This window comes from Pleurodeles waltl, chromosome 4_2, assembly GCF_031143425.1.
Source record: "Pleurodeles waltl isolate 20211129_DDA chromosome 4_2, aPleWal1.hap1.20221129, whole genome shotgun sequence".
Lineage (NCBI taxonomy): Eukaryota > Metazoa > Chordata > Amphibia > Caudata > Salamandridae > Pleurodeles > Pleurodeles waltl.
This window is the reverse complement of record NC_090443.1, coordinates 427666446-427954803: the sequence shown is the minus strand read 5'-3', so window position 1 is coordinate 427954803 and position 288358 is coordinate 427666446. Positions and strand designations below refer to the sequence as shown.

The 288358-nt window shown below is 46.1% G+C and overlaps 2 protein-coding genes across 7 annotated transcripts in view; both read right to left on the bottom strand.

Annotated features, from left to right (window-relative positions):
• Positions 1 to 65690: 65690 nt before the first annotated feature.
• On the bottom strand, positions 65691 to 188190 carry LOC138292856 (epoxide hydrolase 3-like). Of its 2 annotated transcripts, XM_069231694.1 has the most exons (9): positions 188062 to 188190; positions 184774 to 185049; positions 134871 to 134956; positions 134033 to 134190; positions 114934 to 115062; positions 111451 to 111554; positions 70125 to 70273; positions 68489 to 68747; positions 68200 to 68329 (listed from the first exon to the last, which is right to left on the bottom strand). In XM_069231694.1, exons 2-8 carry the CDS (start codon positions 185044 to 185046, stop codon positions 68531 to 68533), a joined length of 1116 nt encoding a protein of 371 aa, XP_069087795.1. In that variant the 5' UTR covers positions 185047 to 185049; positions 188062 to 188190; the 3' UTR covers positions 68200 to 68329; positions 68489 to 68530. The 2 variants fall into 2 exon arrangements, with proteins under 2 accessions (XP_069087794.1, XP_069087795.1); XM_069231693.1 differs by having other exon boundaries at positions 65691 to 68747.
• Positions 188191 to 281940: 93750 nt separating this feature from the next.
• The window catches only part of BRD4 (bromodomain containing 4), a 1024368-nt gene continuing 1017950 nt past the window's right edge, over positions 281941 to 288358 (bottom strand). For all 5 annotated transcript variants that reach the window (XM_069231688.1, XM_069231690.1, XM_069231691.1 and 2 more), the window contains one exon: positions 281941 to 288358. This exon is cut by the window's right edge and continues 4947 nt beyond it. The gene's annotated coding sequence lies outside the window, so the exon portion shown is untranslated.

Sequence of the window (288358 nt, the reverse complement as noted above, 5' to 3'; positions counted from 1 at the left end):
TCTTTGACCTCTCTTGGTGACAGTCAGCCAGGACCAAATGGCGCACTCTGCATTTACATAAGTGAGCATGTGGGCTGCCTGGCCATTCAATGTGCATGCACAAGACCTTTGCGATGCCCCCGCAGGTGCTTCAGTGAACTCTGCTGCTCTGAATCTGACGCCTGCAGCGGAGGGAATCAAACAAAGCTAACAGCAAACTCACAGTGCTGTAAAAGATCCTGTGGCCCTAGTAGGCACTCGTACTGCAACAATTTTCAGACCGGGGCTGCTGTCATCAATGTAACATCACTGAACGCATAGGGATTCTGAAAAATCCAAGCATCACACAAAGAAAAAGTGTTGCACATGAGCCACACTCATTCAGCAGGAGAGTGGTATGGGCATAGGCTCATATTTAAGGGCTTTGTGGCTCCGGGCAGCGCAGAAAGTCACCTTGCATCAAAGGGAAAGGACAGGAATGTGCCGTATTTATACAATATGGCGCATTTCTGACCTTTCCCCCTGCACTGTTGCCCCTTTTGTAGCCTAGCGCCGAAGCAGGCGTCCTTGCACCATTGTGCAACGGTGACTTCATTGTATGCAGGATTGGTTTTGTGCAGGAAGGGACACCTTTCTGCACAAAAACAATCCTGAGAGGCTTTTTCCTCTTTCATTATGTGCTGCAGAATGCAGCACAAATAGAAAGAGGAAAAAACGAGGAGAAATAAACCTATTTACCCTCGTCACATCTCTCCTGGGGAGGCATAACATTTTGGTGCTTCCCAGGTTTACAAGTTCTTGTAAATATGAGAATGTATCGAAATCCATGGATGTTGCGTGAGAACACCCGTACAAAACGCATGGAAATGCCTCTCTTGCACAAAGTAATGTAACACAGTGATTTGCGCTCCATTACATTACTCAAGATTTATGAAGCTACGCAAGGAGGCCTTGCGGGCTTCATAAATTTCACTTAAGGTTTGCATCACTCTTGCACCATGTTGTTTTGTGCAAGAGTGATGCAAACTAAGCCATATAAATGGGCCAAAGCATGTAGCTGGTGTTGTATTTAGGAGTACAATGTCACAAATATATTACTAAAGCATGGTGTGTGCACACACTAACACCACCACAAAACAAAATGATGGATGGAGTGTTGAAACCTTTCAAACACTCACCACCAGTCACAGACCTGGGTTTAATCCATTGTTATTTTGCTCGCCACGTCTCCCCAGTTTGGACCCAGCCATATGCAAATCAGACTCGACCCTGCTCACCATTGGAGCAGTCCAGCCTGAACTGCAAGCCAGGTCCTCCCTAGACTGGAAACAGGGTATCACCTCTCATCAGCCAGACTAGCTTGAATCCAGTGGTCCAGCAAGCAAGGAACCTACGTCTGAGCATGCCCTAGCCACTTAGGGCAAACATGGCACCACCACAAAATAAAATTATGGACAGAGAGTTGAAACTTTCAAAACACTCACCCCCATTCACAGATCTTGGTTTAAAAGAAGGATGGATTTAACACAGATCTGTCACTGGAGGTGAGTGTTTGAAAGGTTTCAGCACTCCGTCCATCATTTCTTTGTGTGTTGCTGCATGCACACACTGCCATTTACAGATAACAGATTTTCCATTGAAATAACCATTAAATTTCCAGTCATACAGTTTCACTGATAAAACTATATAGCACACAAATGATAATGTGTGAAATTTGGTTTCAGTGAATATTTGTCATTTGCGCATCACCAATTATCTTTGTTTTATTCTTATTAAAATCTTTTGATCTATCACACTTTAGAATTAGAAAAAAGCTTCAGTTGTGTTTTCCTAAATGTTTATTTATTTTGAAATATAATAAACTTCATTAATATGTATTTAAATGTTGTTGTGTTGTTAGAAAAAAACAACATCCTAAGCTTTTCCTTTCACACCAGCAAGATTGTCCCATAGTTCGCTTTACAAAATCCTCACACTTGTAGTAAGATGAAGAAAAGTAAACAACAGTCTCCGTGTTAAAAAAAATAAGCAGCAATTTGTCAGAAGGGTATATTGACAGTTGACCTTGGTCCTTGAAGACAAAGCAAAAGTCACAAAATAAAAGCAAAATTGAAAGTAATCTTTAATGCTCATTTACCTTTTGAACTCCAGTATGGTTATTTTGCTGGTATTGAAGCTCTACCGACACGCATACTATCAGCTCCTCTGCTTGTAAGTGTTCTCCCAGGGCCTATGGGGGTATTGTTGTTGGGCCCCCTCACACCTCTGGGTCCCGGCGCATCGCACCGGCTGCACCACTGGTAGCTACACCCCTGCCTGTAGTGGATTTAGGACTACGTAGCCTTGGACCTCGGCACGCAAACATTCAGTTGCACCAGCAGCGGGCTTCTGAGCAGAACCCTGGGCACTGGCTTTCTGTTTCTTCACAAGTGAAGCACTGGCCACAGGAGTCTGGGGATAAACTCAGTGGGTTTGCAGAAAGAAAGTTGGTGAATTTGGCAGGTTGTTGAATGATAGAGGAGTGTGCACATGTAAGGACAATGATAAGACCAACAAAGGACGAGGAGGAGGACTTTACAAGGGAAGTGAAGCCGGAGGTAGAGACATTGACAGGTTTAGCCTTGTGTAGGGAGTAGAGAGCGCCCAGTTGATGATGGTGAGGCAATTTCTGATAAAGGTTGAGAAAAGTAATTATGCAGGGAAGGAAGATGATATAGCACTCTACAGTGCAATGTTGTGAATGTTTGGGGCACCTGCCTGCTATTGTCAGGGTATCCAGATATTGCGAGAGTGTGGCAAGTAGGGGCGCACTAGTGTTGGGGACAGGGTCAATGGGAGGTGGCGTGGATGAAGGCTTAGAGAGGGTCAAATTCGACAAGAAGAATGTTATGAAAACAGTCATAGGAGGCAGACAAGAAAAGAGGGGCCAGGGTATGACGTATTTGGGTCAGTTAGACAGGAATTGGGTCAGATGACTCTTCATTTGATATAATAGTGTTAGTCACGCTGGTACCACCAAAAACACCAGCACCACAATACGACCACCAAAACTGATACAACCTTGAAACTGGTACCACCACATTACAACCACCACTAGCCCACGTTGGATGATGCTGGTACTATAATACATATTGACTATATATATGCTAACCAGCCAAAACAGTGACGCCCCAAATCACCACTGATGATACCACTAGCACCAGTGAAACTGGTATTACCATTTGTACCATCACTACCAATCTTATTGTTTCATTAATACCACCACCATCAATGTCATGACTACCTCCAAGTATCATAACCACTGGTACCACTACTTACATTATCAATATCACCACCACTGTGTTACCTCCATCAATACCATCTCCAGCTCCATCAATATTGATACAAGCCTCAAAACCAGCGCTAATACCACCAATGATACAATTAACATGAGTATCCTGAAAATGTTAAAAAAAATACCATAAAGAGGGTTGGGTAGGGGTACATGACCCTTGGCTTTTCTAGGGCCCAATATTAAAAAAAATGTTTTTGGGGGGTCCCGCAATCCCTAGGACTCCAGGGGGACCGGGAAAAACAATTAGAAAAAAAGTGTGAGGGGTGTCTGTGGTGGGTTGGGCACAGGGCTTGGTGGCAGGTCAGGCCCTGCACCCAACCCCACACAGCATACAGTGGGTTACTTGCTGCCCATAGGATGTGTGTGCTGGGCCATAGACCAAATACAGAAGGTGGTTGGTCGCTTGTGGTGGTGGGCACCAGCAGGGGTGGGTGCAGGCCCTGCACCTAACTCTATGCCATACACCGCAGATGGCCATGTGCGGCCGGAATTGGCCGCCCCTGGGGGTTAGTGTATGGCAATAAGATCTTCATTTACATTATGAAAACTCTTAAAATGAACTGGAAAAATCAGGTTTGAAGTGACGTTATAATTAGATCGGCGAATAATATATTATTTTACATGTAAAAAAACTCAGAAATTCACTGAAAAAAATCAAATGTTTAGGTAATGTTAGAGTTGGGTGAAAATGTCAGTTACATCAAACACTATTAAATGAAACAAAACACTGGAATTCACTAGTTATAGTTTACTGAACTAACTAGAACTTGTGCATCCACCATTTTTTGGGGGGAAGCTCTTTAAATTCATATATATGATCTTTTTTTAGTTTATATTGTCTATATTATCTTGTATTATATAATTTTGTTTATTTTTAGGCAGGTATCGCCCAAATTTCCAAATTCCTCTTGCTGTATGTTTTATATGTGAATCTCTCTTATCTCATGCTCCCCATAAGTACACTTATTCCTAATGGTATGTTTCCTTACACATTTTATTTTATCTCTTTATCATTAAATGATAATTTACCATTCCAAAATGTTCATAATATGGTTTAAATTAGTTACAAAATGTTCTTCAGCGAAAGTTAATAAATTGTACTTCTTGATACCATGTTGCCAATTTACAGCTGTATATTTTTAATCTATATTTCGATTTTTGTGCCATAATGCAATGATTAATTTGGCCTAAGATGTAATGAGAAAACAATGATGTTGTAAAACATGTTTTTGAAAAGCAATTTTTGTAAAACATATTTTTGAAAAATATATTCTCACTTGCTAACCTTCGTGAAAACTGGGGAAAACAAGCCAATGTTCAAAATAGTCTGTGGGATGTTCTTTAATGTAACCTCTTGCTGAGCTGAATTTATCTCTGTGTCGCCGGAAATTACTTCCCCTCTTTAAGTCGTGGAAGAGCTAAGACATTTAAACTGGCCGTCATCACAACTCTGAGATTTAACTGAAGATAAATTCTGTTCTTTCATCAAGATTCTAGAGATGCGGGAAGCCTTTGAGACGAGGTTTATGGGCATAGTTATACTCTGTTTGCGCCGGAATAGCGTCGTTTTTTTTTACGCAATTCCGACGCAAAACTAACTCCATATTTATACTTTGGCGTTAGACGCGTCTAGCGCCAAAGTCCATGGAGTTTGCGTCATTTTTTAGCGTGGACACCTACTTTGCGTTAATGATATGCAAGGTAGGCGTTCCCGTCTAAAAAATTGACTCTGAGGCATGTGCGCCGTATTTACACTCCCGGGCAAAATTCACGCCCGGGAGTGGACGGGTCAAAAAAAATGATGTCCGGCTGCTTTTGCGCTGTTTTTTAGCGCCTGGTCAGGGCAGGCGTTAAGGGACCTGTGGGCTCGGAAGGAGCCCAGAGGTGCCCTCCCAAGCCCCCAGGGACACCCCCTGCCACCCTTGCCCACCCCAGGAGGACACCCAAGGCTGGAGGGACCCATCCCAGGGACATTAAGGTAAGTTCAGGTAAGTTTTTATTTTTTATTTTTTTGTGGCATAGGGGGGCCTGATTTGTGCCCCCCTACATGCCACTATGCCCAATGGCCATGCCCAGGGGACATAAGTCCCCTGGGCATGGCCATTGGGCAAGGGGGCATGACTCCTGTCTTTGCTAAGACAGAAGTCATTTCAATGGGGGTTGGGAGTCGAAAAAAATGGCGCAAATCGGGTTGAGGCGAAAAATTTGCCTCAGCCTGACTTGCCCCATTTTTTGGCGCCCAAGCTCCATATCCCCCTACGCCGGCGCTGCCTGGTGTACGTCGTTTTTTTTCACGCACACCAGGCAGCGCCGGCGGCTAACGCCGGCTAACGTCATTGAATAAATACGGCGCCCGCATGGCGCTTCAGAATGGCGTTAGCCGGCGCTAATTTTTTTGACGCAAAACTGCATTAGCGCAGTTTTGCGTCAAAAAGTATAAATATGGCCCTTAGTGTTTTATGCTTCCTGTAGGAAACTAAATAATCCCATAAAATGCCACTCTGCAACCCGAATAAGGTCAAAAGAGTGATCTTTTTCTGGTTGACTTTAGGAGTCTAATAACAGCATTACCAGCAATATCTCCTCCACGGATTCCAAAACTGATACATCTAATACCACCACTAACACCAACAATATCACTAGTTCTACTACTACACCAATATCATCACCACCATCAACAGATAGCCTTAAAGAAGCCCCCGCCAATAACACCACTACAAGAAATACCACCACTACCTGCACCACCAAGACTACAGCACCACAGTCACTGCCACAGCCATTTGCACTATCCATTCCATTAAAAGAAGGTCTACCCACCCTCTTTGACTTGAAGATAGTTATTAATGAAGCCCTAGCTAACCCCTCATGGGGTTCACATTTTAAATAATTATGAACAATTAAGGAGTACTCTCAAATGCCCTAGGTGGGGGAGACGGCCTTGCTATGGATAATACCCAATTAATTCACCAAGCGGATTTTCAGAATTACTAGATTAAAGAAGGATTCGAAAATCTAAATAACACACAGAGTCATACAATCACAGTTGTTTTGCACAGGAAATTCCAATTCAATTGAATATAGAACTCCATTTTTTATCTTATAGGCACATCATCTACTTCTAAGTACATTTAATATCATAAATCTTAACTATATATTTTTTAAATGTAGTTTATACAAATAGTATAGGCCACATATGCAAATCATATCAAACAATTTGCAACTCAACAATTTTATCACAATTATTAGACATTAGTACTAAAACAATTACAGACTTGGCAAGTTTCTCAATATCATCATATCACAAACATTGTGAAAGCAATAATCTTCCCATCATCACATAAAAAGGAATCGGGGATCAAAGGAGCTGGTGCTGTGTGGAACAGTGTTTTCTGGCACAAAGTTGATTTTAAGGGTAGAGCCGAATTGCATTCAAAACATGGTAAATTGTAATTGTGTATTGTGGCCCTTACCATGCCCACTTACAGAGAACCCCCCTTCAGTGATACTGGGATCATGTCAGAAGGATGGTCATTCAATCCTGGTAATTGAAAAATAATTGACGGTCCACCGCAGGTTGGCCATATCAAGTGTGTAGGGCACCAGACTTGGTCTAGCTGTTCCTTCCTCTCTTGTCACATGATCGAGTACTCATCTAAGGAAACAATGATGAACAAATCATTGCTTTCCAATAATTTAGAGTACAGTGAAGTCATACCTTTGCTGGAACATGAACGTCTCAATAAACATCATCGAGATACTTCCGTCGATTAAGTCATTTCTTCCACAAAGGGACAATGGAGGCCTGCCATGTCCTATTTTAAATACCATTATCTTTACTTACTTTTTGCCAAAACACGGCTTTGGAGAATAGCCAATTATGGGATAAAATATATCACTGGTTACATGTTTTCTATGACCATAGGAGCGGAAAGGGAATTCCTTAAGCCCGGTAAGATTTAGAATTGTTACATGAAAAATGTACTCCTTCGGTGTAGTAACAAAATTGAATACCCTAATCTGTACATTCCTGCAGTGCTTGATCTGCGCTCTAATAGATATTAGAACATTGGAATGCTGGAGGCTCCATTGAAAACAATGGAGTGCTGCGGGCTTTTACTGGCCGGTAAAAGCCTGCAGCGCCAACATTCCAATGTTCGCTTTGTTCACAGCAACAGCTGTGAACAAAGCCTCACGGAGCCCGAGGGGATTTAAATCCCCTCGGGCTCCGTGAACATAATTTTTTTTTTTAATAGAACATTCTGCCCTGTGTGGCAGAATGTTCTAATAGCCTTAGAACCCGCCGTAGCGGGCTCTACCGGCTATTAAAGTCCCTCTCCCTTGTTAAATGCCCTCGCCTTCGGCTCGGGCATTTAACGCGGGGAGCGGGCCTTTAATAGCCGGTAGAGCCCGCTACAGCGGGTTCTAAGGCTATACTATGACTGCAAATATGGTGTAATAAAACATGTAGTTTATAGCAAAAGCAGCAATGCATGCAGAATCAGACATTTATTACAGCAAAGTATACCTCAAACCCCATATATTTGTCACAAGAAAACAGTATCTCTTGGGCCATCTGGGCCTCAATCAAACCCTAGATCAGGAATACTCAAAGTACAGCCTGGGGGATGCTTGCTGTTTACTTGACTGAGCACTAACATTCAGAAAGCTCTTGAATGGGCAAGCGATTATTTTCATGTTAACTAACGTAAGGTTCTGCACCATTTATCTTCAGGAACACCCTAAAATATGATACACCTTTAGGAATTCATAAGAGAGTTTATTTCATTAACATGCAGATGTGTTTTACTGTTGGCACATCAGATTACATCACTGTATCAAGAGGCATTTATTGGAAGTGATAGTTTTCAGACTTGAACTTAGAAACCTTCATACCACTCCTCACAACAATGCCATTAGTGAACCAAAAGATAAGTAATTTTGTATGTGTGCCATCTGGATGGCCTAGGTTGTTGTTATAGTTGGAACAACATTATAGTTTATTAGAACATTGGAATGTTGGGATCTCCATTGCAGACATTGGACTACTCCGGTCTTTTACTGGTTGGTAAAAGACCGGAGCGTCAACATTCCAATGTTCTCTTTGTTCACAGCAACAGCTGTGAACAAATGCCTCACAGAGCCCAAGGGGATTTTAATCCCCATGGGCTCCATGAGGACTTTGTTTTATTTATTAGAATATTCTGCCCTCTAGTGGCAGAATGTTCTAATAGCTTTAGAGTCCACTGTAGCAGGCTCTAACGGCCATTAAAGGCCCGGTCCCTTGTTAAAGGCCCGAGCCGAACACTCGATCGGGCCTTTAATGGCTGGTGGGCTCTAAGGCTATATTAGAACATTGGAACGTTGGCAGCTCCATTGAAAACAATGGAGTGCTGCGGGCTTTTACTGGCCGGTAAAAGCCCGCAGCGCCAACATTCCAATGTTCGCTTTGTTCACAGCAACAGCTGTGAACAAAGCCTCACGGAGCCCGAGGGGATTTTAATCCCCTCGGGCTCCGTAAACATTTTTTTTTTTTAATAGAACATTCTGCCCTGAGTGGCAGAATGTTCTAATAGCCTTAGAACCCGCCGTAGCGGGCTCTACCGGCTATTAAAGTCCCTCTCCCTTGTTAAATGCCCTAGCCTTCTGCTCGGGCATTTAACGCGGGGAGCGTGCCTTTATTAGCCGGTAGAGCCCGCTACGGCGGATTCTAAGGCTATATTAGAACATTGGAATGTTGGGAGCTCCATTGGAGACCATGGAGTGCTCTGGGCTTTTACTGGATTGTAAAAGCCCGGAGCGTCAGCATTCCAATGTTCTTTGTTCACAGCAACAGCTGTGAACAAAAGCCTCACTGAACCTGAGGGGATTTTAATCCCCTCTGCCTCCATGAGGACTTTGTTTTATTTATTAGGACATTCTGTGCTCTAGTGGCAGAATGTTCTAATATCCTTTTAGTCCTTTTTATCTTGGCTATATCTGCAAATAAAGTTCTGCTCCCTTGTTCAAGGCCCTTGCCTTCGGCTCGGGCCTTCAATGGCCGGTATCGCCCACTACAGCGGGCTCTAAGGCTATATTAAATCAAACACAGGAGAATATCCTGAACTCATGTATTTCAAGGTGCTCAGATATGTGATAATGAAGCAAAAGAATGCAATGTGAAATGAGAGAAAATGTGCCTAGGATCACACAATTTGGGCAAGAAGGGAAGCAGGGTTTGATCCCAGGTTTTGTGGTTTCACATTGTACAGTTCAGCCACTAAATTGGCATCTCTTTGGCTCCCAGGTTTTACATTACAAGTAATTGCCTCTTTTTTTAATTCTTGGCATATGAAGTTAGAGCGTGGGTTGTAGATAGAAACCACATGAAAGCTTGGTTTATTTAGGCTCAAGTATCCAAGGAAACCTCGAGCTGAGCGAGAGCCAGGCATTTGTCAAAAGTTTTGCTCGAGCCTTGTATGGGTCGCCCACCTTTATAATTTAATGGCAATTAAGTAGGCAAAGGCATGAAAAGGACGAGATTTGACCATCAAAATAACTCTACAATAAACCATACATTTTTAAGTACATGTGTTATAACTAATGCACATAAAGGAAGAGCCTGGCACAAACCGTACATACCTAAATACTTGTGGCAAATGGTATAATCCATACATGCGCAAATATATGTGAATATAACTAATGCACATAAGAGAAGAGCATGGCATAAACCATACATGTGAGTATAACTAATGCACATAAAAGAAGTGCATGACATAGACCACACATACTTAAATACCTGGGATTATAACCAATGCAAAGAAAAGAAGAGCCTGGCACAAACCATTCATATTTAAATAGATGTGAATATAACTCATCCACATAAAAGAAGAGTCTGGCTTTCTCCTTACATGCCTAAAAACGTGTGATTATAAATAATGCAAATAAGAGGAGAGCATGGCATATGCCATATATGTGATTATAACTAATGCACATGAAAGAAGTGCATGACATAAACCATACATACTTACATACCTGGGATTGTAACTAATGCACATAGAAGAAGAGCATGGCACAAACCATGCATACCTTAATGCCTGTGATTATAAATATCGCACAAAAAAGAAGAGCCTTGCATAGTCCATACATGCTTTAATACATGTGATAATAACCAATGCACATGAGAGAAGAGCATGGTATATACCAAACATACATACATAGGTGGGATTGTAACTAATGCACATAGAAGAAGAGCATGCCACGGATAATGCATACCTAAATACCTGTGATTATAACTAATGCACGTGAGAGAAGAGCATGGCAAAAACCATACATACTTATATAACTGGGATTATAAATAATGCACGTAGAAGAAGAGCCTGGCATACTCCATACATGTGATTATAACTAATGCACATGAGAGAAGAGCCTGGCATAATCCATACATACAGCCGCACAGAGAGTAATAAGATGTGAGTCTAACACATGGGCCCAAATTTAAGAAGGGCCTAGTGCCAACTATTGCCACATTAGCGTCTTTTTTTTTGCGCTAATGTGGCGATAGTGCGGCAAAAACGCTACACCATATTTACAAAGCGGAGTAATGTACGCATTGCGCCACTTTGTAAACCCTTGTGCAACATTATGCCTGCGCCGGACTTAATGTATGAAAGGGAGCGTTGCCCCATTAGGGGGCCCGTAAAAATGGCACCGTGGAATCTATGAGATTCCACTGCACCATTTTAGTGGCATTTTTAACATCTGCACAGAGCACGCATTTCAAGTATCCAGACCATTATTTATAATGGGCCTCTAAGTGCTTTGCAGGATTAGCGCCAAATTATTTGGCGCTAATCCTGCAAAGTACGACAATAGTATCAAAAATGATGACGCCATTGTCCCTAACCTGCGCCATGGTGCGCCGTATGTTAAATACCCGCACACATTGTGTGCATTGTGTGCATTGTGTGCATTGAGTTAGGAGGGTGCAATGGGACGAAAGAAAAGTGGCGCTTCATGAGATGAAGCGCCACTTTTCTTAAATCTGGCCCTTGGTAGTTTGTTTTCGGGTGGTGTATTTAGAGTTCCAGAGAAACATCCAGCCAAGAACAACGTAGCACAAACGTCGGTGAGTGACCATGGGTAGGATCTGTCTTCTTCTAGCGAAGTTATAACAGCCAACTATTGTGCTGACCAGGTATCGGTGCGGCTGCCCCTTTGCTGCCACTGACTGGTCGGTGATCCTCTTCGTCCTTACCCCTTTTCACAGGAGTGCGTCCGTTTCAGCCTCAGTTTCTCTCTCTCCTGTGTGGAGCTCCGGTACCTCGTTATTACTGTGTATTAAGACACGCACAGAATTCATTCAAACACCTAAGACAGTGGTTCCCACCCTGTGGTCCAGGGACCCCTGGGGGTCCCGAAGCCTCATCAGGGGGGTCTGTGACTGCTTAGAAAATTAAACAACATTATCAGATTAGGTCCTCAGCTTTCATTAATGACTGAGTGGGGGGGGGCTCTCCGGATTCCAATAATGATTCAGTGGGGGTCCCAGGATTCCAGCATTGATAAAGTGGGGGTCCACAGAAGTCAAAAGGTAGGGAACCACTGACCTATGACATGTAGCAATATTGACTCACCTATTCAAAAATATACATTAAATACTCAAACACCCACCCATCTTCACCTTAGAGGCACACCCAATCGTACAATCTATCCTTCAATCTTTGTTTTCTCACTCAAAGAATTCCCACAACTACCCCCGTAGAATTCGAGTAAACTAGAAAACCAGTCAACAATTTTCCAGAAAAAACGTGAACGTCTACAGTTTCAGCAGAAGAGATAGCTCAATAAGGCTTCTTCAGGCGTGAATCTGTTTTACAGCCTCGAGTTGTGCCAGGGAAAGAAAACAGAAGCAAAACATTTTCGAATTCTTTCTTAAAGGTGCAGACGTTGAGCGCATCACAGACTAGAGTTATCTGGGCCTCACGATAGGCGCGGCTGGGAGCTAGAAACTGGCAATAAACCATGTAAAAACAAACACTGCCTGTGCATACACCATCAAAAAATGACTAACATTCTTCAATACACCATTCACAACACTAAATGCATTGCACCATCAACTTCCCACCTTTACTTTTCGGACACGTGTGAACCAAAAAAAAAAGTAAAAAATGTGTATGGAAAATGGGGCAAATCTCCCACCATAATCACCATACCCTGCAAATCCCTCCCTCCTGCCATGAGAATTGGCAGACTCCTCCCCAGCCCCACCCGTTTGTTAGGGGGTCAGCCTTCCATCACTCTACGCTCACTGTCCAGAGGGCCAGTTTTGTCCTGTCTGAAGCTGGCACAGCGCTGGTTTCCAAATATGGACGGAATTCCACTGAAAATCGCACAAGTCCTTGTGTGTGTTGGCCTCGGCCTCGGCTCTCTGACCGGAAGGGAGTAGAAGCCATGGGAAGAGCTCCCAGATACTTTGGGATGGCCGCCTGCCAAAGTGATGTCAGAGAGGGGTTGAGAATGTATCCAAAGTCCAAATTTAGGAGATAAATTACCACTTTGGGAACCAGGCAGGAGACGTTCTCACTCATAGTGGGTCCCCGAGATGCAGTTCTCTACCAGCTTCTCTCTCTTCCCAGAAACATTTGGAGTAAACTTGATCTGCGCTGCCCTGGCAGGGTTAGTGCCTGCTCAAGATCACAGTAAGTGGTAGGCGCTGAGCCGAGTCCTCTCCCTGTTTTGTTTTTTATTAAAGACAGGTGCCAGGGAAGCCAGAGAATAGGGGACGGTAGAGGACGGTCGGGCTTCTAAGAGCTGTGCCGCGCACGGTGTGGCGCAGTTAACTGTGGACTGTATCTTTAGGGGTGCTTTTCACAAGTGAGACGCGTTAGCGACTCTGTGGCGTGAAACTTTGAAAGTTCTGCTTTAATTGTCGATTTTCACGTTGAATTTCAGGCAAGAAGCTTCTGTGACCCTTCATTCTAATCTTGGATCTTGCTGATCGTGACACAGGTCCGGAAGATGACTGCGTCAACAGTTCCAATTAATGTGCTAATTTACCTGAGGCGCAAAATAAACTGTCTGTTGGCGCCGTTAGCTAGGAATAAATACTGTACAATCAGTACAATTAAAATGTGCCACACCATACTGAGCGTTAGAGATATCGGAGTCATGAAACCAAATCGTAGTAAAGGAAAGTTTGGAGTTTTTTCCTGAAGCTAAGGAGTGTGGAGGTCTGGCACGTGGGGGTAGGAGGCTCTACAGCTGGTGACCTACGACTGCAAACCACACCTTCCACCCCAGGCCTCCTCACTGGACAACCAGCAGGGCCTGCAATCAGAACATAGGGACGCACCTGTCAAAATATTCCACAAAGATAACAAAACACTTGCATTCCTAAAGCACCTCCCTGTTCACACCTTGGCGCTGAATCACTGATATTTGGGTCACCAACGGTACTCATTTTAGTGACCTCTGAGGGATGAAAAGCTGAGTTGATCCTCTGGGATTTAAGCCCCCTGTGATCAAGAGGTCAACACAGATCCCTTGGTCCTCTGAGCCACTAGCCTCGGTAGATAACCCGAGGCAGATCCAGGCACATACATGTGCACAATGAACCGTATTATAAAGACATTTACTTTACGAACCGGCAGCCGATTCAGTGATTCCAAGCTGGCCGAGGCAATGACATCAACGCTTAAAGACCACGTTGCACTCACTTCAGCCGTTCAATCTGAAATCTGAGAGCCCCACCCCCTCAACTCATTCACGTAATCCAATCTAGCATTAGTCAGTGCTCCAATAGTTCCCCTGTTGAGGGAACGCCGCGAGGCTGAAGGTGGACAATTAGCACTGAAATGGACACTGGTACGGATCATTTCCTTCTCTACATTTGGTTCCTGGTTTATCGCTCAAATCCCGCACCTGAAGGTAAACTCCCACCCTCCCATCTCCACCCCACTCTCTCAGAACAGGGGAGCCTCTAGAGGGGCAGTGGGAGCCTCAGGTTCAGCACAGAAGATGGCATGCATGGTTTTGAGTGGGGTACTTTTTTGCAACCCTTTGTGCCCTTGATGGCACTGCTCTATAGGGACAATGAAGCAGGGACAGAAAATAAACAGAGCTCTAAGAGGCATTTGACCTTTTCTAGCTTTTGCTCCATGTCCTTCTCTCCTCCATCGAGGGGTCAGACCTGTGACTTGGTCAGGGTCAGACTTCAGACACCCCAGCACCTTTGTGAATCGACATCCATGGCTGCTGGTGCAAGCTGCCCTTGGATACACCTTAAATACACCAAGAACAGCAGCAACGGCTTCACTGACACACTACAGACGTGCAGCACGGGCAGCATGACAAGTTTCTCTGACACACTGAACAAGCATTAGCAATGCCAACAGGTCTGGCTTATGAATGAAAGTGCCTTTTATGTCATCGATGGGTTTAGGCGCTCTGAAGTCATCATACATGCACTCAGTCACTCATCTTTGCACCCATACATCCATTGATTCACCCACTCACTCATTCTAGCGTTCACCCTCTGACAAAACTGCAATAAACCAAACACATACCCAACAACATATGCAAGATACATTAGAAGAATAGAAGTAGAAAAAAGAAACATGCTGCTGTATAAACATGGCAGGCACATGCTTGAAATAACAAAACAAAACATGATAGCGAGTGTCCGTCTTATAGAGGCATTTTAAATAGTTAGTTGTTGTTTTAAAGTTCCAACATGGCCACCTTGGAATGGTAAAACAATGATACGCTGTGGACAACAGCATTCCATAATGGTCTCCTGGTTTAGAAGAAATAACCAAAGGTGATGCAGCACACTGCAGATGAAATCAGTGGCAAAGAAAGTGACCCATTAGCATTATTTGGAGAGCTGTAGTATCTTCTTAAGAGATATTACAATAAAAAGAAGATAAGCAAAGAAATGAAAGGGTACTATAAAAGCAGAAATTCAAAAACATATGGACTGGCCAGTCATCCCTGTCACTGCACAACACTGATTTTCAGGTGAATATGCAGGTGATCATAACATGCTATCATTCACAGGGCAAGAAAGCCAATGACTGATGTGGACTGAGGCATTACCCTATGCAATATGCTGTGCTCGTTGGAAGAGGAGTGTACATGACACTCAGACAAACCAACTGCAGAACAGAGCTGACCCAAAGGCCTTCTAAGTAACCTTCTACATGTATATATAGTTATGTATATGGATGTATGCATTATATAATTTGTTTGTTACAAGATACTGACAGACAGCCAATAAGAGATTCTAGCAAGAATCTCCCCCTAGAGTTTGTGAAAAGCAATAACCAGCACCATACTTCGTCCCACCAAGGGTAATCTGTGACATATTAGGTAACAAAATATTTAATGGTAGGATTTAAACAGAGAAATTACAATCCACTCTTACATGCCTAGTGACTTTAACATATACTTTGCATAATCAATATGTCAGGTTTCAGATTCGACCCATGGCATTGGAAATATTGTTTTCCTGGTGAACCAATCAGGCCTGTAGCTGTTATCATTGGCTTTTCACCACAATCAAATGAGGCCTCCTGTACTAAGCTTACGCTTTCCCACAAAGCAACCATACGTCACAAAATTACATAATATAGAAAATTACACCAGGCAAAGGAAAATATTATGTCTCCTTAGAGGGATAACAAAGATTCTGACCCTGCAACTCTTCTATGCCCATGGTCTGACAGAGGGGGTAACCAGCACAAAAACCCTTGCCTACTGTAGTAGTTTATGAGATTTAGTGTAACAAAATACCTACAACATATAATATACAGAGTAAAAGCAATCTACCCTCAAATGCCTATTGACTTTAACATGTGTTTTTCACAATCACTATGCCTACTATCTTTATCATAACTTTCAGGCTTATAACCTTTATCATTGGCTTGTCACCATACCCAACTCAGACCTTCTGTGTTGGTCAGAAGCAACCCACAAGGTAACCGCAGGTATACTCTGATACCATTACGAATATATACAAAACACAGTTATCCAAACAATATAAAAGCCCTACTCATAATGATTACTATACAGTAAATCATCTATCCACATGCTTTGTTCAGGTGGGTCACCAACACCAAAACAATTGCCGGTTGCGGTAATCTGTAACGTTCTTTGCAACAAAATACCTGCCTGCAGACTTTACCACAGTATAATAAGAATCCAAGCTTAAAAGCCTATTGTCTTTAATGTATTTGTTTCACAATAAGTAAGGAATACTTGCTTTGTCATAACTTTTCATTAGAAGCACATCACACTTGAGGAATCTAACTGTTCCCAGTGAACCCATCAGGCTCTCACGCCTTTACTAACAGAGACATGCTGAAATGCGCATAAACTGACAACGATCGAGCATACATTTATAAAATTACTAATATGTACAACATTTCAGCTGTCAAAACAACATACAATCCCTCTTAAATGTGTCTATCAAGAACCATCACAGTGAAATTCTACTTCCAGGTTTCGTCTGTGCGTGAACAACACCAAAACCTGTCCTAGTATAGTTATCGGGGAGATTACATGTAACTAAATCCCTTACTACGGCCTCTGACAGTATGTGATAACAATCCACTGCTAGAGGCCTATCAGGTTTACCATATGCCTTTCATGGCAAATAAGCCAAGCCTACTGCCTTTGTAATAACTATTCATAATAAGCAAATGTGTACCAAATTACAGTTGGCAAAGCAGAATACTATCTTTCCTAACAAGGCTAAATAAGGATTCTCGCAGTGCAAGTCTTATATATCCATGGTTTGTCAGAGGGGATAACCAGCAGCAAAACCCTTATCTACCAAAGCAATCTGTGAGATTCCATGTAGCTAAGACCTATCTGTAGGCTTTAATTCAGAGTAATAACAATCCACGATTAAATGCTTATTGGATCTCACATATACTTTTCATAATCAATATGCCAGGACTACTGCCTTTGCCATAACTTTTCATAAAAAACAGTAAGGTCTGCAACCTTTATCTTTGTCTTATTACTGTAACCAACTCAAACCCACTGTACTGAGCATACGCTTTCCACAGGGCAATGATCCAGCATGCAGTCATAAAAGTATAAATGCACACAAAATTACTGTTTGGAAAGCAAAATACTATTGTTTACTAGGACAGCCTAACAAGGCTTATTGTACTGCATATATTCTATCATCATGGTTTGTTCAGGTGGAGCACAAGCACCAAAACCTTTAGCACCCATACAACTGCAGTAATGTATGATATTCCATTCACCAAAATATCTGTCTACAGAGTTTATCACAATGTAACCCCATTTTGTCCTTAATCGCCTATTGTCTTTGACAGATCCTTTTCACAATAAGTAGATCAGGCCTATTGGCTTTGTAATAACCTCATACAATAAACAGATCAAATCTATGAAATCTGGCATAATTTTTCCCAATTAAGTATTTACCATTGGCTTTACACCTTACCCAACACCGGCCTGTGAAAGTGCATATAAACTGGTTAAGTTATAAAATTACAAATATGTAGAAAAATACAGCTTTTTAAATAAAATACCAGGGCCATACCAGGCCCAACAGGAACCATCACAGTGAATACCCCCAGGGATTGTCAGACTGGGTGGCCAATGCCAAAACCCTTGCCTGCTGTAGTGATCTGTAAGATTACAAGTAACAAAATACCTGTCTATAGATTGTACCACAATGTGATAAGAACCACCTATTAAACTCATACTGTTTTTAACAAAAGATTTTCACAATGAATATGATAGATCAACTGCCTTTAACAAAATGTTTCATTACAAGCAGACCAGATCTATGGCATTGGTCATAACGTTCCCCAGTGCATCAATCAGATATACAGCTTGTCACCATAGCCAACTCAGGCCTACAGTTTTGAGTGTAACCTTTTCCACAATGGAACAATCAGGTACACAGTCATAAAATTAGAGAGGTTTACAACATTTCAGTTGGTTAAGTAAATACTATCGCTCCTAAGAGGGCCTAGCGAGGATCTCAAAGAGCAAACCCTCATAGACACAGTTTGTCACTTGGGGTAACCAACACCAAAACCATTGCCTAATATAGTAATCTGTGAGATTCCATGTAACAAAATAACTATCTGTAGGCTCTTATATAAAGTAATAACAATCCGCACAGAAATGTCTATTACCTTCAACAAATGCGTGTCATAATAAATACCTCAGGCCTAGAGCCTTTTTCATAGCACTTCATAATAAACAGATCAGGCATAAAGCTATGATCATTGGCTTGCGATCATACCCATCTCAGTCCTTGCCACAAGCCAAAAAGTACAACACAAGCAGTATTTGTTTGTGAAAGCACACCAATTCGGACAATCAAATCCAGGGCCATATTTATACTTTTTGACGCAAAACTGCGCTAACGCAGTTTTGCGCCCAAAAAATTTGCGCCGGCTAACGCCATTCTGAAGCACCATGCGGGCGCCGTATTTATTCAATGACGTTAGCCGGCGTTAGCCGCCGGCGCTGTCTGGTGTGCGTTAAAAAAAACGACGTACACCAGGCAGCGCCGGCGTAGGGGGAAAATGGAGTATGGGCGTCCACAAATGGTGCAAGTCAGGCTGAGGCAAAAAAATCGCCTCAACCCGATTTGCGCCATTTTTTTACGACGCCCAACCCCCATTGAAATGACTCCTGTCTTAGCAAAGACAGGAGTCATGCCCCCTTGCCCAATGGCCATGCCCAGGGGACTTCTGTCCCCTGGGCATGGTCATTGGGCATAGTGGCATGTAGGGGGGCACAAATCAGGCCCCCCTATGCCACAAAAAAAAAATTAAAAAAATACTCACCTGAACTTACCTTAATGTCCCTGGGGTGGGTCCCTCCATCCTTGGATGTCCTCCTGGGGTGGGCAAGGGTGGCAGGGGGTGTCCCTGGGGGCAGGGGAGGGCACCTCTGGGCTCATTCTGAGCCCACAGGTCCCTTAACGCCTGCCCTGACCCAGGCGCTAAAATCCGGCGCTAATGCGGGTTTTTTAGATCCGCCCACTCCCTGGCGTCATTTTTGCCCGGGAGTATAAATACGACGCATATGCATCGGAGTCATTTTTTAAGACGGGAACGCCTACCTTGCATATCATTAACGCAAAGAAGGTGTTCACGCAAAAAAATGACCCTAACTCCATGAACTTTGGCGCTAGACGCGTCTAACGCCAAAGTATAAATATGGAGTTAGTTTTGCGTCGAATTTGCGTCGAAAAAAACGACGCAAATTCGGCGCAAACGGAGTATAAATATGCCCCCCAGTACTTTGGGGAACCAATATTTTGGTGGAACCTAAGCAACTCTCGCACTAGTACTCTAAAAGCCCTTTTTTGTTGCTCGCATTTGGGCAAGCAACAGTTTCTCTGTCAAGCCAGACTAAAAGGTCCACCTAGATTGGTGTAGCTCTGAGCATCCAATTTTGCTCTCAAACACTAAACTGCACTCTGAAAACTGAAGTTAATACTGGAAGTAAGGGTGTTGGGTCTGCCACACATTCCTCGTGAGTCTTTCTACCATCTGTGCAGCTGCAAGGGAAAAATGAAGACTATAAATTATCAGTTATTTAAGACACTTTTACCGCATAACCATATCATGTGCGACCTTGAAAGTCACTGCTCAGACAACCATACACTGCTGTCTCAAGCAACCTGATAAATACGATAATCACAGCTGTGTGGACGGGAAGCACTCTTTTTCTGTGGAAGCACACATCAGGTCCGCTTATGGGCCATGCCCTCCCTCCCAACCACCTCCCCCCACCTTTTGCCCCTTCAAAAGAGTGTCTCTCAGGCTCTGCAAAGGTCAGCTTGACAGACACTCTTGATTTTCAGGTTAGACATCCAGGCGCTAGACATGCACTATTTGTGCAGACTGCCAGATCTGAACTTTGCTGGGCTGAAGAAGTCACTGCCCTGTCTGTAGGCGTCTCCGCTTCAGCCTAGCAAAGGTGCCTTGAGGCCCTCACCCTCATGACGAGGGGGGACGTCACCAATTGCTCCGAACCTGGGCGCTTCAGTTTTAAGCCCTGAAACGCCCAGGGCTGACTGTCAATCAGTGACACCTTGTCACAGACTGGGGAGGGGTCAGCAGTCTCACTGACCCCATCGCACTCTGTGGCGAGTTGGGACTGCTGCCTTCCCTCATTGGCTTTCCTTAGGGCCAGTGAGGGAAGGCAGCACTCCCAACCCCCCGGGACCTCTGAGGCAGAGCTGAAGGTGAGAGAGAGATAGAGAGAGAGTTTTTTTTTGTAAATAAATGTTTGGTGCGTGCGTGTATGTTTGAATTCTTGATCATGAGTGTTGTGATAGGATGTGTGTGCGCGTGTGAATGACTGAGTGTAAGTGTGCACGTGCGTCCCACCTCTCTCCTACACTTACACTGAAAAACGTACTCCTGGGTTTCAACACGTGCACGGGAACAATGCCCTTCTACTCCTGAAAGCTCTGTGTTTTTTAAGATGATCACATCAGTTAAAGTTTCAAAGCGCCGTCCAGCCGGTCCTAAAAAGGACAGCACAAGACACTCTGCCACCAATACTGACTGCAGACAGCGTGGTCTCCTCTCCTCCGCTATAAATGTATTTAACTTTGGTACATCAGCACCCCCTGGTGGAACTTTACGAACACGGCACTATAACAGATTAATTTCAGCGAAATTCCATTGAGCCAGTGTCACCCTAAGATGTCAACGACGAGTGACTTGCTGACTTTAGTTACACATAGAGCATGGTGGCACCAGGGTATGTAGGAAGGGCTTTGGGTCCTGGCACATGCGCCGGGGTCCGTGCACTTGGAGCGCAATTGCCCGCAGCACAGCGTTCGTATGCGGCCCGCCGAGGAGCATCGACTGCAACTATTTTGTGGAAAGGTGTGATTTATCGCGGTTGTAAACGGTGCCAATGCCTTCGGCAACTGGCAGCGCCAGAAGTATAGTCGGTCAGGCCAAGACGGTTGTAGCTTGGCCACTAGTGTAAGATATGCAGTTTATACGTCTTTGGCACGTTAGGTACAGCTTTGGTTTGATGAACAACTTGAGCGCGGTTGTAGGTTGGCCTGCCCAGAGGGATTTATTTACGCTTATTCAAGGTTTACAAAAATACACACACAATACATAGGGCAGAACAATATGAATAACTATAAAAATGTGCGCAATTAAACAGAAAGTATACAATTGTACCTCAATATAAGCACCTCTTATTAAAAGTCTAGGAGGAATGCTTAGAAAAGTGCCTGGTGCTTCGCAGTAATCGAAAAGTGCCCAGTACAGGATCTTGCAGCTCCCTCATTAAAGTGTATGCAGTAATGCTTCTCTCGGAAGTGGGGTTACATCACATTTTTTAGGTTGAGCACTGTAAGGAACTACCTTCCTTGATATGGTTACCCCCTGACTTTTTACCTTTTGTTGATGCCAGTTATGATTGAAAGTGTGCTGGGACCTGCTAACAAGGCCCCTGCACCAGTGTTCTTTTCCTAAGCTGTACCTTTGTTCCCACAATTGGCACAGCCCTGGCACTCAGATAAGTCCCTTGTAAATGGGACCCCTGGTACCAAGGGCCCTGATGCCAGGGAAGGTCTCTAAGGGCTGCAGCATGTCTTATGCCACTCTGGGGACCCCTCACTCAGCACATGCACGCTGCCTCACAGCTTGTGTGTGCTAGTGGGGAGAAAAGGACTACGTCAACATAGCACTCCCCTCAGAGTGCCATGCCCACCTCACACTGCCTGTGGCATAGGTAAGTCAACCCTCTAGCAGGCCTTACAGTCCTAAGGCAGGGTGCACTATACCACAGGTGAGGGCATATGTGCTTGAGCACTATGGGGGTCATTCTTACTTTGGCGGGCGGCAGAGGCCGCCCGCCAAAGTAACCCAGTCAGAACACCGCACCGCGGTCGAAAGACCACTGCAGTGATTCTGAGATTTGCCCTGGGCTGGCGGGCGGCCGCCAAAAGGCCGCCCGCCAGCCCAGGGCAAATCAACCTTCCCACGAGGACGCCGGCTCAGAATTGAGCCGGCGTAGTGGGAAGGTGCGACAGGTGCAGTGGCACCCGTCGCGTATTTCAGTGTCTGCATAGCAGACACTGAAATACTTTGCGGGGCCCTCTTACGGGGGCCCCTGCAGTGCCCATGCCATTGGCATGGGCACTGCAGGGGCCCCCAGGGGCCCCGCGGCACCCCCTACCGCCATCCTGTTCATGGCGGGTTTCCCGCCATGAACAGGATGGCGGTAGGGGGTGTCTGAATCCCCATGGCGGCGGAGCGCGCTCCGCCGCCATGGAGGATTCAGAAGGGCAGCGGTAAACCGGCGGGTGACCGCCGGTTTACCCTTTCTGACCGCGGCTGAACCGCCGCGGTCAGAATGCCCTTCGGAGCACCGCCGGTCTGTCGGCGGTGCTCCCGTGGCCGGTGACCCTGGCGGTCACCGGCCGCCAGGGTCAGAATTAGGCCCTATGTCCCTACAGCGTGTAAGCAAAACCATAGACATTGTAAGTGCAGGGTAGCCATAAAGAGTATGGTCTGGGAGTTTGTCAAACACCAACTCCAAAGTTCCATAATGGCTACACTGAAATCTGGGAAGTTTGATATCAAACTTCTCAGCACAATAAATACACACTGATGCTAGTGTGGAATTTATTGTAAAATGCACCCAGAGGGCATCTTAGAGATGCCCCCTGAATACCAGTCCGACTCCTAGGCTGAAAGGAGGATGATTTCCCCCTCCTGTCCTAACCAGGGAGAACAGGGTTCCTCAAACCCTGACTCCCCAAATCATAGTCAGAGAGACCGGTTCTTCCACAGGGGAGACCAGTAACTCTGGAAGCATTGAAGGCAGCCTCAATGAAGATGACCTCCTCTTAGCCAGGATGGCCAAAAGATTGGCTTTGAAGAGACAGCTCCTAGCCATAGAAATGGAAACACCTGAGATGGGTTTAGCTCCCATCAATGGTGGCAGCAACATAAATAGGGTCAGAAAGAATACTGACATCCAAAAAATCCCCAAAGGGATTGTAACAAAATATGAAGATGGTGATGATATCACCAAATGGTTCACAGCTTTTGAGAGGGCTTGTGCCACCAGAAAAGTAAAAAGATCTCACTGGGGTGCTCTCCTCTAGGAAATGTTCACTGAAAGTGTATGGATAGACTCCTCACACTCTCTGGTAAAGATGCAGAATCCTATGACCTCATGAAGGCTACCCCGATTGATGGCTTTGGATTCTCAACTGAGGAGTACAGGATTATGTTCAGGGGGGCTCAAAAATCCTCAAGCCAGACCTGGGTTGATTTTGTTGACTTCTCAGTCAAAACACTAGATGGTTGGATAACTGGCAGGGGTGTAAATGATTATGATGGGCTGTATAACTTGTTTATGAAAGAACATCTGTTAAGTAATCGTTTCAATGACAAACTACATCAACATCTGGTAGACCTAGGTCCAATTTCTCCCCAAGAATTGGGAAAGAAGGCAGACTAGGGTGACCAAGACTTCCACAGGGGGTGACCAAAAGAAAGGGGTCACAAAGCCTCCCCATGGGAAGAGTGTTGAGACATCCAAAGGAAAAAGTGAAGAGTCTTCTACAGGGCCCCAAACACCTGCTCAGGAAGGTGGGCCCCAAGGCTCTTCACAGTCCTCAAATGAGTATAAGGGTAAAAACGTTGATCCCACGAAGGCCTGGTGTCGAATCTGTACTCAGCATGGACACTAAACTAGAGACAAGGCCTGTCCCACTAAAAGACCCACAACAAGTACTACTCCAGTTAGCACCGGAATAGCCAGTCTCCAGGTGGGATCAACAATGTGCCCAGAGGAAATCAGGGTTCACACTAAAGCTACATTAGTCTCCGAGGGTGGGGTGGATTTAGCCACACTTGCTGCCTGACCGCCTAACATGCAAAAATACAGGCAGCAGCTCTTAATCAATGGGACTAGAGTAGAAGCCCTGAGGGATACAGGTGCCAGTGTCACAGTGGTGACAGACAAACTGGTTTCTCCAGGACAGTACCTGGCTGGACAGACACATCCAGTCACTGATGCTGACAATCAAACTAAAGTCCATCCCATGGCAATGGTAACTTTAGAATGGGGAGGGGTTACTGGCATGAAACAGGTGGTAGTCTCCTCTGCAATTCCAGTAGAATGTCTGCTAGGGAATGGTCTGGAGTCCCCAAAATGGGCTGAGGTAGAGCTCAAGACCCATCCAGCCATGCTGGGTATCCCTGAACTGGTGTGTGTCAAGACAAGGGCACAGAGAAGGGCTCAGGGTGAAAAAGAAGTGTTGGAGTCTGGAATAATGGGCCAACTTTCCAAGAGAAAAGGAAAGAAGACTGGGGAACCAGCCTCAACACAGCAAAAGAAACAGAACCTCTCTTCCCAGGAAGATGTTATATCCCCTAAGGGAACTGAGTCCATGGAGATGGAGTCTTACCGGGTTGAGCTCTTGGGCCCAGGGGGACCCTCAAGGGAACAGCTGTGTAAGGGGCAAGAAACCTGTCCCTCTCTTGAAGGCCTAAGACAGCAAGCAGATGAGCAAGAAAAAGGAACCGTCAGTGAAACCCACAGGGTCTATTGGGAAGATGGACTCCTTTACACTGAGGCAAGAGATCCCAAACCTGGTGCCACTAGGAGAGCGGTAGTGCCTCAGGAGTTTAGGGAGTTCATTCTGACCTTAGCCCATGATATTCCCCTTGCTGGGCATTTGGGACAAACCAATACATGGGAGAGATTAGTCAACCATTTCTATTGGCCCAATATGTCCCAGAAGGTAAAGGGGTTTTGCACCTCCTGTGTCACCTGCCAAGGTGGTGGTAATACAGGTGGCCATCCAAAGGCCCCCTCATTCCACTTCCAGTGGTGGGGGTCCACTTTGAAAGAGTGGGAGTGGACATAGTGGGTCCACTGGAACCTCCCACAGCATCAGGGAACCAATATATCATAGTAGTAGTGGATCATGCTACTAGATACCCTGAGACAATTCCCCTTAAGTCCACTACTGCCCCTGCAGTAGCCAAAACACTCATTGGTATTTTTACCAGAGTGGGATTTCCTAAGGATGTGGTTTCTGACAGAGGTACCAACTTCATGTCAGCTTACCTAAAACACATGTGGAATGAGTGTGGGGTGACATATTAATTCACCACACCATACCATCCACAAACCAATGGTCTTGTGGAGAGATTTAACAAGACATTGAAGGGCATAATCATGGGGCTCCCTGAAACACCCAAAAGGAGATGAGATGTCCTCTTGCCATGTCTGCTTTTCGCCTACAGAGAGGTGCCACAGAAGGGAGGAGGGTTTGCCCCCTTGAGCTTCTGTTTGGCCATCCTGGTAGGGGCCACTGGCACTTGCAAAAGAAAGCTGGGAGAGACCTCTCCATGAGCCTAAACAAGATGTGGTGGACTATGTACTAGGCCTACGTTCAAGGATGGCAGAGTACATGGAAAAGGCAAGCAAAAACCTTGAGGCCAGCCAACAACTCCAGAAGTTGTGGTATGACCAAAAGGCTGCTATGGTTGGGTTTCAGCCAGGGCAGAAAGCCTGGGTTCTGGAGCCTGTGGCTCTCAGGGCACTTCAGGACACATGGAGTGGCCCTTACCCAGTTCTTGAGAAAAAGAGTCAGGGCACCTACCTGGTGGACCTAGGCACTAGCAGGACCCCAAGAGGGTGATCCATGTGAACCGCCTCAAACTCTTTCATGACAGGGCAGATGTAAACATGTTAATGGTTTCAGATGAGGACCAGGAAGCTGAGAGGTAACCTCTCCCTGATCTCCTCTCCACTGACCCTAAAGATGGCTCAGTAGTTGGAGTGATCTATTCAGACACCCTCTCTGGCCAACAGCAGGCTGACTGCAGGCAAGTCTTCCAGCAGTTTGCTGAGATCTTTTTTTACCCCTGGTCAGACACACCTGTCTACCCATGATGTGGACACAGGAGACAGTATGCCTGTCAAGAATTAAATATTCAGACAGTCTGATCAAGTCAAGGAAAGCATCAAAGCAGAAGTCCACAAGATGCTGGAGTTGGGAGTGATTGAGCACTCTGACAGTCCCTGGGCTAGCCCAGTGGTCTTGGTCCCCAAACCTCACACAAAGGATGGCAAGAGAGAGATGAGGTTTTGTGTGGACCACAGAGGGCTCAACTCTGTTGCCAAGACAAATGCTCACCCCATCCGAAAGGCAGATGAGCTAATAGACAAATTAGGTGCAGTCAAATACTTAAGTACCTTTGACTTGACAGCAGGGTACTGGCAAACAAAAATGGCACCTGGAGCAAAAGAGAAAACAGCATTCTCTACACCTGATGGGCAGTACCAGTTTACTGTGATGGCCTTTGGCTTAAAGAATGCCCCTGCCACCTTCCAAAGGTTGGTGAATCAAGTCCTTGCTGGCTTGGAGTCCTTTAGTGCAGCTTATCTTGATGATATTGCTGTCTTTAGCCCAAAACTGGCAGGATCACCTGGTCCACCTGAAGAAGGTTTTGCAGGCCCTGCAAGCAGAAGGTCTCTCTATCAAGGCATCTAAATGTCAGATAGGGCAGGGTACTGTGGTTTACCTGGGACACCTTGTAGGTGGAGGCCAAGTCCAGCCACTCAAACCCAAGATCCAGACTATTTTAGACTGGGTAGCTCTAAAAACCTAGCCTCAAGTCAGGGCATTCCTTGACTTGACTGGGTACTATAGGAGGTTTGTGAAGGGATATGGACCAATAGTGACACCGCGCACAGAACTGACCTCCAAGAAAATGCCCAAGAAAGTGAACTGGACCCTGGACTGTCAAAAGGCCTTTGACATCCTGAAGCAAGCTATGTGTACAGCACCAGTTTTGAAAGCTCCAGATTATTCTAATCAGTCCATTGTGCAGACAGATGTGTCTGAGCATGGGATAGGATCAGTCCTGTCCCAAACACATGATGATGGCCTTGACCAGCCTGTTGCTTTTATTAGCAGGAGGTTACTCCCCCGGGAGCAGCGTTGGAGTGCCATTGAAAGGGAGGCCTTTGCTGTGGTTTGGTCCCTGAAGAAGTTGAGACAATACCTTTTTGGTACTCACTTCACAGTTCAAACTGACCACATACCTTTCAGATGGCTGGTGCAAATGAAAGGAGAAAACCCTAAACTGTTGAGGTGGTCCATATCCCTACAGGGAATGGACATTGTAGTGGAGCACAGACCTGGGACTGCCCATGCCAATGCTGATGGCCTTTCCAGGTTCTTCCACTTAGAAAATGAAGACTCTCTTGGGAAAGGTTAGTCCCATACTCTTTCGTTTGGGGGGGCGGGTTCTGTAAGGAAATGCCTTCCTTGGCATAGTTACCCCCTGACTTTTTGCCTTGTGTTGATGCCAGTTATGATTGAAAGTGTGCTGGGACCTGCTAACCAGGCCCTAGCACCAGTGTTCTTCCCCTAAACTGTACCTTTGTTCCCACTATTGGAACAGCCTTGGCACACAGATAAGTCCCTTGTAAATGGTACCCCTGGTACCAAGGGCCCTGATGCCAGGGAAGGTCTCTAAGGGCTGCAGCATGTCTTATGCCACTCTAGGGACCCCTCACTCAGCACATGCACACTGCCTCACAGCTTGTGTGTGCTAGTGAGGAGAAAAGGACTAAGTCGACGTGGCACTCCTCTCAGAGTGCCATGCCCACCTCACACTGCCTGTGGCATAGGTAAGTCACCCCTCTAGCAGACCTTACAGCCCTAAGGCAGGGTGCACTATACCACAGGTGAGGACATATGTGCATGACCACTATGCCCCTACAGTGTCTAAGCAAAACCTTAGACATTGTAAGTGCAGGGTAGCCATAAAGAGTTTATGGTCTGGGAGTTTGTCAAACACAAACTCCACAGTTCCATAATGGCTACACTGAAATCTGGGAAGTTTGATATCAAACTTCTCAGCACAATAAATGCCAGTGTGGGATTTATTGTAAAATGCACCCAGAGGGCATCTTAGAGATGCCCCCTGAATACCAGTCCTACTCCTAGTGCTAGGCTGACCAGTTTCTGCCAGCCTGCCACAACCAGACGAATTTCTGGCCACATGGGGAGAGTGACTTTGTCACTCTGTGGCCAGGAACAAAGCCTGTACTGGGTGGAGGTGCTTCTCAGCTCCCTCTGCAGGAACTGTAACACCTGGCGGTGAGCCTCAAAGGCTCATGCCTTTTCTTACAGCGCCCCAGGGCATCCCAGCTAGTGGAGATGCCCGCCCCTCTGACCACTGACCCCACTTTTGGCGGCAAGGCAGGAGAGGATAATGGGAAAAACAAGGAGGAGTCACCCACCAGTCAGGACAGCCCCTAAGGTGTCCTGAGCTGAGGTGACCCCTGCATTTAGAAATCCACCGTCTTAAGATTGGAGGATTCCACCAATAGGATTAGGGATGTTTCCCCCTCCCCCCAGGGAGGAGGCACAAAGAGGGTGTAGCCACCCTCCAGGACAGTAGCCATTGGCTACTGCCCTCCTGACCTAAACACCCCCTAAATTTAGTATTTAGGGGCGACCCAGAACCCAGGAAATCAGATTCCTGCAACCTACAGAAAGAAGAAGGACTGCTGACCTGAAATCCCTGCAGAGACGACGGAGACGACAACTGACTTGGCCCCAGCCCTACCAGCCTGTCTCCAGACTCAAAGAACCTACACAGCGACACACCCAACAGGGACCAGCGACCTCTGAGGACTCAGAGGACTGCCCTGAACCCGAAGGACCAAGAAACTCCAGAGAACAGCGGCACTGTTCAACAACAGCAACATCTTTGCATCAAAGAAGTAATTTTTAAAGCACTCACTCTTCCTGCCGGAAGCGTGAGACTTCACACTCTGCACCCGACGCCCCTGGCTCGAGCTCCAGAGAACCAACAATGCAGAGAGGACTCCCAGACGACTGCGACTACGTGAGTAACCTGAGATGACCCCGCTGCACTTCCACAGCGACACCTGCAGAGAATATCCAGAGGCTCCCCCTGACCGCGACTGCCTAGTAACAAGGAACCCGACGCCTGGACCAGGCACTGCACCCACAGCCCCCAGGACCGAGAGGAACCAACCTCCATTGCAGGAGTGACCAGCAGGCGTCCCTCTCCCTAGCCCAGTCTGTGGCTGGCCGGAGAAGCCCCCTGTGCCCTGCCTGCATCGCCTAAGTGACCCCGGAGTCCCTCTTTTGCTTTCTATAACGAACCCAATGCCAACTTTGCACACTGCATCCAGCCGCCGCTGTGCCGCTGAGGGTGTGTTTTGTGTGCCTGTTAGTGTCCCCCCAGTGCTCTACAAAACACCCTTGATCTGCTCCTCGACGATGCAGGTACTTATCTGCCAGCAGACCGGAACCAGAGCACCCCTGTTCTCCATCGGCACCTGTGTGTTTTGGGCCCTCCTTTGACCTCTGCACCTGACCGGACCTGTGTTGCTGGTGCAGTGACTTTGGGGTTGCCTTGAACTCCCAACGGTGGGCTGCCCATGCCCAGGAGACTAAACTTATAAGTGCTATACTTACCTCAGAAACTTAACCATACTTAGCCCCCCCCCCCCCCCCCAGGAACTGTTGATTTTTGCAGTGTCCACTTTTAAAATAGCGTATTGCCACTTTAACCTATATTGTGTGTAGTACTGCCCTAATTCAAAATTCCTTACTTACTTATGTGGAGTACCTTGCATTTTATGTATTTACTTCAAACCTTGAATCTTGTGGTTCTAAAATAAATTAAGAAAATATATTTTTCTATATAAAACTATTGGCCTGGAATGAAGTCTTTGAGTGTGTTCCTCATTAATTGCCTGTGTGTGTATAACAAATGCTTAACACTACCCTCTCATAAGCCTACTGCTCGACAACACTACCACAAAATAGAGCATTAGAATTATCCAATTTTGCCAGTATCAACCTCTAAGTGGAACTCTTTGACTCTGTGCACACTATCTCTCACTTTGAGATAGTATATACAGAGCCAACTGCCTACAATCACATTACATGCAGAGTCCAGATCTTCTATGGCACGGATGAGCGAATGAGTTCAGAGGCTTCTGGAATATTCTTGAGGAAACCATATTAAGTTGGATGTTGAGTCTTCAAAGAAAGTTCCAGCAGTGCTCAGGGACGGTGGCTGTTAGCAGGAAGAGAGGTGAGGAGGGATTCGGGCATTACATGCGCGTGCGTAGTGTGTATGGATTGCTCTTCTCTTTGCATGTCCTGCTGTCGACGCCCACGAGCAGCCGAGGCCACTCCTGCAAACTCCCCATGACTTGCATACATGAGCGAGGTGAAATGAACACTGTGAGATACACCTAGCACAAGCTTTTCAGGAAAAAATAATTTCTTTTGTAAGGCAGGCTAGCAGGACCCACTCTGGATGACTTACAAAATATGTTCAGTGAAGTGTCTGCATGTCAAAGACTATCTAGTAACAAGCATTCGCAAAGCAAATAGGTTTCGCCTTTGTTGTTTTCTTTGTACCTAACTGGATTCTAATCTATCAGAAACAGGTTATAATAATATTTGTTTTTACATTTGATCACAGTAATAGTTGTTTATGTTGTGACATATGTCGATTTAATAAACAACAACATAAACAACTATTAACGGTTCATAAACTTTAAAACAAACATTATTATAACATTTTTGTAATTTTTGTAATCCAGTTGGAAAGAAGAAGCAAAAGCAAAACCTATTGGCATGGCGGCATGCAGCGAAGAAGAAAGAAGACGGCAGTGAAGACGAAAGACAGAAGTCATGCAGTAAAGAAGAAAGAAGACAGCATGCGGTGAAGAAGAAAGAAGACATTACTGCTGCTGTTACACTTAACACCCACTATTTCTTTTTATGATTACTATTATTATTTTGTTTATTATTACTTCTATTAATGGTGTCACGCGCTGCAGATGCCAGCACGCTCATTGTTGCAGTTCAGCACTCTGAGATATCGTGTTAGGCTTTCATCTATACTCTTTCATCCGTGACGGTCTCCATCCGCTAAACGTCTCCCTCGACTGCAGTCTGTCAATAGACAAACTTTGCTTGTAGGAAGCACACGTTGTCTACATTGCCATAAACCTGCTAAGCGCTATATAACACGAGTTACGCAATATTTACTGACAAAAAACCCAAGCAGTCACGTCACAGTGTTATTAGCAAAGTGCGAGAGGAATCAAGGAGTTATTTGAAGGGGGTAGGGTGGCGAATTTACCTTTGCACCTCACTTCTAGGCCTACTGTTCCCTACTACGGATTTCGTATCCTGAAGGTGGACCGACCCCTTCGAGCACAAATTAAACAATGAAGTGCTAAAAGAGATTATTTCTGAACCTGTTTCACTGGTATTGTGTAATGTGTAACTCAAGACACACAGCAGAGTAGAATTATGACACCTGGTTCACACAGCAAGGGCATGCAGGGTGTTTTAAAAAAACACATAACCTCCACACATACAAAAACAATCACAAATTATCATTGTTGCCACGTGATGTTTACAGAGCCGTGTTTAGGTTTCAGAGGAATGCGCAGGCACACACACACACACACTTTCTCTCTCCCCACCCCTCTTCCAGGTTTCTAGCTCAGTGGGTGGAGCGTCCTATGCAAACATGGACGTGCCACAGGTTCTATATGTGCAAGCAGTGATGATGCAGCATTTAATTGTTCCTAGGGTGATTCAAAATGAGTAACGTTTCCAGTAGGCTGTCCAGTTAGTGATATGTCCATTATTTATAGTTACTGTCACTTATTGCCAGGGCCACTGGAATTTTGTGTCAAGAAAAGCCACATTTTGAAGCATAATGCAGCACATGTTGTTATTGTACAACTTAATTGTTTCAGTACTTTTAAGGTTGGTAACACTGTATGGACATTGGTTGCACCCCATTAGTACCAGTTTAACATCCCAATAAGCCAACAGAAAGATGACCAGTCCAGCTTTGCAAAGGATTTGCCACTGTGGGTCAACACGTGTTGCTGCATATTTAATCACTTTTGTACCGTTTGAGCTAGAATTTTTTTTCTTAAAATTGACAGATTATGTAGCAGATGATGGATTATGAGGCAAATTCAGTAAATCTATAACTATGCGAAAACCACTGCAGCCGCACAATCACTTAATCCTAGCGGCCCTGGTTATCGCCAAGAGTAGCGTGTGGCCATTTGTTACACAAAGATATCTACACTCCATGTAGATTTTGCAGATCATCCGTAGATTCTGTAGTTGCAGGAAACTGCCGCCAGATGTTCTGTTTTGGCCTCAGTGCCCAGCCATCCTGCGGGAAGGAAGAATGACTGGGCCACGGAGGCGTGACCTGCAGCTCTCCATGTGTGCTCTGGTGCCGCTGGGACTGACCAAGGTGAAGAACGCAGCTGGACTCGCCTCGTTGTCCCAACACAGCCGCCCAGCCTGCATTATTCAGTCACCACACTGGACACTCATTCCTAGCTCGCCACTAGCCCCAAGAGGTCCTCATGCAAGGGCATGCCGTCCTCGAGGCAGGAGAACAGAAGGAGCTTGGCTTTGTAAGCCTGCTGCCGTTACTGCCTTGTAAGAAGCTGGCCTGGTGTGTGGTGGGTACCTAAGGTACACCTTATACCAGGTCCAAGTATCCCCTATTAGTGTAGTTTAGGCCAGACTCTCTAGAGGTAGCTGTGGATGAGCCGGCAAGGCTTATCTAGGGGACATGCAAAGCTCATGCAATACCACTTTAGTCGTACAGCACTTACACACATGAAAGAAAACACTCAGTGTTACAAAAATAAAGGTACTTTATTTCAGTGACACAATACCAAAAAGTACTAGATAGGCAACCTTCCAATAGGAGGTAAGTAACACACTAAATATATACACTGGTTATCAGCAATAGACATAGAAAGTGGATAGAAAATAGTGCAAATGCAGTTAGACAATAGTGACCCTAGGGGGAGCCCAAACCATATACTGAAAAAATAGAATGCGAACACAGGACCCCCACACAGGTAAGTGGAATGTGTAGAGGGGAGCTGGGGGTACTAGGAAACCCAAAGGTAAGCACCACAGTGCCCTCTAGCGGCCAGGAGAAAAGGAGTAAATTACTAGATTTTCCCCAAATCACCCAAAAGGAAGGAAAAGAAGAAAATGCAACACCCAGACAAGACTGCAAGAATCCAGCAGTGGATTCCTGAAGAGGAAGACCTGTGGAAGAAGAAGACCAAGTCTAGAAGTCACAGAAGAGTCCAGGAAGAGTAGGAGCTACTACCCAACCAGCTGTGGATGCAGGAGTTGGTCAACGGTATGACAAAGATGGTCAGGAATGCAGCCCTGGAGCAGGTGAAGAGTTCCTGGGGGATGCAGTTGATGTCCCACGCCGGATGAAAGATTGCAGTCTGTCAGTGTGTGGAAAGGCCACCAAAAAGCCTTGGCAAAGGCAGAAGTCGTGGTGAAGCAAAAGTGGAGCTGCCTGGGACCAGCAAGGTCCAGGAGGACTCCAACCCATGGGGGGAGACCAAGGGGGACGCTCAGCAAGGCAGAGTCCACGGAAGAAGAGGCAGCCCCCACAGGGGACCCACTTGATGAGGAACCAGGGGTCACAGAGGAGCCCATGCAGCACAACTGAAGAAGGGTCCCACGCCGCAGGAGAAGCATGCAGAGGGCTGTGTGTCACAGGAAGGAGTGCTTGGGGCTGGGACTACACGAAGCCAGAAGATCCCCTGGAGGAGATGCAAACAAGCCTTGGCAGCTGCAAGAGATGTGGTGCACGGGGTACTGTCCTGCGTGCGAAGGCAAGGATTTACCTCCACCAAAGTTGGACAGCTGGCAGAGAGAACCAAGAGGAGTACTCTGGACCACCACCAGTGATGCAGGATCCAAGCAGCTCAGGATGAGAAGAGATCAACGCAGCCGGTCGTCATTGCAGTTTGGTGCCTGCGGATGCAGGGGAGTGACTCCTTCACTCCAAGGGAGATTCCATCTTCCTTCTCGTGCAGACTGAAGACTTGCTGCCCTCAGAGGAAATGTTGCAGAAGCTGGAAGGAGTCATGGAAACCCTGTTGCAAGCAGAACCTTTGTCGTAGAATCAGATTGTCGGTTCCTGGAGGGTCCAGTCGCAGTTCCAGTGGCTAGAAGTCGAAGTAAGGTTACAGAGGAGTCCTGCTGGAATCATGCAAGCCAAATCTGAGGACCCACCCAAGAGAGAGACCCTAAATAGCCTTGAAAGGGGGATTGCTCACCTAGCCAGGTGACCACCTATCAGGAGGGGGCTCTGACACCACCTGCCTGGCCTAACCACTCAGATGCTCTCAGATGTCCCTGCCAACCTTGGATTCAAGGTGGCAAAACTCAGGGACCCTCTGGAGGAGATTTGGGCACCACCCCTGGGATGGTGATGGACAGGGGAGTGGTTAATCCCCTTTCTGTTGTCCAGTTTCACGCCAGAGCAGGGACTCTAGGTCCCCTAGCTGGTGTAGACTAGTTTATGCATGGAAGGTACCAAATGTGCCCTTCAAAGCATACCAGTGGCTTGGGGAGGCTACCCCTCCCAAGCCATGTAACACCTATTCCCAAAGGGAGAGGGTATTACCCCTGTCCCAAAGGAAATCCTTTGTTCTGCCTTCCTAGGCTTGAGCTGTTCAAAAAGCATGAGGGTAGAAACCTGTCTGAGGGGCAGCAGCAGCTTTGGCTGCCTCAAACACCCTCAAAGGCTGGCAGGAGCAATGCTGGGGGTCCTCTAAGGAGCCCCAGAGTGCTTGGAATCATACTTCCAATACTTGCAACAATATTGGGGTATGACTGACATTTTTGATACCAAACATGCCTGGGTTTGTAGTTACCATTATGTAGCTGGACATAGGTAGTGACCTATGTCCAGTACACTCATAAAATGGCATCCCCGCACTCTCGAAGTCCATGAAAATGGCACTGGAGTTTGTTGGGGCAACTCTGCTAGTGCAGGGGTGCCCTCACACACAGGTACTTGCACCCTGCCCTGTGGGCTAAGAGGGCCTGCCATAGGGGTGACTTATAGTGACTTGGTGCAGTGACCTATGGTGAAAAAGAGTGCATGCACCCTTTCACGTAGGCTGCAATGGCAGGCCTGCAGAACACTTTTCATGGGCTCCCCATGGGTGGCATAATACATGCTGAAGCCCATGGGGATCCCCTGGTATCCCAGTGCCCAGAGTACCTGTTTACCATATACTAGGGACTTACATGGGGGCACCAGTATGCCAAATGTGGGGTGAAAATGGTACAAACTGCCAAGTTAGAAGGGAGAGAGCATAATCAATGTGGTCCTGGTTAGCAGGATCCCAGTGAACACAGTCAAACGCACGGACAACAGGCAGAAAATGGGGGTAACCATGCCAAGAAAGAGGGTACTTTCCTACATGTTGTAACGATTGCGGCCTAACTCTGCCCTGTGCTGCTTATTTCATGGACCTCCCACAGACATCCTGGGTATAACGGAGCTCTTTGCAGTAGGATCACAACTCACTGTGCTATCTTTAGCAGCATGGCCTATAGCGCCCTGTCCGTCTCACAAAGGGCACTGGAGGAGGTTCCCAGACTTGAAGGTTCACCACCACAGCGCCTCGTGAATAAGGCACCCCCTTCTCAGTTTGGCAGAGTTGCGTAGACCGTTCCCAGGGAATCTGCAATTTTGCACTGGCAGCTAAAGGGTTTTGCCCAAGATCACACAATTGGCGTCAAGTAGAGAAATCAGGATTTTAATGTATTGTGATTTGTGACTTGAGCTGGATATGTAAACATCAGAGAACATCTCAGCTCAAGCTCCAGATTTCAGTGATTGTAAGACGCTTGGGGAAAGAAGACAGAAGACAGCATGCGGTAAAGAAGAAAGAAGACAGCATGCAGCAGCAAAGAAAGAAGACAGCAGTGAAGAAAAAAGACAGAGAAGGCGTCAGCAAAGAAAGAAGACGTCATGAAGAAAGAAGATGGCATGCAGAAAGAAAAAAGAAGTACCTTCAGTGTTGTAGCCAAGGGAAGAACACTGGCCAGTGTCAAATGGGAAGTGAGTGGAAGGAGTACTTGGTCCAGAGGCAAGCCGATGGCATGGAAGACGAAGAAGACAACAGGAAGTGAAGCAGGACGACGTTCTGGTCAAGCAGAAGCAGGTAAATCAGAGCGACGCAGGACTAAGCCAATGGTAAGTCCAGGTAGGTAAGGATCTGGTTCTAAGCGCCCTTTAAGTTTTTTTTGTTAACAATAGATTTCGCAAGCAGCGTGCAAGCACACGTGCAGGTGAAACCTAAAAAATAACAAGAAACAAAATATAATTGAGGAAAAAATATGGTACTAACAATTCTTTCACGTCTGCGCACTACAACTGTAGAACATATTTAGACCGGCAGTACTCCTCTGATCTATGTGTATCAATTGTCATCATTAACTATTTTAATTCTACCTCAAAAGAGTATTCAAACTTTTGATGGCGGTCGCAGGCCACTCTCAGAAAAGGAGAAATCTAATGGCTTTTCTAAGAGAGAGCAGCTACTCACTGGGTTGTACATGTTCCTGTAATGGGCTACACGGGGGCAGTCCCCTGCTCCAACCATCTTTAGCAAGAGATGGGGCAGAAGATTCTTACAGCTAGACCTTCGGATTCCTCAGGATGACAGAACCGCAGTGTTTCTTAAACATTTGACTTCTGTGGATCTCTGCTGAATTACTACTGGAAACTGGGGAGGTCCCAGCTTAAGCACATTTTAGTATTTGCACCTCAAAACAATACACAAAAATGCATAAAAATGTATACATCAAACAAATGCACATATTATGAAATATTTTTTTTTTAAATCACATAGGAAAAAATGAAAAAATCGAAATTTGAATGGAAAGTTTGGAGCGTTTGAATATTTAGTGTTACTTCTGAAAGACAAAGATGTTCTAACATACCAGCTTTTCTTTTTGGCTCCCAATTCATGCTTTCTTTTTGTCAGCGGATTGCTTCAGTGGAAGCAATCAATTGTCCAAACTATATGCTGTCTATGCTTATATAGGTCCCATGAACCAAGCTAAGGACACCAACTCATTTTTTAGCCTCAAATTTTAAATTCCTTCACATTTACAGAACATTTTACATTCTTCATTTTGATTTTAGGTTTTGAACTTCACATTTTAAGCCTGGCTTGAACCGGAACGCAATGTATTCTTTTTAGAGTCGGTACAGTGAGTGGTCTGTTTGGAAAGTGAACAAATGCTCTGACTGCAGAATGCGGAAGTACGCAATGCTCGTGAAGATTCTATTCCCACTGTAAAGTCAGGTGTGACAGGAATTATTTTTTTAAATCTATAATGGTTCACTTCACGCCCTTTCCTCTTTTATAAAAGGGCGGGCTCTGACCAATAGTTTTAGGGCGCAATCACGTTCACCTGACTAGACACATAGCCATCAAAATTTGCTTCAAAAGTCTCTACCTTTGGGTGTGATTTCTGACTAATCTATTGTAAGTTCGAGGTTTAAGGAACACTTCTGTTCCTGCCAGTAGGAACTCTGTTTTGCCTTCATTCAAGCTAAGTCACAGGAATACCCTAAATGTCTCCTCCACTCGGTTGAAATCTTTGAGTCTTTTGAATTTTCAAAGTAGTCCTCAATCTGTTTTTCAAGTTTTACATTAAAGAAAGAGAGAAAGCGTCACACCTGCAGATGGAATGTGCGGTCAGGAAATGGCGGGACAGCAGAGGAGAGTACACAAAGGTCGGGCAGAACAGGGACTGAAACATAAGAGGATGGGCGCAGATAGAATGATTTACAGAAGTCAGATTGAAAAAAAACACACCAGGCACATAAGAGACACGGCAACAATATAGTGTCATGGTAAGCATCACAAAAACCCTCACATTAGAAATGTACACATAACAAGGAGTGAATATTATCGGATGTTCTCATATAAGGAGCCAAAAATGGAAAGGGGACCAAATTGAAAAAAACTACAACACGGAAAAACAAAAACAAAAATGTTAGTTTAGCTGACATTAATCACACAATATAATTTTAAGCAAAGAATAAAGGTGCAAACTTTTCAACACGCTTGGTGAGTGCAACATAAACACACAATATGAAGCCTTCCATCCTCGACAGCGCTGGGATTGCCGTGCAAACCTAGCAGATACCACTATGATTCTTAGAGGCTGGGTGTAGGGTAAGGGGGCCTGGAGGAAGTCATGCACAGGACAAGATACAGCTGTGCACAGCAGCGTCTCAACTGGGAAACGGCATGATGCATCTGCTAAGGCAATGTGGGCCTGCTAAAGGAGCACTCCACCCCTTAGTGAATTGCCTGCCACCCCATCTCATATTCTGAAGTCATGACCATCCTCAACCCTCTCAAGGCCACCATCTAAAAAGACTTCATTCTACCATTGTCCATAGTGAAATCAGTCTACGGATTATGCCCTAACACCACTATTCCATCTGTCAAGGACCCTTACCAGATACTCTGAAAATAGGAAAAATATTTGTATGCTGTAAAAGCCTGCCATGTACCCAGATGATCGAGTCAACTAGTATTTCACATTCACTGGTATAGTGTCACATCCCATTCAGAGGAGGCAGAGGGTAGACAGGGTCTACTGGGCCTTAACAATGCTACTGAAGTCCCAGGGCCTGTCCTACTATGGCTCAGCAAACTGGGTCAAGTGTAATGCCTTCCACACTTGACTCTCATGAGCGCAAGGGTGAGCAGTCACAGGCTTCTCAGGCCAGTAGTGTGGGAGTGCTCAAGCTCAGCATGCAACCATCATACATAGGCAGACATAACTCCGATGTCCAACCCAGTGCATGCCCTTTAAGAAAAGGAAGTACTTTTAATCATAGATGTGTACTAAATATTACACACTCCAATGTGCTATAGTTAGTGTCCTTAGGTGAGACTCTTCTTCGAGTTGCTACACCCTCCCTAATCCCTTCTTAATCCATTTTGGGTGCCCCCCTCTTCTTCCCAGAAATCAGGTTATTGCGTGAATCAAGGAGAGGTGCAGCCTTTTCTCTCTCATAGTTAATTGTGCACTCAAATGCAAGTCTTGCCCATTCGTTGTACTGGGACATCATGACGGAGTACTTGTTTGCTTCTTCATGGCTTGAGTGCCTCTCCCAAGCTTCTCCTAGCATGCGTTGCGCAGCAAGTGTGCTACGCTGAGTGGGAAGCTAGGTGCAGGCTCTGTCCATCGTGCACCTGCCTATCCTTTGTCTCTTGAGTCTGAAGTGTCGGTAGAGGTGCAGACATGGCAGTTGTCTCAGAAGGTTGGGGATAGTTGCAGGCCGAGCTATACCAACAATAGTCATGGCAATTGTGATAAGAACCAGACCAAAGGTAGGTGTAGACCAGACCAGGGCCCATGACAATCAAGGAGTTGCAGCTCCAGACTAGGCCTACGTTGATCCTGAGAGCTGCAGCCCCCTTCTAGGTCTACAATTATCATGGTAGTTGCAGCCCCTTTCCTGACCTATGATGTTAATGGCAGTTGTAGTTCCTGCCAGGAGCTTGGGTGTAAGACTGGAGGAGCCCTGAACACACAAGCCGATCCTAGCTCACTCTCAGGTAATCAGCTCTCGCAGGATGTCCCTCAGACAACAGCAACATGCTGGGCCTCTCTCCTCTGACATAGCCAGGTGCTGTCCTCCCCTCTTCTGACAGGTAGGTTTTTAGCTGCTTCTGGCTCTTCCAGCAGTAACTGCACATTTAAGGCAAAGTCCTATCACCTCCGGGAGACTGGCTATTGGGTGGACACCATCCCTGGTTACACAGCAGTCCGTCATGTACTCTGCGGAGCACTCCCTGGTCATAAAGGACTCAGAACTAGAACTCAGTGGGGTAGATTAAGTCTCACATTTATTCACAACTTCTGAACAGGATGTGTATCCACTGTGTCAAACAGCAGAACTCGTTTGGGGTTCAAGTGTCTTTAGGGTGCACTCCAGACCAAGCCTTTGTGAAGTGTTATCTTCTCAGAGCAGGTAGTATTGGGGCTATCTCTAATCTGGAACACCCACAACAAAGGCACAAAGAGGTGTGAGGTTTCCTCAGCTGGCAGTCTTCAGCTAAACTGAATTAGCAACCAGGGACTTACTCTTACTCAAAAACGATATAATCTCATACAAGAAAGATCATGAATCCCACCCCTCACTGCTACTGTGCACCAAATTGCAGGCCCCAAGACGATCATTCAGCAGTTACATACTAATAACTGGGCTAATGAAATTACTAAAGGTGGCTCCGTCTCTATCCTTGTCACCTCAGTACCTTGTCTTCCTCCCTCTAGCGACATGCAGGTAGGATATACACTTCCACTGTCTGGGAGAACAGTCCTCACGCTACATCTTAAGCTATGCCAAATCAAGGGCATCCAAAATGGATACCATGGACCTCCATTACTCAGGCTCACTCACACACAGCTTATCAACACAGGTGGCTACATGCACTACACATGGATACAAACTACACATATACATGGGGTGCCAGCGTAATTGTCTGGGCATACACTTAATTGTGGAACTTTACTTGACTTGGCCTCACTCCCTGTTGCATGGGTGACAAGGTCTAGTCACACTTTTGATCTACTCTGTAAACACAGTCTTTTGCTGCCACTGCTTTAGGCTGTATACCCAGGACAGTAATCCAGTGCCTCTAATAAGGACACACTTTGTACACCCCTTTGAGTCACAGGACAGGTCCTTTAACTCACCTGGTAAGGGACAGACCTCAGCCTCTGTTCACTCACATATCAGTGTGACACCAGGGACAAAATAAAAGTCAGGATACCAGATATATAAGCAGTTATGCCCTCTTGGAAAGGGAGCACACACATATATCATGTATCACATTAGCTACCAAGGATGAAGTCTCTGTTTGCATTGACAGATAATCACCTCCAGAACTCTAAATCTGGCTTTCAGCCCTCACAGCAGCACAGAGGCTGTCACCCTTCAGATAGGTTACAATGCCTTACTGGCTGCCAACAAGAAATGCCCCAGTCTCTAGATCTTACTTGACCTCTATACAGCTTCAGATATAGTCAACCTCCAGCACTAAGTTACAGTCTACAAACATACATGTGCATCTCTGACATTATATTAAAATTGTTCATGTCCTTCCTCACCAACTGCCACAAATTCATCTAAATGAGAACTTGAAGATCTCAATAACCGTTAGTCTTCTTCGGAGTATTCCCTGCGTACCAACAGCAGCATGAAGATTCAACAGTACTCTGATGACACACAACTCAAAACCTGCTTCTCTATCTTTCAAAACTGGTGGTCCAGCACCGACCTAAAACTCAGCACAACGAAGACAGATTTCCTCCTGTTTGCCAATAATAAATCATAGATTCACACTGACTCTCGAAAATTAACATGGATATGTGTATCCTTCAGTTGACATGGTGCGAAAAATTACTTGATTTTACTCTTCACAATGAGGGCGCTTGCCTTTCCTTTAAATAACATATTACCAGTAAAACAACAGCAGCATGCCAACAACATGCCCTTCTACAGAAACGGAAAGTCTACCACTAGGAAACCAAATTTTGAACAAGAGTCCAAGGCTTAATCCTCTTGCAACTAGATGTGCTGACATCTTTCTGACACCACACCGACTCCCCTGAAAAACATGCAGCAGCCGATCATATTAAAGGCCTAAAGAAAGTTGACTGAACCACTTCAATTGAGATGAAAATGGTAAGGAAATGCCTCTTTTTGCGTAATCACCCCAAAGTGTTGGACAAATGCTGCTGGTTTTGGACTCAGAGTGCAGTGTGCCCTGCCAAACAGGCCACAATGCCAGGGCTCTGACTCTTTAAAAGTGCGTGTAAGTTTAGCTTACCCCCAATTGACATTAGTTAACTAACTTATAAGTACCTAGTATACAGTACCTCGGGTGCCCAGGGCATGTAAGTTAAGGTGTACCTCATGGACTGCAGCACTCATTGTGCCACCATGAGGCTAACCAAGCAGAGCAAGACAAGCTAGCAGAGCAGTTTTCAAACTGCTAACTCGACTTTGCCATTTAAACTAATGACAAAGTCCAGACCTTCCTTTTTTTAATAAATAAAAGGCATCCCTATGGCAGACCTATCGAGCCCTAATGCAAAGGGCTGTATATTAAAAAGTAGGGCATATGTTTTTACATGTCCTGACAGTAAAAAACAAAATTGTCTTTTTTGCTGTAGAAAAGCTAGTAGCCCCATTCGCAAGTACAGGGGTACATGCTGACAACTCAGTGGTGTTAACTTCTGAATGGGACTATTTAAATTGGTACTTCAAGGTATCAAAATAATCATTACATTAAACGTGACTTGATGCCCAGGTCGAGTTTAATGTAACTTATTAATAAATGGCAACTTTAAAAAGTTGCCACTCTGTTGCCCAAGTTTTCCAGTGACTGTTTATGACTGCAGGCCACAAGATAGCCTTCTACCATCCTGGAGGAAGGTGTGAAGGACTCTCAGGAAGGAACTCAAAGGGCCTGCAGTTGGAAGAGGAACTGGTCACCACACCCACCCACTCAGCAGGACACACGCTCGACACAATTTTCACCTCAAGCCAACACATAGCCTACACCACTGAACTCCTCTGGACTGACCACCACTGCGTCCACTTCTCCTTCGCCAAACCCCCCACACACCACTATCAACACACCACACCCTACCGCATGTGGGACAAGATCCCCACAGAACGCCTGAACTCCCAACTGGCTCACACCCCCCCTCCACACCAACGACCCCAACACAGGAGCCCACAACCTCTCAAAATGGATCACCACCTGCGCAGACACACTAGCCCCCCTCAGAAAACACATTGCCACCTGCAACATCAAGAACGCCCCATGGTTCACCCCCGAAGTCCAAGACTCCAAGTGCAAATGCCGCCAAGCGGAGAAAATATGGCGACAAGAACCCTCTACAACCAACTTCTCCACCCTCAAAGCCACCATTTGCACCCATCACCAACTCATACGCACCGCCAAAAGAGACCACTACAAGACACGCCTTGACAACAACTCTCAAACAGCAAAGAACTCTTCACCATCATAAATGAACTAGCCAAACCCAAAGCCAGCAACATAGACCCTTCACACATACAGCCCCTATGCGACGCCCTCTCCAACCACTTCCACCACTAAATCTTGGACATCCACAACAGCTTCATACCACACACACCCACCACACACACCCCTCACTCACCCAACTCAACCCCCACTCATGATCCCCCCACCACACTCACCACCTGGGCCCCCACCACACATGAAGAAACCGAAAAAAACATGAACTCCATCCGCTCCGGATCCCCCTCTCACCCCTGCCCACATCGCATCTACAACAAAGCCAGCCCAACCATCGCCCCCATACTCCGTGACATAATCAACTCCTCCTTCGACTCCGACACCTACCCAGACCCCTGGAAGCACACGGAAATCACCGCTCTCCTAAAAAAACAAAGCCGACCCAGAGATCCTCTCCAACTATCGCCCCATCTCCCTCCTCCCCTTCCACGCCAAGGTCACCGAGAAACTAGTCAACACCCGCCTATTCCACTACCTCGAAGAAAACAACACTTGACCCCTCACAATCTGGGTTCCGCAAGAACCACAGCATGGAAACCGCCCTCATCGCATGCACTGACGACATTAGGACCAAAGTTGACAAAGGCGAGACCATCGCACTCATCCTCCTAGACCTCTCCGCAGCCTTTGACACTGTCTGCCACCACACACTTCGCACACGCCTCCACAACATAGGAATTTGCCACAAAGCCTTAGACTGGCTCACCTCCTTCCTCACTGACCGGACCCAGAGGGTCTGCCTCCCACCTTTCCACTCCACCACCACCAAGATCATCTGCGGAGTCCCCCAAGGGTCCTCTCTCAGCCCCACACTCTTCAACATTTACAAGATCCCCCTAGCCAACATCCTCCGATCACACAGAATCACTATCCTCTCCTACGCAGATGACACCCAACTCATCCTCTCCCTCACCCGCAACCCCACCACCGCCAAAACCAACCTACACTCAGCTCTCCTCGACACCGCCAACTGGATGACAACTAACCACCTCAAGCTTAACTCCAACAAAACTGAGATCATCATCTTCGGCCCCAACAAAACCATATGGGACGACTCCTGGTGGCCCACAACCCTAGGACCCGCACCCACCCCTGCAAACCACGCACGCAACCTCAGCATCATCCTGGACCCCTTCCTCTCCATGACACAGCAAATCAATGCTCTTACCTCCTCCTGCTTCCTCACACTCCGCACTCTAAAAAATCCTTCAAATGGATTCCCCCAGAGACCAGGAAGACAGTCACCCATGCACTCATCAGCAGCAGACTAGACTACGGTAACACCCTCTACGCCGGCACCGCACTCAAACTCACACGCAAACTCCAGAGAATCCAGAACACAGCTGCGCGCCTCGTCCTTGGCCTCCCCCGCCACGAACGAATCCCACCACACCTCAAAACCCTTTACTGGCTCCCCATAAACAAGAGAATCACATTCAAAATCCTCATCCACGCACACAACTCCCTCCACAACACCAGCCCGACATACCTCAACGAAAGAGTGAACTTTCACATTCCCACCCGCAACCTCCGATCAGCAAACCTCGCCCTAGCCACAGTGCCCCGCATCCAACGCACTACCACAGGAGGCAGGTCCTTCTCCTACCTCGCCCCAAAACCTGGAACTCCCTCCCCACCAACCTCCGCAAAACCAAAGACCCCCTGCTCTTCAGAAAGAACCTCAAAACATGGTTGTTCGAACAGTGACCCTCCTGCCCCCCCCACCCCAAGCACCTTGAGACCCTCACGGGTGAGTAGCGCGCTTTATACATTTTTTTGATTGATTGATTGATTGAAGAGGTGTCATTTATTTCTGGTAAAAAGGCCAAACATGTTGTGAGCTCAAAAGGCGAGCTTCAAAGGGGAAGCCGCCTTCCAAGGGCAAATAGTGGACATACTCAAGAGGGGATGCTTTTTGTTCTGGTAGATAGGTTGGTGTTGGGAACAGAGAGAGTGAAACAGTTGCTAAACCAGTTTTCCCGCGGGTGTGCAGCTCTTAGGTAGCCACACTTCTAGAGTGAGCTACTGAGCTCAATACACTGAGAAAGGGGTCGTGCCATCTTCAGAGTGGGTAGAATATTGCATTCTGGGACAGCTAGATGCCACACTTGATAGGAAGTAGTCGTTAGGTGGGAAGGAGCCTGGTAGCCCATTGGCTAGTAGCCACCAAATCTCTGATGGTGAGTTCTGGGCATAAAATTGCACCCTTGGCACACAGACCACATCTCAACTGGAGAGAGGACCAGAGAAGGACTGCCGTGCTGTCCCATGGACATGGCAAAGAGAGACTGCACATGCACCTTACTTGGGCTAGTATAGAGAAGTCTGTGCCTGTGGTTCCCTGGTTGAAGAAAAGTTGTCCCTGAGCCCAAGACAGAAGTGACCCTAAAAGTCAGTGGATTGACTTCCTGTTATAGCTACAGGGCTGAAGAAGCCTGCTTTGCTGACTTTAGCCAAGATTGCCTGACCGCCACTGACCTCCAAAGTGCAGCCTGGAAGACAGAGTCTCAGTGCTCAAAAATTGCACCCAAGTCTGCTGCACCAGGAGAGTTGTTAGAGTCAACTTTAGTCACCCAAGTTGTACACTACCCTCAGTTGAAGAGAACCACTGGTTTAGCTGTAACCGGAGACCAGTAGACAGCTGGACTGCGAGGGACATTGACTTCTGTGGCCAAAGTCGCCCCACCATGTTCTTGCACTAAGGGGCCGCCCCAGGAAGTACCCCGTCAAAGGATCAGCATCCTTTAGCATCCTCCACATCCTTCACCATCCAATATCCCTTGCATCAGAACCACTCTATTGATGTCTATTGCGGTTCGTCCAAGGTGTCTGGAACTGGACTGGAGATTGTTTTGACTGCAAGGTAACTATCCTGCTAAGCCTCAGTGTCCCCTGTGACTCACTCCGTGGTAGAGTTAATTGCCCAAAGCGGGCAGGAGTAGTTGCTTACAACTTTACAAACGTTTTCAAAAGTTTTCTAAGAAACCGCTAACCATGGTATTTGCCAATGCTTGTTTCCGATTTGAAGGAAAAGTAGTGATTTACTATTTGCTTAATTATTCATATGTCCAGAATACTCTGTTGATTTTGTTCATTTGACGTCTAAAAATTAACAAATTGGTGTCGGATTTATTTGATGGTGTTTTGATTTCTTGTTCAACTGTTGTGGAAGTTCTAAATATTTTGCACTTGTTCCTTTGACAAAGCCTGACTGATTAGAGCCACAGCTACCCAGGTTAAACTAAGAGTTTGCAAATGAGCCTGACTGGGCCCAAGATGGATTTGTGAGTTTATTACATGGTGCGGTCGCACAACTGCACTATATAATACATTGCTTTCCTTACAAAAATACAGTGGCTTCCACTCGGAGTACACATCATCTACAAATGCATTGTGTAAAAGGCCACCAGAAACAGCACCTCACCATGACTGACAGACACCAACTACCTCAGGTAGACAGCACCACACCAGAAGCCAGAAAATCATCGGACTTCAAACAAATAAAGAAACTGTAAACATTTAAGACTCTGGGTGGCAGCATCAACACCCCTCCACAAAAAACTTCAGGAATCCTCCAGTCCCCCATGAAATAGTTCCGGTTGATCTGCTAATGACTCTGAGGGATGAAAGACAAGAGGGAAAGTTGACAAACAAGTGGGAGATACATCTAGATAGAGAGATAATATACAACAAAACACAACGCCTAATCCTGCACAATTTCGGAGCAAATCACAAAGGATTTGTATTGGGAATGAGACAAACACCACTGAGATTTACATAAAGCAGTGCATACTTTTAAATAGCCAAAAAATAGAAATGGGACTTGGCTAGAAACATCAGAGCAAAAACACAGCAATGCCCAGCTTCTGATGGCCATCTGGGAGACAGACAAATTGGATATTCCAGATATGAGATAAAACATTTTACTGGTAAACAGGATTACCCATCTTCCAGGTAATAGTCTCTGAATTAAGAACTAACATGAGGATCTTAGTTCTTAATTCTGAGGTGATAATGTTGACGTTGCAAATTTGGACAGGTTGATCCTATTGCTTCAATTTATATTACTCCCATGAACAATTCTTTCCACTCTACCCTTAATTGCAAACACATACAAGTCTGCTCTTAAAGATCTACATTTGAGTCTTTAGTGCCTGTACTATTGACATCCGCCCAAGTGTCTATTATACCTTCCAAGACCCCTACGGCTTTCCAGCCATGTGTTATGGGAGAAATATGTAATCAGCAATACTGTATGTCTTGTGCCATCAGTGGTTTGTCTGATTTCTTATTAAAAGTCACTAAAACCTTCCTACGTTCCCATTTTGCTGTCTATTGCATTCTGTATTGCAGCTCGCTATGTCCAGAATTTATGTTCAAAATACTGTGTTCCAAACAAATGTGATAAAGTGGTGGATAATTAAGTAGGAAGATGAGCCTTTAAGGTTCCTGATGACATGCCAGAATATTAGACAAACAAGTTACTTACCTTTGGTAGTGCTCTTTCTGGTGGATACTCTAACCACACACCCCTCACCTTGTGAACTCCACCACATGCCAGACTCGATCTGGAGATGTTTTCCCAGTAATTCCCTGACGTCCTATAAAATAGTGTCAGGTTGCTTGGTGTCAGGTGCATCCCACCCTGGAAGTGGTGTTGGTGCCACAATAACTGCCACCTCTGGCATTGAAATCAGTTTATTTCTTAGTGATCAGATTGTACCAATGTACAGATCTCCAATTAGAATCTGACAAGACCATGACCACTCACCTGAAGTCCAGGTGTCTGGAGGAGTGAAGAGTGCTACCCACACCCCTCTGGACTAGCTAGTCCTCCACACCTGAGGTACACAGGATGTGAGCAGTTAGCCGTGGGGGGAGGCTGGGTGGGTGGAATCGGGAGTGGGAGAGGGTGTGAGAAGACAAACACTAGTGGCCGGTGAATTGGATCTGCAACAGTTGGTCCAGAGCCCTGTGGTGAAGAGCTAGTGGTTATCGTACCTTTAAGCCAAATGTCCCAAGAGGTAACCATACACAATTACCCTTTTATAGTGAGGAATTACCATCACTCACCACACAATATCAACAGAGATGTTTGTTCAACGGTTTGTCAAAGTACAATATCAGGATTTATATCATTATACAACTTGACCTTTCTTTTGCACCAGTTCTAACAGTCTACGCTTTTAGTGTACACCTTTTTAATCCGTAATAGCACAAATAACATTTTCAAATACAAAGAACTAAGGGGGTCATTACGACCCCGGCAGTCGGTGTAATAGTGGCGGTAGTACCACCAACAGGCTGGCGGTACATAACGCCACTATTATGACATTGGCGGTTGCCGACTGCCATGGCGCTAACGACCGCTGGGCTGGAGACTACAGTCTCAAGCCCTGCGGCCGTCACTTGGCCGCCCATGGAATTTTGACCCTGCCCACTGCCATGGTTTCCGTGGATTCTGTAACGCCACGAGAACCATGGTGGTAGGCACTATCAGTTGCAGGAAATTCCTTCCCTGGCACTGATAGGGGTCTCCACTGCCCCCTCCCCCTCCTGACCCACCCACATATACACACATACGCGCACATACATACACACACATACACACATTCGCCCATGCATGCATACATTCATACACACTCACAGCAACACTCACAAACATACATCCAGGCACACACACAATCACACGACACAACATGCATGTACACACACACCCATTCATGCACACATGCATTACACACGCATGCACGCATTCAAACACAGTCACACAGACCCCCACACACAACACCCCCGCCCCGCTCTCCTGTCGGAGAACCCGACTTACCTGCTTGCAGGGGATCCTCCAGCAGGAGACGGGATGCGGCGCTGCTGCCAGCAGTAGCATCCACCAGCAAAACATTGCCAGGCCGTATCATGAGACATGATACGGTCGGTGCCGGCTGGCGTGGCACTGCTGTTGGCAGCAGCGCCACCTTACCGCCGTCCCCCACCATGCCCATAGCCAGAATTCCGCCAGCCTTCTGGCGGAATTCCGGCTACGGTCATAATTTGGTGGATGGTCAGTAGCCACGGCAACGGTATGTTGGCGGCCGTCGCCGTGGCGGTAGGCGGCATTTGCTACCAATCTTGTAATGAGGGCCTCAGTGTCTTTCTGCACGCCATTGATCTATAGGCTAATGATCCCTGACAGTTTTCTCAACCAATTAAAAAGAATAGGCAGTCATCACAACACCTTCACCTAGGCCTAGAAACACCATAAAGAAGTGGTTCACATGAGTCTCACGTTGGTGTCGTATATTATAATAAAGTTCCTTGTGCAGTGACCTTGTGCAGTTTAAATAGCCAAACTTGCACGTTGCTTCACATGAGAAGGGGTGGGACTGCTGTAACGTCTATCAGTACCTAAAGTCTGCACGCTCCCAGTAATGTGTAGATGGCACAAGTGTACCAGAGCGCTTTGACAATGTCAGTAATTATCCTGAGGGGAAGGTCTGTTTTACACCAAATGAGGAAAAGGTGACAAGCCATGTCACCCATAAACATACTAATGCGCTCCATAACATAAATACAATTTCCATAAGGGAGAGAGGGAGGCCTAGAGAGTCAACTTTATGTAATAACACTGCACCAGCGTAGTAGGGTGTAAGTGTGTACAGACAGTGCACGAAGCGTGCGTTGTGACAGAATCATTTTAATATGCATTAAAGGAGATCATTCCACAGAATGGGGAGGAGAGTGAATCTGTGAGGAATCTGAGTTTAGATAGGGGAGTAACTTGTTTTTCTGATAGATACTTCTAACCATTTATTCTTCACCTTCTGAATAGATACCAAAGCAGAACCTCCCCAAGCGGTGGATCTGTGAAATAGCTTAGACCAGAAAATACTGCAGGACTGAATGGGGAAAGCGCCCTTCCCACCAGACCTGACTATCCAGGCAGTAGTGCTTCATGAACATGTGAACCAACACTCGCATTGTGGAGTGGCTGATATCCAAAATGGGCACTCTGTCTTCCACCACAGAGGTAGCAGCTTTGGCTCTGGTGGCATGAACCCACAGGCCTTCCAAAGGATGTTTCTTGGCCAAGCCATGGCAGATCTTTATCCAAAGAACAATTCATCTGGAGATGGTCCATTTCTGTTCTGTTCTTCCCTTCTCCACCCCAGAAAAAATGAGAAAGAGTTGAACGTCCACTTTGTGATCCTTGGTGAGATCTCTGTAGAAACTCAGAGCTCCTTTGAGTCTAAGTGAGGGAGTGTCTCTTCCTCCTTTGATGAATGAGAAGGAATACAAAACACCAGCAGGATTGTAGACTGCCCATTGGGGAAAGCTGTTACAACTTTTGGGAGGAATGCTGCCTTGGAGCTTTGCAATAACTTGTCCAGCAAAAAAAGGAGGTGTATGGTTGCTCAACAGAAAGTGTTTGCAGCTCACTGGCGTGACAAGCACAAGTGATTGCAATGAGGAATACGGTTTTTAACATAAGCAACCTTAGGGGACAACTGTGCACTGGCTCAAATGGTGTGCACATCAAGAATGTGAGAACCAAATTAAGGTCCCACTGGGGCATCACAAAAGGTTTTGGCAGCAGCCTGTGGGTCAGCCCTCACATGAAAACTTCACAACAGGAGATTTAAACAGAGATGGCTGATCAGGCAATCATAGAAATGCTGGTAAGGCTGACAAATAACCTTCAACTTTTGCCCCAGCAAGGCCTTCCTTGAGTAGAGGCATGGATAAGAGAACATCCGACAATTGGGCCTATAAGGGTTGGAGTTTGCTGGGAACAACATCAAGTGATAAACTTCTCCCAGTGTTCGGCACAGATGGTCTTAGTAGAGAGACACTGAGATTTCGGCATGTTGATGGCAAAATCCAGGGATGTAAAGAGGTCAGCCGTTCTCTGGAAGTTTTTGACTACTGTTTGAAACATGTATGTCTTTAGCAACCAGTCATCAAAGTATGGGAAGACAGATATTCCCAACCTCCGAAGTTGTGCAGCGGCCTCCACAACCATCACTTTGTGCACTAGAAAGGCACTGGTAAGGCCAAAGGGGAGCATGGGAAACTGAAATTGCTTTGGCCTACTTGGAACCGCAGGTAGCGTCTGTGAGACTGCAAGATGGGAATGTGGAAAAAGGCGTCCTGCCGGTCCAACACCACCATCCAGTCTCTAGGCAGGTGAACTTGGGACAGAGTGAGCATCTTGAACTTGTCCTTCTTCAGAAAGAACTTAAGGGCAGAGAGTTAAAATAGGATGATGTCCTCCATCTTTCTTGGGCAAAAGAAAGTAACAGGAGTAGGAACCAGTCCCACATTCTAAAGCCCACATACACTCTACAACTCCCATCTCCAAGAGAGCTTGAACTTTTTGCCAGAAAATTGACATCTGGTCCTCCAGACGTAGTTGTGGTGTATGCGTCATGTTTGTAGTGGTGGAAAGAAAAGTAGCCATGCTGGATAATTTGAGGAACACATCTATCCAATATGATAACCTTGCCACCTGTGGAGGTAACAACTTATCCGGCCTCTAACTGGGTAACAGTGCACAGCCGAGGACAAATAAAAGGGTTCAGTATCAGTATCAATTTATTGTTGAGTTAATTAAAACCGTTACAAAAAAGCACAGTGGACAACATTTGCATTAAAATTTAGTAACATTTAAAAAGAAAGGAAGGAAGAAATGGGAGAGGAAAACCAAAATCTTGTTAAGAAGGAGTTAGTGTTCGTCTCTGTTTTCAGCAAGAGGCGTTTAGTTTTCCTTTGGCTCCACATGCACCGTTCTGTCCACCCCCACTGACTGAGCTAGCTGCTGCCTGAGAATTGTCACGTATTTTGCACATCTAGCCAAGGCCCAAGCAGCCGAATGTGAAAAACATAGATTGGATGCCTCCATGCAAGTCCGTGCCCCCCAGAGCCAAAGCTACTGGAATTATTAGCTGTCTCCTATTGGCTGCTAATATGGGACAGCAGCACAGAGGTGTAGCCAACTTTCATGATGGTAGGAACAGAGCATACAGGCTCTTTTGTACCTATGTGCAGCCCTTGATTGGCAGGACTAATGTTCGCATACACAAAATTCTGTGCCGAGTTCCTGCGTTTATTGCTTCTAAGAGGGAATAGTTGAGGGGCCCGATCAAATAAGAATCATTTACTGCTGGCACTGTTGATGGTGATTTGGCTGACAGTAGATCGTGATCCCTTGAGAGTTACTTTGCTCTTCTGTTGATTGATCTTTTCCAAGCACTGAAACTAAAGGGTTTTCCAAGGGCAGTGGAGGTGATTGAGTAGTATGTTGCCTCGATGGGCTTGGACTTTGTTAACGGGGACCCCAAACGCTGCCACGGAGGTCTGTTGTTGCAGAGGTAAGATTTGATGTGGCCTATGCTATACGTTCTTTCCGAAGCCTTGGAAGGGGCATGGAGGCCTATTCACTGTCAGCTGGATACCCAACCTGTGCCTTGAAAGGCTGGTGATGCCTATTGCTGAGGCAAAGTCTGGCATGGCCACTGCTCTAAGTCCTTTCAGAAGCCTTGAAAGTGGGAAACTGCTGTTCAGATGGATCAAGGCCGAGGTAGTGAGCTGCTACTTTGCGTTCTTTAAAGCACTTCAAAACAATGTCCGCCTTGTCTCTGAAAAGACGGGTGCTGTCAAAGAGCATGTCCATGAGTATTTGTTGAATGTCACTCGAAAATTCTGAGATGCTCATCCAGGCATTCTGCTGAAGCACCACCCTGGTAGCAAATGCCCTACCCAGTCAGTCTGTACTCTCCAAGCCCAAACTGATTAGGTATTTCACTGCGTTAAGGCCATCCTTAATGATCTGTTGAAGGTTGTCCCGAAGGTCATCCAGGATCGCTGGCAAGATGTCAGCAACCATGTCCCACAACACATGCCAATAACACTCCAAGAGGCAACTTGAGTTTACAGATCAAGCAGATAAAATGTGTTTCAACTCCCCATCTGGCGGGGTGGTCAGAAACACATTGGGATTCAGCCAACTAGTGGAGGCCAGACCTACCAGGCTTTCAGGCATTGGGTGCTGTAGGAATAAAGATGGGTAACCCTGAAGGCAATTTACAGTTGAAGGTAGGGTAAGGTCCCGAGTTCGACCAGCAGGGCTGGACAGGCCTTTTTTCCATCAGGCATTTCCCTTAGTGGGCTGGATCCACTGGAGGACAGTCTTGAAAGCCCAGCACTGCTCCATGTGCCTCTGTCACTTTTCTCCACTCCCAGAGGTTAACTGCAGCAGGTATGGGGAGGCTTCAAGAGAGAGATAAAGGGAGTGAGGAAGGGTAGGAGGCAGAAAGAAAGATTCAGAGAGGGAGAAGACAGGAGAGTAGGAGAGAGAACATAGATGGATGGAGAGAGAGAGGTCACGCAAGGAGATGAAGGGAGCAGAGCTGGATCGAGCATTTTGCCAGGGCTGGTTTTGCTTCCCAACTTCTGGCCCTGTTGCTCAGGTGCCCAAAAGCGTGTTGGTCAGTGCCTCATGGAACAGCAGAAAGTGTTCTAGAGAGGTCTGCCCTGGTTGCAGTACCTCTCTGAGCAGATTTCTCTTTACTTCCAGTGAGATAAGTTGGAGGTCAAGTGCTTCAACTGCTCGCTTGATAACCACAGCAAATGAAGCAGACTCTTCTGTGTAGGGGGACAGATGTAGAGTTAAGGGCAGTGTCTGGCAATGTATCAAGGCCGCTGGTCTCTTGCTGGTCAAGAAATAGGTTTCCGTAGTCATTTAATGGTAAGGTGTCATCACCGTCAACATCTTGTGACTCCAGGTCTGGGTCAAATAATCTATTATTCAGGGGAAGCATGTCTGAATTATACAGAGGTTGTTGGAGAGATTGAGGTTGGATCATATTCACTTCCAAGTCCGAAAGGACTATGGGCACTTTCTCTAGTACAGCTACTCCTGGTGTCTATGCCACAGGCCCCCGTGCAGGTCTTGGAGCACTAGTAGAGGTTAGTTCAGGCGTCAGTCCCAGAGTCAGGGTGAGCGCTGAAACATGGTCAAGAAGCACAGTTAGCATCAGGGACAGATCCACCAACAGTAAGAAGACTGGAGGCCTCCTTGGATCCATGGTGCCCAAAAGTACTCCAGAGGGACCTGGTGGGATACCAAAGATTTCCAGCATGGCCTCCTTGAAGGCTTGGATCTGCTGAGGCATCATTGATGGACCTGGGAATATGGGCTGGAGAGGGACTAGGGCTGAGATCGATTCTGAGGTAATAGACCGTGTCTTTGAAGCACCCTGCCGCCTGCGTGACTTCCCCTGGATTGGCGAGAGTGTCTGGAAGAAGGGGAGCCATATTGGGACTTTTTATGTTTCTTTTTGTATGACTTACCTAAGAACTTGGAGTGTGATGATAACCTCTGTCAGAAACAGCCACGAGAAAGCATCTGCATTCTTGACTTTGACCAGAACCGGGCCTTCCAACCCTTACCACTGTGCTCGGCAAAGTAGAAATTGGTCTCGCAGCCCTAAAGGGCCTTCAGATTCATCGGAGTGCAGTTGCCACACTATTTCGAGTTGTAGGGAGCCCAGACACATAGACAGACCTCACAAGGGTCTGTCTCTTACACCTGTTTGTGGCAATCCTGCAAGGTTAAAAACCTATTGTTTTAGGGGGAGATATGCTTCTTGCACACCAGAAAAGATTTGTAAAAGTTATAAAAATGAATCTATCAGGTGACAGAGATCCTCATCAGAAGGTAAGGAAACAAAGGAACTGGCCTGCGCCAACCATGTTCCTTCTCCAATTCAAATCTGAAGGCGGCTTGAACTTCTGACTCACGATGACTTGCCTCTAAAGTGGCCAAACACCCTCCAGAGAGTCTACTCGGCCACCTTTTTCTCTGAAAGTACGCAGTCCTGCCGTCTTTTGAATTCATTACGCTTTCGGCCTCTTTGCATCTTGAGTCCCGAGGACGATCCCACATTGCAACAGGATTTAAATGTTATCAACCTTCTCTTTTATTGTGTAGGGTCGTACTCCTAGAAATTCCATGTGCCACACTTATATGCGGCATATTAAAATGTGTACATCACATTTTTTAGCACCAAGCTTATTTTACTCACCGGCACGTTATAAAATATTTCTTCAAGCCAATTTTTAGTTTAGGTATAGGTTACTTATATTAATTATGGTATTAAAACGTTATTATCCTACCATTTATTTTTATAATTTCTAATAGGGAACCTTGTTCCTTGAATTATATCAGTCTTCAGCAGTGACCGAGCATAGGCCGCACAGTATTTCTGTAACAAGCACATTTTCTGCAAAAAAACAGCACATTTTGAGATTTAGGGCTGCAAAATTTGCTTTTTTGGGTGCACAGTTCCATAAAATCCTTTGGGGGTGGGGGTGGGGGCTGATTTATTAGCTCAGTTCTATCGGTTTCAGAAAGCAAAAGAGAAGGGCAGTGTGACAGAAGCTTGCAGTAACCGAGCATCTCACATTATTTACTTCACATGATCCCAAGGGGAAAATATTCATTCAGCGGACCTTTGCCATTTGTCTGAAGAAAAGAACAGTAAAGTGTTTTAAATGCACACCTATAGTCTTATAGCTGCTATAATCAAATCTTAAGGAGATGAACATATATTCCATCTATGCACTTCCCTGTCATGAGGCGGGATTGGACTGCTGAGAAGAGAGATTTGAGTAGTGGGAAATGAGACAGGTAAGGGGGTGGGAGAAATAATGAACAGTTACTTAAAAGAGCAAACTCATGTAAAAGGTTTATGGAGTATAGTCATGTGCAGGAAAGATGGCCGGAATAACTGACAAAAGGAAGGAACAAGGGAAGACCGGAAATAAAAGCAAGTTTCTTTACAAGGAAAAGAAAAACAGTATCTGTAATTTGTAAGAACAAAAAAAAAATTAAACGATGATAACTACTGATTTTCACAGTTTGTGAAAACATTGGAAAACACTGAAAAAAAAATCCTACCGAGATGACCTAAAAATAGAAACTGAGAACAGAAACCCCTAATCATGTTCTTGGTTTGCCCTTCAACAACTCCATTGGCAGTGTGATGGTTCGGCGTACACCTCAGAAGTCATACTCTTCTGGAAGAGAAGACTGCAGGTGGAAAGACCAAAATCGTTAGTTCCATTGTCTCCTCTGCTGATTTCCACTCCTCCTATTTGCCATCAGCATATTCCCAGATCTGCTTGCCATAGGTGTATTGAGGATTCAATTCACCATCTGCCTCAGACTCAAGACTGGGCACCAAACCAATGAGGAACTCTGGTTCAACAAGAGTGGGGATGGCTCAATCTTGGATGGTGGTACTTACAAATGGTTTTCTCACTGGCGGTCCTATTGGTCACAGTTTGATGACAGTGCAGGTATTGGCCTTGGGGTAACTCAGTATTTGCCATATCTGGTATACATTTGGCCACTCACCAACATCCACTGTAGACACCAAGCCTTCAGATCGTGTTCTATGGATTTTATCAGATGCTTGCAAAAACATTGCTTAAGTTGCTCAATAATTTAAAGTTGTGAAGTTTTCTTTGAGGCACATTCCAGAGCCCACTCTGCAGCCACCAATTAAAGTTGTGCACGCCTCAAGTGACAAAGCCCAACCATGTGGCAATATAATGTTTTTTTTCAAACATATTGTATTGACTTTTGTCAACATACATACCACACTTGCAGATCCATGTTCTCCCTCCCTCCTCCAAGTTGTCGTGGACTGGATTGCCTCTTTCTCACATTACACAGATGTGGCTATATATTGTGTCGACACAGTCGACATCAGGACCTATTGTTCTGTAAAGAACAATGGGGGTCATTCCGACCCTGGCGGTCAAAGACCGCCAGGGCCGCGAATGACGGAAGCACCGCCAACAGGCTGGCGGTGCTTCCATGCCCATTCTGACCGTGGCGGTAAAGCTGCGGTCAGAAAACCGGGGCCGGCGGTTTCCCGCCGGTTTAACCCCGGCTGGGCGAATCCGCCAGGGCAGCGCTGCAAGCAGCACTGCCTTGGGGATTCTGACCCCCTTCCCGCCAGCCTGTTTCTGGCGGTTTTCACCGCCAGGAAGAGGCTGGCGGGAACGGGTGTCCTGGGGCCCCTGGGGGCCCCTGCACTGTCCATGCCACTGGCATGGGCAGTGCAGGGGCCCCCTAACAGGGCCCCAGCCTGCTTTTCACTGTCTGCCTAGCAGACAGTGAAAAGCGCGACGGGTGCAACTGCACCCGTCGCACACCTGCAACACCACCGGCTCCATTCGGAGCCGGCTTCAGTGTTGCAGGCCCCCTTCCCGCTGGGCCGGTGGGCGCTAACATGGTTAGCGCCCGCTGGCCCAGCGGGAAGGTCGGAATGCAGCCAGCGGTCTTTTTACCGCATGGCGGCTGATTGGCGGTTCCCGCCTGGCGGGCGGCGACCGCCGCCCGCCAGAGTTGGAATCAGGGCCAATATGTCTTACTGAGTGTATTGCTGTTCTGTAAATACAAATGCACAAACCTGCCTTGTGTAGATTAGGGTATCCACTCCCATGCACCTACTAAGTGGCAGGCAGAACAAGCGTCTAAAAGAAGACCAAACTTCCACTGAACGTATACATATGTCTGTTCCTTTCAAGAGACAATGTAACAAAATGTTTGTTATATTCTCTTCATATTTAAAAATACCAAATCAACAAAAAATTTACATTACAGATCGAAAACCGTAAAAAATGGATACATTGGGTAATGCATGCCAATCATGTGGCACAGTAAGTGAGCACTGGAACATAAACTTAGAAAGTTGAATAAAATACACATTTTACAGAGATGGCTCTCAAATGATAAATACTTGCACAAGGGGGAGGCCTTAGCTGTGAGGGACCTTATTTTGCTGATGTGGACGTCAACAGACAGGATACTACAAGAACTTAGCAGGCTGCTCTCCGTAGAAAGAATGATGCAACATAAAACGTATACACTGCATATATTAACGTACGTGGAGCGTTGGGAAAACATAGGATTAAAAACAAGGCTAAAAGACTACTTATTTTGCCTCCCTCCATCTACCATAACATTCTCCACGTCTTTTATATTCTGTTTTCGGTTGTATCTGATAATTGTCAGTTCGAAATGGTAAAGATAATACATAGCAACTGGAGGACATTTTACTGACTAGATGATTTCTAAGTTGATGGGCACAAAAATATAGTTAAGAGCCTCCTGTTTGTATTGCTGTACGACTAGGAGCCTCCACTTTGCATTGCTGTATAACTATGTCCCACCCACCGCCTGTGGGAACAGAGGTGTGCATATGCACTATGTAACTAATCCCTCCCTTTCTTAATGCAGTACTTGACATCAATTGCTGCAGAATCAGGCTCAACTTACCCCTTCAAGCATCCCATATTATGCATGAAATGCCCCTCTGCTGCTGCTCCTGGGGCAGTCTCCTTTATGATAGATATAAAGGAGGGACCGCCATCTAGGAGAAAGGAGGGGAAGTATACTTTACCCATTCCTAGTTAGTCTTTTTGTGCTCCTTTTTTAGGTCATGCCTAAGACAGCACTTCGGGCTGTCGCTTGTGACAGATATTGTTAACTGCAAGGGCTTTGCAGACTGCCCATTGCTTACCACTGCCATTCATTGTCACTCTATTTTGCTGCCTCATAATTAGCCAGCAATTCAGTCCACCTCCTCTTCTTTCATGTGGAGCATGGACCAATTACTGATTGATTCATTTTGATTAGTGTCCTTCTGCTGCTCGCACTGTGATTCATGTACTATTTTTCTTTCTTCTTCAATGTTGTTTGTGCTGCTTCTTCCCTGTTGCTTCTTTCTTCCAAACCGTTGTTATCCGTGTTGCGTGCTCACTCTAACCCTCCCTTTTCCATGTTACTATCTCACTCCCATCTTCCCTTGTCTATGTTGCTTCTTCCATCCTACCCCTCGCATCTGTGCTGCTTCTTTTCTCCCACCCTCCTGTTTGTGTGGCTCCTTCCATCCCACTCTCCTGTTGTCTATGTTGCTTCTTCCTTCCCACCCTTCTATTGTCTTTGTTGCCTCCCCTAACCATAATAGGAAAAAAAGAAGTGATATGACGCATCCAGCGCTGTTACTCATGTCTGTATTAGTTGTTCCTCCCTCCTGTTGTCCAATTCCTACACCCAATTTTCCCGTTGTCCATGTTGCCCACCCCCACTCATCATAAGAAAAAAGCGCTATGACATCATAGTGGTTTTTTTTCCTAACTGCTAGCCATCCAGCAGCCACACTGCTCTACAACACGGCTAAAAGACATTAGCAAATCCAAAGCTCTTGCATGGGTGAGGCGTATTGGCTTTGCCAACGCTTGTTTAACTAATTTCCTCAAACTTATAGTACATGAGATTTCTGACTGAACAGTTGAACTTTTTTTTTTAACTGTTTTTATTGAGCTTGAAAATTATAATCAACAATAAACATATAATGCAGCGCAGGTTATTACAAGACATGACAGTATCATTTTATCACAGTACCAAAGGGTATTATTCACTGAAGTCCAAGCCAAGAGACAATTGCAACCACTGAAAGAGAATTGCCCTCCAACCTGGCCATCCCAGCCAAGATCTACATGAGACCAGACATTATATAGCTTGTGGAAAACCGAAACATGTTGAAACCATGGTTGGCTGTCACCTGCTCAGTAGGTTCAATATGCATCCTCACCCCCCTCATCCTCCGTACTACCTGCAGAGCTTAAGTCCTCCACACCAGTGAACCGTTCCAGTAAGGTTCCCCAAGCTGCCACATCAGTGAGTACCCTCTCATCCCTACGTGTCAGGTGCATATGTTGTTCCTCGGCTGCACCCCATTCCATTAAGTCCCATATCCAACCGGAAATCGACAGATTCCGGGTGCTCATCCAACCAATAGCTACCCTGCGCCTAGCCAATACCAGCGCTAGCTGTGCTAGCTTACATGGAATACTCAGGCCCCGTGGTCTCTGCACCACTCCCAAAAGACATGTCAATGGCGTTGCCTCCAAACCCAATTCCGTAACCTCCTCAACTCTTGCTGCCACTTCCTGCCAGAAGTTTTATACCGTCCTGCAGGTCCAAGCCAGATGCAGGAAGGAAGCACAAGTGCACCACACCGAGGACACCCCGCTCTTCGTCTCAGGTCAATCTTGTTTAGTCGACTGGTTGTGAGATACGTTCTGTGTACAAAGTTAAAATGTAATAACTTAGAAACCGTACACACCAGAGACAAAGCCAATTCCCCATCAGCATCTGCTATGGGTTCCCCTAGGTCATACTCCCACGCCCTGCGCCCCACACTTATCACATCTGGTTGATCCTCCGAAACGGCTTTCTAAAACCAGGTAATCAAGTGCGTTCCCTCACCCCAGTTAATCAATACATTCAGCACCACAGAGGCCTTTGGGGCTACCGGAAAACCACTCCAAATCTCACGGGCCACGCTTTCCATTTTTGCATATTGCAAGAATTGACCAGAGCCCAGACCAAACGAATCCTTAGCTTTAGTAAAATAAATTAACTCTCCATTGGGGTAGAAATCCCCAGCCACCTCGCATCCTCCCAATCTCCAAGCCTCCACGGACATCAACTTTTCCATATCCTGAAAGGGTGCTAAATCCCATATTCTCAGCTCTCTGTCGAAAGGGGCTCGTCGGAGCACATGTTTAACTGCCTGCTCCCAGATCCCAGCAGTGGTGCTGACCAAGTAGGGAGCGGCGATATCAGATTGACACCCTGACAACAATAGATGCACCAATGTCCGCCCATCCAACATTCCTGCAAACAATCTTTTCTCCCAATTATTGGCATCCGTCATCCACTTGGCAGCATATTGCAGGTGTGCTGCATAATAATATTGTCTAATATTGGGAATCGCCAGCCCTCCCCCTCAAGATCTCTCTGCAACACCGGCAGAGCCACCCTGCTACGGCCCACACCAATGAGATCAGCAGACTATCCAGACGACGGAAAAGCCTAGTGGACAACGGATATAGAGAGTTCTGGACCAGGTATAGACACCGCGGCTAGAACACTATCTTTGCCACAGCGGCCCTGCCCATTACAGAAAGAGGTAATCTGTTCCAGAACGAGACTGAACGCTCCAGGCCGGCAACTACTCGCTCAACATTATGCTTGTCGTGCACAGCCATAGTATGAGTAAGCCATATACCCAGATACCGGAAACTCTCAACTTCCCACCTGGGTCCTGCCCTGGGTAAATCAGCCTGGGGAACACCGCATAGGGACCCCAAGTGGAACAGGAGCGATTTTTTCGTATTTACCTTGAGACCAGAAACTACCACAAAAACATCCAACCTCTGTAGCATCATCGGCACCGAGGCACGGGGTTCCCGAAGATTAACCAATGCATCATCTGCATACAGGGAAACCACATGTATGGTCTGCCCCACCCAGATACCCCACGGTCCCAGCTCCTCTCGAAGCTAGATCACTAGTGGCTCCACCGCCAGAGCAAAGAGGAGAGGCAAAAGCAGGCATCCCTGTCTCGTAGCCCTGCCAATCTCCCAGGAGTCAGAGAGCTCTCCCCCCACCTGAACTTGTGCAGTGAGAGCAGTATACAGTAACCGCACCCAAGCGCAGAAACCGGGGCCAAACCCCATGCCCTGCAAAACCTCTAAAAGATAGTCCCACTCAACTGTGTCCAAGGCCTTCTCCAGATCCAAGGACACTAGCGCTAATTCAGTTTCCTCGCCCTCAGTCTCATGCAGAACATGTGCCAAACAATGCAAATTGTAGGACGTGCTGCGACCAGGGATAAACCTACATTGATCCTCGTGCACCAAACATCGAATCACCCCGTGGAGTTGAGTGGCCAAACTCTTACAAAGTATCTTGACATCGCTATTTAACATGGTAAGCGGGCGATATGAGGAAGGGTCACCAGGATCCCCTCCAAGCTTGAGCATCAAGCACACAATGCCCTGACGCATAGTTTCTGGCACCATGCCACGCAAGCGGGCTTCCTCGAACACCTCCAGGAGCCTCTCCTCAGAGGCAGGGAGAGCATCTGATACAACTCAACAGGAAAACCATCACCACCTGGGGACCTAGATTTGGTCATTGCAGCAACTGCCTCACTTACCTCCTTCTCAGTAATCGCAATCTCCAAAGCATGCCTACTCTCTAAGTCCAATCACGGAAGCCGGATCTGCGTCAGTAACCTCCCCACGCCATCCTCTGGGGGTGCAGCACCAGCCCTCGATACCCTCTGCAGATGCTCTGCCAAAACCCACAGAATATCCGTGCACTTCGAGAGCATTTCACCGCTAGTATTCCTAATATGCACAATGGGAGGAGCCTCCACCTCCAGTTTCAGAATCCACGACAAAAGTTTGCCAGATTTATCCCCCTCCCGATGCAGTCGCTGCCTGTATGCTCTGAGTGTGACCCGACTCAGGGTATCCCAACAACTGTTAACCTCCTTGTATAACCTGAGTTCCTCCCTTTCAGCCATTCTTGTGTCTGGTGTAAGGAAATGCCTCCTTGGCATGGTTACCCCCTGACTTTTTGCCTTTGCTGATGCCAAGTTATGATTTGAAAGTGTGCTGAGGCCTACTAACCAGGCCCCAGCACCAGTGTTCTTTCCCTAAACCTGTACCTTTGTTTCCACAATTGGCACACACTGGCATCCAGGTAAGTCCCTTGTAACTGGTACCCCTGGTACCAAGGGCCCTGATGCCAGGGAAGGTCTCTAAGGGCTGCAGCATGTCTTATGCCACCCTGGGGACCCCTCATTCAGCACAGACACACTGCTTGCCAGCTTGTGTGTGCTGGTGGGGAGAAAATGACTAAGTCGACATGGCACTCCCCTCAGGGTGCCATGCCAACCTCACCCTGCCTATGGCATAGATAAGTCACCCCTCTAGCAGGCCTTACAGCCCTAAGGCAGGGTGCACTATACCATAGGTGAGGGCCTAGGTGCATGAGCACTATGCCCCTACAGTGTCTAAGCAAAACCTTAGACATTGTAAGTGCAGGGTAGCTATAAGAGTATATGGTCTGGGAGTCTGTCATACATGAACTCCACAGCACCATAATGGCTACACTGAAAACTGGGAAGTTTGGTATCAAACTTCTCAGCACAATAAATGCACACTGATGCCAGTGTGGGCTAACTAGTTTTGCCAGCCTGCCACACACCAGACATGTTGCTGGCCACATGGGGAGAGTGCCTTTGTCACTCTGTGGCTAGTAACAAAGCCTGTACTGGGTGGGGGTGCTTCTCACCTCCTCCTGCAGGAGCTGTAACACCTGGCGGTGAGCCTCAAAGACTCACCCCTTTTGTTACAGTGCCACAGGGCATTCCAGCTAGTGGAGATGCCCGCCCCCTCCGGCCACGGCCCTGCTTTTGGCGGCAAGGCCGGAGGAGATAATGAGAAAAACAAGGAGGAGTCACTGGCCAGTCAGGACAACCCCTAAGGTGTCCTGAGCTGAGGTGACTCAGACTTTTAGAAATCCTCCATCTTGCAGATGGAGGATTCCCCCAATAGGATTAGGGATGTGCCCCCCCCCCCTCAAGCAGGAGACACAAAGAGGGTGTAGCCACCCTCAGGGCTAGTAGCCATTGGCTACTAACCCCCCCAGACCTAAACACACCCCTAAATTTAGTATTTAGGGGCCCCCAGAACCAAGCAAGATAGATTCTTGCAACCTGAAGACGAAGAAGGACTGCTGACCTGAAAGCCCTACAGAGAAGACGGAGACACCAACTGCTTTGGCCCCAGCCCTACCGGCCTGTCTCCCCACTTCAAGAAAAACTGCAACAGCGACGCGTTCCCCAGGGTCCAGCGACCTCTGAAGCCTCAGAGTACTACCCTGCATCTAAAAGGACCAAGAACTCCAGAGGACAGCGGCCCTGTTCCACAAAGACTGCAACTTTGCAACAAAGAAGCAACTTTTAAAGACCACACGTTTCCCGCTGGAAGCGTGAGACTTTCCACTCTGCACCCGACGTCCCCGGCTCGACCTGAAGAGAACCAACACTACAGGGAGGACTCCCCGGCGACTGCAACCCTGTGAGTAGCCAGAGTTGACCCCCCTGAGCCCCCCCAGCGACACCTGCAGAGGAAATCCAGAAGCTCCCCCTGACCGCGACTGCCTGTTTCTAAGAACCCGACGCCTGGTAAAGACACTGTACCCGCAGCCCCCAGGACCTGAAGGATCCGACCTCCAGTGCAGAAGAGACCCCCAGGTGGCCTTCTCCCTTGCCCAGGTGGTGGCTACCCCGAGGAGCCCCCCCTCCTTGCCTGCCTGCTTCGCTGAAGAGACCCCTGGGTCTCCCATTGAACTCCATTGCAAACCCGACACCTGTTTGCACTCTGCACCCGGCCGCTCCCGTGCCGCTGAGGGTGTACTTTTTGTGCTGACTTGTGTCCCCCCCAGTGCCCTACAAAACCCCCCTGGCCTGCCCTCCAAAGTCGCGGGTACTTACCTGCTGGCAGACTGGAACCGGGGCACCCCCTTCTCCATTGAAGCCTATGCGTTTTGGGCACCACTTTGACCTCTGCACCTGACAGGCCCTGAGCTGCTGGTGTGGTAACTTTGGGGCTGCCCTGAACCCCCAATGGTGGGCTACCTTGGACCCAACTTTGAACCCTGTAGGTGGTTTACTTACCTGCAAAACTAACAAACACTTACCTCCCCCAGGAACTGTTGAAATTTGCAGTGTCTAGTTTTAAAATAGCTTATTGCCATTTTGTGCCAAAACTGTACCAGCTATTTTGCTGATTCAACGTTCCTATGATACCTAAGTGAAGTACCTTTCATTTGAAGTATTGATTGTAAATCTTGAACCTGTGGTTCTTAAAATAAACTAAGAAAATATATTTTTCTATACAAAAACCTATTGGCCTGGAATTGTCTTTGAGTGTGTGTTCCTCATTTATTGCCTGTGTGTGTACAACAAATGCTTAACACTATCCTCTGATAAGCATACTGCTCGACCACACTACCACAAAATAGAGCATTAGAATGATCTCTTTTTGCCACTATCTTACCTCTAAGGGGAACCCTTGGACTCTGTGCATGCTATTTCTTACTTTGAAATAGTACATAAAGAGTCAACCTCCTACAACTGGTAACTGCTGCTGCAAATACCCTAACTTCTCCTCCACATCTGTAAGTTCCTGCTCCATTTGCCTGCGTACCCCGCATGCCGTACCTATGCAAACCCCCCCGCACAACGGCCTTCATAGCCTCCCACTCCAGACCCCTAGACGTTGTTGTGGTTCAATTCAAATCCTTGTACAGTTTAACTTTTTAGTCTGTTAATATTGTTTTACAATAAATTACCAGTATGGCAAGTCAGTTCTTACATGAGATAATGACAAAGATGTACATATAATTGCTCAAATGAATGCCTTTATTACGTACATGATGCAGCTGAACTGAAGAAAGTGTTTGGTATGTAAAATTCTCAATTTGTTTTCGCACAAATAATAGAAACATTTGTGGCAAAGGTTAGCATGGTTTTCAAAGAGATTTGTTTTATGACACTATATACTAGAATACCAAAAACATCCCAAAAGCATGTCAATGTACACAATTTCTGTGTCAATAAACAAAATCTGCAAAACACACACACATTTATGATCAATAAATCTTTATATCACGTTTAGTTGTGATTACAAGATTTTTGTTCATAGTTCAAAAAATATAAAATGTACTGGATTATAAATTTGAAAGGAAAGAATAGGCAGCCAAAATAGCGAGGTTACAGGTCTAGCTCAGGAACACATTCTTAAAAGCTTTGCACTGACCAGCTTCACATGTGTGGCACAGAACACGCAATGATTGTCAAAAATAATTAAACATGCTACGATATCCACATTAGAGGATAAGCTTTTTAAAGTCAATAAAAACAGATGATATACGTTCCTTAAAAAAATCAATTAGCCTTTGAAGGTGCATAAAACAGAATACTCCAGTCTGTGGGAGTGGTAAACTGAATTTGCAGGATTTCAGAATCAACTATGGCCTGCAAGTCTGACCAGGCACATTTGAAAAACTAGACAACACCTTCAAGTGACTGGATGTGCTAGCTTGATTTTTAAGCAGATGACTTTTGGATTTTATTTGGTCAGGGCTTCCAGAATGCTGCTCACTATAGCTTGTTCAAAAGAGACCCTTTAAGATGGTGCGCGTAGAGAGAAAATAACGTTCCTATAAGAATTATTTTGTTAAGCTTCCACTGGCCATATTTATGATTGAATATGTATGATATACCTCAGGTTCTCTGCCAACTAAGTAGGAGAAGGGTTTGTTTTATTTCCAGCATCTTTTTTCTTAACCCCTTGGAATTAAAAAATATATATTACATTTCTTCTTTACTCTTCAATACTTTTAAATGAAGGTTTGGTCCGTGTTAAATCAATGAGGTATAAATGGGATAATAACTCATGGTAACAAAAGCAGTAGGCCTCATTTCATCAGCTAAACAATGAGAGGCCAGGTGGGCGTCACTGAGCGTTGAAATCGCCTCTTTAACGGAACACACTTATCTGGTATGTGGTTGCCTAAACTCACTCAGGCACATTAAGAGTCCTCTTTCATGGTGTGGTGGTCAGAGCCCTCAATCATCTTGTGACATCACTGTCACGTGGGGTCATGTCACTTAGGGATCCCGCTGAATGGGCGTGAAGAGAAAGCACTGAAAGGCTTAAAAAGAAAACAGAGTGCGTGTTTTCTGTTAAATGCCACCAATATAAGAACGCGGAAAATGCTATAAACGACACCTAACCAGTCTGCCTACAACAGTGAGAAAAAAGCTAGAATTTACAGTACATACGCTGACAGAAGCGTGGCTAGAAGGTGCAACAAGGAATGCACCCTGCAGCACTTTAGACAAGATTTCTGCATAGTTGCAGGTCACCAGGAGCCTGTTTCGGGCACCGGCAGTGTTCGGCAGGATAACTGGGTTCCAAGATCCCGCCAGAGGATGGATGGACTGTGGTGGCTAGTACAACTGATCAAGGCAGCACAAACGCCTGTCTACTGCCCCAGAGAATGCCCTCCCCAACGAGGCCACCCGTTCACTCGGAGGTTTTGTGGGCAAACATGAAAGGAGAGGAATCCCCCATCTCCTGAAGCTTCTACAATGTTGCCTCAGAACACCTACTGCTAGAAGCCTGCACTTAAGCTCTGAGGACAACGAAAGGGGGGAGCGAGGTGGAACAGTGCTGATTAAGCAATCGTTTTAAGAACCAACAGACATGAAGGTTTAGTCAATATATTCTAACACCTTACAAGGCACCAGAATCAGCAAGCATCGATAGGTGGCAGCAGGGCAGATAGCACAGAGACGGTCAGAGGGCTCCTAACTAAGTTGCAGTTCCCTTTTGTTGGGATTTCTCGCTTCTCGTAAAGTGGGAGGATGAAGCCCCTAATGCTGCATAACTACAAAAGGAAGAACATACATTTAAAAAAACGGTTTAGCTTGTAGCGTATACAAGACCAAATCATTGACAAGCGTTTCTACTTCGAACACTTTTTTAGGTGGGGGGATGACTATTGCATATTCACAAATTTTCTCCTGTCTTTGGACAGTTGTTTCCAGCATGTACATACTATAACAAGAAAAAAACAACGAATAAACATACTAATATGCAGTACACAAAAACATGCCTCCTGCTTTTGTACTAGGGTGTACAAAATTAGCGTAATTTGTTTCCACGTAATTATGCGAAATTACACGTAATTGTGAAAAATGCAAATTCATCATTCAGCAGTGTAGTTTAGCATGAAATTTGTCTTAAGTGCATTCCGCGGGAAAAAAAAGTGTGAAAAAAATCACGAGGCACGAGACACAGCTGCTCACATTATAACTGTTCTAGGTGCATGTGGTAAAGTTTACCACAACTGGCATGTAATTATACAACGTGGTGTGACTGTCTAATTTCAGGCATTTTGTATAACAAGCATAACGTGAATTTCCTGAAATTATGCAAATCAAGCTCAAAGTTATCATCTAGTGGAAAAAACTGGCACAGCACCAAACATCCTGTAAAGTATCAAATTCTGAAGGACCAACATCATTTTATTATAATACTAGTGTAATTCCAACTTCTTGAGCCTGATATAACGCTGAGATCTACGTCTGGCTTAGAAAAGGCGCCGGCTGTCTTGCCTAGGCACAGGGGCAGGCATACTGCAAACAAAGGAAACACCTGCACCACAAGGCAGCTTCACTTCTCAGCCACAAAAGAGGCCACCAGACGGTTGACAGCTTCAGGCTGGTCCTGCTGAACCCAGTGGCTGGCGTCTGCAATCACCTCCACCCTGAAACGTTGCTGTACGTAATGCCTCATGCAATGGATCATGCCTGCCTCCAGGAACTGGTCTCGCTCGCCCCAAATCACCATTGTGGGCACCAGCACATCTTGGAACTTCACTGGGAAGGAGCTGCAAAGTAAACAATCAGCGATCAGACTCCCAACGGGCAGAGGAAGCAACATTCTCATGCTATTTCACACTGCTCACACAAAGCATCAGACACGGTGCGTGGGATATGGGGTGAATAACTCCTGAACAAAATCTTGTGCCCTATCTTTTCAGTCTGGAAAAGTTCCTGTGTCCTAACATCTCAACACTAGACAGGTTCAGGTGTCCTAGCATGTCGGGTGTGGATAAACTACTCCATACTAGCATAAGATGTCAGGAGAAGTATCGGCTTCCTAGCATCTCAGGTCTGGATAGGTTTCTGGACTGACCTCCTAGGCTTGGACAGGTTCCAGTGTTACAGCTTCCAAAGCCTGAACTAGTTTCTGTGCCTGAAACTTGACAGAGTTTCTTTACTGTTGTATGTAAAGCCTGGACAGATTCTTGTGTCATATCCTCCTCAGCCTGGTAAACTGTTTCATAGCCTCTCAAACTCACAACTGTTCAGATCTCTGTGTGCCTACTTCACGCCCTACCTAGAGAGACGGGAAGGAGAGGGACAGAGAGAGGGGGTGGAGAGAGGTGGGTGAGGGATGGAGGGTGAGGGGGGTTAGGGAAGGAGAGAGGGGGAGGGAGTCAGAGAGACAGAGGGAGGAAGGAAGGAAGGAAGAGAAACAGAGAGCGCGAGAGAGAAAGGGGGAGGGAGAGGGAAGAAGGAAACGAGAGGGGGTGTGGGAGAGGGAAGAAGGAAAAGAGAGGGGGAGGGGGAGATGGTGGAAGGAAGAGAGAGAAAAAGAGAGTGTTTGTTTATATAAATTTCTCATACCCGAACATGTATCAAACGCAGACACATGTATCAAACGCAGAACATGCTATGTGCCTTAGCCCTTCAGAAATCTACACACCAGTGCTTTATTTTGTGTTCATCCTCTGTATGAACTCTTACAGCCGGACTTTAAATGGACAGAACTGAGGCAAGAACAACATCTGCCAAAGTCTGTAGCTCGGGGTGAGAAAGCAAGACATTTACTTTGGCTAACTTTCACGACAAACACTGGTCTGTTTTTTAATGCTGGGCACGTGTTCGCGCATTTCCGACCGCTCCGCGTTCTTTTTAAGGCCAAGACGAATAAGCAACACCGAGCAGCATTAATGTTTCTGAACGCTACAGAGGCAAAAGTGACTAAGTGGACCCTCTGAAGATGTGGGCCTGTGACCACAACGTCAAACACAGATCCAGGGGTGGATGCATTAGCTCAATAACCATGGCAGCAACGCATTTTCCTGGACGTCATTATTGGGCGCTAGTGCAAATATGGCACTTGTTGAAATGATGCCATTCACAGACATTCTCATACATGACGAGGCTAAACTGTGAGTGATGCTCTAAGCTACTGATACCTCATCAGGTTCCGATAGTAATTCAAGGGTCCAGTGAGCCCCCCTGGCTGGGATATACTGTACAGAAAGGCCTCCATCTCCTCTTCAGTCAGACGTCGCTGGGGGTTCTGGATTCCAGCCTCCGCACCCGTCAACGCCCTCTTCAACATCTACTGGACAAAATACAGGACATCAGAAGAGGAGTAGAGGTACATGGGACAAGGGATACGTTGGGTACCCCCATAAAAGGCTAGATGGTGGAGAATCAGAAGGAAAGGATTGAAGTAGATATCAGAAAGGAAAAGCCTAGAGGCAGCAGGAGAGAAGGGTGGCTGTAGATTAGATATTCAAAAGAGATAAGAGAATCAGAAGAGATGAGTGGAAGAGTATATCAGTGGAGGGAGGGCAGAGTGGTCGTTAGCGGAAGAGGGTAAGGGATATATTAAACATAGGAGAAAGTATCAGCAACATATCAGTAGAGACTGGGGAAAAAACACAGCCCACCAATAAACAGTACATTTACATTTATTAACTTTTTGGCTGGCTAGGGGGTGGGCAACAGAGGAGAGAAATGGATTTTGGCAGAGAGGGACTGCAGAGGTGCATACATACAAACCAAAAGAAGGATGCCGGTTGATGCAAAAAGCAACATCAACAGCCAAAAAGACCATTAGAGTCTTGTAAGAAGCTGGCTCTGTATATACTATATCAAAAGGAGATAGTGTGTGCACAGAGTCCAGGGGTTACCCAAGAGGCTTGACAGAGGCAATAATAGATAATACTAATGCTCTATTTGTGGAGTGTGGTCGAGCAGTTACACTTACCAGAAGGTAGTGTTAAGCATTTGTTGTACACACACAAGCAATAAGTGAAAACACACACTCAATGACTTAACTCCAGGCCAATATGTTTTCATATAGAAAAATATTATTTTGTTAATTTATTTTTTAGAACCACAAGATTCATTTAGCAGGTAAGTAAATTAAATGAAAGGTACTTTGCATAGCAATAGTTAGGACTTTGAATAAAATCAATATTGTACACAGTTTTCATTAAAATGGCAAAAAGCTTTTTGGAAAGTGGACACACTGCAATTTCCTGGGGGAGGTATTAACAGGAAGTTTCAGAGGTAAGTACCACACTTACGGGTTCAGTCTCCGGGGCATAGGTAGCCCACCATTGGGGGTTCAAGGAAACCCCAAACACCCAGCACCAGCAACACAGGGCCGGTCATGTGCAGAGGTCAAACAGGAGCCAAAATAACGTGGGCGCCTATGGAGAAGGGGTACTCCGGTTCCAGTCTGCTTGCAGGTATGTAGCTGCGTTGTTGGAGGGCAGACCAGGGGGGTTTGGAGGAGTACTGGAGGGGACCCAAGTGGCACAAAAACCACACCCTCAGTGGTACGGAGGCGGCCAGGTGCAGTGTGCAAACAGGGCGTCGGGTTCTCAATAGAACTCTATGGAGGGACCCGGGGGTCACTTAGGCGCTGCAGGCAGGGCACAGGGGGGCCTCTCGGGCAAGCCACTGACTGGGCAAGGGTTAGGGCCGCCTGCTGGTCATTGCTGCACTGGTGGTCGGTTTCTCACGGGCCTGGGGGCTGCGGGTGCTGTGCTTCTCCAGGCATCGGATGTCTTTGTCTTGGGCAGTCGCGGTCGGGTGTCGTCGTGGGGATGCAGAGAGGTCAACCCAGGGTGGACACGTCGTCGGAGTTGCCTGGGGGTCCTCTCTGGATTGTTGGTTCTTCTGGACACAGGCCGTGGGCGTCGGGGGCTGAGTCGTGGGGACTCACGCTTCCGGAGTGGGGTGGGAGTCCCTTTCAGGATAGATGTCTTTTCTTCTGGTTGGGCAGAGCCGCTGCCCACAGGAGTTATTGGTCCTCTGTATTGCAGGCAGTCCCCTGGTGGCTTTTCAGGGGTTGCTGGTCCTGTAGAACGCATCTGTTTCTGGTTGCAGGGTCTTTGAAGCAGGAGACAGGCCGGTAGGGCTGGGGCCCAGTCATTTGTTGTCTCCTTCTCTTCTCTGCTGGGTTTTCAGCTCAGCAGTCCCTCTTCTTCTTGTGAGCTCGTCAGGAATCAGAAGAGCTGGGTCGCCCCTAAATACTAAATTTAGGGGCGTGTTAGGGTCAGAGGGCAGTAGCCCTCGGCTACTGTCCCTGAGGGTGGCTACACCCTTCTTGTGCCCACTCCCTCTGGGGGAGGGAAGCACATCGCTATCCCTATTGGTCCCAATCCTCTAAAGCAGGATGGAGGATTTCTCAAGGAGGGGGTCATTTCAACTCTTCTCACCTTTGGGGTGGACCTGGCGGGGTGATTCCTCCTTGCTTTTCTCATTATCCCTCTGGACTTGCTGCCAAAAGTGGGGGCTCGTCCGGGGGGCAGGCATCTCCACTAGCTGGAGTGCCCTGGGGCATTGTAACACCAGGCTTGAGCCTTTGAGGCTCACCGCCAGGTGTTACAGTTCCTGCACGGGGAGGTGTGAAGCACCTCCACCGAGGACAGGCTTTGTTTCTGAACTAAGAGTGCACAAAGGCACTCACCTAGTGTGGTCAGAAACTCGTCTGAAAGAGTCAGGCTGGCACAGACCAGTCAGCCTTGCACTAGCAGTTGGGCTAACATACAGGGGGCATCTCACTGGCATCAGTGTGGGTTTATTGTGCTGAGAAGTTTGATACCAAACTTCCCAGTATTTAGTGTAGCCATTATGGTGCTGTGGAGTTCATAATGACAAACTCCCAGACCATATACTCAGTATGGCTACCCTGCACTCACAATGCCTAAGAATTGACTTAGACACTGTAGGGGCATAGTGCTCATGCAGATATGCCCTCACCTGTGGTATAGTGCACCCTGCCTTAGGGCTGTAAGGCCTGCTAGAGGGCTGACTTACCTATGTCACAGGCAGTGGTTTGTGAGCATGGCACTCTGGGGGGGGGGGGTGCCATATTGACTTTGTCTTTTCTCCCCACCAGCACACACAAGCTGCAAGGCAGTGTGCATGCACTGAGTGAGGGGTCCCTGAGGGTGGCATAATACATGCTGCAGCCCTTAGGGACCTTCCCTGGCCACAGGGCCCTTGGTACCATGAGTACCTTTTACCAGTAACTTAACTGTGTGCCAGGGCTGTGCCAATTGTGGAAACAAAGGTACAGTTTTAGGGAAAGAACACTGGTGCTGGGGCCTGGTTAGCAGGTTCCCAGCACACTTCCAATCAAAGCTGGCATCAACACTAGGTAAAAAGTTAGGGGTGACCATGCCAACAGTGACATTTTCCTACAAGTCTGTTGTTACAACAATGGCGTACAAAGGAACAACGGAAACGGATAGCAATGGTTTTGGAGTGCTGATTTTAGCTGGATATATCTGCAGCTTTTAACAGCATTGCATAACGATTCCATGATATGGGGATCTAGCGTACTGCCTTGCCCTGAATAGTGTTTTCTGCATGACTGCATATAGATTGTACCTTTTTCGGGTTTGTGGTTCTACAGGACTCTACCTTGTCGCATCCATTTGTCTTCAGTACGGAGTTCCTTCCACTCGTCAAACTGATTCGCTTGCTCGCCATTCAATCTTATAATTATATGGATGATACTAAAATCATGATGAATCTTTAGAAATTATTCATGCCAAAAAGTAACAACCTTACGGAATGTCTTTTGGCTACCGACAAATGTTGGAGTTGCAAGCACGTTCAGGATGAAAGCTACTAAGATGATCATTATAGTGGATGCTGCTCTGCCTTATGGTCGTCAGTCATTTAGGCTTTTCCAAAAGTGAAGAACCACTTAGCATTCCTTACAGAGAGCATAGCGTCCAGGCAATGACAGCAGTTGCAGTGTTCAAACTGGACTATGCAAATTGTTTAGATTTCAGTGTAAGTTCACCTCTGCTACGTGGTCTCCGGTGTTCAGAAAACTGCAGCATTGACTTTACACCATTGGTTGCCTTGGTATCCTGTCCCCCTAGTTATTAATTTGCTGCACAGGGTGATTGTGGGGAAAAGAGATTCACTTAAAGAGTTGTGCTGTGTGCATCATACACTAAATTATGTAGAGAACTAAAACCTTGAAGACCAAAAGGATGACTTTGCTCAGCCATGTTATGGCTTGGACCTGAAATTCAGAGAGGCCCACTGCAGAGCACTTGTCTCCTCTGTGCAGGCCATACAGATATGGAACCTTCTTCCCCTTCAGTTAAAAATTATTGTTGCGTACTGGACCTACTGACATGCCTTAAAACCTTGTCATTTTCGGAGTCGAAGAGTCAAATGTACGGAAGGTTATTGGATTAGGCTATTTCTGTAGCACAAAGAGCACAATATTGGCAATAATTCGAGTTCTGCAAAATACTACCATTGCAATGCTGGCAATTGAAACAAGCATTCCTAGCCAAGAAACTGAGCGGTGCTGGATGACGAAATAGGCAATGCTGGCCGACGTAACAGGGTATTCGGAAAAACACAAAAAGTGGTGCTTGTTTTCGTTAAAAGTGATGTCCGCCAACTCAAAAAAGCAGCTTGCCAACTCAAAAAGTGTTGCTGGCTTTCGCAAAAAAAGATCCTGGATGCCACATGAAGGTGTGCTGGTTGACACAAAAAACTTAGCTGAAATAGTCAAAGAATAATGCTGACACACACACACCCACCAATCCCTCCCACACACACTGATGCCAGGAGATACAAAAAGAGTTGACTTCACCGGTAGATGCAAACAAATGCTCGCAGGATCAATAAGTGATGCTAGCACATGAGTAGAGACATTACAGCACAGGCAAAGATCAACGCTAGCACACCCAAAAAGTGATGCTGGCAGACACATACAGCAATGCAGAAGACACAAAAGGAATGCAGTTTAAGCCCAAGACCAATGCCAGCAAATAGGAAGCAAAATGCTAGCAGATGCTGATGGTCGAAGACTGCAGTTAGATAGTAATGTCAACGGACAGGTACAATGCATGGAGCAGACTGACAATGGGAGTGATGTCAGCAGACAGAAAGAGCAGTGTCCATTGAAGGGAAACACAAGAATGGCAGCCAGTGAAAGCAATGTAAACTGCCAAAGAGCAATGGCAGCGTCACAGACATTGATGCCTGATGATGCAAAGACTGATGTCAGTAGAATCCTTGTTTAGAAGGACGAGAACAGATTATGATCCATGGCACTGATGCCCATCCTATCCTCAAAGACGGTTAGAAGGGAGTAGTGGTTTACTGTCTGAAGGCTGCATACAAAATCAGGAGGACTGGACAGCAGAATCATAATTCATCTAGGATGTGGAGAATGTCACTAATGATCTTCGCAGTGGCTGTTTCTGTTCTGCATCTAGGATTGAACCTTCACTGAAGTTTCTCAAGGAGTTCAGTGTCCATTAAGAAGTGGTGATTCCATACATGATTCTAGAACTTTCACTAAGAAGGGTAGGTTTGCTGCAAGATGGAAGTTGTCCAAGTCCTTAAAGCAGAGAAACATAACAAACTTTAAGATTTTCCACGAAGATCCATTAGTTTATGAAGAAGTTGATGAACGTCAGATTGGCTCCATCAAATACTTTATACATTTCAGGACAGAACAGGGAAAGAGATCCCAAGGTTCGGACGATGGTTTTGTTTTTCAGATGCTTTTAAGACTTCTGATGTAAATTCCTTGGAAGGCGGACCATTCCTTTTCATATTTTTGTTTGCGTAGAGTGGGTAGTATGCTATTAGATCAGGGAGTGTTCTATCTTTTTGAATTTGTCTTGGGAGACTTCTGAGACTTGTTCAATCTTTGGAGGCATCAGTAATTTTCAGATTAGGAGGGATTGTGGCGTTCTTTACTATTCCAAAGAACTTTCTGTGTCAGTTCCTTGTACAGTCAAGCTCCCTTTTGATGAACTTAGATTTAGCTTTAAGTATGTGGAGTTTGTAAGTTCTCCTTTCTGATCTTAGGTTAGCAAGGTTAAAAAATTATACATTTTGTCACTGTCTTACTTCTGTGAGACAGAGTGATCTTATTTCTTTATTTAGTCCTTTAGAGAACCATTATGTTAATTTTGGATTTTTTGTCTTCTCGTGATTTCTGGAGGTAACAAACCTATGATCGCTGTCATAGACTCCTTGTATCAATTGTGTCTGGAGGCCAAGAGACATGTTGGAATTCCTGCTCCACCACTGAGGCTAGTAGGTCCTCGTCTAAGTTCCTAAGGTATCTAGATCACATTTTAGGTCTCGTTGTTTGGCCACTGAGAATGGGAAAGCCTGGGTTGATTGAGAAAAAATGAGAGAGTACTCACACAAGTCAAACAGTAAGGTGGAGTTTAATTTTCCTTTGTCTTTAACTGCTGTAATCAAGTTGAGGATATCTTCCTCATTATAGGCCGGAGATGTGCAGTTTTGACAGTGATTTCTGGTTTGATGAAGCCTGGATAATCAAGTCTGCAGATTCAGATTTGTCATTCAAGTGAGAGTTGAAGTGTCTTGAGAAAGATGTTGTTTGAGTTGCTCTAGTTCATGGTAATCAATTCTATAATCTAAACTACGGAAAGCACATTTGTAGGAAAATGCCACAGTTGGCATGGTTATCCCCTAACCTTTTGCCTTTTGTTGATGCCAGCTTTGATTGAAGGTGTGCTGGGACCCTGCTAACCAGGCCCCAGAACCAGTGTTCTTTCCCTAAAACTGTACCTTTGTCTCCACAATTGGCACAGCCCTGGCACACAGATAAGTCCCTTGTAAATGGTACTACTGGTACCAAGGGCCTTGTGGCCAGGGAAGGTCTCTAAGGGCTGCAGCAGGTATTATGCCACCCTAGGGACCCCTCACTCAGCACATGCATACTGACTCACAGCTTGTGTGTGCTGGTGGAGGGAAAAAGACTAAAAAGACTAAGGGCCAGATGTAGGTAGGTTTCCCTTTGCGAGGTGCAAATTGCGAGTCCCAGCGACTCGCAATTTGCAACTCGCAAAAGGAAATGCAGAAAGGTGTCTCAGACACCTTTTGCGACTCGCTATGGGGTCGCAAAGACCCACCTCATGAATATTTATGAGGTGGGTCGCAGTTTGCGACCCCATAGCGAGTCTAGGCACTCACGGGGTTGGTGGCCTGCTGGAGACAGCAGACCACCATGTCCGTGACTGCTTTTAAATAAAGCAGTTTTTTTTTTTTTCTCTTTGCAGCCCGTTTTCCTTAAAGGAAAACGAGCTGCAAATAGAAAAAATACCGAAACCTTTTTGTTTCGTTTTTTTTTTTCAGATTAGGCAGTGGTCCGTAGGACCACTGCCTGCTCTGAAAAAATATTTTTTTTTGCATTCACAAAGGGGAAGGGGTCCCATGGGGACCCCTTCCCTTTTGCGAATGAGTTACCATCCACTTCAAGTGGATGGTAACTGGGAGTTGATTTGCGACCGCTTTCGCGGTCACAAATCAACTCTACATCGCAATGCGGTCGCAAATAGGAAGGGCACACCCCTTCCTATTTGCGAGTCGGAAACACATTTTGCGAGTCGGTTCCGACTCGCAAAATGTGTTTCTGCATCGCGTGAGGCCTTTTGCGCCTCGCAAACAGCGTTTTTCGCCGTTTGCGAGGCGCAAAAGGCTACCTACATCTGGCCCTAAGTCGACATGGCACTCCCCTCAGAGTTCCATGCCCACAACCCACTGCCTGTGGCATAGGTAAGTCACCCCTCTAGCAGGCCTTACAGCCCTAAGGCAGGGTGCACTATCCCACAAGTGAGGGCATAGCTGCATGAGCACTATGCCCCTACAGTGTCTAAGCCAATTCTTAGACATTGTAAATGCAGGATAATTCCACAGTTCCATAATGGGTACACTGAATACTGGGAAGTTTGGTATCAAACTTCTCAGTACAATAAATCCACACTGATGCCACTGTGAGATTTATTGAGAAATGCACACAGAGGGCATCTTAGCGATGCCCCCTGCATCCAGGCCCAACTGCTAGTGCTAGGCTGACCGGTCTGTGCCAGCCTGTCACTTCAAGACTAGTTTCTGGCCACATGGGGTGAGTGCCTTTGGGCACTCTGTGACCAGGAACAAAGCCTGTCCTGGGTGGTGGTGCTTCACACCTCCCCCTGGAGGAACTGTAACACCAGGCAGTGAGCCTCAAAGGCTCAAGCCTGGTGTTCCAACGCCCCAGGGCACTCTAACTAGTGGAGATGCCTGCCCCCCCCCGGGCACAGCCCCCACTTTTGGCGGGAAGTCCGGAGGAGTTAATGAGAAAAACAAGGAGGAGTCACCCTCCAGCCAGGACAGCCCCTAAGGTGTCCAGAGCTGAGGTGACCCCTTCCTTAAAAAATCCTCCATCTTGGCAGGGAGGATTTAGCTCAATAGGATAAGGGATGTGCCCCCCTTCCCAAAGGGAGGAGACACAAGGAGGGTGTAGCCACCCTCAGGGACAGTAGCCATTGGCTACTGTCCTCTGGCCCTAAACACACCCCTAAATTTAGTATTTAGGGGTGACCCTGAACCCAGGAAATCAGATTCCTGACAATCTAACAAGAAGAAGGACTGCTGACTGAAAACCCCACAGAGAGGAGACGACAACTGCTCTGGCCACAGCCCTACCGGCCTGTCTTCAGATTCAAAGAACCTGCAAAAGTGATGCATCCTGCGGACCCAGCGACCTCTGCCGACTCAGAGGACTGCCCTGCAATTCCAAAGGACCAAGAAACTCCTGTGAACAGCGGCTCTGCCCAAAGCAACAAAGAAGAAACCATCTTTAAAGGGACTCCCATCTCACTCCTGAAGCCTGAGTCCCCAAAACTCTGCACCCGACGCCCCCGGCCCGTGTCCAGAGAAACCAACACAGCAGAGAGGACCCCCAGGTGACTCCAACTACGTGTCCACCCAGAGATGACCTCCCTGCACCCCCACGACGACGCCTGCAGAGAGAATCCAGAGGACCCCCCTGACCGCGACTGCCCGGTAACAAAAAACCCGGCGCCTGGAAGAAGCACTGCACAAGCAGCCCCCAGGCCTGAGAGAACCCAATTACTGGTGCAGGAGTGACCAACAGCTGGCCCTCATCTTTGCCCAGTCAGTGGCTGGCCTGAGAAGCCCCCTTGTGCCCTGCCTGCATCGTCAGAGTGACCCCCGGGTCCCTCCATTGAATCCGATACAAAACCTGACGCCTTGTTAGCACACTGCACCCGGCCGCCTCTGTGATGCTGAAGGTGTACTTTGTGTGCCTGTCTGGGACCCCCCCCATTGCTCTACAATAACCCGCTGGTCTGCTTCCCGAGGACGCAGGTACTTACCTGCTAACAGACTGGAACCGAAGCACCACTAGTCTCCATAGGCGCCTATGCTATTTTGGCCCACTTTGACCTCTGCACTTGACCGGCCCTGTATTGCTGGTGCTGGGTGTTTGGGGTTGACTTGAATCCCCAACTGTGGGCTGCCTATGCCATGGAGACTGAACTTGTAAGTGGTTTACTTACCTGACAAACTAACCTTTACTTACCTCCCCCAGGAACTGTTGAATTTTGCAGTGTCCACTTTTAAAATAGCTTATTGCCATTTTATGCCAAACTGTGTACATTACTGTTTTCATTCAAAGTTCTATATTTACCTATGCCAGGTACCTTACAATTTATGTACTTACTTGGAATCTGAATCTTGTGGTTCTAAAATAAATTAAGAAAATAATATTTTTCTATATAAAAACCTATTGGCTTGGAGTTATGTCTTTGTGTGTGTGTTCTCATTTATTGCCTGTGTGTGTACAACAAATGTTTAACACTACTCTCTGATAAGCCTAACTGCTCGACCATACTACCACAAATAGAGAATTAGTATTATCTTTTATTACCACTATCAACCTCTAAGGGGAACCCCTGGACTCTGTGCACACTATCTCCCACTTTGAGATAGTATATACAGAGCCAGCTTCCTACAATGTTGTTTCCTGGGGAGTGTTAGATCCGGCGCACGCTGGTGCCAAGAAAGGGTGTTCAAGTCTATGTTTGTGGTATTGAGGGATTTTCTCATGTCTTTATTTTGGTGTATTATGTTTTTTTTTAACTGAGTCATAGTCAATTAGGAGTTCATCAATTTCCATACTGGAGAGGGAGGGAAGTGGTTCGCCCCTGTCTGTGGTTCACGTCTGGTGCAAGGTCTGATTCTCATGCCAAGTTTAGAAAGGTCAGTGGAGACCACTGGACAGATATTCAGTAGGTGTAGTGAGGTTAGCCAAATAGAATTTAACACCATAAAGCAGACCTGCCAACTTGAGAACAAAATGGGCCGCGTCAGGACGGGGCGTGGTCCTGGAGGGAGCGGGGCTTTATGCCAAGAAAGTTCCAAGAAGGCCTTCTGCCTTCGTCCCCTGCCCTCATCGACCTCCTCCTTGTGCCAAAAAAACCCAAAAGGTTATTGAGGCTGCTGGTGATGTCCTGTGGTGGTTTCATACCCCCTAATGAACCTCGCCTGATTGCAGCCTCAAAAGACAAGCCTGAAATGCACTCGTTGCTTTGGTTTCCAGCTCGGCTTGCCTGCACTGTGTGGTTTCGGCTCCTCACTGGCTGACAGTGTGAAGGGAGCTGAAATATTATGACACACAGTGCACTGTGTGAGTTGGCAGGTCTGCTAAAGGACGTAGGAGAATAAAGCTGGGTCAACAATAGGAAGGGCTGAATGTGAGGAGGAAGAGGGTGTAACAGGGGGTGTTATTGTGAGGAGTGTAGAAGGGCTTAGTAACTGGAGTATAGTGTAGAGCAGGCTTCTCCAACAGGTATCTATTGAGCTACTGGTAGCTCTCCAGCTACTAATAAAAACATCTCCTGTTTTCACTCCGGCCTACTAAATTATAATATTTTGCTCGGTTAAATTATGGTAAGTATACCAACATGTATTCAAGACAAAAATGTGTGTATTTTCAGGGCTCTTTACCTAATGGTTGAAGAAAAAAGGCTGAATTTCTAAAATATATTCAACAATGATATTTGAGTGATGAACAAGTTACTTACCTTCGGTAATGCCTTATCTGGTAGAGGCTCTATATAGCTGCAGACTCCTTACCTTAGAATTATCCCCAGGTGTCAGACAGGTTATGGAAACTTTACGCGGGCAGTACCCCTGCATGCTGCTTTGTTGGTGCCATCTGTGCCAGAAGTGATGTGCGCAGTGCATATATAGGCACCACCCCAGCGCACTGATATGAGTTTCTTTTTGGGACTTTCCACACCAGGAGCACAGAGCCACAAAGAACACTAACCACCGGTGTGGAAAACTAGGGTCCTGAAAGGAGAACAGCCCTAACCCTAGAAATCCGTACGCAGAGTGGGGATGGTGGGTGGGTCGATGAGGAACCTGCAGCTAGATCAAGTCTTTACCAGATAAGGCATTACCCAAGGTAAGTAACTTGTTCATCTGATAGAGACTTATAGCTGCAGATTCCTTACCTTCGAATAGGTAACCAAGCAATACCTCCCCAGAGGTGGGTCTGCAAAACTATTTCATACTAGAAAGTCCTGCAAGTAAAGCAAAGTATACATCCTGACACATCCGACTGTTCAGGCAGTAGTGTTTTGTAAAGGTGTGCAGCAAGGCCCATGTTTTTGCCTGGCAGATGTCCAGGACTGGAAATCTGTGTGCTAACGCAGTGGTCACAGCCTTAGCTTTGATGGAATGAGGATGCAACCCCTCAAAGGGTTGCTTCTGGGCCAATGTGTAGTAAATTGTAATGCATGGTACGATGCATCAGGAGACGGTCTGTTTCTGCATGGCCTTTCTCTTCCTCGCTCCAACATATCCCACAAAGAGTTGGTTGTCCACCTGGAACTCTCTCATGTGATCAAGGTAGAACAAAAATGTTCTTTTTGTGTCCAGACAGTGAAGTTGCTCCTCTTCCTTGGAGTAATGGATTGGCCTACATGAAAGGAAGGGAAGAATTTCAGCAGAAAGGAATCTCACTTCCCTAGAACCAGCTTGTATGGGTAAATGTTCAGGACTGGAGGCTTGAATGGTATAGCCCGAAGCTCACTAACCCTCTGGGCAGATGTTATTGCCACCAGGAAGGCCGCCTTGATGGTAAGGAGCTTGAAGTGACAATTATGCAATGGCTAAAAGAGAGCGCACATTTGTAAAGTTAGGACAAGATTAATGCCCCACTGAGGCATGATGAAGGGCGAATGGGGAAAAGTGTTGCAACCCTTTTAAGAACATATTTACAACAGGGGATTTGAAGAAGGATGGCTGGTAGAAGATAGCCCTTTGGGGTGCTCAGAGTAGAGCTCTGCTGGGCGAAAGAAACAATAAAAAGAATGACCTGAGAGACGGGAGCAGAGAGAGGATAAACCTGCTTCTCTGCACACCATGACACATACCTGCCCCAATGACAGGCTTATAAATCTTGGCAGAGAGACGGCTGTCTATCAAGATAACATTGCAGACTTCGGGCAGAAAGTCGAAAGATGTTAACTGTTGCCGTTCAATCTCCACGCATGATGGCAGAGCGTTGACAGGTTCGGGTGAAGAACCTTCCCCTGCTGCTGCGACAGAGGATCCTCCCAAAGGGGCAGCCTCATTGGAGGACCAATGCTCAAAAGCTCGGGATACAGCACTCTTCTGAGCCCAGTCAGGCCACAAGGATGACTTGGGCCTGGTAGTTCCTAATCTTCTTGAGAACTCTGGGCAAGAGTGATATGGGCGGAAAGGCGTACAGGAGGCCTGAGCTCTACTGAAAAAGTGTCGCCGAGCGAGAGCTGCCTTGGAAACTCCAGTGCACAAAACCACTGACATTGTGCGTTCTCGGAGGTGGCCAACAGATCTAACCAAGGCTCTCCCCACTGCTGAAAGAGACCTTGCACCACCTCTGGATGGACACACCACTCGTGATCTGCTGGGCATCTTTGGCTGAGTTTTCCTGCCTTGGTGGTCAGAGAGCCTGCCAGGTGTTGAACCACCAGGGAAGTGTCCTGACATTCCAGCCATGTCCAGAGATGCAGAGCCTCTTGACAAAGGGTACATGACCGAACCCCGCCCTGTTTGTTGCAATACTACATTGCAGTGGTGTTGTCCATGAACACCTGCACTAGCCTTCCCTTGATGAAGGGTATTGTTGTATTGTATTGTAATCGTATTTATATAGCGCTTACTACCCCTGACGAGGCGTCGAAGCACTTTTCGATGAGTAGCACGCTACTCCGGAACCCAACAAGAATTAGTGATGGATTAGTATCGTTAAATAATGAGTACCGTTTTAGTATTATTAGGAGTTAATTTGAGCCACGGATAGGAGAGTTTGTTAGACTGGAGTAATGGAGGAGGAAATAAATCCAGAAGAGTTAATTGGGAGTATATCCTTCATTTACTCAGCCCAAAGGCTTGGGATGAGTAAAGGGGGGTGGTGGGGGAAGAGTATGTGGAAGGGTTAGGGAGAGCATAGTAGCAGGGTGAGATGAATGCAGGAGAATTTGGTAGGGTTGTGTGGGAGGTCACAGAGGTAGAGTGAGGTTTGGTGAGTTAGATGTGGAGGAAGAGCTTAGGCAGAGATATTTAGGAGATGAAAGTGGTAGAAGGGATTTGGGATGAGTCAGAGTGAGAATGGAGGATAGTTTGATAGAGACATGACATAAGAGTGATGAGTAGATAAGTGTGATAAGATGAGAGCAGGAATTCATAGATATCTAGTATAACAACCCAAAAACCAGGAGCCATGCAATGATCCACAAACATGCCAAGCACAGAAACAACATATACATATATACATACACACACACACACATGCAATACATAATTAGAATCATGGGTAAAAAATACTTATTCAGACAGGTTTAAAGAGTGTGTGTGTATTTTATTGTTATGACATAGTAGCAATACATATTTTCCAAAGAAACTATAAATAAATAGAAATATACATATAATCTGAAAAAAATATTTATCCACATAGGCATATACAGTTTATAGTTGTTTGAAAAAGGTGGCTATGAAGGAAAGAGCCAACTCTTGAGTAGTTTTCTGAAGACAAGAAAGTTATCTGTGTTGCATTATTTGCTTTTAATTACACGACAGGAGGCAAACCCGAACTCTCCTAACTCCTTGGCCAGCATGCCCACACCATTTGATCCTACAATTCCAAGTGTTAGGACACTCCTTTCCACTCAAATTTCCCGATACTAGAGGGCTTCCCATTAAGAGATGCCAATGCCATTCCTTAGTTATCAACTGATGTTCTATTGGTATTATTCTATCCACATTAATAAGGCTTTTACCACCGACTATCAGTTCTCGAAATTCTAAAATGCTGGAACAATTTAAGATATTGATACAAACACACCAAGTTGAAGTGCTAAAACTCCTGAATGGTGCCCACTCTCTGCAGCTGACGGTAGTCTTTCCTTTTCACGTAGGCAGCCATATAGCCTGCAGTTGCAAGCCCCAGCTGTAACCCACACGTTTAGACTCGTTAGACTGTATATGTAAGTAAAAGGACCCACAGACTCAATAACGTTCTTTGAATAATTAACACGGAAACTCATTTAGGCTACAATTGTCCACTCATAAAGCAAGATATATACAAAAGCAACAGAATATGGGGTATGACAAGGTGGCATACAAGCTTAAAGTGTACACAGAAACGCCACACCTACCTAGAACATCTAATATGAACACAGTCAAGCATGTGGCTACAGTTAAAATGTTTGTGCACACAATTGAACTTATGCATAGATCACGTGAACATCTTCCTGTTTAAATATTGCTCCTTATTTATATCTTATGACCGAAAACAACTGATTCAGGATAGTTTACTTCAACCATAATCACAGATGGCTGCAATACATTTCTTCTTCAATTTAGTACACAATTATAAACATACACTGAATCTTAAAAACAGTCTACCGATGTTCACAAATCCTAAATATCACGAGAGAGCTTCCGAATCACTGAAATTTCAATTTTATCTCATACATTATGTATTCACTCAGTCTGCAAAGTTCTCTTATGAGCCCTCATAGAACACTCTGGGACGTATTACAGAGCCAGGGGGCGCATGGTCTGCGTGTATCCGCTTTCTGCACGCCCAGTGCGCTTTGTTATTCGAGAAGGGGCCGCAGACATGAGTTCAGCCACGTCTATAATACTGAGCTCAATGGTGAACATGCATCACATCATTAGAGGGCGTTCCCTCGTGTGCATGCAGCTCCATGCAAATTAGGGAATCACCTTGTGTGCAAGCATGGCCCTAAAAAAGAGCCCTGAAGTTTCTAGAGGTGGCTGATAGGAACCTATGAATGCCCCCCAGCTTCCCCCCACCCTGGATATCCCCGCAGGCTGATAGTTACCTGCAGACGGGAGCATTGAGTAACTAACTCCTCTTTAAAAGGAAGGCGGGTTGCTTACTGGCATATAGAAACATTGAGCAGCTTTGACGCTGTCACACTGACTACACTGCCCTCCACTGCAATAGATCGCCGCAGTTTGCGCCTGGTGCGCCTCCTTTAAGGTGCACCGTACCACAAACTAGGACAGTGCATCTTATATGTAATACGGGCTATGAGGTACATCCAATATCACCTATCAAGGATACCGTGCTATTCCTAATAAAGTATGAACACAAACTTTGATCAATTTCCGTTTGGATCTCAAAGTTCCATGAGAAAACAAGTCGAGGTTCATACCGCCAGCTGGCAGCTACATATGGTTTCTTCAGCTCTGTGACAAGCATGATGTGAGACAGCTGAGTTTTGAAAACTTAAAATATTTAATGGTCCACCCAAGTAATGCCTTGATATGAAAATGTCACTTACCCATTGTACATCTGTTCGTGGCATCAGTCGCAGTAGATTCGCATGTTCTGCAATAGCTCGCCATCTGGTGTTGGGCCGGAGTGTTACAAGTTGTTTTTCTTCGAAGAAGTCTTTCGAGTCACGGGACCGAGTGACTCCTCCTTTTGTCTCCATTGCGCATGGGCGTCGACTCCATCTTCGATTGTTTTTCCCCGCAGAGGGTGAGGTAGGAGTTGAATTGTAGTAATAGTGCCCATGCAATGGAGTGACTAAGTATGCACCTATTTAAGGTTGAGATTATACATATATAAATAATTGAAGGTAACTTTCAAACTGCTACAGGCTCCCGGGGAGGCGGGTGGGCACATGCGAATCTACTGCGACTGATGCCACGAACAGATGTACACTGGGTAAGTGACATTTTCAGTTCGATGGCATCTGTCGCTGTAGATACGCATGTTCTGCATAGACTAGTAAGCAGTTATTTCCCCAAAAGCGGTGGATCAGCCTGTAGGAGTGGAAGTAGTCTGAAATAATGTCCTTAATACGGCTTGACCTACTGTGGCTTGTTGTGCGGATAACACGTCTACACAGTAGTGCTTGGTGAATGTGTGAGGCGTAGACCATGTGGCTGCCTTACATATTTCTTGCATTGGGATGTTTCCTAGAAAGGCCATGGTAGCACCTTTCTTTCTGGTTGAGTGTGCCCTTGGTGTAATGGGCAGCTGTCGTTTAGCTTTAAGGTAGCAGATTTGGATGCATTTAACTATCCATCTGGCTATACCTTGTTTTGAAATTGGGTTTCCTGCGTGAGGTTTTTGAAAGGCAATAAAGAGTTGTTTAGTCTTTCTGATGTTTTTTGTTCTGTCAATGTAATACATCAATGCTCTTTTGACATCTAATGTATGTAGTGCCCTTTCAGCTACGGTATCTGGCTGTGGAAAGAACACTGGAAGTTCCACTGTTTGATTTAGATGGAACGGTGAAATAACCTTTGGCAAAAATTTAGGATTGGTCCTTAGGACGACTTTATTTTTGTGTAGTTGTATAAAAGGTTCCTGTATTGTAAACGCCTGAATCTCGCTTACTCTTCTTAGGGAAGTAATGGCGATGAGAAATGCCACCTTCCAGGTTAGGAACTGTATTTCGCAGGAGTGCATGGGTTCAAAAGGTGGACCCATAAGTCTAGTTAGGACAACATTTAGGTTCCATGAAGGAACAGGTAGTGTTCTTGGTGGTATAATTCTCCTAAGGCCCTCCATGAATGCTTTAATGACTGGTATCTTATATAGGGAAGTTGAATAGGTAGTCTGCAGGTATGCAGATATTGCTGCAAGGTGAATCTTAATGGAAGAGAAAGCTAGGTTAGATTTTTGTAAGTGAAGCAAGTAACCCACTACATGTTCTGGAGTTGTGTGTAATGGTTGTATTTGATTAATATGGCAGTAGCAAACAAACCTCTTCCATTTACTTGCATAGCAGTGCCTGGTGGATGGCCTTCTGGCTTGTTTTATGACTTCCATACATTCTTGGGTAAGTTGTAAGTGCCCGAATTCTAGGATTTCAGGAGCCAGATTGCTAGATTCAGCGATGCTGGATCTGGGTGTCTGATCTTTTGGTTGTGCTGTGTCAACAGATCTGGCCTGTTGGGCAATTAGATGCAGGGTACCACTGATAGGTCTAGCAGCGTTGTGTACCAGGGTTGCCTTGCCCAAGTTGGTGCTATCAATATGAGTTTGAGTTTGCTTTGACTGAGTTTGTTTACCAGGTAAGGAAGGAGAGGGAGAGGAGGAAAAGCGTAAGCAAATATCCCTGACCAGTTCATCCATAGGGCATTGCCTTGGGATTGTTTGTGTGGGTATCTGGATGCGAAGTTTTGGCATTTTGCGTTCTCCCTTGTCGCAAACAAGTCTATCTGAGGTGTTCCCCAGAGTTTGAAATAAGTGTTCAGAATTTGGGGGTGAATTTCCCATTCGTGGACCTGTTGGTGATCTCGAGAGAGATTGTCTGCGAGTTGATTTTGGATCCCTGGTATAAACTGTGCAATTAGGCGAATTTGGTTGTGAATTGCCCAATGCCAAATTTTCTGTGCTAGCAGGCTTAACTGCGTGGAGTGCGTCCCTCCCTGCTTGTTTAGATAATACATTGTTGTCATGTTGTCTGTTTTGACGAGAATGTATTTGTGAACTATTATTGGTTGGAAAGCTTTTAGTGCTTGAAAAACTGCTAGAAGTTCTAGGTGATTGATATGCAGTTTTGTTTGATGTACGTTCCATTGTCCTTGTATGCTGTGTTGATCGAGGTGTGCTCCCCACCCTGTCATGGAAGCATCTGTTGTTATTACGTATTGTGGCACTGGGTCTTGGAAAGGCCGCCCCTTGTTTAAATTTATGTTGTTCCACCACAGAAGCGAGAGGTAAGTTTGGCGGTCTATTAACACCAGATCTAGAAGGTGACCCTGTGCTTGAGACCACTGTGATGCTAGGCATTGTTGTAAGGGCCTCATGTGCAGTCTTGCGTTTGGGACAATGGCTATGCATGATGACATCATGCCTAGGAGTTGTAATACCATCTTTGCCTGTATCTTTTGTGTTGGATACATGCGTTGTATGATGGTGTTGAAATTTAGAATTCTTTGTGGACTTGGAGTGGCTACTCCCTTTGATGTGTCTATTATGGCTCCTAGGTATTGTTGTACCTTGCGCGGCAGAATGTTGGATTTTGTAAAGTTGACGGTGAACCCGAGTTTGAAGAGGGTTTGTATGATCTGATTTGTGTGATTTGAGCACTGTATGAACGAATGGGCCTTGATTAGCCAGTCGTCCAAATATGGGAACACATGTATTTGCTGCCTTCTTATGTGTGCAGCGACTACCGCTAGACATTTGGTAAAGACTCTTGGTGCGGTTGTTAATCCGAAAGGCAGTACCTTGAATTGGTAATGTATTCCTTTGAATACAAACCTTAGGTATTTCCTGTGCGATGGGTGTATTGGTATATGGAAATAAGCATCCTTGAGGTCTAAAGTTGCCATGTAGTCGTGTAGTTTTAGCAATGGCAATACTTCTTGTAGTGTGACCATGTGGAAGTGGTCTGATTTGATGAAAGTGTTCACTACTCTGAGGTCTAGGATTGGTCTCAGCGTTTTGTCCTTCTTTGGTATCAGAAAGTACAGTGAGTAAACTCCTGTGTTTATTTGTGTGTTTGGCACTAATTCGATTGCATTCTTTTGCAATAGTGCCTGCACTTCTATCTCCAGGAGATTGGAATGGTGTGTTGTTAAATTTTGTGCTTTTGGTGGTATGTTTGGAGGGAATTGTAGAAATTCTATGCAATAACCATGTTGGATAATTGCTAGAACCCAAGTGTCTGTAGTGATTTCCTCCCATGCTTTGTAATAATGACCTATTCTTCCCCCCACTGGTGTTGTGTGGAGGGGGTGAGTGACATGTGAGTCATTGTTTAGTAGTAGGGGTTTTGGGGCTTTGAAATCTCCCTCTATTTCTAGGGAATTGCCCTCCTCTATATTGTCCCCGAAAACCTCCTCTATACTGTCCCTGGTAAGTGGACGGTGTTGCTTGTGAGGTGCTGGCTTGTGTGCTTTGACCCCGAAACCCCCCTCGAAAGGGCGTTTTACGGAATGTGCTGTAATTCCCTCTGCTCTGCGGGGAGTAGAGTGCGCCCATGGCTTTGGCAGTGTCCGTATCTTTTTTGAGTTTCTCAATCGCTGTGTCCACTTCTGGACCGAACAGTTCTTTTTCATTAAAAGGCATATTGAGAACTGCTTGTTGAATCTCTGGTTTAAATCCAGACGTTCTGAGCCATGCATGCCTTCTGATAGTTACAGATGTATTAATTGTCCGTGCAGCTGTATCTGCAGCGTCCATGGAGGAACGTATCTGGTTGTTGGAGATGGTCTGTCCCTCCTCAACCACTTGTTTTGCCCTATTTTGGAAGTCCTTGGGCAGATGTTCAATGAGATGTTGCATCTCGTCCCAGTGGGCTCTGTTATAGCGCGCAAGTAGTGCCTGGGAGTTCGCGATGCGCCACTGGTTTGCAGCTTGTGCTGCGACTCTTTTACCAGCTGCATCGAACTTGCGGCTTTCTTTATCTGGGGGTGGTGCATCTCCAGATGTGTGAGAGTTGGCCCTTTTCCTAGCTGCTCCTACAACGACAGAGTCTGGTGGCAGCTGTGTAGTGATGAAAACCGGGTCCGTAGGAGGCGGCTTATACTTTTTTTCCACCCTTGGTGTGATTGCCCTACTTTTGACCGGCTCCTTAAATATGTCTTTTGCGTGCCGGAGCATACCAGGGAGCATAGGCAGGCTTTGGTATGAGCTGTGGGTGGAGGAGAGTGTGTTGAACAAGAAATCATCCTCGACCTGTTCTGAGTGGAGGCTTACGTTGTGAAATTGTGCTGCTCTAGCCACCACCTGAGAGTACGTGGTGCTGTCTTCTGGTGGAGATGGCTTTGTAGGGTATGCCTCCGGGCTGTTATCTGACACTGGGGCGTCGTATAGGTCCCATGCGTCCTGATCTTGGTCACCCTGGCTCATGGTGGTGTGAGCTGGGGAGTGTGATGGAGTTTGTGCTGGTGAAACGTTAATCACGGGCGGAGGAGAGGGTGGTGGTGTAACTCTTTTCACCACTTTTGGTTGTGGTGCTTGTTCCGTCTGGAACTCCAACCTTCTCTTTCTCCTAATGGGGGGAAGGGTGCTTATTTTTCCTGTCCCCTGCTGAATGAAGATACGCTTTTGCGTATGGTCCACATCAGTTGCTTGTAGCTCTTCCTCAAACCTATGCTTTTGCATTTGGGAGGTTAGCGAGTGCTCTTCTGTATAAGAGCCTGAAGCTGGGTTGCTTGCAGTTTGTTTCGGCATCGAAACTTTGTCTGCGTGTTTTTTCGGCTCCGAGGTGACTTTTTTCCTTTTCGGGGCCGAAACCTCTCGGCGTCGATCTGTTTCGGTGCCGCTGTCTCGGCGTCGAGCCGTGTCCACACCGGCATCTCGGTGTCGAGGCTTGTCTCCAGCACTTTCTCGGTCCCGAGAAGGCTGCGTGCCGGTGTCTCGACCGGAGTCGGACGATCTCGCCACTGTTTGGGCCTTTTTCGGTGCCGACGGTCGGTCACCGAATTTATGGGTCGAGCCATGGCCTGGTGGCAGTGGCGTCCCCTGGGCCTTGTAAATGTTTCTTTGTGTGGTTTTCGACGTCTTACTCACGGTTTGTGTGTCGTCGAATCCTTCGGAGTCTGAGTCTTGGATCGAGAAGGTACCTTCTTCTTCCTGTTCCTCGAACTCCCGTTGGGCTGTCGGTGCGGACGCCATTTGAAGTCTTCTGGCTCGACGGTCTCGGAGTGTTTTTCGGGACCGGAACGCACGACAGGCCTCGCAGGTGTCTTCGCTGTGCTCAGGTGACAGGCACAGGTTGCAGACCAAGTGTTGGTCTGTGTAGGGGTATTTATTGTGGCATTTGGGGCAGAAACGGAACGGGGTCCGTTCCATCGGCGTTCTTCAGCACGCGGTCGGGCCGACCAGGCCCCGACGGAGGATCGAAAAACTATCCCGAAGGGCACCGGAGCTCTTCGATCTTCGATGCGGTGTGGAATCTAAGTACGCCGATCCCGAACGCAACAATACCGACGAAAATCTTCCGAAATTAGCTAATTTTCCGTTCCGAAACTCGGAGCGACAGGAACACGTCCGAACCCGATGGCGGAAAAAAAACAATCGAAGATGGAGTCGACGCCCATGCGCAATGGAGACAAAAGGAGGAGTCACTCGGTCCCGTGACTCGAAAGACTTCTTCGAAGAAAAACAACTTGTAACACTCCGGCCCAACACCAGATGGCGAGCTATTGCAGAACATGCGTATCTACAGCGACAGATGCCATCGAACTTATAGTATCGACCAGGTACTTTGCAATGACATCCCTAGCGTGCATATCTGTTGTTTGGGTAACACCAGAACATATAATGTGTCCCAAGTACTGGAGGCTACAGGGATCCATGCTTTGCCTGTATTCCAGCAGGTGGAGAGAGAGGAAGTGAGTAAGAGGGATACCTTCTGAAATGCCTTGAGGTTGTTAGAAAGTAACTGCTCAGTCTTCGGACCACTGGCATTTGGTGATGGGTGGGTTTGCAGGCTGTTTAGAGAGAGATGAGGCCGTTTCAAGGGATGCAGGCCCTTGTACCTGCCCATGATTACTCCTTGAGTTGGGCAGCCAGACAAATGCAGAAACCTCAAAAAACTTTGTTCCTCTGTTGTGGGTGCTATATACTGCAGACAGCATTACTTGCTATGAGAAGCATCACTCCTCACAATAGTTGTATATAGACAACAGCTTGGGAACACTAGAAAGATCCACCTGGCCCAGTTTCACAGCCTGACAGTGGATCCACAGCTAAAAATTGTGCTTAACACGGACTCAAACCATCCTACTTTGTTCTAGTTCAAAATCCTTTACAAACAGGGAAGGGAGTGCTACACGGGCTACTAGGGGTTTGATGTGTAAAGGAGGGATGGTGTCTGCCTAGCTGCCAGTCTCGCAAGAGTGAGAGGATGGGACATGAAGCACAAACGTATGGCTTGAGTAGCGGTTGGATAACCCATGACATCTGGAAATCTGCCTGCCAAGAGAGGGACACATCTTACCATATCTACATACATGCCTGGCCAAAATTTAAAGTTATGCTGGCATAATTGTCAGGGATTGCGAGTAATGTTTGTTACACGAAATTTAAAAATAGATGACCGAGTAGAGCAAAAAGCCCAAGTTAGGGCAGAGTGATTATTGAAACATTTACTAAGCAGACCACCCAACGAAACTTAAGTCAATATGACTACAAATGCTCCGAAAGAGGGGAAAGGGCGTGTATAAACTATATAAGCATGAAAATATAAAATACTCAACAGGCTCCCTGTGGATATAGGAATACATTTATTACACACAAGGCCTGAGACAGAGTATGACTACCTGAAGACGGTATGCCCAGTGACCACAGTCCTGACCATCCAACAGCTTTCTAAAGAAGGGCACGCTACGGGCCCCACGCTGTCCAAAGACTATAAGACCACAACTATACTTGTTTTACCGAAAGAGCCTCAAAACTGAAATAGTCTTATTTACCTATACAAGTAAGAAATACTTCGACTGAAAGTTTGTTTAAATGAGGGGCATGCAGGTTGAACAAATGTTATTGGAATGGGACCCTTCATGACTGGGCTTTATGCCACCTAACGTTCACTAGCAACTAAAGTGAGTGAAAGTAAAGTACTGTGTGTGTATATATCAAAGTGTACACTTATGCTTATCGTAATACCCGCAAGGGTAAATTGAAAGTTTTGCTAAAGCATTATATGAAATACATTTTAACTTTAGAGGCAAACATTACATTGAGGAAACATACACAGGAACAAAACGTAAAACTGCACTAAAATAGTATTTAAATTAAAACTACAACAGGTCTGCCACATGTTTTTGGGCGAGAGCACACAACCCGACGCACAGATGTGCACGCAGACAGGCGGGTGTTACCGACGACTATTCCAATACATGAAACCACTGTAATACACATAATAGAATGCAACTGTGATGCGCTCTGAAGGCCTGTGCAGTGGGCCATGCGTGCCTAATAAGCATGCGCCAAAACGATCCTTCTCACAGAAGGAATCCCACATCACGATGCATGAGGCCTGGCCCAAACAATAGGGACACTGCGCAATTATTACACCCCTACAATAATAAAAGTAATCTAATCCCCCCGAATCCCGTGGGCCAAACATCAAGAGAGGTAGTTCTAACAGGTTCACTTTCAACCCCCACCCCCATCTCGCAGCTGTATGCTTCCCATTAAATGTATCTGGGTACACGGTACCGTTTATTCAATACTGAAAAGCCTGGGGGCGTTATCTGCCTTGGAGTAGTAGTCAGTTAAGTATAAAGAGTTCAAATACAGGCCTGCTGGTACACTTCTTGTACCCACGTGTTTAATGAAAGTATAAGGCGAAACTAACCAAAAGGAAGCGGAAGTCTGTTGATGGTCAAAGGCAGACTTAACATGGGCGACCAAACGGAGAGGAAGAAAAATTGTGGGCAGTTAATGCCATTGGCGCTCCACAGCGTCAGTAGGCAATGGGTGGCTTCATCTACCAAAGAACTATCTACTTAGACTTCATGTCATTACTACCCCCAAAGGACTATACCACAAAAATCCTGTAACCCCCACGAGCAGATGCCCCACACTCTGCAAAAGCAGGTCTCGTTCAGGCCGCTGCGCAATGACCATGTATTATAAATAAGACTGCACGGAAGCCAGGCCCACTTCAAAATAAGCAGGCCTGCTGCTATACGTCACGGTCCCAGCCCGCCTTTCTTCCAATCTAGGTACAAAAACGCAGCTCAGCTGAGAGGCTTACCGATTACGGGGCAAAGTAGTTCTCTAGCTAAAGGCAGCGATCTGACGCTGTTCCAACGACGACCTCTAACTCCCCCTCTCTCACTGCCGGCGTCCTATCGTTTTCTGCGAATGGCGGGCAATGGTAGAAAGGCTAACAATGTCAGCCGGATCGCCCGGAGCTCCAGTAAATTGATGTGCAGTCCAGAATTTGCTGGAGACCAGAGGCCTCTGATCTCCATCTCCCCCAGATGGCTGCCCCATTCCAGGAGTGACCCATCTTTCACCACTGTCAGATCTGGTTGGGGATGGGAGATGGGTCTACCACTGACCCAATTGTGGTTCGTTATCTGTAGTAAGCTGGCTTTGTATACATAATACCAAAGTAACGTATAGTGTGCGCAGAGTCCAGTGGATCCCCCACAGGCTTAACAGAGGCTATAATAGACAATATTCATGCTTTCTTTTGTGGTAATGTGGTTGAGTAGTTAGGCGTAGCAGAGGGTAGTGCTAAGCGTTTGTTGTACACACACAATCAAGAAATGAGGCACACACTCAATGACTAACTCCAGGTCAATTGTTTTAAGTATCAAAAATATAGTTACTTTATTTCTAGAATCAAAAGTATCTGTTGCATGTAAGTACAGTTTCAAGAATGTATCATTTTCAAGTATCAAATGCACTTTGTTTAGAATTCACATATAAAACAATTCACAGGTAAGTACCTTTCAGTTTCAAAAGTGGACACAGGGAAATTTCTCTTAGAAAGCAATGAAGTTCTGGGGGGAAAGTAACAACATAATTCACAGCTAAGAACTTGACTTACGATCCCAAGGTGTCCACAGAGGAAAATTAGGTGGACGTTGTTGGACTGTTGGTTGAGTTCCACAAGGCCAGGGGGCTGAGGGTGCAGGGGTACCTTTAGGCATTGGGAAATCTTCCCGTGGCAGCTCGCAGTAAGGGGTTCCTCTGGATTTAGACTGAAGACGTTGTTGTGTTGGTCAGGAGGGGTCAACCCAGGGTGTACTCAAGATTGAAATCGCCTGGGGACCTTCTTTGGACCGGTGAGCCACCTGGACACAGGCCGTGGGCGTTGGGTGAAGATCCTTTTTGGAGGTTTCTTTGTGGTCCGGGCCGATGTCCTCTGGAGATCTTGGTCTTTGGGAAGGCAGGCAGTACTCTGGGAGTTTGTAGAGGTCGCTGGTCCTGCAGGACGAGTCCTCTTCTTGTACCAGGATTCGTGAAATTGCAGACAGGTCGGTAGGGCTGGGGCCAAGTCAGTTGTCGTATGGAGTCTTCTCTGCTGGTGTGGCTTTTTAGTCCTTCTTCTTCTTTTTGGGTCGCCAGGAATCTGAAGGGCAAGGTACAGGGGTGTCCCTAAATTTTAGATTTAGGGGCATTACAGGGGTCAGAGGGCAATAGCCAAAGGCTACTGTTCCTGAGGGTTCCTTTGGGGATCAGGGCACATTCCTAGCCCTATTGGCTAGCACCCTCCAAAGCAAGATAGAGGATTCTGCCAGGAGGAGCTCACCTCAGCTCTGGGCACTTTAGGGGTGGTCCAAGCTGGGGTGGACACTCCTCCTGGTGACTACTAATTTTCCCACTGGACCTGCCGCCACAAGTGGAGCCTGGTCCAGGAGGCAGGCATCTCAACTAGCTGGAGTGCCCTGGGGCAGTGTAACAGGAGGAGTTGATGCTCACCACAAAGTGTTGCAGTTTCTGCGGGGAGGGGTTGTGAAACACCTCCACCCAGAACAGGCTTTGTTTCTGACCCCGGAGAGCACAAAGGCTCAAGGGGTCAGAAACATGTCTGTTAGTGGCAGGCTGACACAGACAGGTCAGCCTTACAGTAAAGGGTTGGGTAAAATACAGGGGGCATCCCTCAGATGCCCTCTGAGTGCATTTTCCAATAAATCCAACACTGGCATCAGTGTGGGTTTATTGAGCTGAGAAGTTTGATACCAAACTTCCCAGTCTTCAGTGAAGCCACCACGGAGCTGTGGAGTTCGTAACGACAAACTCCCAACCCATGTACTCAATATGACCACCCAGGACTTAGACACCGTAGGGGCATATTGCTCATGCAGCCTTGCCCTCACCAGTAGTACAGTGCACCCTGCCTTAGGGCTATAAGGTCTGCTAGAGGGGTGAGTTACCTATGCCACAGGCAGTGGTTTATGGGCATGGCACCAAGAGGGGGGGTGCCATGTCAGCTTTATCTCTTTTTTCTCCTCACCAACACACACAGACTGCAATGGCAGTGTGCTTGTGTTTAGTGACGGGTCCCTTAGGGCGGCACAATACGTGCTGCAGCCCTTAAAGACCCTCCCTGGCCACAGGGCCCTTGGTTCCACTGGTACCTTTTACAAGGGTCTTATCTGTGTGCCAGGGGTGTGCCAATTATGGAAACAATAGTACAGTTTAGGGAAAGAACACTTTCCCACTCAGTCAAGTTAGCATCAGATATATGAGAGGTGTGTGTGTGGTTGGGATTGGTAACCATGCCAAAAGGGGCACTTTCATACATTAGCCACCACTGCAGATCTTTTGTAGTTCCTTTCGAGATCTGGATCATATCCGAGAGATTACCCTGATGCTGCACCCACTGGAACTTCAGGTCCCACTGCAGAGCCCGCATATGCAAGCAGGATGCAGGAGGCCATGAGGCCCAGAAGCCTAAGAGTTGGTCTCACCGAAATTCAGGATAGAGGCCGAAACATCGGTATCATAGCCTGAGTATCCTGGACTCGTCACTCTTGAGAATAGGTCCGACACTGCACCGTGACCAGAAAAGCTCAGATGAAAGGGAGCATCTGAGAGGGAGTCCAGTATGACTTGGCACATTGATAGTGAACCCCAGCATGTGCAGGAGGTCCGCTGTGGTCTAGAGGTGGGAGACGACAGCCTGTGGCAAGCCTGCTTTCAACAGCCAGTTGTCAAGACTGGGGAAGACTGGTACCCCTGATCTCCGCAGATGAGCTGGAACTATCGCCAACAACTTGGTGCTCACACAAAGGGCGCTGTTAAGGCCAGAAGGGCTCGTGGCTTACCATGGCCTGAAGGTAATGCCTGTGGGCAGGCAGGACGGGAATGTGAAAGTATGGATTCTGCAAGTCCTACCCTACCATCCAGTGTCCCGGGTCCAGGGCAGACAGGACATGAGCAGCCTAAACTTTCTTGGACACCGGAAAGTAGCGGGAATAGCGACCATGACCTAATTCTGCAGTCAGCACCCTGTCTATGACTCACTTGACCAAGAGAGCCATGACTTGCTGGTGGAGCGAAGTGCGATGGTCCTCTGTCAGCCTGTTGCAAGTGGGTGGCTGTGGTGGAGGGGTGGACACAAAGGGGATGGAGTAGCCCCTTCGGACAATCAGAAGAACCTATCAGTCAGATGTTATAGATCTCCAGTGGAACAGGTGAGGGTGTCTCCTGCCTCCCACTGGGTGCCCATCATGGCAAGAAGGGAAACTAAAGGGGTTAGAAGGCTACGGCTGCTGAGGGGGGAGGGGTGCAAACGCCCGACCTCTGTAAACTGTAAACTTTGCACTTGTATAGCGCACTACTCACCCGTTAGGGTCTCAAGGCGCTGTACTCATACCGCTATGGAACCCCTTCTGGCTTTTTTCCCTGTGAGGTGCCCACTCCTGGGCAACCCCAGGGTGAAGCCAGGCATCCAAGCGCTGTTGGGGCCGTTGTGGAGATTAAGCAAGCTATTGCCCAGAGTTGCAGAGTGGGACCCATTACTTAGATTAGGCACTGAGGCAAGAATTATCTGGTCCAAGGTAATTGAGCCCAAGACCTGCCGAAGCAGGACTAGAACACTGGTCTTGAGCCAGATCTCTGCTTCAGGGTCTGCCGCTCTAACCATTGTGCCACACTTCTCCACTAGAGGGTGGACCACCTCTGGCTGGGTCGACCACCTCTGGCTGGTCGACCCACAGGGAGTATGGATACTGCATCCTCGGCTACGCAGAGGCTGGGAAGCCTGTGCGCCGTGGCGGCTGGACGAGTAATGACGCAGCTGGATCTCCCTTTTGTGGCCACAAAAGGAGCAAAAGGCAGACTTGGGTTGGCGAGGGGCCATGGAAAGGCCCAAGTACCTGTCAGTAGCTCTGCGATCCTTGAAGCGCTTCAGCGCTGAGCCCGTTGTCTCCAAAGAGACGGGAGCCATCAAACAGCAGGCCCATAAGTGATGCTTGGAAATCCCTGGAAAAGACAGTTGTTCTCAGTCAGGCGTGGTGGCGAAAGGCCACCGACGATGAAACCGCTCTGCCTAGCAAGTTGGTGGTATCGAGTCCACATCTGGTCATGAACTTAGCTGCATCTCTCCAGTCAGCAACAGATTGAGAAGTATGGCCCGGCATCCTCTGGAACCATGGGCAGCACCTGCACAATTGAATCCTATAGAGCATCTCAGTAACGGCCGAAATGGCAGTGTTCACGGGCGGCATTGCCAGGCTGATGGAAGAAAACATTTTCTTGCCTAAGGTGTCCAACTTCTTGTATTCCCTATTAGGTGGGGCAGTAGGGAATGCACCAGGATCTACACTGGAAGTGGAAGCTTGGACGACCAAACTCTTGGAGTAGCGTGTTGCGTGAGAAACTGGGGGTTCCCCTGGAGTGGGAGGTGGTGGCAGGCAATTGTCCTGTTCATAGGAGCACCTGTGCTGGGCTTGGACCAAGTCCCAAGCAGGACGTCTGTAAGGGCTTCACTAAAAGGGAGAAGCGGCTCGGAGGGGGGCGCTCCTGGCTGAAGCACCTCTGTCAAAACATTGGTCTTGGCTGTCACCAAGGTCAACTAAAGGTACAGAACTTCAGTCACACTTCTCACCACCACAGCAAATGACACTCCCTCCTCTGTAGCCACGGTAGAGGGAGAAAGCATGCGAGTATTTGGGGAGGTGTCCAGTCTACTAGAATCCACCAAGTCCTCATACCAGTCCACACTTGGATCTAGTGGCTGGTATTCTTCAGGGTCCAGCGACCCCTCCCAATCTTTCCCAAGTCCTACCCCACAGGAATATGGCTCTGGCTTGGAGAGCATGGCTCCAGACAGAGTGCTGGAGTCAGTGTTAGGCAACGCACCTCTGACTTTGTGTCGAAGTTGCTGATGAGAATGGCGATGGCGCCGCGAGCGTCAACATCAGGACCTCCCCCGGGGAAGGTTGAGGTGGTATGACCAGATCCATCTGTGGATCCAAGGGGGCCGAATGGCACCCAGGGCAGAGCCACAGGCAGGGAACCAGTAGGGGCCCTTCCCGAACCTGTAGGGCCTGAAGGCACGCCAGCAAGGACAGCCGGACAGTGGGTGCTCTGGCTCCTGGAAACTCAGGGAGGCACGGGGCTGACCCAGGCACAGGCTCAACAGTGGATCTAGGCCTTAAACAACTATGCTCCCTTCTCTTGTCTGAAGACTGCGACGGATAGGGGGAAATTAAAGACCTCTTCGACTTCTTGTTCTTTTTCTTGTGGGACTTACTCTAATGCCTGGACGAATTTGAGTGCGCCGAAGTTTTTGGGCTCCGCATCTGATCCTGGGACTTTCCTCTCAACCACGATTGAGACCGTGATTTTCTTTGATTCTGTCATTATTGTAGCACAAATAATATTAGTAGATCGAAAAGATTTTCACTGAAGATAAGTAGCTCTGATCAGAGAAAAGGTTGGAGACTCCTGGTGTAGAGAATGCTTGCATTTTTGTGAGTTTGAGCAGATGAAGATGGGCACGTAGTGCTGCTTGGCAGTGGGCGATATGGAAAATGTCACTTACCCAGTGTACATCTGTTCGTGGCATGATACGCTGCAGATTCACATGCTGCGCACTGTTCCTGCCATCTAGTGTTGGGCTCGGAGTGTTACAAGTTGTTTTTCTTCGAAGAAGTCTTTTCGAGTCAGGGGACTGAGTGACTCCTCCCTTTCGGCTCCATTGCGCATGGGCGTCGACTCCATCTTAGATTGTTTTCCCCGCAAAGGGTGTAGTTGGTAAAGTAAGGATACTAGAGGTGCCCATGCAATGGAGTAGAAATGTATGTACATAGTGTGTAGTTAAAGAATATTTATTTACATATTTACAAGTTACATGCAACTAAAACGGCTACAGGCTCCCAGGGAGGTGGGAGGGCGCATGTGAATCTGCAGCGTATCATGCCACAAACAGATGTACACTGGGTAAGTGACATTTTCCGTTCAATGGCATGTGTAGCTGCAGATACACATGCTGTGCATAGACTACAAAGCAGTAATCTCCCTGTAAGGAAATGCCTCCTTGGCATGGTTGCCCCCTGACTTTTTGCCTTTGCTGATGCTATGTTTACAATTGAAAGTGTGCTGAGGCCTGCTAACCAGGCCCCAGCACCAGTGTTCTTTCCCTAACCTGTACTTTTGTATCCACAATTGGCAGACCCTGGCATACAGATAAGTCCCTTGTAACTGGTACTTCTAGTACCAAGGGCCCTGATGCCAAGGAAGGTCTCTAAGGGCTGCAGCATGTCTTATGCCACCCTGGAGACCTCTCACTCAGCACAGACACACTGCTTGCCAGCTTGTGTGTGCTAGTGAGAACAAAACGAGTAAGTCGACATGGCACTCCCCTCAGGGTGCCATGCCAGCCTCTCACTGCCTATGCAAGTATAGGTCAGTCACCCCTCTAGCAGGCCTTACAGCCCTAAGGCAGGGTGCACTATACCATAGGTGAGGGTACCCGTGCATGAGCATGGTACCCCTACAGTGTCTAAACAAAACCTTAGACATTGTAAGTGCAGGGTAGCCATAAGAGTATATGGTCTGGGAGTTTGTCAAACACGAACTCCACAGCACCATAATGGCTACACTGAAAACTGGGAAGTTTGGTATCAAACTTCTCAGCACAATAAATGCACACTGATGCCAGTGTACATTTTATTGCAAAATACACCCCAGAGGGCACCTTAGAGGTGCCCCCTGAAACTTAACCGACTGTCTGTGTAGGCTGACTAGTTCCAGCAGCCTGCCACACCAGAGACATGTTGCTGGCCCCATGGGGAGAGTGCCTTTGTCACTCTGAGGCCAGTAACAAAGCCTGCACTGGGTGGAGATGCTAACACCTCCCCCAGGCAGGAGCTGTGACACCTGGCGGTGAGCCTCAAAGGCTCACCCCTTTGTCACAGCCCAGCAGGGCACTCCAGCTTAGTGGAGTTGCCCGCCCCCTCCGGCCACGGCCCCCACTTTTGGCGGCAAGGCTGGAGGGAACAAAGAAAGCAACAAGGAGGAGTCACTGGCCAGTCAGGACAGCCCCTAAGGTGTCCTGAGCTGAGGTGCCTCTAACTTTTAGAAATCCTCCATCTTGCAGATGGAGGATTCCCCCAATAGGGTTAGGATTGTGACCCTCTCCCCTTGGGAGGAGGCACAAAGAGGGTGTACCCACCCTCAGGGCTAGTAGCCATTGGCTACTAACCCCCCAGACCTAAACACGCCCTTAAATTTAGTATTTAAGGGCTACCCTGAACCCTAGAAAATTAGATTCCTGCAACAACAAGAAGAAGGACTGCCTAGCTGAAAACCCCTGCAGAGGAAGACCAGAAGACAACAACTGCCTTGGCTCCAGAAACTCACCGGCCTGTCTCCTGCCTTCCAAAGAACTCTGCTCCAGCGACGCCTTCCAAAGGGACCAGCGACCTCTGAATCCTCTGAGGACTGCCCTGCTTCGACGACGACAAGAAACTCCCGAGGACAGCGGACCTGCTCCAAAAAGACTGCAACTTTATCCAAAGGAGCAGCTTTAAAGAACCCTGCAATCTCCCCGCAAGAAGCGTGAGACTTGCAACACTGCACCCGGCGACCCCGACTCGGCTGGTGGAGAACCAACACCTCAGGGAGGACCCCCGGACTACTCTACGACTGTGAGTACCAAAACCTGTCCCCCCTGAGCCCCCACAGCGCCGCCTGCAGAGGGAATCCCGAGGCTTCCCCTGACCGCGACTCTCTGAAACCTAAGTCCCGACGCCTGGAAAAGACCCTGCACCCGCAGCCCCCAGGACCTGAAGGACCGGACTTTCACTGGAGAAGTGACCCCCAGGAGTCCCTCTCCCTTGCCCAAGTGGAGGTTTCCCCGAGGAAGCCCCCCCCTTGCCTGCCTGCAGCGCTGAAGAGATCCGTTGATCTCTCATAGACTAACATTGCAAACCCGACGCTTGTTTCTACACTGCACCCGGCCGCCCCCGCGCTGCTGAGGGTGAAATTTCTGTGTGGGCTTGTGTCCCCCCCGGTGCTCTACAAAACCCCCCTGGTCTGCCCTCCGAAGACGCGGGTACTTACCTGCAAGCAGACCGGAACCGGGGCACCCCCTTCTCTCCATTCTAGCCTATGCGTTTTGGGCACCACTTTGAACTCTGCACCTGACCGGCCCTGAGCTGCTGGTGTGGTGACTTTGGGGTTGCTCTGAACCCCCAACGGTGGGCTACCTTGGACCAAGAACTGAACCCTGTAAGTGTCTTACTTACCTGGTAAAACTAACAAAAACTTACCTCCCCCAGGAACTGTGAAAATTGCACTAAGTGTCCACTTTTGAAATAGCTATTTGTGAATAACTTGAAAAGTATACATGCAATTGAAATGATTCAAAGTTCCTAATGTACTTACCTGCAATACCTTTCAAACAAGATATTACATGTTACATTTGAACCTGTGGTTCTTAAAATAAACTAAGAAAAGATATTTTTCTATAACAAAACCTATTGGCTGGATTTGTCTCTGAGTGTGTGTACCTCATTTATTGTCTATGTGTATGTACAACAAATGCTTAACACTACTCCTTGGATAAGCCTACTGCTCGACCACACTACCACAAAATAGAGCATTAGTATTATCTATTTTTACCACTATTTTACCTCTAAGGGGAACCCTTGGACTCTGTGCATGCTATTCCTTACTTTGAAATAGCACATACAGAGCCAACTTCCTACACTCCCCAAAAGCGGTGGTCAGCCTGTAGGAGTTGTAGTCGTCGGAAATAATGTTCTTAATACAGCCTGTCCTACTGTGGCTTGTTGTGTTGCTAACACATCTACACAGTAATGCTTAGTGAATGTATGGGATGTAGAGCAGGTGGCTGCATTACAAATTTCTATTATTGGTATATTACCAAGAAAAGCCATTGTGGCGCCTTTGTTTCTAGTGGAGTGTGCCCTTGGTGTAATGGGTAATTCTCTTTTAGCTTTAAGGTAACAGGTTTGAATGCATATAACTATCCATCTGGCAATGCCCTGTTTGGATATAGGGTTACCTGCATGAGGTTTTTGGAAAGCTACGAACAATTGTTTAGTTTTACTAAATTGTTTTGTTCTGTCAATGTAATACATTAGCGCTCTTTTAATGTCTAATGTATGCAATGCCCTTTCAGCTACTGAGTCTGGTTGTGGAAAGAAGACTGGGAGTTCCACAGTTTGGTTTAGATGGAATGGTGATATGACTTTTGGTAAAGATTTTGGATTTGTACGGAGAACCATTTTATGTTTATGTATTTGTATAAAGGGTTCTTGAATAGTAAACGCCTGTATCTCACTAATTCTTCGAAGTGATGTGATGGCTATTAGAAAGGCTACTTTCCAAGTTAGAAATTGGATTTGACAAGAATGCATGGGTTCAAATGGTGGGCCCATGAGTCATGTCAATATAATATTAAGATTCCACGAAGGTACTGGTGGTGTCCTTGGGGGTATGATTCTTTTTAGTACTTCCATAAAGGCTTTAATAACTGGGATTCTAAAAAGCGATTTTGTATGTTTAATCTGTAGATAAGCAGATATTGCAGTGAGATGGATTTTAGTGGAAGAGAAAGCTAGATTTGACTTCTGTAAGTGTAGTAAATAACTTACAATGTTTTGTGTGGAGGCTTCTAGTGGCATAATTTGATTAGCCTGGCAGTAGCAAACAAATCTTTTCCATTTGTTCAGGTAACAATGTCTTGTTGTGGGTTTTCTTGCTTGTTTAATGACCTCCATACACTCTTTTGAAAGGTTTAAATATCCAAATTCTAACACTTCAGGAGCCAGATTGCTAGGTTGAGCGATGCTGGATTCGGGTGTCTGATCTGTTGTTTGTGTTGTGTCAACAGATCTGGTCTGTTTGGTAGTTTGATGTGGGGTACGACTGATAAGTCCAACAGTGTGGTGTACCACGGTTGGCGAGCCCACGTTGGTGCTATAAGTATTAGTTTGAGTTTGTTTTGACTCAGTTTGTTGACCAGATAAGGAATGAGCGGGAGAGGGGGAAAAGCGTAAGCAAATATCCCTGACCAGCTGATCCATAGAGCATTGCCCTTGGACTGAGGGTGTGGGTACCTGGACGCGAAGTTTTGGCATTTTGCTTTTTCTTTTGTTGCAAATAGATCTATGTTTGGTGTCCCCCAGCAGTAGAAGTGATCCTGTAGAATCTGGGGATGTATTTCCCATTCGTGAGTTTGCTGTTGATGTCGACTGAGATTGTCGGCTAACTGATTTTGAATGCCTGGTATGTATTGTGCTATCAGGCGAATGTTGTTGTGAATTGCCCAATGCCACATTTTTTGTGCTAAGAGACACAGCTGTGACAAGTGTGTCCCCCCCCTGTTTGTTTAGATAATGCATTGTTGTCATATTGTCTGTCTTGACAAGAGTGTGTTTGTGGGCTGGCAGTGGTTGAAACGCTTTTAATGCTAGAAATACCACTAGCAGTTCCAAGTGATTTATGTGAAGTCGTTTTTGTTGATTGTCCCATTGACCTTGTATGCTGTGATTGTTGAGGTGTGCTCCCCACCCAACCATGGAAGCGTCTGTCGTGATAATGGCGTGAGGCACTGGGTCTTGAAAAGGCCGCCCTTTGATTAAATTTACAGGGTTCCACCATTGAAGCGAAGAGTGTGTTTGGCGGTCTATCAACACTAGATCTTGTAGTTGACCCTGTGCTTGCGTCCATTGTTTTGCTAGGCACTGTTGTAAGGGCTGCATGTGTAGTCTTGCGTTTGGGACAATAGCTATGCATGAGGACATCATGCCTAGTAGTTTCATTACAAACCTTACCGTGTAGTATTGGTTTGGTTGAATGCTTGATATTACGTTTTGGAATGATTGAACTCTTTGTGGACTTGGAGTGGCAATTGCTCTTTGTGTGTTGAGTGTTGCTCCCAAGTATTGTTGTAGTTGGGATGGTTGCAGATGTGATTTTTGGTAATTTATAGAAAACCCTAGTTTGTGTAGAGTTTCTATGACGTATTGCGTGTGAAATTGACATTGTTGTTGAGTGTTGGCTTTTATTAGCCAGTCGTCCAAATATGGGAATACGTGCATGTGCTGTCTCCTTATATGAGCTGCTACTACGGCTAGGCATTTTGTAAATACTCTAGGGGCTGTTGGTATTGCGAACGGTAGCACTTTGAATTGATAATGTTTGCCTTGTATTACAAACCTGAGGTATTTCCTGTGAGATGGATGGATGGGTATGTGGAAATACGCATCCCTGAGATCCAGTGTTGTCATGTATTCCCCTTTTTTTAATAAGGGAACTACGTCTTGAAGTGTTACCATATGGAAATGATCTGATTTGATGAAGAGATTCAGTGTTCTGAGATCTAAGATAGGCCTTAATGTTTTGTCCTTTTTTGGAACTAGGAAATACAGGGAGTAAACACCTGTTCCTTTCTGTTGATAGGGTACTAGCTCTATTGCTTGTTTTTGTAGTAGTGCTTGGACCTCTATATGTAATAGCTCTAAGTGTTGTGGAGACAATCTGTGCTGTTTTGGAGGAACATCTGGAGGGAATGTTGTGAATTCTATGCAATAACCATGTTGGATAATTGATAGGACCCACGTGTCTGTGGTAATGTGTGTCCAATTGTGGTAGTATTTGGTTAGCCTACCCCCCACTGGTGACAAGTGTTGGGGTAGTGTGACATTTGATAGGGCTTGGGTTGGCGGGCTGGAATTTCCCTCTTCCTCTTGGGAATTGTCCTCTATAGGAACCACGAAACCACCCCCTTTGTTATTGTGACAGGTAGGTGGGTTTTGTTTGGGAGGTGGATGGTTCAGATGTCTGTTGCCGAAACCCCCCTCTAAATTGTGGTTTCCTAAAAGTGCCTCTGAATTGTGGGGAGTAGAGCGCGCCCATGGCTTTGGCCGTGTCTGTGTCTTTTTTCATCTTCTCGATTGCGGTATCGACTTCCGGCCCAAACAACTGATGTTGGTTAAACTGCATATTTAGTACCGCCTGTTGTATTTCTGGTTTGAATCCAGAACTTCGCAGCCATGCATGCCTTCGAATCGTTACAGCCGAGTTGACAGTCCGTGCTGCTGTATCTACAGAGTCTAATGCAGACCTTATCTGATTGTTTGATATGGTCTGTCCCTCTTCAACTACTTGCTGGGCACGTTTTTGGTGTTCCTTGGGCAAGTGCTGGATGATGTCTTACATCTCGTCCCATTGTGCCCTGTCGTAGCGTGCAAGTAGGGTTTGCGAATTTGTAATTCGCCATTGATTGGCTGCTTGTGATGCCACTCTCTTGCCCGCTGCGTCGAACTTTCAACTTTCTTTGTCAGGTGGTGGGGCATCCCCTGACGATTGTGAGTTCGCCCTTTTTCTTGCAGCCCCTATAACCACTGAGTCCGGGGTGAGCTGTTGCGTTATAATCACTGGGTCTGTCGGGGGTGGTTTATATTTCTTTTCGACCCTAGGCATGATAGCTCTTCCCTTTACAGGCTCTTGGAAGACCTGTTGTGCGTGCTTGAGCATGCCCGGTAGCATTGGCAGGCTTTGATAGGATGCGTGGGTGGATGCCAGAGTGTTGAGAAGGAAGTCATCCTCCACTGGTTCAGAGTGCATTGTTACGTTGTGGAACGTAGCTGCCCTGGCTAGTACTTGTGTATATGCTGTACTGTCCTCTGGTGGTGAAGGCTTGGTTGGATAACACTCTGGGCTGTTGTCCGATATTGGTGGATCGTATAGATCCCATGCATCAGCATCATCTTGGGTCATCCCAGTATGTGTGGGTGACTGCGTTATCAGTGTTCCCACTGGTGACAAGTGTAGTGAGTGCAGTGGGGATGGTTGTGGTGAGACCTGTGGTGGTGGTGACTTGTCTCTGACCACTTTGGCTTTTGGTTGCATTTCTGATTCTTGAAAGGCTAGTTTTCTTTTTGATTTGAGTGGAGGGATGGTCTGAATCTTCCCTGTATCCTTCTGGATTTGTCACCTTTGTTCCGTTTGGTCAGGTTCTTCTATATCCAGATCTTGCTCAAATCTGTGCCTTTCTTTGAGTTGCATCGAAAGCCCTTGCTCCTCAGTGTATGAGGATCGTTTCGGCTCCAAGGCCGTTTTTTTCGGTTCCGAAATTCCTAATGTAATTGTCTTTTTCGGTTCCGAGGAGCTTTTTCGGGGCTTGCTTGATTCGACAAGTCGATGCCGAAATTTTTCGGTGCCAGTATCTCGACCAGAATCGGAAGTCTTCGGCAACTCTTTGGCCTTTTTCGGTGCCAATATAATCTGGTCACCTTCCCTTCTGTGGGTTGAACCATGGCCTGCTGGCGGTGGTGTCCCCGTGGCCTTGAATTTTTTGGTGTGACCCTGGGTTTTGGACGGGGCAGGTTTACTCGTTCACCTTCGGATTCATCCTTGTCCGTTTCTTGGATGGAAATTCTCCCTTACTCCTCGACGTCGAGATCTTGTTTCGGCTTTGACGCCATTTGTAGTCTTCTTGCGCGTCGATCTCTCAAGGTTTTCTTCAATCGAAACGCTCGGCAAGCTTCACAAGTATCCTCTCTGTGTTCGGACGACAAACACAGGTTACAGACTCGGTGCTGGTCTGTATAAGGATCCTTTGCGTGACACTTAGGACAGAAACGGAAGGGGGTCCGGTCCATTAGAGTCGGACGACGGGTGTGGTCGGGCCGACCCGGCCTCGATGAAAAGTGGAAGCCCCGAAGGGCCGCCGAAGCGGTCTTAATGTCGGTGCCGATACCCTAGAACTAAACTGGTACCGAACAAGAACAATACTGACGAATTTTCGATACTTAGCTAACTTTCCCGATTCGAAATACGTAGCGAAGAGGAACACGTCCGAACCCGATGGCAGAAAGAAAACAATCTAAGATGGAGTCAACGCCCATGCGCAATGGAGAAAGGGAGGAGTCACTTGGTCCCGTGACTCGAAAAGACTTCTTCGAAGAAAAACAACTTGTAACACTCCGAGCCCAACACTAGATGGCAGGAACAGTGCACAGCATGTGTATCTGCAGCTACACATGCCATTGAACATATATATATATATATATATATATATATATATATATATATATATATATATTTATAGGGGTTATTTACATAGAAGGTGGGTGGACTGCATTTTAGAGGTAATTTGGTGTGAGGACGAGAGTAGGGATTATTGTGGGAGAGAGAGAAAAGGTGGTGAGGGAGTGACAGTAGGGTTGTGTTAGACCTGGTATACTAGGCGTGGTCTCCCCTGTCTTTTTTGCCTCTGCTTACCATGTTTTGACTGTGTGCTGGACTCTGTTTTGCTGTTTTTGGTACTCTTGGCACTTTACCACTGCTGACCAGTGCTAAAGTGCAAGTGCTCCTGTGTAAAATGTAGGTGTAATTGGCTTCTCCATGATTGGCGTATTTGATTTACTAGTAAGTCCCTAGTAAAGTGCACAAGAGGTGCCCAGGGCCTGTAGATCACGTGCTACTAGTGGGCCTGCAGCACTGACTGTGCCACCCACATTAGTAGTCCTGTAAGCATGGCTTAGACCTGCCACTACAGTGTCTGTGTGTGCAGTCTTGCACTGCCAATTCAACTTGGCAAGTGTACCCACTTGCCAGGCCTAAATATTCCCTTTTTATACATGTAAGGCACCCCTAAGTTAGGCCCTAGGTAGCCCCATGGGCAGGGTGCAGTGTATGTTAAAGTTGGGACATGCACTGATGTGTTTTACATGTCCTAACAGAGAAATACGGCTAAATTTGTTTTTCACTGTTACAAGGCCTGTCTCCCTCATAGGTTAACATGGGGGCTGTCTTTAAATAACTTTTAAAGATGCAGATTCCCTTTGGAAGCAGATTGAAATATGGAGTTTAGTGTCTCAACTCACAATTTAAAATACATCTTTTGGTAAAGTTGGTTTATAGTTTGTCAGTTTGAAAATGCCACTTTTAGAAAGTGAGCATTTTCGTGCATTAACCATTTTGTGACTGCCTTTTTGTGGATTTCCTGTCTGGGTCAGACTGGCACTTGGGCTGTTTGTGAATCTCCTCTAGACACTGACACAAAGGGAGCTGGGGTGTTGCCTGCATATCCTGATGAGCCATCTGAGCTGGAGTGGAGGGAGGAGTGGTCACTTACACCTGAATGGGCTATGCCTGCCCTCACATAATGCAGTCTGCAACCTCCTGGTGTGCGCCTGGGGCCTGGCCTGGGCAAGCCAGGATCTTATGAACAACAGAGACTTTCCTTCCAAGTTTGCCTACTTCCAAAGGCAGAAAGGGGTATAAGTAGTAGACCCCAAACCCCAGACTTTAGATTTCTTCAAGATCACTTTTGGATTCAAGAGGAACCTCTGCCAAGGAGAACAGCTGAAGAGAAGTGCAGCCCCTGCCTCTGACTGTGCTTTGTTGGGCTATCCTGTAGTTGCTGCTTCTGCCTGTGAAAGGGGACAAAGACTGGACTTTGTTGGGCATTCCTGCTTGAGAAGAATCTCCAAGGGCTTAAACTGAGCTTGCCTCCTGTTTTGAAGTCTTAGGGCCATCAAAGACTTCCTCTGCCGGCACCTGGACTCTCTGCTGAGACTCCTGCCCTGTTAAGTGGTGCCCTATCCAGTCCCTGGGCCCTTGAGAGGTGAAGTTGGCAGAACAAGGACTGAAATCCACGCGCAGAACGCTGTGCAGGGATATTTTCAACGCACCACCTGCAACGCGGCTCATAAATGAAGTGCCACCGGCTTCATGGCTAAAATCGACACTGCGACTGCATCACAGCTGGGAGATCCACTCATGGCGGCTGGAGAAACAACATGCAACACCCGCTTGTGGCTGCTGATAACGATGCAACGCGGTGCAGTTTTCTAACATTGTGTGACCAGATTTCTCATGCATCACCCTAGGCGTCAAAATCATCCAGACCCTGAACGGATCAGAGCTTCCCCGTCCGGAAATCGACGCATCGCTCTCTTGCGAAGGATAAAAATGATGCATCGCCAACCTGTCCGGAGAAGAAACAACACAGTGCCTCACTTGCGAGTAAGGAATCGACGCATCGCTGACTTTTCCCACGCACGCTTGTGTGGGTTTATTTTTTACACAAACCAGGTACTTTGTGTAAAATCAACATTTCCATTGTTTCCTATGGAGTGAGACCCTTATTCTTTTGTAAATTTAGATCTTGACTTGTGTATGTTGGATTTTTGTTGTTTTGGTCTTGTTTGATTTAGATAAATATTACCTATTTTCCTAAACTGGTGTGGTGTGCATCTTGTAGTTTTTTTCAGTGTATTACTGTATGTGTTGGTACAAATACTTTACACATTGCTTCTGAGTTAAGCCTGCCTGCTCATGCCAAGCTACCAAGGGGGTGAGTGGGAGTTAACCAGGTGTGTTTCTCCTCCACCCTGACTAGAGTGAGGGTCCTTGCTTGGACAAGGGGTAACCTGACTGCCAACCAAAGACCCCATTTCTAACAGGGATCTGAATATGTACTGTTCTTGTCGTAGAAGTGAGTGACTGTGGGGTGGGGACTATTTGATTGCTTCTTGTTAATATGATGGGATGTAATCAACACACTTCCAGTGCAATAAAGCCCAAACCCTGACATCAGGTGTTACCCCTTGTTAAATTTGATTTTAAAGGTCCATGATAAGAACATTATCTAGTTCTACAGACCACATTGGCTATTTTCAGCTTTAGTTTAACCAAAATGGGATAAGAACACTTATGTAGCACCCAATGTAATCACGATCACCACAACACCTCACACCTATGACTTAAAGAGAGTTGGGTAAAGCAATTCTAGACAGTAAAAGTATGTCATGCATAGTATCCACTTCAGTCAATATTTATTGTTTATGATTTTTACCCCCAAACAAGGCTACATACATCGCATACTTATTCTTTCGCAGAGAGCTGGTCTTGATTATTTCGGAAGTATCAATTTACCAAATGCATTCAACAGAACAAACTGAAAATTAGCACTGTTTTCCTACCTGTACCCATAAACCCAGATGAAGGGCACTCACCTTGAAATCGGCCAGAGAGATGAGGATTTCTGGCAGCTTCGGGAGCTGAAACATAAAGATGTAGCTGGATCGCATGACCTGTGAAAAGTGTCGCAAGGCATAGTCTGAGGAAAGAGGATAAAGCAAATACCATGACGAAAGAGAAGAGCAAGGAGGGACGGAAAGAAAGATATCATGGGTGCCGGGGAAAAGAAATCTGGGAGGTGAGAGAGGAAAGAGGTCAAAGGAACAAGAGATTTTAAAAGAGACAGAGACAAACCTTTAATAGTAGAAGAATGAAACCACCAAAAAGAGAAGGGAAAATAACAGGATGAGAGAGAGAGAGAAAGGATACGACGGGGGTAAAAGCCGAGAAGGTAATAGGCATATGAGGGATATAAAGAGGCAAGGCTAGAAGAACAAGGGAACCAGAGAGGGATTCAGAGATGCAAGACGAACAAGGAATATATAAAGGAATTAAAACCACAGAGGGTCTTGTCAAGATGAATGTGGATAAAGAAAGGAATGAATAATACAGAGTGGCATGTCAAGAGGAAAATGGGATAGACCGAACCATCACAAGAGGAATGATGGCGACAGAGAGGCACGCTAAAGGGTGCGATTAATACAGAGGCATAACAAGAGGAATGAAGAGACAAAGAGGCATGATGATGGGAATGCTGGATACAGAGAGGCAACGCATCAGGAACGGGAGTTACAAGGAAGCATGACGAGACCAGCAAGGCATACAAAGACGCATGAAAAAAACGGGGTTATAGAAGAGTTTGTCAAAATTGTCAGGGGTAGAGACACAACAAGATGAATGAGGGATGCGTAAAGGCACAGCAAAAGGAATGAGGAACACAGTGAGGCATAGCAAGAAATAAGGAACATGGAGAGTGTGGTAAGAAGAATGAGCTACAGAGAGATGTGGCAAGAGTGATGAGCAATATGGATGAGAAGAGAATGAGCATATCAACAATGAGAGAAGGGTATGAATGAATGAATGGGTGAGGGCAACTAGGGAAACATTGGAAAGTGAACAAGGTAGGACAATAGAAATGGTAAGTTATGTGAGAGGAAATAAAGAGTCAGCAGACAACAGAAGTACAGGGCAGGAATAAATGGGAATAAAAGACAAAGGTAAAGGAGCTGAGGAATGAAAAAAGAAAAAGAAGAATCAAGGGCCAAAAGGAATAAAGGAAGGATAATAGAATAAGGAATGAGACTTATAAAGGGAATGGGGAGAGAGAGATGAAAAGCAGAATTAGCAGATGACAGAGAAGGAACATTTATGTGATAATAGAAAGGAATGAGAATGAAGTGATCAGAGTAAAGAAGAAATGAAGACATGTGAGACGAGGAAAGGCAAGTGTAGCTTTTACATTAATAAATAAGCTATGATCCTGAAACCAATAACTTAGCAATATCACAAAGAGCCTCCCCTTACGGAGCAATTATCCCTTTATAATCTAGTGAAGCGCCTTTGGTCCACTTCTCAACTGCTTTTCTCGGTTTTAAACGTTCGGAATAGGTGGTTAAGCATTACACCGACTCAAACCTCTATCCTGAAATAGTCTTCAACCTCATTGCAAGAACATTCAGTCTTATTTAGTCTTTAGAAAAGGCCATAAAAATACACCTGTTCTGATAACTTTATTAATACTGCTAATTCTATCAGCCTTTTAACATTTTACTGTTTGTTGTTCTTAGTGCCAACATTTCTATAAGTGCTAATACATTCTAATAAATCAATGGAGAAAGTGGCATTCGGACGAAGCCTCAGTGACTGGCAGAAATGGGACCTTCCTGCTGTACATTTCACATCCTCAAGTGATGGAACGTACACAAATAAATATTCTCTTACTGCTCCGTCACTTCCATTAGTTCGTGGTTTCTATAATGGTTGTATGTCCCAATATCATAGTCACAAAATATTGTCTGACATAAATATTGAGTACCAAATATAACTTATAACCCTGCTCACCCTCCACTGTGTCCCACCATGCTCGGGTTCCCTCCCTGTATGGCTCCTAAACCTGTAGCACCTCGCAGACCCTCACTGTACGGATGTCCTGGTGACGTAAAAATGGCAAACAACAGGCAGTAACGGAGCAAGATGACCAAATTCTCTGGATGGCGGGATTGGTGTCCACGGGGGACTCAGACGACTCTTATCTTAAGCTAGCGTGGGCCAGTGTTTCCTTGTAACAACTGACCGTGCAGGAGGCTTGCCAGAGCTGGAGAGCATTAACTAAAAACGTTTACGAACATGGAGGCAAGAATGGGAAATTATCTTATTGGCTGGCCTCCAGAGACTTGGCATCCCGGGTTGTCCTAACATTCAGAGACCCACAAGACAGTACAGTTCACACATCGACAGAAACGGCGTGTATATTTGCAACCTATTACTGAGGCCTATATGACCAAAGTTGAGATAAACACCCTGCTGGTGATTGAAATCCCTCTTCCCTCACGATCGGTCTCTAAGTCAGCCCTGAAGACCAACCTTACTATTGAAGAAGTGGAGGAAGCTATGCTGGCACTGAATACCGGAAAGACACAGAGGCCAGACGGGTTTCCCTCTGAATACTATTAACCGTATTAGAACAAGCTAGCCCCACATCTTCTGGCTGTATACCAGGAGACGTGATACTGTCGCCTTTCCCGCGAAGATGGAATCCAGGACATTTGTGGTTATTTTAAAAAACCCTAACCAAATCCCTGATGTGAGGCCTTCCGCACTCTCTCCCTGATAAATACAGAACTCAAAATCTCTGTCAAACTCCTAGCCCTCCGACTCGTCCAAGGTTTTATGCTGGGTCATGGCATCAGACGCTGTATAACTGTTGTTCCCAGCTTGGAGAAAAACTACACTCCAAGGGATGGTCGGGTAGACTGACCGACCAGACTCCTCCGTGGATACAGGCGCCTTCTACACTACAAAACGCAAATGGAAGGGTTCACCAAATAGGACACAATTGGGATTTCCACTCTTGGGGAGGTGTGGCAAGGAGGTGGTCTAAGTTCCTTTCAGAAGTTACAGACCCAGTTTAACCTCTCCAAAACCCAGCTCCATAAATACCTTTAGCTTCGACATATCCTAGCGGAACACAAAACAAATTTGGTGACCTTACCCGACTACAACCCTCTAGAGACCAAGCTCCATATGGGGACTATTGGAAGCGTAGGGGTCTTGCAACAATACTGAACCTTAGTACTTAACACCCCAATACCCTAGGCCCTCTTAAGACGCAAATGGAAGGATCTGGGTGTGACCCATTGAAGACACAGACTGGCCCAAGGCCTGCACTGGTTCCCCACATACAATACTGTTCTATGTACATCATGTCATTTCATGCTCAGGATGCTCCTGGTACAGCTAAAATGTTCTTTGCAGCTACATCTGTACCACATCAAATACCAAAATACTTACTGAAAAATAAAAACCTAGCCAAGGCTTGATTGTTTATAATCAGCTTTCTTGATTGGTTCAAACTGTACCTTGCCATGCTGGCAGATGTGGTGCATTCATCACAATGAGTTTAGACACCATTACAGGGTGGTACACAGCAAACATCGAAGCCAGGATTCCACCCCAGTCATGGCCAACAAGAATACACTGGGTGTAGCCTGTGGACAAGAGAGAGAAGAGAATAGGATTAACAAAAATTGAAGAACTGACCAATATATGGGCAGGAGTACAGATCTACCCTCATGTTGTAGCTACACAACTTATAATTAAATAATGTGCTTAAGGAGACTGAGATTGCATCACAAGACCATGAGGCTGCAGCGTCTTCTGTGATGCACATGTAAGTTCTTGGATTAGTGAAAATACATCACAAAAGGCTTGTAAGTTCATTCACAATTTCCACTTTGAGACAACTGATTATCATACTTCATGGAGGGGAGAGGCCAAATCTGGTAAGATCAAGATGCCGGATCTGTCTAAGAGAGCAGGCTTCTTGTCATAATGCAGTGCTCAAATTCATAAAACCTACCAAACATAAGGAAAGCAGCAGGCTACACAGGCAGATTGTCATAAATAGAAAATTCTGATTTTGGTGACCAGAAAGACCAGTAAATATTGCCGACAGACTATATAAATGCTTAGGAATGCATCAAACACACCATTGGCGGTATCAAGCTATAAATAGTACTTATACTTCTTAGGTTCAATATTGAAAATATTACAGAATACAAGATGGATATGGAGATGGAGGGCAACAAAGAAGACAGTCCTTGCCCTATGCATCGGAACTAGCGCCAACAACACCAAGGAACTTTTCAACATCGTTAAGGAATTCTCCAACCCTGCTGCCAGCAAAAACAACATCATACCCTCACAGGATCTGTGAACGCTCAACATATTTTGCCTTAGCAAATGTACAAATGCATATTTGCTTGTGCTAAAATGTGTTTCACAGATATTTTCTAGGAGTAGATTATTTCCTGACCTACTTCTGTAAATTCTTGTGAATTCATGAAAGCTGTAAATCTGTATTAATGCACAGTCATATATTATGGGTGCACATTTGTGGCTTTATTTAAGAATATGCCCCTAATTAGGTCTTGAGTTAACCAAGGCTTTTTGATTTTATTAAAAGTCTTTCTCTCTTTACCTATAGACCCTCTTCGTGTTGAATGACAGCATTCTGCTCTTCCACAAGGACCATATCCAGACACAAAGTATTTTTGTTCAGTGCCAGAGACTATTGTGGCAATGTGTGCTTTTTGAGACTAGAAAATATTGTTGCTTTTGCCAATGTTTTTTTATAACCGTGAGGTCCTGGTAGCTTTCACAACAATAAAGTTTTACAAAAAAACATGTTAAAACAAGACACAAATTGACAAAACCAAAAGGCTTACCACCAATGTTAGACCTATATTGGCTATGCCAATGATCGTTTATTTTCATGTTTCCAACAATCTTGTTAAAACTGGTTGCACTGATTTTCCATTATGAATATTGTTTTGGAAATACTAGCGTGCATCAACACATCTTAGTAGATGATGCTTCAAAGAAATGGTAGCTAAAAATTCACAGTAGTTTAGCAAAACATTTGTTTCATAGTTGCATTTTTGTGAATATTTAATTTGAAAGTAAAGACTCCTTTAGCTCGCTTTCAAGCTTCTACAATTATTTGCATCTAATCAGAGAGCATTCTTGGAGAATTATACACTGCCTCATATTGTTAAACTTTGCAAACAGTTGTACACATTTTTATACTTGGACTACTGTCACCAGTGCAGTCCGAGCTTTCAACATTTCCTTAGAGCGCTCACCCTAATAATAAAGGCTTCGCATTAATAAACCATAAATACAAGTTCGAAAATCATTACTATATGGACACAAATATTACCTTAACTGCAGATGATGCCCTGGTCCATAATGTGGTACTGTAAACTGGCAGCCAAAGGGTCTGCCCTGCAGGGTTTGGGCCTACTTGTCCCAAGGACAAAATAAACACAAAAACTTGCTGTCCCTGACCCCAAGCAACATGTCCTGCGAGCTAAGTCAGACCACTGCTCAAAAACCCTCCGCTGACCCCAGCGAACCCAAAAACTACCTGTAGGAAGATGGCCTGCTGTGAGGTGGACACCTATGGTGTTGGCATCTTATACCAGTTTCAGACAACCCCTGTTAGTGAATTTAGGCAGTGTCTAGGAAAAAGGGCTCTCTAGAGGTAGCTGTGGGTGAGCAGCCAAGACATATCTAGGAGACATGCAAAGCTTATGCAGAACCACAATAGTCACACAGCAACTTGTCACACATGAAAGAACCACACAGTGTTACAAAACTAAAGGTCCTTTATTATAGTAACACAACACTAGATTACTTATAGGCAGTTCCCTCAACTGGAGGTAAGTACACATTAGTAATATACAGAATATCAATTAGAAATTAGCATAGAAACAACAAGCATTGGCAATACTTAGTGAAAATAGGAAGGGCCCTAGGGGAGGGCCAAACCATACACTAACAAAGTGGAATGCAAGATTTAGTCCCTCACCCAAGGATGTGGAGTTCTTAAAGGGGAGCTGGAAGGACTAGGAACTTCAACAGGTGAGCCCCAAATGACCACCAGCAACCATGAGAGCAGAGGTAAGTACCTGGTTTTCCCAAGGACTAACAGGAGGACTTAGAAAATGGATTATGCAATAACAGGACCAGTCTAGGAGAAACCATCAGTGGATTCTGAAAGAAGAGGACCGGCAAAAGAAGGGTACAGAGTCCAGTCCATGAAGGAGTATCCAGTGGGGGGGCAGGAGCTACTACTCACCCTTCTGTGGATAAAGAACTTGGTCGATGGGGAGAGAGCAAGACCAGCTGTGGAGCCAAGGAGCTGAAGAGGAGTCCTTGGAGAGGTGCCGATGGTGTCCCAATTCAGTTGTCGGGTTGTAGTTGGTAATTGGCAAACCTTGGCAAATGCAAGAGGAACAAAAGAAGAGTTGCAAGGCTGAGGAAGGCCAGCAAGGCCCAGAGGACTCGACCCTTGGAGGGGAGTTAGGGGTGACCCTCAGCAGTCAATAGACCCAACAGAAGCAGCCGCCACAGACAACCCACTGGCAGCAGGCACAGTAAGTCACAGTGAGGCCCAGTAAGCACGCCTCAAGAAGAGTCCAATATTGCTGAAGCAGCAGAGAGGAGACTGTGCTTCGCACAAAGAAGTGCTGGGGGCTGGGGCAACTTGGAACCTGAAGATCCCTTGGATCAGGAGATGACAAGCCTTGGCACCTGCAAGAGTCACGGTGCACAGGGGTACCATTCTGCAACGAGAGGCAAGGGCTCACCTTCTCCCAAATCGGACAGCTGGCAGAGAGGACCAAGAGGACCACTCCAGACCACCACCTGTGATGCAGAGACCACGCAGTTCCAGAGATGAGCAGATCCACGCAACCAGGCGTCGTTGCTGTAGGTGCCTACAGAAACAGGGTAGTGACTCTTTCACTCTAAGTGAGATTCCTTCTTACTTCTTGGTGCAGGCTGAAGTCTCGTCGACCCCAGAGGATGCACAGCTGGAGAAACGTTGCAGTTGCTGGAAGGAGCCGGAGAAACAATGTTGCACAGCAAAGCTGTCGCCGGATTTGCAGCCTTGTCGGTTCCTGAAGAGTCCAGTTGTGTTTCCAGTGGCCAGAAGTAGAAGTAAACGATGCAGAGGAGTCCTGTTGGAGTCTTGCAAGTCGAATCTGAGGACTCCCCTGCAAGAGAGTCCCTAAATAGCACTAAAAGGGGGACTGGTCACCTAGTCCGGTGACCACCGATCAGGAAGGTGCTCTGACGTCACCTGCCTGACCTGGCCACTCTGATGCATCCAGGGGCCTCTGCACATCTTGGTGTCAAGATTACAGAATCATGTGGCCACCTGGAGGAGCTCTGAGCACCACCCCTGGGGCGGTGTTGGACAGGGGAGTGGTCCCTTGACTGGCGCAAACAGGTTAATGCAAGGAAGGCATCAAGTGTGCCCTTCAAAGCAAACCAGTGGCTTGGGGAGGCTACCCCTCCCAAGCCTTGTGACATCTATTTCCAAGGGAGAGGGTGTAACTGTGGTCAGTACACAGGTAAAATGGCTTCCCCCCACTTACAAAGTCCAGTGCAATGGAACTAGAGTACCCACGTGCAACTCTGCTCATGCAGGGGTGCCCTCACACACAGGGACCTGCACCCTGCCTTCTGGGCTAGGAGGGCCTACCATAGGGGAGACGAGCAGTGACCTGTGGAAGGGTGCATGCATTTTTACACGCAGGCTGCAATGGCAGGCCTGCAGACATATTTTGCATGGGCTCCAATGGGTGGCACAATACATGCTGCAGCCCATGGGGGACCTCTGGTGCCCCAATGCACTGGGTACATAAGTACCATATTCTAGATATTTATAATGGGGCACCAGTATGCCAATTGTGAGATGCACAAAATCCTAGCAACCAAATTAAGAGGGAGAGAACACAATTACTGGGGTCTTGGTTAGCAGGAACCCAGTAAAAGCAATCTAAGCATACTGACAGCAGGCAGAAACTGGAGCTACCCATGCCAAAAAGAGGGCACTTTCCTACACTACAGGCCAATTTTCCTGCTCCCATTCTCTGCGAAGTTACTGGAAAGGATCATCAATAAGCAACTCATGACATAGCTGGAGCAGAACCAGATACTTGACGCCTCCTAATCTGGCTTCCGCAACAATCACAGCACGGAAACTGCCCTGATCACAGACACCAACGACATCCTAACACTCCTCGACTGAGGTGAAACAGCATCTTTGATCCTCCTTGACCTCTCCACAACCTTCAACATCGTATACCACCACATGCTGTTCAATAGACTCCACCAGATCAGCATCTAAGGGGATGCGCTCAGATGGATCACCTCCTTCCTCACCGGAAGAATCCAGAGGATCCAGCTCCCACCTTTTACCTCCGAACCCACAGAGATCACCTGCGGTGTCCCCCATGCCTCAGCCCTACGCTCTTCAACACATAAAATGATCCCGCTGGCTAACATCGTCAGATCCCAAGGTCTCAACATAATTTCCTACGCAGATGACACCCAGCTCATCCCCTCATTCACTGACTCCTACACCATGAGAACCAACTTCCACAGATGTATGACAAACGTCCCTGGCTGGGTGAAGAACAACTGCCTGCAGCTTAACACAGACAAGACAGAAGTACTGATCTCTGGCCACAGCTGCAACACATAGAACAACTCCTGGTGGCTATCAGGCCTAGGACCCGCAACACTCCCTCCGACCACGCCGGAAACCTCAGGCAACTTCACTACCCTCCCATACAGAAAAGATCCCAATTCATGCTGCTGACCCATGCACACAACCATCCACATAACCAAGGACCCTTGTACATTAACCACCGCCTCAACTGACATGAACCGTTGAGAAGTCTATGCTCTGCCTCCTTTTCGCTTGCTCATACTCCCCGCATCTACCGAAGCAGAAGTGGAGGACGCTCCTTCTCTCACAACACAGCAAAAACCTGGAACAACTTCCCCACGCACCTCTGGACTTTTGCCTCACTTCTGGAATTCCGAATGACCCTCAAAATCTGTCCCCCCCCAGATGTAATAGTGTAATTAGAATTAACAGTTCTGGGAATGGGACGCGTCCTGATCGCAGGAGCGTTTTGTTCGTTAGGATCGTGTGTGAGTGCTCCATTAAATCTTACTTGCTTCAAGAGAAACATTGTCCTTTGGATTTATTACTACATTTTGGCGACGATTTCAACGCGTAGCACTCACCAAAGACTCGGCCTTGATGAATCATCTTCAAAAGAAGTATTTTCCTGTGTTTCTTGCCAGCATTTCGTAGCCAGCAGATGAAAGCATTCCTGGTGTGTTTCTGGTACTGTTGCATGTATCGGAGTGTGGACGCACTGCGCATGGGAGCAGGAAGTGGTGAGGCAGAGCATTTTCACTGAATTGAGTGTGTTGAATTTAATTGGTATTTGCTTGGCAGCCATTTTAGAGACTGTTTTGTAGCTAAAAAGATCAGTGCGTGAGAACGACGCACAGCCCTGGCACCGCCCATCCGGCCACTGCCCCCACTTTTGGCGGCAAGGCTGGAGGAGATAATGAAAAAACAATGAGGAGTCACCCACCAGTCAGGACTGCCCGTAAGATGCCCTGAGCTGCGGTGACCCCTGCCTTTAGAAATCCTCCATCTTGAGATTGGAGGATTCCTCCAATAGGATTAGGGATGTGCCCCCCCCAATCAGGGAGGAGGCACAAAGAGGGTGTAGCCACCCTCCAGGACAGTAGCCACTGGCTACTGCCCTCCTGACCTAAACACACCCCTAAATTCAGTATTTAGGGGCAACCCAGAACCCAGGAAATCAGATTCCTGCAACCTACACAAAGAAGAAGGACTGCTGACCTGAAAGCCCTGCAGAGACGACGGAGACGACAACTGGCTTGGCCCCAGCCCTACCGGCCTGTCTCCAGACTCGAAGAACCTGCACAGCAACACATCCGACAGGGACCAGCGACCTCTGAAGCCTCAGAGGACTGCTCTACCCCGAAAGACCAAGAAACTCCCAAGAACAGCAGCACTGTTCACCTAAAGCAACATTTTTGCATCTTTCAAGCAACTTTTAAAGAACTCACACTTCCCGCCGGAAGAGAGAGACTTCACCCTCTGCTCCCGACACCCCTGGCTCGATCTCCAGAGAACTAACACTGCAATGAGCACTCCCAGGCGACTGCGACCACGTGAGTAACCTGAGACGACCCCCCTGGACCACCACTGCGACTCCTGCAGAGAGGATCCAGAGGCCCCCCGACAGCGACTGCCTGGAACAATGAACCCAACGCCTGGACCAAGCACTGCACCCGCAGCACCCAGGACAGAGAGGAACCGAACTCCAGTGCAGGAGTGACCATCAGGCGACCCTCTGCCTAGCCCGGTCGGTGGCTGGCCCGAGAAGCCCCCCTGTGCCCTGCCTGCATCACTAGAGTGACCCCCGCGTCCCTCCATTGATTTCCACAGAAAATCCGACGCCTACTAAGCACACTGCACTCAGACGCCACTGAGGGAGTGTTTTGTGTGTCTGTTTGTGTCCTCCGCAGTGCTCTACAAAACCCCCCTGGTCTGCTCCCCGAGGACGCGGGTACTTACCTGCCAGCAGACCGGAACCGGAGCACCCCTGTTCTCCATAGGCACCTATGTGTTTTGGGCCCTCCTCTGCACCTGACCGGCCCTGTGTTGCTGGTGCGGTGACTTTGGGGTTGACTTAAACCCCCAACGTTGGGCTGCCTATGCCCAGGAAACTCAACTTGTAAGTGCTTTACCTCAGAAACTTAACCTTACTTACCTCCCCCAGGAACTGTTGACTTTTGCAATGTGTCCACTTTTAAAATAGCTTATTGCCATTTTAACTTATACTGTGTACGTTATTGCTCTAATTCAAAGTTCCTTACTTACCTGAGTGGAGTACCTTGCATTTTATGTATTTACTTCAAATCTTGAATCTTGTAGTTCTAAAATAAATTAATAAAATATATTTTTCTATATAAAAACTATTGGCCTTGAGTTAAGTCTTTGAGTGTCTGTTCCTCATTTATTGCCTGTGTGTGTACAACAAATGCCTAACACTACCCTCTGATAAGCCTATTGCTCGACCACACTACCACAAAATAGAGCATTAGAATTACCTAATTTTGACACTATCAGCCTCTAAGGGGAACCCTCGGACTCTGGGCACACTATCTCTCACTTTGAGATAGTATATACAGAGCCAGCTTCCTACAATATATATATATACATATATATATACATATATATGTGTATATATATATATATATATATATATATATATATATATATATATATATATATATATATGTAATATTTAAATAATAACTGCATCGTAAATAATGAATAACACTTGTGGAAATCCACCTCTGCCATTTTGTTATTCTGCAAATGAGGCTACTATGAAATGGGAAAAATGGTTCAGACATTTTAAAACCTACATGTTTGCAATTAATGGAGATTCATTTGAATCACACAGGTAAAAAGTGTTACTACTCAATTTGGTTGGTTTTGAAGCTGAACCAGCCCAACCTCATCTGGCACGGACGCCAGAGACTATGAGTGTTTTTCTGAAGCTGTTGATAGGTTTAAAAGAAGGTTTCCTGAAGAACCACATATTGTTATAGAAAAGTATACGTTTTTTACATGTCATCAACAACTTAATGAGTCTGTTGACTCATATATTTCTGCATTACGAATTTTGGCTGCAGACTGTGAGTTTGGTGCAACAGCAGATACTTATATTAGAGATCAGATGATTATTTTCTGTTCAAATAAAAAGATACAGGAACAACTGCTTAGACAACGCAATCCTACCTTGAAAGAAGCAATTGATACGGCTAAAAGTGTTGAGTGTACAATAAAATCTTTCGAAGCCATTAATGATGACATTAATAAAGATATTGCAGCTGTATCCTTGCATGACAAGGAGAAATATGAGGCTAACTACATAGGAATGTCTGCTAAAGGAAAACAAGTCAATACCAACAAACAAGGTTCAGGATCCACTGTACAAGGTTCAGGATCCATTGTCAATAAAACAATTTGTGATAAGTGTGGTTCCAAAACACATGCATCGCAATTCACGTTTAGCCCAGCCAAAGGCAAAGAATGTTTCAAGTGCAAGAAGACTGGTCATTTTGGCAATGTATGCAGATTGGTTTTCAACAGAAGAATATCTACACTGGAGGACTCGAAGACTAATAATGAGATGGAAGATTGTTTTGTCCTGAGTATTAAGGAAAAGGATTCTTGCATTAATGAACAAAGCAAAATAATACATAATGATATGAATAAATCTGATATAGAAAATGTGGGAAAGGGTTTTAGCTGCACAGAAATTGACAAAGAACCTTATATTCCACCTGACTGTGAAATTGCCATTGATGGTTTGAGTGTTAAAGTTTTGGCAGATTCTGGATCTCCATACACTATTTTATCAGATCAGTTTTTTATAAAAACTGAGGTGATATAAAGTTAGAACCCAACGATGTCAAAGTATATGGTTTTAGGGGCAAAGAGATTGATATGCTTGGATTCTTTATCGCAGAGATCAGATTTTTTAACAGGGCAATTATTGGTAAATTGTATGTCACTGTTAATGGGTTACATGTTATTGGCTGGCATCATCAAAAGAAAATGGGAATGGTGCTCAATCCAAATGCAAATAATCCAGTGTATCTGTCTGATAATATACAGCCTGTCCAAGGTTTGAACACAGTTACAGATAAATTGGAGCTGCTGTTAAGACAAATTAAAAAAAATATTTAGGAAAGAGATAGGTAAGGTGACAGGATTTTCACATCACATTCAACTTAAAAAATGCTGTTCCCATCAAACACAAATTAATGCATGTTCCGTTATTGGTCAGCAAGGAATTATCTGAGATGTTAGTTAAAATGTGTAAAGAGGGAATTATTGAGCCTGTTGATGTTGCAGAATGGGTATCTCCAATAATTATTGTGAGAAAAAAAAACACGAATTTTGCATTTATGTGCTGATTTAAGGTCTGTGACTAAGCAAATCTTGGTGGACTGTTTTCCACTTTAACGCATTCAAGAGCTTTTCACAAAGTTAGAGGGTTAGAAGTTGTTTTCAAAGATTGATCTGAAGGCAGCATACCATCAAATAGAGTTGACTCCTGAGTCTCGTTGCATTACTACTTTCATTACTCCAGATGGTGCTTTTCAGTATGAACGTATGCCTTTTGGTTGGCATCGGCTGCTTCTGTATTAAAAAAATTAATGCATTTTTTATTTAAAGATGTTGCAAATGTCATTACTTTTCAGGATGATATATTGATCCATACAGATTCTAAAGAAAGACACTATATGATGTTGGAAAAAGTGATGTCAATTTTAAGTGATAGGGGAATGACGGTTCATTTGGACAAATGCACATTTTTAACTAATGAAATAGACTATTTAGGTCATTCTATCTGTGAAAAAGGAATCACACCAAACAAAAATTCACTAAAGGTGATAGAAAACATTGAAGAGCCCAGAAACAAAGACGAAGTTCATTCTTTTTTTAAGTCTATGTTAGTACTATTCTAAGTTTGTCAAAATGCCAATGATCTAGTTATGCCTTTACGTGTATTACTAAAGAAAAATGAAACATTCAGGTGGTCTAATAAGGATGATGCTTTCAACAAGTTTAAAAAATCTATAGTGAATTTTCAACCACTTTCACCATATTCTTGTGATGCAGTTAATGTTATCACTGTGGATGCTAGTTCATTAGGAATAGGAGCAGTTCTCACTCAAGTCAAAGGTAATGTTGAACAAACCATTGCTTTTGGTTCTAGGGCATTGTCTGAAAAGTCTAAATATTCAACAGCTGAACGAGAGGCACTTGCTTGTGCGTGGTCTGTTGAACACTTTAAGATGTATATATGGGGTAAACATTTCAGATTGAGAACTGATCATAAAACGCTTATTTCTTTACTATCAAAAAACAGTATTGGCAAAGCATCTTCAAGACTCATTCGTATTTTAGCAAAATTGTATGAATACAATTTTACACTCTCTTATTTGCAAGATTCAAGGAATATCAGAGCGGATTATTTATCGAGATTGTCTTGCAATAAGGAAATGATAACAGATACTGAAGTGATTGAAGAGTGTGTTGTTGCAAGTGTGAAAGATGCAGTTTTGTCGGTTTCTGAGGTCATTTCAGAAAAGGAATGGGTTTCAGCATATGATAAAGATGAAGTTTTATCATAAAAGGTTGTCCATTAGAGACATTTGTGACAAAGGATTTTCAAGTTTTATGGAAAGTTAGAAATGGGTTGTTTATAGAAAATGATATGGTGCTTAAAGGTGAATGTTTTGTACCTCCTAAAGAAATAAGAAGTAAATTGATTTCCATAGCCCATATCGGACATTTGGGTCAATCTGGAACCATTAAAAAATTGACAGATCAGCTTTGGTGGCCGTACATGGACTCAGAAATAGTTGATTTTATTAAAAACTGTAAGTTGTGTCAGGATTTTGGTTTTGAAAACACTGAAAATTGAGGTCAATATGCTGAGGTTTCCAGAACAACCATGGAAGGATTTAGCTATGGATTTACTAGGCCCTTATGAAGGGATTAGTTTAGAAAAAATATATGTGTTGGTCATCAATGATTATTTTACCAAATGGGTTGAGTATAAGTGGATCGAGTGACCCAATACTGATGAGGTTTTTGAGTTTCTAAACAATTATTTCAGAAGAGAAGGGTATCCTGATATTATCACTAGTGACAATGGTACACAATTTACTTCTTCCTAATTACAAGATTTTTTGTCTAATCTAGGAATTAAACATAAACAAACTGCTTTATATGCACCGAATATGAATGGTTTAGTTGAAAGATTTAATATAACTTTATTAGAGGCAATACAGCTTGCATTAAAACCTAGGATTAATGTTAAGGAACAGGTTGCTCAATTGATTTGGTCCTATCATTGTACACCTCATTGTTCAACTAAATTTTCTCCATTTTTGATGTTGAAGGGAAGAAAACCGAGATTAGGTCTAAATCCATCTTGGTTGCAAAAAAAAGTGCACATTTATGATATGAATAGGATATATAATGAGGCCAGGATGAATGTTGATCTTAAGAATAAACGTAAGTGCAAGGGCGAATTAAAAAAGTCTTGATGTTGGTGACTGGGTTAAGATCAAGCTTCCTATACATGTTGGAAAAGGAGAATCGAAGTATTCAAAACCTTGGAAAGTTATCAGAATCAGTGAAACTTCAGCTATGCTGAGTAATGGTTCATGGTGGCATTGTTCCAGATTAGCACAGGTTAACTTTGAAGGCTGTGGTGAATTAAGCCGTTTATCTGATCCCGATTTTGGATGTGAATCAGTCAAAGTAGATTCAAACAGTAGAACAAGTGTTACTGACAATACTTTGTTGAGTCAATGTGAAGAATACAAATCATCAAATGTTTATGTGAATGAGTTTGGTGTCAGGGTCAGTAGACATAAAAAATTACCAAACACATACAATGATTTTCTAATGTATTAGGTAAGTTTAGTTTTTTTTATTTTTTTTTTAAAAAGGTAATAGATTCGCTAAAGTAGAAATTTATATTACACATTTTTATTGCATGTTACTGTTTTATTTCGTATTTGTTTATTTCACTTGTTTGTTTGAAAAGAAGGAGATGTGTAATAGTGTAATTAGAATTAAGGATTTTCTGAATGGAATGAGTCCTGACCGCAGGAGCATTTTGTTCGTTAGGTGCGTGTGTGAGTGCTCCATTAAATCCTACTCGCTTCAAGAGCAACGCTGTCTTTTGGATTTATTTATCACTACACCAGGACTTATGATTAGCCGCACTTTAGAAATCCTGATTGATTGATTGACTTATAAAGCTTAACAGCTAAAACTACAAATTAAAATAGGTAAGGTTCCTTACAAAAAAGAAAGTCAAAAGACAATATATTGCCTTTGGGAACTAGGGGCCAGATGTATCATCAAGGCCTTTTGCGATTCGGAAATAGCGATTTTTAAGAAATCGCTATTTCCGACTCGCAAAGTGCCATGTATCACATTTGCGAATCAGTAATAGCGATTTCTTAAAAATCGCAAATGCTATCACCGAATCGCAAATTGCGATACCGGCCCCATCCGCACCTATGGGCCTGTTGGTACGTATCTGGAAATTTTTTGCATTTCCAAAATTGCGATTTCCGAACCAGAAATCGCAATTTTGGAAATGCAAAACCCCAGGGTGCTGGGGGCCTAAGGCCCCCTCTGCTGCACCCCAATTTTTTTGGGGAGGACATGTAAGGTGCACACATGCCAAAAGGGCATGTGTGCTTTACATGTACAATTTAAAAATGCATTTTAAATGCATTTTTAAATTCTGCAAATGGTTACCACCAAGTTCAACTTGATGGTAATTAGCGATTCCTAAATGCCAAAATCACATTTAGGAATTACTTCATACATGAGCTAAGGAATCGCAAATAAGGAATCCTTATTTGCGGTTTCTAATTTAGAGAGTCGCAATTTGCGACTCTCTAAACAGGGTCGTAATTTTAAGGAATCGCTATTTTTGCCACTCCTTAAAATTGTGTTCAGAATGTATTTCATACATTCTGAAATGGCATTTTGCATTCGCAAACGGGCATTCGCACTGTTTGCGAATGCAAAATGCTTTCATACATCTGGCCCTAAGGTCTTTTACACGTGCAACAGCTGTACCATCCTGCCCCCTTGCTTAACTTTCTGGCTGACCAACTGTTCCCCTCTCGCAATTTGTGATCTCACGACGGTACTCCCCACTCGCAGGATCACTACTGACCCATAACCATGAGACTGACAGTTGAGGTCCAAGTGCGGGCACAAGCTGTTTCACTAGAGCTACTGGGAAAGCACTTTAACCAACCTCTTCTGGTATAATTTGTGAGTATCCAATGACCTAGGCCCCGATTTGGAGTTTGGCGGAGGGGTTACTCTGTCACAAATGTGATGGAAAGCCCATCCGCTGTATTACAAGTTCCATAGGGTATAATGGAATTGTAATACAGTGGACAGGACATCTGTCACATTTGTGTCGGAGTAACTCCCTCCACCAAACGCTAAATCATTCCCTTAATCCTTTTATTTCCCCATATGCATGTAGCCCTGCCAAGTGCCACGCATCACAGGTTAGACTAATGGTTTTAATACCTTTCTCATGCATCAACTTATGAACTCATTGAAATTCAGTGTGATGCATAATTAATAGTTCCTTGTCTTTCTGACATAGGATTAAATACTCAAGGCGCTAGAGATATCTGAAGCAGCTGTCACAGCCTCAGGCAATAGAAAGTCACAAAGAGGTGCACTATTTGCCATAGGTACAACAGCCATTATACAGCAGTCATTATACAACAGTCTTTGCACAGCCTGCCCTTGGCCCAGTTTGTTTCATCACATGGCTTGAAAGGACAGTCCCCTTAAAACTGAGGCCCTTTCTGTTGCAATTGGGCAGTGAGCAGGAAGTCATGCGAATCATTTTGAGTGTTGCCTGAACAGGCTGGCATCACGTGGCCCAGGGATCAACACAGTGGTCACGTCAGCACCTGGGTACCCCTGAATTTGAGAAAGTAGCTTTGGACCCACCTGCTCCCAACCATGACACTGGTGCGGCCTGATCTGAATAGAGCCTGCCACGGCACCCGATCGCTCCTGCCTTGTCTTCCAGGGTAAGTCCAGCCAGGGTGAGCAAAGCTCTGTGAGTGCAGCACTGCAGTCTCCGCATCAAATATGCTTACCTGCCACTATCAAAGCTGGCATCATTCAAACAAATGTTCTACTGGGAGAACAAACGTTTTTTTAAAATAAACTAACATTAAGACATGGGAAATATATTGACCTGTCATCTAAGTCAATTGTTCACTTTCAAGAAAAAGATTACATCCACCATATTGCAAATATTTTGAATATATATTTTTTCCAACATATTTAAAGGAAAAAGGTGCTCCAAGTGACGTCGCAGTGAATACGTGATAATCAGTGAACCATAGATAGCTACATACAGGATGCTCAAGAAAACACCAGGCTCCCACTACCCTTTGGATTATTTCGATTGAGGGATTAAAACTCAAAGTAATGAAGCATTAAAGTTTGTATCCAACAATAAATGTAAAGGGTGGGTTAAAAATCATTTTGACGTTTTGACCCATTTCCTAGGATAAATCCTCCAGGGTCATCATCAGGACAAAATAAAAGTAGACACCAGACCTGAAATAATCAGGGGAAGATTTTCATGAAAGAAATCCCACTCACAACTCTTTATGTTTTATATACGTAGGGGCCATTGCATGATGAACAAAAGCGCTTCTCGTCTGCGTCAATGTTAAAAAATAAACCAGGAAGTGTTGGCCCCATGGCAGCAAAGCTAAAATGCCTGAGAAGAACAGAGGTACAAAAGCACCACAACGTACGAACAGAGTGTCTCATCCACTTCAGTAAGCGAAAGAAAGAGTGCTTGCAAGTGTAGCAATACCACTCCCCGCAGCGCATCACATCCGCATCGGTGCTCTCGATGAAAATCAGGAAGTGTTAGCCCTGCGTCGGCAGAGCCACCCCATCTCTCCTGCCTTGTCTTCCTGGATAAGTCCAGCCAGGGTGAGCAAAGCTCTGTGAGTGCAGCACTGCAGTCTCTGTCTCCAATAGGCTTCATTGCCACCATCAAAGCTGGCAGCATCGTAGGAAGAAATAGCTTTCATTCTGCTGCTTTGTCAAACAATGACTATGGCTAAATTAATACATACATGCAGTGGACACTAATGAGAGAACGAAAGAGAGTGACAAGAGAGAGAGCGACGAGAGAGAGAAAGCGAGAGAGAGTAAGAATATAGCATGTACACTCATTTAAATTCTGTCAGATCGGTCTTGGCTATTCCTCCTACAATGATTTTCCAAAGATTCTAGTTTCTCTCTCAGATCCTTCTCACTTCGTTTCAGCATTTGGACCTCATGAGTATTCAACTCCACATCTGCCTGTAGTGCACAGATAGAAGATTCCATAACCCCTAGCCTCTCCGTTAAATTAGTGATTTTCACATCAAGACCATCACAGAGCCCCTGGATTTTAGCTTGGTCAGATTCAGAAACAGCAAATTTGTCTCTCATCTCATGTAGTAATGACTGGAGAAGGGAATCCGTATGGGATACATTAGTTCGTTCAGACTCTGCCTTGTGCAGAAGCACAGACGCCCCGACTGTATCATGTTCTGCCTCCTGCATAGATGGGCTGTGTGATAATACAGAAGAGGAGGGGGGAACTCCATCCATATTAGCCAAATTCACAGCTGTATTTACTGAGGAAGTGTAGGAGGAATAACCTCAGATTCTTGAATATTCCGGAAGGTGTGGAAGGAGACAATATTAAAGACTTTATAATATCCTTCATTAAAGACCATATCCCGATGGTGACCTCCCTCGATCTGGCTTTGGAAATTCAGAGAGTCCACCGGGACCCTTTCAAGAGAAATCCTAACAATGAGAAACCTAGAAAGGTTTTGGCTAATTTTGCCTCATATCGAGTAAAAGAATTGATTCTTGCAGAAGCTCTCAAAGTCCAGTCTTGGAATGGCCCTCAAGATAACCCATTAGAGAAAGACGAAATTCAATATTTAGGGGTTAAAGTGGTCAAGAACCTGGCAGAGATGGCCCAAGTGAATTTTGTGCAGCGCCTTAGGAAAACTAAGAAGCTACTCCTCCAATTGTCACATTTACGTCTTTCTATATTAGGCAGAACAAATCTAATAAAAATGGTGGTACTGCCAAAATTCACATTTATTTTTAATGCTATCCCATTATCTTTTAAAACTGAATGGCTAAGGAAACTGCAGTGGGAACTAGTTAGCTTTATCTGGTCTTATAAACACCCCACAATAGCTTGGAAAAAATAGAGGAAGAAAAAGCTATATGGGGGAATTGCATTTCCGTATTTTCAGCTTTACTACTGGGCATTCCAGATCGGTCTTGGCTAGACTCACGTAAGCTTAAGAGGTCCAACGTAGAGAGTGACACATTGTGAGATGGGAACATGATATGGTTCATGAGGAAGTGGCACTTTCTAGCGATTAAGTGTCACTCAAAGTGTCACTCATTTGGCAATGGAATGACAAACACTGAAGCCCTGAAATGTCACACATAAACAAAGAACTTGGCAGCTATGTGTGTGCTGTGGGTTTGAGCAGTTGAAATGTGGTGCATCAGGAGGCCAAATGTAGTTGACTGGTGTCCTCTGTAAGGATGCCCTTCTGCCTTGGAGCAAGCATTGTGTCTTTCCTTCACAAATCTCGGAACTGGTAAACCATGCTTGGTGTCCTGTGATCCCGTTTGAAAACAAAGAATGAACTAAAACTAGCTGCCTGCTTTGGCAGTTGTCAGCCCCTGTTCAGGGGCCACAGGGAAGACCGGAGCTACTGGGCTTCAGTTGTGGATGAGGTTGCTTGCCACTGTTGTCCTAGGAGCTCATCCTACTATGACTTTGCAAACTCAGCCATGTACAAGCCTTCTTGCACTTGACTCTCAGCATAGTGAGGGATAGCATTCACAAGATCTTCAAGGAGGTAGTTTGGAGTGTCTGGGCTCAGCATTCAACAATCAACCAAGAGAAACAATATATTCAGTGCCCAGCATAGTGCTTATCTTTTAAGAAAAAGAAGGTACTTTTTAATCACACAGCAATATGAAATGCTACATCGTCCAACCTATAATACAGGGCAATGTGCTAATCCCACCCTGGTAACCACCATTAATAAAGCACAAGCAAGAATCAAGCTCAGGTGCAGTATCAGCTTCACCATACAGCAAACCACACTCAGTTCACAGTGTCTTTTAGTTCTAACTGCTGGTGGTGTAGAAGGTTTGAGAAGGTCCTTTCCTCATTCGTCCGGTGCAGATCTTGCGGCCCCACTAGACTCCCACAACCGGGGGCGCTGGTCTGTTGTCACAGTGGTGCTCACACTTGAACACAGGTGCGGGCCCGGCAGCTGCCACCCCATCCAACAGCAGGTTTATTGCTAGCCTCACCACAGCCAAGGCGGGTAGTTGCAGCCCTAAACAGGCTGCCTCAGTAATCAAAGCAGATGCGAGCCCCAACTGGGCCGTTGAGCAGTTGCAGCCCCAAACGGGTCAATGCAATAACAATGGCAGATGCAGCCCCTACTGGGCTGAAATGCAGTTGCAGTCCTGATCCATGCCGACAGATACTCTAAAATGGATCACATGGCTTCAATACTAAAGCTCGTTTACAGACACAGACCTACTACTGCACATGTGCTACATGCACACTTTACCCACACACTAACAGAACATACACACAAGATGTTGGTTCAAGGTTTTCGACATACAGCTCATAGCAGAGCTTTACACAATAAGGGGCCTGTAGGCCAAACACTTGGTAAAACAAATAAAAAGATCTGGTCTCACCACCAATGCATAAAATACACTATGCTGACACCATTGCTTTATGCGCTATCTCAAGAAAGTGAGCAGCACCACTGTTATATGATCTTTGCAGCCCAGTTAGGAGAGCCTACTGAAAATGTCCACTTAGCAGGAGGGTTGTGAAAATGCAGGTGGCATTCCAGGAATGAATGTGTCATTATCTGATTGTGGCAATGTGTAAAACCTATTTTCCCTTGTGAAAGAGGCCTGATGGACTTCTCTCACCCCCTCAACCACCACTACTCTCAACGTAATGCCACGGCCATGGGTGGTCACTCTGATTCCTTAACTATTTGAACCACCTTTCTAGACTTCCCAGTTCCAGAAATGTCAAGCCTGGACTACTAATCCAAATTCTTCAATCACCAGTCACATACAGCCATGTACAAGGCAACAGCAGCCACTCTCCGTGATTGGTGTAGATCCATGTTTTGTGCACCGCCTTCCAGGTACAGCCCTAGACTCTACAGTTTAATTTCAGACAAAATAATGGGGTTGTCTACTGGAATTGCATTTTGTCAAATTAATGAGATAAAACACATTAAGGCAAGTAAGAAACAACAAACAGAGCTGGGACGCACAGTTTTGCAAGGCCTTCCTAGGACTCCTATCCCTACAGAGTCACATCTGTGAGCAACGCATAATAACCAAAATTAATAGGAATATTAGTTAGCAAAGAAATGAAATACTTATTACAATACAAAGGTAGTGTAAACTATTCAAATGTTGCATTAATACCACTTTATAAATGCTACTCCCTAAACACTAAATTAAACGAATACATTTGTTGCACAATCACCTACATTTGGGGCTGATTGATGGAAAGATGTCTGATACTTGGAGCTATATTTAAAACACCATTAGGTTAGGTAGTCTCCTTTGGCCAGCGTGTTAACATGTAAATTACCAGAGAGGATGCAGCATAATAATGAATAATGCTTCTGTAATATATGCCTTTAGTCTTAAAAACATAATGGTCTAGGCCTTCTAAACTCATGCCATACAAGAAGGCTTGATCCAGTATACTGACAAGTGCTACGAAATAAAATAGGTTATTAACTAAAAACAGGAAGAGCTACCTATTTTAAGCTATGTACTTCGGTTATTACCTAAAACTTCAATGACATCTTTGATATCAGCAACCAAAGTCTCCAGCTTGTAGTTGTCACGTCCAGACGGAGCATCTGTGCTGCCATATCCTCGCAGGTCCATGGCTACCACCCAGTGTTTGCTGCGAAACGCCTCCAGCTGATGGCGCCAGGAGAACCTGCAGGCAGAAAAGATTTTGTCATCAGAGCCTGTGTAGGAAAGAAAGATCAAAATACAGTGAGAGTTGGTGAGTAAGCATTTGGGCATGAGAGTGCTCAGGAAGGAGAGAGAGAGAGAGAGAGAGAGAGAGAGAGAGAGAGAGAGAGAGAGAGAGAGAGAGAGAGAGAGAGAATTTGTTAGTAATCAAGAGAGAAGTGAAAGATGGGGTTCATTATGCATAGGCACAAGTCGTCAACCCTGCTGAACACAGATAAAACAATCAATCAGAAAATAAGAGCCTCTCACATACATACCCTCAAAGCTAGCACATGAAGTATGAGTGAGAAAGACACCGAGGGGAGGCACACTCATCGGAAATAGAAATGCTAAATACCACTAAAAGAGAGGCAAGGGGCAAACAGGTACATGGATAGGCAACACTCTGGCAGTGGACATAGACACTTGAGAAGTTAGGGAAGTGAAAGATAGAAGGAAGATGGTGCACCGAAGGAAACAAAGGTTTTGCTGAGCATGGTAAAACTTACAAGCTCATTTGACTAGTACAGGTTTTGTACTTTCTGTGCCACATACCATCCCGAATAGAGGCTACTGGGGCAATACACATTCACTCAGTATTCAGCGCCAATCCAACTGAGCACACCATTCCCAAGAGAGCGAAAAGCAAGGTTGTCTCTTTACCAATTCTCCGGGAACCCATGTAGAAGCAGCATAAGTGGTTTGCCTTTCTCGCCAGACGCCACATAGTGGAAGCGTATCCCTGAGACCTGAGGAGCAAAAGATAGGACCAAGAGTTCAACAAGATAGAGATTGCAAATGCAAAGACAAAAATACAAAAGTGCTAAAATTAAGGTAAAAGCAAGAAACACTCTGTATCCTTCAGATGCTGCACCACACATCTGCTATGTAGACTAGTTAAAGAAACAGCTAGAATTCAGATGCCTGATTCACAAAGGTAAGTTTGTGTAGATCTACTCATGTGCAGGTCTACTATTACAACTAAGTGTAAATCTTCTCTTTTTTACTACTCACCATTTCCAAGTGGAAATTGTCATGAAGGTGTAGATTTACGAGTCTCCAAATCCCTCCCTACGGGTGGAGCCCCCTATACCACACTTTATAAGCATAAGGTTACTGTAAGTAAATTTACTATCATATTTCACATTCTGCGCGTTTGGTGAGATGTCCACCACTGGGATGGAGATCCCCAATGGGAGGGAATGCGCAAATACTATACACTTTACCCAAATGACATAAACCTGACACCCATTCACTTAGGAAACACATAAATAGAGCCCACTTCCTAGGCTCTGCTCTCTTAGCCATGGTTTACATGACCATGTGACCAACAGGAAAAAATTCCAGCCTCCAGGATGTAGACCAAAACACTCAAGAGGAACTTAACCAAGAAGACAGCCCTTGCAGTTAAATCTGGGGTCAAATAGTACATACAATTACACAGTCTGCCTCCAGGTAACCTCAATGGAAAGAAGAAGGTGGCCATGTGACAGGTGCACCAGATTCTGTAAATGAATTTGGCGGCGGAGCCAAGCACCATGATGGACATTATAAAAATAATACAGGATGAGTGGAGGCTGGTGAAGGAGAAGTTCTCCGGGATTCAGGTGGGAAAGGCCATTCCTCAAGGCAGAACTGGGTCCCTTCTCAGTCTGATTACCAAGGAGCAGTGTACCCCCTCCCCCACAAAGCACCCTACCCTTTTAAATGGCCTGCCTGTTGCACACAACACTAATGCAGGGCCACTGGAATTATGCTATACTGCAGCGACAGCATTTTTAGAATAACTATGAATTTGCCGCATTTGCTACATAAGCCATCTTCTGATGCATGATGTGCAGATTTTAACAGAAAAAAAACAGTTTCTGGCTGAAATTAATCAAATGTGGCTAAAAGGGTGGTGACATGATGCTGTGCAGTGGAAGGTCCTTTGCAAAGAATGACTGGTCAACTTTCAGTTGCTTACTGAGTTTTAAACTCTTACTAATAAGGTGAAAACATTTCCCCGAGATGTGTTAATGTGTAAAAATGACAAAATAATAAAATAATACTATCACAAAATGTGCCGTATTGCGCCACAATTTGATTTTCTTGCCACCTTAGGGCCTCATGTAGAAAGATTTCAAATAAGAATTTGTAAATTGAAACTAAGACTGATTTGCGATTTGCAATTTTGTATTTATTAAAAGGGATTCAGTAAAAGTGGTCGCAATCTGTGCACTAACTTCTACTGAATGCATTTTATGGTATTTTGTGAACAGACCTTTGTACAAATTGGTCGGTTCACAAAATACAGAGTTGCAGAGGGTCGTAATTTGACCTACCTCATCAATATTCATGAGGTAGGTCAAAAATTGCAACCCACTAAGACTGGCCACAAACACAAGGATGGTAGGCTGCTAACCAGGTCTGTGATTGCTTTTTAAATAAAGCATTTTTATAAACTAAATATATCCATTAACGAAAATGTGATGCTTTTAAAAAAAAAATGGAAAAGTCACACAAAGCTTTATTTAGGAGTAGTCAGGGGAGCATATTCCCAAACAATGTTGTTGCCAAAATTCACAAAGGGGAAGGGTTTTGTGAATGGCTATCGCCTTCTTTTTGTTGGTGGTAAAATACGAATGTTTTGCAACTGGATTACAGTTACATGCCATAAGGATTTGGGCCCATATTTATACTTTTTTTGCGCCGCACTTGTATTTTGTAAGTTTGCGCCGCTTTTGCATCAAAAAGTGACGCAAAAGCGGCGCAAAAAAAGTATAAATATGGGCCTTGGTATTTGGAAGAGACGCTTAACACGTTGCTTCCAAATAGCGATTCCTAATGGTTTTTTAAACCCATTTAACGATTCAGAAAACCTTTTCTGATTCATTAAATAAGTTAGTACATTGAAAAAATAATTTTAGTGTTTGCAAGCCCTCTGATTTACAAATTAGAGGGTCTGCGAACAATAAAATCCTTCGTACATGAGACCCTAAGTGAACCTAGCTGTATAAATTGCTCCTCTCCTGTCGCATTGTTCCAGTGGCCTTGCCCCAACGTAAGGCCATGTAAGAACTAAACCCAGTCTTTATCCGTACAAGTTATCCTACGACCACTCATGCAATTCTGTTCTATCTCCACTCTACAGTTATGCAGACATCAAAGACATATCCCTCATACATAGCCTCTAACACACTATTTAAAAACTATAAACATTATAATAATCACTTTTTACTCTAGCTTCCTCTCATACAGTCACCATTACTAGTGATTTGACTGCAACAGGAAAAACTAATGTGGCAGAGCGACATATGGCGGCAATTTCCAAACGCAACCCTAAAGCACACACAGGTACGTCACAAAGATATCAGTGTCTCCAACATACTATAGGGGAGTTACACACCTTTGTCTGTTGGACCAGAATATGGTTTGTATTTTTTTGTTGTTTCATTTAGCTATACAAATTTAAATAACTACAATTTATATTGTGATTTTGTTTTGACAAATATATGCTCATTTACTTCTACTTGTAATCCACTTTTAAGGGTTTTTGTAGAAACCACATGCCACTAACACTACTTCTGCTCCTACTGCCACACCAAACCGAGACTGCCCACACACAGCAGGCAGATGGTAGAGACTGTTAAGTATGCTGTGTGTTCTGCTGGGCTTGTGTCAAACATATACCTTTCTTGGTAAGTGACAGGATAGGTTTATGTCTGTTACATATCTGTATTTCGACCTACATTCCCATTTTATTCAGCCATTTTCTGTGAAATCTTTTGTCACTTGTATTAATGGTATGATATGGCACTGTAATATCAGCACATAATCTTTCCTTTAGCTCAGATGATAAGGTCCAGGTTAGGACCCTGTGTATTTGTTTTACAGTGTATAAAACAATATCATACCATCAGAATGTATGTGTTTAGATGTCTTATTGCTCTGTATAGGCCTCATTTGTTAGTAACAGTGAGCAAACAGCCCCTGGTGTCCACACTGCAAACAGGACCACAGTTGACTTTGGGGGACATCGTGGCAGCAACAGTTCAGCCCTCTACCATCCATCGGTGTGTTAAGTCTGTGAAAATCTGATATATGCAAGTATATTTCATTACAAGTAAATTCTTTGCATCCTTTATGGATTATTTTTCCAAATGTGTGCTTTTTAGGTCAAGCATAGGCAGCACTCATGTGCTGTCTTTCGATATGCTGTAATCTACTTGGACCTTCACAGTGCCCATTGCACTCCCACCACTTTCCTTCGTTCCTTGGCCTGCCTTTCAAAATTCCTTTGGTTTGTTAGTTTAATGCCTTAGGTGTGTCCCGCCTTGAGGCAGTTTTGTTACCGCCTTGGAGACTGACACTGTTACATGGATTACTGCATGATCGGCCATATACCTTAGTGTCGGCGCACTACTTTTTTCTTTTGCCTCTTGTAAGGAAATGCCTTCCTTGGCATGGTTACCCCTACCTTTTTGCCTTTTTTTGATGCCAGTTATGACTGAAAGTGTGCTGGGACCCTGGTAACCAGGCCACAGCACCAGTGTTCTTTCCCTAAATTGTACCTTTGTTCCCACAACTGGCATAGCCCTGGCACACAGATCAGTCCCTTGTAAATAGTACCCCTGCTACCAAGGGCGCTGTGGCCAGGGAAGGTCTCTAAGCGCTGCAGCATGTCTTATGCCACCCTGGGGAACCCTCACTCAGCACATGCACACTGCCTCACAGCTTGTGTGTGCTGATGGGGAGAAAATGACTAAGTTGACATGGCACTCCCCTCAGGGTGCCATGCCCACCTCTCACTGCCTGTGGCATAAGGTAAGTCACCCCTCCAGCAGGCCTTACAGCCCCCTAAGGCAGGATGCGCTATACCACAGGTGAGGGCATAAGTGCATGAGCACTATGCCCCTACAGTGTCTAAGCAAAACCTTAGAAATTGTAAGTGCAGGGCAGCCATAGAGAGTATATGGTCTGGGAGTCTGTCAATTACGAACTCCACAGTTCCATAATGGCTACACTGAAATCTGGGAAGTTTAGTATCAAACTACTCAGCACAATAAATGCACACTGATGCCAGTGTGGGATTTATTGTAAAATACACCCAGAGGGCATCTTAGAGATGCCCCCTGAATACCAGTCCGACTACTAGTTCTAGGCTGACCAGTTTCTGCCAGCCTGCCACAACAAGACGAGTTTCTGGCCACATGGGGTGAGTGCCTTTGTCATTCTGTGGCCCGGAACAAAGCCTGTACTGGGTGGAGGTGCTTCTCACCTCCCACCGCAGGAACTGTAACACCTTGCGGTGAGCCTCAAAGGCTCATGCCTTTTGTTACAGCACCCCAGGGCATCCCAGCTAGTAGAGATGCCCGCCCCTCCGGCCACTGCCCCCACTTTTGGCGGCAAGGCTGGAGGAGATGATGAGGAAAACAAGGAGGAGTCACCTCTACCAGTCAGGGCAGCGCATAAGGTGCCCTGAGCTGAGGTAATCCCTGCCTTTAGAAATCCTCCATATTGAGTTTGGAGGATTCCCCCAATAGGAATAGGGATGTGCCCCCCTCCCCTTATGGAGGAGGCATAAAGAAGAGGGTGTAGCCACCCTCCAGGACAGTAGCCATTGGCTACTGCCCCCCTGACCTAAACACACCCCTAAATTTAATATTTAGGGGTGAGCCTGAACCCAGGAAATCAGATTCCTGCACCCTGAAGAAAGAAGAAATACTGCTGATCTGAAAGCCCCGCAGAGATGACGGAGACACCAACTGACTTGGCCCCCGCCCTACCGGCCTGTCTCCAGACTCAAAGAACCTGCACAGCGACGCATCCGACGGGGACCAGTGACCTCTGAGGACTCAGAGGACTGCCCTGAACCTAAAGGACCAAGAAACTCCAGAGAATAGCAGCACTGTTCAAAACCTGCAACAACTTTGCAACAAAGAAACAACTTTCAAAGAACTCCCTCTTCCCGCCGGAAGCGTGAGACTTCACACTTTGCTCCCGACGCCCACCGGCTCGAGTTCAGGAGAACCAACATCGCAGAGAGGACTCCCAGGCGACTACGACGACGTGGGTACCCTGAGTCAACCCCCCTGAACCACCACAGCAACGCCTGCAGAGAGGATCCAGAGGCTCCCCTTGACCGCGACTGCCTGGTAACAAGGAACCCGATGCCTGGACCAAGCACTGCACCCGCAGCCCCCAGAACCGAGAGGAACCACCTTCCAGTGCAGGAGTGACCAACAGGCAGCCCTCTTCCTAGTTCAGTCGGTGTCTGGCCCAAGAAGGCCCCCTGTGCCCTGCCTGCATCACCAAGTGACCCCCGGGTCCCTCCATTGCTTTCAATAGCAAACCTGATGCCTACTTTGTACACTGCACCCGGCCACCCCTGTGCCGCTGAGGGTGTGTTTTGTGGACTTGTATGTGTGTCCCCCAGTGCTCTACAAAACCCCCCTGGTCTGCTCCCCGAGGACGCAGGTACTTACCTGTAAGCAGACTAGGACCGGAGCACCGCTGTTCTTCATAGGCACCTATGTGTTTTGGGCCCTCATTTGACCTCTGCACCTGACTGGCCCTGTGTTGCTGGTGCGGTGGCTTTGGGATTGCCTTGAATCCCCAGCGGTGGGCTGCCTATGCCCAGGAGACTGAATGTGTTAGTGCTTTACTTACCTGAGAAACTTAACCAAACTTACCTCCCCCAGAAACTGTGGATTTTTGCACAGTGTCAACTTTTAAAATAGCTTATTGCCATTTTAGCCTAAACTGTGTTTACTACTGTTTTAAATCAAAGTTCTATACTTACCTATGTGACGTACCTTGCATTTTATGTACTTACCTCAAATCTTGAATCTTGTGGTTCTAAAATAAATTAAGAAAGGAAAATGTCACTTACCCAGTGTACATCTGTTCGTGGCATTAGTCGCTGCAGATTCACATGCTGTGCACAGTCCGCCGTCTGGTGTTGGGTCGGAGTGTTACAAGTTGTTTTTCTTCGAAGAAGTCTTTTCGAGTCACGAGACCGAGGGACTCCTCCCACTTTGGTTCCATTGCGCATGGGCGTCGACTCCATCTTAGATTGTTTTCCCCGCAGAGGGTGAGGTAGGAGTTGTGTATGCTAATAATAGTGCCCATGCAATGGAATAAATACGTATGTACAAAATGAAGGTTTAATGTAATATATTACAAATGTACAAATGTTCAAGGTCTACTTCTAGACGGCTACAGGCTCCCGGGGAGGAGGGTGGGCGCATGTGAATCTGCAGCGACTAATGCCACGAACAGATGTACACTGGGTAAGTGACATTTTCCGTTCGGTGGCATGTGTAGCTGCAGATACACATGCTGTGCATAGACTAGTAAGCAGTTATCTCCCCAAAAGCGGTGGTTCAGCCTGTAGGAGTGGAAGTAGTTTGAAATAAAGTTCTTAGTACGGCTTGACCTACTGTGGCTTGTTGTGCAGATAACACATCTACACAGTAGTGTTTAGTAAATGTATGAGGCGTAGACCATGTTGCTGCCTTACATATTTCGGTCATTGGAATATTTCCGAGAAAGGCCATAGTAGCACCTTTCTTTCTGGTTGAGTGTGCCTTTGGTGTAATAGGCAGTTCTCTTTTTGCTTTAAGATAGCAGGTTTGGATGCACTTTACTATCCATCTGGCGATACCTTGTTTTGAAATTGGATTTCCTGTATGAGGTTTTTGAAAGGCAATAAACAGTTGTTTTGTCTTCCTAATTTCTTTTGTTCTGTCAATGTAGTACATTAGCGCTCTTTTGATGTCTAATGTATGTAGTGCTCTTTCAGCTATTGAATCTGGCTGTGGGAAGAACACTGGTAATTCCACTGTTTGGTTTAAGTGGAATGGTGAGATAACCTTTGGTAAGAATTTTGGATTTGTTCTTAGAACGACCTTATGTTTGTGTATTTGAATAAATGGTTCTTGTATGGTAAACGCCTGTATTTCACTTACTCTTCTTAGAGATGTGATGGCAATGAGAAATGCAACTTTCCACGTTAAGTATTGCATTTCACAAGAATGCATGGGTTCGAAAGGTGGACCCATGAGCCTTGTCAAGACAATGTTGAGGTTCCATGAAGGAACAGGTGGTGTCCTTGGTGGTATAATTCTCTTTAGGCCCTCCATAAACGCTTTAATGACAGGTATTCTAAATAGGGAAGTTGAATGAGTAATCTGCAGGTAAGCAGATATTGCTGCAAGATGTATTTTTATGGAAGAGAAAGCTAGATTTGATTTTTGTAAATGTAGTAAATATCCTACTACATCTTTTGGGGATGCATGCAATGGTTGGACTTGATTATTATGGCAGTAACAAACAAATCTTTTCCATTTACTTGCATAGCAGTGTCTAGTGGATGGTCTTCTAGCTTGTTTTATGACCTCCATACACTCTTGTGTAAGGTTTAAGTGTCCAAATTCTAGGATTTCAGGAGCCAAATTGCTAGATTCAGCGATGCTGGGTTTGGATGCCTGATCTGTTGTTTGTGTTGTGTTAACAGATCTGGCCTGTTGGGTAGTTTGACATGAGGTACTACTGACAGGTCTAGTAGTGTGGTATACCAAGGTTGTCTTGCCCATGTTGGTGCTATTAGTATGAGTTTGAGTTTGTTTTGACTCAATCTGTTTACTAGATATGGAAGGAGAGGGGGAAAAGCGTACGCAAATATCCCTGACCAATTCATCCATAGAGCATTGCCTTGAGATTCGCGGTGTGGGTACCTGGATGCGAAGTTTTGGCATTTTGCGTTTTCTTTTGTTGCAAATAGATCTATTTGAGGTGTTCCCCAAATTTGGAAGTAAGTGTTCAGGATTTGGGGGTGAATTTCCCATTCGTGGACCTGTTGGTGATCCCGAGAGAGATTGTCTGCTAGCTGGTTCTGGATCCCTGGTATAAACTGTGCTATTAGGCGAATGTGGTTGTGAATTGCCCAATGCCATATTTTTTGTGTTAGGAGACACAACTGTGTCGAGTGTGTTCCCCCCTGTTTGTTTAAATAATACATTGTCGTCATGTTGTCTGTTTTGACAAGAATGTATTTGTGGGTTATCATTGGTTGGAATGCTTTCAACGCTAGAAATACTGCTAACAATTCTAGGTGATTTATATGAAACTTCCTTTGATGTACGTCCCATTGTCCTTGTATGCTGTGTTGATTGAGGTGTGCTCCCCACCCTGTCATGGAAGCATCTGTTGTTATTACGTGTTGTGGCACTGGGTCTTGGAAAGGCCGCCCTTTGTTTAAATTTGTACTGTTCCACCATAGAAGCGAGATGTATGTTTGGCGGTCTATCAACACCAGATCTAGAAGTTGACCCTGTGCATGTGACCATTGTGATGCTAGGCACTGTTGTAAGGGCCGCATGTGCAATCTTGCGTTTGGGACAATGGCTATGCATGAGGACATCATGCCTAGGAGTTTTAATACCATCTTTGCGTGTATCTTTTGTGTTGGATACATAGCTTGTATCACCTTGTGAAAATTTTGAACCCTTTGTGGACTTGGAGTGGCTATCCCTTTTGTTGTGTTGATTGTCGCTCCTAAGTATTGCTGTGTTTGACGAGGCAAAAGATGTGACTTTGCATAGTTGATGGAGAAACCTAGTTTGTAAAGGGTTTGTATAACATAATCTGTGTGGTGTGAACACTTTGTTAGCGAGTTGGTTTTGATTAACCAATCGTCTAGGTACGGAAACACGTGTATTTGCTGCCTCCTGATATGTGCAGCTACTACTGCTAGACATTTTGTAAAGACTCTTGGAGCTGTTGTTATTCCGAATGGCAACACTTTGAATTGGTAATGTATGCCTTTGAATACGAACCTTAGGTATTTCCTATGCGAGGGATGTATCGGTATATGGAAATACGCGTCTTTTAGATCTAACGTTGTCATGTAGTCTTGCTGTTTCAGTAGTGGTATTACGTCTTGTAACGTGACCATGTGAAAGTGGTCTGATTTGATGTAGGTGTTTAGTGTTCTGAGATCTAATATTGGTCTCAGAGTTTTGTCCTTTTTTGGTATTAGAAAGTACAGTGAGTAAACTCCTGTGTTCTTTTGTGTTTTGGTACTAATTCTATTGCGTCTTTTTGCAGTAATGCTTGAACTTCTAGTCCTAGAAGGTCTATATGCTGTTTTGACATATTGTGTGATTTCGGTGGGACATTTGGAGGGAGTTGGAGAAATTCTATGCAATAACCATGTTGGATAATTGCTAAGACCCAAGTGTCTGTTGTTATTTCTTCCCATGATTTGTGGAACTGGCTTAGTCTTCCCCCCACTGGTGTTGTGTGAAGGGGTTGTGTGACCTGTGAGTCACTGTTTATTTGGAGGGGTTTTTGGACCTTGAAACTTTCCCCGGTTTCCTGGGAATTGGCCCCCTCTGTATTGGCCCCGAAAGCCACCCCTTTGATATTGTCCCTGGTAGGGAGGTGGTCTTGATTGTGAGGTGCTGGCTTCTGTGGCTTGACCTCGAAACCCTCCTCTGAAAGTAGTTTTGCGAAATGTGCCAAATGTGCCTCTGCCCTGCGGGGAATAGAGTGCGCCCATGGCTTTAGCTGTGTCAGTGTCCTTTTTTAATTTTTCAATTGCAGTGTCCACTTCTGGGCCAAACAATTGCTGTTCATTGAACAGCATATTGAGCACTGCCTGTTGTATCTCAGGTTTGAAGCCGGATGTGCACAACCATGCGTGCCTCCTTATTGTTACAGCAGTATTTATTGTTCTTGCAGCTGTATCTGCTGCATCCATAGAAGAACGGACTTGGTTGTTGGATATGTTCTGTCCCTCTTCAACCACTTGTTTTGCCCGTTGCTGGAATTCTTTGGGGAGGTGCTCGATGAGATGCTGCATCTCGTCCCAATGGGCTCTGTCATATCGCGCTAGGAGTGCCTGCGACTTGGCGATGCGCCATTGATTTGCAGCTTGTGCTGCAACCCTTTTCCCCACTGCATCAAACTTGCGGCTCTCCTTGTCAGGAGGTGGTGCGTCGCCTGATGTGTGCGAGTTGGCTCTTTTACGAGCTGCTCCTACGACAACTGAATCTGATGTCAGTTGTGATGTAATAAAAGCAAGGTCTGTGGGCGGTGCCTTGTATTTCTTCTCCACCCTTGGAGTTATTGCTCTGCTTTTAACTGGCTCCTTAAAAATTTGTTTAGCGTGCCTTAGCATTCCTGGGAGCATAGGAAGGCTTTGATAATTACTATGGGTGGAGGACAGGGTGTTAAAGAGGAAGTCATCCTCGATAGGCTCTGAATGTAGCGATACATTATGAAACTCTGCTGCCCTAGCTACCACCTGTGCATATGCTGTACTGTCCTCAGGTGGTGAGGGCTTAGTGGGGTACGACTCAGGGCTATTGTCCGATACTGGAGCGTCATAGAGATCCCATGCGTCCTGATCATCTTGGCTCATGGTGGTATGTGCTGGTGATTGTGGCGGAGTCTGTGCCGGCGATAAATGAGTTGCCGGTGGTGGAGAGGGTGGTGGAGTTACCTTCTTTACCACTTTTGCTTGCGGTGTCTTTTCTTGTTGTTGGAAATCTAGTTTCCTTTTCCTTCGGATTGGGGGAAGAGTGCTGATCTTCCCTGTACCACTTTGTATAAAGATCCGCTTTTGTGTGTGATCTACATCCGTTGTTTGTAATTCCTCCTCAAATCTGTGTCTTTGTGGTTGGGAGGACAGTGATTGTTCCTCTGAGTAGGAACTGGCTTTCGGTTCGGCTGCTGGGCGTTTTGGCACCGAAACTGTGTCTTTTGTTGATTTCGGCTCTGACGAGATCTTTCTCTTTTTCGGTGTCGTACCCTCTCGGTGTCGACCATCTTCAGTGCCGCTATCTCTGTGCCGAGCAGCTTCGGTGCCGCTGTATCTGTGCCGAGCAGCGTCGGTGCCGCTGTCTCGGTGTCGACCCTTTTGTGCGGCATTTCTCGGTCCCGAGATTGCTGCGTGCCTGTGTCTCGACCTGAGTCGGACGATCTCGGCACCAGCTCGCCCTTTTTCAGTGCCGATGGACGGTCACCTACTTTATGGGTTGAGCCATGGCCTGTTGGCAGTGGCGTCCCCTGGGCTTTGTCTGGTTTTTCGTGTGTTCTTTCTTTCGACGTCTTACTCACGGTTGGTTGCTCGTCGACGTCGAATTCTTCGGAATCCGAATGGCGGATGGAGAAAGTTTCTTCTTCTCCTTCCTACTCGAACCCTTGTTGTCCTGTCGGCGTGGAATCCATCTGTAACCTCCTGGCTCTTCGGTCCCTGAGCGTTTTTCTCGACCGAAACGCGCGACAGGCCTCACACGACTCTTCCTTGTGCTCGGGGGACAGGCACAAGTTACAGACCAAATGTTGGTCTGTATAAGGATATTTACTGTGGCATTTAGGACAGAATCGGAACGGGGTCCGTTCCATCAGTCTCGATGTTGCACGCGGTCGGGCCGACCAGGCCCCGACGGGGGATCGAAAATACCCCGAAGGGTTACCGGAGCTCTTTAAGGCTCGGTGTCGATTTGCCCTAACTATCCCGATACCGAACGAAACAATACCGACGAATTTTCCGTTGATTCTGACTAACTTTCCGATCCGAAACACGGAGCGAAAAGGAACACGTCCGAACCCGATGGCGGAAAAAAAACAATCTAAGATGGAGTCGACGCCCATGCGCAATGGAACCAAAGTGGGAAGAGTCCCTCGGTCTCGTGACTCGAAAAGACTTCTTCGAAGAAAAACAACTTGTAACACTCCGACCCAACACCAGACGGCGGACTGTGCACAGCATGTGTATCTGCAGCTACACATGCCACCGAACATATATTTTTCCATATAAAAACTATTGGCCTGGAGTTAAGTCTGAGTGTGTGCTCCTCATTTATTGCCTGTGTGTGTACAACAAATGCATAACACTACCCTCTGATAAGTCTATTGCTCGACCACACTACCACAAAATAGAGCATTAGTATTATCTAATTTTGCCACTATAAACCTCTAAGGGGAACCCTTGGACTCTGTGCACACTATCTCCAACTTGGAGATAGTATATATAGAGCCAACTTCCTACACCTCTCTGCTTCGCACTTGTGGTGGTATGTTGTTTCTTCCTCTGGCATCTTGCTGTTTCTTTGCGGTGTTTGCATCCAACAAAGGCTGCAAGCTGGAGAGCGTTTTTTATTTTTTATTTATTTCTATAGTGAGAACTCGACCAGAAGATTGAAGCGCTTTACATGAGCACTGGTAAAATCTGCAGACCCATTCCTAAATTCTTCGCAAGCTTAGCAGCTGAAAAATATACAAACTGGCGCCTTTTAAATAGAAAAAAAAAAACACAAGGGAAACCCTCAACATGGCTCTCCCCGGCACATCGGGAGAGCCGATACTACAATATTCACTGCATTTGGGAAACTCACCCCATAATGCTTTGCGGGGTTTTCCTTTTACAACACATTTTTGCCCAAAAATCAGCCTGTGATGGTCCAAGAACAATGGGACCACCACCAAAACGTTCTGCACAATGTGCTTTCTGTCCAGCTCATCTTCCGGGTTCCCACACTAGGATGAGGGGACCCCAAAATCATAACCTCTCCCACCATCCAATGTCTTTTTAAGCTCTCTTATGGCTGGAGATTTTGTTTTACAAATGCACTATGCCCTTGAGGGGCAGAATATGTGGTTACACACTGCAATGCTTTCGGCCCTGCTCTTTTCATGTAATTATGCCCTCTAGAGGCGGACTACATGGTTATATGACCATGTTTCTTCTAAATGCTGTTTTTTTGTGGAGCTTTCTAGGGGATTTTCTGACCATTACAGGCAAATGCTTAGTGTAGTAAGGAATGCACAGACAGTTTATTTCTGATGAAGTTTTAATGTGCCTGCCACTTGTCTGTGGCTTACAGTTCCTCCTTTTCCAGACTGATCCAGTGACACCACAGCTGCCTGGGTTTTCCTGCCGGGGTTTTCCAACCAGGATTTCCCACTCACCATTCTTCCTGCAACAGACGCCCCGCCCACCCAGGGCCTACTTAATGCAGGCCGCAGCATTATGGGGAACGACCTTATTTCCTTGCTTTGACTTTGTATTACTCGAATGACCAGCATGTTTCCTGACTCACACGTGTTCCTTTATTGTTAAACCACCTTATCATACATTTGCCTACTATGTAACTCTTTATTCGGTATAGCTGAACGATCAGCACTTTACTTGTCATTTACGTGTAGCCTCTACTGGTGGATAGATAGCCCACGTTACACTGACTGTTTCTCTCTCGGTCAACTATTTTGTCCTTCTTTTGCTGTACTAATGGACTCTTAGTGGTCCACATTGCTGTTGTCATTTATTGTTTACTTTTGTGCTACAGTTCTTTGTGATTTTTCCTTTTTTCGCAGGTACATGCATGTCTATACGTGTGATATGTTATCTCTTCAATGTAATATTTGCAGTTTGCATTGAGTCCCATCTCTACCTTTCACACTGTAAGGGTATTGAGTCTTTCCTTTCACAGATTGAGATTGATGAGTTTAGTTTACTTTGACCACATTTCGGGTCTTTATACTCACTGGCACGATTGTTTCAAGCTCCCCTTCACTTATGAATTACCATTGCTCACTTTATTACTCCAAGATGGCCGCTGTTTTTCTTTACCAATTCACGAGCGTCTATAAGACGTCTCGGTCCAACTAATAGTCCTTTCTCTATTTTCATCACCACCAATACAAATTGACCAACAAGTGCAGCGCACTCGGACTTGCATACTCGTTCTGGGATTGGCCTGATGACTTGCCCGGCTCCACTTTCTGACACGGTAGGATTTGTTAATTTCTGTTCTCTACGTCATCTCTTTTTCTCAGCTATCCATCGTTACTGCTGGCGGTGTCACTCGGTCAGTTGGTGGTTAGTTCAAACTACTAATATTGTTTCGGACTGGCGTCTGCATCATGCAATTGGGCATGCTCATTGATGCCGCGTAACCTTGTTAAATGATATATCCCCTCAATCATTTATGTTACTCTTATGGTGCTTATGGTCACACTTTCCAAAATTTACCAGTCTTGACCTTTCCTCATGTCTTAAGACTTGGGACTCTTTTTAAGGGGTACCACGGGTACAATACCTTATAATGTCGACGTTGTTTTGGGTTACATTTTGTCCTTACCATCTGGCGGCACTTATGTCCGGATTTGGGTCAGTCTTTGAGTACAATCATATTGCATTCTATTATTTTTGTGCTTCCATTAGGTAAACTATTCGTTCTGCTTACTTATTCATGGCTGGGCAAGACTCTTTCTGTTACTACTTCTTATCTCTCCTTCATGCAGATTTTGTGGCTTGAGGCTTATCAGGGCCGCCTTCAGTCTCCATGGTTACTATAGGAGACTTCTTACACCTTAAGTTCAGCAGACACCACCACTAACAGATTCTTTGAGGTATTGTAGCATCTAGATATACATTATCTCTCCATACTATCACTTTCTTAGTATTTACGGTGGCCAATCACTGCCATTTCTCATGTTTTATTTTTTATGTCACTTATCTTTCCAGAACTATACATATTTGCCTAATCGTAGGCTCCCCAACTTTTCCTAGCTGGCCGGATGGTCTAGGTACATTTATTTTTTAAGTTTTTATAATTTAATCTCTCTAACAGGTCTTAGCTCCTACACGGACTCAGTCTGCTAACTTTGAACACGTCCTCACGTCCCTCACTTACCTAGCACTGGGACCACGGACACTTCTTATATGCTCTCATGATTTTTTATTTGGATTGTCCCTCTTACTGCACAACAACCGGGTCTCTCTCTAATTGCTTACCGTGCCATGCCTACCCTCTCTTCTTTGGTCACTTGGGTTGCACATTACTTGCCAACTTCTTTCCCCTTTTTTCCACACATCCTATAGATTACCTTTTTTTAGGCACAAACTGTGTTTTATTAATTATGGGTATTGTTACATACAATGTCTGTTTATATCATTGTTTTGCAGCCTTGATGAAGTCACCTGAGTGACGAAACACGTGTTGGCTGTATTTTGAAGAACGCGTTATCTGTTTTGAGGCGAACTGTGCCTCCAAATAAAGACACCTTCTCCAATGGACTTGGGACACTTACGCATTCCTTTTTCAATTTCAATGTCCTACCAGGGATACGAATCCTCTGTACTTTAATTAGACTGTATAGTGGTGTGCTCCGGTCACATTGTGTTCACAGTCGCCAACTGTCTCAGGCTCAACAGGCACAAGAGAGAAGTAGTGATTTTTGGCACGAGCACCTCGCCACGTGACTCCACCTGCTGGCTGACCTTGGACCCACACTAACTCCCAACACCCATGTCAGGAACCGCAGGATCATCACTGACAGGAAACTGGACATGACAACGCAACTCAATGCCTTCACAGCAACTTTCTTCCACACCCTGAAGATGCAAACGAAAGTCTTCAAATGGCTTCCAAGCTACACCAGAAAAACCGTCACTCATGCTTATGGCAACTCACCAGAATACAACAAACTACGTGGAACTAGGCAGCTAGGCTCAGCCCCAAATTTTCATACAGAGCACATATCACAGTACACCCTAGGGAACTTCACGGGCTCCTAAAACAGAATTCACACCATTCAAACTCCTCACTCACATATTTAAAGCCCTACACAACACCGGCCCCACCTATGTAAACAATCGCATTGACTTCCACCAGCTCCCCAGACACCTCCACTCTGCCAGACTCCTACTCACAAACATCCCACAAATACACAGAAACAAATCTGAACGCAGGGCCTTTTCATACATCACTCCTAAAGCATTGAACGACCTCTCAATAGACATCAAACCCTCCTCCTCTTTTCTTGAGTTCAGCAAGAAGCTGAAGATTCACCCTTATATTATCACAACTGCTTCCAGCTGAGCATGGAGGGTCAGCCAGGCACCTTTAAGGACCATCCTGTGCAGAGGTTCCGGTCTGGCTGGTGCGAAGTTGGCTGGATGGACAGGCTGAGCACACTCTGAGCCTTAATGCGTACCCAGTTTAAAAGGTCTTTCCAATGATTATAGCACACCTTCTGTCTGCAGGTGTGCCCACCCACTGCTCCCTTCAAATATAAGCCCGAGCTGCAATGTTCAATGGGTTTTAGAACCCCCAAAAAGATGAGGGCACTACTGGTGGACCGCCCCACAAATAATCTCAATTTCTTTTCTTCCTGTCCCTCAACCATATTGGGGGGTTTCAATTCACAAAAGAGTAGCAGGATGGAGTTGGATAATGTTGCGGTGAAATGAAAGCTCAGAGTGACCAGAAGCTGGCTAACGTCCCTGTAACCTTTAGTATTTTTGTGAATTTTTAAGGTTTAAATTCTATTTCCTAACTATAACATACCTCTAACCTTTGTTTCTTTCAGTGAATTTCTGGGGTTTTTAACCTTCAGTAAGATGTCCATCGCAATGAACCAGGGTATGGGGGGGTTGGATGCAGAGACTGGCCTGGCATTGCGCTCTCCGCACCCAAGCTTGCGGCCCCTGCCCCACTCCTCCTTGCCATCCATTGTCCAAGCCTAAGCCCCTGCTCCCTTGTTAAAGCCATGTGGCCATTGTTCTGCCACTGCCCTTCCCGTCAGTTAGCTTGCTGCCTCATCCACCTCCTCCCTAACCTCTGTTCTTCGAGTCCATGCACCAGTCCCCTCTCTCCTGTGTTGCCAAAACCTGCATTTAGCTTGATATCCCCGCCCACTCCTCCTGCCCTCTGTTGCCCAATTCAATGCCCCCATCAGTGCCCTCCTGCTTATCCTCTGTGCTTAGGCTGCTGCCCCAACCCTCCTTCCACACTGCCCTCTGATATCTGTGTGCATGCCCCTGCTCCCCCTTTTTTGCCCACCATGTTCCATCGGCCTGCCACTTCCCCTCCTACCTACTCTGAGTGGTCTGTTAAGCTGCCACTGCCACTCCCACCTGCCTAACCAGGTCAAATGGCTGCCACCTGTCCCTGCCACCTCCACCCTGCCTGAGTTCCATACCCTTATCCCCTCCCTCCTGTCCTTCATGGTCCATTTTACTGCCACCCCCTTCTGCCCACTATGCTCTGCTGTGCTGCAACTGCTCCTCCTGCTGACCTGCGTGGTCTGTTGTGAAGATCCTTCCTCTACCCTCTTACGTGTTCGTTCTCTACCCCACCCCACCCTTCTGTCCTCTATGGTCCTTGGTGCATACCTCTGCCCCCTTCCTCTTGCCCAACATGGCCGTAGTGCTACCACTAGCCTTCCTGCTTGTCATGCATGGTCTTCTGTGCTGCCACAGCCCCTCCCCACCTATCCTGTGTGGTCAGCATTCTGCTAGTGACCCCCTCCCTCCTTTCCTCCGTTGTCTGTGTGTATGCTATTATAGCCTCATTGTTGCCTTCCATGGTGTGTTGTGCTTCCAGTGCCATCCCGCCTGCCCTCCATGGTCATCTTGCTGCTCCTGCCCTTCCCCCTTGCCCACTTCCCTCTGTTTTACATGTGCAGGCTCCTATCCCTATCTCCTGTCTTGTCTTGCCAGTTGTTTTGCCCCCCCCCCCCCTGCCCTTCATGGTCCGCTATGCTGCAGCTGTCCATCCTGTCTGTCCGGTATGGTCAGCTTGCTGCCCTTGCCTCTTTTCCCTCTGCTCTCTGTTGTCCATGTGCATGGCTCTGTCCCGTCCCTTTTGCTTTCCATGGTCCATTGTGCAGCACTGCCATCCTGCAACCCCTGACACCTGCCCTGTAAGGTCAGTCTGGTGCCTCTGCCCATTTTCCTCCTGCCCCTGTTACCCAAGCCCATGTTCCTACCCCATTCCTTCTACCCTCCATGATCCAATTTACTATACGTGCCGACATTTTCACATGGTAAGAGGGAGATTTTGAAAGAAAACTGGGTAATTGATTTTCCCCATAGACCTACATTGAAAAAGATGAGATTTTAGGCAGGAGACAGATAAAATAAAACCCTTTTGGGCTTAATGCATCAGTAGTCTACTGCCTGAATCGGGTCTGTTGCCATGTATGGTGTACTGCCACTGACTTCCTTCTGCCCTCAATGGTCTGTTATGTAACCACAGCCTCTCTTGTTTGTCCTGCATGGTTGGTTTGTTGCCCCTGTCAACCTTTCCCGCTGCTACTGTCCCTCCAGCCTGCCCGGGTGTTCATCTTGTTGCTTCTTCACCCTCTTTCCTGCCCTCAATTACACAACCCTGTCCCCCTGACCACTGCCTCCCCACAGTATTCTAGAGAACAACTAGACTGCTAACATTGGCATGCCAACATCATCATGATGTAATCAAAACTGTAATGCCTAAAGAATTTCCTTTAAAAAGTAAATAAAAATGAGAGGGTCTTATTTCCATAGACATTATGGTTAGTGTTCCAAAAACCTAAGATAAGGACACATTATAACTTTAGCTGACAGAAAAGCCCATCAGCTGAAGTCTCGACGGGGAGGTTACCACTAGTGCCTCTGCCTCCCCGCCGGCCCCATTACGAGTTTTCTGCCTGGTCAGCCCGCGGAAACAGAGTTTCTACCGGCTGACCCAGCAGGAAGCCACCCACAGCATTATCGTCAGCTCTTAATAGGGCATGCAGCGATTCTGTAGTGCGTAGGGTGCACTAGCACCCGTCGCACAGTTCACTGTCTGTGAACTTTGAGACAGGGCTAGCCTGGGGGGCCCTTGCACTGCCCATGCCAAGTGCATGGGCAGTGCAGGGCCCCTCCTGGGGCACCCTGCACCCTGTTTCCACCAGCCTTTACATGGCGGGGTTACAGCCATGGAACCGCTGGCAGGGGGGCGGGGGTTGTAATCCCCAGAGTGGCGGAGCTTGCAGCGCTGCCCTGGCAGATTAGGACCACTAGCACCACCAGACCCTCCTGTAGAGAAAAACTGGCGGTCCGACCATAGCGCTACCGCTGCAGTCGTAATGTGGCAGTAGGATCCCAACCGCGACCCTGGCGGTCTTAAGACCACCAGGTTCGTAATAAGGGCCACTGTCTGAGTTCTCAAATAGGGACAAAACACTTTTAAATTGGGGATGTGGCTTGGCAAGCCAACATGGCGGCCACACTTTAGCGGAGCTCCGTGGTTTGCCCCGAATCCGTCCACATCCTACCTGACCGAGGCGACCCCCAATGACTCGAGGGGCGCCGAAACAGAGATGCAGACCAGGGGCAGGATGGTCAACGATGGAGCAGGGACCCCCCAATAAAGGAATTTGACTGGCGCAATGTGCCTGTCGCAGGCCTGCCTGACTTCAAGAGGGCAGTGCTGTGTGAGTGGATTTCGGCCTCCTGGGCCCCATGATTCCCAGAGCAGAGGGGCTCCCCCAGCACTGAGGCCACCGGCGAGTGGCGACAAGCAAAGTCCTGTGGGACTTGGCAACTGCCGGAAGCAGCTCCGGAGTCGGCAGACCGCACATACACGTGGGGCCACCTGGCCTCGCAATGGCGGGTGCCACGTAGAGCACACTCAGGCGTGTGCAGTCCTGAAGAGTCTGTGTGGTGGGCCCTGGCCCCTGATCGATGACTCCGGAGGCGGCGGAAGGCAGGTGAGGGACAGACCTGTGCGGTGGACGTTGGGAGAAAGGGAGGTTGGGGGGCTGATTGTGGGTACCCTCCCCTACCGCTGTGACCCCCCCATCCCTGCAAATCATTAATATGTAAGATGGAGATGGTCTTGGTGGACAGTGCGCCAGCGAGAGGCTTGGGGGTGGAGGCTGGGTCCGACTCGCGGTCCCTGTCTGTGTCCCCCCCTGCCGAGTGGAGATGGAGCAACAAGCGGTGTCCCTCGGATACGGATTGGACAGAAGCTGCAGGTGATGAAGTAAGCGGCTGGCTTCACCTTTCCTCTCGCCCTGGCTTATTGGGGGGGTTGCTTGAGCTGCCACGTTCCGCAACAGGCAGCAGCCACCTGCCCAGGCCCAGACGACAATGGAATAATATACGCTCCCTGCCCTGGTGGTGGGGGAGAGGCTGAAGCAACGGGCTGCCCTCTGGAGTTGACATCACCTCGCCCGGAACTTGAGGCCATCCTTAGAGCGATCTAGGACTCACGAGCAGCCGTGGAGAACAAAGTAGACGAATTTCGTGTAGCTCTTGCACTGATCCAGCAGGACCTACGAGGAGTGGCCAGGAGAGTGACCGAGGCTGAAAAGCGTATCTCAACGTCGGAAGATGACCTGGTCCTCCTTTAGCGCCAGGTTTTGACCCTCATCATCGATGGCAGATCTACAAGAGAGAACCAAAGACGCGGAGAACCGGCTCGGCACAACAACTTGCGGCTGGTGGGCCTGCTGGAGGCCTTAGATGCGCCTGATCTGGCTGTGGCACTTGAGGTGGTTCCGAGCCTGGATGCCGGCGGGAAAGCTGTCCACCACCTTTGTTATAGAACGCGTGCATTGCATGCCTCAGCCTCCGGTTGGCTCAGCCCCCCGGTCTATCATTCTGTGGGTCCTGAACTTTAGGAACAAGGATGCAATCCTGTAGGAGGCCAGGACCCAGGCAGACCTATGACACCAGAACTCTAAGGTCCTGATTTTCCTGGACTACTCCAGGGCGGTACAGCTAAAACGCAGGTACTTTGAGGAAGTAAAAAGGAAACTTAGAATGATGAACCTCCGCTATATGTTTTCAAAGTGATGTAAATGGCGAATATCGTAGCCCATATTAGTGAGGTATATCAATTGAATTATAACTCCAAGTTTGGGGTGTGTTAGGTAAACAAATTGTTGGATTTGTTGGGTCGAGTTGTTTCAAATCAATAAGAATATGTCGGCATATGTTTTAGACGAGCTGCACCCGTTTCTTTTGCCCAAAAGGCATATGCCGATACTAAGTGGGTTGCTATAGGCCCATACCCTCTGATGGTGCTCAAAGTGGCCGCAAACAGAAACGTCATATAATCAAGATATGTTCCAAACTGAATCACTGTTGCCACTGCAGCTGCAAACTTGTATGAAATCCTTTGGTAACAGGGGGTCTATTCAGGCATTTTAGTAGTACTATTGTACACTAATTGTATGCCAGCAAAATTGACACACATTTTGTGTTGTCAGATGTGGCGCAGTCCTAGCCACAGCTATCACTTTCTAAATTCAATTGAGGCCACTCATCCATCATATTATATTCTGTTTGATGCACTTGCACTGCTCACTCAAATCAATCTCAGGATACTACTTTACTTTTTAGCATTCAATTTGAAATTCTTGCACACTTACAGAACGTTTTACAATTTTAGATTGCACATTTTGCTTTTTTTATTTATACATACTTTGTTATTCTGTTAATAATATTTAATTTTCTAAGCAGTGCAGGCCCCCTGACTAGGCTTCCCGGCCCTCCTATGAAGGCACTGCAGACTCCAAAAAGTTCTCGGAACACATGTTAGGAACCACTGTGCTATTGTATATAATAATCTGTGGGAGTGATGCAGAAATACCTATTTCAACTGCTCTTGTCTCTGTCATTTTATATTTTGTGTTATGGTTCTGCTGCTGAATTAAGTCCCAGGTTCTTCCAGGGCTTTCAAACTGCACTTTGGGGCAGTAGGTATCGCAACAGTAAAAAATTAAAACAAAGAAACAGGAGCAAATCTGCTGCAGATACTCAACGGTGGTAAGAACTTGTTGCCTATAGTTGTCAACACAGATGCAATAGCTAACCCCTTTTCCACTGTGCAAAATGACTTTAAACTCTTGCCTCCAGTATCCTTTTCATCCAGCCCCCCCATTAATACTTTCTGATGAACCTCAATGAATACTCCACCTCACGCCCCTCTCAGGCAAATGCACTGTCTTGAACCATTGTAACCACACAATTGTGTTCCACACTACACTATCAGTCTATTTAGCCAATCCAAACAACTGTAGTGTGGGTAAATTCAAAATATTGTCCATGAGTCATGTAAATCAATTTGCCGACTGCATCTGATTTAGTATTCTATGGCTTTAAACAAGAAATATACTCACATTGATTGTTAGCTGAGAGTTTTCTACACTTTTTGTATCACAGTCTAACATTTTCATGGACTTCTCTTTGTCATAAGCACTGGGTACATCCTTGATGCCAAATCGGAAGACCTTTCTTGATTCAATTACACCAGTTAAATTGCATGTTTTTAAATCTTCACATTTACTGGTACAGCGCCCTTGCCGCGAAGACTGCTAAAGGTAAGAACCATACAGACTCCATAGCTATACTGTGACCTTCTATAATCCTCTCAGCTATCAAGATATTCTGGAAGAACACAATATACTTTAACACCTTAACCAACAACTCATTAATGTGCTGTCAGATTTGTGTCAATCAGGCAGCCCAAGACAATAATATAAAAAACAAGCATTTGCAATGCAACGGGTCTCGCATTATGTCGAGTTAGAGCTATTAGCGTTGTAAACTCCTATCCGGATTTTTCTTGCCACATTAAATGAAAAAGGTAGTCCAGAAACCATATGGAAAGTATGCAGCCTCGTAGGTTTCCAGTAGTTTACCAGTGCTCTCGAGGAGGGCTAAACACCGGAAAAGGCATGATGTCTGCATGCGTTTCACAAAAAACAAGGGAATTTGATAAGACAAGCCTACAAACCAATGAATGTGACTGACGTAACATGGCATGGTAAAATCCCCCTAAAGAGAGATTAGAAGTGGGACAGAGCGCTGTGCGCTCGCCCCTAATAAATAAATAAGAACTTCACAGTTGAGGCTCTGCAGGGAGGGAGCATTAATCTGTCATTGATCCAAGCGAATTGGACTCCCAAGGTGCCTAACCTGCCAGCGGTTGTGCACCGGACGACTATGGGTGTGTAGGCTGGTGCAGCGGACCGGCTCGGTGACAGGGGCTGAGTGCAGGCGCGATCAGACGGCTGTGGCTGGGCCTCGCGGTTTGCAGAGGACGTGGAGGCGTAGCTGGGCCCGGCGTGGGCTGGTGGTGGCGGAGAGTGGTGCCGGGGAGTGGACCCCCCCCTCCGGAAATTGGCAGGGGTTGGCAGGCTTGGGGCCCAGCGCCCCTGGACCAGCTGGGCAGTGGGTGCTTGAAGATCAGCGACGAACGTGAGGGCCGGTTTCGCGGTCCCGGCAGGTTGGTGTGAGGCGGCTGGAGGCTTTGCCAAAAGCAGTCTCAAAAAAATGGCCCCTGCTTGCTTGCCGGCAAATGAAGAGGAAGGGAATCACTTGAGTGACAATGACTGAGATCTGTCCCGCAAGAGGGGCTTCTGAGTCTGAACGGCGCCCCATGGCCTTTATGGGCCCGTAAGTGAACTGCACCTTGGTGATGACTAACCCGTTGAGTTTCAGACTACTTGGCGGCTTCTGCTTACCTTCCCACCTGACGGCCATGCTAGCGCCCCGTTGGATGAGTCCAAAGCATTTAGTTGTGGTTTTGAAATGGGATATGTTTGTGGGTGGGGGTGGGATGGGTTGTCAGGCCCAATTGGCGGGCCTGAGTGGGCGGGGGGCGGCAAAAGTACTGTTTGTCACTAGGTTTGATGTTTCTACCCTGTTTTTTCTCCCCTATTCATTCCCGTTCCCGCAGCTGATTCCCTTTATGTCTGGAAAGGGGTGGTGGTGGTGGAGCGATTGCGTAGGTTACTGGGATGGCTTTTTTAAAAATGGAACTCCTGTGAGAAGCCTGACATGGAATGTTCGGGGGCTGAATGATGGGCGCAAGATGAGACTATTGTCAGCTTATATGCAGCACTCCGTGATAGATGTCTGCATGCTCCAGGAAACTCACCTGACCAACGCCTCAAAGTCTAGGATGAGGGCTGGCTGGATTGGTGAGAGCCATGTAGCGTTTTATTCGAGCTATGCTAGGGAGGTGGCCATCCTGGTTAGAAAAGGATTGCAGTCGCATACAGAAAAAGCACTTACAGACCCGCACAGACGATATGTTATACTGCATGGTACATTACAGGACAGGCTGTTTCGTCTGGTATCAGTTTACGGTCCCAAAGTTGATGACCCAGAGTTCTTTGGAGCGGTGTGGTGACTGATTAACTCCTTGGGCTCCGGGTCCCTGTTATGGGGAGGAGATTTCAATGTTGTAAGGGACTTTGAGGCAGATCTGGAGAGCCAGGCTCGGCCACAGCATGTGGCGGCCACGAAGGCCTTATTCCTTATTATGGCTGAGGGGGCCTTGGTGGATCTATGGAGGGTGAAACAAAGGTGCGGACAGAGAAGGTACATGCCTTAATACGGTGCATAATAGCTGGTCCCGCATTGATAGATGACTCGGAACTAGGGACGTAGAGCTTTGGACGGAGTCTATTGAACATATGCCCTGCACTTTTTCAGACCATTCTCCGGTTATATTGGAATTGCTGATCCTGGGGGCCCTTGCCGCGGATTCTCATGGAGACTACCTCATGGCGCGTTAAGAGATCAAGCATTCGGGAGGAGATTCGTACCACTATTGTGGAATATTTCACTGTCAACCAGGGATAGGTATCCTCGGTGGGCACCTTGTGGGAGGCATTCAAGGTAGTGGTACCTGGGATTTGCCTCACCAAGCAGCATGGTGTACTGAGAGCGCTCTGACACGAATTAGCAAACCTATAGACAATAAGATACTAGCGAAATTGATTGCGACCAGGCTGCAGCCCCTACTCCTGTCTTTAGCGCTTCCAGATCAATCTGGGTTTGTGCCCGGTCGCTCGACCTTGAATAACTTCTGTACTTTTTTGCGGTGTCCCGTATGAGCGAGCTTGAAGAACGCGCAGCGGTGGTGTTCCTGGACTCCAATAAGGCATTTGACTCCCTCGTATGACTGTATATGTTCGGTCTGTTGGCTAGGGTAGGGTTGAGTCCTAGGTTCATCAAATTGATCCACTTGTTGTATTCGGCTCCAACTGCTAGACTGAGAATTAATAGGATGGTTTCTGACCCCTTCTCGATAGCTAGAGGCACTCAAAAAGGATGCCTCCTCTTGCCGCTGCTATACGTGGTGGCGATTGAACCGCTGGCAGCACGCTTGAGGCAACACCATAACCATAGAGGTTTGGCGTTCAGACAACGCCCAATCCTGGTCTCCATGTATGCAAATGAAGTCGCGCTGTAAGTTTGTGACCCACAACTGAATCTTGATACACTGATAGACGAGATAGTACGGTTTGGCCAGATCTCTGGGATTACGATTAACTGATCTAAGTCAGTCGTTTTCCCCGTCGGCTGCAACGGTTCAGTGCTGCTCCAAATACCCCCTCAGTTGAGCTGATGGACTGGTGTGATATTTTGGCATATGGATTAGCAGGGGGGAGGCCGAGTTGTGGTCGGCCAACTATGGCAAGGCCATTATGTGGTTGGAAGACAAAGTAGCGATCTGGTGCTGCCTTCCGCTTTGGCTGACGGGCCGCATAGCCATAGCCAAGATGGTAATTTTTCCCAAATTCCCTTATCTATTTGTCAACATATCTCTCGTCCTCACGTCCAGCTTCTTGAAAAGGATTAGATCTTTACTCATAGCTCTGGCCTGGCCTGGCCTGGTGGACAACCTAGAATCTCGTGGAAATGCTGATGCTCCCGTTTGAGCTGTGCGGCCTAGCGGCCCCGGATATGAAACTTTACTATAACTGTGCACAGGCCCACTTCACGCATTTTTGGTTGGACCCCATAAAATATTTACCACATCTGGCTCCGGAATACGATTCAGTCTGGCCTAATAGGCTTTCTGGGATGATTTGTGGACCACCCAGACCTAGGTCGGGAGAGGTCAATACTGTGGCATGTACAGCGTGGGCTTGGAGGGTGTTCCTGAAGCGTGCAGAGGCTGGGGAACCCTTTGCGCCCTCAATGCCGGTGCAGACATCATAGAACCGTGGATATCGGAGGAAGGCCAGTTTTGTGAACGCTTGCGCAATCTGAATATGACTACCTTGGGGTCTTGGTTCCGGGGGCGTCGTTCATCTCCTCAGAAACTGCACTTGGCGATACGCACAATACTGCGCTATATTGTTTATTCTTCCTTAGACTCAAGGCTCTCTTGCGGGCACGATACCCCTGCTTCCCTGAGATGCCCCCTGTGTGCCTTGCGTTGGAGCTTATGTACAGATCGCCGTCTCCACGCAGACTCATCACAGGCTTATATGTTTGCATGCAGACGACTGTAACCTCTGTCACATCCAAGGCCAGAACTCATTGGGAAGTGGACGTGGGTGAGACCCTTCTGAACAAGGTGTGGCAGTATTGCTGTGCGCAAATGCGAGAACTCTCCCCCAATTACAAATTGTGCCTAATACATTTTAAATTCCTGCACCACTTGTACCATACGCTGAGTCGACTAAGGAGAATGGGCGTTAGGTCGGAGTCTAGTTGTGAAAGATGCTTAGCACCAGAGGCAGACTTACTGCACCTGGCATGGAACAGCAGGGCGCTGCAGGGCTACTGGACAGAGGTGCAGGGCATGACTGGGGAGATGGTCGGGCTCGAAATGCCACGTTCCACCAAGATTGCCCTCCTGAGATATGTTAAGGAGGTACCCTCTGATCACAGGAAACTGGTGGGGTTGCTATTGGTGCTGGCCAAGCACAGGGTGGCGATGTGCTGGGGGAAGAAACAGATACCCAGATGCAGGGAGTGGCTAAGTGACGCTGCACACTGCCAGGAACAATTAATGGCCTATTAGGAATTGATGCCGGTAAACTCCCGGCCACGCGACATATGGACCCCCCCTACGATCTTTCCTTATGTCCAGGCCGTAATGACGTACACGGCCACTAAAGCATAGTACTTGCTATGAGATAGATGACGCCTCCTTCTGGGGCACCAAGATGGTGCTATCCCTCTGCAAGGAAGATGTTATCACTGCTTTCCCTCTCTCCCCTCTTTTTCCCTCTCTCTCCTCTTTTTCCCTCTCTCTCATTGGTAACCAACTGTGTTTCTTTGTAATAACAATCAAATATAGCAGCTGGAATAATTTGATCTAGTCAAACACTTTATAACTGGCCATTCTCACCAACATTTAATATGAAAATGTTTCTACTGTATTGTCAATATTAGAAAGAAGTAGATTTACTCAACTCTAAGAGAATCTATTTCAATGACAATTGCTCCAGAACAGAAAAAGAAGCCATCAACAATTTGGCTGAAACCCAAGAAATCATTATAAAACAGGTTAAGAACAAAATCGAAACACTGACAGGGAGAGCAAAAGAACAGGGGTGGATAAGCAAAAAAGAATACGATTTTTTAAACCAGACTGATGAAAGAATCCCTTGTTTTTATATTTCTACCTAAAATTCATAAAAACTTAGAGCATCCACCGGGCAGGCCAATAGTATCAGCTTGTGGTTCTATCCTAGAACCTCTTGCTCAACTTGTTGATGTATTTATAAAACTGGCTGTAGCCAAAACATCAGCTTATGTAAGAGACTCAATGGATATCATCAACAAGTTAGAAAATCTAACATACGAAGAGAACAATCAGATTTTGGTAACTTTTGATATTGAGTCACTGTATACCAATATCCCGCAAGATGAGGCAATTGAGATCATTAAAGAGACTGTGAATAATAACATTCAACCTCATACCCCTCCGATAGAATTCCTAGCGGAATTAGCTACACTTTGTTTGAAAAACAACTTCTTCAAATATAACGACACTTTATATCGCCAAGTCAAAGGCGTCGCAATGGGCTGCAGCTTTGCCCCAGAGATCGCTAACTTGGTAATGGACCACTTTGAACATAAATGGGTCTATTCACAAACCAATCCTTTTAAACAACACATTAATCATTGGTTCCGGTATATCGATGATATTCTGATGGTTTGGCAAGGGACGGAAGAGACTTTAGAAGGATTTCATGACTGGCTTAATCATCGCACAGTTGATTTTAAATTTACTATGAACAAAGACAAAACCAAAATCAATTTTCTTGACTTATGGATATGGAACAGAAATGGTAAACTAGCAGTCAGCCTCTATAAAAAATCCACAGATCGTAACACTTTGTTACACTTTTCAAGCGGACATCCACGTACACTTAAGCAAAATTTACCCTATGGTCAATTTTTAAGAATTAGGAGGAATTGTACAGAAAAAACTGACTATTTCGATAATGCAGAGGAGTTGACTAAGAAACTTATCGATAGAGGATACCCTAGAAAATTGGTTAAAAATGCAGTTAAAAGAGCTTGGTTTACTCCGAGAGAAACACTACTGGTTCCGAAAGGAAAAACAAAAGATGTCCCCTTAACATGTGTAATCACTTTTAGCCCCAAGGCAAATAAAATACGGTCCATCATTGAACGCAATTGGAAAATTATTAGTGAGTTGAATATAGACAAACCACTTTTTTCGTTCAAGAAGGCACGTAGTTTAAAAGACCAATGGGTGAAGGCAGTACAGACACAAACTGAAAGAAAGAAAGACCTGAGAACTTTGTTACAACTACCAGCTATCCAAGGGCATTATAGATGTGGAAAATGCCTAGCGTGCCAATATACACAAGACACCAAAGAGGTTAAAATAGATGGCAGAATACATGTACAGAATGGCTTTACTAATTGTAACACTAAAAATGTGATTTATTGCATTTTGTGCCCATGCAGCAAAGCGTACATTGGACAGACTTCACAACCAATAAAAACCAGGATCCTTCAACACCGATCTAGAATCAAATGTGGAGTCAAAGGAGCAACATTAGTCGAGCATTTTCAGGATCACAATCACACAGCAGAAGATATTTGGTGGACAGTACTATTGGCAATACAATCTAAACCAGATGGACTAACAACAACAAAGAAACTACTAAAAATGGAAGCAAGATTCATTGAGCGATTCCATACAGCCAGAACCGGACTAAATGATGATGATGAAATGTGGTCTTTAATCAAGTGAGACTTGGTACCCAATTCAAGAAATTCGTAAAATTTGACTGTGTATCGTGAACTACAATATATGATGCTTAATATTTTATATAGTATCAGATAAAGTGGTTGTTGTCTGAAATGATATATATATATTTGTACCATCTAACTCAGTAGAAAAAGCATACATATTGCTTATTGTTGGTCTTTCTTCTATAACGTTCATAATATGACCCAGAGTTGGAAGATGTTTCTCTCTAAGATTGGTTGAGACAGAAAATATGGTTAAGGAAGGGACATTAAAAATGGCCGAAACGATAACATTAGGAGGCCATTTGGCTAAGCACTGTGTCTGTCACTGTTATAAACAAGTAAGATAGAAGTAAGTTAACCTATGCTCCTACGCATTAACAACATTTCTAGTGCATTTGTTGTTCATATATCTCACATCGACATCGGGGATGATTCTTGTTTTGTAAATCACAGTACTAAATAGACACCTACAAAATGGCAGAGTGAAGGCTGTTGAACCAGTTTTAAGATGGCCGCGGTTTTTCCGACGCGGGCCGCCATTTTTGATCGATGTTCCACTATGCCACTTGTTTCGAAAACCGGTAGACCTTGTTATTTGAGACGCCAGCACGGTCTCAGGGATTGCCGTCTCTTAGCAACAACGTATATACGGAAGACGCGCTCTGGACGAGTCTTGCTGTAGTCGTAGCAACAACTCGTATACGGAAGACGCGCGGTGTACGAGTCTCGCTGCAGTGTCAGCGGCATTGGAACCCGTCGGACTTAATAAGACGGTAATTATACACGTAATATTAGGATGATTGACCGTTATTTCGAGTGGATAGGTAGCTACAAGGACGGGTAGAGCTCTGACCCTAGTTCTGTTTCCCCGCTAAGGTGCCGATATGAGGCGGAACGTTTGTCTTTGAATTAATAAATACAAGCAACTTGGTTCATCGCTTTAATCTCCCGACGAGGATATACAGGATCAGTTTCCTCCGGCTCTTTTCCTATAACTAAGGTAAAGGCTTTGGTTGTCTGGAACAAAAATTAAGTAGACACAGCGAAAGTTAACTATCACAACTCTAAAAGTAGTAAAGCATTTTAGCACAGGGTGATAGTAAATTAGAGACCTAATCACTTAATGTTTGTTTGTAAAGTTGAAAACATTCCTAAATTCAGCTAATATGGTTTACATTTGTTTTTGAAAAATAGAATATTTTGTTGGCATGTAAGATACACCTCTTTACTGATTTATTTTGCACATGTATGAATGTACTTCTGAAAGCGTTTTCTTTTCGATTGTTTTTCTAGAACCACTTTTGCCCTTTTCCAGTCCTGATGAGGCCCTAAGTCAGTAGGCCGAAACGCGTTGACTTCATTGTATTGCAAGTGTATTGGGCTTATCAAATAATGGACTAGATTGTAAAGACTTGAGATGCACGATATCACACTTGTGTGAAAGAAATACACAACACGTTGATAGTCAAGTGTACGAAAAGCCCAGTACCTGAGCAAAGAGCAGTGGATCACATGTGGAGTTACTCTATAGTGACCACTTTTCAAATGCGCAGGGCACCATCTTAGGATGTTTTTTATTGTTAAATCTTATATGTGGTCAATTGTGTATGTATTGTGAGTAACACTGTTGTTCATACTTATTTATGTTTTTTACCATAGATCCTTTTTGTTATATTAAAAAATCTTTGAAATAAATATGAGAAAGAAATAAACCTAGAAGTAACAGAATTAAAGACTGTTCTTACAACTTAGGATTGAATTTGTCCCTACCTGCCATTTGTTCCTGTTTCAATTGTATTGTCAATATTAATCATCACAAGTGAGGACCCTTTTAAAATGTGCATGCTGTGACTAACTTTCATAAAGGAAAATGTCTAAATTTACTTTACCATCCACCTCCAGTACAGAACCCCTGCAGCATTTCCATGAGATACCTATTCAGTTTCTTGGGACATGGTTTTGGCACTAGCACAAATCCGAATGTATTCTTTAAAGGCCATAGAGACGTAGACTCTATGCTTTCATAAAAAGAAAAAACCTGAAAGCAGTAAGGTACACTGATGCTCATAATGGGACTGTTGGGTGCAAAGCCTCCATGAAAGGCCACAGAAGGGAGGTGTAGGAAGCTGGCCTGGTGTGTGGTGGGTACCTATGGTACTTAGACCTTATACCAGGTCCAGGTATCCCCTCTCAGTGACACACACACACACACACACACACACAATAATCAACAGTAAGAGGCATAAAAGGTTAGAAAACAGTGTCAAATAGTAAATATGCAATAATAGTACCCCTAGGGGGAGCCCAAACCATATGCTAAGAAAGTGGAATGTGAACACAGGGTCTCCACCTAGGTAAGTAAATCGTGTAGAGGGGAGCTGGAAGTACTAGAAAACCGAAACCACGCAGGTAAGTAAGGTAGTACCCCCCCAGCGAAACCACACATCCAAAATAGCATGCAGGGAACCAGCAGTGGAAAACCGAAGATGGAGACCTATGGAGAGAGGGGACCAAGTCCAGAAGTGTCTGTGGAGTCCAGGGGGAGTAGGAGATACTACCCACCCAGAGGTGGTCGACGAAGAAGGAAGGCAGGTCAGCACTGCAGCACAGAAGCTGGGGAAGAGTTCTTGATGCATGCGAAAGGTGTCACAAGCTGGAAGCTGGATTGCAGATGGGTGTCGGTGAAGGATTTCCACCAACAAGCCTTGGCAAAGGCAAACTCGCGGTTGGAGGAAAAGAGCTGCTGCCGGAGACCAGCAAGGTCCAGGAGGGGGAGTCACATCACAGAACGTCCACAGGAGTAGAGGCAGCACACACATGTGTCCAACAGGGCAGGGACACATAATCGCAGAGCAGCCTACGCTGCACCACAGAAGTTGCTCCCATGTTGCTGGAGGACCACGCAGAGATCCAGAAGTTGCAGGAGGGAGTGCTGGGGGCTGGAGCCACATGTCGCCTGAAGTTTCCCTTGGAGGGGAAGCCAGAAGCCTGGGCAGCTGCAAAGGACGTGGTGGCTGGGGATACTGTCTTGCGTGGAGTGGAAAGGACTTACCACCACCAAAGTGCGACAGCTGGTAGAGATGACCAAGGGAGACTCTCCGAACCACCACCCGTGATGCAGGACCCATGCCACTCAGAATGAGGGGAGATCCACGCAGTCGGTCGTCGATGCAGCCAGGTATCTATATTTACAGGGGAGTGATGCCTACATCCCAAGGGAGATTCCTTCTTCTTCTTGTGCAGCCGAAGAGTTGCAGTCTTCTTAGGATGCACAGCCGGGGAAATTTTGCAAAGCTGGCAGGAGTTTCGGATACAATGTTGTAGAAGAGTCTTCCTCGTGGATCTGCAGCTTGTAGGTTCCTGGCGGGTCCAGTTTCGGTTCCTGAAGCCAGAAGTCGAAGCAGAGGTTGCAGAGGAGTCCTGCTGGAGCCTTGCAAGCCGAATCTGAGGACCCACCCCAGGAGAAGACCCTATATAGCCCCAAGGCTTTGTCACCTAGCCAGGTAATTACCTATCAGAGAGTGCCTCTGATGTCACCTGCCTGGCCTGGCCACTCAGATGCTCCCGGACTTCCCTGCCAACCTTGGAATCATGATGGGAGAACCTAGCGACCCTCTGGAGGAGCTCTGGACCCCACCCCTGGGGTAGTGATGGACTGGGGAGTGGTCACTCCCCTTTCCATTGTCCAGTTTCGCGCCAGAGCAGGGACTGGGGGGCCCTGAACCGGTGTGGTCTGGTTTATGCACGAAGGGCACCAAATGTGCCCTTCAAAGCAAAACCAGTGGCTGGGGGAGGCTACCCCTCCCAAGCCAGTCACACCTATTTCTAAAGGGAGAGGGTGTTACCTCCCTCTCCCAAAGGAAATCCTTTGTTCTGCCTTCCTGGGCTTGATCAGATCAAGCAACAGGAGGGCAGAAACCTGTCTGAGGGGTAGCAGCAGCTGGGCTGCCTGGAAAACCCTGTAAGACTGGTGGTAGCAATGCTGGGGTCCTCTAAGGAGCCCCCAGAGTGCATGGGATCTTACTTCCAATACTTGCAACAGTATTGGGGTATGATTCCCACATGTTTGATACCAAACATGCCCAGGTTCGGAGTTACCATTATGTAGCTGGACATAGGTAGTGTGGCGTCCCCACACTCAAAAAGTCCAGTAAAATGGAGCTGGAGTTTGTGGGGGCACCTCTGCTAGTGCAGGGATGCCCTCACAAACAGGTACCTGCACCCTGCCCTCTGGGCCTAGAGGGCCTACCACAGGGGTGACTTTCAGTAAACTGGTGCAGGACCTGTAGTGCAACCATGTGCCTGTACCCGGTTCACACAGACTGCAGTGGCAGGCCTGCAGAACCCTTGCATGGGCTCCCTAGGGGTGGCAGAATAACTGCTGCAGCCCATAAGGATCCCCTGGAACCCCAGTACCTAGGTATCATATACTAGAGACTTACATGGGGACACCAGTATGCCAATTGTGGGGATAAAAAGCTACCAGCAACCAAATTTAGAGGAGAGAGCACAGTCACTGGGGTCCTGGTTAGCAAGATCCCAGTGAATATAGTCAAACACACTGACAAACAGGCCAAAACTGGGGGTAACCAAGCTACAAAGAGGCTACTTTCCTAGAGGAGATTTCTGTACGTTCTGTGGATAACATTAATCACTACATACTGAAGAGGTCAACTGACCTTCCTCAACAGTCAAGGTCACAGATCCTCCATAACCACTGCAACCAGAATATGGCTCTATTCCATGAAGACTTCCCAAGCGGGAAAAAGCAAACTGGGCCGACTTGTCAGAAGTAATGAGAAAAGCGGTCTAGACAATCATGGGTGCAAACTGCCAAAAAATTTGCTAAAAGTATAGTAACCTGGGCTGCAAAGGGAGTGCTGGAATGTCATGGATGCAGAAAGGAAAGAAAAAGCCGGAGTCTCAAAAAACTAGAGAGAAAATTAAGTGTTAGAACATCAGGGATGCAAAAAGAAGACCTAGTAAATGAGGAGTAAAAACAAAGAATATGCTTGTACCTTAATGTATAAAGAAAAGTGGATGGGGGTGTGGATGGCAAGATGGCCGACCAGCAGTACTGAGCGAGAGCTACTGGCCTGTTTTTAGTATCCTATCTCATCGTAGCGCATTCGCACCCAACACTGATGACAGCAGGTTTTTGAGGAATTGAAAGTTGAGCCCTTGCCCCATGTCTGAATGCCAATTATATGGGCTGGGGATTTCAACTGTGTCCTGGACGGGCAACTAGCCAGCCAACCCCCAAACAGGGTACAAAACCCCATAACAGGGTACAAAACCCCATATGGTGGCAAGTTTGTAAGAGATGATGGCCATGTTACAGTTTTTAGACATCTGGAGGGAATTCTACACCCACAGACAGGGCTTATAGTGGGCTGGCACCACGGTTGCAGAATTTCTATAGCCTGACGCCCATGACATATTGTTTGGGGTCAAGGGAAACAAGCTTTCACATTTATTTAGTCCTTGGGACAAGTGGGCCCTTTAGCACAAACCCTTTTTGATTGTCAGTTTACAGTACTACATTATGGATCAGGGAAGGGCATTGTCTGCCGTTAAGGTAATAGCTGTGTCCATATGCTAATGCTGTTCGGACTTATATTTATGGTTCATTATTCAAAGACTTTATTAATAGGGTGAGTGCTCTAAAAAAATATTGTAAGTTCGGACTGAACAATTGATAGTAGTGCTGGTATAAAAATCTGTACACGTTTGCAAAGTTTAACAATATGAGGCTATGTATAATGTTCCCAGAATGCTCTCTGATCATATGCAAATATTTGCAGAAGCTTGAAAGCAAGACTGAGGATTCTTTGCTTTAAAAAAAAAAGGTTCACAAAAAATGGAATCAAGGGAAAAAAGTTTTGCTAAACTACTGTGAAATTTTAGGTACCATTTCTTTGAAACATCATTTGGTGAAATGTGTTGATGCATGTTAATATTTCTAAAAAATATTCATATGGAAAATTAGTGTAACCAGTTTCAACACAATAATGGAAAACATAAAAATAAACAAGCATTGGCAAAGCCAGTAGGTTCGACATGGATGGTCAGGATTTTGGTCTTGACAATGTGTGACATGTTTTGATATGGCTTTTGTAAAACTATATTGTCCTGGAAGATGCCAGGCTCTCACTGTTATAACAAACACTGGCAAAAGGCAGAAATATTTTTGGTCTCAAAAAGCACACATTGCCACATTAGTTCCTGACAGTGAACAGAACTACTTTGTGTGCCAATATGCTCCTTGTGAAAGTCCACAATGTGGTCATTCACAGTGAAAACATTAGTACATCAGTGAATACCTAAGTTAGTCACTGGAAGAAAATCAATTTCTAAGGTTAATTTAATTATACTTCATCAAAATAGTACAGTAGTCTAAATTAAAGAAATAAATCATCTTAACACATAGAAATATCAATCAGTTTTGAATAAGATAAAACATATATAAGAAAATTATACACTGAGACAAATACAACTGCTAAGTAATTTCAGATCAATAAGATAGTACTCCAATCATCCTTTAAATCCAAAAGGATGTGCTTATAGTATCCAGTCTGTAGAACAATCCACATGGGAGATAGTCGCACCGTGGACACACCAAAAGGATACTGATGTCCTTTTTTTATATCATAGATGTATTCCAAACAGAACCTTACTGGTATTTTTTTTATAAATTCAAGCAACCCCTCCAAAGGTTGACACGTTTCAGCCCCTGTTAATTGTGGGCCTCTTCGGGACAGTAGGTGAGAGAAGTACCTGATAAGCAAGCAACAAATAATTATCCATGAAACTTGTTAAAAACATGATCACAAATAACTAATTACGATAAAAGCCCCTTGTGTTTCATCAAATAACACAGTCACAGAACTCTTAAGTGAAATGCATGCTTAAAAACATAACAGCCACTCAGCCAAAGAACACCCCTAGTTCACCTGTGGAGTGAAGATCTATGTAGGAAAGCACTGAAAGCTAATCCACAAACTAAAAACCAAATTTGTCTAGAGCAAAAAAAACACTAGTGGGACCCATACAAAAAAAGAATAAGTTTTTTTTTAAATACCTGTTATAGCAAAATCATCATTCCAAAAAACTTCATGAGTACAAGGGAAAGAGCCTGCATGAAACACGAATTACTAATAGTGACAACAGTCCAATGAATTCGACACACCAGGCCGTATCCAATTCAGCTACCCTGAAACCAAAGGTATACAACAAATAATGGCCAGGCATAAACAAAATATATCGGTTCACTAGGTCTATGATGAAGAATGGAGCTCTAAAACATACCCTACTCAGGGCTCTTGGTGTGACCAAACTGGTCGACATGTTGTTTAAAAAACCCGTCAAAGCGCAGGAACCTGGTCAGAGTGCCCTTAATGTATCGATCGGAAAAAGGAACCACACTCCATTGGGACAGCCGCTGAGGAGAAAACTCATTCTCTGTCATGGCATGCTGGAATTTAAAATATTAGCTACCGCCCCCGTAGTGGAAAAAATCCAGAGCCACCGATCAGAAGGAAGGCAAACGTTAAGGAACCTTACGTTCTACCTGCCACATGACTTAAAAGAGAGCCAAAAGGGGGAGCCGCGAGAACGGTGGCCATCTTGGAAGGGAACTGGCCAATTTTGAACAAATAAGAGTAAACTTCTAAGGTAACCCAAATTGGTCTCTTAGGGTCATATATTGGTCATCTATCCTTTACTACACTAAAACAAAGAACTACATTTACAACAGGAGCAAGGAAAGAAGGGTCTTACTAAAGTGATGTATACAAGGACCATGAAGCTAGAGGTTCAAAACACAAATTCAAAAATTAAGGGAGAAAACTCCAGGCAGCTGGCTAGATGAGAGACAAAGACTCAGGGCTATTTTCGCAAAATATTAAAAATGAAAAGATCATGACATCAAACAAATAAATATACGTTATTCTAATGCCATTATCCGGTTTACAAATAATATTGACTAACGGTATGGTGGTATAAAGGAGAAACAATCCAAACATCAGACTGTCTGACAAGATACAAAAGGGGAACCCAAATGATAATCCATATTGATAAAACAAAAATACACATTTCTATAATTATCATAAAACATTTAGGCCCTCATTACAACCCTGGCAGTCGGTGATAAAGTGGTGGTAATAACTGCAAATTTATGACCACGGTGGAAACCGCTCAGACAGACAGCCACTTTAACACACCGACCGCCAGGGCGGAATCAACAGGCACCACGGCGTTAACCGCCTCCAGCCAGGCGGAAGACAATGTTCCGCCCACTGTATTATGAGACACCAATCCGCCACCTTTTCCAGGGCGGTACCAACAAAATCAAAAGCCTGGCGGAAATGCTGCACAGAAGGGAAACTACTCACCTCTGGAGACTCAGGGAACAACCACAAAGCCATGGAGCCCCAGTTGCATGTTTTCCCCATGCTCTTCTACGTGCTGCTCCAATACGAACACCAACGACGGCGAAGACGACCATGGTGAGTAGTGCCGCCTAGCACACAGGGGAAGGGAGGAGGAAAAAGAGAGTAACATACACACACGCAACACCCCCAACACCATGCACACAAGCAGATGCAGTAACTTAACATATTCACCCTGTACAACCTCAGGAATAATGCAAGGACAACTACAATAGAGTAAAAAGAGTGTAATAAGATAAATATAGTAGTAATACGTGCAACCAAATAAAAAAGTATATACATATTCACAAATCAAGGGACACTGCCCAGTGGTCAATGTTCGTGGGCCACAGGGCCACATCACAAAGTCCAAGGCTCCACCTCACACCTGCAACAACACGGAGAGAACACTGCAGGGGCATCAGGTCCAAAAAAGCCAGGCACCTCAGGGGGACGGGGAATGGGGGGGCACCTCAGCCGGAAGATGGTACAACGCCACTGGTCCTGGAGGAGGCAACATGCACTGTGCACTGTCCTGGGGAGTGAAAGGCCGCAGTCTCTCAAGTGGGTGACTTGCCCACATGCTCTGGAGGGGGCAACATGCCCTGTGCACTGTCCTGGGGAGTGCAAGGTCACAGTTAGTCAAGTGGGTGACTTGCCCAAATGCTCTGGAGTGGACAACATGCCCAGTGAGCTTCATCCTGGGGAGGATGGGGTGGAGTGGATGTCTTCTCCACTGGTTCTGGAGGGGCCATCGTGCCCAGTGAGCTTCATCCTGGGGAGGATGGGGTGAGTGGATGTTCTCTCCTCAGGTTCTGGATGGTGCATAGTGCCCAGTGAGCTTCATCCTGGGGCGGATGGGGTGAGTGGATGTCTTCTCCACTGGTTCTGGAGGAGGCATCGTACACTGTGAAGCAGATCTTGGGGAGTGCAAGGTCACAGTCTCTCAGCTGGGTGTCAGACCCACAGGATTTGCAGGGGCCAGGCTGTACAACAGCCCATGGACGCAGGACTACGCACTGTCCGCTGGCGGTGACGGCTGCTCAGTGGTGGTGTTGCTGCTGGAGCTGGTAGTGGTGGGGGGAGGTTCCAGCCCATCCCCTGCAGCCGTGGACGGCTGCCCACTGGGGCTGCTGGGGCTGCTGGTGCTGGTGGTGGTGCTGGTAGTGGTGGGGGGAGGTCCCAGCCCATCCCCTGCAACCTGGGACGGCTGCCCACTGGGGCTGCTGGTGCTGGTGGCGGTGCTGGTAGTGGTGGGGGGAGGCTCCAGCCCATCCCCTGCAGCCTCGAACGGCTGCCCACTGGGGCAGGTGGCAGTGCTGGTGGCGGTGCTGGTAGTGGTGGTGGGAGGCTCCAGCCCATCCCCTGCAGCCTCGGAAGGCTGCACCACCATGGTTGGTGGTGGGGGCTCCAACTGAGTCTTAGCATCAGGCTCCTTGTCTCTATTGCCTGATATTGCAGGCCCCTTGCCCTTCCTTCCTGCAGCTAGGGCCAGCTCCTTGCCCTTCCTTCCTGCAGCTGGGGCCGGCTCCTTGCCCTTCCTTCCTGCAGCTGGGGCTGGCTCCTTGCCCTTCCTTCCTGCAGCTGGGGCTGGCTCCTTGCCCTTCCTTCCTGCAGCTGGGGCTGGCTCCTTGTCCTGCTTTCCTACAGCTGGGGCTGGCTCCATGCCATTCCTTCCTGCAGCTGGGGCTGGCTCCTTGTCCTTCCGTCCTGCAGCTGTGGCTGGCTCCTTGCCCTTCCTTCCTGCACTTGGGGCTGGCTCCTTGCCCTTCCTTGAAGCACAGGAGGTAGGCACCCTTTCCGTCTGGCTCGCTGGTGGCCGGGATCCTTTCCCACCTGGAGTGGCTGCCAACACTACTGTGCCCGTGGACTGGGTGGCTGAGGTGCTTGCCTGGATTTTGACCCCCTTGGTCTGATGAGAGGGACGGGGGAGGGCTAGGGGAGCAGTCAATGGTGGTGAGGAAAAGCTTCTTATGGACATTGGGGTGGGAAGAAGGAGATGGTTTGGGAGTGGAGGAAGAGGGAGTGGTTGTAGGAGGTGTCAGTCTGCTGTGTTTAGGTGCATGGGCTGGATGCTGTTGTGAGGTGGATGGATGTCGGGTGTCTGAGTGCTTGCGTTTGTGTACTTTAGGAGGAGGGGGCACAGACACAGTGGGAGAGGACACAGGGGACGTGTGCATGGATGTGGGGGTGGTGACTGCCAGTGAGAGGTGTGTACTGATAGGTGTGCTGGTGATGGTGGTAGTTGATGAGGATGTAGTGCATGTAGGTGTGAGTGGAGACGCAACTGGGAGGGAGGTGGATGACGACGAGGAGGAGGGGGCCACAGTGGAGGCAGTGGATGTTGATATGTCTGCTTCTGGATGGTGTTTGTGTGAATGCCTGTGGGATGAAGTGTGGTGCTTGTATTTGCCATATCGACTTGTGTGTTGTCCTGGGTGCCTGCTCGTCTGACTGTATGCTTGGGATAGGCTGGGGTTGAGGGAAATGGGATTGGAAGGAGGAAGTTGGAGGGGGAGGGTGGAAACAGGGACAATGGCTGCCATCAGAAAGGAAGTCAGAGCCTGGATTGATCTCTGTTGGGTCGCCAAGCAAGTGTGAATACCCTCCAGAAATGCATTGGACTGTTGCATTTGGGCTGCCAGCCCCTGGATGGCATTCACAATGGTTGAATGCCCAACAGAGATGGATCGCAGGAGGTCAATAGCCTCCTCACTGAGGGCAGCAGGGATAACTGGGGCAGGGCCTGAGGTGCCTGGGGCGAAGGAGATGCCCACCCTCCTGGGTGAGCGGGCACGGGAAACTCGCTGAGGGGCTGCTGGGAGGGCGGTGCTAATACGCGGGTGGCGGCTGTAGCTGGGGTGGGCACAGAGGTGTCCGCCACCAACAGGGAGCAGGGTCCACACGACCATGGTGATGGCACGCCATATACCCATCTTTTTGATGGGCGCTGACCTACAGGGAAATAGACACACGGAAAGGTATTAGTCTGACCGTCCTGCCTGTTACACTTATGGCCCACCATGCCCCTTCACATCCCCATTAGCACAGACATGGCCCAGCATACATGCTGCATGCTGCCCAGGGCCCATCCGCCAACCCCCCCCCACATGAGGCCTTCACACACAGCACTCAATGCATTCACGCCCCATGCATCGTACTCATGGTGTACTCACCTGTTTGTCTGGAGGCCCATACAACACTCGGTACTGGGGTAGGACCTCATCCACCAGTCGCTCCAACTCTGCCAAGGTGAAGGCAGGGGCCCTTTCCCCATTAACATGAGCCCTGGTCAGTTCCAGACACAGGCACAGCAGCACTTACAGTGTAGGTTCTCTCCTGTTGAAGGTCAGCTAGTAAGTGAGTGACGAGACAGAAAATGGTGGTTACGTCCATGACGGCGCGTACCATCACCGCCGGCGTACATCACCATTGGCCACTGTACCCCATAGGGCCTAATGATAACCAATGAGGAGTTGCACGGCAGTTCTCGACCGCCTCCCGCAAAGGTGCACAACGTCAGCAGAATTACCTCATTTCCACCTGTCCCTCCATACAGGACAGGGGGACGCCACTTCAGGGGGTGGGGGGAGGGGGGTGCAGGCCATATATCCTAACTGCGTCACAGTACCCAAATTTACTATTTGGACATATCCCACCAAAATAATGTTACAATCACAATATGCATTGAACTGTAGTGGTTGGAATGTACAGATAATGACCAGCTGCTCACTCTTTTGCCCCATTGATTGCAACCGCTGCGGATAAATAGGAGATGGAGACATACCCCTGTGTACAGGCCCCTGGTGGTCTTGGCAACAATGCAGGACAGGCACATTATCCTCACCTATAGACTTGACAGGGTCACAATCACAGAGCAGTGTGCCCAATTGAAGCCTGACTTAATATCTGCTGTCCGTTACCCCACCGGGATCCCCCCTATTGTGCAAGTGCTATCAGTGCTCCATTTCCTGGCAACTGGTTCTTTCCAAGTGACAGTGGGCTTGGCAGCGGGAATGTCACAGCCAATGTTCTCAACAGTGCTGGCAAGAGTGTTGTCTGCCCTGATTAAACACATGTGCAGCTACAACGTTTTCCCCCAGGTGGAGGATTTGGCCACAGTGAAAGCTGACTTCTATGCAATGGGACATCTCCCCAACATCACTAGGGCAGTAGATGGAACACATTTTGCAGTTGTCCCACCACCCCCCCGGCGAAATGAACAGGTGTTCAGAAATCAAAAGAGTTTTCACTCCATGAATGTCCAGATGGTGTGCCGGGGGGGGGGGTTTCCCTTGTAGTCACACTCACTCCAAAGGGAATACCAAGGGGGGTTACCGACATGCCGGAGCCAGGCCGCTCTGAAACCCCCCCCCCCCCGGCACTAGCCAGACCAGAGGCAGATTGCCCCTTACCCTGGGGCCTACCCCATCGTGAACTACCCGTTCAGGTAGGCCATATAGGTTTTTCACTTTTTGAGCACCCCACTTACTGCGTGTGCTCCGACCCTGACGAATGCCCCTGACCTACCAGCACTGAGTGAGGGCAGAAACATGTTGGTCATCCACTTTTTCTTTTAGACTCCAAGAGACATTATTCTCCTACGAGCCTTTCCCCTTTAGTTTTAAGCTTACCAGCATGCACCTTCATTAAAATTAGCAGAAGCTACTGGTGACATGCTTGGTATTTTTTGTATTCACCCCTTCTGGATCAATGTAATTATCCAGCCAGTCTAATTTCAGCACTCCCTCGGGTTCCTTTAACCACGAGGTTGAGTCCGCCCAAGTAGTATCATCTTACTTGGGTGGGGCTAGGTGGTCATATGATGAAGCAAGACACTATTATGTCTGTGAGACCACCTAGTCCGTAAGGGAAATCCCCCACCCCCCTGTAGGCAACACAGCACCCCTTAGCCTGGACATTCTTCCAGCTTTGACGTCCCGACCTGAGGATCTACAGTGACCTTACTAACATCACTGAAAAATGACTGACCTAGTATAACTTTCAATTCCTACTACCCCACACCATTAGTGGTGATATATGTGTTTTTCCATTCAACAAAACTTCCTTAGTTTCACTAGTGAACTGACAAGCTGCAAATTTTTTACATTTATAGTGGTCATGCAAGGGAGGTAGCCCGAGCATTCCCCTAAGATCTTTCTTTTTTTCACTAGGGAAAGCAGCTCTAACCAGGTGTTCTTGCAAATTCTGCGCCTTCTTAAATGCAAACATTGGTTTCCAAATGCCTAGTTTAATACAAACAAAAGGTCTTGGTTAACGACGGACCTAATCAGAGGCCCAATTCTTAAAGAAAGACACAAAAGTGCACCCATGGTATATGTCCTTGCATTTATGCAGATTTACAGCTTTCATGAATTACCAAGAATATACAGACGAAGGCCAGGAGGTGGCACTCATAGAAAATATTTATCAACTGCAATTTAGCACAAGCAAATATGTATATGTAGATTTGCTCATGCGAAAACCTGTTGAGTGCTTACAAGTTCTCTTACCCTCCAACCACTTTTTTCCCAAACCCTGGAAGACATTTTGCTCAAGCCCTTTCCAGAAATACATTTCCAAGCTTTTTCAGTGTGGGAAAACATTAGAAAAAGCTGGTGAAAACCCCTAAAACATGCACGTTAGTAGGCTTGCACAGACTCAAATAGGCATTCCAACCCCGTAACTATTGCTTACTGTTACCTTTAGCCACAATAAGTGCATCTGTGGAAAGGTCACAAAATAAGGTGATTGCTGTATTCAAACCCTACTATAGTACGAGCCCTGGCATAATCAGAGAGGCCATTATCAGAGCTCTTACACAATGAGATTGCAGCCATAATTTGTCACCACACTCCATAGCCCCAAAGGGACAAGTAGATTTTGTTACAAGACAAGTAGATTTATGATTTAACATGTTCTGTGAACAAACAGATATTTTATTAAATTCTACACCCTTGTGGACTGCTTTTTATTATTAACAAACAATGGCACATTAAGGGCCTGATTACGACCTTGGCGGATGGGACACTCCGTCACAAACGTGACGGATATCCCATCCGCCATATTACAAGTTCCATTATATCCTATGGAACTTGTAAATCAGCAGGCAGGATATCCATCACATTTGTGACAGAGTATCCTATCCGCCAAGGTCGTAATCAGGCCCTAAATGTCCAGGAGGTGAGGTATCAGATGCTTCTTCTGTTGAGTCATGCTCCCATGTTATTGGAGTGTGGGGACGCAGACGAGACATTCCCCTGTGGAGGTTGTGGCTAGAGTTTCTGGGGGACCCTAAATATAAGGCAGACATGCAACTGACGCAGCAGGGCTACATTGACACCAACTGGAACACTGCTGGGTCACGCAGAATGGGAGGGGGAGCTTTAAAGGCGGTATTTAGGGATGACAGTCTTAGTAAAACCTATGGCACTAGAAAGAAACTAGACCAGAAGCTGAAAGAAGGGGAGGAATCCCTCACTCGACTGCAGTGATGGACATTGGGGCTGGCAACGAGAGATGCAGAACTGACAGAGGCACACAGATGGGTAACGACTGCCTGGGACAGATAAGATTGTCATGTGCGGAGAGATTACAGACAGCAGCTCCACACGAAGGGGGACTGATTGGGACGAATGGTGGCATGGTTGCTCAAACCTAAAAGGCCTCCACCTCTGATTCTTTCCCTTAAGCGACCGGACGGTGGAATGGCTGTGGGGCAGGCGGGGATTAATTTGGGGCAGCGAGATCACATGGCAGAGGTATATGCAACACCGATGGGCAATGGAACACGTGAAGAGGCAAATTTTTTTAAATGGGGCAGCAGTTCCCTGACTAACGCAGGCCCAGAAAGAGGGGCTAGACCATAGGTCTTCAGTCTGTGGGCTGACCTCCAGGGAGCCGTGAAGTCATGAGAAGGAGGACACGCATTTCCCGGCCTCACTTCTGCCTTGAATCCAAAACGTCTTTTTGGGGAAAAAGTCAACCGTATTTCGGTAGTTTAAAACGCATCAGCTGAACTGTCATTCAGTGAGTCTCCTCTTCAGTGAAACTATGGGAGAGGCAGACAGATAAACAAGCGTTCTTGCCAGGGTGCCTACAAGCCTGAAAGAAATGCAAATATGCGCTACGAGTTAGTCTGCAAATGTAAAGGGTAATCTGCAAATGTAAAGGATGCTTGGAAGCCTGAACTGGCTTTAATTGATCGAAGCACTGGACACTTTGTGATGACAAAGATTTATACCTTTTGAATGGTAGTAGAATAAGTTAGCAACCAAACTGTGGAGTGTGTGTTTTTAATTGTATTTAACTAGTGTTTACTACCCCTGAAGAGCTGTTGAAGAGACAGTTATGTAAAAAAAAAAGTTTGTATTACATATGGTCTGGATATTCCTAAGAGATATATTTTGGAAGCGACCTTTTATTGTAAAACGTTTTGCACATTTTGTAGTAGTCTATTTTATACTGTGTGTAAGGCAAACATAAAATAATGACTTACATTTTCACAGTGTTTTCTGTCACAAGCAGTGACGTCGTAGCACTAAAAATACACAAGTCACTAATCCCCACTGCACCAACCAAGATTTGAGAATGTGGCCCTTTGGTTACACACAGACCTCTGCAGCGCATTAACTAATAGAGGTTTCATAATATACTAAAGTGCATTTCCCACAGAGTATCAGCTTTTTTAATGTATTTTTCATTTAAGCTCCCTGTTATTTCATATGTAGCTACCTGGTGGTGAAGGACCTAGAAACTGCAGTCAGCAAAAGCAGCAAACTAATACAACCAGGAGTCCGTTTTTTCTAAAGTAGAAACGTCTCTTTTCATAATGTTAAAAATAAAAACCTTTTTAGAAAAACAGGGTGAAACAAGATTAAGGGACCATTTCCTCCCCTGTAATTAAAGAAAGCATCCTACTTGGACCTTACAGTTCATCGTTAGTGATTGTAAATGGAATGTTTTAATTATGATGGATAATGTTCCAGTTCCATGCAGTTGTAAAAGCCAAGCCATCAGCATCCCATAAAATACAGTATGGTTCTCCTTAGATGCTGTGCACTACAGTTGCAGGTCATGCATTACAGCCATTACACCCAGGGCCACTAGAATTATGTGATTGTGCTGCTGCTGTGATTTTCACATAATTACAGATTTGCCACATTTGTCACATAATCCAATCACCTGACGCATAATCTGCTGATTTAAAAAAAATTGTTTATAGCTCAAAAGGTTCAAAAGTTACTAAAAAGCAGCAACACATGTTGCCACGCAGTAGAAGGTCCTTTGTAAAGATGGATGGTCACCTTTTTGTTGCTTATTACTATATTTAGGTGTTAAATTGGTATTAATGAGGTGCAACTACAGATTGACTGTCTCTTTGGAGAAAACAAGCACAGCCATCACATTATTTCAGAAAGATGTTCACATTAGTTCAGAAAGATGTTATCATCTAAATACGTTTTGCCAAGTTATGTTTTGTTTCTTAAAATACAGTACCATTGTGCATTTTTGGGTAATTCTTTCGGAGACTTTTTGTTTGAGCTATGGTAAACCTCTGACTCCAAACCACAGTCTCCCACTAACATTTGGTTTGCAAAACACTGTTTAGTATTATTTGACCCACCGCAAAAATGATTTGCCGTGGGAATTGGTGGCAATTATTGATGATGATGATGATGAGGAGTACCAGGTTTTACAAATTTTTGTCAGGAGGGGGTCCTTACGCCTTAAAAATTTTGATGGGGCGGTCTTGGCATCAAAAAGTTTGAAAACCTCCAGGCTAGACGAAGACATACTGTTCGAAGAGCTACAAGAGGCCCTACGAGACATGGCCCGCAGGAAATGCATGGCACCCGATGGTCTCCCGGTTTAATATTTCCAGGCATATTCTGCTTCTCTGCTTCCTGGGCTGTTGGAAACCCTTTGTGAGGCAAGAACCAACGGAACCTTGCCAATTCATATGCGAGAGGCCCTAAATAATTATGCTTTTAAAACCTGGCAAGGAGCCAGCAGACCCAGGTTCTTATCAACCATTGTCCATGCTCAACATAGATGTTAACCTACTCGCAAAAGTGCTTGCGCTGCCATTAGCCCCAGTGGTCACGTAGTAGGTACATAAGGAGCAATGTGGCTTCATGTCAGGGAGAGGCACCCATGTGAACCTGCGGAGACTTTCTCAGGAACTGCACGAAACCCGGGGAACGGCGGTAAGTTCAGCGTTGGTTGTCCTGGATAATAAGAAGTTATTTGATACCCCGTCCTGGGAATACCTATGGGAACTACTGTGGCGGATGGGACTGAGCCCGGGATTTTTTAACATGAGTACGCTTTTTATATACAGAACCCCGGGTGAGGGTGCACACTGGACAGGTGGGGCACAATGCATTCAATATAGAGAGAGGAACCAGGCAGAGTTGCTCGCTGTTCCCACTCCTCTTAGAGATACATCTGAGGGACGAACTTAGATTGGGGTGTGCGATTTGGCGACATGACGCATACTGTGTCAATGTACACAGATGACATCCTGCTACATGTAACTGACCCGGAGCGCTCAGTGCCCTGCCGCCTGCAGCTTATAGCCGATTTTGGGGGAGTATCTGGCCTACATGTCAACTGCCACAAAATAGTACTTTTCCCCGTGGCGTCCTTAGTTGACAGTGAGGAGGCCGACCTCCCTGAGGAGGGTCTGCCTTGGGTGACGTGGCAGTTCTGTTATCTGACAATGTAGATAATGCATGACCTGCACCAACAATATGAGTTAAATATGGGGACAGTGAAGGACAACCTCATAGCATCCATTCAATTCTGGAATACGCAACAGTTGTCGGTTAGGAGCAGCTTGGCGCTAAGCAAAATGGTCCTGCTGCTCTGGTGCCTTTACTCTACACAGAACTCATTTCACGTACTGCTGATCTTCTTATTTCGGTAGCTTGATGAGTTGCTGGTGTCCCTTGTGTGGGCAGGGAAACAGAGTACGGTCCGTCTGGAGGTCTTAAAACAGGACCTCGCTGAGGGTGAGCTAGGCCTCCCGGACTTTAAGCTATACTACTTGGCTGGTTTGCGCTAATATGACGCTTTGTGGTGCGAAGACAGTCCCAACTGGAAAAAAATGCTACTAGAGGGGCAGGCTGCAGCAGACGAACTTCCCAACTTACTCATGCATGACCGCATACAGCCAGCAGGTACCCCCTTTATAGTTTTGCAGGTCGCACAAGCACAGAAAAAGGCAGTCACTCAAGTTCTGAGAAGAGCGCCCTGCACCAAGCTTCTCCCCATTTGCTAGTTGCGCTCATTCATGCGCATACAAAACTCCATGGATGATACATATTGGGTAGAGGGTGGAAGTTAGAGAGCAGGAGGTTTGTTTCTGAACGATAGCTTCATGACATTGGAGGTCTAGGTCCAGGGCAATTTCTGCAATACACAAGTGTGTCCTGTACTGTCCAGGAGTTATGGACAACCTTCCCAGAAGAACCCTGTGAATCACACGTCCTTAGTGTAATATGGGACCCCGGTTCCACCATGGTATCCTCTTCCAGTTATACACTGCCCTTAATAAGGATAGGCAGACAGATGTAACGTCTGCACGAGATACTTGGAACAGAGACTTGGAGTTCCCCCTTGAGGATGGAGAGTGGAGACATGCTCGGGCGCAGGAAGTTGCCAGCAATGCCAGATTTAAGTTGACACAATTGTACTACTCACATAGAGCATACCTGACACCACAGCATCTGCATAGGGTTTATCCAACAAGCTCTGCTGGGGGTTTGGACACGTCACATAGAGATGCCATGCAGTCAGACTCTTTTGAGAGGAAATATTGTGGGAGGTGCAGAGTGAGAGGAGCAAAAGTAGAACTAACAACACGACAGTTGTCACTCCCTAAAAAATGTAGCAAGATGAGATACAGATTTGCTGGGACTGCTACTTGCAAGACGGCATATCAATTCACTGGGAAAGCCTGGTACCACCAACAAGGGATAAATGGAGGGCTGATCTAGTGGAGTGGTAGTGGCTGAAGAGTGTCAGCTCCGGAAGGTCTGCTCAGATGACAAAGCAGAAAGAAGAGATCTGGGGCGCAATGGAAGACTTTCTCGGAGAAGATGGTGAAGTGGTGGTCGGTGGCTCTGCACCGAGCTCACCTGTGTGTCAGCTGCAGCCACTTACACGATAGGAGAAGACCAAGTTGAAGCCTAGTGGACCCAAATGGCCCCCATACACTTTAGTGAAGGACAGATGACTCTAGGGACTAGTTGGGTGAGTAATGTGTGCTTAATATGACATGTGATGGTTGGATGATACAGCGCTGCTGGGCATCCCCCCCCACACCCACACACATATACACACACACACACACTCCATTTCGCCCTGTGCTTCACCAGACGGTCTGACATGGAATGTTAGCCATCCTATGTGTGTGCTCGGATGTCGTTCATCCCCCCAATGGGCCTCCACTCAGTCCGCATCGGACAACCCCTGGGAGACGAGATACTACTGTGCAGCAGATTTGTTTAATTACTTATTTGTTTTAACTCAGGGCACTACCCTGATAGTTATATTGCTTTTATCATATGAACCGTATGATCTGCACATTCAAAATGCGAATAAAGACATTTTTTTAAAACTGTATAAAGGAAAGTAATGCATTCAAATGTCAAGGCAGTAGACAGCAATAAGGAAGCTTCAATGGCAGGGATGTAAACAGTAGGGTCTCAAAAGTCATGCATGTAGAGGGAAAGGAGGGGCTGCGGTGCTAGTTTACTTCTGCAACTTAGGTAACATCAAGTTACTACTTTTTTAACTCTCTTCCAAAGAGGGATTAACTCTTCAAACCTCTAGGCGAGGCCAGTAAGGTGAAAAGTAGGTATCAGGAGAATTTGGGAAAGAAAGTGGAAGGTGCTGGGAAACTGTGGCTGATCCGCACACAACAGAAACATGGGCTTTAAGGGAAGGGTAGTAAAGAGGGAGGTGGACAGAGGGTGTTAGAAACAGGAACTAAGGAGATAAATGAAAGAGAGCAATGTGCACAGAATGGAACAGCATGTGAAAGCAAAGAACAGAACAGCAGGTGAAAGAGTGAGGAAGACAAATGGGAGCATTTGTTCTAAGCTTCTAAACAAATCAAGCAATGAGCATGTGAGACACAGTTTGGTATTTGGAGAATGGAAGCACTGGATGCAAGGTTAATCTCAAGTACATATAACCCTCTGGTAGTGATCAGTTGATTGTTGCTTCTTAACCCTCTCTTACTTATCAGTTCATTGAACAAAGAAAATTCCACATAGTAAACTTCAAAAGTATCTCTCCTACCATCTAGTAGCTCTTGTAGCAGGCGTACCTTTATCCGGACGTAGCAGTGCTGGCCAAACGAGTTGTCTGTGAGGCATTTTGGTGGAGTTTCCCGAGCCTTCCACTGAAATGCCAGTCTCGGTCCTTTCAGTATAAGAATCATGGAATTGAAGCAAAAGAAGCAAGCTGCTAGCAAAGCTGCTGAGTAGATTACTAACCAGTAAAAAAGGCTGGAGAAAAAGAGCACGATGCGTGTGGGCACCAACAGTATCGATAACAGAAGGTGTGCCATATTCTGGGCATTCAGTTTGGCTTCCCACATAAGCTGTAAAAGATGAAAAATAAAAATCAATGTGGAAAACCAGTCTAGACGCACTGTCATGGAGCTTTCTCCATCCCACGGATAATGATCGCTTGAGCTGCAAAACCAGAAATTATTGCAACGCTAGGCAGAGGCAGTGTTACCTGTTGTTATGAAATTCTGTGGTATCATTCTACTTTGGAGGACTCTGATATGGTGTCAGCAGAATGTCCCTGACTCCAGAGGTAGAAGGTCCCTCTCTGTCTGCAGTAGCAGGAAGTTACTCTCTGTTTGCTTAGGCAGAAGGTACTTCTCTGTTTCTGAAGGCAAAAGATAGCTCTCTGTCTTCCGGGCAGAATGCTTCCTATCTCTTGAAGTAGAAGGTCCCATCTGCACCCATTTAATCACCTTTGACCCACAAGTTCCCTTGAACCTACAGATAAATAAAACCCATGCAGTATTCACCAGAATGGAACAGAGATGTGCTTCATTTTGTTCCAGTTCTGTTGGCTACTGCAAGTAATCTGCCTCAGCTCTACCAGTATCTAAGAGGCACCAGTCTAACATATGCCCAACTCAGCTCCAGGTCTTCCATCTGTTCTAAAGCATTAGCCTGGTCCTTGCCCATCTCTGCCCTAACCAAACAATTGCCTGACTCTGCATGATTGCTGATGAATTTGTGCACTTCAAGTAGGTTTAATGATGTGGTCTCCTTTTTATGCTATTGCTTGAGACAGAATGCCTTGGTGGCAGACTTGGCGACTAGTAAACTAGATCGAAAACGATCTCAAGGGTCCCTGGAAAAAATGAGGAGAGATCACCCAGGGAAATGCAAACCATATGTAGGAAAAGTGTCTCTCCAAAACGTGGGTACATACACCTCACATTCTAATTAATAAAGCATTTTCTGGAACCAAACAATACATGTTGAATATAAAATTAGAAATATACATTTATTTTAATCATATTAAATATATCATTTTTTTGCAATTTCTTCAAAACAGTAGAAAATTAGATAAATAATATAGATTAAACAAAATTGTTAGAGGTCCAAAATGAAAGAATCTATTCTCATACTGTCATTCGTACAACACAACAATAAATCATAGCATCAACCAACAGTATGGAAAACAGAAAGCTGTAACCTAAATACAGATAGACAAAAATTAAGGAATACGAAAGCATAATATGCAATTCTACAAAACAGAGATAGATAACTGTATCAAACACTGGATCAATTGTTCATGACTGATGTTAAACATATAAAAAAAAAAACTAATACTAAGGTTTTAAAGATCGAGCTGGTCATGTTGAAATCAAAAATGTACATACAATGCCAGTTTATCATTTCAGTGCCATATCTTGATTAAGTCCGTGTGGCCTGATGATAATTGCCTGCTTCTCTGTAATTTATAAACTTGAACATGAGTACAACATAATTTTGTTTCCCCTTAATCCAGAATCCATTTGGCACAAATGTGCCTGCCGACGCGTGTCTCTGCAGCAAAAGACGTAGGCTGTATTCAAGCACTTCAATACTGAGCCCTGCAGCAAGGAGGAAGAGCCAGAGGACAAGAACTGAATAGTCAATCTGGATGTGCTGAGACACCCCATTCCTAAGAATGTTTCCACAACAAGGTGGCTAAATATAACCAGGGCCACTGGAATTGTGTGATTCTACGTCCGTGGCATTTTCGCATAATTATGGACTTGCCGCATTTGCCACATACTCCATCATGTGCTGCACGATTATCACGTTTCAACAGAAAATGCTTCTACTTCAAACAGATCAAAGGTTACTAAAACAAGCATTTGCAATGCAACAGGTCTCGCATTTGCTCGACTTAGAGCTATTAGTGTTGTAAACTCTTAATCCGACTTTTCTTGCCACATAAATTGAAAGAAAAAAAACGGAGCTAGATCACGCTGAAATTGAAAACCAAAAAAACGAGCGCGATTGCGCTGCGTGGAAAATAAAGTAGTGCAGAAATCAGGCTGAAAACATGGAGCCACGTATGTTTTCAGTAGTTGGCCAGTGCGCTCAAGGAGGGTTAATCACCGGAAAAGGTATGACTAATGAATGCCTTTCACTAATAAAAATAATCAGATTTTAAAAGGCAAGCCTACAAACCAATGAAAGTGGTGGACGTGATATGGGCATGGTTAAAATCCCAAAGAGAGATTACAACAGGGACAGAGCGCTTGTGCGCTCGAGCCTAAAAAACCATGGGCACATGTTGCCACGCAGTAGAAGGCAGTTTGTAAAGGCTGTCTGGTGATCTTTCAGTAGCTTATAGCTACATTTGGATATTAAATTGATACTAATTAAGTGAAACCTTTGCTAAGGCAGTGTTATCATGGGCAAAACATGAAAAAATAATGAATAGTATCACAAAATGTACCGCATTGTACGCAATTTCTTGCCGCAGTATATCTGGTACTCTCTTAATGCATAACTCCGGTAGCTCTGAATGAAGGCAAGGCAGAGCTAGTGAATCCCTCGGCAGATAAGTCTGAAACACCAGTCCATTTGGAATCGAAGGGCACGTGTGGTATAGAAAATTAAACTGTTTCATCAGATGGGCTCCTCGTTCAAATATTATAAGACGCCCAGCGATTAGAAAACAGCACTACCCGAGGATGCTTACTGGTTGGAAAATAATATATGAAAAGAGCGAAAAGTTTGGCATGATACATGCACCATCACCATACAGCCCTGTACCACTTCCACACTGTGTGTTGCCCATAGTCTCAAAACTTTTTTTTTTTTGGAACACAAGTGTTAATATTCCATCTCTTAACATTTGGAAGTGATGTTGTTGTTTTAAATGGATCCATTCCTAAATCGTTCGGTGTAATCGTTTTGACACAAAAGACATGGGGCAGAATCACTCTATTTGTATTCTAAGAGGGAAAGGGAAGTTAACATCCGATCGAATTTGTGTGGGTCCAATGTGGGTGCGAATAAAAAAGTGAGGACCTCGGTGAATAACAGAATAGCCATTTACCATGACTACTATTATCGTGCACACATACCTGTCGCGTACCACTGACAGGGCAAGTACACGATCACTTCTGTCTAAACTAAAGCTCTGGACTGGAGTACAAAGTTCTTGATATACGGAAATCAAGGGCACCCAATCAGGGAAAAGCTTTGCATTTACAGGCAACCACGGAGCAGTTTCGGAGAGCTGCATAGCCCTCTAAGCATGTAACTGGTCAGAATAGTAAAGCACCGCCTCTGCCACCTCGGAAGTGCACACCACACGACCCGGAAGTTAATGCCCCAGCCGCGGCTGGCCTCCGTAATTTTTTTTGGGATGAGGGTCAACTAGAGGATCAAATAAATTCACAAACCTATCGATGCGCTTTAGGGTTCGCTGAATTGTGTGTTCACTAGAAGCCTTTAGGGAGAAGTCTACAGTAGTGCCAGGGCAGTAACCTTCTCCTAACGGCTGGACTACCGTGCGGCTGGCTTGTTAGGAGTTGGGCCAGTTGTGGGTGTCCATGGAGGGGAAGAGTATTAGGAAAATGGGGCGGGAGGGGTCATCACTGGCAGTAATAAGCGCTTCAGCATGCATTTTGTTTTGCAGTTGATGTAGCGCAAAGTTCCCCCAGTGCTGGAATATTTGCTGAAGCATGTGCCACAAAAACACTGAGAGCCTGGTTATAATAAGTTGCACGGTACTGGTATTGTGATAAATTAACACCTATTAAAAAACACTCCTATGAAATTACAGGAGAAGGCCCTATTCCCCCCCCCCCCCCCCCACACACACACACCCCCACCAGTCCCTTTAGAATAGTGATTAACTGTGCCGTCATGGTTTTACAGGGAAGAAATACACATGGGGGGTGGGGCACCAGAGAACTGGTTTCCACAATGGGCTCACTCCGGTGAGGCCCTGACAACCGGGGCGGGGGGGGACCAGCATAATCGGCCGCATCAAGAGCCCTACTCATGTCAGACACAGAGTGCCCAGTCCCCCCCGAACAATCGTTGAACAGCAGGCCTAGAAAATAGACTCCAAAATAGTAGTGTAACCCACTCTGAAAGTCAACTTGTCAAAATTCTATCAGTATGGAGACAACCGTAAGGTCATTCCAGCATAATTTTCAAGAAGATTTAATTTATTGTTGTCAAAATTTAAATGATATGTCATTCCACATGAAGAGGCATTAACAGTCTATGCCATAAGATGAAAAACAGCCGACACGTGTTTCACCCCTTTTGTTTGGTTGGTTAACCCGGGGCTTCTTCAGGGCTACAATAAAATAGGTGGTCAAAGAATAAAATCTTTGAAACTATAGGAAGGTACAATAAGAAAAAAGTGAAATAAAGGATCAAGTTCTTATCCCCTTAGTAGAAAGAAAAGAAAAAACAACCTAAGTAAATGGATAACTAATTATAATCGTCAGAATGAGAGTGTCTACGAAGAAGAATGAAAGTGCAACCTTAGAGTTAATTGCCACTGAGACCAAAGACAAATGTTTGCTAAAAACAGAAAATGAAGAAAAACTGAGGAAAAAGAGTGATTATTTGTCCCAAGAAGTGACATATTGTGAATTCAATAGAAGATAACAAGTGAAAGTAAAATACAAGTAAGACTAAACTTATAATCAAGAACATACCGAGAGATACATTCTCAGTGAAGTATCAATTTTTTCGTTGGCGCAATCGGTCTGGATAAGAATATTTAGGTGTCAATACAAATATAGCCTTGAAACAGAGATATTCCATAAATTTTTCCTACTAGAGATGTAATTAAAACAATGCGGAACAATTTTTCCTACTGCAGATGTAATGCAGAACAGTTTAGATTTTGCTTAGAGGTAAATGTTTGTTCTTTCCTGTAGCCTCTTTTAATTAGTCCAGAAGAAGAATAGGTAGATAACCACCAACTTGGTTTGCGAAAGAATAAAACAGGGATAAGGTACATAATATCAATAATAAGAACCTTGGGGAAATAATAATGGAGGCGCATTGTCAAGCAAGCATAAATGTTAAACAATAAGGTAACAACTTAGCATTATAAATAGACATAAGTCGAGCTTCTAGAAAATAGACTCCTGAATACAGTGACAGTGGCCTGACATGGCAGGCGCAAGGGGCCTGTGCCACACCCCACGGTAAAGCAAGAACCGCTGACCAACGCTAGTCTGCAGGATACTGGGGCGAGGGGCCATCGGTGACTAGGCGAGAGGCGGTGGTGAGCACCAGCACATTGGCCGCCCAAGACTGTGGAGGTCAGAAGCAGCGCAGGAGGAGGCCACGGAGGTGAGCTGAACGCTGTGCGGGGCCCGGTGGGCCACAAGGTGGCGGAGAGCCGGCACACGTGCTAGCTCCTGGTGAAAAGTATAGGCAGCTCCAGCCATGGTGCGGCAGCGAGGGCACGGCGAGAGAGATGGCGGTGAGAGGCAGTTTGAGAATCGGGACTGCCTGAATTGCAGCGGGGCGAGGCCCAGGTCTAATCAGCAACAGTGAGAGAGCTGCAGCGAAGAGCCATGTACTGTGTAAGGGCCCGGGACGAGTATGGGGCTGGGCCAGAGAGAAGTTTGGATGCGCTGACTGGCGCTTAGGTGAGAGATGCAACAGCCCCTTACGGGATGCGGCAGTGAGATCCCACTGAAGGAGAAGGTGAAGAGTGGAGAAAGAAACGAGGCCTGGCGATGATCAGTGTAGCTGATTGAGACATAACCGGTAAGAGCGGCCTCTGTCTGAACCACTAGAGACAGTATTCACCAGGGAGATATTGGGCTGGGGAAAGTCCCTGACATGACTGGCACCCTTGTGTCACTGTGGGCCTGATTTTCACTCGCCTGTGTTCGCGGAGAGAAAGAAGGGGGCTCCTACGCTGGTGTGGGACACAATGGAATAGCCCAGCTGTGGGAAGAAATAAACAGGGTAAACTCTAAAACTTCTTAATTACACTAATTCCTCCTCATGAGATAAGAGTCGGAGTGTGCATTTAAATAATCTGAACGCTGATTGACTGGCCCAGTGAATATGGGATCCTATAGGGGCAAGTGGATCCCGACTAACGTGCTTGGTCCCATCTACACAGCAGCTATGGGAAAAACCAAAGGCAGGCAATCTAAGCTGCAGTTAGACCTTAGGAGATCCTCCAAGTTGGTGACTGATGCTGCAAGTCCCCCTTAGGCAACGGAACAGCTAATGGAAGAACCACACAAAGATGTGGACATGAAGTCGCTCCTGTTAGCAACGAAAGGCAGCCTAGCATCCATTGAAACCAAAATGGACACAATGAGCTTAAGGATAGATGTGATGGCGCACAAATTGGGATCTCATGATGGAGCAATATATGAGGCAGAACAACGGCTATCCACAGTGGAAGATGATTCCTCCACTTGTGGGCAACGACTCACCAACATGGACAAAGTCCTGCACATTATAGCGGCAAAGAACTGGGATTTGGAAGTGAGATCCCAGCACAATAATTTGTGAACCTTCGGTGTGCCCCAAAACGACAAACACTGGGAAAATGGAGACCTATGTAGAAAAGCTGCTCCTCACTTTGTTTGGTGCTGATTCCATGTCTAAAGTCTTCATTGTTGAAAGAGCCCACAGATCTCTGGCGACGCGTCCTCCACCGGGCGCACCTGCGCTCCCAATCATTGCCAGAATCTTAAACTACAAAGATAGCAAAACTATACTCAAGCTGGCTAGAGAGAAACAACCTCTGAACTTTGAGGGAAATGTGGTGTCAATTTATCCAGACTTTACTCGTATGGTGCACGAGGCCCGGAAAAAATATATAGCTGTAAAACGAAGGCTCTGGCAGGCGCAGATCGCCTATGCTATGCTCTATACTGCTAGATTGTGCATCACCTACAAAGGAAAGGAGCGGGTATTTGCGAATTCGCAGCAGGCCCAAGACTTCTTACACAAATATAATATTGGCCATTCTAAAAAGGGTAATGGAGAGTCTCGCTCTGGATCATCCACGCCTGATTCGGACATGGAGTAGCCTGCCGCTGTTCCGCCCTACCGGCCCTGAGGAAACAAGCCGTCATAATAATGACTACTCTAAGGCCTGCCCTATTGAAACTAGACCAACACTGTCAACCCGCATAGACTGAGACTATAGCTGTAAGGGTTATCATGGAATGCTAGAGATATTTTACCCACCCACCCAGTTTATCTTACCCCCAGCTCCATCTTGACCACTGACTCCATTTTGTGCTTAGCTTCAAACACCGCCATATTGGTGGTGCAGGTATTTTTCCATGCACAACTTAGATACTGAAATATGTTTTTTTCGCTCCTCTTGCTCTTTCTCACCAAGGCAGGGACATAACATGGAGGAGCGAGGGAGAGATAAAGATATACCAGAGAATGTTTATCATACTGCAGGGAACAGTTCAGTCTTGGGAGCACACCTTGGGATGTGGCCAATCTCTGAACGTGCTCTTTCCTGACAATGACCTGGTACAGCCAGCATTTGAACAACAACTTACTGTGTGGGAGGGGGAGTTTCTAGAATTCTCCTCTCCAGCTTGTTTAAAGTATATAAGAGGGAAGCTTGACAACTGGGGTTAGACAGAACTAATTTCTGGGATGGGATGCCTTGCTCAGATCCCATTGTGGGTAGTTCTCTCTTTTCGCAGTCGCTTGGGATCATGACTTGAAGCTGGCAAAGAGATCATGTCTATGTCAAGCCCCATGGGGATGCATTTTTAATTCTTATTTTTAACTTTGCGTTGTGCATGAATATATCATCACTATATATATAGCTATATTATCCATGGTTGAAGTAGTGTATTGTCTTTGTTTATTTCTATGATCATTATTATTCTACTGCTGTGATTATTTTCAGAGGTGCACTTGTGTTGCTGCATTTGACATAAACATTCACATTCTTCGTTCCCTGTATGGACCTTTTGGAAGTCCCTTAATAGATCTATTACGCAGACTAAGAGTGCTAAATCCTTGGCATTCCTTTCATTTTGTCTTCTCTCAGTCTGAAGTAGACAAAACACCAGGTACCCTCGATTCAGAGGAGTGGTATTGTCTGGCTCCTGGAGCTGCCCCCAGCTGGTTATACCTAGTCTATTGAGTTTGTGAATGTATAACAGTTTGATGTTTAGTTCAGTTGATAAATGTGGGTTGGGAGAGGCATGCATGACAGAATTGGGACGTCAGAGTGGGAGAGAGGGTTGGGGGAAGCTAAGCGATATGGCACTAACTGCTTGACATAACAAAGGGATGCACACTGGGTTATATCAAATTACATCACAATTACATTATATTACTTATATCCATGCTGACCCAAGAGAGACAGCCCAACACCGAAGCACGTAAGATTACCACCCACAAGCCCCTGAGGTGCCTTACATACTGAGGTGAATAGGTCATGACCGGTCCGGACTCAGCGCAGTATAGTAGCAAAACATTTTATTGACAATATGGAAGAAAACCGTCTACTCAACACCTGGAGGCAGGCCCATTCCAAAATCCGTGAGGGTACATACTATTCAAGCGTACATAACAGCTGGTCCCTTATAGACTATTGGTTTGTCTTGAGGTGGGGTGGGACCTTGAATCTGTGGGGTTCAGCACCTTGTGAGAAATACTCCGATCACTCACCCATCCTACTGATGCTGGAGGAACCCACTAGTGTAATGAATGCACAGACATGGAGACTAAACCCAGAAATACTACTGGACATGCCTATGCGGGAGGAACTGAAACAGGACATTGCAGAATTCCTAGACAGAAACATTGGTTCTGTCCCCACAATTGGCACAGTGTCGGAGAACCTCGAAGTCACCGTGAGAGGTATCTGCTTGGCGAAAAGCTGTGGGGTGGGTAGGGCCCATCGAACCGACCTCCGGAGATTGAAATTAAGCTTAAGTGTTTGGGGGCCCAGGGTGATGGAGGGGCGGAACCCGCTGTACTGGCAGACATCAAAGAGACCCTTTCGGAATATAAGGAAGTGGCAGAGAGAGAACGCCTCTATTGGGGTAAATATGGCAAAGCTCATACCTATGGGAGGGGGAAAGGACGGGACATGCACTGGCCACTATGATCCGCAGGAACCCTGCAGCTAATGACATCCTAGAAATCAAAATACCCGAGGGGACAATACACAGGAACTCAACTAATTTAAGTTCAACATTTGCGAAGTTCTATGTAGACCTCTATAGGTTGTGTGGAGGGCCACAGCTGAATTACACTAGCTATTTTGATAATGTGGTGCTGTGCTGGGTTGGCGATGCACAGCACGAGTTTCTTGCTACAAACTTTACAGCAGTTGAGATTCGAGAGGCGATTGCTCAGTTGCCAACGGGAAAATCCCCGGGGCCTGTCGGACTCCCAGCTGAATATTATAAAATCTAGGCAGATATACTGATATCTGTTTTACATCAGGTGTATAATGAGTCGAGGGAGGTGTGTGAGCTGTCCCCAACTGTGCAGGAGGCACAGATCCTGAGTCTGCTGAATCCTGGAAAGCCCCCTGATGTTAACACTTCATACAGCCCTCTTTCGCTCATAAACTGTGAAACAAAAATACTAGCTAAGTCACTTCCGAATCAACTCTCCCTCCTACTCCAGTCCTTGGTTAGACTGGACTAGGTGGGATATGTCCTGTGGAGGTCAACCTTGCACAATTTGAGAACCCTGTTTGCAGTCATGCAGGATATAGACCCGAAGTTAGAGGCTTGGTGATCTTTTTGGATGCCACTAAAGTCTTTGATTCCTTGCAATGGAGTTTCTTAATGGCGGTGCTGTGCCATATGGGACTACGAGGGAGATTCCTGGAGTGGATATGACTTCTATACACGCACCCCATTGTAAGAGTGCGCATGAATGGCAGGGTGTGGAACCGCATATCTGTCCAGGAAAACCAGACAGGGATGTCTGCTGTCTTCGCTTCTTTTTGCGCTGGCAGTGGAGCCCCTGGCAGACAAGCTCCGTCAAAATCATCATGAATATGTCCTCCGCTATCCCTCAAGGCACCTGCTGGTGTCACTGTATGTGGATGATATCACTTTGTATCTGAGGGAGCTGCAAGTCAGTCTTAGCTGGGTTTTGTGGGAGTTGATCTGGTTTGGTGAATTACCTGGAATACAGATTAATTGGGGGAAATTCCTTATCTTCCCTCTGATGCATAATACGCAACCATTTGACCTGGACTATCCACTGCAGTGGTGGTCAACTGAGCTCAAATATCTGGGAATGTGGATCTCCCTGGACAAGGGGGAAACACATGGCTAATTACAGAGTGGCATTAACCACCATCACTGATAGCATTACCAGGTGGATATCCCTGCTGCTGTCCTTAGCAGGCCGGATAAGCCTGATGAAATTGGTCGTGCTCCCTAAGCTTCTCTACCTTTTCTTAAACATACCATACCGAGTTAAGAAAGCTTTTTATTCAGGCACTCTGAATTCAGATGGTGAGGCTGGCATGGGGGGTGTGGGGGGGGGGCAGGTCAGAATCAAATGGGATGTTCTTCTCCTCCCCTTCAGTCAGGGCGTTTTTGAGGCTCCTGACTTCAAATTATATTACAAGGGTGCACAAGCCCACTACACTTTCCACTGGTTTCAGCCTACTTCATACATGCCACATTTGGCAATGGAGGAGGGGCATATGAGCCCGCTTCCTCTGTCAGCCTACTCCGTTGGACTTGGCAGATTCAGCGAACTCAACAGTGGCGTGTACCACTTCTGCATGGCACAGATTAGCAAGACACACGGGGATAACACTGCTTTACTCCCTGCTCATCCCCTTAACGAATAACCATTTATTATCAGTCCCCCGGAAGGCGACCTGTAAGGCAGTTCTGAAAAGGACGGGTTGTGCAAGCTGGGGAGATCTATGCACACAGGGCACCTTTAAAACAGAAGAGCAGATCTTTGTAGATGTGGTGCCCACCCCACTGGACACTTTCATGTACCTTAGGATTAAACACAGCATCAAAGCGGTCACTCCCGAATTCCCAGCGGAACCACGTCCACTGAACACTGCACACATTATTACAGGCTGATACTTACCGTCGTCTAGTCTCTACCATATATAGTACTATACAAAGCAAAGCATCCATAGGGAGGATTCAGGCCAGTACAGAATGGCAGACAGAACTTGAGATGGAATTAACAGATGACATATGGGCAGCATGCTGTGCACACACCGGGGAAGTTGCCCCCAGTAGTAGGCTTCATATTATACTCTATAAATACTTGTACTGAGCATATTATACTCCACATAGTCTGCAGATACAGACTAAGGCCCTCATTACAACATTGGCGGTAAAAGCCGCTTACCGCCGTGCAGAAGACCGCCAACACACCGCCGCGGAAATCCACCACAGCTATTATGACCCACAGCTCGGAATCCGCCAAAATTCAGATACCCACACAAGCCCGCCACACCAAAGGTCAGTGATAAACTGGCGAAAACAAAACCTCCACCTTCACGCCAACAGAAATACGCCCACACTATCACGACACACGAATCCACGCAGCGGTTTTTCAACCGCGGTATTCCATTGGCGGTACACACCGACGCGCTCAAAATACACACACATTTTCAAAACACAGCCACATTGGACAATTCGAAACACACACATCTGATACTCATACACACACCACTCCTACACACCCATTACAATATAAAACACACACCCACAAACCCCTACAACCACAATTACAGAGAGAAGGCCAGAGAGACACCACAAACAACTACCAAGCATCCACAGGCACACAATACCATCACCCACAGAACTTCCATGCACCTCACACAACGCACCACTAAATATCACCCCACTCATCACTACACACACCACCCCACACATCACCCACACCATCCCATAGCACGGCAAAGACACCCCAGGTTCTCTGAGGAGGAGCTCAGGGTCATGGTGGAGGAAATCGTCCGGGTAGAGCCACAGCTATTCGGATCACAGGTGCAGCACGCCTACAGAGCTAGGAAGATGAAGCTATGGCGCAGAATAGTGGACAGTGTGAACGCAGTGGGACAGCACCCAAGAAATCGGGATGACATCAGGAAGAGGTGGAACGACCTACGGGGGAAAGTGCGTTCCATGGTCTCAAGACACCACCTTGCGGTTCAGCGGTCTGGCGGCGGACCTCCCCTCCTCCCCCACAACTAACAACATGGGAGGAGCAGGTCTTGGCGATTCTGCATCCTGAGGGCCTCGCAGGAGTAGATGGAGGAATGGACTCTGGTAAGTCAAATCTTAACTATTACATTCCCCACCCTACCTGCATGCCATCACATACCCCCACCCTCACCCTCACCCCTATCACTCCAACTCCTCACAAATGTCCCAACATCACAAACCACACATCCCAACACCAAGCCCTGCATGCAACAACAAAGCATGGACACCCATCACCAAAGCATGGCCACTGCACATACCCATACACCCCCCTAAACCACCATCACACAAGGTCCCACACAGGAATGCAAGCACTGGGGTACACGGTCACCCACCTATTGCACACCATGGCACACACAGATGTAATAAACATCCTTTTATACCCCTGCAGGACCCCTACCTAACGTCACCGGACAGGAGGGTCCACACATGTCCACACCACCAACAGAAGCGGCCCACAGAGATGACAGCAGCTCTGGCCAACTGGATCTAGATGACCAGCCCGGCCCATTGGGGACCTCGGGACAGTCGGTTCCCCTCACACACTCACAGGCCACTACAGAGCTTCCCCCCTCTGGAAACACCAGCACAGCACCCACCCAGCGGGCCCATACCTCTGTCCCCAGGACACGTCAATCAGCAGTGTGTCCACCATTACAGGGAACCCAGGCTAACCCACCACCCCAACAACACCAGGGACCTGGGGGCAGTGGTAGTGGGCACACGGTCCAGGGGACGGAGGCCCAGGAACACAGGGGAACGAGGAGGGCTGCTGTGTGACGGGGGAGGACAGGCCAAGGGAACCCACTCTCCACGAGGCCCTCTCCAACATCATGGGAGCCTACCACCACTCCTAGGAGACGATGGCAACAATACTGGCCAAGTTTCAGGAGACCCAGCGCCTGCAGGAGGAACAGTATTTGGGCTTCAGGGAGGAACTCAGAGCCATCAACTCCACCCTGGGCACCATCGTAGGGGTGCTGAAGGAAGTACTCAAAACCAGGAGGGACACTGTGGCCCAACAAGGGGCCCCTGACACTAGCCTGGACGATGAACTGCCCACCATCTCTGCTGGCGCTAGTGGACAGGAGGCACCGCCACAGGACCACCACACCAGCACCCCACCCCCTCCAGAGGGAGAACCCCCCCGCAAGTGGTCCCTGAGATCCAGGACAAAGACAGAGAACAATGCCAAGACCCCCACCAAGAAATGAGACCACCCTGAATGTCATATGTCTGTCCCACTTTGTCACCCTGTCCATCCTCAAACTGCCCCAGCTCCACTTCCTATGCCCATTTGGGCAATGCACCTGTGAGACTAATAGACTGGACTCTGCCATGGACATTCCTCCACCATCACCCCTCACCATTTTACAACCCCCTCCAATATTGAGCACTTAAATAAACACCCTTGAAGCACAAAACAATCTGGAGTCAGTCTGTGATTTCGAAATAGTGTATTAGCAATTAGAGTGTCAAAATGCTCTTTCATATGTAATGTCAACATAACTATGTCACACAGCTCTAGTCCATGAGGAAACAAAGCAGATGTCACACAGTGGGACCCACATCTGTGAAATCGTAAGGGAAAGTGACAACTCAGTGACCATACACTGGGTGAAAACGACAGACAGTAGAGAGGTAGTAGTGTTAAAGTACATGTAGTAGGCAGGCTTGTATTCTTACCTGTGTCTCACTGTAAATATTGCAGGATCACCGAGTTCCTGTTATCTATGTCCTCTTCTTCTACATCCTCGTCTTCACTGTCCACAGGCTCCACAGCTGCAACAACACCGCCATCTGGACCATCCTCCTGCAGAAAAGGCACCTGTCATCGCAAAGCTAAGTTGTGAAGCATACAGCAGGCCACGATGATCTGGCACACCTTCTTTGGTGAGTAGAATAGGGATCCACTTGTCATTTGGAGGCACCTGAACCTGGCCTTCAGGAGGCCTAAGGTCCGATCTATTATCCGCTGAGTTTGCCCATGGGCCTCACTGTAGCGTTCCTCTGCCCTTGTCCTGGGATTCCTCACTGGGGTCAGTAGCCATGACAGGATGGGGTAACCAGAGTCACCTGCAAATGGCAAGGGACAACTGTTAGACACGCACTAACCTGTAGGGATATCCCCGACCCAGACAACCATTCCCATAGACTTGCTTCCAGGTGCTCACCTAATAGCCAAACACGGTGCCTCTGGAGTTGACCCATCACATAAGGGATGCTGCTATTCCGCAGGATGCAAGCGTCATGCACTGAGCCAGGGAACTTGGCATTAACATGGGAGATGTACTGGTCTGCCAAACACACCATCTGCACATTCATGGAATGATAACTCTTCCGGTTTCTGTACACCTGTTCACTCCTGCGGGGGGTACCGAAGCCACATGGGTCCCATCAATGGCACCTATGATGTTGGGGATATGTCCCAGGGCATAGAAGTCTCCTTTCACTGTAGGCAAATCCTCCACGTGAGGGAAAACGATGTAGCTCCGCATGTGTTTCAGCATGGCAGACATCACTCTGGACAACACGTTGGAAAACATAGGCTGGGACATCCCTGATGCTATGGCCACTGTTGTTTGAAATGACCCACTTGCAAGGAAATGGAGTACTGATAGCACCTGCACTTGAGGGGGGATTCCTGTGGGATGGCGGATAGCTGACATCAGGTCCGGCTCCAGCTGGGCACACAGTTCCAGGATTGTGGCACGGTCAGGCCTGTAGGTAATGATCACATGTCTTTCCTCCATTGTCGACAGGTCCACCAGCGGTCTGTACACCGGAGGATGCCGCTGTCTCCTCACATGTCCCAGCGCACGTGCCTATGAAGGACAACAGCGAGCACAGAGTCAACCAACTCAGAGGTACGTACCCACAGCTTACACAGAACACGAATCATAATCCGATATTTGGCCTGTATGAGTGTTGAGGAAAGGCCTAGGTATGTGTGATGCAGTTAAAAATTAAGCCATGTGGGGCCCTGAAATGGCGGCTGCCTGACCTGTAAGGTGGGACAAGGGGATATGAGGTAACTGTGCTGGCCTTGTACACCGTCGCTGTGGGCGGTCGAAGAGTGCGGCGCAATTCTGCATTGGTTAACATTGGGCCCTTTGGGCCCCAGGAGCCAATGACGATCTACGCCGGCGGTGAAGGTACGTACCGCCGCGGACGTGACCGCCATTTTCTGTCTGTTCACTCACTTGATACCTGACCTTCAACAGGAGAAGACCTACACTGCAAGTGCTGCTGTGACCTGTGTCTGGAAGCGAAAATGGCTACAGTGTCTGGGGAAAGGGCCCCTGCCTTCACTTCGGAGGAGTTGGAGAAACTAGTGGATGAGGTCCTCCCCCAGTACACGCAACTGTATGGTCTTCCAGACAAACAGGTGAGTACACTGTGAGCATGCTGCATGGCCAATGCCTGCTTTGAGTGGTGTGGATGAAAGATACATGGTGGGGGGGCTGAGGCCTGCATGTGCGGATGGTGAGTGTATGTGCGTCAGGGCATGGGTGGGAACTGGTGGGCAATGAGTATGACGGTCCGGACGGGTGAGTAATTTCCTTTCCCCCTGTACCATTCCTCTAGGTCAGCGCCCACCAGAAGAAGGGTATTTGGCGTGCCATTGCCAAGGACGTCCGGACCCTCGGGGTCTACCACAGACGGAGCACCCACTGCCGTAAAAGATGGGAGGACCTGCGCCACTGGAGCAAGAAGACGGCGGAGGCCCAGCTGGGGATGGCCTCCCTACTTGGAGGGGGTGCCCGTCGCACCATGATCCCTCTGATGTCCTGGATCCTGGCGGTGGCGTATCCGGAGTTGGATGGGCGCTTGAGGGCATCACAGCAGCCACAAGGGGGTGAGTACACTCTTATTCAGCTGACTGCGCGCATTACGAGGTGTCTGGGTGGGGGAGGTGGGCAATGGGTTCCCCTAGGTCAGGGCGAACTTGGTAGGCAAGGTAACTTGTGAGACAGGCTATGTGGCACCCCAACCCCACTAGTGGTAAGAGCCATCTACACCTAGTCAGGCTCCTGTGACTTCCAGGTGTGCAGCAATTGGGCTTAGGCCTCATACCCCATGGTCAGGTGAATTTTCTAGGAACTGTTAGTGCATGGCGTAGTGCAGAGGGCTGCTCCCTGTGTGTTGTGTCCGCCAACGTTAGTGGTGTTGCATGCACTGAACATGTTTTTCTTCTGTCTTTCTCCCCCCTTTTTGTGGTCTCCCTGTTCTTGTGTGCAATAGCATCATCAAGCGGAGGAGCATTGGCACCGGAGCAGGAGGGAGCTGCAACCCATTTGGCCCTGGAGGGTGAAGCAACAGAGTCTGAAGCCACCACTGGGACGGAGGGCGAGGGGAGCTCCACGGCGGTGACAGGAGCAGACACCAGTGACAGCGACTCCTCCTCTGATGGGAGCTCCCTTGCATTGGCGGGCACCTCTGTGCCCACCGCATCAACAGGTACAGCCGCCACCCCCCTACCAGCACCGCCCTCCCAGCAGTCCCTCAGCGTGTGTCCCGTGCCCGCTCACCCAGGAGGGTGGGCATCTCCTTTGCCCCAGGCACCTCAGACCCTGCCCCAGTCAGCCCTGCTGCCCTCAGTGAGGAGGCTATTGACCTCCTGAGATCCCTCACTGTTGGGCAATCTACCATTTTGAATGCCATCCAGGGTGTTGAGAGGCATTTTCAACAAACAAATGCATACCTGGAGGGCATTCATTCTAGGCCCAACAGAGAACATTTCAGGCTCTGGCCTCAGCACTGATGGCAGCCATTGTCCCTGTGTCCAGGCTCCCCCTTCCCCCCTCCAACTTCCTCCACCCAGACCCAATCCCCTGTACCTCAGCCTATCCCAAGAACACCATCAGACCAGCATGCACACACATCAACACACAAGAGTGGACATGGCAAACCCACCAGCACTCACACAAGCACCATCCCCATGCAGACTCCGCAACATCCACTGCCTCCACTCTGTCCCCTTCCTCCACGTCCTCCTCCTCCATCCCTGTCTCGTCTCCACTCACACCTGCATGCACTACATCCTCAGCCACTACCTCCATCACCAGCACGCCCATCACCACACACCGCTCACGTGCAATCACCACCCCCACTACCATTCACACATCCCCTGTGTCCTCTCCCAGTGTGTCTGTAAGCCATCCTCCCAAAGTACACAAACACAGGCACACACCCACCCAACAGCCACCCACCTCACAACAGCCTCTGGCCCATGCACCTTCACCCAAATTCAGCAGGCGTACACCTCCTACAACCACTACCTCTTCCTCCACTCCCAAACCCCCTTCATCTTCCCATCTCAGTGTGTCTAAAAAACGTTTCCTGGCTAACATTGACCTCTTCCCTTTACTCCCCCCCCGTCCTTCCCCTAGGGCCAGGCTTTCCAGGTCCCAGCCCAGCAACTCAGCCACCAAATCCCCAGGCACAGTGGTGCCAGCAACTGCGGGGTCATCGAGTGCGCCACCCATCAGGGCTGCAGTGTGTCACGTAGCGAGGGCAGGACATTCCGCCACCTGCCAAGGTGAAAAAGGTGCCCACATCGCGGAGGGAGAAGCCAAAACTACCAGCCACCAAGGGCTCATCAAAAACAAAAGGGGATAGTGGCAAGACAACTGCGGCACCATCAAAGGTGGGGAAGGGCCAAAAGCAGAAGAGCAGGTCAGGAGAGGGCATGGTGGCACCGACTGAGGGACCAGTGTCACACCTTCTGTCCACGACCACACCAACCTGTACGGCGGTGAACACCGCTAGCTGCCCGCCACCACAACCGCCACCTGCACTGCCACCGGCACGTCTACAGCCTCAGCGACAGTCCCCAGCCTCTTCCCCAGTGGGCAGCCGTCTAAGTTTGCAGGAGACGTCCTGCTGTGTCCCTCAGCAGGTCCCATGCACCGCTGCCAGCACAGCCGCCACAGACACCGCCACAAGCACCGCCACCGGCCCTGCGACGTACTCGGAGAGTGGCACCACCGCTGACATGGCTACCATCCCCAGTGGTCAGTCATCCGAGGCTGGAGGAGAGTTCCTAGACCCTGGGCAGCTTCCATGAGGCATGACTTCCATCACTGTTTGCACCTGCAGGTGGAAGGCGAAGCTGCAGCTGTGTGGGGTATGTCACTGCCTCTATGGCGTATCATGCTACCTGTACCTCGCCAATCTCGTGGCAAACACACCCAGGTGAGGGAATTGTATCGGCCACAGTGCACGTGGAGCACTCTGGGAACCATGCCCCCTCCAGAACCAGTGGAGAGATACATCCACTACCTCAGTCCTTGGCAGGGTCAAGCACTCTGGGCACCATGCCCCCTCCAGAACCAGTGGAGAGATACATCCACTACCTCGGTCCTTGGCAGGATGAAGCACTCTGGGCACCATGCCCCCTCCAGAACCAGTGGAGAATGACATCCACTTCTGAGACTGTGGCTTTGCACTCCCCAGGATAAAGCAGTGGGCAAACCACCCACTGGAGAGACTTGAGACTGTGGCTTTGCACTACCCAGGATAAAGCAGTGGGCAAACCACCCACTGGAGAGACTTGTGAGACTTTGGCTTTGCACTCCCCAGGATAAAGCAGTGGGCAAACCACCCACTGGAGAGGCTTGAGAGACTGTGGCTTTGCACTCCCCAGGATACAGCAATGGGTATGGAGCCCCCTCGTGCAGCTGTGGCGTCATGCGTTCATCTGGCTGAGGTGCCCCCCCTTCCCCTGAGGTGCCTGTATATTTTCGGTCTGATGCCCCAGCAGTGTTCTCTCCGTTTCCAGTCAGGTATCTAGTGTGGGCTTCGCCCATGCATTTTGGGACCAGTGATCCACGGACAATGATTGGTACACTATCTGGACTTGTGTAGTTGGTGTACATATTTGTATATACTGAATTTTGATTTTTGACTATTAGATTTTTCATAATTACATTGGTTACAATCATTTCCTTTTGTTCTAGCGTTCTTCCAGGGGGTGGGAGGGTGTATATGTAATGTTGCTGCATGTATTTGGGTGTATAGTGTTGTGGGTGAGGGTGGGGGTGGGGGTATTGCGTGTGTGTGTCACTCTCTTTTCCCTCCCCCCTCCCCTGTGTTGTAGGTGCAGTACTCACCGTGGTCGTCGACGGCGTCTGAGCAGCATAGGTAACACCTGTAGTTCGGGCTCCATGACGTCCTGGTTCTTCGTTCGGTGTCGAGAGGTGAGTGTTTTCCCTTCTATGTACTGTTTCCGCCGTGCTTTTGATAGCGTTGGTTCTGCCCCGGAAAAGGTGGCGGATAGGCATGTTGAAATACTGTGGGCGGTACTTTGTCTTCTGCCTGTTTGTTGGTGGTTACTGCTGCAGTGTTTGTTTCTACCGCTGTGGCGGTCTGAGTGTTAAAGTGGTTTCCGCCATGGTCGTGATTCCATTTTTTTTACCGCCGGCCTGTATTACCGTGGTGGTATTACCGCCACTTTAACACCGACCGTCAGTGTTGTAATGAGGGCCTAAGTGTTTTCCTGTGGTGCCAAATCCAGCAGTGATTTTGTTTCAGATCCCATGCCATGCTGAATGGTTCACCGTAGGGACCTGTCACAAGCATTCTTTTCTGTACCTCTTCATGAGGATAGTCAATTTCTTTTCTATTTTAACATTTTGGATCGAATCTACTGTTGGTGTAGAATTCCTCACAGGTTTTCAGAGTCACCATCCATTTTCAACCAGATCTTGAAAAAGAATCTGGAGTCATTGGAAATGCTTTTCCAACCGAAATTGGTACTGTACATCAATGATTTGTTAATTGCATCAAAGACAAGAGAAGCATGCATGTATGATACTATTGCCTTACTGAATCATTTAGCGAAGAATGGACATAAAGTGTCCCCATCTAAATTGCAGTATTGTCAAAAAGAAGTTAAATATTTGGGTCACCTGATCGAGAAGGGAACTAGGAAAATCGCCAGAAAAAGGGTCACAGCCATATTGCAGATGAATCCCCCAGCAACACAGAGAGATGTCATGATGTTTTTAGGAATGGTGAGCTATTGTCGCCAGTGGATTCCCAACTTTTCAGTCATTTCAAAGCCATTGCAGAAATTGACACACAAAGAAGTCACTGATCCCCTAGTGTTAGACCACACCTGTATGAAAGCCTTTACTGAGTTGAGAGAAAGTCTGTGCAAAGCCCCAGCTTTGGAAATGCCTGACTACACCAAACCCTTTATGTTGTTTTGTTAAAGAGCGTGATGCATGTTCGTTGTCTGTCTTGACTTATGTCCATGGTGGTGTAAACCACCCAGTAGCATATTTTTCAGCTAGTTTGGACCCAGTTGCAGCAGCTTTACTAGACTGTCTGCGATCTGTTGCAGTGGTTGTACTGAGCCTCACTCGGAGTGAGAGCATTGTGATGGGACAGACTTTAACTGTCATGGTCCCTCACTCCATTGAAGTTTTACTCACCAGAACCAAGACTCACCATCTAACAAACGCCAGGCTGACACGTTATCAAACAGTCATCCTGGGGTCCCCTAATCTATCATTAAAAAGGTGTACAGTGCTTAACCCAGCAACCTTACTTCCAAAAGAGAATATTGAAATTGACAAATTGAAAGAAGTTGAACATGAATGTCTGGAAGTAAGTAATTTTTGCACAAAACCGAGACTTGATATTCGAGATATTCAATTGGAAGAAAATGACCAAATTATTTTTGTTGATGGTTCCTGTTTAAGAGACAACATGGGAACACTGGGAGCAGGATTGCTGTGTGCACAATTTCTGGTGTACTCGAAGCGTCCTGGCTTCTAGGAGTGTATTCTACGCAAGTGGCAGAATTGGTAGCCCATACTAGAGAATGCCATGTTTCTGCACAGCTTAAAGTTACCATCTATACAGACAGCCAGTAGTGATTTGGAATAGTCCACGATTTTGGCCAGCTGTGGTCACAGAGAGGTTTCCTTACCACTTTTGGTTCACCAGCTAGAAATGGTTAAAGAATCCATGAGTTGTTACAAGCTATTCAAATGCCTGAAAAGATTACAGTGGTGAAATGCAGTGCACAACTGAAATCACAAGATTTTGTGTCAATGGGAAATGGCTATGCAGATCAAGTCGCAAGATTTTGCTAATTGAACTGTATATCGTTCAAGGATAAGTGGGAATTGTTACCTAAAGAAGAAATGTGCCCAAGTTATGCATTACATGTTATATATACCTTGGAAGAATTGATAGTGTTACAGGATAATGTTGACAAAGATGAGAAAAAGAATTGGATAAAGTTAAAATGTGTTCATCGTGAAGATGGTGTCTGGATGTCCAGGAAGTGACAAAAAGTTCTGCCTAATAGCTTGTTGACTGAAATGACTAGATATTATCATGGTCAAGCACGTGTTGGGAGGGATGCAATGGTTCATACCTTTAAACAATCTTGGTTCAATCCAAGTTCAATGAACTGCCGAAGCAGTTTGCCATTGATGCATCGTCTGTCAGAAAATTAATGCGGGTAAAGTGATTGTGGTCAATTTGAGCCACATTGGAAGAGCAGGAGGTCCACTTAGCAGAATGCAGATTGGTTTCATTGAGATGCCTCTATACAGAGGGTTGAGATATGTGTTGGTGATTATATCTTTAGCCACTGGATTGAAGCTTACCCTACACGAAGAAATGACAGCCTCACAGTAGCAAAGTTACTGCTTAGGGAACTGATGCCACGGTTTGGGTTTCCGGTCTCTATAGAATCAGCTAGAGGAAGTCACTTCAACAATGAAGTGATAAAATTACTATGTTCAGCTTTAAATATTGAGCAGAAGTAGCATTGTAGTTACCGCCCTGAAGCCTCAGGACTTGTGGAACAGATGAATGGTACCTTGAAGTTAAGAATTGCGAAAAAGTGTGCGTCCAAGAATCTGAAATGGCCCGACACACTGCTGTTAGTTCTAATAACTATGAGAAACAGACCCGACAGGAAAACAGGATTGTCGCTGCATGAAATCCTCATGGGCAGAGCAATGAGGTTGCCAGCGGTTCCTGCCAATGCTCTTGTGAACAGGACAGATGATATAGTATTGGACTACTGCAAAGGTCTGGCTGATGTGGCTCTCTCTTTCTCTCATCTGGTGGAAGCTACCACACTGCAACCGTCCCAAGATCAAAGCCACAACCTGAGAGCGAGAGATTGGGTGTGATCAGGAAGCACATGATGAAGACGTGTTTGCAGCCTTGGTGGAAAGGCCCATACCAAGTAGTAATGATTACTACTACAGCTGTGAAGTGCGCTGGAGTTCCGAACTGGATCCATGACTGCAATACTCGGAGAGTACTGTGTCCGTTGGACAATGAAGAAGAGTTGTTGACAACATCCAGGCCAACTCCAGAATTGGAGCAGGAAGAAGGAGAATCAGAGACTGAATCTGAGAAGACTGAAGCCAGTTCAAACACTCCTGTGAGAGACAAAGCTGAAGAACTACAGGAGAGCGACAGTGAACCAAACTCAACTGAGGTAGCAGGAGAGTCTAGTCAGTTGAGTGCTCTCCCAGAAACAGATGGTCTTGAAAGACAAACAGGGCAAACAACAGATCCCGAGGGGGAAGGAGTTGAGGTGGATCAAAGTCAAAATGATCTGACTCTTCTTGAACCAGTTGCAAGTATGTCAAGAGAAAATCCTGCAGAACAGAGACAAATTGCAAATCCGGCACTGAAAAGAGCATTGACAAAAGGTCCACTGAAAGGAGATAAGTGACCGAAGTCACAAGCAAAGAGAAAAGAAGCAATTACAGTGACAACATTTGAGGAAGAAGTGGACACAACATGGAGAGAAGATTTGAGTGATGGAAGTTAAATGGAGATCGAAGACTGAAAAGAAAGAGAATTGCAAATCGAAGGTACACAGGTCCTGAATGGGAGTATACGACGAAAAGTGAATGGCAGAGTGAATTTTTGTCTTTTTGTTTTGATCGAGACATTCCAGGTCGATATCTTGCCATGTGAATAAGATCAATGAATTGAACTGTTGAATACTGTAAACCGAGTAAAGGAAAAGAGAGAACTGAAAGTAACTGGAAGAGACTTTTGATAACCTGATTTGACAAGCTGCTAAACCGATTTTGACAAGCTACTTATTTTTCACAAAAGGGTACTGGAAGAAAGACTGAAAGTTGTAAATAATTGCTAAAGAAGATTGAAGATTTTGTTTTTGATTTTGCTGCATAGTTATAATTTTTGTTCCTTCTATTTTCTGATTCTTTACAGATCATGAGTAAACTTAGCCAACAGAGTAGGAAGAATAGGTGCTGTAGATACATGGGTATTGGTTTGGCAATTGTAAGCATGATATTGTGTCTGGTGTTAATTGTGAGCATGACCTTCTTGACAAGAATGTGGCCAACCATACCTCAGCTCTAGAAACAACTACTACACTCACAGAAGTAGATAGGTTTAGGATAGATGACAAATATTTGCATGTAGATTGTAACCAAGGAGAACTTTCTTCTAATGTTTTCTATTGCTTATTGCGAGAGTGTGTTAAGACAATGGATTAGAGAGATTGTTATGTTTGTACGCAGATTCCTTCATCAGTGGAAAAAGGAGTTACTTACCATAGTCTGCCCCTTTCTTGTGGAATAAGTTGTAGTCTGTTACTAACAAGACTCTATAACCAGGAGTATATCCAATGGTTCTACTCAAACTATGATATAGTATTTTCATTTGTCCCTATAGTTCAGTACCTGAGTAGAGTAGCTAAGGAAAACACTGTATGATTAGTGAGAGGATTCTTCGATCTACATTGACATTTGGCACTGCTTACACACACAGAAACAATTTAACATACTTGGTTACACCCATAGAAAAGAGTTTTCTAGATCAGACAGGCGATAGAAGAAAATCGTTAAAGGAGAAATTAAAAAAGGTCTTAGAGAAAAGGACATTTAGAAATTATCATGCATTTAGTGATATAAAGACACAAGGGAGGTTAGCTTTAGATGGCCAACAGGTAAGAAAGCTGTGTGTATATAGGCCTACATCTAGAACTGATATGTTGTTTGCGGGAATGAGTGAATGTAGATGTGTTTTTGTTTCAGAGTAAATGGACGTTCATGTTGAATGGGCAAGACCTTGCAATTCCAGGAGTTTATTACATCTGTGAACCAAATGAGTATTACTGTCTTCCTTGAGTATGGTATGGCACATGTTACTTGGGGATAGTTTTCCCAAAAATATTTCAACTTGAGTAAGATACATAAAATGACTCAAATTACATCATTCTAGACAAAAACGAGAATCATATTCTGGCATAGTTGTAGACATATTTGGAGCAATAATTCCTTCAGTGGGAGTTATTCTGAATTTGTTGAAAATTCGAAAGTTGTCTACTATTATGGATAACATTCAGACAACTTTTTCAGGAGCCATGATCCTAATGGATACAGAAATGGGTGTGGTAAGATCTATGACTCTTCAGAACTGCCTTGCACTTAGACATCCTTTTAGCAGAGGAGGGCAGAGTTTGTAAAATTCTGAATCCGCCACATTGTTGCTCATATATACCTAACAATAGTAATGAAATTAGAAGCCCTATTAAGAATTTGTCTAATGATAGCACTGATCTGATAGAGCTGAAAGAACCAGGAGTTATAAGGGATAATATTGAAAATAATACCAGTATTATTGATTATTGTGATTTGTATAATTGGAGCATGGGAGACCTGTAAATTGTATCATGTAATAAAAGTGAAGAGAATGAAAAATGTTCACAGGAGGGAAAAAAAATTAAAATGGAGAAATTGTTTAGGGAAAATTCGAAAAGGGAAAGAAGAATTAGAATTTATAAGGAGGACAATTTTAGATGAACCAAAATTTGGGTGGGAAGAAGAAAAGCGTGATGACATATTTAGTGATCAGAGGAGGGATTGTGAATGCTCAATTTATACTAATGATTTTCATGTACTTTGGATTATGAGTCTGCATAGAATTTGACTAACATAGAAAATAATGTGCGACTTGGGAAACATGCCCACTTTACTGGCCGCAATCAATCACAAAGTGTCATTATTAAATGCATATTAATATCAATTGAAGTGCCTACGTTTAGGTTATTTGAGTAATGTGGTATGTTAATGATTTGCATTTATGTATTTGCTTTATTAATTATAGGCCTTAAGTTAGCAAGGTTTGGGCCTAGCTTGCACAGCCTCATGTTAAGCTGTACTGTTCTAACAAAATCGTGGGAAATGTATGACTAGAGAAATTAATTCACATATTGTTTTTCACTGCGTTGATCAACGTTAGCAGATGTCTTTCACTTTTTCATGAGAACTGCCCACTAGAATTCCTTGTATTAGTTATTGCTACAATGTATAGTTTGATGCGTGAGACAGCGATGTTCCCAGGATCTAACAATGGATGCACTGACTGGAGTACAGATGGATACAAAAATGTTACCTGACGAGCATGACGGTGGGAACAGGAGAAGAGGATCCAATCATCGACAAGTGAGAGACGTTTAGTTATATCTTAGATTTGGGAATGAATCCTTATTGGACTAATTGCCATTGGTCAAATAATCGCACGTTTACAAAGTGGGAAGTTCTTTAGATGATTTTAACTTAGCCCTACTGCACAGAGGAGAAGCACGCTCATTCTGTTCTGTCTGAGGAACTGAACAGTTCCTAATGACTTATTTCTATCTTTAATTTTGTTGCTTAAACTTCTGATGCTTGTCCCCAAGACATTGCTTCTTAATGGTTTGGATAGCTTTGAGTCCCCGGTTCTGAACCATTCCCTTTCATGGCCTATTGCTGATGCTGACCGAACTGATGTCCAACTGACGAAGATAATCACAGCTTGCTGATCCATATGAACAGAGGTATAACAAAATGCTATTTGTCTTGTTGTAAGTTTATCATTTGTTTCTAGGTACCAACCGCTATTTTGATAGAGCCATTGTGAGATGTTTTCCAAATTAACTTTGACTAAATTGTTTTGCAAGAAGTCCAAACATGCTATTCTAATCAGATGGTTAGTAAGGGAAATCCTGATATGTTAACAGGTTGCTATTAATAACCATTGATATTGCTCTGTTGCTAAACCTAGATGTATGCTATTTCTATTGCACAATTGCACTTACTTTTAATTTGTCCTTTGACTCTCGAGTGTTTAGTGATCAGTGATCTAATTGAATTGAGATTCTTTAGAAGGTTTGGTAAATCATTTTTGTTCTTGTATGTGTACCAGATGGTTTGGAGAGAAATCTACATGATATTAGCATTGTTAATATAGGGAAATAAACAATTCTAACTTTTACATAAAGGTGTGGTTATTCATGGGCAAATGAGTCATAGCTTGTGAAGATTTCTGACTCCAAAGGTATTTTGATGAAAGTTGACTTGGGGGCCATCAGAGTCCTCACTGGCAATATGGCGACATGTTTGATGAACAGTCTGGTTTGGTTCACTGAGAGAGTCTGACCAGTGTTTTCTTCCCTTGGCAATATCGGAGGAGAAGTGTCAATAGTGTCCAGGAATTGGCTGAAGGTGTCTTCATCCATTGAGGGCAGAAAGGAGTTGAGGAAAGTTTGGGCATCATGGACAGGCTGTTGTACAGGACATGTAGTTCTTTCCTCTGGAAAAGAAGTGGATTTGTTAGCATTCTTTAGAGGTTGTATTTGTTGGAGACAATCTTACATTGGTTATGACAGCCATTTATTACACTTTGTCTTACACAGGGATATTACAAACACATATACCAAAATGTCCATGTGGCCATATTGTATCATGGGGCAAAGTCACTAGTATGTGCATGTGTTATGGTTTCACATCCTCATTTGGTTCTGTTGGATTGTTGATTGTTGATATGTAAGTGCAACAACGTATCATGTTGACACACATACATATTAGGTATGCATATGCCTCAGTACATAGGTCAAAGTTCAGACATGATAACAATAAGATTGTAGAGAAACATTTGTAAAAAAAATAGATCTAACTTTGCAGTTGTCTTCATTGACTGTAGGCAATGGTAGAATAAAATGTATATTCCTTGCAGCTTCTAGACTGAGAATTAGTAAATTGATTGTACATTAAGTCTCCAACCATGTTCACAAGATGTTAGCAAAACATGACATTAATTGCGTATCCAACTTATTTTGTGCCTTTATGCCTTTCCTTTAGAATAACATTGAACGGCACTTGTATATCAACACACAATATTTTTGTCATGATTATTACTTAGAAATATATTTGGATTATTGCCATTCACACATACTTCTGATGGTGACACACACACATATTCACACATTCCCCAACATATACCACATTTACAATTTTTCACACCAGAGTGATGCATCATGATGGATGATAACCAATAAATATTGTTTGAGTACAAGAGTGCTAACTGAGGCTCCACACATTTACTTGCACTGGTGCACTAACGTTCACACTGATTTCCAAAAGGAATTGTAAGATTTGATCAGATGTAACATTCTACAAAATTTTGAGAGTAATTTTAGTTGTATATGCCTAAAGATCATACTTAGCGTTTATGTTATTGAGGTAACTAGAGAGGCCATGTTCCCTCACTTACAGTCCTTGCAAATTGCATAACATTTTGATCATAAACATATCAACCAGTATTTTTGTTCTTAAGAACAGATCAATACTTGTGCCATTGTGGATGTGTGACACATATTAAGGTACTGAAGTGTTCTGTGTCATGAGTGAGAATAAGCCAAGCCATCTCTTTGATCTTAGTATCATGACCTCTGTGTCTGTTTTATACATGTGGCATTTGTGAAAGTATAACACAATCCAGCGCAGACACCCTTCTAATTTGGTGAAGGTTTATAAGATGTGTAAGTAGGCAGCACACAATGCATTACATGTACCTGGCATATGGAAGATAGGCCTGTATCATAATCTCTGATATGGTGCTATACACCCAGGGCCACATTTTTATAAAGAGCTTGCATTTCCCTTGCATCACGCAAGGTGACACAAGGGTAACACAGCCCCTTGAGTGAGATTCACTATGCCACACAGAGCCTCCCTGCATGGCTCTATATGACATAGAAAGTCTGGAATATCACAAGGCAGCGCAAGTTGTTGCCTTAAGTTACTCTGCCCTGCGAAGGCGTTCCATGGGTGTTCCCACACATCCACCTGTGGTTTTTGGGGCATTTCCAGACATACTAACATTAGTAAATCTGGATATGCATCAAAACGGTACAGCTTCCCAGGGGAGTCATAACAAGGAGAAATATGTTTATTACTCCTCATTTTTTCCTCTTTCATAGAAAGGTGAAACAGCCTCACAGGATTGTTTTTGTGCAGGAAGGTGTCTACTCCTGCACAAAAACAATCCTGGCTGTAACACAGGCACCATTGTGCCATGTTGCAAGAGTGCCTGGGTTGGTGCTTGGCTGCCACTACCACAAGTGTGCCAGAACAGAAAGACAGCATGAATGCAGCATGTCTTAGTACGCATAGCTCATTCCTATCCTCTCCATTTGATGCCGCGCAGAGCAGCACGTTATCTTGCTTTTTTGTGTTGCACGAAATAATAGTAAATCTGTCCCCCCCTTACTAAATACTCACCACTCCAGGCTGGCTTGCTGGCCTACTTTATTGGACAATTTGGTACTAAGCCTTATTTGTGGGTGAAGACAGACTTGTGTGCTTCACTGAGGACCTGGTGGTATGTACATATGTTACACAAAGACAGTACACCTCTACAGATACACACATTTTGATTCATGATTGTAAATCTACAGTTGGTTACAGGAAAATCTGCATGACCTGGACTATATGAGTTTGTGGCAACAATTCTGTCACTTATACAGTTGCCCTTTATGTGCTTACATGTAAGGGTTATTTGATTATGGCCCATATTTATGAAGCCTTTGTATTGTCTTTGCATCATGCAAGGCGACACAAGGACAACACAATGGCTTCAGAAATATTTACAAAGCCACATAAGGCCTGATTTGCATGGTCTTGCAAAGCGTTGTAAAGCAATGTAATGCAAGCCAGCTGTGCTGCATTACGTTACATTTCAACTTGGAGGGCGTTCAATGGATGGATTATGGGAGTTCCCATGCATATACCTATGGACTTTGGCGCATTCGCAGATTTACACAGACTTGTAAACCTGATAATGCATCAGAATGCTATGACTTCCTAGGTGAAGCGTAACGAGGAGATTTATCTTTAATTCTACTCTTTATTTCGTCTATCCATGTGTGCTACAATCTACAGCACACATAGAAAAAATGGAATGCTCTTAAGGATAGTTTTTGTGCAGGAAGGTGTCCATTCCTGCACAAAACAATTCTACCTGTAATGCAGGCACCCTTGCACTGGCTCTAGGCTGCACACAGTGCGCCAGCACAAGGAGAGAGCAGAAATACACCAGATCTTTGTAAATAAGGAGCATTTCTGCTCTCTCCTTTTCACACAATGCAGCACAGCTACTTTGTTTGCTGCCCTGTGTTGCGTGAAAGTCTAATAAATGTGCCCCTATGTTTGTAACTTATCATATTGGCAATTTAAAAGTATATATTACATTAAATTCATTATGTTATCACTCACCCTGTACCTCTTGTTGCCCTTTATGTCAGCATTGTCCTGGTCCTCAACTCCGCCAACCAACTCAGATGGAATGAGTGTTGCCACCTGTTCCTCTAATGGGTTCAGCTTCTCCTGGACTTCCAGTCCATATTGCAGCCTTAAGTCTCTTGCCCAGAATTTCTTTTGTCCTGCATTTGTGATCATGCCACCTTTTTTTGTATTCTACTATAGTCCTTGTTGGTGCCACACAGTTGATCTTGTCCACTACTGCTTGCCATAAAGCATCCTTCTATGGTGATTTAGAGGTGACAAACAAAAATGTCATTTTTTGTTACTTCACTTATCAATAGTTGGCTTTCCTCTTCTGTAAAATTTAGATTTCCCTTCTTTTTGCCCTGCATTTTGAACCATCTTCAGGGTTGGTGCCCTCCTGCCTTCCTGAACTGCCTTCCATGACTCCAAAATGGTGTTGCTCTGTTGGAACAAACAATTGCTTGGCACTGTGTGGCTTTTTTAACTTTCACGTCAATCAGCAGCCTCCTATGTGACGCAAATCTGACTTGTGACACGTAAAGGTGTCTTACTTAGCAATTTGCACCTTCACAATAAATGAACCAAGGAGAAAACCCAAGAAAAGCATTCCTTATATTTTTTTTAGAACCTCACCCACTCTTTTAGTGGCATGCTTCATCATCGGGTCTCATCCTGGTCCTGATGAACTAGGATGGAGGCTACCATATCCCAGATTGAACTTTGGAATGTTTCATAACGGGGTCTTAAAGGATAAATATACTTCAAGGCTCCCCAAGTATACCTTTAATACAGGGAGCTCTTGTAAGATTAAACAAATAGTACTTATGGGTGTCTATGTACCTACACTATGAAGATGACATGTTTAATCCTTTATTTTGTTAGCTCAAAAGCTTTAGGACCGTCTTTTTGCTCCAGAATTTGAAGTATGTGTGAGTCAGTTGTCTTATCCCTAATAGTCAGGACAAAGAATAAAAAACACCTGCAACGTGTAAATGGGTTTACTTGTCTTTTTGTTTTTTAAGCATATAATGGTGCCCGAACTTTGTCTGCGTTTGCAGACAAGGGTTGAACATGGCCAAATATAGGTGCAAAGCGCAACATGACACCTGTGAGGACAATTTGACAACACGGACATTTCCCTCCCCCCCAATCTCCTTACTACGTTTTATTAAACAGTAAATTAGGACACTACTCACAATGTGGACATGGCCTTGGTTGGGATCCAGATTAAGCCAGTTCAGAGTTAGATGTCACCATGGGTAGTGGTCCACACTCGACTTCGACCTCGAGTGGGACCTGCGTGGATACTTTCAGTGCTTCCATGTAGAGCTTTACATGCGAGTCACAGAAATCTCTTTGCTTTAGTGCTTAGAAGGTTTAAACCTTGTACTTTATGTTATAGAAAAAATCTCTTCACAAAGTGAAGAAGTATCAGAACTCCAGATCCATTTGTAAAGGCATATAAATAGAAGAACTGACATCACTGTGCATTGGTAGTGTTTATATGTGACTCCGCTGGCCACTGTCAGATCAGAGTCACGTGACACTACTTAGCAGATACAAGAGCACTGCTTTTTGAGTTGTCTTGATTTTCTGGAGATATTCACAAAGGTTAAGAATCTGTGGTTAGAAGCATTCTTTAGAAGGATGACCTAGTGATCCGTTCTAATAATCTTCCATTTGGTGGGGAAATTGGAAGTTGGTGGTGTAAATTTGAGGGTGAGTTGGGTGAAATGTGGGGGGGGGGATCAAAGGAGCTTTTATGTAGTATTAGATGGCAGTGAAAGGAGCTGCTGCTGGCGATGATGACATTCTCTAGATCCACCCATCCCTTTGAGGAAGAGTAAATTTGTTGGGCAGTCTGGATAAGCCAAAAAAGTTGGAGTTGTTGAGACTGCTGTGCCCTGGTATAGGCTTAAAATTTCCTGTACTGCTGGTAGAATGGTTTCGCTGGGGAGGCTAAGCCCAGCAAGTGTGTTGTGACTGCTGTTTTTGAAGTGCTCCAGGCGGGAGTTGTCCTTCTCTTTGTACAGTCACTCACCATTGAAGAGCACTTCCATGTGGATTGCTTGGACATCTTCTGAGAAACAAGAGGAAAGCACTCAAGTGTAGCCACTAACTATGCCTATGCACTGAGCCAGGGTGGCCATAGGACCCAGGCTACAGCTATAGATAGGTTTAGGAACAGCCAAGCCACTGTTGACCAGATAAGAGAAACATTTATTCATATGGTCAAGTATACTGATAATGGTTGGTTTTGCCAGCTCTTAAAGGTCATGGACATAGCATCCTTGAACACAAGTAGTATTTATAGTACAAAGGGCTAGGCCACCAGAAACATACCTCTCATCCCATAGACTCCAGGCTCTGACTCAGTCTGCAGAGGAAGGCTGGACTACTAGGCTGTCTGGAGAAGGATATGCTAACAAACATTTCAGCCCACAAGATTCAGGTTTGTGTCCAGTGAATTTTCTGTGGACTGCTGGGTCCAAGAAGGGCTTCTCCCCGGTAATCAGTAAACACTCTAATAGTGTCTCATTTGAGGGCAGTAAAGGCTCTGTGACTACGGGGGCAGGTTACATTTAAAAAAAAAATATTAGATTGCATGTCACTTGTGAACAAAGTCAATTCTGGTGTTTTTGCCTTTTTTCATACCGCTCCCCTGAATTTTTATCCTCTATATGGTCATCATGTTTGTTGGGCATGACAAGAGTTTCGGAATCCGACTGAAGAGTTCTTCAAGGCAGACAAATCTCTGTGCCATTGGAAGTGTTGTGCCAATGTATTGCCTTCAAAACAGGCATGAAGTCTTTTGCCACACAAATAATACCCACCAGCTTTGAGGCTTTCAATAGCAGTGCACAAATCGTTTACAAGGGCAGCACTGTTTATTGCTCCCTAGGCGATATTGAGCATACGGAGGTCCGCACTTGGAAGGGCACGTGCTTTGTGGGAGTCTGCGCCAAGGCCAGACCATGTGTATGCACAAACGTTGGAGTCTGTCATAGCAGCCAAAAATCACCCAAGGCACAGGAGCACACTCACCTCTTGGGAGTGGCACAGAGGGTAGTGAGGACATCCTAAAAATATGAAGTACGGCTTGTCAGAAAGACTTGACCTGTGAGTGGTCAGATAATGGTGTTGAGATTTGAGGGTTCCTTTCTTTTAATGATGGAATCAGCTTGGCTGACAAAGAGACCAACATCTGGGAAATGTTACTCCTCTAAATAGCCCCAGAAGCATGACTGATTCTTGTGTTCTTTGAGAGAAGATCCTTTGGGAGAGTGTTCCCTAAGTGGAGATTTACATGAAGGGCAAGTGGAAAGCTATGCCATATTCCTGCATTTTTTTGCCTTATAAATTAGATTGCTTCCAGCTCCATGATGACTTTGGGCCTTTAAGCAAACCGGAAGGAGATCTCAACAGGTCATTAAAAGGCAAGCATTTTCTTGATGTTGAACACACAACAATGCTTTATTTGCTCAGTGCCAAATCACCACCCACGGGTCCTCATGGATCTCCAACCCCAGATCCTGTTCCCAAAGCCTTAGATATTTGTGTTTAAATTGGGAGTGGAGATGCTCAAGGTCTTTCTAAAGACAGAAAAATGCCATTGTGGAGAAGTTTTTTTTTTATGAAGAGAACACCTAATGGAGTGGGTGGCTTGAGAAGGTTCTTTTGTGCCTCTACTAGTTACCCAGTGGTTTAGTTGTGTTAACCTAAATTTTTCCATGACAGTAAGACTGCAGCATTTGAGCATTTCCTTTACAGTCAGCTATTATCCATCCTTGAATAATTCCTCCAACCTGAATGGGTCTTCTGAGTTACAAGTGCAAAACGTGTGATCCATCTGTCCCGGTGGAAAGTCTGGGTTGTGGATAATAGGAATCATGTGTAGGACACGGAACCCTTGTAATGGGATATTTGCCTCCAGTATTCTAGCAAGACAGTTGTGGATAATGTAAGTGGGGTCTGCTCTGGGTGAGATCTCGATGGGTGCTAAAGTATTAGGCAAGGGGAGTTGGGAAAAAACTCCTGTTCTACCTGAACCCACATTTTATGGTCTGGATTAGAATTTGAGCCCAGTGCAGAGCTGATCTTAGCTGCTTGAATATATGAGTGTAGGTTGTATGTCGGGGAGGTCAAGGTCTCAATTGCTGTGGCACGAGTGAGAGTGGCTTTAGGTAGTAGAGGCTTCTTCCCATGCTAAATGAAGCTAATCAGTATGTTTCAAATCTTGGACAGAAGTAGGTCCAAGAATTGTAAGGCAGAGTTTGAGCTACATAAAATAAACAGGAAGGGAAATAAGGCTTGTAATCCTTCAGTCCAGAAGAGTTCAAGCCTACCACAATGCTAGAGGTCCTTTGGGAGGGTCTGAAGTAATGGAGGGATGTTGATTCTATAGATGTGCTTGAGCCTTGGCAGAAGATAGTGGCCTAAATATTTTATTGGGCTCCCAGACCAGGTAAAATCAACTGCTATGACAACTTGTTTGGTCTTTTGATGGGGGGGTTATGGTCTGCCACACCCGTTCCCAGAGACTGTTTATAATTATCCTAGAGGCCCATGGCTTCCGAAAACCAGGATAGTTTCAATCGTAGGGCTTGCAAGGAGGATTCGGGGTCTGTGATTTAGCAAAGGATAACATGGGCAAACAGTGCTAGTCTATGTTTTGCTGTCCATTCTGCAATGCATTTAATATCCAGTTTGTGCGTGAAGCAATGGATCAGGGGTTCCATAAAAAGCACACACATCATGGGAGAGTGAGGGGGACCTGTTGTGTGCCTCTGGAGACGGGGATCGTGTCAGACAGCTCACCTTTACTTTTATGGAAAGATTAACATTGAAGGCGTAGATGAACAACTTCATTATTTCTTCTAGTTCGGTATGGTCTAGAAACTTGGATAGGAATCCCCAGTCACTCGATTGAAGGACTTCACATCTAGTAAGAGAAAGAACCTCAGTTACTTTCTCCGCTCTGCAATTTCAGTTATGTTACATGCTAATCGCATGTTGTCTCTTGCTTGTCAGGCCTTTTGGAAGTCCAATTGCTGATGGGAGACTATAGCGGGCCAGATAGGATGGCGCCTAGTGACCAGGATGAAATCAAAGAGCTTCATATCACAGTTGAGAAGTGCTATAGGCTTGTAGGATCCACAATCATCATGATTTAGTAGAAGCATAAGATGTGATGGCAGAATGGAGTCTATGACTGACCCTGTCTTAAAAATTAGATGAACACATTGCAGAAGTACAGCAAGGATGATGGAGTAAACCTGGAGGAGGAGGCTGTAATGCATTTTGGCCAGGCACTTCATGCCCACTTTCATCTCCTCAGAGGTCTCTTCAAGAGCCCTAAAGTCCTGTTGTGGGCCATCAGGGGCATGGTAGGTTAGGCATTCAACCTGTTTCTGGGTGTCTAGCTGTTGGCTCTGGATGAACGATTGGTAGTTAGTTTTGAAGACCTTTAAGATGTTCATGGCGAAATGTTGGACCCCTTTGTTTTCAGTAATCTCTTTAATATGGTTACTAGATTTAGATCTCTTCAGTTTGTAGACCAATAGCCTATTAGACTAGTCGCCTTTTTCATAGTAGCGTTGTTCATTGTGATGTGTTGAAGCTCCTCACAGAGCCTATGAACCTCGCTCGTATATATCCTATTAAAAATGGGGTCTCTAGTTGGTTTGCACTCTGTCCAAGTAAGGACCCTCACTCTAGTCAGGGTAAGTAAGTCGCACAGCTAAAATAACCCCTGCTCACCCCCCTGGTAGTTTGGCTCAAGCAGTTGGGCTTATTTCAAGGGCAACATGAAAAGTATTTGTTAGTTCTATCTCTCTCTCAGAAGAATAGTCAATATTTATCTGAATAAAACAAGACCAAAACAACAAAAATCCAATATACAGTAAAGTATACAAACTTTCAAAGATTAAATCTTAGTATAGCGCTTAGAACACAGTAGCCCCAACTAGAGCTATCACGGTGTCTTGACGGAGTTGCTTCCCACAGTCCGACGCCACTCGCAAGGCAGTGAGTGCCGGTCATGGAGTCGCACGGACCCTGGGTACAGTACCTTGGAAAACAATGAGGGAACAAAGACGTTGCACAGAGTTGGGGAGGAGAGGTGTTGTTGCTGCGGCGTCGGTTCCAGCAGGACAAGATGCAAGGCGTCAACCTTGCAGTGACGCGATCACATCACAGGGCCAGAGGCACCATGGCAGAGTGGGTATCACGGACATCTGTGACACGGCAATCAGGACTTTGGAGGGCCTGCAGTGGCATCAGGCCTATGTTGTCATTGCACTGAGCAGGGACCACGGCTTCAGTACAGGTGGAAGTGTGGAGTCGGAGAGAGGCACCGGTTCCAAAGTCGCTCTGGAGTCAATGTGATTATTTTCGTTTTGGTTGCACCAGGGCTCACTTCCAAGAGCCCAGAAAATGGATTTGACACCACGTGGGAAGTCAGATCTGTCAGCAAGAGAGCCCAGGTGCTGGTATGTGAAGTCTTGGATGGTCCTGCGACTTCTTCACAGGAGGCAAGCTCAGTGTTAGTATTGTTTGTGCAGTGCCAATTCTTCACATTGAATAATTGTTTATTGTTGTTCTAGTCTTTGTGTGTGTAACAAATATTTTCAACATAATTAAATTGTTTTTCTGGATAATTATTAAGAATTGTAGTAAGTGAGAGGTAATTAGTTTTGCTTTCTCAATGTGAACAATATTTTTTTCTAAGTAATTCACAGTTTGGCCTTTGTTTTCTTTGTTCACTTACTTAAGGTGGCATTTTCAAACTTAGAATTCAAAAACCAACTTCACCAAAACATGTGTTTTAAAATTTTTACTTCAGAGAACCCAAACTCCATATCTCTATCTGCTCCAAATGGGAAATTACACTTAAAAGGTATTTCAAGGCAATCCCCATGTTACCTTATGGGAGAAAAACATCTTGCAATAGTGTATTTAGCAGTATTTCACTATCAGGACAATAAATTACACCAGTGCATGTCCAACCTTTTAAATGCACTGTGCCCTGCCCATGGTGTCACCTTGGGCCTCCTTTAGGGGTTACTTACATGTAGTAAAAGGGAAGGTTAAATGTTTGGGCCTAGCAAGTAGGTGCACTTGCCAGGTCGTCATGGAGGTTTAAAACTGCACACACAGACACTACAATGACAGACCTAAGACATGTTTACAGGGCGACTCATGTTGGTGGAATAATCAGTGCTGCAGGCCTACGAGTAGCATTTGATTTACAGGCCCCAAGCATACATAGTGCACTTTACTAGGAACTTACTAGTAAATCAAGCATGCCAATCAGGGAGCACTTGCACTCTAGCAGTGAGTGGTAGAGTGCTCAAAGTCCTAAAACCAGCAAAATGAAATTCAGCACAGGATCAAAAACAGGAAGTCAGGGAGGCTTGGTGGCCGCCAAGATGGCTGCTCACTAGGCAGGCTCCTGCAGGCTTGCAACATAAATCTCACTATCCGCCATTCATCCACCCACATCCAGCACCAGGCGTCCCCCTGAAGACTTGGGGCACATGATGGGCCCATTGAGCAGCACAGTGAGAGATGGGCGGCTTCCCTGAGACAGCGGCAGAGGAAAGGAGAGGCCCTGGGTCATGGCGCCATAAGCCAGGAGTGGCGGGAAAGGGAATAGAATGTTGCGGGACCCTGTGAGACCAGGTAGGGACTGAATTCGATGTGGGAGCCTCAACGGAGGTGGCGATAGGGAGCAATCGGGTCACCAGTGATAAAGGCTGACAGAGACTGGACCGCTAGAGCAGACAGGCCACGGCCCGCAGATGGGGAGTGGTGTGGCAATTTTCACGCAGCCTGCCAGATCATAGGCCCTTTTTTGGAGAGAGGATTCCGGCACAGAGCAGAGCGGGTGATCCAGGTGAGGTGGAGGTGACCAAGATCCACACTAGGGGATAGCGCTGTTGTAGGGCCCAGGTCAGGATACATTTTGCAAAATGTGGGGAGCGGGGGGGTGGAGTGGCGTGGCGGCTGGGAGCCATGATGGCAGCGATTCAGGACTTAAAAACTCCCTGGAGTCCAAGCTAGATGCAGTAACCATAGATGGCACCCTGCTGCAGGCCGATCTACAGAAGATGTCCGACAAAGTCACATCAGTGGAATTACATATCAACCTGTTGCATTCTACGTCCAAGAAGAGGAACAGGTCCAGTGTCTCACTCGTTAGCAGGAGATAACGGTTGCAAGACTTGAGGACCAGGAGGGATGGGAGAGAAGGAACAATCTCCGAGTGGTTGGGGTCTCGGAGGGGGCTGAGGGATCTAGTGCAGTCTGTTTTCTGGAGGACTTGATAGTTAATACCCTCCCCCAAAGCGTTTGTCAAAGTTCTTTTCCATAGAGCAAGCGCACAGGGCACCTGTGCCGCTGCCATAGCAGGGAGGCCAGCCAAGACCACTTATTATTGCAAGGATGTTCTACTATTGCGACTGAGATACCATCCTACAAGCGGCCCTCCCACACAGGGACATTGCATACGAAAATGCCACAATCTGTTTTTTCCCAGACTATACGCTCCAGGTGGAGCGAAAACGTAGAAGCTTCGATGAGTTCAAGAAGATGCTGTGTTCCAAAGACATTAATTACATGATGCTGTTCCCTGCTCGACTGCGGGTGTTGTCGGAGAGCAAAGTCCTGGTACTTCAATACAACTGCAGAGGCCATGGACTGGGCTGAGGGCTGGTATACCCCTGGTAGACAATCATCAAGAGAGCCCAAAAAGAGTTGGGCTGTGGCAACTATGGAGAGCAGGCCAGAGTAGCCGGCGGCAGAGGCAATAACGGATCCATCTGGGACACCTAACTAAGGTCATCAAATGGAGTGCAGGCTCTGGACCGGGGCCAGTGCGATTGATGAGGCAATATGAAGGGGATGTGATTTGGGCGAGATGAGATACTGCTGAACACTGATTTGCATGACTGGGCACTCATGGGCAGGGGAGATGCACTACTGATGATCGATGTGCTGAAACAGATTAAACTGATTGAGGGTTGGGGCAGAGAATGATCATCCTAGATGTGTAAACTTCTATCAGGAAAAAAGGTGATTTTGTACTGGAGAAAGCAAGTCAACTTGTCTGGCGACGCCAGCCAATCCTAAACTACGTAAATGGTTCAGCGGGGACGATAGGCACTCTGCAAGGTGGGGGTGGGCTATCATATGTCTACCGTGCAGAATAGCAGGGAGGGGGGAAGTTGGGAGGGAATTGTTGTCTGCAGTTATTCAAATGTTGATCAAACATTTAAAGTGTAAATGCTCAGCGGTGCTCTGTCCCTCTGGCCAGGGACGCATGAGTGGCAGATGGGGTTGGGAGCCAGGTGGCTGTCTCGTGCAGAGGTCAAATGATACACTTGCGTTAATTGTAATAGTATGTCCAGACAGAGCTCTGAGGTGAATATCATGACATGGAATGTAAATGGCCTTGGTAACAAGATTAAAGGTTCTATAGTCCTTCAGTGTAGGAAGTTTTTTTCTATATACTATCTCAAAGTAAGAGATATTGGTGGTCATTCTGACCCTGGCGGTCTTTGACCGCCAGGGCGGAGGACCGCGGGAGCACCGCCGACAGGCCGGCGGTGCTCCAATGGGGATTCCGACCGCGGCGGTAAAGCCGCGGTCGGACCGGCACCACTGGCGGGGTCCCGCCAGTGTACCGCGGCCCCATTGAATCCTCCGCGGCGGCGCAGCTTGCTGCACCGCCGCGGGGATTCCGACCCCCCCTACCGCCATCCAGATCCCGGCGGTCGGACCGCCGAGATCCGGATGGCGGTAGGGGGGGGTCGCGGGGCCCCTGGGGGCCCCTGCAGTGCCCATGCCACTGGCATGGGCATTGCAGGGGCCCCCGTAAGAGGGCCCCTACATGTATTTCACTGTCTGCTGCGCAGACAGTGAAATACGCGACGGGTGCAACTGCACCCGTCGCACAGCTTCCACTCCGCCGGCTCGATTCCGAGCCGGCTTCATCGTGGAAGCCTCTTTCCCGCTGGGCTGGCTGGCGGTCTGAAGGCGACCGCCCGCCAGCCCAGCGGGAAAGTCAGAATTACCGCCGCGGTCTTTCGACCGCGGAACGGTAACCTGACGGCGGGACTTTGGCGGGCGGCCTCCGCCGCCCGCCAAGGTCAGAATGAGGGCCATTGTGCACAGAGTCCATGGGTTCCCCTTAGAGGTTGATAGTGGCAAACTTAGATAATACTAATGCTCTATTTTGGGGTAGTGTGTCGAGCAGTAGGCTTATCAGAGGGTAGTGTTAAACATTTGTTGTACACACACAGGCAATAAATGAGAACACACACTCAAAGACGTAACTCACGGCCAATAGGTTTTTATATAGAAAAATATATTTTCTTAATTGAATTTTAGAACCACAAGATTTTAATTTTAGGTAAGTACATACCTTGTAAGGTTTTTCACACAGGTATAGAACTTTGATTTAAAACAGTAGTACACACAGTTTTGGTTAAAATGGCAAATAGCTATTTTAAAAGTGGACACTGCAAAAATCAACAGTTCCTGGGGGAGGTAAGTATTGGTTAGTTTTTCTGGTAAGCAAAACACTTACAAGTTCAGTCTCCTGGGCATAGGCAGCCCACTGTTGGGGGTTCAAGGCAACCCCAAAGCCACCGCACCAGCAACACAGGGCCGGTCAGGTACAGAGGTCAAAGGAGGGCCCAACAAACATAGGCGCCTATGGAGAACAGGGGTGCTCCAGTTCCAGTCTGCTAGCAGGTAAGTACCTGCATCCTCAAGGAGCAGACCAGGGGGGTTTTGTAGAGCACTGGGGGTACACACACAAGCACACAACACACACCCTCAGCAGCACAGGGGTGGCATGTGCAAAGTAGGTGTCGTGTTTGCCATAGAAAACAATGGTGGGACCCTAGGGTCACTCGGCGATGCTGGCAGGGCACAGGGGGGCTTCTTGGGCCAGCCACCGACTGGGCTAGGATGAGGACCGCCTGCTGGTCACTCCTGCACTGGTAGGTGGTTCCTCTTGGTCTTGGGGGCTGCGGGTGCAGTGCTTTGTCCAGGTGTCGGGTTCCTTTGTTACCAGGCAGTCGCGGTCGGGGGAGCCTCTGGATCCTCTCTACAGTCGTCACTGTGGTGGTGCAGGGAGGTTGACTCAAGGTGTCCACGTCGTTGGAGTCGCCTGGGAGTCCTCTCTGCAGTGTTGGTTGTCCTGAACTCGAGCCAGGCTTCTGGCGGGAAGTCAGAGTCTCTTTAAAGTTGCCTCCTTTGTTGTTGTTTCTGGACAGAGCCACTGACCGCAGGAGGTTTTTGGTCCTTTAGGTGCAGGTCAGTCCTCTGAGTCCTCAGAGGTCGCTGGTCTCGCTGGATGCATCGCTGTGCAGGTTCTTTGAGTCTGGAGACATGCAGGTAGGGCTGGGGCCAAGTTAGTTGTTGTCTTCCTCGTCTCTGCAGGGCTTTCAGCTCAGCAGTCCTCCTTCTTTCTTCAGGTTGCAGGAATATGGTTTCCTGGGTTCAGGGTCACCCCTAAATACTCAATTTAGGGATGTGTTTAGGTCTGGGAGGCAGTAGCCAATGGCTACTGTTCTTGAGGGTGGCTACACCCTTTTTGTGCCTCCTCCCTGTGGGGAGGGGGGCACAATATTAATCCTATTGGGGGGAATCCTCCAAAACAAGATGGAGGACTTCCTAAGTCAAGGGTCACCTCAGCTCATGACACCTTAGGGGCAGTCCTGGCTGGAGGGTGACTCCTCCTTGTTTTTCTCATTATCTCCCCAGGACTTGCTGCCAAACGTGGGGGTGTGTCTGGAGGACGGGCATCTCCACTAGCTGGAGTGCCCTGGGCATTGTAACATAAAGCCCTAGCCTTTGAAGCTCACTTCAAGGTGTTACAGTTCGCACCTCCACCCAGTGCATGCTTTGAAACTCGTCTCAGTGGCAGGCTGGCACAGACCAGTCAGTCCTGCACTGAAGGATTGGGGTAAAATACAGGGGGCATCTCTAAGATGTGCATTTTGTAATAAATCCTGCACTGGCAACAGTGTGGGTTTATTATTCTGAGAAGTTTGATACCAAACTTCCCAGTATTCAGTGTAGCCATTATGGAGCTGTGTAGTTCGTTTTGACTAACTCCGAGACCATATACCTAATAAAGCCACACTGTACTTACAATGTCTAAGAATGGACTTAGACACTGTAGGGGCATATTGCTCATGTAGCTATGCCCGTACCTGTGGTATAGTGACCCTGCCTTAGGGCTTTAAGCCCTGCTAGAGGGGTGACTTACCTATGCCACAGGCAGTAATTTGTGTGCATGGCATCCTGAGTGGGATGCCATGTCGACTTTTCCTTTTTCTCCCCACCAACACACACAATCTGCAATGGCAGTGTGCATGTGTTAGGTGAGGGGGTCCCTTGGGGTGGCACAACACATGCTGCAGCCCTTAGGGACCTTCCCTGATCACAGGGTGCTTGGTACCACTGTTACCTTTTACAAGGGACTTATCTGTGTACCAGGGGTGTGCCAATTTTGGAAACAATGGTACATTTTTAGTGAAAGAACACTGGTGCTGGGGCCTGGTTAGCAGGGTCCCAGCACACTTCTCAGTCAAGTCAGCATCAATATCCGGCAAAAAGTGGGGGGTAGCTGCAACAAGGAGCCATTTTCCTATAGTATATCCGTAGACACTTGCCAGACTTTGTCTTACTACAGGAAACCTGTTTAAACGGTAACAGATACAGGGCATTAGATCGAATGGGTTAATACCTCCTGGCACATTCTGGCTTTACCACCAACTCGAGGGGAGTGGGAATTTTGGGCAGCTGTCCCCTACATACCTGGGTACTACGTGGACAGACCCACTTGGCAGATTTGTGGCACAGACAGGCACTTTCGGGGGTCGGACGATCAATCTCTGCTCCATATATGTGTCACCAAAACACCATGTGGATACCTTTCAGGTGATTGCTAAGGTCTTGCTCACATTTGATAAGGCAAAGCTGGTATTGGGAGGGGATATGAATTACGCATTGGACCCTGAGACAGAGAGGCTGTCAGGAAGCGGGGGGGGGGATAACGGACTTTTGTGGACCCACTCAAAATGTTTATGGAAACTATGGGCCTAGTCGATTTGTGGCGTGAACGTCACCCAACAGATAAACAATACACCTATTTTTCACACGCACATAATAGCTACTCCTGTCTGGATTACATAGTCACTCAGTCTACCAGGAGGGACAGTTTCATGGGGCGGACCACTTGCCATGGGCATATCGGATCATTCCCTAGTGGTGGTCACACGGATGGGTCCTGGAGTGGGGCAGACGCTGCTGCACAGGATAGACCACTGGTACTTCAATGGTAGATCCTTCCATGACAAGATGCAGGGATGGACAACCCAATACTTCAGAGAAAATGAGGGAACAGTTGCCTCACAAAACATTCTGTGGCAAGCCTTCAAGGCATTCCTGCGTGGATAAGCACATGCCTTGATTGGTGGCATAAGGAAAAGTGCATTCTGCAATGCACTGCTCTAGAAATGGAAATTGCTGCTTTGGAGGCTGAGGTGCTGGGTCGGGAGCAGCCCAGCCCAGAACAAAGCCACAGGCTCCATTTGCAACAACGGGAACTCCAAGACTTGGCCGAAAATAAGGCCAGGGCGTATGCACTGGCAACACAGTGCTGCCTCTATGATGTCAGAGAGAAGGCAAATAAACTTATAGCTTGGCTGGAAAGAAGGGATAAGGGGATGAACTGGGTTGTGGCACTAAGAGATGCAGAGGGGGGATGCACACAACCGGGGAAGCCATAGCCGATGCTTTTGCCAAATACTATGAACAGTTATACAAGTCCCTGTCCACACACACAGAGGAGGAATGTATGGATCTTTTGAAAGACATCTCCGTTCGAGTTCCCTCTGGGGAGGACAGGGCTGACCTAGAACAGGACTTGACTGAGGAGGAGGTTAGGAACGCAATCAGGGAACTTCAAAGTAGAAAGGCTGCTGGACTCAATTGACTGCCCATAGAATTATATAAATGTATGGTTAAGTGAGTGGCTGGGCACATGATAAATATGTTCCGGGAAGCCGGGAGGATGGGGATTCTCCCACTGGACCAAAGATTGGCCACGATCCAGATGCTTGTAGTTCATGTGGAGGCCAAGGTATTGGCAAAGATTTGGCCAATAGACTTAAAAAAGTCGTCACAACCCTAATTGACCCAGATCAATCTGGATTGATGCCTCACAGAAGTATGAGGCTTAACCTGAGATGGTTGCATGGGGTCCTGCACATGACGGGTACACCTGGCCATGAAGACGGGGTTCTGATATCACTGGATACATGAATGGCTTGCAACAGCATTGAATGGTCATACATATTCATTGCTCTCGCCCGGATGGTGTTCTGCCCCTCTTTTGGTACCTGGGTTAAGCTCTTATACCAGGCTCCGAGGGTGAGAATGCAGGAAAACGGGGTGACCTCCCACCCATTTGCCATGGAGAACGGAACAAGGCAGGCTTGTCCCCTCTCCTCAATGCTTTTTGCCCTTGCGACAGGACCCTCTGGTAACAGGAATTACAGAAGGGGGAGGATGGGAGAAGCGTATTTCTCTCTACACAGATGACATCTTACTGAATGCCACCAGACCACGCACCATGGTGGATAGGTTGCTTCACCTTCACATCTTCCAGATTTTTGGTCCTTATTCAGGGTGCAAAATCAACAGGGATAAGACCCTCATCTATCCCCTTTGCAGAGAAATCTCCCGCACTCCCTGCGCTTTGCAGGGCACCGGTAGTGAGTGGAGGATTCAAATATTTGGGTATATACATCACACGATCTGTGGACATTTTCTTGGGGCAGAATTTGCTTCATCAGTTAGAGTGCCTCCATAGGGATGTGGCACACTGGTAGGGACTTCCGATACCCTTAATGGGGAGTGCAGTCCTATTTAAGATGATTGCCCTCCTACGCCTATGTCTTACAGAATACTCCTTATTGGGTGTCACATGAACTGTTCAGGGAAAACAACAGTGAATTGCGCTGCCTCTTCTGGGATGGGGGTAGTTCCTGTATTTCTCTGTCCAAGTTCCAACGTGGAGTATTCGAAGATGGGCTGGCAGTACCGGATATAAGCCTCTATTACTGGGCAGCACAACTTTGTACAATAAATGACTGGGTTTTCGCAGCCTGCGATGACCGGGCATATCGGGTAGACAGGGAGACAAAGGGAGATCAGGGTTATCTGTTACTTCTTTACGGTGATGGGTGAGGGAGTCGACTACCGTTGCACACCCAATCAGTGGTACAAGCGTGGAGGGAGGCAAGAAAATGTATTGGCTGGGAGGACAGGCTGATGTGCCGGACACCTGTCTTGGGAGGTTGGGAAACTTCAAGGATTTAGGCAATGGGGGATGATTGGTATAGATTATTTGGGATACATTTGGAGAAGGGGGTCGCTCCTACCTTTTGTAGACCTGGCAAAAGAGTATGGCATGGGCAAATTGAAAAGTTTTTGGTACTTGCAACTGAGACATGCACTGAGATGCCATATCCCTGAGGGGGAGCAACTCCTAGAGTCTGAGCCGCTAGAGGACAGGCTCCTGTCAGAACCCATGATGACCAAGGCCATCTCCCTGATATATAGGAAGATATTCAATAACTCTTTTGACCCCCTGCAGAACCTCCGGGTAGCCTGGAAGGGTAACATTGGGCTGATCGAGGATGATGACTGGATGTAGGCGATTCGGAGTCCCAGGGAGATCACCATAAGGGCTCAATTTAGGTCAATCCAAATTAGAATCCTACACAAGGCATATTACTCCAGGTGACTGCTGCACCGACTGGGGAGGTGTGCATCTGACCGCTGTGCCAGAGGATGTGACATGGTGGGATCTTTATTTCACATCCTATGGGAATGTCCGATGGTGCAGAACTACTGGAGGGAGATAACACAAATTATGTCTAAGGTCCTGGGTCTTCAGATACCGTTGGAGCCAAGATGGCTCCTACTAGGCATTACGAGGGAGGAAACATGGCCCAAACATCTGAGAATTTGGCTGGGTATGGCAGCAGGGGTGGTCAAGTGGAATTCTGCAAGACTGTCGGGGCGAATGGGCCACCAGGGATCCCTGGCTAGGAGAGAGATCTGGACCTGTGCCAGCGGGTGGAACAGGTGGTCTGCCAGAGTTGGGGCTCCCTGAAGAAATATGAGAAAATATGGTCACGGTGGTCAAAATACAGAGACTCAGAAAGCTAACTAAGGGAGTGTGGTGGGGGGCCCAGGGGTGGGTAGAACAGGGGTGTAGTGGGCTATCACAATGACTAAGCTGCAATTTGGAGCATTCCATTTGCCTCTGAATTTCACACTGGAATATTTGTTATGATAACTAGGTTACTTGACTGTAATGACTATATTTTGCACTATCTGAATCATGCATTGTACGCTGAGCATCGCTTTAATAAAAAGATTTATGAAAAAACAAACAGGAAGTCAGGAACAAAAAGAAAGGGGAAACCACACCAAGAGCTGACAGGTCGAACACTAGTTCTACCCAGCTGAAAGTAGGGGAGAACTACCCAACCTATTGGGAGTTCTCCTCATTAATTCAGAAGAACCTGGAAAGACCATCGGCATGTTCTGTTCCAGGGCGGTGTTCCACCATAAACTCCATTCCCTGTAAGGAGATGGACCACCTCAACAGTTTCGGATTTACACCCCTTATCTGCGTTAACCATCTAGGGGAACTGTGGTCTGTTTGAACCTGGAAGTGAGCCCCAACCAAGTAGCATCTTAGCTTCTTCAGTGCCCAGACCACAGCAAAAGCTTCCCTTTCTATTGCACTCCACTTTTGTTCCCTGGGGAGTAACCTCGTACTAATGAAGGCTACAGGTTGATCTAGGTCATCTTCGTTTAGCTGTGAAAGCACAGCTCCCACACCATGCTGTGAGGCATCTGTCTGCACCACAAATTACTTGGAAAAGTCGAGATCCTTCAGCAAGTGCACATGGCCTCCTTCAGAGTGTCAAAAAACGGTGTAGCATGCCTCTGTCCAGATCACCTGACATGGCTAGTTCCTGGAAATGAGCTCTGTCAAGGGGGCAACAATGGTGCCATACCCCTTGACATATCTCCTGTAGTATTCAGTGAGATCTAAAAAGGCTCTCACCTCAGTCTAGTTGTTGGTGGGGTGGTGGGGGGGGGTGGTCCAGCCAGAATGGTGTCAATCTTGGGTTATCTGGGCCCCACTTGGCCGCTCCCTCCTTGGTGTCCTAAGCACACCAGATGCCATTGCCCTATTTGCCACATCCTGATCTTGATAGTGAGGCCTGCAGTCTGCAGAGCTTTCAACACTTTCTCAACACTTCCTGGAGGTGGTGCAAGTGGTCCTCCCAGCCAAAGCTGAAGACAGCAATGTCATCTAGGTAGGCGTCACTGAAGTTCTCCATCCCAGCCAGGATCCCGTTGGTCAGCCTCTGGAATATGGCAGGGGCATTTTTCAACTCAGAGGGTATAACACAGAACTGATAATGCCCCTCTGGCTTTGGAAAATCCGAACTCTCTTTTGCCCCCTTGGTCAAGACAATCTGCCAGTACCCAGACGTTAGATCAAATGTGCTGAGGTAATTGACAGCTCCCAAAAGGTCAATGAGCTCATCAGCTGGGGGATGGGATGCGCGCCAGTCTTGGTGGCAGCAGTGAGCCCACAGTAGTCATCACAGAACCTCAATTCAGGTGTGACCCCGGGTGGAGCAGCCTTGGGGACCAAAACCACTAGGCTGGACCTAGGACTGTTGAAGTGTGCAATCACCCTATCACCATCATCTTCAAAACTTCCTCTTTGATGCTGTTCCTCGCTCTATTATTCAACCTGTAAGACGTGTGCTTAACAGGCTGGCAGTCCCCAGTGTCAATGTCGTGGGTACTTCAATGCGTGACTCCGTGGATGAGCGAGAACATGAAGACAAATTGCCTCAGTAACTGGCGACAGTCCCTCTGCTTTTCTAGGGTCAGAGTAGGGGCAAGGTTCACACTCTTCATTGACTTGTCCTGCTCTTTGGAAGACAGTCGGAGAAAGGTTCTCTGTCCTCTTCCACCCCATCAACCGTGACCAACAGCACGTTAACTCAGACCTCTCAAAGTGCAGCTTAAAGCGGTTCAAGTGCAGGACCCTCAAAGGTTTACTGGGAGCCTGCATGTCCACCAGATAGGTGACATTATTCTTGTGCTACTTTTTGTTTTAAACTTTGTTTATTGGTTTTTCATGACAATATAACATGTGTCTGAGATTGACAACTCTCAGTGCATGAAAGGCACACAAAGGTATACAGAACAGCTGGTTCGCAATCAGTAACAAGATTATAACATGACCTTTCTGTATATGTTGCTTGTATCCAACATACACATTGCATAATTCTTGATTGTGTGGCCTTGTAGTCCCTCTCCGGTCTTGGCAAAGGGATATTTGTGATCATTGTTGCAGTTACCTTTTAAACTATTAACATTTTAACTAAACATTTATAACAATGCACTGCTAAGACATGTCAGTGCTGTGTTATGGCTGGAGCATTTGGGGTTATATAATCTGTCTAATTTGGAGTCGGTTTCCTCACCGTGGTTCCCCTCAGCACCGGATACGGAGCGGGACTCCCCCAGAACCGTCTCAAGCATCCTCCCTTGTAGAGTAATGGATACAGTGCATTTGTGGTTGCGGCAGGGAGTTAGCCTCCACTCCTCCACCACCCTCAACCGGGACATCGCTTCTTTCCTGGTGGCAAAGCATATATTCCATCATGTCTCCGCTCCACCTCGTAGGAGTCTATAGTCTGTCGCTAGCAGGGCGTGCCACCACCTACCTCCGGGACCCCATCTGTCTCTCGTCTCTGCACATCCCAGGCCTCCAACACCTCTGCTCACAGTGGGGCAAGGGGACAGGCACGTATCCCCCGAGCCTCTTCCCTGCGTAGTGCGTGTAGTTTGGCCTGGGCCCAGGTTGACATGTCTCGTTTCCTGTCTGCCAGGGCCGGGCTGGTGAGGGCCTTCCATGTCATAGCAATCTGATGCCTGAGCAACACCAAAGACAGGTCCAGGAAACTGCTGACTACTCTTTTGGAGGCGGGTCTAGTATGTAAATCCAATAGACATAAGGAGGAGTCCAGGTTCAATTGTGTGTTAAGGGTGCCCCCTAATGACTCAAGTGCTCCCGCCAGCACCCCTGTATCTCGAAGCTCTCCCCTAGCATGTGGTCCAGGTGCAGGGCCAGAGCTTTCAACCTGGGGCATTCCCTGGGTTCGCCTCCATAAATCACCCTGAGTCTGCGAGGGGTAAGGTATGTTCTATGTACATAATTCTATTGAATTAAACGGAGACGTGTATTGCGCGATACCCAACAAGGGTGTGCTAACACTTTCTGCCACTCTGTATCTGTCAACTCCTTGCCTATTGTCTCTTCCCATTTCACTCTTAATGTCTGCAGGTATTCCAGCATAACCTCAGTTAGGGAACTGGAGAGCCTAGCAATCAAGTGGGTGTCATCCCCTATTGTCAGTAAAAGGTGAAGTATTCTATGCGTTTCTGGTTCTGCATTCACGTGGGCCATAGTCTCCGTATAGCATTTGTTAATGTCTGATATAAAAGAAATTGTCCCCCGGGACTCCGCTCTCTTCCACTAGTGTCGCAAATGGGCGCAATACCCCTTCACGGAAACAGTCTCCTAAGGTCAACACTCCTGCCTGCCTCCAGGCCCTCATCTGGTTTCTCGATAGGGTGCAGCCCGATGTCCCCAAGGGTATCCCCGTCAGTTGAATTTCAGGGGAGTAGGCCACAGCTGCACCCATGCGTTTTAGACATCGTCTCCAACAGGACAAGGCCACCGTCAGCATGACAGTCCGTGCCGGGAGACGAGTCTGAGAGCTGAGCAGTCGTGCCAACAGTAGGTCGCCCCTGACCCCCCGTGGGAGGTAAACAGGTCGAGATGGTTCTCTGCCGCAAGCCACCTGGCAATCCACTGAAGCTGACAAGACAAGTAGTAAAGATCTAAGTCTGTTACGCCCAGGCCACCCCTGTCAGTGAGGCGTCGAAGAGTGGAAAGAGATGTTCGCTGTCGGCCCCCATCCCAAAGGAGTTCCTGAGGAGCGTGTTCAGCTCCTGAACCAACTCGCCGGGATAGTCACTGGGAGGTTAATGAAGAAGTATAGGAGACGGGGCAACATGATAATTTTAGATAGTGACACACAAGCAATCATAGATAGCCTAAGTGTGTGCCAAAAAGCCTCAGAGACCAAAGTGCTTCACCTAGGTTACCATCCCGTAGATCTCCCAGATCGTGGAACACTTGTATACCCAGATATTTGAATGTGCAAGGGGACCAGGTACCATTCCCAGGACATGAAGGGGAGAAGTCCATACCTGCGACCAATGGAAAAACGTGCGTCTTTTTCCTGTTCACTTTGAGACCGGATGGGCCACCGAAGTCCTCAAGCAGTTGGAGCACCCAAGGGATCACTGATATACCATCCCTCAGGTAAATTAACAGGTCATCCGCCTAGAGCGATACCACATATTCAGTGGTGCCCAATGTATCCATGTACCCTGTCCCTCCATTCGGAACTGGACTGCTAGGTGCTCGATAGACAGAGCAAACAGTAAGGGAGAGTGCGGGCATCTCTGCTTGGTGCCTCGAAATATGGGATAGGCGTCCAAGACTATTGTGCCAGTGCGAACACTTGCCACTGGAAGGCAATACAGCAGTTCCACCCAGCGCACCCATTTCTCTCCCAATCCCATGCATACCATTACTGCCCTTAGGTAATCCCATCGTAAGGAGTTGAACGCCTTCTTGAAATCCACCAAGAGGAGCACGGCTCCAGAGTGTCAGATGTCGGATGGCATATGTAAAAGTGAAAATAATCGCCTAAGATTCAGGGAGATGTTACGCGCAGGAATAAAGCCATTCTGCTCCTCGTGTATCAGGTGGGAAACATGTCGGAGCAGCCTGTTAGCCAGAGCCTTGCTCAAGATCTTGAAGTCATAGTTCAGCATGGGTACGGATCTGAAGTCGGTCACCGAGGCGTCGCGTCAGTTGGTCTTGGGTAAGGATATCACCAGTGCCTCCCTCAATGTCTCAGGAAGCATGCCCCTTTTGAATGCTTCTGTATGGAGCTCGACTAATGCGGGGGCCAGTATATCTACAATTGCCTTATAGAACTCCATAGGGAGTCCATCGGTGCCTGGTGTCTTGCCAGCCGCGAGCTGTGAGATGGCAGCTCCCCCAGGAGGTCCCCCAGGAGGTCCCTGTTCTTAAGCGCCAAGGTTCGCAGTGGGAATGTCTATAAGCCCTGTCCCAACGAGTGTGGTAGGTTTTCCTCAGGTGGCCAATAGAGGAATGTGTAGTATGTTTTGAATGCCTCATTTATGTTGGAGGGCATTTAAACATGGACCCATCCGTCCCTCTGACACTTGTGATCGGGACACCCTCCCCATTTGGCCGCACCAGCCAGGCCAGCAGTTTGCCAGATCTACCCTCCTCAGCATGCAGGGACGCCAGGTGTTTCTGATAATTGTGGCAGCGCAGCCTTTCTAGGGTGTGATTGTTTATCTTTATTGTACTTAGGAGTCGTTGCCACGCCGTCTGGTCCTCGTCCTGCTTGTTATCCCAGTCATGAATCTCCTTTTCTAGGCGAGTTAATTCCAGTTCAAGGGTTCGTCTAATAGTCCTTGTCCTGAGGATGTTGGACCCGCCAGACGTCCTCAAGCCCCCAGTGTGTTACTCACTCATTCAGGCCCTTTGTTGTCCTATGTGCCATCGCCCCGGGCAAGGGAGGAAGAGAGCAGTCCAGCACTGTATCTAGTACACAGTTAAAGTCTCCTCCGATCAGTAACTGACCTCCCGAGGGTCTAGCCAGTCATCCAGAAAGAGATTGTAGGAAAATGGTTTGCTCTTGGTTGGATGCGTACACAGAACTCAGCACTACATGTTGCCTGTGTAATTTGCCCTCCACTATTACATATCGGCCCTCCTGGTCCAAGTCTGTGGATATGGCTTTGAATGGGACCCAGGCCCTCACCCAACTAGTTTTTAGTCCGCCATTTGGTAGAGTCATAATCTGGGAGGACACCCACCCCTCCCGGTAGCAGTCACTCCTCAACTCTCCCTCTCAGTCCCCAGTCACCACTATCAGCTTCAGTTCAGTAATATTGAATATCCAGCGCACTGCACAAACATGCAACTTCAAACCCCAACCCCCAATCACCAGGGCAACATTGCAACCAATGGTTGCCCAGCATATATAAAGGAAACTTAATAATAACATTAGATCATGTAGTGCTCTCGCCAGATGCGTAGTATCTGTTGAGAAACTGGGGGGGGTCCTTGGCCGTCCTGGCCCCAAAGTTAAGCAGGAGCCCTCATCGAGTTGTCGGTGACACCAGGATAGCATCATCCCAAGTCATCGGCTGTTTGGGGTTCACCTGCAGAGCCTCATCTGATTGGTGCGAGTCCGAGTCCGTGGATCGGGTACGATGGTCCGAGTCCCCTCCACTGTGGTCTTCCTAAGGGTCCACACCCCGCAGCGACACCACGGCCTCCAGGGCAGCTCTTCTGTCCAACGCTTTTTGTGCTGGGGTCGGACCAGTACTCGGTCAGGTCCTTCACTCTCCCACGTTCATGCTGTGGCGCTAACCCCATTTTAGCCTAGGGGTCTCCCCCTCCTTGTTGGATTACAGCCATTCCCATGCTTCCTCAGGGGTTTGGAAGAAGACAGTGTTTCCTTCCCTGATCACTCTCAGCTTGGCTGGAAATAGGAGCGAATACCGCATGCCCCGTCACGGAGTGCTCTCTTTACTGCTGTAAAAGAGGCCAGCCTGGCTTGTACCTCTGCTGTGAAGTCTGGGAAGAGGGTTACTGTTCCATTACCGACTTGAAATGGTCCGGCCTCTCTGGCCTGCTACAGCAGTGCGTCCCGGTCCCTGTAATGCAACAGTCAAGCCCCTACCACTTGCGGGGGTCACCCCGGAGCAAGAGGCCTCACCAGCACCCGATGTGCCCTCTCCAACACAAAGAAGGGGGTAAGTTGCTCCGGGGCAACCTTCATCCTGAGACACTCCTCCAGGAAGGACACCATGTCAGTGCCCTCGACGCCCTACGGAGACCAATAATTTGTATGTTATTCCTTAGGCTCAGGCCCTCGGCATCCTTGGCTCGTCGTTACAATCTTTGAATATGGTCGGTTAGCTGCAAGACTGTAGCTTTAACATCCTGGTGTGCTGGGGCTAGTTCCGTGAGTGTGGTCTTGGTACATTGAACCCTGTCCGCTAGTTTCTGGTGGTCTGCTCTCAACAGGCCCAATTCTACAGACACCTGGCCAATCTCCCGTTGGAGTGTAGTTTTGGATTATTCTATGGCTCCCAGGATCTTTATCCAACGTGGCTTGCAAGGAGTGCGGAACTGGGCCCGCCATGCTACTTAGGCCATATCACCTGTGCGGCACCGCCCCTGTGACTTAGTTCTGTTCCGACTTGTGGTCATCATTCGGTGGAGTAGGTGGAAGATTCAAAGGGGGTCCAATGGGGATCCCCGCGATGCCGCTCAAAGTCTTCTTTCCATTTCTCGCTGCAATGCTGGTCGGCGGAGGGCCCGGCTACATGGGATGGATCATCTCTGGTAGAGCCTTTTCTTATTGTGGTGTTGACCCCCAGCGATGCGTTAGCCAAAGGCATGGGGATGCAGTTGCGTCCGATCGCCGTCAAGACCAGTGGCCTTGTCTACTGCCCCGCAAGGGGGCGGGGTAAGTCTAGTCTGAGGGTACACTGCAAACATGATATCTACAGGTGCCGAATGCACACACCCTCAGCGTGTCTAGTCTTCCAGCCCTCCAAGGGTGTCCCCTTCTGTGCTGTGCTGTACCTCAGGAGTGTAGGACAGCCCAGACCGGCCTCTTCTACGGTATGTGCTGCCCCTCCAGGCCTGTCATTAGTTCACATTCTGGCTGGCGGGGTCAGTTTCACTTCTTCACTGCGTCTTTGCGGGGCCCCAGGTCACCAGTGCCGCCCCGTTGTAAGACTCCCACCGCCTCCTTCTCACCGTGCGGTTGCCTCTAAGTCCTCTGAGCCGCACAGGGTTGATGCGGCCCAGCCGCCTTGCCCTGCGCACACCGGCTTGAGGCGCTGCCCCGTCCACCGCCGTTTCGGTTTTCCCCTAGCTCGCTGCCGCGAGTTATCAACGCGGGCCATTGAGCTGCCAACGGTGCCCCGCAGCTTCGCCCTGGGTGCCTGGCCTCCCGCTGCCTCCTCCCCACCGGGTGGATGCCTCCGGGTCCGCCAAGCCCCAAATACCCATCAAGGACCGGCCGCCTCAACAAGCGCCCGCTGGCTTCAGGCACCGCCTCATCCGCCACGGCACTCTGAGTTGCAGAGGGCCCATTTAGCTGCTGCAGTGTGTCGGCGCGGACCCAGCGTCCCGCAGCACCATCCTGTTGCCTGGCCTCCGCTGCCCGGTCCCCGCTATACCCTTCTCACCGACCCTTCAGGCACACGCGGGCCGTGGATGCCTCCCCCTCAGCCACGGCTGGAGCATTCAGCCGCGTAGGTCAGTCGCAGTTTGTTCCCCACTGCTCTGGCCCCAGACACAGGGCTCCCGGGTATGTCTGAGTCCTCTCCTGTCAGTGTCACTTTCAGGCCCCTGATGCGGCAGGGTTAGCAGGATATTTGCCGGGCCTGTGGAGAGCGGAGCTTTCACGCGGCCACCATTATCGCCGGTCAGGCCACACCCCTATTCTTGTGCTCCTTCTCATCAAATCACCCAGACCAACAGTCTTGGAGAGCACGGGGCTCCACAGAGGCCATCACCCATACTTTCTGGCCAGGCTGAAACTCAACCAGAATGGTATTCTGGTCAGACCAGCCTTTCATGTCCTCCTGGCTAGCTTCCAAATTCTCCTGGGCAAGTTTATGGAAGTAGGCTGTCTGGTTCATGAAGGCCAGCATGTAACTGAATACATCCTGGAGTGGCTTCTTAGGAGCTTGCTCCCAGCTCTTCTTTACCAGACTGAGGCCTCTCCCAGGGTGGCCATACAGAACCTCTAAAGGGATAAAGCCAACCTCCCCACCCCCATTCAAAGGGAACCCGAGCTATCAAACATTGACGCTTACTGTTGTCTATCACTACAACCTGGTGGACCAAATTAGGGACTACCTGCTCCTCAGACACCAGATGACAGTGGACAGCTCCACCTGCCTCCCTTTGATGGTCACCCACTTCCAGTACTTCTTAGTGTTGTCAGGTATGAGGGTTCTCTGGACACCCCATCCCTGGGAGACTAGGGTTACCTCAGCTGGCTCCCCACCACTAACTGGGGCCAACTCCTTCCCAAGCGCTACACTGGCCAACCTCCATGACTGTCCACCTGTGGGGGGATGTGCCCACTTGGGAAACCTGGGACTCCCTAAGAAACGCCCTTCCTGATTACAGGCAAAATACTTTAGTGGTCCCTTTACTGCAGGCTTTCCTGAAGGGAACCAACTCTTCTTTTCAACAAGAGGATGGGAATTAGTTTGGGTGCCCTTTTGAGAACTGCATACTTTTATCCTTGTCCTCCCTTCCCTCTTCTGTTGGAGACCCTGCCCACCCATGACTGAGCCTTCCACATCCAACTTCTTTTGGACCCTGGTGCTGAGCCAGCGGTCTACTTCATTGGCAAGCTTCCTTGGGTCAGTAAGCCTGCTGTCAATCAAGTGCTGGCGCAGCTCTGGATAACGATTAGACAAGTGCTTCCATACAATCAAATTGTACAGCCCCTGATAGTCTGTTACGTTGCTTCCCTTCACACAACCATCCAGTGCTCTGCAAAAGGAATCAACATACTCCCTACAAGTTTGAGAACCAAGTTTAGTACTCTCCCTCAACTTTACCCTGTAACTTTCTGAGGTGAGACCATACCTCCTGGTTATGGCTTCTTCCATGGCAGGGTACCTCATGTGTTCTTCTGGATCTATTGCCAACAAGGTGTCCCTCCCCTCCACTGAGAAGTACTTCCACAGGCCTGCCCCCAATCTGTCTCAGGGACCCCATTTATTCTCAATGAACTACTGTTCTATGTCATCCACCACAGCAAAATCCTTCACCACATCCTTGGATACATTTACCTTTCCCTCAGACCGTACTGTAGAACTGCTGCCAATATCTCTGCTGGACCTGTTTTTTACATCTAGCTCCTTCAAGTTTAGCTCTTGAACTAAAATCATTTTCTTCTCCTCCATGGCAATTTTATTCTTCTCTGCCTCTCTTTTGAGCCTGGCTAGATCCAACTGGAGCTCCCTTTCATGCTCCAGCATGAGCTTCTCCTGCTCACTATGAAACCTTCTAGCCTCCCGCCTGCCCTCCAGCTCCTCTGGGGTCAGACCTCTTGAGGAAGCACTGCTGCTTTCCCTGCGAGATGACTTCCTCCTAGGCAGATCCTGATTATCCACAAAATCACCCTGCAGGCTCTGCTCCTCTCTATCCACAATAACATTTTTCTCCTTTGTGGGCTCACCAGCCTCCTCTGCTGCCAACAAGGCCCTCAGTGCCTTTTGCAGCTCCTCCTTCCCAGTGAGGCCTTTAATAGGACATTAGAGCTCCTTGCAGAGATTTTTGAGCTGAGGTACCAAATAGGTCTCCAACCTCTCCTTCGTAAACACCAAATCTGCAGCTCCAAATGATGGCTCACCAAACTGAGACATGACTGTGATTAAAACTCAAAAGTTGCTAAAAGAGAAAAATGAAACCAGTATGTTGGGGTGTAATGGTCTGCGATATGGAAGTAGTGTACACCAATCACTGTATGTAAAGTACAAATACAAGTCCTATCCTCACCACTGGTCATCAGTGTTAGACAGGGGGGCCCTAATTGGCAGTAGTTTGCACCCTGTCCAAATAGGGACCCTCACTCTGGTCAGGCTAAGGGAGTCACACAGCTAAGATCACCCCTGCTCAACCGCTTGGTATCTTGGTGCAAGCAGTTAGGCTTATGTCAGAGTCAATGTGTTAGGTATTTTTACACACACACAGTAACACAGTGAAAACACCACAAACGTACTCCACAACAGCTTAGAAAAATAGCCAATTTGTAGCTGAGTAAAACAAGTCTAAAATAGCAAAAATCCAACATACACAAGTAACAATACAAATTTTCAAAGATTAAATCTTAGTATAGTGCTTAGAAACACAATAGCTCCAAATGGAGCTATCACAAAATCTTGATGAAGCCGCTTCCCACAGTCTGATGCCACTCACGAGGGAGTGCGGGTCGGTCATGGAAACGTGTAGACCCCCAGGTATAGTACCTTGAAAAACGATGAGGAAACAAAGATGTTGCACTGAGTCGGGAAGGTGAGGCGCTGCTGGAGCTGGTGCAGCGTAGGTTCCTTACTACCATCAGGGAGGTGAGGTATTAGTTCCTTACTGCTAGGTAGGGGAGACGTCCGTTCCTTATTGTTGCGGGAGGGGAGATGTGGCATTGGTGGTGAAGCGTTGGTTTCTTGAGACAAGGTGGGGTTGATGAATCCAGCAGGTCAAGATGCAAGGCGTCAACTTTAGGGTGTGGTGACCACATCATGGGGTCACAGGTGCTGAGTCGGAGTCAGGTGTCACGGATGTCAGAGACATGCCACTTGGGGCTCACGCTGTGGCGGGACATTGGAAGCTCTGAGGAGGTGTTGGGCCCGTGTTGCAGGTCGAGGTTGTTGCACTAAGCAGGGACCACAGCTCCGGTGCAGGTGGCAGCGTGGAGTCGGAGAGTGGTGCTGGTTCCGAATTCACCCTGGAGCTCACTTTCACGGGCCCTGGAACTGGATTTGGCACTATTTGGCAAGTCAGGTCTATCGGCAAGCGAGCCAAAGCACTGGCAGGTGAAGTTTTTGATGGCCCTGAAACTTCTTAACAAAAGGCAAGCTCAGTTCAAGCCCTTGGAGAACCGTGGAAAGAAGGATGTAGAAAGCCACGTCCAGTCCTTCCACTTCCAGGACAGAAGTAGCAGGCCAGCACAACAAAGCAACAGGCAGAGTGGTAGTCCCTCCTACAGCATCCGGCTTTTCTTCCTGGCAGAAAGTCCTTGGTCCAGAAGTGTTCTAACTGTGGTGTCAGAGGTCCAGTACTCATAACCATGTCTGTCTTTGAAGTAGGCAAACTGTAGACCCTGCCTTCCTTGCCCTGGCCCCAGACACACTCCAGGGGGTTGGAGACTGCTTTGTTTAAGGACAGGCACAGCTCTATTCAGGTGCATGTGTCAGCTCCTCCCACCACTCTAGCTCAGAAAGACCCATCAGCCTGGTGATGGACCATCAGGAAATGCAGGGAACACATCAGCTACCTTTGTGTGACTGTCTAAAGTGAATGCACAAACAACCCAACCGTCATCCTGACCTAGACCTGTATTCCACAGACAGGCAGAGGCACAGACTGGTTAAGCAAGTAAATGGACACTTTCTAAAAGAAGTATTTTGAAACCTACAATTCAAAAACCAACTTCATTGAAAGATTAATTTTTAAATTGTGTGTTCAGAGACCCCAAACTCCAGATCTTTATCTGCTCCCAAAGCAAAATTACACTTAAAAGGTATTTAAAGGCAATCCTTATGATACCCTATGTGACAGACAGGTCTTGCAATAGTGAAAACCAATTTGAGTAGTACTTCACTGTCAGGACATATAAGACACACAGGTACGTCCTACCTTTAAATACACTGCCCCCTGCCCATGATGCTGCTTTGTGCCTTATTTAGGGATGACCTACATATAGCATAAGGGAAGGTTTGGGTCTGGCAAGTGGGTGCACTTGCCAGGTCAACATGGCAGTTTAAAACTGCACACACAGGCACTGTAATGGCAGGCCTGAGACGTGTTTGCATGGCTACTCATGTGGATGGCACAATCAGTGCTGCAGGCCGACCAGTAGCATTTGACGTACAGGCCTTGGGCACAAAAACTACAGTTTACTAGGGACTTATGCGTAAATCATATCTGCCATTAATGGAGAGACCAATCAACAATACCATTTACACAGGGAGCACTTGCAGTCTAGCACTGGTCAGCAGTGGCAGAATGCCCAAAGTTCTAAAGCCAGCAAAAACGAAATTCAGCACATGGTCAAAAACAGTAGGTGAGAAGCATAAAGAGAGGGGCAACCACACCAAGAGCTGACAGTTCTAACAGATCGTCATTGTTTTAATTCTTGCTGAAGCAAAAGTGTAGGTATTTTTTACTTTTTGGCTGCTCTCTCAAACCTTGCAGAATGAATAATAGACTCACTGATAACCACTTTTGTGTCATCCCAGAGTTGCTTCTGACATCCCTATTATTGTAAAATATTGTTTGACAGTTTAATAGTTTCACGGAGGGCTGGGTCTCGGAACGGTATTTCACGAATCATCCAAGCATATGGGACTGGGTTTGGCGGTGCAGCGGTGGAGATTTAAAGCCATATCAGGGCACAGTCAGCTATGGCTGAAACATCTATAGCAGAGAAAAGAATACTAGGTAAGAGCTCATGGGAAACTAGAAAAAAAAAAGTCTATTCTTGAGTAGATCCAATGTACATTTGAATAGAATGTAAAACCCCTTTCTGTAGTATACTGGTGTCTCTATTTATCAACCAGGCCAATGTTGTCCAGGGCTTCAGTGAGTGAAGTGGGTGATAAAGATGTGGCGCCCATCTGGGATCTTTTCAGTGATGGTGAGAGAACCATGTTGAAGACACCTTCCAAGGTTACATTTCCTGTGGTGAAGTGGGAGATCATAGGGAAGAGATCTAAGAAGAATTGTTCCTTGGGCCCATATACCACCACTACTGTGATTGGGAGTGAGGGGAGAGAGAGAGTGTGTGCCCCCTCCCCACACAAAGAAATATGGCTATCCCTCATGTTCTTATGCCTTGGTAGCGTATGAAGAGTGAAACTGGGAGGAATACCAATAGGATTTCTGAAATTTAGCATCATCTTTCAGCATGTGGGTCTCTTGATGGACAGCGATATCCACTTCTTTACATTGAAACCATTGGAGAAGGGGTGTCTCTTGAAGGGCAAGCTGAGGTGCAGGACAAAACTGGAGAAAGAAGCCAGACGGGGACTCATCAAAGTGTAATCGGGAGAGACCTCTCTCAATCTGATCAATAGAAAACAAGTTGGAGTGTAATCCACAAATCCAGTGATCTTAGTTATTAGAGGGAACCTCCAACACCCCCTCATTCTCAATCTTGTCTTCCTATTGAACTTCCTAGGTTCCCTTCATATCATGTGTGGCTCTGCTTAGACTATTTCCTCACCCCTTTTGAACTAAATACTGTGGGCTCAACTGCTACCCAGGTCTGACCAAAGGTCAACAAAGGGAAACGCAGGCCCTCCCCTTTGGCTGGTGTCATGCTCCTTGCCTAGATCATCTGTGAGGCCCTGGGGAACCACTGAGGACCCAGATTCTCAACCAGATCAGGCAGCTGCTCTTGGCTGGGGGAGTATTCAAGCTCAGCTTGTGCCGCAAGTCCCAGGCACCAGGCTCATCACGGTTCAGGAAAACAAATCTTGACACAATCTGCTATCTTGCAGGTCGGCAGGTACTTCTCAGGGCTGCCAAGACCAAGCATCACATCACCTCCCCTCCAATAGCCCCATGCCAAGAGCCACAAAAGTGCTGGCTGTCAATCCCTGAGCCTTTTTTGCTCAGACTGCAGGCCTGTGAAGTGGTCGCTCAGTTCCTTGGGGATTGGAGCGCAGCACCACCATCTTGAATTTCATCAGCAGAGCAGATTACCCTGTAAGCGTCTGTTTTTTGCGTGTAATGCTGTAGAATCACATGCTCTGCATACTCCTGCCATCTAGTGTTGGGCTTTGAGGTTGGCAACTTGTTTTTCTTCAAAGTCCTTTGAGCCACAATGTATAGAGTATCCTCCCTTAGTTTGTAAGGCACATAGGCATGGACTCGATTGTTAGATTCTTTTCCGCACAGCCGGTGCAAGTAGTACAAAATGGAAAGTGAAGATTGTGAGAGGCACATATGTCTTGTATGAAAAAGCAATTCCTAGTTTTTAAATGGATTGTCCTTTGTGGGAATTTGCAAAGACTACAAATAGCTGATAAGATTTTGTTTTATCAATGTAGTACATGAGAGCACATTTTATGTCCAAAACATGTAGGGCTCTCTCTGCAGTACTATTGCAATACTATCAAAGTACACTGTTCTGATGGGTTGGACATCGCACAACCAATTAGGTGGGGGGTCATCAAACACATTAGTTTGTTAGAAGCAAGAGCACTCACTCACCAATAGGTGACATGCTTCATCATCAGGTATTGCTCCTTGTCAGGCTGGCGCTGCAATTCCCAATAGGCTTGCAAAGGGGCTCTTTGCCAGAGACCTTTTGCTTGTGGCTGCCAGGAAAAAGTGAGATGCGAGGAGGACTGGAATGAGTGTAGTTAAAATTGATTATAGATGCTGGATTGATACATTTGTTTTGCAAACAAAATTAATTGGGACCTATGTCAAGGTTAAAAACAGAAGAGGAAAATACCAAGTGTATTGACCCGTTTTCCTCAGAGAGATGTGAGAGAAAAGGGGGTGAGGGAATTCCCTCAACTCAAAATAGGAAAGAGGAGGAAAACCAAATTCTGTGTGAGACCAACTATCTACACTACAGGAATTGAGGTCAATGTGTTTCTCGCCCTATTATTCCCTGTGGATCTGGGGGCTCTCTCTGCTTCAGAATCTGGGTTTGGGAGGAAAAACTGGGGTCTCTATCATTTGATTAAGGTGGAATGGCGAAACTAATTGGGGTTTGTCCTGAGAACCACTCTGTCTTTAGAAACCTGTATAATAGGTTCTTGTAATGTGAGAGCTTGAGTCTCACGAATGCAGTGTAAAGAAGTTATTGCCACCAAAAACGCTACCTTCTAAGAAAGATACTGTATGTTACAGGAAGACAGTGGCCCAAATGAGTGAGCCATGAGTGTGGGGAGTACAACATTAAGATTGCTTAGTGGAGTTGGAGGGACTTTCAGAGGGTTAACCCTTTAAGGTCCTCACAAAATCTTTAAATACCGAAAGGAGCAAAAGGGAGGAATGTTGCCTGTTCTGCATATATACCACGAATTCTGCCAAATGCAGTTTTATGGAGGTATACGCTAATGCTGCGTTTTGTAAATAAACACAGTCGGTAATGATTTTGGGAACAGCAGGTGCAAGAGGATCTATGTTTTTGCAGTACAGTAGTGGACAGTTTCCATTTGGCAGCATAGCAAGTATGTGTAGTGAGTCTACGAGATTCCTTCAGATGACCATACATTCTTGAGGTAAGCCTAAGAAGCCAAATTCTATTGCATCAGGTGCCAAATCGAGAGATTCAGCTGTTTGGAATCAGAGTGTCTTGTCTATTGTGGGCTCTGGCGAGAAGTTCGACCCTGTTGGGGAGTTTCTCCTCTGGGCTGATGGACATTTCTAATTGGGCGGAGTACAATGGTGGTCTTGCACAGGTGAGGGCCGCCAGTATGAGCGTTTCTGAAGTTTGCCATATCTTGCATAACCCTCGTGGAAGGAGTGGCACGGGTAGAAAAGCTTAAGTAGGTCCCTGACCATCTGATCATAGAGCATTGCCAAGGGAATGTGAGTGTGGGTAACTGGAGGCACAGTTTGAGCATTTCAGGGCAAACAGATACACGTCAGGAGTGCTCCACCTGCAGAATATGATCTGTGGAAAAGGCCTGCCCCACACAAATTGTTCCTGTTCCACCACTGCAGTGAGGAGCGCTGTCTGTTACCAACTCTAGATTCTCCATGTGTACATTGTGCTGCTAAGCACTGTTTTGGGGGATGCACTTGCAGCCAGGAGTGGGGAACAATTGCGATACAAGAAGCCATTATGCCTAACAGGCGCATTAATGTGTGGACTGTGAGTTGACACTGTAGCTGAAAAAGAGGTACGTGCTCTCAAAAGGCTGCAAATCTTTGTGGGTTGGGGTAAGTTCTGCCTATTACTGAGACGTGCCCAGAGAAAGGGTTGTGTCTGGAGTGGGTGTAGGTGGGTTTTGACCACATTTATGGTAATGCCAGATTGCTGAGAAGTAAAATGGGCACCTGTGTATCGTTTAGGCACTGTTGGCAGCTTGAACCTTTGATCTGCTAATCGCTGGGGTAGAGGAATGTATGAATAGCTTCTCTCCTTAGGTGTTCCGTGACCACTGCCAGACACTTATGAATATCCTTGAGGCAGTGCGGACACCGAATAGAAGTAACTTGAACTGGTAATGCTTGCCACTTACCACAAACTTCAGGTAGTGTCGGTGGGTGGAAAGGATGGCAATGTGGAAGTATAGCATTTCCTTGTTAATCGCCTGGTTGAAGTAGAGGTAACACAACTAGTAGCGTTAAGATGTGAAAATACTCTGAATGGATGGATCTGTTGAATCGTCTAAGGTCCAGGACAGATCTGAGGAAGCAGTCTTTTTTTCGGTAGGAGGAAGTACAGTGAATAAACTCCCTTGCCATGCTGATTGCTGGCTTCTGGCTCGATTATGTCCTTTTGAAGGAGTGGCAGAACCTGATTGTTTTAGATGCTGGTAGTTGCTGCTTAGCGTGTGTTTATGTGGGCATACATATGGTAGTATTGAAATGAATTCTAGGCAATATCTATATCAAACTATGCCTAGTACCCAGTTGTTTGTTGTGATTTCCTGTCAGTGAGCTAGGAAATCTTAAAGCCTGCCCCCCAGCAGGTGCTAGATGATCAGGGTTGGGTGGAGATGGTGGGAAGTGGAAAGCAGCAAAGTCACTATTTGTTAGCAGCGGTCCCTTTCTCAGTGTTTCACTTACCCCTGGCCCTGCCGTTGGTGTTTCTATATGTCCCTCTAGAAACTCCTTTTAGTGCCTGATAATGGTAGCTTTGTTCCTGCTTTTGGTGGAATGGTGGAGGTGGTGTTCGGAGAGGTGGCTTTAGCAGCGGCGCAATACTGATATCTTTGAAAGGAGCTGCATGGCGTTGCTGTTTGAAGCTCATCCATGACTTTTACTGTGTCTGATCTGTGTTAAGCTTCTCCAACATTTGGTCAGCTTGGGGTCCGAAGAGATATTTGCTGTTGACAGACAAGCTGAGTAAATGCTGTTGAACTTTTGGCTGGAAGCCAAATGTATTGTCTAATTAGGACTCTTGTATTAATGCCCCTTGCCGGAGTGTCTGTGATGTCCAGGGGGCCAACAAATTGTGGTGTTGGACATTGTCCTCCCCTCTGCTACAAGTTTTGTCTCTACTGTCCTGTGAGATGTTTAAGAATGTCATGTACCTTATCCCACTGTACTCTGTCATATCTAGAGAGCAAACCGACACAATTGGTGATTCTCCAATATGTAGCTGCTTGCACTGTTACTCTTTTGCCTCCCACATACATCTTATTACTCTCCTTACCCAGATGGGGAGCGTCTCTTCTGCACTTGCCCTCTGTATGGACCACTAGTGAATCTGGCGATAAAGGCCACTGGGGGTGGGGAGGATCACTTGGGGAGGCTTTATATTCTAGCCTTTAAAGTCTCTTTAAAAGTCTTTGTTGATGTCTTGCGTATTTCCTTCTACATTGGAAGGAACTGGATAACGCGGTGTGTTCTAGACAATGTCTCCGAAAGTCATCATCGTGACTTCTCCAGACAGTGCCTGGAAGGGTGATGGAGGTGTAGGGGGAGGAGGGTGGCTGGTGCCCTTTTCATTGCATTTACTCTGCTTTTGAGGTTGTGGTACATTAAAAGCAATTTCCTCCTTAAATGTTGGCCTTCTTTTTGTAGGCAGTGTCCGTTGACTTTGGGGTGCCTTGGTTCGTTTTCTCTCTGACTGGGGATGAATAAACAAGAGTCTCTGGCAGGTATAGAGTTCATCCTGCAGATGCTCAAGAAAAGATTGCTCTTTCAACATCGAAGCTAGTTGGGCTGTTGGAGTGGAGGCTTGTTTCAATGTTGAACTTGGCTGCGGCACTGAAGTCTGTTTCGGTGCCAGGATTGCTTTTAGCTGCAACACTGTTTCTGTTGTCGGAGTTGACGTTGAAACGTCTTTTCCTCGACAGCTTGTCATGGAATTTAGGACTTGGCCGGTTCTATTCTGTGCCCGAAGGCAGGGCTAGTCTTGCATACGAAATTTGTGTCCAGTGCCAACCATGACTTGAGAGCAGTGGTGGTCAGATTGAAATGTATTCCAGGTGCCGAAACTTTCCCTTTTTACATCGTGAGTATTCACCCTCAGCTTGAGGCTGCTGGCTTGAGGTGAACACTGGAGGATACAATACTCACGGGCGGTGTCTTCGATGTTGTGTACATCATTCTGTTTTTCAGGCTATTCTTCCTCGAGCTCCTAAAAAAATTCTGTCTCGACTTGTGACAGCTAGGTGATTTTTTGTTCAGGTGGCCCAGGCTGTTCCTACTGCTCTGCCTCGGTGTCTTGATCCCTGAAAATATCAGGGGTGTCTGGTACCTGCTGCTGCATTTCCCATGGGTCTATCTGCATTCCTGTCAGTGTGGAACTTTTTACACAGAAATTTAGACAGGCCAAACATATGGTGTGGTCGCGCTCTGGGGAGAGATCGAGGTTGCAGACCTAGAGATGGTTAGTCTAAGGATATTTGGAATGGCACTGTGGACAATATTGAAAAGGTGTTCTATCTATCACCCCAGACGCATTTATCAAGAACGCTCGAGAGAAAGGGCAAAAAGCCCGGAAGATAGTCACAGGCCCCAACATTTAGGTACTAAAGAATCCTGATGTCTGGTATCGTTGGTAGTGCAGAAAAAAAAAAAAAAAATGGACAAGTTGAAAAAGTGTTTTTCTGAAGCTAAGGGAGTTGAAGAGATGCAAGAGAAGGCCTGGTGAACCGCACTGAACACAGAGCCCCATTGAAACCTGCCCAGACCCCCACGGTGTTTAAAATGAAAAAGGAAAAAAAAAAAATACATCCAACAATGGAGATGATGCCCACTTGCATAACGAACTTAGGGAGGAGTCACTATACCCCATGACTTGTAAGACGAAAAGAAAACAAGTTGCAAATGTCCATGCCCAACACTAGATGGCAAGGGTATGCAGAGCACATGTATCTAAATTCTACGAACATGGAGTTCTGCGGGCTGGACCACTGTGGTGTCCTGTGACGATTGCTCTTTGGTATGCCATCATGTGGGGTGCATATAAATAAATAGGCTTATTGGGCTTGGCAGAGAAGCTGAGCTTAACAAACCTACCTGCCCCCGCTTCTTAGTCATTGAGTAGCAGATCTTAATGCAGAGCGCAGTTCAACAAATGGCCCTCTTCTGCACTAACTTGCCTTTCGTGGCTCCTGTGAATCCAATAAATAGCTGATCATCCACACGGTGTTGTCTGATGCAATAAATATAGAAGCGGAGAGCACTTTTATGATCCGTGTGATATAATCTTTTCTCCTCCTGAAAGGGATGAGTTGGAGGAAAGAACTTCAGGAGTGATGGTCCAACATAAAAAGGAGTCACCACTTTAAGCAACAAAACCAAAAAAAAAAAAAGAAACAGTCATCCAGAGAACCAGCTTCTCTGGAAAGGAGGTTATGTAAACAGGGTGAATAGAGAGGGCCTGTAGCTTGCTCACTATCTGTGCTGAGGTTACAGCCATCAAAAATACTGTCTTGAGGGTAAGCAATCTGATAGGACACCTGGGCTACAGTTGACGGTAGAAGGCGTGAGAAAAGTCAAAACTAAATTCAAGTTCCATTAGGAATAACAAAAGGAGAAGGTGGGGGGAGGGTGGGACAGTTACTACAACCCCTTGAGAATATGTATCACAACTGGTTATTTAACAATGGAGGCTGGTCTGTTAAAAGTAAGAAGGCCTAAATAGCTGAAGGGTACCATTTGACCATGCACAAAGTAAGGCCTTGCGAGGCTACAAAAAACCACAAAGAGCAAAACTTCAGAAAATTTAGCATGTAGTGGGTGAATATATTTGGAATCACACCAAGCCTCAAACGTGTCCCAGCAGCAGGCATATATTGACATAGTGTTGTCATTGCGTGTTCTCGGTGGTGGTGAACAGATCGAGCCGAGGTTCTCTCCAGTAAGGGAAGAGACCTTGCTCCACCTACAGGTGTAACTGTTAATAATTATCCATAAGATGTCGGCAACTGAGTTAATCTGCCTGGGCACTCAAAGATCCCTCCAGTGCTGCAGATCTCTGGTGTTGCAGCTGTGACCAGAAGTGAAGGGCCACTTGATGTACACACTCTTTATAATGAGCTAGTAGCATTTTACCGACAACTGATACAATTTACTATGCAGACCTTGAATACCACCCCAGCTGGTCACCATTTGGCCATTACTGGGGTTAACCCACAAAAAGTACATTCTATCATGGGCAAAAAATTCCATTCTGTATAGCACAAAAACTAACCAGCTGGAAGGAGTATTTACCCATACAGGACCCAAGATAAAAATAGAATTCTCACAATGTGCTTGCCATTCCGAATGGTTCCATCAGTGGACGACTGCACCACATGGGGTACAGCCTTCGTTGCAATTTACACTACCATGCATGGTACCCAGACACTTGACAACTTACTAGAAGCAGTAAAACAAATTCAAAATAAACAGGGGCCTGCTCCAGCCCTGGATTTGGGGATGAAACTGATACGGAATGCTGAGACAGTTGCCTCCATAATACGAAGTAACATTAAAGGGGAAGCAATAGCGTTGGCTATAATCAGCGGCTCCAGGAGATTCCACAGTTGAACAGAAGGTTAACTACTGAAAAATATTTCCAGAACCTATATTAGTATAGGACAGGATAGTTTGGGAGACAAGCTGAAGAAACTTGAAGTCAGAATACCACCCCTAAGGAAGGTACTAAACAAGCACAAGAGGGTTCTAAAAAATGCTGGAATAAACAAAATAAAGACAGAAGTCAGAGAGCACTCTCCACATCTGGAGAGTTCCAAAAGGAGATATAATCTCAGAAGCAGAGAAAGTTTAAAAACTCCTGACAGATACACTGATACACACCCCTCTCGTTCCTTTCAGGACACACCGGATTAACGGAGTGATAGTGCGCATCGGTCAGAACAGCGCACTATGTGAAGCAGACAAGAAAGAGGACAAATCTCCCCAACAGAAGCCCCAATTTAAAAAGAAAAAGGTGGCTGCAATAACAGTTAAACATGCCAGCAACGTTGAAGACGTTGTTGAGGAACAAAACATAGGCAGAGACTTTGCTAGACAGTGCAACAGAGGTCACGATTTGCCGCCAATCTCTGAAAGATCATCTGGATGTGACAACAACTAACAACTTTATGTAGTTGAGACTGCAGATAGGCACACCACCCGACAGGGTTTATGATTTAAATATCCAGATAGAGGGGGACATAGAATGCACTATTAGCGTAATTTTTTGGGAAGAACTTAATTGTGATATTCTATTGGCAGAAAAAGCCTGGCCACCTGAGTACGTCCGCAAGCTCCCACATGGAGAAGATGTTATTTTGCCTTCTTTCTCAAATCTTATTCTGGATGCGTTAAAGGAGGCCTATGGTGTTGACTGGGCTATGGCGCAGGCACCTGTGCCATACCGCAACCATGCAGGATGGGATAAGGATTTACCCCAGCCATGTAATACCTATCAGATCTACAACCCAGCCTCAACCCCAACATCCAGTCAAAAATGAGGCTAAAGCCCCAGTGAGGAAGATCCTCACTCTACTATAGTACCAGGGAGTAATAGAGCCCTGTATTTCTGCGATGAATAATCTGTTATTCCCCATTTCAAAACCAGACCATCAATATAGAATAGTCTTAGATTAGAGAAACAATTGTATACGCAATACAAAATGCACAGCAAAACACGAATTACATAGTACGTAAGAAATACAAAACAACCTTGGATATTTCCAATGTTTTTTTCAGTCAAAACTTACGCATGAAAGTGAGGACGTGTGCATTCTCATTCAGCTCTCAGCTGTGCTTTTGCCATTTGCCACAGGGCTATAAGAATAGCCCATCATTGTTTTCTGCCCATGTAACATCAATATTGCATGACATTGATGCTAGGGCATTGTCTTATGTGGATATCATCTGTATCACAGATGACAATCTCAACATTCATCTTGCCAGGGTCGATCGGATCATCTTAGGATGCGCTGCCTTGGGCTACAAGTTCAATAAAAAAAAAAAAAAAACGAAAATAGCCTTTCTTAGTGTATTTATCTGCCGGAAAGAGCTATCAGACGAAGGAAAGAGCTTGGCCTCACACTTTTTAGAAAAACGTGCTCAACTTCAACCACCAAATACCATCAAGAAACTGCAGCCATTACTTGGTTTCTTTAACTTTGGCAGAACATCATTCCAGATTTTTTCTCTCTCAAGCAAACACTCGACAGTTGAACACACGCACATCCTTAGAGGATTGCAGCAAGATATGCTAGAAACAAAACACACACACATATATAAACACACGACAACAAAACAAACTTGGTCATTAGAACAATTGCTGGTGTCATTGGGTTCACCTATGGCACCTTTAGTGAGGACGACACAGTGCCCATAGAATACAAATCGCATTTGTACTCAAACGCAAAACTATGTTTTGCGCCCACAGAAAAGATTCTGACTGCCGTAGAGGTGGCTCTCATTAAGGAGAGTGATATACAATATAGGGTAATAACACATAACCCAGGGACCCCAGAATACATAGTATCAGACACAAATGGTCCCCAGGGGGAAAGTGTCACCCTTGACTTACTCAGCTATCCTTTTTGTTATTCTATTAGAACCCCTCCAACGAGGAAATCTTTTAAAAATAGTTTTAATCAAAGTATCATAACAAAGGTGCTCCTATAAAGTGACGGAGCAGTGCAAAGTGATAAAGTGAAAAAAGTGCACTGGTGCTATATACACATATACATGTGACTTGAACAGATGGTGTCCCTATCCACATTTACAATGAAAAAAACAGTTCACACTATGGGATTCTGCCGATGTTTCGACCCCCACAACAGAATAATCACTGCAGGGTCATCATCAGGACAGCAAGCATTGTGGAGACACCGGAGTGTTTATCCTCCTCCCCTTTTCTTCTTAGATAATTGTGGTTGAAGAGATTTCTCCTAATTTCATCAATCTATAGTAAAGGCTATTAGCTCACACCGGTATGCTTAATCTGAAACTAGATCCGGGAATGAAAAACCTGTGTTACACCAATCTTCATTGTGAAAGACCCTCAATGTTTTGCACCCACAGAAAAGATTCTGACTGCTGTACAGATGTCTGTCATTAAGGAGAAGCCATTTGCCCACGGGAAACGCATTATTGTTGTTACCCTGGTCACGGCCTTAGAAGCTGTCACCAAAGCAAGCATTCTTAACGCTAAAGCATTACATCCACATTGGATTCAATGTGCAACCTCTCTGACTGCCACTGATGTTGACTACATTATTGACTCAAAACTTCAAACACAAGTATTTCTCCAATACGAACAGGAGTACCCTGCACATACTAACATCTTGCCACTTGACAGATACCAAACTGTCATTTACACTGATGGTTTAGCACAACCAGCTGTAGGTACAAAACATCAATACTCAGCCACTTGTACAGCTGTGAGAGGAGTGACGAAGGATAGTGTATTCCACACTCAACATACCTACACGCAGACCCTGGTAGGCTGGACCACTCAGTTGGCTGAGCTTAAAGCTCTTATCTTGGCACTGGAAAATACGTATCCAGAACAACTCACATTGATTGTGTGCGATTCTTACTACTGTGCCCAGTCCTACAATGATTATCTCAATTGGCAGTTGAATGGATTCAGAGACTCAAAGGGGAACACCATTGTAGGAAGCTGGCTTTGTATACACTATATCAAAGTGAGATATAGTGTACACAGGGTAAAGGGGTTCCCCAGAGGCTAAAGTAGATAAAACTAATGCTCTCTTTTTGGTAGTGTGGTCGAGCAGTTAGGCTTATCAGAGGGTAGTGCAAAGCATTTGTTGTACACACACACAGACTACACTCAATGACAACTCCAGACCAATGGTTTTTATATTGTAAAAATATATTTTCTTAATTTATTTTTTGAACCACGAGACTCAAGATGCAGGTAAGTACCTTAAAATGTTTGTATTTCACACAGGTATCAACAGTACTTTGTTTGAATTAGGTAAGTAATACAGTTTTTGAATTATTGGCAAAAAAATAATTTAAAAATTGGCACTGCAATTTTCAAACAGTTTCTGGGGGAAGAAAAGTTAGTTCTGTTTACAGGTAAGTACAACACTTACAGTCTCATTCTCCTGGTTTTAGTAAGTTCACCAGTTGGGGTTCAAGTTAACCCCAAAAACCCACCACCAGCAACACGGGGCCAGCTGGGAGCAGAGGTCAAAGTTGAGCAAAATTAACATGGGCTTCTAGGGAGACAGGGTACTCGGAATCCGGTCAGCCAGCAGGTAAGTACCCCCGACTCAGAGAGCAGACCAAAGGGGATTAGAAGAGAATTGGAGGGGCCACAAGTAGGCAACAAACACACCCTCAGCAGCAGCCAGGTGAAGGGTGCAAACAGGACATCAGGTTTCCAATGCTGGTCTATGAGGAGACCCCGGGGGTCACTCAGAGCCTGCAGGCAAGGTCCGGGGCAGGTGGTGTCTCAGGAACACCATTGGTCAGACAGGGTAGAGGGCCGCCAGCTGAACGATGAGGCACCAGGGGTCGGTTTCTCCTAGGCCTGGGGACTGCGGCTACAGTGTGTTCTTTAGGCATCGGATATCTTCATCAGGAGCTCGCGGTCGGCGGGGTGGGGGGATCCTCAGGATTCCCTCTGCAGGCGGTGTCATGGAGGGGTGGAGAGGTCAACCCATGGTGGGCACTTGCTCACAATCGCTGGGAACCCTCCCTTGCTGGGTGGACCACCTGGACACGGGCCGCAGGCGTCAGGTGCACAGAGGTCAAGACTCACGCATCCGGAGTGAGTCCTTGGTTGTAGGTTTTTTCAGACAGAGCCGCTGTCCTCAGGAGTTCTTGGTCCTTTTAGGTGCATGGCACCTAAGCTGGCAGAGCTCGCTGGATGCGTCGCTGGTCTTTCTGCAGGTTCTTTGAAACAGGAGACAGGCCGGTAGGGCTGGGGCCAAAACAGTTGTCATTTTCCTTCTTCTGTGGTGGGGGTTTCAGCTTGGCAGTTCTTCTTCTTGTAGGTCACCAGGAATCTGGTGAGCTGGGTTCAGGGAGGCCTTTAAATCCTAGATTTAGGGGGGTGTTAGGGGTCAGAGGGCAGTAGCCAATGGCTACTGTCCCTGAGGGTGGCTACACTCCCCTTGTGCCCACTCCCTTTGGGGAGGGGGGCAAATTCCTATCCATATTGGTCCCTGTCCTCCAAACCAAGAAGGAGGATTCTGCAGGGGGGGGGGGCGGGGTCACCTCAACTCTGGACACCTTAGGGGTGGTCCTGGCTGGGGTGGTCACTCCTCCCTGTTCTCCATAATTTTCCTGCCGGACCTGCCGCCAAAAGTGGGGCTTTGTCTGGTAGGCAGGCATTTCCACTAACTGGAGTGCTCTGGGGTACTGTAACCGAAGGCTTGAGCCTTTGAGGCTCACCACCAGGTGTTACAGTTCTTGCAGGGGGGATGTGTGAAGCACCTCCACCCAGGACAGGCTTTGTTTCTGACCACAGAGAGCACAAAGGCTCTCACCCTATGAGGTCAGAAACATGTCTGAAAGTGGCAGGCTGGCACAGACCGGTCAATCCTACACTAGCAGTTGGGCTAACATACAGGGGGCATCTCTAAGATGCCCGCTGTGTGCATTGTTCAATAAATCCAACACTGTCATCAGTGTGGGTTTATTGTGCTGAGAAGTTTGAGACTAAACTTCCCAGTGTTCAGTGAAGCTATTATGGTGCTGCGGAGTTCGTAATGACAAACTCCCAGACCATATACTCAATATGGCTACACTGCACTTTCAATGTCTAAGAATGGCTTAGACACTGTAGGGACATATTGCTCATGTGGTATAGTGTACCCTCTCTTAGGCCTGTAAGGCCTGCTAGAGGGGTGACTTACCTATGCCACAGGCAGTGGTTTGTGGGCAGGGCACCCTGAGAAGGGTGTCATGTCACCTTGGTCTTTTTCTCCCCACCAGCACATACAAGCTGCAAGACAGTGTGCATGTGCTGAGTGAGGGGTCCCCTAGGGTAGCATAATACATGCTGCAGCCCTTAGAGACCTTCCCTGGCCACAGGGCTCTTGGTACCATGGGTACCTTTTACAAGGGACTTAACTGTGTGCCAGGGCTGTGCCAATTGTGGAAACAAAGGTACAGTTTTAGGGAAAGAACACCGGTGCTGGGGCCTGGTTAGCAGGATCCCAGCACACTTTCAATCAAAGTTGGCATCAACACTATGCAAAAAGTGGGGGGTAACCATGCACACAGTGGCATTTTCCTACAAACCCCCCCTCCCCAAACGAAAGAGGATGAGAATAACCTTTCCCAAGAGAGTATTCATTGTCTAAGTGGAAGTACCTGGAACGGCGATCTGCATTGGCATGGGCAGTCCCAGCTCTGTGTTGCACTATAAAGCCCATTCCCTGTAGGGATATGGACCACCTCAAAAGTTTAGGGTTCTCACCTTTCATTTGCATCAGCCATCTGAGAGGTCTGTGGTCAGTCGAACAACAAAGTGAGTGCCAAACAAGTAGGGCCTCAGCTTTTTCAGGGACCAAACCACAACAAAGGCCTCCCTCTCAATGGCACTCCAATGCTGCTCCCTGGGGACTAAACTCCTGCTAATGAAAGCAACAGGCTGGTCAAGGCAATCATTATTGGTTTGGGACAGGACTGCTCCTATCCCATGTTCAGAGGCATCTGTCTGCACAATGAACTGCCTAGCATAATCTGGAGCTTTAGGAACTGGTGATGAGCACATTGCTTCTTTCAGGGTGTCAAAGGCCTTTTGACAGTCAAGGGTCCAGTTTACCTTCTTTGGGGTCAGTTCAGTGAGGGGAGTCACAATGGGCCCATACCCCTCACAAACCTGTTGTAGTACCCAGTCAAGCCAAGGAATGCCCTGACTTGAGTCTGGGTTTTGGATCTTCCCAGTCCAGAATTGCCTGGCTCTTCGGTTGTAAAGGTTGCACTTGGCCTCCACCTACAAGGTGGCCCAATTATACAACTGTGCCCTGCCCTATTTGGCACTTAGATGATTTGATAGACAGGCCTGATTTTTGCAGGGCCTGCAAAACCTGCCCCAGGTGGACCAGGTGATCCTGCCAGCTGGAGCTAAAGACAGCAATATCATCTAGATATGCTGCACTAAAGGACTCCAAACCAGCAAGTACTTGATTCACCAACCTTTGGAAGGTGGCAAGGACATTTTTTAAGCCAAATGGCATAATAATGAACTAATAATGCCCACCAGGTGTAGAGAATGCTGTCTTTTCTTTGGCTCCAGGCACCATCCTAATTTGCGGATACCCGGCAGTTAAGTCAAAGGCACGTAGAAATTTGGATGCACCTAACATTAACTAATTAATCCGCTCTGGGTATGGGGTGTGCATCCGTCTTACTGACAGAATTGAGTCCTCTGTAGTCCACACAGAACCTCATTTCTCTCTTGCCATCTTTGGTATGAGGTTTGGGGACCAAGACCACTGGGCTAGCCCGGGGACTGTCAGAGTGCTCTATTACCCCTAACTCCAGAATCTTGTGGACATCCACTTTGATGCTCTCTTTGATTTGGTCAGACTGTCTATAGATTGTGTTTTTGACAGGTAAACTGTCTCCTGTGTCCACATCATAGGCAAAGAGGTGTGTCTGACTAGGGGTCAAAGAGAAGAGCTCAGCATACTGATGTAGGACTTGCCTGCAGTCAGCTTGCTGTTGGGCAGAGAGGATGTCTGAATAGACAACTCGATCTACTGATCCACCTTTAGGGTCTGTTGGGAGGCGGTCAGGGAGAGGTTCACTCTCTGCTTCCCGATCCTCATCAGTAACCATCAGCATGGTTATGTCTGCCCTATCATTATAGAGTTTCAGGCAGTTAACATGGATCACCCTCCTTGTTGTACTGCTAGTGCCCAGGGCACTAAGTAAGTGACCTGACTCTTTTTCTCTAGGACTGGGTAAGGGCCACTCCATCTGTTCTGAAGTGCCCTGGGAGCCACAGGCTCCAGAGCCCAGACTTTCTGCCCTATTGTAATTTAACAACTGCAGCCTTTTGATCTTATCACAACTTCTGGAGTTGTTGGCTGGCCTCATGGTTTTTGGCTGCCTTTTCCATGTCCTCGGCCATCCTGGAGGGCGGAGGCCAAGCACATTGTCCACCACATCTTGTTTAGGCTCATGGAGAGGTCTCTCCCAGCCTTCTTTAACAAGTGCCAGTGGTACCCTTACAGGATGGCCAAACAAAAGTTCAAAGGGTGAACCCTACTCCCTTCTGAGAAACATCCCTGTAGGCGAAAAACAAGCATGGCAGGAGGACATCCCAGCATCTTTTAAGTTTTTCAGGGAGCCTCGTGATCATGCCCTTCAATATCTTGTTGAATCTCTCAAGAAGGCCATTGGTTTGTGGATGATATGGTATGGTGAATTTATAAGTCATCCCACACTCATTCCACATCTGTTTGGGGTAAGCTGACTTGGAATTTGTACCTGTCAGAAACCACCACCTTAGGGAAACCCACTCTGGTGAAAACACTAACTAGGGCTTTGGCTACTGCAGTGGTAGTAGTTGACCTAAGGGGAATTGCTTCAGGGCACCTGGTAGCATGATCCACTACTACCAGGATGTACTGACTCCCTGAGGCTGTGGGTGGTTCAAGTGGAACCACAATGTCCACACCAACCCTCTCAAAGTGTAGCCCCACCACTGGAAGTGGAATGAGGGGGGCCTTTGGGTGGCCACCTTTCTTGCCATGGGCTTGGCAGGTGACAGAGGATCTACCAAACTCCATTACTTTCTGGGACGTTGGGCCAATAAAAATGATTCACAAGTCTGCTCCATGTTTTGGTTTGCCCTAAATGCCAAGTAGGGGGATGTAATGGGCCAAAGTGAGGATAAACTCTCTAAACGCCTGAGGCACTACCACTCTCCTAGTGGCACCAGGTTTGGGATCTTTGGCCTTAGTGTAAAGGAGTCAATCATCCCAATAGACCCTGTGAGAGCCATCTCCCTTCTGCTGTTCAGCAGCTTGCTGTCTCAGGCCTTCAAGAGTGGGACAAATATTTTGTCCCTGGCACAGCTATTCCCTTGCGGGTCCCCCTGGGCCCAAGAGTTCTACCAGATAAGGTTCCAGCTCCAAGGACTCAGTTCCCTCAGGGGATAAGACATGTTCCTGAGAAGAGAGGTCTTGCTTCATTTACTGTTCAGAGGCTGGTCCCCCAATCCTCTTACCTTTTCTCTTGGAAGGTTGGGCCATTATTCCAGGCTCCAACACTTCATTTTCACCCTGTGCTCTGGTTTTCACACACACCAGTTCAGGGATACCCAGCATGACTTCATGGGTTTTGAGTTCTACCTCAGCCCCGGCTGAGGACTCCAAATCATTACCTAGAAAACATTCCACTGGGATTGCAGAAGAGACCACTACCTGTTTCAGGCCAGTAACCCCTCCCCATTCTAAAGTAACCATAGCCATGGGATGGACCTTAGTTACATTGTCAGCATTGGTGACTCAATAGGTTTGTCCAGCCAGATACTATCCTGGGGAAACCAGTTTGTCTGTCACCATGGTGACAATGGCGCCTGTATCCCTCAGGGCTTCTACCTTGTTCCCATTTATCAAGAGCTGCTGCCAGTATTTTTGCATGTTAGGTGGCCAGGCAGCCAGTGTGGCTATATCCACCCCACACTCAAAGAGGAAAGTAGCTTCAGTGTGAACACTGATTTGCTCTGGGCACACTGTTGGTCCCACCTGGAGGCTGGCTATTCTAGTGCTAACTGGAGTAGTGGTAGTGAGATTTTTCTTGGGACCGGCCATGTCTCCAGTTTGGTGTTCATGCTGCTTACAGTTGTGACACCAGGCCTTCTTGGGATCAAAGGTTTTACCCTTGTACCCATTTGTGGACTGTGAAGAGGCTTGGGCCCACGCTCCTGAGTAGGTTTTTGGGGCCCTTGAGAAGACTATTTTTGTCCTTAGGTGTCTCACCACCCTTCCAATGGGGAGGCTTTGTGACCCCTTTCTTTTGGTCACCCCCTGTGGAAGTCTTGGTCACCCTAGTCATGACCCAATGGTCTGCCTTCTTTCCTAATTCTTGGGGAGAAATTGAACCTAGGTCTACTAGATGTTGATGCAACTTATCATTGAAGCAGTTACTTAACAGGTGTTCCTTCATAACCAAATTATAAAGCACATCATAGTCATGCACTCCACTGCCAGTTATCCAACCATCTAGTGTTTTCACTGAGTAGTCAACAAAATCAACCCAGGGTTGCTCGAGATTTGGTGAGCCCCCTGAAACTAATTCTATACTCCTCAGTAGAGAATCCAAGGCCCTCAATCAGGGTTGCCTTCATGAAGTCATAAGATTCTGCATCTTTACCAGAGAGTGTGAGGAGTCTATCCTTACACTTACCAGTGAACAGTTCCCAAAGGAGAGCTCCCCAGTGAGATCTGTTTATCTTTCTGGTTGCATAAGCCCTCTCAAAAGCTGCGAACCCCTTGGTGATGTCATCACCTTCTTCATATTTTGACACAATCCCTTTGGGGATTTTTAGGATATCAGTATTTTCTCTGAGCCTATTTATGTTGCTGCCACCATTAATGGGTGCTAAGCCCATTTCTGCTCTCTCCGTTTTTGTAGCTAGGAGTTGTCGCTCCAAAGCTAACATTTTACCCATCCTTGCTAAAAGGATGTCCTCTTCATTGAGGCTGCTCTCAATGTTCCCAGAGGAGCTGGACTCCCCTGTGGAAGATCCAGATCCAGTGTGTTCTATCCTTGGAGACAGGGGTCTGGGGACCCTGGTCTCCATAGTTAGGTGAGGAGGAGGGAGATCATCCTCCTCATCTCTAACGTCTTCCCTGTCTGAGTGGTGTTCTTCCTCCTCAGCAGGGTGGTCCCTGGTGTACACTGCCAAGAGCTCCTGGAGCTTGACCTTGGTAGGGTTGGAACCAGTTCTAATCTTTTTCAGCTTACAGAGGAACCTTAACTCTGATATCCCTAGATGAAGGTAAGGAGTGAGGTTGAGCTCCATCACTAATTCCTCTTAGCTGCTCATTATGTCTCTAAAAGTTGGGATTATTTTTTAGAAACTACAAACTATTTCTAGTAACTAAATACTAACTTTACAAATAACTTTTAAACTTAAAGAGAGATGCTAAGGGGACTTAAACAAGTCCCTAGCAGGACTTTTAAAAATTTAGGAAAAATAGTCTAATTAAAAAAACAGTTTTCTAAAGGCAATTTTGGAATTTAGTCGTGTGATCAGGTATTGGCTGAGTAGTCCAGCAAATGCAAAGTCATAAAACCCACAGCTGATCCACCAATGTAGGAAGCTGGCTCTGTATATACTATAACAAAGTGAGATATAGTGTGCACAGAGTCCAGGGGTTCCCCTGAGGCTTAACATAGGCTAAAGTAGATAATACTAATGCACTCTTTGTGGTAGTGTGGTCAAGCCGTTAGGTTTATCAGAGGGTAGTGCATGGCATTTGTTGTACACACACAGACAATAGAAGAAGCATGCACTCAATTACTTAACTCCAGACCAATGAATTTTATATTGTAAAAATATATTTTAATTTATTTTAAGAACCACAAGATTCAAGTTGCATGTAAGTACCTTAAAAGTGTCATATTTCACACAAGTATCAACAGTACTTTGTTTGAATTAGGTAAGTAATACAGTTTTTGAATTATTGGCAAAACACTATTTTAAAAATGGACACTGCAATTTTGAAACAGTTCCTGGGGGAGGAAAAGTTAGATCTGTTTAGAGGTAGGTACAACACTTACAGTCTCAATCTCCGGGTTTCAGCAAGTCCACTGGTTGGGGTTCAAGTTAACCCCAAATACCCACCACCAGCAACACGGGCCGGCTGGGTGCAGAGGTCAAAGTTGAGCAAAATTAAGGTGGGCTCCTATGGAGACAGGGGGTACTCGGAATCCAGTCAGCCAGCAGGTAAGTACCTATGACTCGGAGGGCAGACCAGGGGGGATTACCAAACACACACCCTCGGAGGCAAAGGGGCGGCCAGATGCAGGGCGCAAACAGGACGTCAGGTTTCCAATGCTGGTCTATGAGGAGACTCCGGGGGTCACTCAAAGGCTGCAGGCGAGGTCCAGGGGGGGTGTCTCAGGCACACCACTGGTCGACAGGGAGGAGGAGCACCTGCTGATTGAGGAAGCACTGGGGGTCGATATCTTCGTCCGGAGCTCGCAGTCAGGGGGATTCTTGGGATTCACTCTGCAGGTGTCATCGTGGAGTGGTGGAGAGGTCAACCCAGGGTGGACACTTGCTCACAATCAGCTGGGGACCCTCTCTTACTGGGTGGACCAGCTGGACACGGGTCATAGGCATAGGTTCACAGGGGTCAAGACTCGCGCATCCGGAGTGAGGTGGGAGTCCTTGGTTGTAGGTTTATTCAGACAGAGCCGCTGTCCTCAGGAGTTCTTGGTTCTTTTAGGTATCTGGTGAGCTGGGTTCAGGGAGGCTCTTAAATCTGAGGGGGTTAGTGGTCTGAGGGCAGGAGCCAATGGCTACTGTCCCTGAGTGTGGCTCCACCCTCCTTATTCCCACTCCCCTTGGTGAGGGGAGCACATTTCTATCCCTATTGGTCCCAATCCTCCAAACCAAGAGGGAGGATTCTGCAAGGAGGGGGGTCACCTCAGCTCTGGACACCTTAGGGGTGGTCCTGGCGGAGTGGTCAGACCTCCCTGTTTTCCCTAATTTTCTGCTGGACTGGCAGCCAAACGTGGGGCTTTGTCTGGGGGACAGGCATTTCCACTAGATGGAGTGCCCTGGGGCACTGTAACCCGAGGCTTGAGCCTTTGAGGCTCACCACCAGGTGATACAGTTCCTGCAGGGGAAGGCGTGAAGCACCTCCACCCAGGACAGGCTTTGTTTTTGACCACAGAGTGCACAAAGGCATTCACCCCATGTGGTCAGAAACGTGTCGGAAAGTGGCAGGCTGGCACAGACCGGTCCGTCCTACACTAACAGTTGGGCTAACATACAGGGGGCATCTCTAAGATGTCCTATGTGTGCATTTTTCAATAAATCCAACACTGGCATCAGTCTGGGTTTATTGTGCTGAGAAGTTTGATACCAAACTTCCCAGTGTTCAGTGAAGCCATTATGGTGCTGTGGAGTTCATAATGACAAACCCCCAGACCAAATACTCAATATGGCTACACTGCACTTTCAATTTCTAAGAATGGACTTGGCCACTGTAGGGGCATATTGCTCATGCGTCTATGCCCTCACCTGCGGTATAGAGCACCCTGCCTTAGGGCTCTAAACCACAGGCAGTGGTTTGTGGGCATGGCACCCTGAGAGGGGTGCCATCTTGTCTTGGTCTTTTTCTCCCCACTAGCACACACAAGCTGCAAGGCAGTGTGCATGTGCTGAGTAAGGGGTCCCCTAGGGTGGCATAATACATGCTTCAGCCCTTAGAGAACTTCCCTGGCCACAGGGCCCTTGGTACCATGGGTACCTTTTACAAGGGACTTAACTGTGTGCCAGGGCTGTGCCAATTGAGGAAACAAAGGTACAGTTTTAGAAAAAGAACACTGGTGCTGGGGCCTGGTTAGTAGGATCCCAGCACACTTTCAATCAAAGTTTGCATCAACACTAGGCAAAAAGTGTGTGTGGGGGGGTAACCCTGCCAACAGTGGGACTTTCCTACAGCCATAAAAAACACGGAACTCTGTGAGAGGGTGGCTGATTTAAAGGATACGCTATCTGATGCTCATGTAGTATATACAATGGGCCATCAACGTGTAGGAGTACATATTGTAGGAAATACTTTGGCTGATTAAGCTACCAAATCCTCGGAAGCTACAGCTTCTGTTGCTATAGTGACTCGTTCTCATATGAGATTGGATGATGAGATTCAGGCTGCCATGAAAGCTTAGGCTGAGGGCAAGCCTCTTCTAAAAGCACACCCTGAAAAAATATGCCTACCATCAGCACACAGAATGGTGCCTTTGTGACAATTCCTGGGGCGTGAGATTGAGTGATCCCCAACCCAGACCAGAGATTAGATCTCATAAAAGCAGTGCATGAGGGTGTTGCATCTTCTCATGCTGGTGTGGCAGCCACAATATCACTTTTACAGATACGCTTCTGGTAGCCGGGTCTATACAAACACTCTAATCAATATATTCTTTGGTATGACGTTCAACATCAAACAAAGGGCTCCAACATCAAACACCTACCGTAGACATCCCTCTTAGTGTCCAGTAGGCCACTACAAGGTGTGTCCCTGGATTATTGTGATCCCTTATAACCTGATGGCGCATACAAATACATCTTAGTCACTGTTGATTCTTGATCTAGATTCCTGTGTTATGACCACAGCGGTCAGCTGACGCTTGAACTGTTATAAAGACTTGCTTGTCTTTATCAGTACAAATGTGGCTGCAGCATTCCACTCGGAACAGGGCCCTGCTTTTGCTTCTAGGGCATTCAGGGGCACCATGAGGACGATAGATGTTGAACTCTATTACTTTTTCCAATATCATCCCAAGGGTAACAGTATTGTGAAGAGGAGCAATTGTGACCTAAAGCAGTCCTTAATAGCAAGAGTATTAGGGTCAGGCCACAGTTTGCTTCATCACCTATATGGGGTCCAGAGTACTGAATAATCTGCCAAGATGGTCCTGGAGGGGTCGTACTCCCTATGATGTCCACTTTGGGATACCTATGTATGTACCAAATCTAGATGGCCCTAGTATGGTGGCAGCAGGCACACCATTTGACAGAAATGAGCATCTCACTGTCTTATAGGAGCTTTAAAAAATTTGTAATGACAGTTCGTCCGCCAGTGCCACCACCTTAGCAATAAGGGATTTACCAACAACATCTACAGGCTAGATTCCTAAAGTTGGGGATCTTGTTCGTGAGAAGATTGCTGTGAAGAAGGAATTCGGCCCACCCTACATAGTATCAGTTAAAGTCCTGGGAATTCAAGGCTCCAGGGCTGTCATTCTGCCACCGCTGCCAGGTTCCAAAGGGAACAGATTTGTCTCCATTGACAACATCAAATCGCACCATGTGGCTGATTCTGCACAGTAGACCCTGATGTCGCTTGGGTAGTTCCCAGTCCCCGCTCACTATTACCTATTTGAAGAATAAACAACGCTTCTGAACAATGCTACAAATGCCTTCTTGAGCATGCGGAAGGTAGAGAATGAGCTTCTGCTTCTTCTCATTACCACTTCACCGACAAGAACTGTCCAAGATGTGGCTGTTTTATTACTCCAATGCAACACAAAAGTACGACATTGATACCATGTGGACTGGATCCATCCACCAGCAATACACTAGCTCCTGTGTTTTCACAGACTGATTCGGGTTATTGCATCAACCAAGATGAATTTTCTTCAACTTCATCTACATCTGCAACTGAAACTATTTCAAAGACAGGTAAGCTGTATATATGGTTTAAAATTAACTATTCAGTCTATCTATGGTATTATCTGTGGATACTATTGACATTGCTTTCGTTTCTGTTATGGATTGGTTTTGTGACTGCTTTCTTTTTGCTGATAAATTTTCATTATCTTCCTGAACCCTCTTCTGTTGAGCCAGTGGATGAGGTTTTAACTCCTCACATAAGGTCTGAAGACACTTGTCCCTTGTGAACATCTCAGCAGTACCAATTCATGACAGGATTATTTGGGATAAAGTACCATTTGATATATATGGGTCTACTGAGGTTATTCAAATTCCTTATGTATTTAATGTGACTGATATAATTACACCTGGTGTTGTTTCTGATCATTGAGATGTTAAAATTGTTGATTCTATGGTGTCTGAACTGCAGGATTACACTATATTTGAAAGTGAATATGTATATATGAACACAGTGAATTATGGGGAAATGTTCTGTTATCATTGGGGACATTACTTTTTGCACCAAGCTAACTGACCTAGAGCAGTATTTAATTACACACAATGGGAACATTGTTCAACTCCAGCTGTAGGGAGCCCCAAAACATATGTAGATACATTTGCATTTTTCTCTGGGCATTGACACTACAAATGCAGAGTCATTATTTTAAATTACCTTCTTCTAAGATGCGGAAAATTTTGCTGACACCAAATTAATCTATTCAGATTCCTTTGTTTCCCGGCTTGCTATTGAAGGTTATGAATACTGGAAGAACACTATTGATGTAAAGAATGTATGAGGGACATGAGATTAGCAAATTCAGGGCAGGGAGGCTTTGTTTAGAGCATTTCTTATTCCTCTACAAATCATATTTTTAAACGACAGTTCAGAAAACATCCTGCTTAGGGTTAGCAAAAATAAAATAAATGAATATGCTCAGTATCTCCAAACCAACAAGATTCACCAATTGGCAAAAATATTTAAATGTTACCAAAGACGAACTGAATTCTTGGGTCCAGAATGGTACCTATAATTCCACACTTTCAAGTCCCAGTGGCTGGTTACTGTGGCCTTCGGACACAAATGGGTGTCAGGCACGTTTTGTTAATTCCTCAGGGGGTTTCAAGATTAGTCGGTCAGACCCTCTCTATGTATTGAGTCAAAACTTTGGTAGTTACTACATACAGTGTGGGAAAACTGTGCCAACAATGGTTATGCACTAACACCTTAACAGCAGTTAAAGAACATCTACATCTATCAGAGGAAGTAGATTTGCAGGATTTCTTGCTAGGTCAAAAAAATAAAAAAACCTCTAGTCGATTCCTACATGCCATATACAAAGAGATCAGGAAGCTTTCTCAAATGGAAGCCACTGCACGTTTTTCCGTTAGATATATAAAGAAAATATGGAAAAGGCTTTAGCTGTTGTTGATAATGGCATGAACACTCTGTCCAACAGAATATGTACCCTTAATATTGTGTCATCTGCGATTGACATAATTCAGAATATGTCCCTTTTACAACATGGGCAAAGTCAGCTGCGTTCCATCATACAGTTGGGTTGGACATTGATGATTCTGAAAAATGGCCGCGTCCCTTGGAAATACATAAACAGTAGTGAATTGTTTGCTGCTTTTTCTTTGTCCAGGGAGCAACAGATAATGCCCAAGAAGGAATTCAGTTACACTATGCTTAACAATGGAAAGTTAGAAGAGCTGCCTCTGTAGCAGAAACACCATCAACAGTATGGTTAGTATATGGAGTTATAAATCTGCAGATTTCCACCATTCATTTCATAAAATGTTTGAAACATTTTAATGTATGCAGATATGAGCGGCCTGGAGATAGCTATATTAAGAAATAGTGGGAGTTGCCTTTCGAGTTCAAATGTTTGAACGGTGAAACAGAGGTCTTTCTGACCGGAAGCAAATGTGAGATTATGGTTAGTCATTCAATGGTTTGCAAGCAGGTGTCCGTTTGTTGTGTAGCCATTTTAGTTTTAGCTCCATGAACGTTATTTTAGCACAAACAGCCTGCCGGTGTGCACTTTAACCTAGATATATTTTATTCAGCTTCGTTTATTATTTGAACAATAGGCACATTTGCGGTATTGTTTTATTTCTCTCTATCTAGCTGTTCTTTGCTTAGGCCAGCACTACGTTCTTAAACACAACATTCTTGTTTACTTTGTGCTTCTTTCAAGGCTGCAGTATGATAGGTTGCCGATGAACATGGTAAAGGTTTTGTCTCTGGTATACATAGAAAAATACACATCCTTACACAGGGACCCTTTCTCAGAACATCAGCTGTTTTATTATAAAAACACTTCCTTGTCCCTTACATGTTAGAGGGAGATTCCAGCCAGAGGACCACAACTGTATGCTGATTGCTGAACGCTTCGCTACAGCTGCTTATGCAGACTTCAGGCCTTTGCTCAAGTATAGGGATGATGTTTTCCCAGGGGAATCTGAAGGGCAGAACTAGAGCTTAATATGCTGTGCTCTAATATAGCCTACGTAGGAATTAGTCTACTTGGCTCTAGTGACAATATGGTAGCGTTATTCCTATGCTTTACTCTCCTACTCACAATTCTAATTGTCAAGCTTTATAGTCCTGGTTATTGCAATACATGCTTTACTGTCAAAGATGCAGTCCCTTCATTAAAACGTTATTGAAACATATACTGCCTCTGTTTGTCATTTGCTTATGTGAGACTAATGTAACTGAGAGAAACGGATGAGACCTGAGTAACCACGATTTCCTTGAGAAGTCAAATATGTAATGCGCTCAGCTGCCCAATCATCCCTGCTCTTGGGTAGAGATGAGGCACTGCTAGTTAGCTGAAGCAAAACACGGAATAGGGCGACAGGTGTCACCTGTAGTTGGTTAAGACTCAGTCTCCCACACCGCAGGCGATTATGCTGCTCAAATTCAGTAGTCTCATTAAAATAATCAGAGCCTACGCAACACCATCACGGCTTTTGCAATGCAGAGGTCACAAACCTGGCATACTTTCTGAAGGGCACTCCTGTCCCTTTGATTCGTCCAGCATTTGATACACTTTCGAATGGAAGTTATGCGGTTCTTAGCAATCCTGCAAAATGAGGCCGGGAATTGCCTACGCAATTTCAGTTTCTCAAATTGTAACTTGTTGCGGCAATGTTTTATTCTCCCTCCCACACAAGTGATAAGAGTAGCAGAAATGTGGCCTAACATTGATACTACTAATGTAAATCGACGAGCTGAGCAGACTAAAGGTGCTACTGTTTCAGAAACAAGTGGCATTTACATCGGCCAAGGAGATGTGCACTCTCCAGGTAGCGCGATCATCAGCTGAGATGCAATCCTTATTAAATACAAACTTCCCCAAGCACTTTGGAGAACTGACCTGCAGGATTTTTTTTTTTTTTAACGCCTCGAGCATTGATGGGATTGTATACTTTTTTAAGGCATTCAGTTCTGGATTTGTTTCCACATTCCAGACCGTCTTCGGAGTCATTACTTCAGCTATCCATTCACTCTTTTTGATTTTTTTGCAGATTTCATATAACTTTGGCACTGATTGGCGGAATACTGCTACTGCTATTCCTGATTTCCAGTGGCTGTCCTTTCTCAGCTAAACGGAGTGATGGAGCTACCACCAGTCCAGCTGTGTCATGTCCACGTGATGCAATACTTTGGCGCTCCGTTGCTGGAAGAACTGGGGTATGATTGGCCACTGTCATTCCGGTCAGTCCTATAGTACGCATGCAGCCTGTGTTTTACTGCATCTCGTGCCTGTTTGAACGCACGTCAATAGCGTGTCTTGCTATACAGCCAGTGCCTTCTGTGGGCAAGGAACTATTAGTGTTCCCGATAAGGGTTCATTGACAGTCATGCCCCATGAGACTGAGGCTGATTCTGGTGGCCACTTATGAGCCACAGCTTGTGAACTACTTGGCTCCTTGGATGTATGGTAAAATCAATGGTGCCACCTACACGGGTAATCCTGCGTCTGAGGATTCTGTGCACTTCTGCTTTGTGGATCCTTCTTCCAATCCATTGATCGATTTGACATCTGCCGATGTGGAGTCCTTCATGGGCGCAGTCCCATTTGATGACTTCAGAGACCACCTACAAGACCATATCTATTGTTGAAAAATTTGACCATTGGCTTTATTTCAAAAATGTAAAATGTGATACCAAATTGCCTTATTAGTTCAGCTTGTGTTTGGCCTGCTTTGCTTGTCATGTTTGACATTATTTCTCTCTTTGTATATTTTTAGGTTAGGTTTTTAACTAGATTTTAGACTTAGTTAAGTGCATTTTTAGACTAGGACTCATATACCCTAGCTAGTGCGTTAGCATCCTTGTATCAACAATGGGGAGGGTGTGGTGAATCCATTTCCCACTGGGCACAGGGGTTAGCTTTGGCTTGCACCTAGTCACCTTTAACCCACTTAGCATGCTGTTTTATTCAATTAAAAAAAAAAATATTTTAACACTTCACAGCTGCCTACATTTTATAAGAAATGTTTTGCTTTTGCGTATCAGTGCCATTCTCAGAATGCGTCATTATCGGTGGTGTACATAGGTGTTATCCTTTTCTCACTTACGTCTGCCAGGAACATGATGTACACTTGTTAGGGATTGTTTATGTAATTGCAGACACAAGCCTGCCACATTATCAGTTGTTTAGGATCCTATATGATCAGTATAAATACACCTCACACGGACAGGTCATTTGAGGGGTTCCTTCCAGGAGCCATCTATGCTGCACGTCACCTTGCTGCAGAACTCACCCTGTGTCAACACTGAGTCTGACCTAGAGACCTCATTCCAAGGTAATGAGGGATGGGAGTGCCTTTCATCGACATGGTACTGGCAGATTAGGGTTTATCATACACAGCTCTCATTAGGGTAGAGATTAGGCGTGTCATGCTTGGAATTGCATATCTTATGTTTATTGCAATATGGTGGGGATTTTCCCATTCACAACTCTCACCTTCATGATTTTGCTTTTATTATTGCTCATATATCCTAATCATTGCAATTCATGCATTTTACCGTAGATTGCAATCTTTTCAACAAATAGACGGAAAACTTTCCTGCATCTCCTTTACTTCCTATATGTGTATGAGACTTCTTGCTAACCAGAAAAAAAGGTAACTTCCGTTCCACGACAACTCTCCTTAGAAGTCTCATCTAGAGTCCATGAGTAAGGCTGCTAGAAATCACCTTTACTGTCTGAGTTATGGTAAGGTACTGCTTGCAAGCCGCAAGGGTTGGGCCAACAGTTGCGACTTGTTGTAGGACAAACAGAAGAGCTGTCATCCCTAAACCAGCAGCCTCCCTAAGGAGCGAGAGTCCAAATACAAGATCTTCAAATGGATCTCCCAACGAAACAAGAAAGGTAGTAACCCAAGCAGTAGACTGGACAACGAAAACACCATATCCCTGGGACTCCCTGCGCAACTTCTCTGCAGACTCTAGATCTCCTAAAACGCAGCAAGACTCGTCCTGGATCTATCTAGTAGAACCCACATCACACCTCACCTCAAGAACCTACTCTGGCTGTCCGTATACAAGAAATGCAAGTTCAAGAGTCTCACCATTTCCTTCAAAGCCCACCACAATAATCGGACCTAAAATCATCAAACACAGACTCTCGTTCCACCAGCACACCGGAGAGCTCCGATCAATTAAACTCACCCTTGCCCAAATCCAGGGAATCCGTCACACCCAAAGTGGATGCTGCGCCCTCTCCTAAATTGCCGCCAAGAACTGGAACGACCTACCCATCCACACCCACCCTCATCAAATTCAAGAGAAAACTTAAGACATGGCTCTTTGAGGAATCATACCAACTCATAGCCACAACTCCCGGTGCCACGATACCCCCGGGGTGATAAGCTGCACTCTATAAATCGATTTTGGATTGGCTAATTTGCCTTCTACGGCTCATCAACATCTCTGATGAGATTTATTCTCAAGAACGAATCAGTTCTGTCGCCCACTGCAAAGGGAATTCAGGATCAAACTGTTCTGTTTTGAGGGGGAATAAGATGGATTTTGACCAATTAAGGAGGATACCGGAGTGTCCTACACACTGTATTACTTCCCGAATAATGGGTCAAAGATTATCCCAGGGCTTGCGAACATACAATGTAATGGCATCTGCATATATGGACACCAACACCTCCTATGTTAAGGTGAGGCCTCTATTAGCAAGATGCTGACGCAATCGAGGGACTCCATCGCTATCGCAAAAAGGATAGGAGACAGCAGCGATCCCTGCCATGTGCCCCTGGAAACAAAAACAAACGGTGAGGAGATGGTGCCACTTAGATGCAGTCATGCTGTGGGAGAGGTGTAAAGGCTAAACAGGCGCAAAAAACGTGAACTAAATCCAAGACGCAGGATTAGGCAAAAGAAGTATGGGCACATTTAAAATTAAATTTTAAAAAAGAAAAAAATTACAAAACTTTGTGGCATCTAGGACAGCAGCTGCCTCCAGCTGAGAATCTAAGGTGTATATAAGAGCGAACATTGTGCAGAGATTGTGGGCTATTAAACACCCCGGGACCAACCCAGATTGGCCTAGCCGAACAACGGCACGCAGAAAGGGCAGGAGGAGGGGAGCAATTTTTTGGCCAGGATTTTGTTGTCTACAGTTGCAACGGTTGACAGGCTTCAGGACTGCAACAATGACTGCCTCGTGCTGCGAGGGAGGCAGTTGGCCCCGGGACAGGGAGTCTTCGTACACTGCTAATAAATGAGGAGTTAGGGTGGAAGCATATTCCTTGTAAAAGGAATTGGTTAGTCCATCCAAATTCAGGGCCTTGTCAGCCAGACATGCTCCAGATAACCTGGATGATTTCCTATACTGTAAAGGAAACATCAATGTACATACGTTGTGCACTGTCTAGCCATAGAAGCTGAAGGGTATAACAAAAAAAACAAAGAGTAAATGGCAGCATTGACCTGTGGCATGGAGGTACGGTATAGGTCACAGTAGAAAGTTGTCAACTTGCTGATTATCAATAGGCTCTGTAACGTAAGCGTCAGCCCATGGCCTGCAAAGCAAGCCAGCTAGTGCCCTGACAGATCTATCACCCTCTCCATAACGTCGTGCCATTGACTTCTTGTTAAGGAAGGAGTACGTTACTTACCCTCTAAGCATCTGTTTGTGGCATGTAGCGCTGTAGATTAACATGCTCTGCATACCCCTGCCATTTAGTGTTGGGTCTGGAGTGGCGCAAGTTGTTTTTCTTCCAAGAAGTGTTTTGAGTCATGAGTTCGAGCGGCAGTGACTCTTGCTGATATTGCACATTGGCATCGACTCCTTTGTTGAACTGTTTTCCTGCAGGCGGGTGAGAAAGCAGTGGCAGGAAGGAAAGTGCAGAAAAATGCCTGATTTGGATATTAGGTTGCCTTTGTGAGATGGAGAAAAAGCTACAAAGCGTTGTTTGGTTTTCATAAACTTTTGATCTGTCAATATAGAACATGAGTGCTCTTTTAACATCTAGCGTGTGAAGGGCTCTCTCCACAACAGAGTCTTGTTGCGGGAAGAAGACTGGTAGTTCAATAGACTGGTTAAGGTGAAACTAAGAAACCACTTTCGGAAGAAATCTGGGATTACTGCGAGGAACTACTTTATCCCTATGAATCTGGAAGAAAGGCCCTTCCAAGGTTACTGCCTAGAGCTCACTAACACATCTGAGTGAAGTAATGGAGACTAAGAAAGCCACCATCCATGAGAGGAATTGAAGTGGACGTGAATGGAATGGTTCAAATGGGGGATCCATGAGTCTGGTGAGCACAATGTTAAGGTTCCACGATGGGACAGGGGGATGCCCTAAGTGGAATTACATGTCTAAGACCTCCCAGGAAAGCCTTAATACCTGGGATCCTGAACAGGGAAACGTGTTGTCTGTTCCGTAGTTATGCAGCTATAGCTGCAAGATGAAGTCAAATGGAAAAGTAGGCCTCACTTACTTTTGCAAGTGGAGCTAATAGCAGACAATTTCTTGTACTGCGGCTTTCATGGGGTCAATGCCTTTGGGTTGGCACTAGCACACAAAACGTTTATATTTTGCAGCATAACAGGCTCTAGTAGTAGGTCTACGTGCTTGCTTGAGAATATTCATTCACTCCACAGGCAAACCCAAGTAGCCAAGCTCTATGACTTCAGGAGCCATATCACAAGGTTGAGTGATTTCAGGCCTGGATGCCTGATTTGTCCTTGATTTAGAATGAGATGGTTCGGCCTGTTGGGGACCTTCTCATGTGGTACTACTGAGAGATCCAGGAGTGTGGTGAACCAAGGCTGGCGAGCCCAAGTGGGAGCAACAAGGATCATGGTGAGAGACATTTGCCTGATCCTCCGAACCAGAAAGGGAATGAGAGGGAGAAGTGGAAAAACATAGGCACATATCCTTGACCAACTCATCCATAGAGCGTTGCCCTTGGACAGAGGTTGTGAATACCTCAAGGTGAAGTTTGGGCATTTTGCGTTCTGCTGTGGCAAAAAGGTCTATGTGGGGAGTCTCCCGTCTTTTTAAGTATGAGTGAAGGATTTGTGGGTGGATGTCCCACTCGTGGACTTGTTGCTGAATCCTGCTGAGCAGGTCTGCAAAATTGTTGTCCGTTGTGGGCAGGTACTCTGCCAACAGGTGAACATGGTGGTGAAGAGCCGACTTCCATATGATCAGAGAGTTGTGAGAAGACTGTCTCTCCCCCCCCATTACTCTAAATAATACATGGCTGTCATGCTGTCTGTGCGGACTAAGACAACTGTGTGAGACAGGTGTGGAAGGAAGGCTTTCAGTGCTAGGAATACCACAGGTAGTTGATGTGTAGGGACTGGTGTTTGGGATCCCAGAGACCTTGCACAGACAGGTCTTGAATGTGAGCACCCCAACCCATCTGTGATGCGTCTCTGGTCAATATGACTTGAGGCACAGGGTCTAGAAAAGGCCGCCTTTTCAGAAGGTTGTTGGCGTTCCACTATTACAGAAAACATTGAGTCTAAAGGTTTAACACCACCAGATCTTCCAGGCGATCCTGTGACTAAGACCATTGGCGAGACAGACATTGCTAAAAGGGCCGCATGTTAAGTCTGGCATGGAGCACTATGGCAATGCAAGAAGCCATCAGGCCCAACAGGTGCATACTGTTCCTGACTGTGTAGGAATGGTTCTCCTGAAACTGAGGGAGAAGGGTGTGGAAATTCTGGACACGAGCTGGGTTGGGATACACCATCTCTAATTCTGCTGAACCTGCAGGGCTGAAGGTGAGATATGGGTTTGTTGAGAGTGAAGCCAAAAGTGTGAAGAAGATCCACTGTCAACTGAGTGTGGTTTGGCACTGGCACAATGTGCTGGCCTTGATGAGCAAATAATCAAGAAAAGGGAAGACTTGAATATTCTGCCTTCTCAGATGTGCTGCGACTACTGTCAAGCATTTTGTACCATAGGAGCAGTAGTGACTCCAAAAGGAAGGGCCTTGAACTAGAAATGTTTGCCTGCAATGACAAATCTAAAGTATTTTCAATGTGCAAGGTAAACTTGTATGTGAAAATAGGTATCATTTAGATTTAAAGCTGTCACGATGTCGCCTTGCTGTAGAAGTGGGATGACATCTTGAAGGGTGACCATTTGGAAGTGTTGTGAAAGGATGTATTTGTTCAGAGGCCTGAGGTCCAGTACTGGTCTGAGAGAGTCACCCTTTTTGGGAATGAGTAAGAATAGGTAGTATACTCCGGAACCTTGATGTTTTGAAGAAACTGGCTTTATAGCCGCTTCGAGAAAAAAGGCCTGGATCTTTTTTTAATATTTTTTTTAGAAGGGTTAAGTGTCCTGAGATAGCCTGTGAGGGTGAGGGGGAATACTGGGAGCGGCATCAATTCTCTTACTTTTCTTTTATGGGAAGGCGATTTACCAGTGGTCTATTAGCCCTTTTACAGACTGCTGATGCCATGATGGAGTCAGGTGGTACTTGTGCCCTGATGTAGAGTGGGTCAGAGGGGGATGCCTTGTACTTATTATCCACCCGTGAGGTGACTACCCTAAAGCTGACGGGCTATTTAAATATGTCTTCTGCATTCCAAAGTGTGCTAGGGAGCATGGGGAGATATTGTGTCACCCTGTGAGTTGTGGCAAGAGTGAGTGGTGGAAATCCTGCTCAATGGGATTTTTGTGCAGCTCCACATTGTGAAACACAGCTGCTCTAGTGACTACCTGGTAAGAGGTAGTATTTTCTGGTGGTGCATGCAGGGTAGAGGTCAGGGTTATTCAAAGGAATGGGAACAGGGTCAGTATCATCTTGAGGATCCCCTAAACCCACAGTATATGATTGTGGGAAACCCTGAAGAGTGGAATTCCCTTGTATAGGTGAAGTTGGGGATTGTGGAGGGGGGTGAAGGTAAAAATGGGGTGGAGAAGTAGGTGGGGGAGAAGGCTTGCATGGAGGGCTAGTAGCCTTGTTCTTTGTTTTCCTTTTGGAAGGGACAGTAATGCCCAAAGCTTCTTGAAAGGAGAGTTTCCTTTTAGGGTGCACAGGAGAGGAAGGAGTGGCAATGATCCGATCTGTGAGCTCTTGGATTTGGAGATGTTGAGCACCCATATTCTCCAGGATTGGCTCGACCAGAGATGGACTGGTGGCAGACTGGCCCGAGTCTCTGGCTTCTGACTTTGGCTCAGAAGGCCTTGGGCCTGACGTTTTCTGTTTTGGAAGCTCGGTTGGCATCCAAGTTGAAGCTGTCAGCAGTTGGCTCGATCATGAGGTCCCGATCAATACCAAAACGATCTCTTGGTCCAAAGCTGTAGGGGTTGAAGCCGGCCTTCGTTACTATTTTCAGTGCAGAGTCAGAAAGTGGGGTACCCCCCTCCATCACCCCGCTTCAGAGGCCAAGATGGCGAGGAGGGTGGCAGAAGGGTTGGGGGGTTGGTGGGGGCGCGAGAGCACTGGTTGGGGTGCACTGCACTGGTTTGTCGCTATGCACCCCAACCAGTGGAAAACCTCTTTTTCCCCAAGGCCTCCATCTGTTTCACTTCCCTGTCAGGAGGAGTGGTCGGGAATGATATTGAGTTAGTTTTACTGGCCAAAACCTGAACTATAAGGCTCTCTGGAGCAGGATGAGGAAATCTAGGTCACCCAAAGTGGGGTGAGAGCAACTGGCAACCTGTTGATTAACAGAAAGACCAGAGCAGGATTTAGCCCCGGTCGCCAAAAGCATATCTGTAAGTGCCTCATTAAAGGGAAGAAGGGACTTTGAACTGGTTTTGCCAGGCCAAAGCACTTCAGTTAAGACACTGGTCTAGATTTTTCTAATTAGGAAGCTGAAGATGAAGAACCTCTGCCATCTTCCCCATTACCACTGCCAAAGAGGAGCTTTCCCCTGTGGCAGGTCCAGGAGGTGAAAGCAACCCAGTGTCCAAGGCAGTATCTAGACCACTGGCCTATCTTGGCGATCCTCATATCAATTTTTCTTTTGACAGGGCTGGATAAACTCATCCTCAGCATCATAGTGGTCATTGTCTGAAACTGGGTCAAACAATTCATGGACAATAAGAACTCTACTAGAGGGCAAGGGCACTGCATCAGAGTCAGAAGGATGGCTCGGTCAAGGTAGAGCAGTCTTGGCACCAAAGCACGACAGGTTGGCCATTGTCTTCTGGAGTTGATGGTGCAGTCGGCTCGCATTCCGGCATTGATTGGAGAGGGAACAGGTACTCAAGTGGGTCTTGGGCCTAGAACGAATCCACACATCCCAACTGTCACCCACAGCAGACCCATCTGTGGAAGTCACGCTGGAGGCTGCTCAGCTCCTTGGGGCCTGCAGGTATACCAGAGTGAGTTGGTAATGTGCCAAAAAGTGGAACCACGGAATTCCTCGACCATATGCGTCACTGATGGCCCTGGAAATTCAGATTGCAGCAGGATCCAGGTTGGGAATCAGCTCTAAAAGAGAACAGTTTTGGGAGCAAGATCAATAGGCATGATGGCGCCCTCGAGCCTTCTCAGGAAATCGAGAGTAGTGGGACGAGTCCCATGTGGACTTTGTGTTGTCTCCTTGATTTACCTGAAGATATGAACTGTCCCTCAGAGCAGGACAAGGACTTTTGTTTAGACCCTAGCAGGTCATGACCTAGAGTCTAGTGGTATTTCGTCACTTCCCAATCAAAGATGGCCTTGGAGTGCATCAAGGTGAGGTCAATGCAGGCCTTGAAGTCATGGTCTGACCCCATGCACCGCAGGCCAATCATGTGTAGGTCAGTCAATGACTTCTGCTTGCGACGTTCCCCATAAGGTTAAAACCCTGGTGACATATCTGCACACTGTAGAAAACATTTAGAAATTTGAAAAAACAGTCCCGAAAGAGACAGAGTAGCTCCGGATTTGAATCCATTTGCGTGGAAAGAAAGGAATTGATGTCAGTGTGCCTGGGGGGCACTTCTATAGGATCTCTAGCATCACTTCCGGAGCAGCGTGACACTGGTGTTGAGACGCATGGTGCCGCCTTGCAGTGCAAAGGGGTACTGCTGGCAAATTTACAGAACTGACACTTGGGGAAATATTCAAAAGATGAGGCATCTATGGTTAGAAGTCTCTATCAGAACACAAGAGCAGTCAGAAACTGGGGTGGGATGGGTCTTTAATTACAGCAGATCCTCATCTGCAGTAATCTATATTTTAATGGGCTTGAGTGTGCCTGCTTTGGAAGTAGATACAATTTTGCAGACGTTTACATCACAGGCTCTATAATGTCTGGCACCCGAGGACCAACTGGAGCTATATGCTGCAGTCTCAAAAGTAACTAAGGTTATGCAAGGGAGTTTGGGAGGGCTTACTAAGCTTCATTGCACTTCTTGCCAACACGTCCTAGAAAATAATATCAAAAGTTATACCCCTTTTTCATGATCTGGTTGATGGACTAGAATCTTTTTCAGTCCAACAAAGTGCAGGAGTGCATCTTTTGTCCAATCCTCATAGGCTTCAGGGATTTCCCTTTGTGGAGTACATGTACAAGGTCTCAATTGGGGGAGAGTGCCCTCACGTTTTGTTACGCCAATGCTGTGAAACTGATTGTTAGGCATTACTGTCAAAATAGTATTCGATGGCAAAGACACAGCCACAGTTGGCTGTCCAACAGGAGACACTGCTGCATCTGACTACGGTCAATCATCTGTACTGTTTTAACCCTATTCTATGGGGAGTTTTCAGAGATTAATACATTGGTGCACTGTTCTTTGGAGTATTAGCTCGTATCCAAGGGCCAATTCCTCTGTAGCTCTTCTTTAGTGGTACCAAATGCAGGTGACCTCTTCAGAACGTAGGAGAACTTTCTGTGAATAGATGGAGACCTTGACCATTTTGTCTAACTGCCCCAGCTGTAGTTTTGAAAGGTGGTCCATGTCAATGTCTTCCACCTAAGATGTCTAACTTCCTGACGTCACATATGAGGGTGTCTTGAAGTCTATCTCCTTGATGCCAAACTGTTATGACAGTGTCCTCACTCGAAAAGGTGATGGGGTATACAACTGCAATCTATGATGGTCTGCCCTTAATTGTATGTTCTGACTGAGTAAGAAACGCCAAATAGTGAACCCGTAACCTTGACAAATACCTTGACCATGCATAACATCGAGTGACAATTATTCTTTCTTTAATTTCTGGTAGGAAGACTCAAATGACATCACCAAGGACAGTGCTTAGGTGTAAAAAGAACTTGCTCTAGCCTCATCACCACGTGGAGATGAAGCAACAGCAACGTCAAGATGGTAGGGACGCGCTCACCTTCTCTGCTTTTTAGGTTTATGATTCATGACACCTGAGGCAAAAAGGACATGGTATTCTGTCATGGCTGCCAGCCAGGCATAGGATGCAAAGGTTGTGAGTCCTGTTTCTGACTTCTTCCTCCCACATGTGAGGCACATAAACAATTAAGGTATTCCTCTTGAAAGAAAAAAAACATTAGTGAACTAGAAGAGACGCTTGCAATGGTGGAAAAGAGCAAGAGAACACCCTCTACTGCTTTGGAACCTGTAACTTACACAAAGCACCATTCCAAAGAGAAAGAAATGAGAAAAGCATAGTGTTCATGCATTCTCACACTGGAGATCAACTACCCGGCGCTGTGCCTAAGGCGATACTTAGGTAGTCTGACACCTTAAAGAAACATTGCATTTTTTGTAGCTCCAAAAGTCTAAAGGCTACCCATGCCTCTCTGAGCACTGCCTTTAATTTTCTTGAGTTTTAAACACCAAAAATTAGTTCACTGGGTTGCATCTCATAAGAATTTGAATATTTATGAAGGCTGCTTTCGTTTTTTCAAAGCAGTGAACTTAAATAAATGTTTGACAAGTTAGAAAGGCATGGTTAAGGTTTAGTTTTAAAGTTTTGCCAGAGAGATACTTCTGTAAACTGTTACTCAGTGTTCCAAGAAAATCAGCAACGGTATGTGAGATTATAGAAAAAGTAACTGACAAAGCAAAACATTAAACCACAAAAAAGGCTCCAACATACTAGTAATGGCACTGAAATGTATACGTCAAATGGACATATTCATACTGCATTCTTATGCTGCAGCACATTTCTACCAATCTGACTACTGTGTGAGTGGGCAGAAGGATATTGTTTAAAATTATTAAAAATAAAACAACACACCCACTTTATATTCAGTACAAATATTTATTTTTGCAATGGACTGCACAAAAAAACCTTTTACTATACATGTGAAAAGTCTATTAATTTCCTTCTACAAACGCCTAAACTGTTTAATACAACTGTTAAATTCAATGACATAATTTTTCTTCTAGAACTCTGTGCAGTACGAAGTACACCAGCGTGTCACCCTCCTATTCGTTCCACAGGAGTTAGAAGAGGGGGAACTGTGCTGGCCACACATCAGAGACTAGACATCAGATGCAAGACTATGCTTTCCTGAAAATGACAAAGCTGTTGCATGTGTAGAGTCAGCAAGTAGTGGGGACGGGTTGGATTTACCAAGGTAAAATTTGTCAATACTTTGCCTATTTGAGGAACAACCCAAGAAAAAACACATACATGTAGCAAAACGGATCAAAAAAACAAGAATTGCAAAATTACCTTTGGCAGAAAGATTAGCCATTTTTCGAGCTGTCACTACCTACTGGTCTCTTTGATCCAATGCGCGTAACAACACACGATGGAGCAAATTACTGATAGGTGAGCAACTTAAAAAAATATATATATATTTTACAATGCTTCGTGGCTAAAATGCAAAAAATAAAGAAAGGAAGTACAGAGGCAATATTTCAAGTTGCAGTCACAAAACAATCTCAGGGGCTTTTCATTCATACGAACAAGCTATGAAACCACTGCCACAACTCGAAGAGGGTGTGTTGGTAAATCTACTGCAGACAGGTACAGTTTGGCAAATTACAAATATGATTAAACTATTAGGAACTGAATTAGGATCAAACAGCTAAGGACTTACACATTTGTTTTTGCATACAATTAAATTATATATATATATATAAATTTATCTTACATACTAGGTGCTTTCTTGTTAGCAGTACAGCACTCTATTATGCTTATGTAGGTTATATGTACATTGTGGAACTGTCACTCAAAGGGTTAGGGTTGGGGTGCTCAAGTATGTTCACACTGACAAGCCAGGGTTGACAAATGCACCCAGAAAAAACCCTGAGATTAAAAACAAACAAAAATGTTTGGATGAAAAGACAGAATACTGCAATATTTATACATTTTAAAAGTGCACCAGTGTGGGCTTAAAACAGACAACAAATCCCAGACAGGCACCAAGCACACTATAAACTTTTCAGGTATATATGTTTTCATCCAGGATAAAGAGAAAAAAACTAACACCTATGAATTGTCCCCATGTGGGGACTTTATGATTACAAGTGATCAGATGATATTCATACTTGGTTTTCCAACATCAGCATGAGGGCAAATTCGACTAACGTAGAATTTGATTACAAGCATTAACATGCGTGGGAATGTAGAGTGAGCAAAACAAAATCTGCTTTGGTGGAGGAGAATGACAATTTTCTCAAAATGATTCAAACAGCCAGTGCACACTTCTGTTTGATCTGCAGAAACAAAAAAACTATGTAAAAGACAAGAAGGGCGACCAAAGGGACACTAAAATCTTTCTGAACCAACAGTTTTAAGACAACCACTGTATTCATTAACAAAAGTGCTGCTTAAATATCTAAAGGCAAATAGGCTGAGGCTCCGAAAACCTGAGGCCAGATGACAGTCATGAACATCTTTTTTTTTTTCTTCTTCAAATTATGACTCTCAAAATGATAAATGTGGCAGTGCTCTTTTTTTATAGGAATGCAGCTATTACAATATTATATACAATAAAAAAAACTGCGGAACAGAAGGTCTCATTAACAGGTAATATGTAGCAGGAATTGATTTCTTACCAATACATCGGAACGCTGTTCACAAAACACAATAAGTTTCAATTATTGTTAAAAAAAAAAGGTATATTTGCCATTTCATCCTCTCCTGACCATAAACCAGAACAGAACTACAGGTCTCTTACTTCGGACAGCTACATTTTTATAACTAATAAGTGATGTCAATTTGGAGAAATCCTGTGCTGTGATGTTTACAAATGCTTCCAAAAATAAAAGCAATACTAAGCCTTAAAAATATCGTGGGAACCTCTCCACCTAATCCCACTATAAATTAAAGCTCAAATACCAAGCCCATCTTGACAGAATTGCATGCCAGTGGCACACTTCATAATCTTTGGGCATTCTTGAGGAGTGTCAAGTTTAGAAAAACAACAACGCACCAATACTCATTTGCAGATGACTTCTGTGGTTGTAGGATGTTTTTTGTGACCAAGATTACCAACACACAACGGAGTGCATATCCTAGCCGAACTGAACCTGTTAAGAAAAGTGGTACTCAAAACGAGGTCTAAAGGTAAGATAAAGAGCAGGGTTTTTTTAAATGTAAAATTGCTGAAAGGAGAAACAAGCTGAACTTAGATAATAACATGAGGCAAAATTGCTCTATGCTGACCTCCAACCACACACAATGTTAGCTACTGAAAGAAATTTAATGTCTTAGTCTTCTTAAAGTAGTCAAGGGGCACCTTTCTTTAGCATCCCCTTTTGAGGGTTAGTATAGAACCCAGATCTGTAGCATCTGGTTGGCTTGGGAGATAAGGTCCCACAGATTACACTAAAATAGAGATCTGGGTATATCTGAAAATGATTTTGGGGACTTCATCGAGAAAGTAGTATTTGTCACACTGAGAACTACAGATAATGTTCTGAAGAATAAGTTGCCATTTCTGGGAACAATGTTCCCAAGAGTCAAAGCTTCAGAGAAATCCATCAAGTCAATGGGAGCTTAGGAGAACCGTGAACATCTATGTCCTGGCAAAACAAAGAAATAGACTGGGCCTGTTTTTATCCTTTGTGGTTAGGCCTTTAAAAGACAGAAGTGTAACATCCACCCTTATCCCAGACCCCAGCAGACTCAAGAAAATATCACAGTTGGCTCAACACTCCAGATATTTTCTATTGAAGGCAGACGGCATTAGATCATGCTCCATTCCTTTGGCTTAGGGGAAACTTAAAAACTAGCAGGCCTACGACAATTATGTTTAGCTATCCAAGGGCACATCTAGGAATAAAAAAAAACATATTACTCACCTACTACAAAGATATGCGGCTGCAAAAGCCAGTACTCTTGGGACATGGTCTGGAATCTTCATTTTATAACTCACTTTCAGCCTTCCATGTTATATGTGAATTACACCCTACTTGCCTTATTTTCATCGAATGCATTTTTTATTATGCCTTGCTTTTGTACAACTGGAGTTTCTTGCATTAAGATAACTCACAGTGGCTACTTTCGACCCCCTGGAAGCCAAACCAACCGTTAATAATAAAAAATAAAATAAAATAAAAAAACAACAGAACGACAAGGTCAACAATTAACACTTTGGCAGGTCTCTTTTGCCCAATGAGGACCCTGCACGGATATGGTTTTGGTACTTTCAAGGCAACACAGGCAGCCACCAAAACAGAATGAGTTCAAAGATACTCACAGGACATTTGGATCCCCCCTCACTTCTTTTTTGAAGCGACTCTTAATGAGATTGTTGTTGATACCCTACAACTACAAACTTTTTTCCAAGAAGCTTATAATGAACTCATTACTGCAGATCCACGCCGAGATAAGATACTAGTGAATACATTCTTCTAGAAAACACTTTACTTGTGGCACATTCCACTTTTTTGCGCACTACTTTGAATTCTGTCATCTTCGCCAATTTTCATTTGAAAGTAGAAAGTGTCAGGAGGGCAAATGTTGGGCACAGAATCCATAAAAATAAGTCATAAATCAAAGGAGTTCTTCTATAGACTTTCTCATCGACTGATATGCCAAAGATAAGCAGTATGCCATAAAACATACAAAGAGCCGTAAACTGAATCTTGTACCAGTGATGCATAATATCCAAACACCTCAATGCACAGAAATAGGCTATCCCTCAGAATCCATGTTATTAGAATCACTTGTTAGCACTGAAACAGTATTAATATGGCTAATGCAGTGATTTGCATTTGTAAAGTGGTGGCGAGAAAGGGTCTGAGGGGTTGTTGCTGAAAAAGGTGAATCTTGTAACCAGCTATCAATAACGTTAAATTATTTCCTTAAACGTTTGCCTACTTTGACGAAGGGTGGCTTGCCCACAACCTAGAAAATCCTTAGAAAGTGCAATGTATCGGCAGCTTCTTGCTAAATTTTCGACTATATCTGCAACTTGCTTCCACTGCCCATTGAATGACCTACATTGGACTTGAATAGTAGCAGAACAAAATGAATACCCTCTCTCAACTGTTTATATTTTTCAATTTGATTTGACCATCTTTACCTCCACCAACTATATTTTGTATTTACTTGCTCTGTTGAATGGCTAGGTGTTGCTGAAGTTCTCCAGATACAACCGATTATGAAAATGCATGAATATAATGCCATGTGTCATGACACACACGCAACCCTTAACTGCATAATAAATATGGTATATAAAATTAACATATGCTCACTGGGCCATTCTGGTTCATTAATGTACCACAGTAGAAACAGAACCAGAGATCAATGCTTCTACACAACTATGCACAGAGAAGATCCACCTTACCCCGATGCTAAACTGACTTGCAAATCACTCTGGGGCATCTCGTCAAAGGGATATTGAAACCCCTGCTGAAAAAGCACTAGATGTTCCTTGTACCAGAAGGTGCAGGAGGAAAGAGCAACTTTTAGTGATTACTGCATGAAAGGGGGGCTTGCTCTCCCCAATCCTGAACCCTATAATTTTCTTTGATTAGGAAAAAGAACAAGCTCTGATTCAGTCATCATGGTGGAGTAAACTAAGGAAGACGGGAGTAAATTAGTGAACACAGTACAGGAAGCCTTTTTTTTCTACTTAGCAACAAAAAATAAGTTCACGTATATTTTTCGGGATGGGTGTTTTCGAAGGAAAGAAGCAGGAAAACTCAAATGTCCTTTGATATGCTGTGTAGTACAGTGGTATTTTAACACCTCTTCAAAGCACTTCAACGCACTCACGTACAATACCCAAAATCTGTCACCAAGCAAGATATCAGACTGCAAGACAGCCTTGAATCACCATGCTTACCTTTCATTATTCAGGCAGGCTGTTTCAGAATTGTCATATGACTACAGGTCAATGCAATCTGATTTTTTGCAGTCTGCCTCTGAAAATGCTGTATGCTTTCCTCTCCGGAATACCATTTGCACACACAGACACACACACTAGAGAGCGAACATTCAGGCAAGTAAATCTCGGGATTAAAATCCAGACTTGCTATCTGTAACCTGTACACACACTCACAAAATCAGCCGAACACACACATACAGCATAAAAGCAAAAGCCACGCACCCCAGTACAATATATTCAATTTTCCTGCAATACTATTTTAGAATGTTAAATGTTACCATCTCCTATAACGTGGTATCCTGGCAAATGTATACATAAGACTTCCACTGACTGTCATTTAAAGGCACTAAAAGATAACAGCGATACTCTCCTATTGTGAGTAGTTTAAATATGTGCCCAAAATGACATGCAGACAAACACTGCTTCCGGTAAAGTAGGTGGAGCACTCAAAGAAAACTAAGCAGCCTCCTTCAATTAGTCTTAAGAAAACTTCAGCAGAATGGGGTCCTTTACCAGCGCCGTACGGCGCATTCAATGCTCAACACACATAATTTGCCTAACAATCTAGAGCCAACTAGGCTGGCAAAAAACGGCAACACGATCCTTAGTTCTAATGCACGTTCTCGAGGAGGCAGAGACTGCTTCCAATGCCATCCTGTACTTCCTGTCGGGTGTCTTCGGGAAGAATGGCTGACCTCTTTAGTACAAGACCGAACAACCCAAAAGAGTAGGTAGAGTGAAAAATAAAAGTAACAGGCAGCATCCAGCAAATATGGCAACGGCAGGAATTATGATTGAAGCAGAATACAAGAGTTCAAAGTGAATGTGTGTGGGGGTGCAAGGCTGAAAACAGGAGTAGTGCAGCTAATCTCCATAACGATGGGAAAAGGCATTATTGTAACAGATTAAGACTTGCCATCAGAGAACAGGGAAATCAATCTCAAAGTTGCTTCCAGCTATTTAGGCTCAACTGCACAAAAAGTGTAGACAAGAGATGATGCAGGGACGCATGTTGATTACGCAGCCACATTAAAACTACAGCAGGCTCTTTGTTTAATACAGATGAAAAAATGATCACCAAGACTAGCCTATGGAACCAGAATAGGGGTCTTACTACTGGACAAATGGGCAGTCATCTCGAGATTCATACAGTGATGACCCATATTCTGCCCTGTACGATGTCATCTCAGAGGAGCAAACAGTATGTGGTGGAAACACAAAGTTAAGAGAAAAGAGTTTAATCAGAAAAAATATTCATAAAAATACTGAAGTAGCACTTTCATAAAGTGAAATCCTCTTGAGCACATTTTTTTCCTATAAATCTATAAATGTCGCTTGCAAAAGACCAGATTCTCACTATAACCTGGAG

What these genes read in the sequence shown, in the direction of transcription:
- LOC138292856 (XM_069231693.1), bottom strand. Translation starts at nt 185,046, where the DNA reads ATGTGGGAAGCCAAACTGAATGCCCAGAATATGGCACACCTTCTGTTA. An exon ending in CATGGGTTCCCGGAGAATTG is followed by an intron (nt 134,191 to 134,870) that starts GTAAAGAGACAA and finishes TTCTGCCTGCAG; the next exon opens with GTTCTCCTGGCGCCATCAGC. An exon ending in TACTATCGGAACCTGATGAG is followed by an intron (nt 68,748 to 70,124) that starts GTATCAGTAGCT and finishes TTTACTTTGCAG; the next exon opens with CTCCTTCCCAGTGAAGTTCC.